General features: G+C 39.2%; 3 protein-coding genes, 1 long non-coding RNA gene, 1 other non-coding gene and 1 pseudogene across 12 annotated transcripts; 3 read left to right on the top strand and 3 right to left on the bottom strand.

The window, feature by feature from the left end:
• Positions 1-10,416: 10,416 nt before the first annotated feature.
• On the top strand, positions 10,417-14,635 carry LOC100847363 (uncharacterized). Of its 2 annotated transcripts, none has more exons than XR_811148.4 (4): positions 10,417-10,788; positions 13,856-13,963; positions 14,214-14,279; positions 14,457-14,635. It is a non-coding gene; the product is annotated as an uncharacterized lncRNA (long non-coding RNA). The 2 variants fall into 2 exon arrangements; XR_811150.4 differs by having other exon boundaries at positions 14,211-14,279.
• Positions 14,054-14,140, top strand: LOC112449624 (small nucleolar RNA SNORD87). Its single transcript, XR_003038225.1, has one exon. It is a non-coding gene; the product is annotated as a small nucleolar RNA SNORD87 (small nucleolar RNA).
• A 1,978-nt stretch (positions 14,636-16,613) lies between the features above and the next one.
• On the bottom strand, positions 16,614-64,062 carry MCMDC2 (minichromosome maintenance domain containing 2). 2 transcript variants are annotated; one of them, XM_025001829.2, is made up of 15 exons: positions 57,716-64,062; positions 55,455-55,644; positions 55,232-55,362; positions 55,094-55,153; positions 52,696-52,891; positions 51,423-51,545; positions 51,200-51,304; positions 48,755-48,880; positions 46,025-46,262; positions 37,143-37,348; positions 33,769-33,935; positions 33,087-33,266; positions 29,078-29,220; positions 22,457-22,566; positions 16,614-16,976 (listed from the first exon to the last, which is right to left on the bottom strand). In XM_025001829.2, the coding sequence occupies exons 2-15, from the start codon at positions 55,546-55,548 to the stop codon at positions 16,810-16,812; spliced, it is 2,046 nt and encodes a 681-aa protein (XP_024857597.1). In that variant the 5' UTR covers positions 55,549-55,644; positions 57,716-64,062; the 3' UTR covers positions 16,614-16,809. The 2 variants fall into 2 exon arrangements, with proteins under 2 accessions (XP_024857597.1, XP_059730406.1); XM_059874423.1 differs by lacking the exon at positions 51,423-51,545.
• LOC784087 (nuclear ubiquitous casein and cyclin-dependent kinase substrate 1-like) lies at positions 41,778-42,590 on the bottom strand. Its single transcript, XM_059874424.1, is given in 1 exon segment — positions 41,778-42,590. A coding segment is annotated over 1 exon segment (732 nt). The 5' UTR covers positions 42,545-42,590; the 3' UTR covers positions 41,778-41,812.
• An 88-nt stretch (positions 64,063-64,150) lies between the features above and the next one.
• Positions 64,151-173,791, bottom strand: SGK3 (serum/glucocorticoid regulated kinase family member 3). Of its 6 annotated transcripts, XM_015474460.3 has the most exons (18): positions 173,703-173,769; positions 171,540-171,743; positions 109,396-109,612; positions 103,695-103,778; positions 101,243-101,315; positions 95,373-95,448; positions 89,768-89,855; positions 86,405-86,454; positions 83,880-83,937; positions 78,613-78,696; positions 78,372-78,503; positions 77,259-77,371; positions 77,129-77,165; positions 76,205-76,291; positions 73,924-74,019; positions 71,717-71,872; positions 68,468-68,557; positions 64,156-66,003 (listed from the first exon to the last, which is right to left on the bottom strand). In XM_015474460.3, exons 3-18 carry the CDS (start codon positions 109,471-109,473, stop codon positions 65,833-65,835), a joined length of 1,473 nt encoding a protein of 490 aa, XP_015329946.1. In that variant the 5' UTR covers positions 109,474-109,612; positions 171,540-171,743; positions 173,703-173,769; the 3' UTR covers positions 64,156-65,832. The 6 variants fall into 6 exon arrangements, with proteins under 6 accessions (NP_001179950.1, XP_015329946.1, XP_005215512.1 ...); NM_001193021.1 differs by lacking the exons at positions 171,540-171,743; positions 173,703-173,769 and adding an exon at positions 124,800-124,880 and having other exon boundaries at positions 64,151-66,003; XM_005215455.5 differs by lacking the exon at positions 171,540-171,743 and having other exon boundaries at positions 173,703-173,791.
• Positions 156,749-157,846, top strand: LOC101906065 (RNA guanine-N7 methyltransferase-activating subunit-like protein; annotated as a pseudogene).
• Positions 173,792-218,645: the final 44,854 nt, after the last annotated feature.

The raw sequence follows: 218,645 nt of genomic DNA, 5'->3' as shown, positions 1-218,645 counted from the left end.
TGCAGCTCTCAGATTTAAAAAGACCAGCTACTCAGAAAAATGCCGCAAATGATGTGAGTACGAAGTTCATAAAAAGAAACCAAACACCCAGTATCTTTATGAAAAGACACACGAACTCACCTAAGATAAGAAATGTACATTTTAAAAAGCAATGAAATAAAATATTTCACCTATCTGAATGCTATAAACTATCCAATTATAAAATAAGTCCTGGGGATGTAATATACAGTATGGTAAATATAGTAATATCTGTGTTGTATATTTGAAAGTTGCTAAGAGAGTAGATCTTAAAAATTCTTAACACAAGAAAAAAAATTATAATTATGTGAGGTGATGTTAACTAAACTTGTGGGAATCATTTTGATATATATCATTATGTAATACCTCTTAAACTTATACAGTGTTATATGTCAATTATATCTCAATAAAACTGGGAGGGAGAATGTGTAAGTGATGTTGACTAATTTTTCTGGTATACTAGAGTTAACTTGTTTTAACCATAATGCTTGAGTATTTATGTTTTTGATGAAAATTAACCTTTGTCATTTTTATCCTCCTGCCTTTTCTCTCCCAGGTTAAATTAAATGGAGAAATGTGACCAAAAAAGAATGACATAAAGTAAAATACCCATTTTTAGTGAGGGTGGGGAAATGATGATTATAGCACTGTTGGAGTATCAGTTCAGATCAGTTCAGTTGCTCAGTCGTGTCCGACTCTGTGCGACCCCATGAATTGCAGCACACCAGGCCTCCCTGTCCATCACCAACTCCCGGAGTTCACTCAAACTCACGTCCATTAAGTCGGTGATGCCATCCAGCCATCTCATCCTCTGTCATCCCTTTCTCCTCCTGCCCTCAATCCCTCCCAGCATCAGAGTCTTTTCCAGTGAGTCAACTCTTCGCATGAGGTGGCCAAAGTACTGGAGTTTCAGCTTTAGCATCATTCCTTCCAAAGAAATACCAGGGCTGATCTTAAGAATGGACTGGTTGGATCTCCTTGCAGTCCAAGGGCCTCTCAAAAGTCTTCTCCAGCACCACAGTTCAAAAGCATCAATTCTTCAGTGCTCAGCTTTCTTCACAGTCCAACTCTCACATCCATACATGACCAGTGGAAAAATCATAGCCTTGACTAGATGGACCTTTGTTGGCAAAGTAATGTTTCTGCTTTTGAATATGCTATCTAGGTTGGTCATAACTTTTCTTCCAAGGAGTAAGTGTCTTTTAATTTCATGGCTGCAAGCTTTTTAAACACAGTTTCACCATCTCTCTCTCAATATGTTAAGTGTACATACCCTGACTTAGCAATTCTACATTAAAGAATTTGCCTAATGATACACAGTTTTAAAAATATATAACAATAATTATTGTAGGTATTCATCATCTTTTGTCTAATCATCTGTATACTTAAAAGTTTCCCCTGCCTTCTGTACTGGCTGCACTCAAGTAACCTACCAAAAATGCAAACCTGAGGATGTGATGTACGTGATCAAATCCATTCAATGGTTCCTCATTGTGTAAAAGCAAGTCTAACCCCTTAACTTGGCTTATGAAACCTCTGTCTATATCACTGCCCACAGTCCTCTACGACTGCCTATTTTACACTTTGTGTGTGTGTGTGTGCCTGTGTGCTCAGTCATGTCTGACTCTTCGTGACCCCATAGACTGTAGCCTGCCAGGCTCCCCTCTGTCCATGGGATTCTCTAGGCAAGAATATTGCAGTGAGTTGCCATTTCCTACTCCAGGTGATCTTCCCGACTTAAGGATCAATCATCATCTCTGTGTCTCCTGCATTGGCAGGCGGGTCCTTTACCACTGAGCCACCTGGGAAGCCCACCCATTTTATACTTCAGGTTATAGTACACACACACACACACACACACACACACACACAGAGCTGTTTCATGCTTCAGTGCTTTTGTTCATCAATCATCAGTTGGTCCACAAATATTTTCTTAATACTATGGCATGCATTGTTCACTGCTTGTCATATCAGTTAGGAATTGCATTCAGCTGCTAATTAGAAAGTCTGAACCATACTGGCTTCAATAAATTAGGGCTTTATTCTCTCCTGTAAAAGAAATCTACAAGTAGGAGGTCCAGGGCTGGTAAGATGACTTTGTAAATTGATAAATTTACAGGGGCCAAAGCTTCTACATATTTCTCCTTTGCCAGAAGTGAGTTACAAGGTCACCCCTAGGTGTAAGGGAGGTGTATCTATCAGTCTGGGTTTGGAATGGTATCTGCTCTTGCTCAGTTAAAAACAGTCAGACTTCTTACAAGGAATTACTGACTTTCATCACTGGGATGAAACCAACTTGAGCTGGATTTCTAGGAACAGTTTCCTAAGTCATTCCATGGAACTTGGCTGCCAAAGCAGCTGAACCTTCTGCTGCAACCTGGACTCTGCCTGCCCAGTGGAAGCTGACTGACTCCAGAAGCGCACAGCCTTTGCTGTGTAAAGGCCAGCACAATGGATGTCTCACAGCTTGCTTTTCTCCTCGTGTAGCTCAATTTAGAATCTGGGTTTTACACAAGTGTGTTTCATTGGTGGGACCTAATTCACATCCAGAATCTAAGCTGCTGAAGAGTTTTGGAATGCTATATAATACTTAGCCTTTCATCCTCTGACGTATAGAAACAGATAAAAGGAGGCTGGGGAAGCAAGCAAACAGATTGAAACAAGAGGCTTAGCCCTAGAACCAGGCATATAACACAAACAAAATCAGGGTTTCACTATCAGGGAAGAAGGCTGGGGATGGATACAGGATGGTAACAAAGAACCTGACCCAGTCTTAAGAAATCAAGGAAGCGTTCCTGAGAAGGCAAAGAGGGACAAGAAGAGCATTCTAGTTAAAGGAAAAACCAAGTGAAAAGAATGTGCTGCTTTGAAAGAAAGTGCCTGGGGAAGAAGGGTGGGTGTTTCACATATATTATCACATTTATTCCTCACAAAAATCTTAGGAATAAGTTATATTATTCCCAATTTTTAAATGAAGGAAGGCTTTGAAATGTACATTAAAGGATTTGGATTTAAGGGTAGCCATAAATCTTGCATAGAAATGCAGCGGTATTGGGTATCAAGGAGCTATTCATAAGCAGAAAGAAAAGTACAAATTTCCAAACAACATAAAACCCCATAACTACAACTAAAAAATAAAACAGAGAAAAGTTATTGGCAGTGCATGTGACTATTAACTGACAAAAGATTAGTATCCAGAATATAGAAAGAAATCCCATAAATCAAATTTTTTAAATTACAGATACTTTAGTAAAAAAAACTGGGCAAAGCTGTGAAGGCTATGATTTATAGAAAAGAAAACCCAAATGATTAAAAATGTGAAAAAAAGGGAAAAACAAAACATTTATAAAATTATCTTTTCAACCTCATAGCAAGTGCAAATTAAAATAACAGTTAACACCATTTCATATTTATCATATTGACAGAACTGTTTAAATTCTGAAAACAGCAAGTTTTGACAAGGGTATAGAGTAACTATTTGGAAAGCAATTGACTGTTAAGTATGAAGATGAATTTATCCTTGGATCCTTAAACCCGGCAGTTCAGCCTCTAGAGACAATGGTATGTCAGGAAAGCTAGTTGTTAATTATTCAAGTATTCAGATATCTTGTGAGCCAGTTGTTAGTAGCTTGAAATCACCGTGATATATTAACAGCATTGTTATTTTCGTCATTTAGTTGCTAAGTCGTGTCTGACTCCTTCATGACCCCATGGGCTGTAGCCCGCCACGCTCCTCTGTCCATGGGATTTTTCAGGCAAGAATATTGGAGTGGGTTGCCACTTCCTTCTCCAGGGGATCTTCCCCACCCAGGGATCAAACTCACATCTTCTGCGTTGCAGGCGGATTCTTTACTGCTGCGGCAGCAGGGAGGCCCAGTTAACAGCATGGATATCTGAAAATGCTACAGATAAGGGTTTTGTTTGGGGGAGTTGGGTTTTACTCTTTTGTTGTTGTTTTGAGCTCTTATTTACCAAAACACCAGCAGACATAGAGAAACTCATGCCTAAGTACAAGGAGACATCATAGGAAAAAACATTCAGAATCTCCACTGTATTTACGTTTAATGGGGTGTTAATTTCAGGACATAATTCATATTAGATCATCACAGAGGTACAATAACATCATACTTTAACCTTAGTTTGAATTTTTCAATTACTTCCACATTCTCTACTCTCTATGTAGTCATTCTCAAATAATTTTTGTTAAACAGTAAGGAAAGTATATTATTTCACATAAGAAGAAGCTGGAGAGGCTTCCTGGCTGCTTAACTTGCTGACTATTTTTAAGTTGCTTGGTTCCTTCTCTTCCCATTTTGCCATCAACGGAAGCTCCCCTCATTTAACAAGAGCTGTGGCGATGCCAGGAATTCTTTCACCAATGATCGATGGTGATCATATGTAGGGGATAAAAGCTGCTTCTTCCCACATGTTCCTTTTCATCAAAGAACAAAACTTTCCCTGAATTCCCCTAGCAGACTTCCCCTTAGGTCCCATTGGTCAGCTTGAATAATTTAAATTTTAACTCCATTACATTCAAAATTTGTCATAGGATTGAAGTAGTTGTTTGCAAGCCTTACATAAAAGTTAAATTTTTAAACAGAAAAGGAAAACCCTAGAGTCTCACACTGACAATTAAAGCCACTCATTATTTTAGATCCGGGCAAAAATCGTAAGTAATTTAGGTAATTTTCACTGAAATTATCTCAGTAAAGTTCATGTACTTCAAGTGTTTAAGAATCAACTTTCATTCAGATCAGTGTCCTATTTTCTGACAATTTAATGTATTTTTCACAGATTTAGAACTTTAACCTTGACGAGAGGTATAAATGCTATGATTATCTTAATGTCAATATTATGTTTAAAAATAATCTTGCCGGAGGTAAAAGGATCATATATATGAAAGTCATGCAGTTATGACTAGGGTCATTTACATTTCTCTTGCTTAACTCTATTTTGACATGCTTACCATTGAGCCAGGGAAAGCACAAGCATATGGTTATTATAGCCACTTCCTCCCAGTTCCAACCTCATTTTCTGCTGCAAACATCGAGGGGAACCAGGTTCTCCGAGTCATTCACTAATATGAAAAAGGACTGAAGGCCAAATGTATTAATTTACTAATGAGATTTACATGTGGAAGTGCAGACGATAGATTCTGACAGCTTCTAAGGAAATAATACCCTGTATGCCCTGAATCCACATATATGTCTACCAAATGTAAACTTTCTAAGATAATCCAAGTTATACTGTCAAAAAATAGCTATTTTTTAAAAAGTTACATTTGGATAAACCGTTATATTTAGGGCTTCCCAGGTGGCAGAGTGGTAAAGAATCCACCTGCCAATGCAGGAGACTCAAGAGATGTGGATTCAATTCCTAGATCAAGAAGACCCCTGGAGGAGGAAATGGCAACTCATTCCAATATTCTTGCCTGGAAAATTCCATGGACAGAGGAGTTTGGCGGGCTACAGTCCACGGGGTTGCAAAGATTCGGACACAACTGAACACACGTGCACACACATGTCATATAAACCATGAAACTTTCCCTTGGAAGTGGTTTTAGTTGTATTTGCAACTGGCAGCGTTAACTCACTTCAGCAACCTAGAGACTGGCAACCCCTAAGATGGTGCTCCTTGCTGGAGAATACTGAACACTTGTCATGATGTTAATAAGGGAATGATGGCTGAAGGGGGCAAATCTTCAAACAGAAAGGGGGCAGATCTTCAAATAGAAAGGAGGCAAATAGAAATGGTATATTTTTGCAGTCAGAAGAGAAAATGTACTATTTTAATAATTTTTCAACTTACTTTAATTATAAAATTGCATACACACAATAAATATCCAAACAGTAGTGAACGGCATACAAAAAAAAAATCACTTTCCCTCCAAAACCAACTAGAGACATACATTGCCAACATTCCTTCTGAACCTCTTAAAAAATCTATAGTTAAATAAATGCATGTTCTTTTTATTTAGGAAAAAATAGGATTTTACTGAACACCTTCTGCATCTAGCTTTTAAAATTTAACATATCTTGAAATAATTTCCAAATCAGCAAATACAGATCCATTTATTTATTCAATCAATAGCTAGAGCATTTAATTCAATTAAATAGCATTTAATTCAATTAAATGCTAGAGACTATATTAGGTACTAAGAATAAAATGGTCAGCAAAACAGACTAGATGTTTCCTCTCACAGAATGTATATTTCAGTGAGGGCAGCAAAAGTATAGAATTTCTTTTTTTTTTTTTTATGTAACTACAGATTATGAAGGAAACAGAAAAGGATATGTTTTACAGTGGACCCACTTTAAATAAGTGGCTCAGTCAGTAAAGAATCCACTTGCAGTGAAGGACATCTCTTGCACTGTAGAAGTGAGTGAGTGAAAGCTGCTCAGTTGCTTCTGACTCTTTTCGACCCCATGGACTATATAGCCCATGAAATTCTCCAGGCCAGAATCCTGGAGTAGATAGCCATTCCCTTCTCCAGGACAGGGGATCTTCCCAACCCGGGGACTGAACCCAGGTCTCCCGCATTGCAGGTGGATTCTTTACTAGCTGAGCCACCAGGGAAGCCCAAGAATACTGGAGTGGGTAGTCTATCCCTTCTCCAGTGCATCTTCCCAACCGAGGAATCAAAACGGGGTCTTTTGCATTGCATGTGGATTCTCTACCAGCACTGCAGGAGACCTGGGTTCAATCCCTGGGTTGGGAAGATCCCTGAAGAAGGAAATGGCAACTTACTCCAGTATTCTTGCCTGGGAAATCCCATGGACAGAGCATGGCAGGCTGCAGTCCATGGGGCTGCCAGAGTTAGACACAACTTAGTGACTAAACCACCACCACCACCACCACCACACTTTAGATAGTAAGGGCAAGTATGGCCTCACTGAAAAATTGACCTAGAAGCTAACATGAAAAAAAGCAGTTAGTCACTCAAAAAACTGGGATAAGAGAATTCCAGGCAAGAGCAAACGCCTTGAGATGTGAAAGTTGTTTGCCACGTTCTAAAAACTAAGAGTCGGGCAGGGTGATTTGTGTGCAGCAAGAGAGGGGCAACAAAAGGTGAGGTGAGTCATGTGAAGTGCAGAAATTTTTTCCTCTAAAATATTTTTTAAATTTTAGTTGTATTGTTATAAAATATACATAACATAAACTTACCATTTTAACAATTTTTAAGTGTATAGTTCAATAAGATTAAGAATATTCACAGGGCTTCCCAAGTGGCACTAAAGAACCTGCCTGCCAATGCTGGAGACTTAAGAGACACAGGTTCGATCCCTGGGTCAGGAAGATCCCCTGGAGGAGGGCATGGCAACCCACTCCAATATTCTTGCCTGGAGAATCCCATGAACAGAGGAGTCTGATGGGCTACTGTCCATAAGGTCACAAAGAGTCAGACATGACTGAAGCCACGTCACACAATCACAATTTGTTTTGCTAGGTTTAGATTCTCACACCATGCTTCTTTGAGGCAAACATATCCTGCTCTGGATTTTGTATCAATTTTTTAGGATTTGTTACCCAAGAATTCCAAGAACAGAGATCTGGCAGCAATAAAGAGGTGTTCATTTTGGGTGTGTTGGGACTGCAGCCTGGGGAGATAAGAGCTCCAAGAAGCACCTGAATTATGTTCTGCCACACTGAAACGTGGGGGAAGCTCATAAAGGCAGAAAACCACATAAATTATAAATTACATAAACCACATAGATTACATAAATTGTATGTCAATAATTAGGACTGGAGTTGGCAAGAAGTAAGGGTGCTTGCCAACATCCGATGGATCATCAAAAAAGCAAGAGAGTTCCAGAAAAACATCTATTTCTGCTTTATTGACTATGCCAAAGCCTTTGACTGTGTGGATCACAATAAACTGTGGAAAATTCTGAAAGAGATGGGAATACCAAACCACCTGACCTGCCTCTTGAGAAACCTGTATGCAGGTCAGGAAGCAACAGTTAGAACTGGACATGGAGCAACAGACTGATTCCAAATAGGAAAAGGAGTGCATCAGGGCTGTATATTGTCACCCTGCTTCTTTAACTTCTATGCAGAGTACATCATGAGAAACGCTGGGCTGGAGGAAGCACAAACTGGAATCAAGATTCCCAGGAGAAATATCAATAACCTCAGATATGCAGATGACACCACTCTTATGGCAGAAAGTGAAGAGGAACTAAAGAGCCTGTTGATGAAAGTGAAAGAGGAGAGTGAAAAAGTTGGCTTAAAGCTCAACATTCAGAAAACTAAGATCATGGCATCTGGTCCCATCGCTTCATGGGAAATAGATGGGGAAACAGTGTAAACAGTGTCAGACTTTATTTTTTTGGGCTCCAAAATCATTGCAGATGGTGACTGCAGCCATGAAATTGAAAGACGCTTACTCCTTGGAAGGAAAGTTATGACCAACCTAGTTCACTTCAGTTCAGTCACTCAGTCGTGTCCGATTCTTTGCAACCCCATGAATTGCAGCATGCCAGGCCTCCCTGTCCATCACCAACTCCCAGAGTTCACTCAAACTCACATCCATCAAGTCGGTGATGCCATCCAGCCATCTCATCCTCTGTTGTCCCCTTCTCCTCCTGCCCCCAATCCCTCCCAGCATCAGAGTCTTTTCCAATGAGTCAACTCTTCACATGAGGTGGCCAAAGTACTGGAGTTTCAGCTTTAGCATCATTCCTTCCAAAGAACACCCAGGACTGATCTCCTTTAGAATGGACTGGTTGGATCTCTTTGCAGTCCAAGGGACTCTCAAGAGTCTTCTCCAACATCACAGTTCAAAAGCATCAATTCTTCAGTGCTCAGCTTTCTTCACAGTCCAACTCTCACATCCATACATGACTACGGGAAAAACCATAGCCTTGACTAGACGGACCTTTGTTGGCAACCTAGATAGCATATTAAAAAGCAGAGACATTACTTTGCCAACAAAGGTCCATCTAGTCAAGACTATGGTATTTCCAGTGATCATGTACGGCTGTGAGAGTTGGACTGTGAAGAAAGCTGAGTGCTGAAGAATTGATGCTTTTGAACTGTGGTGTTGGAGAAGACTCTTCAGAGTCCCTTGGACTGCAAGGAGATCCAACCAGTCCATTCTAAAGATCAGTCCTGGGATTTCTTTGGAAGGAATGATGCTAAAGCTGAAACTCCAGTACTTTGGCCACCTTATGCAAAGAGTTGACTCATTGGAAAAGACCCTGATGCTGGGAGGGATTGGGGGCAGGAGGAGAATGGGACGACAGAGGATGAGATGGCTGGATGGCATCACCGACTCCATGGACGTTAGAGTGAACTCCGGGAGTTGGTGATGGACTGGGAGGCCTGGCATGCTGCAATTCATGGGGTCGCAAAGAGTCTGACACGACTGAGCGACTGAACTGAACTGAACTGAAGAGTGCTTGATAAACAAAGATTGCTTTGGGACTGAAATGATACATAGCTGAGAAAGATAGGGGGTAACCTTTGAAACTATAAAGTTGTAGCTAGCTGCTGCTAATACATTATTATTTTGAAACCGGCAGGTGGTGTCCTGAGTTTGACACAGTTCAGAAAATTCAATTTCTCCCTGATGCAGAAATATGTCTGAAACCACACCCAACTATGTCCACCTGGCTCAATTCTGAATGCCTGACACCATAGTTACTCCATCTTGATATCTTAAACGATGTAAAATATGTAATCAACTTCCAGTTTTCAAAGGAGAGATGATGTGTCTTTTACTGATTATTGTTTAATTATATGTTTTCATGTGCATTCTTTCTGACAAGATCATCAGCCTGTCTCTACCAAAGCCTAGTGCTATAAAGTCAAGATTCAAGATATAATAGACTTGAGAAAAACAAGCGTAATAAAACGCAAATCACGAAAACTAACGAATGGTAAGTTTATAAACAAGGCAAGTGTTTTATAAATGCTTTTTCTTCACCCTCTACTATTATTATCAATAAAATTAGCAACAGTAACTATTGTCATAATATAAAGGACTATACAGCTTTTTTTCTGGTAACAAGTTCTTCTGTGAGTGTTAACGGGTCGATTCTGGGTACTCTTACTCTATATCGGGGTTTCCAATACCACTTTTCTAAGTACTGAACTACCTGAGGAAGTAAAAGACCAAGCAAATGAAAACCAGGAATGGGAGGAACTTTCTTTTCTTTAGCATTTTCTGGTTGCTTGGATCCATTACAAACTGGTAGACTAATCACATTGTCTACAGACCAGCTCAGAATGAGGTCCTCAGCAGCCCTAAAGGCCAATGCGGAAATCCCAAAAGCACTACTCAGCTCTCGGTGTAAACTGCCTTACCGCAAACACGCGCCGGCTGAGGGGCGGGGCCCAGGCCCGGAAGGGGCGGGGCCAGGCCTGGAGCGTCGGAGCGCCAAGCCGGGCCGTGGCGCTTTCTTTTCCGCTTGGCCGCGGGAGAAGGAAGGGCTTTGAGGCTCCGTCTGCCTTACGGGAGTGGCGGCAACGCCCGCGGACACGTCTCCCGGCTCTTCGAGGGGGGAAGTCCCCGCGGAGTTAGATCATTTTCTATTTCTCCCGGGAACCCGACTCCGTGCCAGAGTCTATAAGTCGGCCTCGGGCCACTCCGCCTTGTGCGTTCCGCCCCGGGGCCCCCCATCCCGATGGCCTCCGTCCATTGCCCGGCACAGCCCAGCGGTCGGCGCGGCCTAGGCCTCCAAGTCATCCCAGGAGGCCACCTTCCCCTCCCCCACCCGGTTGACGCCGCCTCGAGCTCTCCTCCGTGCTTCTGCTCAATCGCATTTTGTGAGTAACCGTGACCTGTGAGTTTTAGCCGACCCTTGTTACTAAAAGCCGATTTCGACTGTTATCAGCTCATACTAACGAAGGGCCTTTTGCCATTCTCTGGGTTCCGAGGCGGGTGGCCTTGCGCCCAGCCCAGGCCTCGACCGGAGCCCTTTTGTATCCCAAGTAAACCTTTGTGTGCGGCCTTTCGGCTTCGGGGCCCCTTAAATGTGCGCTCGTTTACCCTTTCTAAGGAAACGTTTTGTAAAGGGGGAAGGGATTACCTCTTAAATCTTAAGGCAGTCTTGACTTGGCTGGACTTCTTGGTTGTTTTTAAAACTTTTTAACGCGCACGGTTAACCTGCTAACAGTGAGTTCTGGGCACTGCGCAGTGGCGCGCTGTAGGCATTTGTCCCTGGATCTTCCTTTGTAAATAGGCTCTAGAGACGTGGCACTGAAGTTGCAGAACAATCCGTAGGGGTTAGAAGACCCTTGGGCTATAAATGCCGGCTGTAGCCTTAGATGCTTGGATTTACGTAGAGATGTGTATTCTGAACTTGATACAGAAGAAACTGGTCAAGAGCTGGAAGACCTTTTGTCTGTTTAAAAGCACAGTTGTAAGTACTCGTCGATGAGACTTACTATAGTCAGGTGTTTTGTTTTTTTCTCTCCCCCCGACTTGAAATACATGTTTTTTCATCTCAAACAATTCCAACAGTTAACTTTGACCAGGGCAAATGTGATGGCTTGAAGTAACTTATATTTGGCATTTCAGCCATTCTTTTTGAGGCATGGTGACTGGAACCCTATTTTCATTGCTAAGTGTTGGAATTTTTTAAAACTTTACAAAATAACCGTTTGATTAAAATTTTGATAATTTATGTAAGTCCTTAAGAATAATTAAGGCTTCCCAGGTGGCGCAGTGGTAACGAATCCCCGGGTCGGGAATATCCCATGGAGTAAAATATGGCAACCCACTCCAGTATTCTTCTCTGGAAAATTCTATGGACAGAGGAGCCAGGCGGCTTACAGTACATGGGGTCGTAAACAGTTGAATACGACCGAGCAACTAACACACACAAGCATAAGAAACACACAAGAGTCCAGTGATCCATTTAAGAACTGGAATATTATTGATACCATAACATCCATTTGCTTCCCTTTCACATTCCTTCTCTCCTGAGGTGCCCATCATCTGGGATTTTGTGTCTAAACTTGGTTTTTTTTGAGGGGAGTAGAGTGGATAACAGTATTATACATACATATCCCTAAGTGTTGGTTGTTTCAGGCCTTAAATAGAACTTGTATGTAGTTGTCAGAAGTGTTATGAATCATATATTAAACTGAAGTTTTCCAAGTTGAAAATATTCATAACCAGTAGTTTGTGTTCCTAATATTATGTGAAATATCTCAGCATTTCAAGACTTGAAAGTGATAAATTGTTTTGCAAGGCCCAGCATTTGTTATGTCCTCATAAATCATTTCCAGTAGTTGTCTGTTCAATGATTTATCCTCTTGGGGTTCTAGGGGATATGATCTGTGGCCCTGACCGTGCCCTTTGCAGTATGTAAATATGCTTTCAGGCAACTTGGGACTTAATTCTACAGGACTGTGTCCAGTAATGATGTCAACATCATGTATCTCTGGTCTGAAATTATATTAGAGCTGCCATAATAATGTTTTTAGTTAGACGTCTGCACACGTGTTTTTCTATATCTAACCTTTAACCTGGCTCACCTCATCCATGTCAAGCTCTGAGACAGAAAAGCAGTGGTTAGGTACTCATTAGGACCATCATGTCTTAAAATCTGTGCTGCCACAGTAAAAGAACATCATAAATACATCCATCATTTTTACCTATGCTAATGAATCCATTTCCAGCTTGGAAAAATCATTTATGGAATTATTAGGGCCTAACCAATTAAAGGTATCAAGACATGCCCAAGTCATTATAGGTATTAAACTGGGAGCCTTATCAGTTTTGATTACCAAAAAAAGTATAATTAAGCAGCAAGCACATTCTTTTGTTCCTTTCAGTTCAGTCGCTCAGTCGTGTCCGACTCTTTGCGACCCCATGAATTGCAGCACGCCAGGCCTCCCTGTCCATCACCAACTCCCAGAGTTCACCCAGACCCACGTCCATCAAGTCGGTGATGCCATCCAGCCATCTCATCCTCTGTCGTCCCCTTCTCCTCCTGCCCCCAATCCCTCCCAGCATCAGAGCCTTTTCCAATGAGTCAACTCTTTGCATGAGGTGGCCAAAGTACTGGAGTTTCAGCTTTAGCATCATTGCTTCCAAAGAAATCCCAGGACTGATCTTTAGAATGGACTGGTTGGATCTCCTTGCAGTCCAAGGGACTCTCAAGAGTCTTCTCCAACACCACAGCTCAAAAGCATCAATTCTTCGGCGCTCAGCTTTCTTCACAGTCCAACTCTCACATGCATACATGACTACTGGAAAAACCATGGCCTTGACTAGACAGACTTTTGTTGACAAAGTAATGTCTCTGCTTTTCAATATGCTATCTAGGTTGGTCATAACTTTACTTCCAAGGAATAAGCATCTTTTAATTTCATGGCTGCAGTCACCATCTGCAGTGATTTTGGAGCCCCCCAAAATAAAGTCTGTCACTGTTTCCACTGTTGCCCCATCTGTTTGCCATGAAGTGATGGGACCAGATGCCATGATCTTAGTTTTCTGAATGTTGAGCTTTAAGCCAACTTTTTCACTCTCCTCTTTCACTTTCATCAAGAGGCTTTTTAGTTCTCTTCACTTTCTGCCATAAGGATGGTGTCATCTGCATATCTGAAGTTATTGATATTTCTCCTGGCAATCTTGATGTTTCTTCCAGCTTGTGCTTCTTCCAGCCCTTCAGAGATGTGTTAAACAGCAGAAAATTACTCCACTTGTTAGTGGTTTTTATTAAAAGTTGATTGGGAGTCAGAAAGATTGTAAGTTTTTCTTTTTTTTCTTAAATGGTTCTTGATGAGTATGGGGAAAAGAGCCTACTTGTCCATACTAGATATAAGATGCCAAACAGATACAAGTGCAAATGAGAATTCACGATGAAATATATTTAATTTTTAGGTGTAGCAGTGCCTATGAGTTGAAGATCATTGTGATAAATGTTTTCCAAAAACCTGTCACAGAAGATGGCTGTGAAAACACAAGGAGGACCGCTGCACATGTAACAAGGTACGAAAAGTTATAATGTTAAGTTGTGTGCTTTTTTTTTTTATGTGTTTGTGGTATTGTTCCTGAGGCACAATACCAAAATGTTTAATAACTGGCACAGTGATGACAAGTTACTTTTTGCCGTTTACCCAGCTGAGGGTATCTTTGAAGAAATAACTTTAAGACTGAGATGCCAGTAATATATATTATGTGAATTACTCAAATCTAATGCAGTTTTTTATTAAAATGGGTGAACTCTTCTTTTCAGCAGATAAGTACCTGCAAATGAATGTTCAAGTGCTTAGCAGTGGTGCTTAAAAACTCTTCATTACCTCAAGTAAGTGGTTACGATTTGTCCCGCAGCCACATGTTGACAGTTTGAAAGTATCTGATAAACTCCAGAAAGCTGAGGACATTTCCTTTCCTGTTGAAGGTGCCTTTGTGTGTCAGGTGTATGACTTTCAAGTTTTGAGTATGGAATGATTTTCACTGTTGGTTTCTGATTTTTCCCCAGAGGTGTGGCAAACGACGTTTTCGAAGGAAAAATGAAGAGTTGTTCAAGAAGACGTGCATTAAAGCAAGTGACAAAAATTAAAATTGTATTTAATGTTCATCTCACAATAAATTATGGAGAAAAGTACATCTTCCAATAATTTTAATTGCTGGGCAATAAAGTCTGTTCTCTTTAAAATATATCAGGTCTTTAAATAGCTTTATTTTCATAGTTACTGGTCAGACTTGTTTTTAAAGTACTTTAGGGATAGTATATTCTTGTCAGTAACCAGCTCCTCTGGATAGTGATTCTTTTTGAAGTGGCAGGTGGCTGGCAGCTGGGGAGACATTTTTAGTACCTCCAGTTTTCACTCACCCTTTTTGCCTTAGGGGGTTTCTGCAGAGGTTAATCACTATGTACTAGATAACTACGAGGGCCTCCCCCTTGAGAATCTCTGTGTATCTGAAAAACAAGCACAGCTGACCCTTGGAACAACAAAGGGGTTTAGGGGCGCCAACTAAACATCTCAGCATCAAACATCCAAGTATAGCCTTATAGTCCAGCCTTTGTATCCAAGCTTCCACATCCTCTGGTTCAGTAAGCTGTAGATTGTATAGCGTAGTATGTATTTATTGGAAAAAAAAAAACCCACCCTGTATGTGGTGGACTCATGTAGTTCAAACCTGTGTTCAAGGGTACACTAGTTGAAATTTTCTCAACTCCTTAAATGATACCTTACAAGTAAAGGTTTCACCTGTGACCTACAGATTTTTTTAAATTTTAATTTTATTCTTGGTTTGCTTTTACATTTATGAATTAAAAAGGGATCTGGGAGTTAATCTAAGGAAAATTGCAATTTTTCCTAATTCTAGTATACATAATAATATGCTCAATTATTAAGCAAGTAGTGACAGTCCAGTCTGTCCAGGGCATGCGAATTTGAAAACAACTGAAATCCTACCAAGATGGTTTAAATTTAGCTGAATCTTGCTTTTCCCCTGTTGTGTCCCACAGTACATAAAATCCTTGCTTTTATCAGGGTTATAATTTCAGTTTGGTAAATCAGTATAAAGTGTACAGCAATATCTTTATAATGCCTTCCCATCAGGGGTGACATTTGAAAACCATTTTCACCTGTATTTGATACTAGTCCTTTTCATAAACAGAATCTGAACACTTCACAATTAATTGTAAAGAGGATGCCATTTTATAGATCCTAGTTTTATAAAGAAATGTGTTTTGCCTTCATCTCATAGGGAACAAAAAACAAACCTAAATACATAAACCACAAAGTAAAGGCTTTAACTTGTGATAATACATTTTTTTAAAAGACGAGGCTTGCCTTCTGAAAACACTGTATAGTCTCTGGCACTAGTGGATATTCAATAAATACAGCTGAATGAATGGCTAGGAAGTAGAATAATAAATGATGAGTCTAGAGAGTCTAGAGTCTCAGAGACTACCTTCATGGTTAAACTCCATGAAGTACCCATTTCTATAGAACTGATGTGTGATAGTGTCTTGGTTGATAAGGTGGCAATTTTGTGATGACATTTTCTTTTTAGTGAGTAGTCTTTTACTAAAACTTTGGAAAATGAAAAGGTTTGGGGGATTTTATAAGTATATTTTCTCATCATGTCCCTACCTTTTCAGAGTAGATACCGTCCCTCTAAAAATGAAGACAGGGTTTGAAAATTGGTTTGTTTGCATTTTGGTATCTTGCAACTGGGTTTAAGGAGCCAATTACTGCTCTTCAATTCAGTGTAACTTTTTTTTTTCATTGAACCTGGTTTAAAAATGGAAAATTTCCAAAGCTTTTTCTTATCCTAAAATTAGGGTTTCTAAAACAATGTAATAGACATGACAATATCTAGTAAAGCATGGAAAGTTCTTAAATTGAAGGCTTTTGGTTATATAAATGCTGTTGTTTACCCATCAATTTGTCAAGTTCACAAATTTTTAAAAAATGGTTTTAACTTTGTAAATATTTAAAGTGTTACTGCCATCTTGAGACAAATAGGGGGAACTACACAAAAACACAAAACTTACCTTTTTTTTTTTCCATTTCTTAGTTTGTAACATTCTTTATATTTTAATATGTGGGTCACTGGTATACTAGGCTAACCAGAAGTTCTTTCTTTTAATAAAATTCTCCTAACATAAATTGCTGCTGCTGGCTTTGAGATTTGGATTAGTGTTTATTCCATTAGCAATTTGAAGAAATATATTTTAAGATGACATTCTAATGTGTCCTACACAATGTAGGTACATTCTAATGTATGTACACACAAGATTGCCTGAAGCATCACTTAAATCATTCACACTTTTTTCCATTGCTTAAAAAGGAATGAAGAAAAAAAAGTTTCCTCACTGCCTATTCATCACTAGCAAAAATAGCTGTCCCAGGTCCATATGTAGCAATAAACTGCTGGAGCTGTTGTTGGCACTCAGTCAGATAGACATCCCTTTGCTCTAAATAGTCTTCATTATACTGTTCAAATGGAAACACTGCATTTGGAGCAACACAAAATACAGCGGCCCCTAAGTGAAGAAGGAAAAAGTAAAAATGAGAAATACTTCAAATGCTAAATGTGAAGGCATACTTTCAACAAAAAAGTTTATGCCTGCATTAGGTTGCTAGGCAGAAAAACAATAATTGGTATTGATTTCACTTTAAATAAAGAAGCCTCAAATGGGCAGTTGCACTGCCTGAAAAACCTGTTTCTCTTCTAGCACACTTTATCTCCCCCCCTACCCCACAGTGACTATTATATTCCATTCTGTTCCCCTCAGACCGAGGCCTTTACCTTCACACATGCTCCAGATCCCATCCTCTCTCACCTTTTTAAAGACTTCACACTTCTTTCTATAGTGTCATTAGTTTACTTTCTACTGCACATCATATGAACTATTAGCTTCCATCTTATAAAAATCCCTTCCTGGACCACACAACCTTCTGTAGCTAATACTCTTTATTTCTCTCTTCATCTTCATAGTCAAACGTCTCAAAGTTTGTGTGTGCTATCTCCATAGCCTCACTTTGTACCCCACCTAAATCCCAACTCCATTGAAACAGCTCGAACCATGACCGTCCACAACCTCTAGATGCCAAATCTGATCTTCAAATTCTCAACACATGATACAGTTGACCACTCCTTTATTGAAAGACTTTTTTCTTGACTTCTCTAATACAACTGCTTCTCAGTCTCATGAGTTAGCTCCTCCCCCTCAACTCCTTTTCTAAACACTGGAATTCTTCAAAGGCAGTCCTGTGGTTCTCTGTATAGTCTCTCTCTCAGTGATTTCATCCACTCCATGGCTTTGAGTACCATCTCTGTACTGATGATACGTAAATTATATTTCTAGTTTAAAACTCTCTTCTAAACCCCAGATTATTGTATCTGTCTATTGATACCTCTCTAGGATGTCTTAAACATGTACCTATAATTTGATTCTCCACCCTTGACCCAACAAGCTGGGTTTTGAAGAGGTAGAGGAACCAGAGATCAAATTGCCAACATCTGCTGGATCATCAAAAAAGCAAGAGAGTTGCAGAAAAAACATCTATTTCTGCTTCACTGACTATGCTAAAGCCTTTGTGTGGATCACAAAAACTGAAAAATTCTTAAAAAGATGGGAATACCAGACCACTTGACCTGCCTCCTGAGAAACCTGTATGCAGGTTGAGAAGCAACAGTTAGAACTGAACATGGAACAACAGACTGGTGCAAAATTGGGAAAGGAGTATAACAAGGCTGTATATTGTCATTCTGCTTATTTAACTTCTATGCAGAGTACATTATGTGAAATGCTGGGCTGGAAGATTCACAAGCTGGAATCGAAATTTCTGGGATAAATATCAATAACCTCAGATATGCAGATGATACCATTAATGGCAGAAAGCAAAGAGGAACTAAAGAGCCTCTTGATGAGGAGAATCAAAAAGCTGGCTTGAAAGTCAACATTCAAAAAACTAAGTACATGGCGTCCAGTCCCATCACTTCCTGACAAATAGAAGGGGGAAAAGTGGAAGCAGTGACTGATTTTATTTTCTTGGGCTCCAAAATCACTGCAGATGGTAACCGTAGCCATGAAATTAAAAGACGCTTGCTTTTTGGGGAAAAAAGCTGTGACAAACCTAGACAGCATATTAAACAACAGAGACACCACTTTGCCAACAAAGGTCCATATAGTTGAAGCTATGGTTTTTCCAGTAGTCAGGTACAGATGTGAGAGCTGGATCATAAAGAAGGCTGAGTGCCAAATAATTGATGCTTTCAAATTGTGGTGTTGGAGAAGACTCTGGAGAGTCCCTTGGACTGCAAGGAAATCAAACCAGTCAGTCCTAAAGGAAATCAACCCTGAATATTTACTGGAAGGACTGTTGCTGAAGCTCTAATACTTTGGCCACCTGATGAGGAGCCAGCTCATTGGAAAAGACCCTGATGCTGGGAAAGACTAAAGACAAAAGGAGAAGGGGGTAGCAAAGGATGAGATGGTTAGATAGCATCACCAACTCAATGGACATGAATCTGAGCAAACTTCAAGAGAGAATGGAGGACAGAGGAACCTGGCATCCTACAGTCCCTGGGGTTGCAAGAGTCAGACTTGACTTAGGGATGGAACAGCAACAACAACAACTGGACCCAAGCCTTTCTTTCTAGTCTTGGTAAATGGCAACATGATCCACTCAATTGCTCAAGGCAGAAACCTGAGAGTTTTCTTTAATTCTTCCTTCTCCCCACTGCCCCAACTCCTAAATCCAGTTCACAAGCACAGGTATTGGTTTTTTCATCCAAGAAAAACATCGCTGAGTAGGGCTTATTTTCCTATCTTTAACACTTACGGACTTCTTAACATCATTTTGCTTAAGACTTAAAAAAGAATATACCTAACTGACACTCATTATGGAAACAAAAAGTAACTAGAGGAAAAACTTCACATAGCTTTATTTCCCTCAACAAAAGCTTTCTTAAATGCTTCAATAAAGTCTTGACAAATAGTTATCAAGTGAAAATAGCCATATTCAGTGACAGGAGTCCTGAACATTGTAGTACCGTATTTCCTAAATTCAAAAACATACATTTTTATCTTCTTACTGAAATCTAGTTTTGTCTTAACATTTTGATGGTGATAGTTTGTCTTAGTAAAATTGGCAGCATTTTTTCTTAATAGTACATAATGTCTTAAATTTTATCAAGTATATTTTAAAATATAGAATAAGAGTGTAAAGATAAAGCAAATTACAAATAAAAATACATATTCTTATTTATTGCTAGTTGGGAACAAATGATTTTCAGTGAGTGAATGTGTTAGTTGCTTGATCATGTCTGACTCTTTGCAACCTCATGGACCGTAGCCCGCCAGGCTCCTTTGTCCATGGGATTTCCCAGGCAAGAATACTGGAGTGGGTTGCCATTTCTTTCTCCAGGGAATCTTCCTGACCCAAGGATTGAACCCAGGTCTCCTGCATTGCTGGCAGACTATTAACTGTCTGAGCCACCAGGGAAGTTCTTAATTCAGGATGATAATTAACATTTTCTGAGGGTCATGAAACTCTAAGACATACTCCATAAAACTTAATGATTCCTCTTCCTAAGCAAGAAGGTAGAAAGCAAATACATATACAAATTCACATGTAGCTTAGGGATTCACAAGCCCCTAAGGACTCTCTCAGTATCCATGGATCCTAGGTTAAGAATTCTTGATTTAGATAAGAACAAAGTTCTAATGGATGTCTGTGAAAAATTATTATAAATTGAATCTGAAGCAAATTAAAACACTAAATATATACACACAGAAAAGTCGGTGTTAATACTTCATTGCCCAGGGCTGGAACTGAAAATAGAGTAAAAATCTCACTAAATTGGAGTCGTGAGACCAGAAGGGGGAGCTCTCATACAGGTACCTCTCAACATCAATATAGATCCCAACCGGAAGAAACAAACCTTGCATCTCCAGCAAGAAGTGACACTACTCTAGTACCACCAGCAGGAGGAAGAAGATTTGAAAGATTTTTCTCCTTGCCTGGCAACAGCTTCTGCCAAAGAGAGACTGTCACAATGTAGCTAATGAAAAGACACTAAACTTGGAACTCCCAGTTTTCTCCAATGGACTTTCTATTACAACCCTCCCAACTGTTTTTCTCCTCTATAGAAGAGTTTCTTTTTCTTTGCTTTACCAGATTTGCGATGTCCTGAATTGCAATTCTTTCCTGCTCCTGAATAAAAACCATTTTCCTGGTAAAATAACTGGCTGTTTTATTGTTATGTTAGCAGAACCAATGTTTGAAGGATGGTGTATCTCATCAAAATTAATGTCTCATAATAATTCAAATTGCCAATATCCACTGGATCATCAAAAAAGCCAGAGAGTTCCAGAGAAACATCTATTTCTGCTTTATTGACTAGGCCAAAGCTTTTGACTGTGCGGATCACAATAAACTGGAAAATTCTTCAAGAGATGGGAATACCAGACCACCTGACCTGCCTCTTGAGAAACCTGTATGCAGGTCAGGAAGCAACAGTTAGAACTGGACATGGAGCAACAGACTGGTTCCAAATAGGAAAAGGAGTGCATCAGGGCTGTATATTGTCACCCTGCTTATTTAACTTCTATGCAGAGTACATCATGAGAAATACTGGGCTGGGTGAAGCACAAGCTGGAATCAAGATTGCCAGGAGAAATATCAATAACCTCAGATATGCAGATGACACCACCCTTATGGCAGAAAGTGAAGAGGAACTAAAGAGCCTGTTGATGAAAGTGAAAGAGGAGAGTGAAAAAGTTGGCTTAAAGCTCAACATTCAGAAAACTAAGATCATGGCATCTGGTCCCATCACTTCATGGCAAATAGATGGGGAAACAGTGGAAACAGTGGCTGACTTTTTGGGGGGGGCTCCAAAATCACTGCAGGTGGTGATTGCAGCCACGAAATTAAAAGATGCTTACTCCTTGGAAGGAAAGTTATGACCAACCTAGATAGCATATTAAAAAGCAGAGACATTCGTTTGTCAACAAGTCTGTCTAGTCAAGGCTATGGTTTTTCCAGTGGTCATGTATGGATATGAGAGTTGGACTATAAAGAAAGCTGAGCGCCGAAGAATTGATGCTTTTGAGCTGTGGTGTTGGAGAAGACTCTCGAGAGTCCCTTGGACTGAAAGGAGATCCAACCAGTCCATTCTAAAGGAGATTAGTCCTGGATATTCATTGGAAGGACTGATGGTGAAGCTGAAACTCCCATACTTTGGCCACCTGATGCAAAGAGCTGACTCATTTGAAAAGACTCTGATGCTGGGAAAGATTGAAGGCAGGAAGAGAAGGGGACGACAGGATGAGATGGTTGGATGGCATCACTGACTCAATGGACATGAGTTTGGGTAAATTCCAGGAGTTGGTGATGGACAGGGAGGCCTGGAGTGCTGCCATCCATGGGGTCGCAAAGAGTCAGACACAACTGAGCGACTGAACTGAGCTGAATAATTCAAAAAGAACTTTGTAAGGATAATTCTCTTTACTCTCACCTTTAACAGCTCTTTTTATATTTTTATTAGCAAAACCATAATAAGCTTCTTTGATTTCAGATAATTAAATGCTATAGTCACAGTATTATAACTAGTAATTCAGAAAAGGTGGTGATACAAGTTGATCATATTTTTTTTGGCTTAGTGTCTAATTCCACTGTAGGGTATTTGCTTGACAATTATATGTTGCATGATAATTTAAAAGGAAGATAAATTTAAAATCATTTCATGCATCATACTAAGTACTTTTTTTTCAGAATTTTCTAAGCAATGCAAAAGTTAAAGTATAGGAATAACCATGGACAATTAGGAAATTAATATCAAATAATGATACGACCTGTAAACAATAATTAAATGTTTAAATTCAAACTGGACTTATCTTGTAGAAATTTATTGTTCTTTAAAATAATATTTAATATATATGGAACATCTTAACAGATTAAGAATATTTAAGTTTAAATATAATTTGTAGTGATCATTAATAACTTAATAGATTACCATATTTCAGTGTTAGAGATGTTTCAAATAATAAGGCTGCAATTAGTACATCTTCTTTAAGCACTTTATTCCTTAAGTTCAGTCGAGCATGGGCTTCAGATAGGGAAACTCTAAAAGAAAATTGAGGCCAATCAAAATATGCTGATATTATAAAGAATATATATTTTGGCAGGAAAAAAACAAGATATGTGTGAATATAAGCCACCCTTAAAGATCAGCATATTCTTATTTTTAAAACAGTTTTAGTTTCTTTACAAAGCATTTTTTTCCTACCAAGTTGAATAGACTGTTTCAGAATGAGGAAGTCTCCTGATTTGTTATCAGAGAATTGTCTTTTATCCTGGTTTTTCTTTATTATTCTACACATTACCCTCCCTAAGTTCTGTTCAGTTAAATACACAGCTAGAAAATTAACTAAGTATCTCTTATAGACACGTGCTTGGTCTTTTCTCCCAGTTCTTAACCCACTGGAAGTCCTCATAGAATCTTGAAATTTCAGTGTTGGAAGAGATTTTAGAGAGCAAATTACAACATCCCATCAGATAACTGAATTTTCTATACAGCATCCCAGGATACTTATTATTTGACCTCTTTTGAACTTACCCTAGGATTCACTCAGAATCGGGAAGCAATCCATTCCTTTATTATTTTTAAGCTAGCCTTAAGGCACTTGACGGAGAAGGCAATGGCACCCCACTCCAGTACTTTTGCCTGGAAAATCCCATGGACGGAGGAGCCTGGGCTCCAGTCCATGGTGTTGCTAGAGTCGGACGCAACTGAGCGACTTCACTTTCACTTTTCACTTTCATGCATTGGAGAAGGAAATGGCAACCCAGTTCAGAACACTGAACATTCTCCAGGGTTCTTGCCTGGAGAATCCCAGGGATGGGGAAGCCTGGTGGGCTGCCGTCTATGGGGTTGCACAGAGTGGGACATGACTGAAGTGATTTAGCAGCAGCAGCAGCAGCAGCAGCAGCAAGGCACTTGAATGATTGTTGGATGTAGGAATCAGAAAATCTGAACTATGTCTCTAGAAATTTACTAGCTGTGTGAGTTTGTATGAATCATTTAATTTCTGAGATTTTTTTGAAGCTCTGCTATAAAATGGGGATAATAAAAATTAATAGGGTTATTGTGATTTCAAATAACGCATTTGAAAATTTGGGGACTCACCCACAAAGCTTATATAAATGTAAACTGAAATTGGTTTCACTGCAATTTACACCCACTGGTCCCTGTTTTGTCCTCTGGGATTTCAAAACAAATCTAACACTTCTTAAATGAGACAGCTCTTCAGATATTCAAAGACAACTTTTCTAGTTGCTCCTTAGTTTATTTTTTCCAAGATAAATATTCCTAGTTCTATTTTTCTTTGGCCACATTCCACAGCATACAGGATCTTAGTTCCCTGACCAAGAAACCTGCACCCCCTGCTTTGGAAGTGTACGGTTTTAACCACTGGACCACCAGGGAAGTCCCTCTTAGTTCTTTTAATATGTCATGTGACATGATTTTCATGCCCTTTATCATCCTGGCTGTTCTTCTTGTGACCAAATTTGGTTAATATTCCATTTCAGTACAGTACTAAGGTGTGATTTGATCAGTAGAGAAGACTTGGGGCAGAATTAGCATTTTCTCACTCTTGATACTATGTTCTATTAATACAACCCCAAATCACAGTATTATTTACGGCCCTATTACATTACTTATTCATATTAGACATAAAAATATGAAATCTCAAATCTTTTTCATATTAAGGCAGATCACCCCTTTCCCATGCATTCACACATGTATCAGGGAGGTTGGGACCTAATTAAAGACCTTCAGTTCAGTTCAGTCGCTCAGTCGTGTCTGACTCTTTGCAACCCCATGAATCACAGCAAGCCAGGCCTCCCTGTCCATCACCAACTCCCAGAGTTCACTCAAACTCATGTCCATCGAGTCAGTGATGCCATCCAGCCATCTCATCCTCTGTCGTCCCCTTCTCCTCCTGCCCCCAATCCCTCCCAGCATCAGGGTCTTTTCCAATGAGTCAACTCTTCTCATGAGGTGGCCAAAGTATTGGAGTTTCAACTTCAGCATCAGTCCTTCCAATGAACACCCAGGACTGATCTCCTTTAGGATGGACTGGTTGGATCACCTTGCAGTCCAAGGGCCTCTCAAGAGTCTTCTCCAATACCACAGTTCAAAAGCATCAATTCTTTGGCGCTCAGCCTTCTTCACAGTTCAACTCTCACAGCCATACATGACCACTGGAAAAACCATAGCCTTGACTAGATGGACCTTTGTTGGCAAAGTAATGTCTCTGCTTTTCAATATGCTATCTAGGTTGGTCATAACTTTCCTTCCAAGGAGTAAGCGTCTTTTAATTTCATGGCTGCAGTCACCATCTGCAGTGATTTTGGAGCCCCAAAAAATAAAGTCTGACACCGCTTACACTGTTTCCCCATCTATCTGCCATGAAGTGATGGGACCAGATGCCATGATCTTCATTTTCTGAATGTTGAGCTTTAAGCCAACTTTTCACTCTCCTCTTTGACTTTCATCAACAGGCTTTTTGGTTCTTCTTCACTTTCTGCCATAAGGGTGGTGTCATCTGCTTATCTGAGGTTATTGATATTTCTCCCGGCAATCTTGATTCCAGCTTGTGCTTCACCCAGCCCAATATTTCTCATGATGTATTCTGCATATAAGTTAAATAAGTAGGGTGACAATATACAGCCTTGATGTACCCCTTTTCCTATTTGGAACCAGTCTGTTGTTCCATGTTCTAACTGTTGCTTCCTGACCTACATATAGGTTTCTCAAGAGGCAGGTCAAGTGGTCTGGTATTCCTATCTCTTTCAGAATTTTCCACAATTTATTGTGGTCCGCACAGTCAAAGGCTTTGGCATAGTCAATAAAGCAGAAATAGATGGGGTTTTTTTGGAACTCTCTGGCTTTTTCAATGATCCAGCGGATGTTGGCAATTTAATCTCTGGTTCCTCCGCCTTTTCTAAAACCAGCTTGAACATCTGGAAGTTCATGATTCACATATTGCTGAAGCCTGGCTTGGAGAATTTTGAGCATTACTTTACTAGCGTATGCTGCTGCTGCTGCTGCTAAGTCGCTTCAGTCGTGTCCGACTCTGTGCAACCCCATAGACAGCAGCCCACTAGGCTCCTCTGTCCCCGGGATTCTCCAGGCAAGAATACTGGAGTGGGTTGCCATTTCCTTCTCCAATACATGAAAGTGAAAATTGAAAGTGAAGTCGCTCAGTCGTGCCCGACTCTTAGAGACCCCATGGACTGGAGCCTACCAGGCTCCTCTGTCCATGGGATTTTCCAGGCAAGAGTACTGGAGTGGGGTGAGATGAGTGCGATTGTGCGATAGTTTGAGCATTCTTTGGTATTGCCTTTCTTTGGGATTGGAATGAAAACTGAACTTTTCCAGTCCTGTGGCCACTGCCGAGTTTTCCAAATCTTTCAGGATTTGAAATAGCTCAACTGGAATTCCATCACCTCCACTAGCTTTGTTTGTAGTGATGCTTTCAAAGGCCCACTTGACTTCACATTCCAAGATGTCTGGCTCTAGGTCAGTGATCACACCATCGTGATTATCTGGGTCATGAAGATCTTTTTTGTACGGTTCTTCTGTGTATTCTTGCCATCTCTTAATATCTTCTGCTTCTGTTAGGTCCATACCATTTCTGTCCTTTATCGAGCCCATCTTTGCATGAAATGTTCCCTTGGTATCTCTAATTTTCTTGAAGAGATCTCTAGTCTTTCCCATTCTGTTGTTTTCCTCTATTTCTTTGCATTGATCGCTGAGGAAGGCTTTCTATCTCTCCTTGCTATTCTTTGGAACTCTGCATTCAGATGCTTATATCTTTCCTTTTCTCCTTTGCTTTTCACTTCTCTTCTTTTCACAGCTATTTGTAAGGCCTCCTCAGACAGCCATTTTGCTTTTTTGCATTTCTTTTCCATGAGGATGGTATTGATCCCTGTCTCCTGTACAATGTCACGAACCTCTGTCCATACATTACATTTGTCCTATTAATTTTCTTGTTGCTAGACTAAAATAATAATTTGAGTCTGTGAAGATCTCTCCAGAGTTGCTTATTTACAAATTTGATTATCATGTTCCTGATGTCCTCACCCAAGCTTCTTCTAAAAATTTTGACCAGGACAGAACATATATATATATATATATAGTTTTTCAGGGAAAGCAAAGAGCACTGTTCAGCTCCACTTCTCTAGAAAAGCATGAAAGTGAAAGTCACTCAGTCATGTCCAACCCTTTGGAACCCCGTGGATTATATAGTCCATGGAATTCTCCAGGCCAGAATACTGGAAAGGGTAGCTTTTCCCTTCTCCAGGGGATCTTCTCAACCCTGGGATCAAACCCAGGTCTCCCGCATTGCAGGTGGATTTTTACTAGCTGAGCCACAAGGGAAGCCCAAGAATACTGGAGTGAGTAGACTTTCCCTTCTCCAGGGGATCTTCCCAACCCAGGGCTCAAACTGGGATCTACTGCATTGCAGGTGGATTCTTTACCAGCTGAGCCACAAGGGAAGCCCAAGAATACTGGAGTGGGTAGCCTATCCCTTCTCCAGGAGATCTCCCGATCCAGGAATCGAACTGGGGTATGCTGCATTGCAGGCAGATTAAGCATGGCTGGTGTTAATAGGCACCTGTCTATAGAAGCGGGAGAAAAAGTCAAGGTTTATGACTCTTCTGAGAAGTGCTTCATTTACTTGACAATTTCATAAGACCCATTTCCATCTCTAGTATTTATTTCTACAAGAGGAAAAGGTAGAGTTGTCATATTAAACTTAATTCTGTCTTATTCTTGGATTAGTAGAGTCAAATGTAAACTGAGGCTATGTGAGTTTAAAAATATCTTTTCAAGACAGAGGAAAAAGCAAATAAGATAATAGGGCTTTCAAACCTTTAAGCTCTGAGTATTTGAAATATTACTTCAGAAAACAGCATTATATAATTCTGTTTGCCATTTTAAAACATCACAGTTAATTTCTACCTTCCCTTTCTGTCGCAATTTTTTAGTTCTATGAAGACAGAGTTGGGGAAATTAACTAAACATATTTATCTCTTTTAGTCCTACACTTGACATTTCCTATCAGTCCTCCACTTGTCTTATTTTATACTGCAGTCATAACAAGATATTTATTTATATAATAGATTGTTTTTACCCCTGGTCCTACTTCATAATTTGGGTTGAGATTACATATTAATCTATATCAAATGAAATAATGGTCTATCAACAGAGGACTGTTTAAATTATGGAATAGCCACATCATAACACAGTAAATCTGTAAGGGAGCTATTAAAACAGAATGAGGTAATTCTTTATGTGTTGATAGTAAGATATCATGATATGTATGCATGATTCCATTTGGGCAAAAAGAGAATATCAACATGGCTACATATGTATTTATGTATTATAAAAATATTTTTTTATAATATGTTAAATAACATATTAATCTAAAATATATAACATTTAAATAAAATATGTACTTAATATACATCACATATTTAAACTATATATTTGTATATGCTAGTATCTGAATGGGTAATTTATGAAAGGACAGACAAAACCTCTTAGCAGGGATCATCTCCAGGGAGTGAGATAATCACAGGTAGGGTTAGCAAGGGACTTAACTCATTATTTTAGACTTTTCTTTCACTATGTCCATACTTTACTTTTATAATAAAAATTAGTTTTAAAAAACTTCTCAAGGAACAATAGTACTTGAGTGTACTAAAGTGTTTAAAAGTACAAAGAATAACATAATTTTTTTTTCTAAGCTCAACTATAAAATATCTAGAAAGTCAACTGACTCAATGGACATGAGTTTGAGTAAGCTCTGGGAGTTGGTGATGGGTAGGGAGGCCTGGGGTGCTGCCTCCATGGGGTCTCAAAGAGTCGGACATGACTGAGTGACAACTGAACTGAAGTGAACTGAACTGAACTGAACCACATTTACAAAAAATAATCATTTGCATTAAAAAATTCAGTCAGTGCATTTTTTTCAGATGTACCTGATACCAGGTATCCAATAAAAAGTAATTTAGTGAAAACAAATTGTTGGAGGTTCAAATGATGTAAGGCTATAACAGAAGAAATAATTAAGTTACCTTAAATTCTTTTGGAACAAAGTATATTGTAAATCAACCACCCAGCAATCAAAAAACAAGTGAGACAGTTAATTATACACATCATTTAAAAGTAAATAAAGGGGGCTTCCCTGGTGGCTCAGTGGTAAAGAATTTGGCTGCCAATGCAGAAGATACAGGTTCGATCCCTGGTCCAGGATGATCCCACATGCGGCACAGCAAGTAAGCCTCTGGATCACAACTACTGAGCCTGTGCTCTAGAGCCAGGGAGCCACAACTACTGAGCCTTCACGTCGCAGCTATTGAAGCCCATAAGCTCTTGAGTGCATGCTCCACAAGAAGAGAAGCCACTGGATTGAGAAGCTTGTGTACCTCAACTAAAGAGTAGCCCCCACTCTCTGCAACTAGAGTAAACCCCACACAAGGAGAACCCAGCACAGCCAAAAAAAAAAAGGTAAATAAAGATTTTTTAAAGTCAATAATGATTTTAAAATTGCATACTTACAAATATTTTAATGCAGATGCTGACAGTTTTGATCCACATATAGAATCTGTTCTGATTCTGCGACTTGCTAGGTAATAGCCATGAATCATTCTTTCTGCCTCCAAGCTGAATTCGACATTCAAATTTTTTGCAAAAGCAAGCAGCTAAATTGAAAGTGTGAAAATTCAAGAGATTCAAACTTTATTAAGAGAACCTATATTACAAAAATCCAAAGTATATGGTCATTTTATTTTTTAAAGTTTGCATACTTTATTTATATCAAAACTGATTTAAATATATGAGCCATCCAAAGCCACTGAGCACTTTAAATCATTTTATACTTACAAAGAATATTACAGTCTACCTAGAATAACCTCTTCTTCCCTCTTAGTACAGAAATGTTCTGTGCAATGTATTTGAATGACTATCAACTCTTTGCTTCCAGTGGAATAAAGGCTTACTCAGAGCCTTCTAGTGGGAGACAGCTCCCCTCAGAATCTCATTTCCCTTTGAATAGTCTTAATTCTCTGACAGTTTATTTCTAGAAAACTTTCTCTCATTGGCCTTCTTCCTTCCTTTTAAAAAACACATCTAAAGACCAGCGATGTGGGAAGTACTGTGTTAACTACTATGAAAACAGGCCTTGAAGACTCAGAAAGATTTTGGGTAGAAAATAAGCCTTCAACTTAATGATTATCACTGTTTTCTCTGAGTTTTGTGCTTTCTTTCTTTTTTTTTTTTTTTTAATTTTATTTTATTTTTAAACTTTACATAATTGTATTAGTTTTGCCAAATATCAAAATGAATCCACCACAGTTAATTCCCAGTTCCTCAAGTCCTTATTCTATGACACCATTTCCAGACTTTTCACCATTCACCATTTCTTTTGTTTCTGTGAGTTGTAAAACCAGAAAAACAAGAGGAGGAAACAAAAGAGAAAAACCACCCATAATAAAGTTGCTATTAACTATTATATCTGTATTTTAAATATAACTTTTTAAAAAGATCTAGATATGGCAGTTCTATTTCCAGTTTTTTAAGGAATCTCCACACTCTTCTCCATAGTGGCTGTACTAGTTTGCATTCCCACCAACAGTGTAAGAGAGTTCCCTTTTCTCCACACCCTCTCCAGCATTTATTGCTTGTAGACTTATGGATTGCAGCCATTCTGACTGGCATGAAATGGTACCTCATAGTGGTTTTGATTTGCATTTCTCTGATAATGAGTGATGTTGAGCATCTTTTCATGTGTTTGTTAGCCATCTGTATGTCTTTTTTGGAGAAATGTCTATTTAGTTCTTTGGCCCATTTTTTGATTGGGTCATTTATTTTTCTGGAGTTGAGCTGTAGGAGTTGCTTGTATATTTTTGAGATTAGTTGTTTGTCCATTGCTTCATTTGCTATTATTTTCTCCCATTCTGAAGGCTGCCTTTTCACCTTGCTAATAGTTTCCTTTGTTGTGCAGCAGCCCAGCAATCCCACTGCTGGGCATACACACTGAGGAAACCAGAAGGGAAAGAGACACGTGTACCCCAATGTTCATCGCAGCACTGTGTATAATAGCCAGGACATGGAAGCAACCTAGATGCCCATCAGCAGATGAATGGATAAGAAAGCTGTGGTACATATACACAATGGAGTATTACTCAGCCATTAAAAAGAATACATTTGAATCAGTTCTAATGAGGTGGATGAAACTGGAGCCTATTATATAGAGTGAAGTAAGCCAGAAAGAAAAACACCAATACAGTATTCTAACGCATATATATGGAATTTAGAAAGATGGTAACAATGACCCTGTGTACGAGACAGCAAAAGAGACACTGATGTATAGATCAGTCTTATGGACTCTGTGGGAGAGGGAGAGGGTGGGGAGATTTGGGAAAATAGCATTGAAACATGTATAATATCATGTATGAGACGAGTCGCCAGTCCAGGTTCGATGCACGATACTGGATGCTTGGGGCTAGTGCACTGGGACGACCCAGAGGGAGGGTATGGGGAGGGAGGAGAGAGGAGGGTTCAGGATGGGGAACACGGGTATACCTGTGGCGGATTCATTTTGATATTTGGCAAAACTAATACAATATTGTAAAGTTTAAAAATAAAATAAAATTTAAATTAAAAAAAAAAAAGATCTAGATATGTCCTGGGTTGGATATGCCCTGTCTTTATTTTTCTTACATTCCACAATTCCCTCCAGGCCTTCAGAACAGAACAATACTATCAATAACGTTGATAGCTCTCTCTAGGCTTTATGCTATGGGGTCACAGTGATAAGACAACCACATCCCCCTTCATAAAAGACCTGTTGTCTCTGCTATTGGGAATGTAGCACTGGGAGCCAGCACTGGCCTCCAGTTACCAACTTCTTCAACAGTTGCCTAATCTTGATGACTATATAATATAATTTTTGCTCCAGTTGACAGGTCTTCTCATAGTTTTCTATGTGTACTCATCTCTACTTTTATGTCTTTGCTCTTATTTTTAGCTGTTTTTTTTTTTTAATGTCCATCCTTCCTGTCATTTAAATCTTACCTTTTGTTTTCTTTTTTTCCTTTTTGTAAAATTTAGCTTTAATTGGAGGGTAATTTAAATCTTACCTTTTCTTAAGGCCCAACTAAAGTCTCACCACCTTTTGGGTTATTCCTAACTCTTGCATTCTACTTGATACCTTCCTTTCTGAAGTCATGCAATACTTATAGTCAGCACCACCTAACACAGCTTTAAATTGTCCCTTGTTTCATATATCTCAATTAAATGATAAACTAAGGAAGAAAAATGAACATTTCTAGGAGAATATAAAAGAACAGAAAGAGGCTCATCAATATTAAATACTCAGTAAATGCCTGACTAATAAATCCATAGACTTTTTTTTTGTTGTTTTTCAGGGAAAGACTGGGCAAAAATTTTTCCAGGTTATTAGCATGTCTATATCATTTAGTACCCCAGTTCCTAAAGACTAATTGCTTTTTTTTATACACACTAAAACAAATGAAAAGACCTTATTTTATAGTAAATATTGTTCTTCTTCTGTTTTAATCTATGTGAATAAACTCCACCTTTCAACCTTTTATCCATGCAATTTGGGCTACAAAAAAAAGGCAGGTATGAACAAAAAATTTACTGACCTGTGGATTCCCGCTTCCCAATGTTACAGGCCATTTAGCTATCCTACACAGACACTTTAACTCTATTGTGGACAGATTTCTCAACAGTTAATATTAAAAGGGCTTCACTTGTAAATACTTGAGTACCTTTAATAGCTATGAGAGTCATTACTAAATTTGCATCATCCAACTTTCAGGTTCTCTGAACATGCCACACATGTTTTCAGGTCAAGACATTAAAATAAATGGGTTTGTGAGTCATGATAGATACTCCCTATAGTCAGAACTATTCCCTTTGAATAGTCTGTAAAATGTAAAAAACTGTGTATCTAGAAAGCCTCTCATCATAATGTTTTATAAAAATATTCTATTTTGAATGTTTTAATGGAAAGATAAACCATGGTGATCTGATTAGTGATTCAAAGAATAAACTCAACATTTTAATATCTATGTCCTTATAGCTTTTAATTTAACTAATCTAAAATATTTTCTATACAATGTCCTTAAAATTCTTAAAAGCTGAAAGCAAACTGAAATAAAAGAAAATTCTAAATAAGGAAAACTGAATGTTCAAAGGGAGTTTTATTTAAATTGAGAAACATTAGCACAAATATTGGAGAAGGCAATGGCACCCCACTCCAGTACTTTTGCCTAGAAAATCCCATGGACGGAGGAGCCTGGTAGGCTGCAGTCCATGGGGTCGCTAGAGTCAGACATGACTGAGCGACTTCACTTTCACTTTTCACTTTCATGCATTGGAGAAGGAAATGGCAACCCACCCCAGTGTTCTTGCCTGGAGAATCCCAGGGACGGGAAGCCTGGTGGGCTGCCGTCTATGGGTCGCACAGAGTCAGACACGACTGAAGCGACTTAGCAGCAGCAGCACAAATATTCATGGCACTCATTTTTTCCACCTTTACCTTTTCAAAATCTTCAGTTGTGAACTGTTTAGAAGCTAAATAAAGCAGCCCTTCAGGATCAATGGCTTTCTTTAAAGTATGTTGCACAGTTGGAAGAAGTGGGTGGCAAGGAGATGATTCACTGCAGTTAATCAATAATGCAAATGCCTCTACAAGATTAGCTGGAATTAAACTGCAATCCTACATCAAACAAAAATGTAGAAGGTAAATATTAAACACTGGCATTTTCACAAACACTTTAAATAATAACAAAATAAAATAATTATTAATTTATTATTTCATAATTTAATGTAATTAACACTATAGTGATATAATTATATTAATAATTTAAATAATAATTATAAATAATACTTCATTTAAAGTGATTCCCAAATAGCATGGGATCTTTTCGGTAACAAATTTTTTAAAATGCTCTTTATTGAGTATTTTCTTACACATTATTCATGAAAACCTCCCCCACTACCTACTCAAATAATAATTTCTAGTGAGCTGATACCTGCTTTCTATGACTAAAAAATGAAAAATTGCAAACAACTGTGTCATTATTTAGTTCCAGGATCTGAGTAAGACAGAAAGTAAGCACAGAAATAAAACATTAAATTGTTATTAAAAAATTGAGACTAAAATCCATGACTAAATTCCTTGAACAATATTCTAACAATAAAATACACATATACTTTACCATCTGACCAATTAGCATATTGGTTTTCTGTATATTTCTCCTTGAAGGTGAATCCATATCAAGAAAAGACCAAAAACTGCACTGAACTGGAAAAGTCATTTGTTGATCCACATCATCCCCAAACTTCTTTCCCGAGATGTAGACTGTGATGCTTCTACTTTCCACAGCTAAGTCAAGAGACATTATCCATTTGTTACTTAAGTTCACTTTGGTCAATATAGCTACAAATTAATAAATATTATTATAATGAATTTTATGACTTAAATTTTGGATAGCAAAGATACAGGAAAACTTCATGGTTTTGCAGGATATGGCTAAATTAGAGGATTTGCCATAAAAAGAATAAGGCAAGAAAAATATTTGAATGTTTCTGTATCCCCTGATGATGAGAACCATTAGTCCAAAGCATGAAGCTAGAATTGTGGACTGGAATGAATAGGCAGAGGGTAAGGAGACTGGTCGTATCATGCAGGTTACAAAGGAGGCTGAAATTAAGCAATGTTCTTTTTTTTTTTAATTTTATTTTTAAACTTTACAATATTGTATTAGTTTTGCCAAATATCGAAATGAATCCGCCACAGGTATACCCGTGCTCCCCATCCTGAACCCTCCTCCCTCCTCTCTCCCCATGCCCTCTCTCTGGGTCGTCCCAGTGCACCAGCCCCAAGCATCCAGTATCGTGCATCGAACCTGGACTGGCGACTCGTTTCATACATATTCTACATGTTTCAATGCCATTCTCCCAAATCTCCCCACCCTCTCCCTCTCCCACAGAGTCCATAATACAGTATACTAACGCATATATATGGAATTTAGAAAGATGGTAACAATAACCCTCTGTACGAGACAGCAAAAGAGACACTGATGTATAGATCAGTCTTATGGACTCTGTGGGAGCAATGTTCTTTTCTGTGGGGAAAAAAAGAAAGCAGATCATCTAAGTCAAGAATGAAAGAGGATAAGATTGTGAGACAATACACACAATCTGGTATTTTGCATCTGGTTCTTTAGGGGTTTTTTTTGTGGGGTGGAGGGTGGGAGGTTCCTGGTGGCTCAGTGGGTAAAAAAATCTGCCTGCAGTGTGGAAGACTCAGGTTTGATTCCTGGGTTGTTAAGATCCCCTGGAGAAGGGAATGGCAACCCACTCCAGTATTTTTGCATGGATAATTCCATGGACAGAGGAACCTGGTGGGCTATATATAGTCCACGTGGTCACAAAGAGTTGGACATGACTGAGTGACTAACATAACACATACATTTTGTTTTTTAAATTACTGACCTGTAGGAATTGTTTCTATGTTCTAGGTATATGTCCTATGTCAAATATATGTATTGCAATTATTTTCTTTTCCTTTATTTGCCTACTCACTTTTTAAATGGCCTTTTGATGTGTATAACTTTTTAGTTTTGATGAAGTCCAATTCATCAATTATTTTCTGTTAATTGCTTTCTGGGTTTTGTCCAAAAAATCTTTGCCTACTCTGGTGGCACAAATGGTAAAGAATCTGCCTGCGGTGCAGGAGATCACGGTTCAATCCCTGGATAGGGAAGATCCTCTGGAGAAGGAAATGGCAACCCACTCCAGTGTTCTTGCCTAGAGAATCCCATGGACAGAGGAGCCTGGTGGGCTGCTGTCCGTGGGGTTGCACAGAGTCAGACACAACTGAAGCAACTTAGCATGCATGCATGCGTTGGAGAAGGAAATGGCAACCCATTCCAGTATTTTTGCCTGGAGAATCCCAGGGACAGAGGAGCCTGATGGGCTGCCATCTGTGGGGTTGCACAGAGTTGGACACAACTGAAGCGACTTAGCAGCAGCAGCAGCCAGTGTTCTTGCCTGCAAAATCCCATGGACAGAGGAGCTTGGCGAGCTACAGTCCATGGGGTCACAGAGTCAGATATGACTGAGCATGCACACAACATACTCTTAAGTCATAAAGATTTCTCATGTTTTCTTCTAGTAGCCTTATAATTTAAGTTTTTACATCTAGGTTTATGATTCATCTGTAATTATTGTGTATAGTTGTGAGGTATGAACAAATATTAATTCTTTTCCAGATGTTCCATCATCATTTGTTGAAAAAACTTTCCCCATTTTCCCCATTGTTTTGATGTTGTGATCAAAAATCAGTTGAACATATGAGTGTGAGTCTATTTTTGCAGGCAGAGGCAATATGTATGTCTCCTGTGTATTGCTGCACGTGCTTGCTGGCATGCCAGGAATTCAAGGTCCTAACTTTTCTTTGCCCAATACTTATTTTTCCATATCCTTGTTAGTTACAAATCTGGCTCAAATAGCATTATCCTAATACCAAAATCAGATAAAAGATATAACAAGAAAACTACAGACCAATAGCTCTTATGAATACACAGGCAAAAATTCTCAACAAAATATTGCAGATTAATTCAATGATGTATAAAAATAAGTATATATCACAGCCAGTAAAATTTATGTTAGGTATGTAAAGCTAGTTCAACATTTGAAAGTCAATTAATGTAATCCCTATAATATTAACAGGCTACAGAAGAAAAATCACATTATCATGTCAATAGATGCAGAAAAAGCATTTGGTAAAATTCAACACCCTTTATTTAAAAACTCCTGGTAGATTAAGAATAGAAGGGAACTCCTTCAACTTGAAAAAGAACTTCATCAAAAAACCTACAACTGACATCATACATGATGGTGAGAAACTTGAAACTTTCCTATTAAGATCAGGAACAAGACAAGATCATGATGTTCCTTTTCACCACTGTTTTTCAACATCATCTTGAATGTCCTAACTAGTGCAATAACACAAGAAGAGGAAATAAATCTGGAAGGCAAGGCAACCCACTCCAGTATTCTTGCCTGGTGAATTCCATGAACAAAGCCTGGTGGGCTACAGTCCATGGGGTCACAAAGAGTTGTATACAACTGAGCAACTAACTCTAACTAATACAAATTCATGTATTACAACTGAGAGCAAAGGCTTAAACAGTACATTTACACATTAAATTCCTGTTTTTATTTATCAAGGTAAAATGAGAAGTGTCATTTAATATAATTTCTCTATTTCTAAAACCTGTACAATATAATCTCTATTGTTAGGTAAGTCCTAGGCTTCCCTGGTGGTTCAGATAGGTAAAGAATCGCCTGCAATACAGGAAACCTGGGTTCGATCACTGGGTCGGGAAGATCCCCTGAAGGAGGGCACAGTAACCCACTCTAGTATTCTTGCCTGGAGAATCCCGTGGACAGAGAAGCCTGGAGGGCTACAGTCCATAGGGTCTCATAGAGTCAAACATGACTGAAGTGATTTAGCACACTCAACTCCATGACACTGATGGAAAAGTTAAATAGGTAAAAATTAATTTGAAGAAATATTGTTTACCTGACTGGAGCTGTTCAAGTTTATCTTTTTTGTGTGAAGCCAAGTCTCCTATAAAGCAGATACCACCTTTAGCTAGCAAAGCACTGCCAGCTTGAATGCTAACTGCTCCAGTTCCATACTTATTCCTGGATACAGTAGGGAAAATTTCAGTAGAGACTGAATGACGTATACCACGGGGCACAAGGCTTATACTAAAATTCAAAAGCCTAAGGGGAAAAATAAATCATTAATTACTACTATTTAATATTTGATTTTCAGAAGTCATAATGTATAATAGCTATACAATTAGATTTAATTTGATTTAATGTTTATTGAGCACTAGTGCTAGGGATAAAAACATATATGAGATTTGGTCCTCAACTTGGAAAGCTCACACCTTAGAGAGATGAAAACAAAAAAGTAAAATACGATATGATGAGTACTAAAATAATGCTGTGAGGACATCCATAAAAGATTTATTTCTTCCTGGAAAAAAATCAGAGAAAGCTATAGAGAGATGACATTTGAACCAAGGCTTTCTCTTTTGATGCCCTGCTTTCTTTCATTTTTCAAAACTTCTGCATTTAGGTTTTGCAAATAGTCCATCATGACTACCCCTGCTACCTATGTATCAACATAACTCTTGATACATCCTGTTGCTTTCTAATATCTTTGCCAATTGCCTCAAGCCTCTTCATTTCTCAAGTTTAAATTATAAGAAAAGAATATGATTAACTTAGCTTAGCTTTTAAATCCTTGCTGCAGAAATCATAGCTTGCTGGTGCGATCTACTATGATGACCAGACACACACATACAATGCAAAAGAGGGTGAAGCAGATCTCTTAAGAATGGACAGGTAAGACACTATAAAATGTCTAGAATATGTGTCATTCCAGGGAATTCAGATGTTAATTTGAAGATATGTAAAATGGGTAAGATGTAGAAGGAAAATTTGCAAGTCTAAATTTGCAAGGGCAGCAGTTCTCAACCCTAGTTCACTTTAAAATCACCTGGGGAGTCAACAGTCATGTGAAAAGATGGTCAACGTAAAAAATCATCAGGGGAATGCAAATCAAAAACACAATGAGATATCACAACACACCTATCAGAATGACAGTTATCAAACACACACAAACCCAAAAACCAATTGTTGGCAAGAATGTGAATAAAGGGACCCCTTATGCACTGTTGGTAGGAATATATATTGATATAGCTTTTTATGGAGAACAGTGTGGAAATTCCTCAACAGAGTTATCATATGATCCAGCAATTCCACTTCTGGGCATTAATCCAAAGAAAACAAAAACATTAATTGGAAAAGATATATGCACCTCCATGTTCATTTCAGCATTATTTACAATAGCCAAGATATAGAAACAATCTAAGTGTCCATCAATAGATGAGTGGATAGAGAGATGTGGTGTGTATATATACATATATATAATGGAATATTACTCAGCCATAAAAACAATGAAATCTTGACATTTGTGAAAACATAGATGGGCCTAAAGGTTATTATTCTAAGATACTTTAACAAAAAAATTGCTTGGTGTCTTTAAAAAATTCCAATGCTAAGCCATACTCCACACAATATAAATTATAATCTTTGGGGGTGAGCCACAGGCATAAATATTTTTAAAAATATTTTTCTAGATGATTCTAACAGGCAGGCAGGCTGAGAACCTAACCATATGGAACAATGGGACTCAAAATTGGCAAATCATCAAAATTAACTGAGGAAGTTTTTGAACTACTGATATAAGGTCACAGAGAATAAGACACAAATACAAAAATCAACGCTATCTCTAATATATTCAAAGCAAATACTTAAAAATAAAATTAACAAAGCACTACCACTTTAACAGCATCAGTAGAGTTCAGTTCAGTTCAGTTCAGTTGCTCAGTCGTGACTGACTCTCTGCAACCCCACAGACTGCACCACACCAGGCCTCCCTGTCCATCACCAATGCCTGGAGTTTACTCAAAAGCATGCCCATTGAGTTGGTGATGCCATCCAGCCATCTCAGACTCTGTCTTCCCCTTCTCGTCCTGCCTTCAATCTTCCCCAGCATCAGGGTCTTTTCCAATAAGTCAGTTCTTTGCATCAGGTGGCCAAAGTATTGGACTTTCAGCTTCAGCATCAGTCCTTCCAATGAATATTCAGGACTGATTTCCTTTAGGATGGACTGGTTGGATCTCCTTGCAGTCCAAGGGATTCTCAAGAGTCTTCTCCAACACCACAGTTCAGAAGCATCAATTCTTCAGCGCTCAGCCTTCTTCACAGTCCAACTCTCACATCCATACATGACCACTGGAAAAACCATAACCTTGACAAGATGGACCTTTGTTGGCAAAGTAATGTCTCTGCTTTTCAATATGCTATCTAGGTTGGTCATAACTTTCCTTCCAAGGAGTAAGCGTCTTTTAATTTCATGGCTGCAATCACCATCTGCAGTGATTTTGGAGCCCCAAAATAAAGTCTGACACTGTTTCCACTGTTTCTCCATCTATTTGCCATGAAGTGACGGGACCGGATGCCATGATCTTCGTTTTCTGAATGTTGAGCTTTAAGCCAACTTTTTCACTCTCCTCTTTCACTTTCATCAACAGGCTCTTTAGTTTTTCTTCACTTTCTGCCATTAAGGGTGGTGTCATCTGCATATCTGAGGTTACTGATATTTCTCCTGGCAATCTTGATTCCAGCTTGTGCTTCATCCAGCCCAGTATTTCTCATGATGTACTCTGCATATAAGTTAAAGAAGCAGGGTGACAATATACAGCCTTGATGCACTCCTTTTGCTATTTGGAAGCAGTCTGTTATTCCGTGTCCAGTTCTAACTGTTGCTTCCTGACCTGCATACAGGTTTCTCAAGAGGCAGGTCAGGTGGTCTGGTATTCCCATCTCTTTCAGAATTTTCCACAGTTTATTGTGATCCACACAGTCAAAGGCTTTGCCATAGTCAATAAAGCAGAAATAGATGTTTTTCTGGAACTCTCTTGCTTTTTCCATGATCCATTGGATGTTCTCCAAGCCAGGCTTCAGCAATACGTGAAGCGTGAACTTCCAGATGTTCAAGCTGGTTTTAGAAAAGGCAGAGGAACCAGAGATCAAATTGCCAACATCCGATGGATCATCGAAAAAGCAAGAGAGTTCCTCTGCCTTTTCTAAAACCAGCTTGAACATCTGGAAGTTCACGCTTCACGTATTGCTGAAGCCTGGCTTGGAGAATTTTGAGCATTACTTTACTAGCATGAGATGAGTGCAATTGTGCGGTAGTTTGAGCATTCTTTGGCATTGCCTTTCTTTGGGATTGGAATGAAAATTGACTTTTTCCAGTCCTGTGGCCACTGCTGAGTTCTCCAAATTTGCTGGCATATAGAGTGCAGCACTTTCACAGCATCATCTTTCAGGATTTGAAATAGCTCAACTGGAATTCCATCACCTCCACTAGCTTTGTTCATAGTGATGCTTCCTAAGGCCCATTTGACTTCACATTCCAGGATGTCTGGCTCTAGGTGAGTGTTCACACCATCGTGATTATCTGGGTCATGAAGATCTTTTATATACAATTCTTCTGTGTATTCTTGCCACCTCTTCTTAATATCTTCTGCTTCTGTTAGGTCCATACCATTTCTGTCCTTTATTGAGCCCATCTTTGCAAGAATTGTTCCCTTGGTATCTCTGATTTTCTTGAAGAGATCTCAGTCTTTCACGTTCTATTGTTTTCCTCTATTTCTTTGCAATGATCACTGAGGAAGACTTTCTTATCTCTCTTTGCTCTTCTTTGGAACTCTGCATTCAAATGGGTATATCTTTCCTTTTCTCCTTTGCTTTTTGCTTCTCTTTTCACAGCTATTTGTAAGGCCTCCTCAGAGAGCCATTTTGCTTTTTTGCATTTCTTTTTCTTGGGTTGGTCTTCCTCCCTGTCTCCTGTACAATGTCACAAACTTCCATCCATAGTTCATCAGGCACTCTATTAGATCTAGTCCCTTAAATCTATTTCTCACTTCCACTGTATAATAGTTTGGGATTTGATTTAGGTCATACCTGAATGGTCTAGTGGTTTTCCCTACTTTCATCAATTTAAGTCTGAATTTGGCAATAAGGACTCATAATCTGAGCCACAGTCAGCTCCTGGTCTTGTTTTTGCTGTCTTCTCCATCTTTGGCTGCAAAGAATATAATCAATCTAATTTCAGTGTTGACCATCAAGTGATGTCCATGTGTAGAGTCTTCTCTTGTATTGTTGGAAGAGGGTGTTTGCTATGACCAGTGAGTTCCCTTGGCAAAACTCTATTAGCCTTTGCCCTGCTTCATTCTGTACTCCAAGGCCAAATTTGCATGTTATTCCAGGTGTTTCTTTCTTTTTTTTTTTTTTTAATTTAACATGGCTTTCATTGGGAAAGGGGGAGGAGGGGGAAGAGGAGGTCTTGACGAAGAGACCAATAGACAAAAAAGGTAAATTAAACATACAATGCTTTTCTTTAAAAAAAAAAAGAAGAAGAAAAAGAAGAAGAAAAGAAGAAAATGTTGTTTTCAACAAAAGGGAAAAAAAGTATTGAAAGCCCATGAGTCAAGCCATAGCCAAAACCATATTCTATCTTAAGTAGCTTTTCTTTTTTTCCCCTCTTTTTCTTTTTTTCTCTCTCTTTTTCTTTAAATAAAATCTCTCCCCAGACCATCATCACTTTTAATCTTCCCCAGATTGGGCTTCATCTTCAGAACCTTCATCCCCAGATTTCTCAAGTGGAGGGCTTGAAGACATTTTCTTTTCCAGAGGGCTTTCTGGTTCCTTATCTTCTTCTTTGGGAGAAGGAGTCTTTTCCTTTGATGCCTTTGAAGCTGTGGGGCGACCCACTTTCCCCTTGCCTTTCACAGGACTTGGCGTCACTGTGGCCTTTAGCCTGGACTTCGGCATTTTCTTTTCTTTTCTCTCAGGCTTCGACTTCTTAACCATCTTTTTGTTTTTCTTTTTTGAACTGCCAGAGTCACTATCATCATCATCTTCTACTAGGAAATCCTCATCACTGCCGGAATCTTTCTCCTGGAATGGCGCCTCGTCCTCCTCTTCTTGCTCCTCCTCACTGCCCACATCTTCCATGAGCATCTCCCTCTGTTTAGAGGCTGCTTTAGAGGCTGCCTGCCCTTGCTGGCACACATTTTTATGATCTTCTTTTTCATCTTCACTGTCCTCTGCTGAATGAGAATCATCCTTCTTAGTCTTCACATCTTTTTCTTCCGAGTCCTCACTATCTTCCTGTGAATTCTTTCCAGATCGCCTCTTATTTTTAGCTTCTCGGGGAGATGATCGAATTTTCTTAGCTGGAGGGCCTGAATCTCTTCCATAATCTTCATCAGCATCATCGGATTCCTAAAATTGTGAATAATCAACGACCTTCCTATTTCTGACAGGCCAAGACATATTCGCTGTCGAAACAGGACCGAGTCGAGGAGCCAAAGACCAGGACCCTCCCCACCCCACACGCTTGGCGCCCCTCCCCCCAACTTTAGCCCACGAGCCCCGAGCTGCTGGCTTCTCAAACTCCGCCGCTCCCTGGTTCAGGGGCCCTTAACCAGACGAGCCCCCCACTCCCCAGTCTCTTCAAAATGTCCAGGTGTTTCTTGACTTCCTACTTTTGTATTCCAGTCCCCTATAACGAAAAGGACATCTATTTTGGGTGTTAGTTCTAAAAGGTCTTGAAAGTCTTCATAGGACCGTTCAACTTCAGCTTCTTCAGCATTACTGGTTGAGGCATAGACTTGGATTACTGTGATATTGAATGGTTTGCCTCTGAAACAAACAGAGATCATTCTGTCGTTTTTGAGATTGCATCCAAGTATGGCATTTTGGACTCTTTTGTTGACTATGATGGCTACTCCATTTCTTCTGAGGGATTCTTGCTCACAGTAGTAGATATAATGGTCATCTGAGTTAAATTCACCCATTCCAGTCCATTTTAGTTTGCCAATTCCTAAAATGTCGATGTTCACTCTTGCCATCTCCTGTTTGACCACTTCCAATTTGCCTTGACTCATGGACCTAACATTCCAGGTTCCTATGCAATATTGCTCTTTATAGCAACGGACCTTGGTTCCATTACCAGTCACATCCACAAATGGATGTTGTTTTTCCTTTCTCTGTCTCTTCATTCTTTCTGGAGTTATTTATCCACTTATCTCCAGTAGCATACTGGGCACCTACCAACCTGGGGAGTTGATGTTTCAGTGTCCTATCTTTTTGCCTTTTTGTACTATTCATGGGGTTCTCAAGGCAAGAATACTGAAGTGGCTTGCCATTCCCTTCTCCATTGGACCACATTTTGTCAGAACTCTCCACCATGACCCGTCTGTCTTGGGTGGCCCTACACGGCATGGCTTATAGTTTCATTGAGTTAGACAAGGCTGTGGTCCATGTGATTAGATTGGTTAGTTTTCTGTGATTGTGGTTTTCAGTCTGTCTGCCTCTGATAGAGAAGGAAAAGAGGCTTATGGAAGCTTCCTGATGGGATAGACTGAGGGGGAAACTGGGTCTCCAGCTTAACAGCATCAAAAATACCAAATACTTAGTAATCAACAAATTATGTACATGACCTTTGCAATTTACTGAAAGAAATTAAGATTTAAATAAAAGGAGATATATACCATATTCATGGATTGGAAGAATGAACATTGTTAAGATGTAAATTCTCCCCAAAATTGATTTATAAGTTAAAAGCAGTTCCAATCAAAATTCTTAAAGGCTTTTTTGGTGTGATGGAGGTTGGTAATAACATATGGATTCTAAACATTTTAAGAAAATGCAAAGCACCTAAAATAGTGAAAACAAATCTTAAAAATGAAGAATAAAGTTGCACTACCTGATTCAGACCTTAATATAGAGCTTCAACAATCAAGAATGTGAGGCAACATCATAGACAAACAAGTCAAAATAGCACAAAAGAAAGTTCAAATAGATGTATACCCAGTTAATCTGTGTACCTAAATTTATAACCATATAACCAGTTTAACAGATTTTCAATACTGGTACCACAGCAATTCAATGGGGAAAGGAAAGTCTTTTCAACAAATAGTATGGAAAAGTTTGATAAATGCATAGGAAAAACATTAATCTTGACTCCTACCTCGCATATATACAAGGTATATACAGAAACTGACTTGGAATAGATAACAGACCTATTGTAAAAGTCAAACCTATATGCTCCTAGAAGAAAACACAGAAGAATATCTTCATGACCTTGGTAGGCAGAGACTTATTAAACAGAAACCAGAAAACACTAAACATAAAAGAAAATAATAATCAAAACTAAAAGGTCTGCTCATCAAATATATCATTAAGAAAAAAAATACAAACTATTTTTGTACCTGGAAGAAAAATTTCGTGATACATGTGACAATCGATGTGCATTCAGAACTCCATTTAAAAGTCAGCAAACAACTTGACACTTCATAACATGAGTAGCAAATAAGTACATGAAGAAGATTTCAGATCAGTAGTCATCAGGGAAATGCAACTTAGAAATGTAATGAGATACCATTTCACACACACTAGTATGGCTAAATTGAGAAAGACTGACAATACAGGATGTTGGTGAGGAGAGAAACATCTGGAACCTTACCTCATTGGCTGGAATGTAAAATTGCACAACCACTTTGAAAAACTGTTTGGCAGTTTCTTATAAAGTTACATACACCTATCTTATGACACAGCAATTCCACTCCTAGATATTTATTCAAGATAATGAAAACACAAATCTACAAAAAGACTTGTACAAGAGATGTTTATTGCAGCTTTATTTATATAGTCAAAACATGCAAAACCCAAATGTCCATCACTAGGGAAATGGAGAAACAAATTCTGGGACATTTATATAATGGAACACGACTCATCAATAAAAACAAGTGAACTCTGACACACACACAACAGGACCAATCTCAAAAACATGCTGAGCAAAAGAGATTAGATCCTAAAGAGGATGCATTGTGTGATTCTATTTATACAAAATTCAAGAACAGGAAAATTAACTTATGGTGACAGAAATCACCTGTGGAAATAGGAATTAACTAAGAGAATAAAGGAACTTTCCAAAGTGATGGAAAATGGAAATGTTTCATGTCTTATTGAGGTGATGGCTATAGGAATGCACGTTATCTGTCAAGATTCATCAAATTGCATACTTAAGATCTTATTACTTCACTTTATGTAACTCTTACCTAAATAACAAAACACCAAATCTCTCATACAGCCCCAAATACTACAGGAAAAGGTTAATGACAAACAGAAAGAGAGACAAGGGCTTTAATTTGCAGAGGTATCACAAATCAACAAGAAATAAGCAGATTAATTTAAAAATGGACAATGGTCACAGTGTCCATAGAAAAATAATAAAAAGTGTTTAATAAATTCTAAATGATGCTAAAGCTTACTTCTAGTTAAAGAAATGAAAATTAAAATAAAATACCAGTTTCCACCCATCAGAGGGCCAAATTTAAAAGTCTAATAATACCCAGTATTGGTGAAACTGTTAAACAAATATTCTCATGCTCATTAGTGGAAGATTAAATTGGTGCAATCCGTGGCAGTTAGCACTATATTTATGTTATGATTTAATTTTAATGTTAGCAAAACATCACCTGTCCAATTAAGTTAGAGCTAATTGGACTTTTATTTTTCTAATTTAAATTTCATTCTATAAATTTGTTTTTGCCTTATAATTGCACATACTATATTAATATATGAAATTCATTCCTAGCTTTTTGAACATTTAAGTAAACTTTTTAAAAAGAGTACTTGCTAGTAGGGAACAATTTATATCAGATAAATTCTAAATATCTGTCTTATAATAATCTTTATGGAAAAGATTTATGCAAAGCTGTGATCAATTTGTAATGGCATATATTTTACCTGTCTATGAGTAGAGTATCACTTGTTACAATTAAAATATCCAAGAAATTTTCCAGTTCCTTGTTACGGTCACTTGTCTGTACTAGACTCATTAGCAAACAGAGCTTGAGCAAATTGTAAGTCCCAGGAGGAACAATCTGTGATGCAAAGATGTTGGCAAGTATGGCTGTAAACTTCCAGCATGAGCTGGAGGTCAGAGAGAGGAGACACCTGAAATTGTCACTAATTCCTGAAGGAACTGAAAGTAAATATTAATACACATATTAAAAAGGGCTTTAAAACAAGCAAATGACATACAGACTAGATGTGCCACATTAAAATTATTACAATGATAATAAATTATGATTGGAGGTCACTCTGGTCTATCATTTCTACCCAAGGAACATAATAAAAGGACGCACACCCTGTGTGCCCACATAGATTGCCTGTGGGTTGCAAGTAAATTTCTAATTTTTTCTTTTAAGACCTATGTGAGCAAAGTCAGATCATGAGGCTCCTGTATCACAGTGTTTCCTTTATATTTCTGTGTTTGAAACAGTATCACATTTAGTGAGGGCTAAAAAGCAGAACTGAATATTCTGCTTTAGCGAGGGCTAAAATCAGTCCTGAATATTCTTTGGAAGGACTGATGCTGAAGCTGAAACTCCAACACTTTGGCCACCTGATGCGAAGAACTGACTCATTTGAAAAGACCCTCATGCTAGAAAAGATTGAAGGCAGAAGGAGAAAGGGATGACACAGGATGAGATGGTTGGATGGCATCACCGACTCGATGGACATGAGTCTGAGTAAGCTCCAGGAGTTGGTGGTGGACAAGGAACCCTGGTGTACTGCAGTCCATGGGGTCGCAAAGAGCCAGACACAACTGAGTGACTGAACTGAACTGAACTGAAAAAGCAGAACGGGATATATTTGAATGCTTCTGTTAAAAGGGAAGATTTATACCCTACTACTTTAACATAGACTATAACATTCTAGATCTTCTCCACTCCCTTATTTTGTCCAACTCCTGAAAGGGATGAGCAATTTAATCCAATGGGTCAGTTTGGGAAGAGCTGTGCACATATTACTCAGTCCCTTTCTCTTTCCTCTTGGGCTGTCTTCACGGAGCAATGATTTCTTCTATTCAGCCATGTCCATGGACTAAGGGAGGCCTACCTAGGGTAGGTCTTGTCACATTTAGGTGGTTAAATCTGCCTAATTCTAGAGTTTAGCAGGAGAAAGCACACTTCACCTACATATAAGTCATGTTCTGCTACCAAATCAGTAAATTTTAAAACATTTCATAGCAGAAAATACTGAAAGGATCTTTAAAATGTCTATTGTTCATTAATGCTTTCTTTCTTCAATATTTTTATTCTTTTAATAAGTTTTTCTCTTCAAAATAAGCAGAGGTGTCTTGAATTCATTGTATTTAAATTCAACTTGAAAGAAAGTGAAAGTGCTAGTTGCTCAGTAGTGATCAACTCTTTGTGACCCCATAGACTACATAGCCCTCCAGGCTCCTCTGTCCATGGAATTCTCCAGGCAAGAATACTGGAGTGAGTAGCCATTCCTTTTTCCAGGGGATCTTCCTCACCAAGGGATCGAACCCAGGTCTCCCACATTGCAGGCAGATTCTTTACCATTTAAGCCATCAGGGAAGCCCTAAATTCAATATGGGCCTCTGTTATTCTAGATAGCTATCTCAGTTCAGTTCAGTTCAGTCACTCAGTTGTGTCCAACTCTTTGTGACCTCATGGACTGCAGCATGCCAGGCCTCTCTGTCTATCGCTAACTCCCAGAGTTTACTCAAACTCATGTCCATTGAGTCGGTGATGCCATTCAGCCATCTCATCCTGTCTTCCCCTTCTCCTCCTGCCCTCAATCCCTCCCAGCATCAGGGTCTTTTCAAATGAGTCAACTCTTCGCATCAGGTGGCCAAAGTATTGGAGTTTCAGCTTCACCATTGGTCCTTCCAATGAATATTCAGGAATGATTTCCTTTAGTATAGACTGGTTGGATCTCCTTGCAGTCCAAGGGACTCTCAAGAGTCTTCTCCAATACCACAGTTCAAAAGCTATCTAGTGATTCAAAAAAAAAAAAATCTATTATTCAAGATTTAACTAGCCTGTCTTACATTTAGATATTTGTTTGCCAAATTAAGAGTAGATCTGCTCTTCACTTTTGTTTACTTAGTGCTTAATTAAATTGGAAGAAAATTATCAGTAATAAAGCAGATATTTTGGCCCCCAGCTACCTTTGCCTCTTGTCTTATTTCTTGATTGGCTAAAAACTCAGATGAGGAAGAGGATGCTATTTCATCCAGCTCTTTTTCTCAACCACAAGTTACTTAGCATTGCCTTAGCTAGAAAACAAAGGTAAGAAAAACTTTTAGACTACTCTTTAACTCCTGGCATCTTAAAACATTCTTCTCATTGGTAATTACTTTTTAAAAAATCTAAATAGAGTTTAGCCAAAAGAAAAGAATCATTCCTAGGGGCAAGTTTCCACATTATCCTGCTTTATTTCCTTCATAGCATTTATTATCTGAAATTGTCTTATTAATTAGTTTAGATTTATTCACTATCTACCATATGATTTAAGGGTGGGAATCTTGACTGTCCTGATCACAACTCTATCCCTAGTGTTTTGAAGAGTGTCCAGCACACAGGCAGCCAATACTTGTCTCCTGAACGAATGGATTTAAACTTGCAAGTATTGTTAAAATGATATTAACATTTTCCTTACCTTTTGGAATGCAAAAAGTGATACTATTTGCTTCTACACAGACAGCAGTTTGTGATGTTTTTACACAGGTTGGAATTCCAATAACCTTATACTCATTTCCTATATTCATTTTATTCACTGATTCATCTAAAATTATTAAAGACAAAAGAAAATATGTGTTTACTGAATGAAACTTTTCCTGATGATATGGTTCAAAGATCTAAAACCAGTAACAATTTAATAGTTCAGTTAGCTGTTAAATATTTACTTTTGTTTAGTATAACATGCATACTGAGTGACATGAATAATATAAATTGAGGTACTTTTACTGCTGATAAATTTTGATACATCATTTTGAGCCAGTGATGAATTAACTTCAAGAAGTATGTAGCATAGCAGCTAAACAGTCTCCTAAACTCTGTTTAAATGAAACATGTTTCCATTAAATAACAAAAATGTTAATAAAAGACTTTATAAGTAATAATTTTATTTGGGAAGAAAATTATTTTTAAAAGTATTATGTACTGTCTATAATATAGGCAAGGTACTTTTAAACACACTATGTAATTATAAACTTTAAGACAAATATTGTTATCCCCATTTTATATAGAAAGAAACCAAGAGGTTAAGTGGCTTATACAAGGCTAAAGTAGTTAAGTGCTTAGTCATTCAGTCATGTCTGACTCTTTGTGACCCCATGGACTGTAGCCTGCCAGGCTCCTTTGTCCACGGGGATTCCAAGCAAGAATACTGGAGTGGGTTGCCATGCCCTCCTCCAGGGGATCTTCCCAACCCAGGGATTGAACCCAGGTCTCCCGCATTGCACATGGATTCTTACCGTCTGAGCTACCAGGGAAGCCCAAGTAGTTAAGTAGCCGAGTTGAAATTCCTGTCTGGGTCTGCTCCTGTCTAAAGTCTACCCACAAGACACTTTACTAGGTTCCTCTCACCTTTACGGATTGAGCAAAGCCTTTGCACAAATTCGAAATTTATTCTGAAAAACTAAAAAGTCTTGATCCTCCATTACACAGTTAGAATTTGGATGGTTGTAAAGCTGTGAAAGAAAGGCTTACAAGCAGGAGCAAGGATTAACCTCCCTCTGTGAGTAAACAGTGATCCCTGTTTCTCCCTCTCTGTTCTTTCTCTCTCTCTCTCTAGCTCCACAGAGTATATTGGTAAACCCTGGGAAGAATCAGGCCCAAGACTTCAGAAAATAAAAACCCCAAACCAAATAAACAAACCAACACTCCCTCTTCCCCTACCCCCCCAAACCCCTGAGGAAAATTAAATAAATCATTTTTCAGCTGTTCCCTGGACTCTTAGAGTTTGGTGAATGTATCCTGAGGTCAAAAAAGGATCAAGAGAAAGGCTATGAGACTGGGAAGTCTGGGTATCTCTTCTGATAATCCCCAAAGGCCTCCTTTTATTAATTTAATTTAAAAAAATTCATTTGGGTTCTATTAAAAGTTTATTTGAAGAAAGGGTTTTCTACTAAAATATATGTTGGATAGTCACTTATATTTCTATATTGTAATGTATGGTTTGTATTCAGTAGAATTAAGTAGTTAAAATAATAGACTTTGCAGCTAGAATGCCTGAGTTTGAATCATGGTTATGTCATGTGCTAGCTGTGTAACCTTGGAAAAGTTATTTAACTTCTCTGTGCATCCATTTCCACACTGTAAATGGAGACAACAATTGAAAGAGTTGAGAGTTGCTTTGATTAAATGAGTTAATATATGTAAAAGTGTCTGGCACACAATACTTGGTATTAAAAATTATAGTCATCTGGGCTTACATGCCTGCCTTGTCCTTGTCAAGCCATGGTGAAAAGAATTCTTGTTTGAGTCTCTACTTTCCAAACTCTTGAGTTCCTTACACATGTTTGCATCCAAAATCTCTCTTTAAAAACAGTTTAATTCTTCCAATTTTAGCCCAAGAAAAGTGGCTGAACCCATCCTCATTTTCACAATTCTGGCTTCTTAATGAAGACTCACTCTTCCCTGGGTGATTGATACTGATAATGATTTCCTCCTTTATTGTAGAATCTGTCTACTCACAGGTCTTAACCCATGGAGTTCATTCATTTATTGAATGAATTTACTTACTAAATTTTTACTACGTGCAGTAAAAATTCACGTCCTACCCTCATGAACATTATATTTTAAAACATTAACTCCAATACTTACATAAGACATACACACACAATAATGGGAGATTATTACTGTAAATAACTGTCACCCTGAGATTTAACATAGTGGTTCATAGCATGTGCTAATATCTTTTTAAGTGAATGTTGTGTGACTGAATAAATAATTGGTACATTAGCTGTTTATGATTCTAAAATATTTAAGAAAGAGAAGACCTATGATTATCAAGCTATACAAGTACCATGTATAAATACCATGTTTATACCATGTATAGCAAGCATAAAGTCAAGTACATTTTAGTGCAAACAGGTCTTACCTCTGAGGAAGACTGTAAGAGATTGAAACCTAAATGGCTGGTTGTTACAATATCCTTGAAAAGCATGAAGTGACTCTGCAGTAATTATTTCAACTATCTGTTTATCTGAATGCAAAAAGCAAAAAAGAATTAGTTATTAGGATATATATTCAATTTAATTTCTACATTAAAATATCAGACATTATTTTAAAAATTATAATTATAAAACAGAAATGCATTTTACCACCAAGTACTCTAAATTTTCTGTCTTCTTGAAGTGAGGATGAACATAGATTACACAAAAAGTCATTTCTTACTGTTGCAGATTCTGTAGCACCAGGTACATGCACTCTTATATACTGAAATCCTGAAAGAAAACAGTTAAGCTAAATTTGCCTTCAGATTCAGCTTTCTATTTTCAATCCTTTCGTCCAGTCGTGAAGTCGCTCAGTCGTGTCCGACTCTTTGCAACCCCATGGACTGTAGCCTACCAGGCTCCTCCCTCCATGGGATTCTCCAGGCCAGAGTACTGGAGTGGATTGCCATTTTCAATCCTTTAAAATGAATCTAATTCAACATATAATTAAATTGGGTTTGGATGTGAGTTCACAGCAGTTCAATGGCTATTTTTTGCCAGGCACTGTGCTAAGGCACTGGTTTTATGGATATTTAAATACACAATTTCAATAGGTGGTGACCAAAAACAGACAATTTCAATACAAAGTGTTCAGAGAGAAGACAGGAGGGGCAACCAACCCAATGAGAGGTGGGGATGAACGGAAAAGTTGTCCTGGAGAAAGACTGAATGGAGTTAAGTCAAAGGGTTGAGAGAAGACATTACGTGGAGAGGGAACACCATGAACAGTCATGAAATTGTGTGAGAGAACAAGTACATCAGCAACACAAGTACACCTATTAAATTATAGGGGAGAGGTGGGGAAGAAAGAATGAATTTCAAGGTTATACAAAGTAGAATTGTAAACATTGTGAAAGTCACTCAGTCAGGGTGCAACTCTTTGCAACCCCATGGACTGTGTATTCCATGGAATTCTTCAAGCCAGAATACTGGAGTGGGTAGCCTTTCCCTTCTCCAGGGGATCATCCCAACCCAGGGATCGAACTCAGGTCTCCCGCATTGCGGGCAGATTCTTTACCAGTTGAGTTATGAGGGAAGCCCTTGTAAGCATTGAAAGTGAAAGTCAAGTTGCTCAGTGGAGTCCGACTCTTTGCTACCCTATGGACTGTAGCCTGTCAAGCTCCTCCATCCATGGGATTTTCCAAGCAAGAATACTAGAGTGAGTTGCCATTTCCTTCTCCAGGGGAACTTCCCGACCCAGGGATTGAACCCTGGTCTCCCACACTGCAGACAGACTCTTTACCATCTGAGCCACCAGGGAAGCCTAGGAGACACCAAATTTTATCCCATCCTTTTTATGCTATGAATGTTTCATAATTAATTATAAACATGATTTAAGATTAAACAATAAATTATTTTGATTTTACATTTTAATATTTACCTTTTGAAAGAGGGCATGCTTCATCTGAACAAAGAAATCTTGCACCTTGTGTATACTTGGTTACAGTTGTCATTGCAATCACAATTCCTTGCATTGTATAAAATCTTTGAGATGTATAATCACGTGGAAACTCACAAAGATCAAGATAATAACTTGGCAGAGGAGGTAAATGTGTTAACTTCAGCACTATATTAATCTAATAAGAACATAAAAAATAGTATTAATAAAAAGCGCAGATCCAATTGGACTTGCATTACAATATAGTAAATATATTTGTAGAATAAGTCAAATAAATGATTTGTTAGTATTAGGAACCAATCTTTTGAGCATTAAGAGAAAAGATATTTAAATGTAAAATTAAAATGCAAAATCCTTATAATCTGATATTTTAATTAAAAGTATTATGAACTATTATCTTTCTTTAAAAACATATATTTCCATAGAAAATAACAAAATTCTGTAAAGAAATTATCTTGCAATTAAAATTTTAAAAATAAAATAAAATCAGGGAAAAGTTTAAAAATATATATATATATATACACATTTCCTCACCATTCCCTGAAAAACAATGACAACCTCATAGCAATAAATACTTCTCTTGCCCAGATATCTAAATATAATTTCTCACTGAAAGGAACCAGAGCTCTTAGGAAAAATGGCTAGTTTCAGGTCGGGGGCAGAAAAGACACTAATGAAATGTATCAAAAGGAAATAAGAACAAACTTTAAGAAGCCCCCAGTGAAAAAAAAAAAAAGAAGCCCCCAGTGACCAAAGTTAGAGAATATAAACATCAAAAAAAATGACAAAGATTCACTGAAACATATCAGATATATTTAAAAATGCATGTATTAATAGCTCCTCATAATTTAAAAATGGAAAAACAAACAAAAAATATTGTTCATCATTGGAAGCTGCTATATTTCAACTTATCACTCCAAGAATTTATAAATGGAAAGAATCAAACATTTCTTATGCTTTTCCTGTACAAATTGTATTGCAAGGTAATTAAACAGTTGATGAGAGAAAAACTTCTCTTGCAGGATAATTTTAGCTAATAAACATTGAAAGTTTTCTAAAATCTGGAAAATCACAATTTTGCAACTCCTAATGAAATAACGGAATCTAGGCAATGATTCAGGAGATCTGGGTTCGATCCCTCAGTCAGGAAGATCCCCTCGAGAAGGAAATGGCAACTGGCTCCAGTCTTCTTGCCTAGAGAATCCCATGGACAGAGGAGCCTGGCAGGCATGGGGTCACAAAGAGTCGGACACGGCTAACACACATACAGGCAATGATTATCAATGACTGCAAAAACTGAGGTGAAAGCTGATGGTAGACTGTGATTTGGAGGGGTCTGACTGACATCATCTGCACCCACCGATCAATTGTGGCATTGCTAAAAGTGGGACCACAGAGAGGGCACGTCTAATGTAAGGCAGTATGAAACATGTGACACTATAATATATTCTTGTCGAAATGAGTTGAATTTGAATCTAAGCAAGTATAATATTTAGAAGCAACTGCTATTTTTCAGAAATATGGGGTCTAGGGAATAAGGTAAATACCACATTAACATAATCAGACAAGCCCAGATTATAAGACATTTTACAGGACAACTAACTGCTGCTGCTGCTGCTAAGTCGCTTCAGTCCTGTCCGACTCTGTGCGACCCCATAGACGGCAGCCCACCAGGCTCCACCGTCCCTAGGATTCTCCAGGCAAGAACACTGGAGTGGGTTGCCATTTCTTCTTCAAAAATTCAATGGCATAAAAAGGGAAGGGAAGGAAATGCCTCTAGATCAAAAAAGACATAATGAGATATAAGCACCAGTTATAATGTGTACATCTTGTTTTGATCTTGACTTGAACAAATCAGCTGTGAGAGATTCTTGAGAATCCCAATTGGGCAAATTTAAATTTGGGCTGGACAGGATATTAGACGATACTAAGAAATTACTGTTTTTTGTAAGGGGTAATAGTGTCATTGTGGTTATAAAAGAAAAATGTTCACAATTTTTAGAGGTTGATACATACCAAAGTATGTAGGGGTGAAATATCAAATGTATTTTAAAGATTTGCCTTAAAATATTTCAGAAAAAAACTGATGATGCAGGTATGGCAAAATATTGCAAACTATTAAATCTGAGCAATAGATAATATGGAGGTTCATTGTATTATTCTCTTTATTTTAGGGTATGTTTGAAATGTTTTATTATTAAAATGTTTAATATAAGTGATGTTATAAATGAATGCAGGAAGTAAAGATGTGTATGTAGTCCACTGAACTTTGAAAAAATGTTTTAATAAAAAATATATTTTAATATAAAAATATTTATTTACAAGTTATCCTGAAAGTACTATACCTTAATTTTTTTTGTTAAATTTAACTAAAACTTACTTGAGTTTCAGTCTGCAACTGTCCAATTAGTGAGAGAGTCTTAACAGCAATATAACAGACCTGTGATTTCAAACAAGAAAACCAAAGAAGTTATGGAAGATTCCATGTGGCATAAAATTATTTCTTTCTTTAACTTACTGATTGAAAAACTTGAGCAGCTTTTAAAGGCTGGTGTAAAATGTGATTTCCAAGTTCAGCATCCAATTCAACAATATCAGAGGGATTTATTAAAACATTGAATCGATAGACAGCATAACTTTGTTTTGAATCTGTAAAAATACACAAATTTTAAAATGAAGTTAGTTATATGTAGGACTTTATTTTAAAGTTTCTAAAATAAAGTCACCTTTGCTAAACATACCATTGTAGTATTTGCAATCATCTATGAACTTCTGGAGGCCTCCACTTCTGTCAAGATAGATAAGGGCTGCCTCTTTCATTTTTAGATTTGACATTTTCTTCTAGTTAATGATTCTTCTCTTTTACTAACTGCTTAAATCACAAGTGCTAGTGAAGACTACAGAGACTGATACTCATAGAAAATATAACACCTAGAAATAAAATAAAATTTACATTTAAGGATATAAAATAAAACTGTTTACACTATTAAAGGTAAAACTGAGAGTGAAATAAAATGAGGTAAAATTTTCCACTTAAAAAAATTCCTAGGAGTTCCGTAGCAGCCTAGTGGTTCGGATTCTGAGCTTTCACTGCCTTGACGCAGGTTTAATCCCTGGTCAGGGAACTGAGATCCCACAAGCTGAGCAGTGCAGAAAAATCCTACCCAAAGGGAAACCACACTTCGGCTTCTTTTGCCAAATGATATTTTATTCAAGACTAGGTTATGAAATTCTTCACAAGATTGCAAATTTAAGAACAGGATCCTCAAATGTCTCTTTACAGAGTAAGTATACCAAAATACATTTGTTGAAAAAAATATTAGATAATGAGGTCCTAGCCTAAGGGATCTGAAAACCTGGTTCTAAATCCAGAGTTTTCTAGTTGCTGTAGGGAAATCACTTGACCTCTCTTGGCTAAGTATCTTCACCTGTAGGAAATTAAGGGGTTGTATTAGATGATAAGGCCTCTTCTGGCTTTACATTTTTTTTCAGTGACCAACATAAAACATTAAACCATAGCATTGAGAGTGGAATACATAAAATTAATTTAAAGATAGATAGCAAACAAAAATTGGAAACAATATATGCCAAATATTCGTTTAGGTGCTAGGGATAAGATGATTAAGATTGAATTCTGCCTTCAATGAGGTGCCAATTTAGAGAAGTAAAAAATAATGACTATCACATTTATTCATTATCAAATATTTATTGGGCATTTACTATTTAATGGATATCATCCTGTCCTAGCCACTGGGGATACAAAGATCAGTAAAATAAGTTCCCTATTTTTCCAAGAGTACAGTGAGGGAAAGCAGACATGTAAAAAAGTTAAAATTCTGTACAATTTATGTGCTATAAGAGAAATATTAATGTACTAGAGAGCACAGAAGGAACTGTATATGAAAGAGTTCACTAAACTTGGGGTCTTCCTCGTGTAGGGGTAATAATATTTTCTATTGTTTTAGGACATTTTGATTTAATATCGTTGAGTCATAGACATTTAAAGGTGACATTTCAGTAACTGGCGGAGAGTTAAGTGAGATTTCAGTAACTGGAGGAGAGGTGAAGAGAAGAAAAAGTTTTTCAAGGATAGAGGTAATCTCCCTTCTCCCAATTTTCACGCCTACACTATTGAATCCACACCCCTGCTACTTGTTCAGCTCATTTTCCAAAGCGAGACTGTCCTTTTGGGTAGTACATGGAGGGCGTGGGGGGGGCGCCGGCAGGGAGGCGGGGAACTTCAGAGTTTCTCAGTGCCCCTAATCTAAATAAAACGATCTCAAAGCGTGTGTTGTGTTCAGAACGTTCCATGTGTTTCATCAGACCATAATTTGGAGGCCGAATGATGGGAGACTGCTAATAATGAAATGTTTCAGTGAAGTTCAACAGGGTTGAAAAATTTGGAAGTCCATAATGATTATATAGACAAAGGGAAATCATCAAAGTTTTTAACAGGGGAGTAATATGGTCAGATTTTTATTTTGGACATCAGTGCCTGCTGCCAGAGTGGAAAGAGGGGTTGGAATAGAGGAATTCTATGATCAGTTTCTAGTCTTTGGAGATACGTAGCCCAACCTAGGGCATTAGGAATGAAAGAGAATGGAGGGGATGGATTCTAGACTTTTAAAAATTTCACGCCGGTCTACTGGTGTGGGTGGATGCTGCTGCTCTAAAAAAAATACCAAAGTCTGGGGAAGGGTAGGGAAATAACAAGGTGAAATTCATTTCAGATATGCTGACTTTGATCGGTTCTGAGGACGTCCAGAGACAGAAGAATTAAGGCGACGTAAACTAGGGCTTGGCCTTCAGTAATTTTAAAAAGACCAGAGATAACGCTCTGGGTATCACTGGTGTAAAGCGGAGGTCCTGGAGTACTGGCATTATCAAGGAAGTGGACAGTGGAGGAAAAGACAGGAACCCTTTGGGAAAGCATTAAATAAGCCAACAGGGACAAAATGTGACAGGTCTCCCCACAGCCTAAAGAACCTAAGTGCTGGTTCACCAGAAACAGGCGCAGGTCGGGTCTCCTCTCCTGACCGAGTCAGCACGAAAACACCTCACAATCAAAGTGGATGGAAGCAAGTCCGGCCTCACATCCTGAGCTCCAGGACCTCTTCCACCCACAGAGGCACTGTGGACTGTGCCTGTTGCCCCCAGCCCAGCGGGGTGTGACACCCTTCCACCCACCGAACCTCTCCTGTCACGCGCCACCTGGAGCCCAGGAGCCAGCGATGTCCTCGCGCGCATGCGCGCATCTCTGGGCCGTTGGTCGCGCAGAGCTTGCTGGGGTTGCCCCTTCCAGTCACCAGAGCACCTAGTCTGACCTGCACTCCATCTTCTTTAATATAACGGCTCTTGCTCGCTCCTTGCGAGGCAAAGAACAGAGAGAAAGATAAAAAAAAAACGTTGGTTGTGTCATGTTTGTTAAAAAGCTTACATAAAAATCTCCTGGTGGGAATGCAAAATGGTGTAACAGTTCAGAAAACATTCCCTGATAAAGGACCACAGAGTTATTATATGACCCAACAATTTCGTGCCACATATTACATATTATACATATTATGTATAGATAGTATGAGAAAGAATGCAAAACGTATGTTCACACAAGAACTTACATGTGAATGTTTGTAGTATTACAATAGCCAAAAAGTGGAAACTGATAAATGGGTAAATAAGATGTGGTATATCCATATAACATGATGTTGTCAGTTCAAAAGAATGTCTGTTCAACTGAACTGACTTTTAATACTCAAAAGAATCAGTATTAAAATGTGCCACAACATTGATAAACCTTGGAAACACTATGTAAAGCAAAAGAAGCTACATAGGAAAGGCCAAATATTATAAGATTCCATTTATGTAAAATGTTCAGAAATAACAAATCTGAGAGTGAGATAATAGATTAGTGGTTTTCCGGGGGATTTAAGGGGAAATGGAGAGTGACTGCTAATGGGTATAACTTTTTTAAACTGTGGTAATTCACATAAAACTTACCATTTTAACAGTTTTTAAGTGTACCGATCACTGGTGTTGAGTACATTCACATTGTGAAACCTCACCACCATCCACCTCCAGAACTTTTTCACCTTCCCAAATTGAAACTCTGTCCCCCTTAAACAGTAATTCCCCATTTCCCTGGCTCTCTACTTTCCTATCTGCCCCTGAGAGCAAGCTGGGTTCTGTCTCCATGAATTTGACTACTCTGGGTACCTCATGTAAGTGGAATCAGTGTTTGTCCTTTGTAACTGCCTTATTTCACTTAACAAAATGTATTCAAGGTTCATCTACATTATAGCATATCAGAACTTCCTTTTAAAGGCTGAATAATATTCTATTGTATGTATATACCACATTTTGTTTATCCACCCCTATAGGTGGAGAGGGAAAGGGGGATGATAGAGGATGAGATGGTTGGATTGTGGCATCACCAACTCGATGGACATGAGTTTGAGCAAGCTCCAGGAGTTGGCAATAGACAGGGAAGCCTGGCGTGCTGCAGTCCATGGGGTTGCAAAGAGTCAGACATGACTGAGTGAACTGAACTGACCCATATAAGGTTTCTTTTTGAGGTGATGAAAATGTTCTAAAATTGATTGTGGTGATAGTTGCACATCTCTGAATAAATTAAAAGCCAGTGAATTTTACACTTTAAATAGGTGAATTCTATGGTATGTGAATTAAATCTCAATAAAGCTGTTACCAAAAAACCAAAGCTTGTGCTGAGTCCTTCCCTGTTAGTATTAGTTTGAACAGTTATCAGTCTTGCTGTATTTCATTGGGTTGGGGGGATCCAGGAGTTGGAAGCCTGGACCACTTTCCTTGGGAAATAATAGAAGCCACTCCTTTCAATACTTAATAGGGTTGACAAAACACCACAGACTTTGTTTGTTCCTATGGGAGAATACCATCTATGTGAGCGATGAGGTAAAGAAAATGTTTTGCTGAACTAGAAATCAATCTGCAACAGCAAAGGTCTGTTAAAACCGTCTTGTACTAAAATCCTGTGGTTATGAATACTATTTTATATGAGAAGAACTAGACTATGGGCTGCTGATGGATCTTGTTTTAAGGTAGAATCAATTCTTCTGAAAGGTATTTATTAATATATATACAAAAGTTTTGGTTAATCAGTTAACTGTAATGATTCATTTCCATGCAAAGTAATAATGGAGTTTTAAATCAACCAAGTCCAACAAAATCTTCCAATAGGTTTTTATGTATTTAGTACATCCTTTAAAGTATGTTAGACATAGAAAAAAACACTTAAAATTTTAAGTATTCAGTGCATTACTGCCTGTTGCAAATTCTCTGAAAATGAAAATATCTAGTCAAAATTTCATTGCTTCTGATTGCTACATTGTTGTAAATACTTACAGCATTTTATTGTTTTAGATCACTGAACATCACAAACAAAATCTCAGTGGCAGATTAAGAATTAGAAGCCTCCCAATAGGAGGCTTGAAAATTTAAAGTAGATACCCAGTGTGTAAAACTAGTATGCTTTGCAAGAAGCAACAATTTAATTTTAGATACACATATAGGGCATCTGTTAGGAAGATTTATAAAGATAAATACATTGTAAGTGATTGGTTCATTTAAATTTTTTAACTTGAATGTGGTGGTGTGAAAGAGAACTGTTTTATGCAAATCAAAGTCCTTTCCATTCTCATCCCCTCTTCCATTTTTTCCTCTTTCAGCAACTAACTACACAGGACCTGCTGTCATGCCTTTTAAAGATTTAAAAATTTTAGAGCAGTTTTTTTTTTTCACAGCAAAATTGAGCAAAAGTTAACAAGTTTTAGGTAGAAACTTATTTTTAGATCTTTCTTCCTAATATATGCATTCAATGATATAAGTTGAATTATATCAATTCAAGCCAATTATCTCCAAGCACTGTTTTCTCTTATCTACAAATTTTGATTATTGTTTTCATTTTCATTTAGTTCAAAGTATTTTAAAATTTCTCTTGGTATTTCTTCTTTGACCTATGTGTTACTATATGTTATTTCATCTTCATGTATTTTGGGACTTTTCAGTTATATTTGTTATTGATTTCTTGCTTTGTTCTGTTATGGTTTTAGAGCAGACATGATATAATTTCTATACTTTTCAATCTGGTTAACTGTTTTTTATGGTCCATGATTTGACCTATCTTGGTGAATGTTCCATGTGAACTTGAGAAGAAAGTGTATCTGCTATTTTTGGATGAAGCAGTCTATAGATGTCAATTATATCCAGTTGATGGATGGTGTTGAGTTCAGCTAAGTCCTCACAGACTGCTGTCTGCTGGACCTGTCCATTTCTGAGAGGACTGTTGAAGTCTCTAACTATGACGGTGAATTCATTTCTCTCTCCTTAGTTTTATCAATTTTTGTCGAACGTAGTTTTATACTCCGTTAGGTGCCTACATATTAAGGATTGCTATGTCTCAAAGAATTGACTCCTTTATCATTCATTATGTAATGTCCTTTATGCCTGGTAACTTGCCTTTCTCTGAAGTCTCCTCTGTCTGAAATTAATATAGCTATGCCTCCTTTCCTCTGATTAGTATTAGGATGCTATATATTTTTTCCATCTATTTACTTTTAATCTGTATGTCTTTATATTTAAAGTGGATTTCTTACAAACAACATAGAGCTGGGTCTTGATTTTTGATCCACTCTGAAGAAAATCTTTTAATTGGTGCACTTAAGACCATTTATGTTCAAAGTGATTATTGATATAGTTGGATTAATATCACATTTGTCACTGTTTTCCATTTCCTGGCTCCTGCTTTTGTCTTCTATTCTCTTTTGCCTTTCGTGGTTTTAACTTATTCTAATTTCTTTTTAGCATATTTTTTCCTTTTTTAAACTGATTGTCCTAGAGTTTGCAATATATATCTACAATGAATCAAAGCCCACTTTCAAAGAACATTAATGGCTTCACAGGATAGTGAAGTACCTTAGTGCAAATACTTTATATGACAACAAACTAATCTTACTCTCTCCCTCTCATCCCTTGTATGATGATGTCATATTACTTATGTAAAAGTATGAGTAAGCATATTTATACATTATATACATACTCAAATAACATTATTATTTCAAACAATTATCTCTCAGATCAATCAGTAAGAAAAGTAAGTTTTTATTTTACCTTCACTTATTCCTTCTTGGATGCTCTTTCTTTACGTAGATCTGAGTTTCTGAATTATATAATTTTCCTTCTCTCTGAAAGTGAAAATGTTAGTCACTCAGTTGTGTCCAGCTCTTTGCAACCCCATGAACTGTAGTCCATCAGGCTCCTTTGACCTTGGAATTCTCCAGGCAAGAATACTGGAGTGGGTTGCCATTTCCTTCTCCAAGGGATCTTCCTGACCCAGGGATGAAACCTGGGTCTCCTGCAACTCAGGCAGATTATTTACCATCTGAGCCAGGAGGGAAGCCTTTCTTCTCTTTAAAGAACTTCTTTTAACCTTTCTTGGAAGGCAAGTCTATTGGCAACAAATTACCTCAGTTTTTGTTTGTCTTGAGAAAGTATTTCTCCTTTACCAAGCTGGTGGGCTTTTCCCTCTCTTCACTTCACTCTCTTCTTGCTATCATAATTCCTGAGGAGAAGTCACATGTAATTCATATCTTTGTTTCCCCTGGCTTCTTTCAGGAATTTTTGTCCCTAATTTATGCCTAGGTATAGTTTTGTTTTGTGGGTTTTGCATTTATTCTGGTGTTCTCTGAGCTTCCTGTATCTGAAATTAATTTGGAGAAATACTTCTATTCCTTTTTCTCTCCTTCTGGTATTCTCATTACACGTTAGTCACATCTTGCGTAGCTGTCCAACAGACTGAGTATGTTTCTGTTTCCTCTCCTCCCACCTCCACCCCTTCGGTGGGACAGAATTGCTAGAATGGACTGGACTTGGGTACTTCCCTTCCCTTCCGTCAGTTAGGCTCTGATAAAACTGCTGTGAGTCAGGTTCAGATTAACTAGTTTCTTCTGGGAGCAAGCCTTGTTAAGAACACAGTGCTCTGGCATATTTGAAAATGGTTCATTTTCCCTCCTCATACTGGAAGTACAAGGAAATGTTTTTCTTAGTATTTGTGAGAAGTTGGTTCAGCCCTGTGACCAGGTTCCCCTGGACTTCTGAACTCTCAAAAAGCTGTGCACATGATCTCTAGCATTTGTTATATAGGTTTTGCCACCGCTGCAGTGCCTCCTGCAGGGGTTGTCTGCTCCAGTAAACCACAGCTCTTTACACTTGGCCATCTGTCTCTCCAGTCTTAGGGGCAGCAGTTTGCCCTGTGTCCTCCACTGTCATGTGTATCCGACAAAAACTGTTGATGTTTCAGTCTGCTCAGCTTTTTATTAGGCAATTTCTAAGCTCCATACACGTGGAACTGGGAAAACGGAAGTCACCACAGCACATTCCTGTGCACTTGCATTGCTTAGGTGATGCTGTTTCTATCTCTTTTCCACTTTCCCTTTGGTCCAAATTCCTGATTCACTTATCATTAATGTGGTACAATGGCTGAAATACTAAAGATGGTAGAATAATGACTTAACTTTTATTTCCATAAATAAAAACTGCTATTACAGGTAAGTGGCAGAAAACCCCAATTTCAAAAACAGCTAACTTCCAAACTACATACATGAGAAAATAAGTTATTAATTTTAACACACTTCATTAAAAATCATTCTGGCACTACCAAAAATGTTCCTATATACCTACTCCCACTTTTCATACAGCATGTGATATACAAAAGAATGAGTCATAAAATATCTGTGTAAAGGTCTGTATGTCTATGGATAAATCACCTCAAAAGTTACAGGTATGCTAAGAGATTGGTAATGGTAAATTTTTATAGTGATAAAATTTTATAGTAATAAATATTACAAATATTTAAATCACTTTTCAAATGTTTATCATTACTGAAATTATATCGCAACAGTGTTTGCTGGCTCCTAAGTTCAAAAATTATTTTGGCATAGAAAACTTTTGAGCAGACTACTTGTTGCCAGTATCTATGTCAGTTAACACCTCCCTGTGGGTGTGCCAAATTCTGTAATTTTCAGCCTGTGCTGTAACATGACAAAGGTTCAGAGGCTCTACACTCTACCATATGCAATAAAATAAGAGATATGTATAACATGAAGAATGTTGGGGCTTCTTCATTTCAACCTTGAGTTTATTTTGGCAATAACCATGAAATAGTTCAACTATTCAAATGGCATACATTTTCTAAAAGACAGCATGCTCTGAGAAAAAAGATAATCTTGAAACTTGGAAGAGATTTTGCTCACTGAATATTAAACATGTCAGCCTATGATAATCTAGTAATTTCTGTGTAGGCCCAAATATTTAAAATGTTATACTTCTCTCCCTTACATATATGAATAATTACTGTCTGCAATGACTATTGTAACCATCACCAATTTTAAAATAATGGCAGGCATTAGATGATCATTAATCTTTTTGCTAGTTTTTATTATACTTACAAGATCTGTATTTCTTATGACCCGAGAAACATCAATATTCTATTTAAAATCTGTTGTTAAAAACATACAATATTGCACTTTAATTTTTGGCAGTTTAAGGAACGGCTGAGTAAAAAAATCATACAAGAAACTACAGTTTTTATTTTGCTTTACAATAAGCAAAGAGCTCTGTATAAAAGCAGAACTTACAGTAGTGCCAAATAAACCAAATATTTACAGTGTTGCTGTTAAAGTCTTACCTCTAAAGGAAGATTCAGTGTATTGGATGCAAATATTACTAATCTAACAAAAGTACACTCTCCCGTCCCCGCTTCTGCTGAATAACTGTAAACTAAAGGGAATTCTATAATTTCTTTCTCAAGAGAAAATTACATGAAAGAACGCTTGTTCTTGAGGCATCAAAACTGTGTCACTGAACTCTTTCACAGTTTCCTACAAGACTTGAAAAATCTCTAAACTAAGAATCAGAACCCCAAGGTAAGCATAATTTTTAGTTTTCTGAAGATACTCCTTTTTAACAAGTACACAAGTTGGTTTTTAGTATGATTTTAAAGATCAATTTCCTGTACTTTTTCTAAGATAAATACGATACTATGTATCTGCCTAAATTATTTTTAACTTTTGTTACACTGTAGTAAAACTGTATAGATTTATACTGACCCATAATTTGCTATTCTTTTAATTCCCAATTAGGTAAACAGACAGTGCAATAGTCTTGTTACTTATCAACCAATTAGGAAGATAGTTTCGAACAGCTATTTGCAAAAGCAAATACCAAGACTAAGACCTACTTAACAATACATTAAATATTCAAAAGACCAAAAAGAACATAAATAGAATGTATTGGTAATATAAATACATGAAACAGAGACATTCATTTTTGGCACCACCTAAAAAAAAAATCCAGCAGTTACTTTATTTCCCTTCAGATCTTTGGGAATATTTAAATTTTCTAACTATTGAACTTTCACTTTTCCTCCAGAGGAAAAATAATTCACAAATTTGAACTGGTATTTCAGAAACACAGAATTTCCTCTTGTTACTTCTTATTTGGATCTGTAGAATGAACAGTTATCCAAAGCATCAGCTAGCAGCCAGTGAATTAACTATGCTTTTATATTTTAATCCTACCAAGGAATGATTATGTCAAACAGTGATTCATTATGGAAAGATGGTTTTTTTTTTAAACAACCATGTACCAATTGCATAGTTGTGATCAGAGAACAAAGGTCAAAGTAGAGAGCTACAAAGGCATTAATATACATTAACTGAACTGCAATAGACTGCTGAAAAACAGCTGATCTTGGGTAGATGTTAGTGTAAACCTAGAGGGGAAAAAAACAGTCATTAGCAAAAAGGTTTTTTTTTCCCCCCCAAAAAACAGGTTAGTGCTAAGAACAACAGCTTTCAAAATTTGTTTAAAAATAAGCTTAATAAACAAGAATACAAATTTTAATCCAAAACTTAGCTCTTTGAAATGCCCTATTTTCTTGCATACAGCAGAAAATACATTTTTCATAGTTTTAAACATTACATGTAAAAATGAGGCACTAGTTAAACATATTTGAATATATTCACACAAACAGAAGTTTCCGTCTCATCTGTAGGCTTATATTTGCTTAACGGTTTCTGGAGGGCAGACTGTTCACAAAAATAAGTCTTCTGAAGGAGGCGCGTAAGAGAAACCAACAAAGGCATCATCTGCCTCGAGTACGCTGGCGTTCACTATGGAATAGTCAGAAGACACACAGACAGAATACGGAACTGTTTCTTCTGTAAACACTGCATCAAAGTTCCTGATATCATCCGGTCCCACCTAAAACATCGAAAAGCATACCATTATTCACCATATCTTTTTTTTCCCATTGATGCAGTCACCCATTAAAGCCCTCTTTGGAATCTGTCCATTTATTCCTGGCAAGTTTAGATGTCTTCCTACTCCATCATGTCTCTGACACATTTCCTGCTTTTTCCTTTTTGACTTTCATTATTCATGCCCTTCTCACAGTTAAGGTTCTCGTTGTTGGGTAGAGGGAGGAGAGAGAAGGGTGAGGAAGGCCAGTATGACAGAGTCCTTGCCTCTGTTAACGTGACTCTCAGGTCCTGTAACTGATCTGCTTACTCTCTACCCACCCATCATCACCTCTAAGTTTAGAAAAGGAGCTCAGGGACGTTTTCAAGACAGCATTTTGCATCTGCTCTTCCATAAAATGCCTGCCCATCCAGCTTCTCAATTCTGGGGAGGCCTTTTGATAAAGAAATGAATATTAAGTAAAATTGTGAAAGGTGATTCTACAGAGGTCATTCATTCAATATCTGGCTGTGACACCCTTAGCTTTGGCGACCTAAGGGGACTGGAACCTGAGAAGTGAAGTATCGTGGCTACTTAGGCTCAAAGGCAGTGGTTAACCTTCCTTCAGGAAGCTGATACAAGCTAATGGACTCTTTCCTTCCAATGTATTTACAGATCAAAACTGGGATACAAACTCAGGTGGTTCACTCTTCAAGCCCATCCCTGAAACTCTGGATATTTTCCACTCAGGGGAAGGGAATCCTTAAAATGTCAAAGTCACCAACTCTAACCAAGTTAGAGTTAAAATGGATTCACAGAAGATATGGAAGTCAAGGACAGAGTTAGCCCAGCAGGTCTACAAACAAGCAGAGCAGAGACCAGGGAAATCCAGGATGCTAGATCCTTCCACATGAGATTCTCCAACAGAAGAGAAAGAATGCTAAAAATTATATTCATGTATGTATATAAAAGTCATCAAATTCTCATTTATAACCCTAGAAGCATGGACTCTGGAACAAGACTAAGGTTTGAATACTGGCTATGAAGGCTGCTAGCTATAATTCCTTATATAAACTAACCTATCTCTGTGAGTTTGTTTCTTCTCTGTAAAATAAAAATACTACCATAAACCTGTTAAGGTTATTGTGAGGACTAGATGCGTTGATACATAAAATTTCCCAAATCTGACACATAGAAGGTGCTCAATAAATGATGACAAATGTTTCTTCATTTGACTTTATAAATATTTTATGAGTACCCTGATGGTTCATGGCTCGTATTGTGAGGGATAATACTGCATGACTCATGTTAAGAGTAAGAAAGGACTCTTTTCAAAGCACCCAAGCTCAAGTTCTACTTCTACAATTTTAATTTTAAACTTTCGCAAGTGATTTAACCTTTTTGAGCCTAAGTTAATTCATCTGTATTATGTGGAAAACACCAGTACTATTCCATAGGATTGTTGTCTGGCTTCAGTAAAAGACACTAGTATTGAGGACAGTATAGGAGCTAATTTTTTAATCTTTGCTTATCTGTTAGGTGAAAAACAGCAACATGTTAGGGTTTTATTTTGCTTTCCTTAAATGTCAGTGAGGTTGAACATCTCATACATTTGAAAACCATCTGTATTTAGTTTTCTGTAATTGCTTATTTTGTGTCTTTTGTCCATGTACGAAAGCATAGAAGGAATAATGACCTTGAATCAGGCACAGCTTTGAATTGCAGCTCTACTACTTTTAACCAGCTACATGACATCTCTGAGTTTCCATTTCTTCATTTATCAAACATGTATAGTAAGAACAGTAATAGCAGTAACTTGGCAGCTTATTTGACACATAAATTACATGCTGTAATGCATGAGAAGTATAATATGCCTACATATAGGAAGCTATCATTAGTAACATCACTATTAGCCTTCTCATGATTTATTAATAATCTCCCTATCATTATATATTTATTTCCAAACATTTCAACACTGTTAATCCTTTAAGTAAAATGTTTCCATCAGCAGATTTAACAAGTCAAGCTAACATAAGCATTTTTATAATACTGTCTTACTGTTTTCCAAATAGGATGTAACAATTTACATTATCATTAATAATGTTTGACTGTAGCTGGTTTTACATCAATCTAGGAAAAAGTGCATTAGTGTTACTTATAAGGTTTTTTTTTTAACAGATATGAATTTGATACCTCATGGTCACTTTAATTTGCATTTTTTTAACCTATTGTGCTTATTCCTTTTTCATACATGCTCTAAAGAAAACACTTTACAGATACTGGGCTGGAAGATATCTGTATCAATCTAAAGTAACTAAAATCTTAGGAATCATCCCGAAGTTACCAGTTGTGCCTGACCTGTTTCATAAATATTTCAGCACTGATTCAGTTTTATTCAGGTTAGATTTTGAGATCTAGTCCTAAAATTACGAGGAGCTATAGTCCCACACTTTACTATTTAGAAAGAAAGACTTGGATGTAACCTTACCACGTTAGGATTAAATGGTGGTGGAATCTTCTTCTGCACAAGATCAGTCCAGCTAAGTGACTCAAAAAAGGGATGATTCTGAATCTCAAGCTAGAATGGTAAAGAAACAGATTTATTATTTACTAATTGCCAACATCTGCTGGATCATGGAAAAAGCAAAAGAGTTCCAGAAAAACATCTATTTCTGCTTTAATGACTATGGCAAAGCCTTTGACTGTGTGGATCACAATAAACTGTGGAAAATTCTGAAAGAGATGGGAATACCAGACCACCTGACCTGCCTCTTGAGAAACCTCTATGCAGGTCAGGAAGCAACAGTTAGAACTGGACAGGGAACAACAGACTGGTTCCAAATAGGAAAAGGAGTATGTCAAGGCTGTATACTGTCACCCTGCTTATTTAACTTATATGCAGAGTACATCAGGAGAAACGCTGGGCTGGAAGAAGCACAAGCTGGAATCAAGATTGCCTGGAGAAATATCAGTAACCTCCGATATGCAGATGACACCACCCTTATGGTAGGAAGTGAAGAGGAACTCAAAAGCCCCTTGATGAAAGTGAAAGAGGAGAGTGAAAAAGTTGGCTTAAAGCTCAACATTCAGAAAACTAAGATCATGGCATCTGGTCCCATCACTTCATGGCAGATAGATGGGGAAACAGTGGAAACAGTGTCAGACTTTATTTTTGGGGGCTCCAAAATCACTGCAGATGGTGACTGCAGCCATGAAATTAAAAGACGCTTACTCCTTGGAAGGAAAGTTATGACCAACCTAGATAGCATATTCAAAAGCAGAGACATTACTTTGCCAACAAAGGTCCGTTTAGTCAAGGCTATGGTTTTTCCAGTGGCCATGTATGGATGTGAGAGTTGGACTGTGAAGAAGGCTGAGCACTGAAGAATTGATGCTTCTGAACTGTGGTGTTGGAGAAGACTCTTGAGAGTCCCTTGGACTGCAAGGAGATCCAACCAGTCCATCCTAAAGGAGATCAGTCCTGGGTGTTCATTGGAAGGACTGATGCTAAAGCTGAAACTCCAATACTTTGGCCACCTCATGCGAAAAGTTGCCTCATTGGAAAAGACTTTGATGCTGGGAGGGGTTGGGGGCAGGAGGAGAAGGGGACGACAGAGGATGAGATGGCTGGATGGCATCACCGACTCGATGGACATGAGTCTGAGTGAACTCCGGGAGTTGGTGATGGACAGGGAGGCCTGGCATGCTGCGATTCATGGGGTCGCAGAGTTGGACACGACTGAGTGACTGAACTGAACTGAATGCTAAAAAATATACTGAGTACTCACTGAAGAATTTTAGGAAGCCAAACCATTCCCACTTGGTCCCGCACCTTCCAAAGTTCTTTCTAGGCATATGTTCGTGTCATTCAATGTGGCACAACAGTGTAGTGGACAGACTACACTGTCTGTCCACTACAGATGCCCAGAGGAGGCGTGGGAGAGTTAACTCAGAATGACCAACTTATGTCCTCTTCAAGTCATTGTTTCCTCACAGGTAAAGTGAGGTTAACATTTCTGCCCTTTATATTTCATAGGTTGTTGTAAGAATCACTGGCAAATATGGAAATAAAAGTGGTTTGAAAGGAATAAAGTACTACCTAGATACAAAGAATTATTATTACTGCTGAATGTGGAGATAAAGATGTCGAACGAGACTTTTACATGGTGAGGCTGAGGTAAAACTCAGGTGACAAGCTCTACTATCAAAAACAATTCCATTCTGGGTTACTACAGTTGAAAGCTGGCAAAGTACTCATACCCATTCCATTTTTTCTCCTACAAGGAGCCACAAAGTGTATAAAAAGTAGGATCCCTATCCTGCTTCTCAGGGGAAGTGATATCTGACCAGAGTTCTGGAAGATCAGTAAGAAGGAGCCAGACAAAAAAGAATGAGGGGAGACTATTCTAGGTGGCATACAAAGGGCCTGAGATGGCAGATAGCTTAGTTTGGTCAAGAAAACAAGAGCCCAGTATGGCTGCAGTATAGGAAAAGATGGGGACTGTCACACACAGAGGAGCCCAAGAGGTAAATGGGCTGTACAACACTGGGTCTACGTGAGGAGTCGTCTCTGCTGATTCTATTTTCGTTATAAAACAGAAGGCAACAGCATCTGCTAAAAGTGAAGAAGGAAAGGAACGTAAAAACTTGGCAAGAATGCTGGAGTGGGTAGCCATTCCCTTCTCCAGGGGATCTTCCTGACTCAAGGGATCGAACCTGGGTCTCCTGCATTGCAAGCAAATTCTTTACCATCTAAGCCACCGGCGAAGCCCAGAAATTTGGAGAGAAGGTCTGAAATAGTCACTACAGAGAGCAGGAGCATTAGGTGGAGAAGCATCCAAGAGACTAATGACTAGACTTCACAGTTCTTCTAATAGTCTCAGTTGTGTAACTTCCATCAGCACCGTCCACCAACCAAGGGATGGCAGATGGATTGATCGATCCAGGGTTCCAATTTCTGCCAGTGAATTCAACAAAAGGACTGAGGTACAAGGAGGGAGGGAGCATTAGCAAGGCTCCCTAAAACAGTGGACTCTGGAGCCCAAGTCCTGTACTCCACCAGGGAGTTCACTATTCACAGCTCAAGTTCAAGACTGACAAACAGCCCTCAAGAATTTCTGAGAACTTTTAATGAATTTAAAATTCATGTTCCTCAGTAATTCATGAATTCACTAATGTAACACCAGTAATTTTGTTAGCAATTAAATTATTCTGATTTGAAGTGAAAAACAAAAAAGAAAAAACCCCTGCAGATCCCATAATTTTTTCAAGGAGGTGTCATATTTACATTCTCAGGGAAAAAAAGTCCCTGAACAATAGTTCAAGCAAAAGTTACTACCTCATGCAGTCAGGAGGCACTTAAATTCTTCCTAAACAAAATGAGCTAAAAGTTTAGGCAATCAAAAAATGCAAGCCACACATTATTTTTTTAGGAAGAAGGGGGGAGCAAAAATGCTAATAAATGAAATCAAATAAATAATAGGATATGAAAGCTGGATATGGAGGATGAAAAAGGATCAAATTATTCTGAAGGTCAAATGAAAAAATGCATGTGCAGAAGTTTTATACACTGTACAGTTTTATATAAACCCTGGTGAAAATTTTTGGGACAAGCATGCTTCCTTTTCATGGTACTATTCTTTAGGAGCTGTATTCATCCCATTAAATACTACATAAAATAAGGATTTTTCTTCAAATGATAAATAAATAAAGAAGCTACTGAGAAAGATGTACATACAAAGTCTTCTTTGGCACCGAGTCGATTTTGCCTGTCTTTTTCTAGGAGTTCTTCCAGAATGGACCAGGCAGTGAGGCTCACTCCTGGCCTCAAATTTAGAGGCTTGTGAAGAATATTGTCGTACATTTCAGCCACGTCTCGGCAATAAAAAGGAGGCTTAAAAAAAAGAAAACACAACATAGAGAAAGAAAGTTAGTATTAATTGAACTATGCACAAATGGGGTTTAAAATTGTTAGATTTGGCCCTGACCTAAAGAGAGCAGTCTGTGTCCAGCAGCTGCAGAAAAGCACTGGCATCTCTGGGCCTGTGTACCCCTGCAGTAAGGCGTCCCATGGGAAGAGATTTTAGAAGTCAGCAAACTGTAGAGCTTAATACATGGTCACCGAATGAATAGGGGCCGGTTTATTCAATAACACTGGGCAGACAGGTGTGAATTGCATAAAAGTTGTAATAATAACTGTTTTTAAAAAAACAACCTCCAACTTCACCATAAGACATAATGATAGAATTACTGGAAACAGAGATTTGACACAGGGCGAACATTAAATGATTTCTTGAGACACAGTAATATACTAATTAAAACGGATTTCTAGAAAGTGTTCTTCCTAAGAACTTGTGGCCATGGCAGTGTCCTGCTGCTGTAACTGCTTAAAGACCTGAGGTACAGCTTCAACGTGAGGATTGGCCAGTTCATTACTGAGTTAAAAGTTTTAAAGGAAAAATTATTTTTAAAGTTAAAGAAGTTACAGGCTTGTCATTTTTTTCCCCTTTTGTACAGGAAAGAAAAACCTCATTTTTCAGTTTTTATAATGTAACTTTATTTCTAAATCATTAATACAAGCCCGATTAATGAAGTATGTGATTCAAATATTCCCTATTGAGTCAGCTGCATTTTACATGCAAGATATTTTATACTCTCAAAGACTTCTAAAGAAGTTAAAAGGATATGAAAATATCAGGATGAGAAATACTCAACACTTAAAGAATGTAAGACATAATATGGTTAGCAGGTCTTCTAAGTTACCAGCATAACCAGAAAACTAGGTCTTTTTTTTTTTTCCAATTGCAGTATAATTGCTTTATAATGTTGTATTAGTAACAATGTGAATGAGCTGTAAGTATACATATATCCCCTCCCTCTTGAGCATTCCCCCTTCCCACCCCTCTAGGCTGTCACAGAGCTCCAAGGTGAGCTCCCTGTGTTAACACAGCAAAACTGGGTCTTTTTAACAAGTGGATTGTGGTCAAGGGCAGAGAAGAGAGTGTTGGCTGTCATAGGCATCTGTCATTCAGAGTTAACAACATGAGACAAATTCTCTAAAACATACCTCAGCGGTTAAATTTCATCACCCCTGTTTTCAGGGGACACACACACACACACACACACACACACACACACACAGAGCAAACAGAAAAGCCACGCCCACCTCAGGTCTCAGTGACGGTGGGCGTGGCCTCGTGAGGGCCGCATGGAGTGCATGGCTCCCAGCATGAGGCTGCTGACCACTCACAGGACCACCAAGGGAACCTAAAAATGTTTGTTCTGGCTGAAATGATATTAACTCAATGTAGTAAAACAACTTGACTTGTTAATCAGAAACTTTGGCTGATAATGTCTTTAATTAATAAAAACTGGGGAAACTGATTACATAGTAAACATCACTTTTTTTCCAATGAAATCTTCAAGACATGGTGTTTATGGTAAAGGGAATAAAGGACTCCCGGTGATTAAAAAAAAAGAAAAAAAGCAGAGCACCAGTATCCTAATTAAATCCTATGAAAACAAAATACAAGGCAAAAACCTAAAGGTATTATTATCTTTTGGTAAATAAAATCTTTTTCTTTCCATCTTTTTGAAATTAAGAAAATTAGAAATTAGGCAGAATGGCCAGAGTAAACTGCATGAAAGTGGGTAATTTTAATGTTATAACTAGGTATCTATTTCTAAAAAATGCTAGTGGGGTGAGAATATTTGAAGTAGTGATTAGTGTGGCAGAGAAATAATTCTAAAAAATCAGTAACCAAATGACAGGGTTTCTTTTTGTGCATACCCCTAATGTGGTTCTGGATTCATTTAACCATGTTACTACTGTTCTGTTAGTGTTATCTAGTTAACAAGGGTCCACAAGATTACTGAAAGGCAAAAGAGAAAACTCAAATCAATTACAATGTACTGGAATCATAACAATAGAGTAGAAACACATACCAATCCATAGAGCATCTCATACAGAACAGCACCAAGGCACCACCAATCCACAGTGTTGTCATAGGGCTGTTTTCTGATTACTTCAGGTGCTAGATACTACAGAAAAGATTAACTATTAGAACAACTCAGAAACAAATCAAGACAAAACCTAGGAATAATTGAGAAATTTAATAAATCTTAGGTGTTATATCACACTAAATGAAACATGTTATCTAGATTTTCAGTTGGTTCGGTATTCTCACTGTATATCAGTGGTTCTTGGTCAGTGGTACTTGAGAATCCACTGGGATAATTTTCAAAAACCACATATTCAAGTATTTTCCCCAGAAATGATGATGCAGTTAAGACAGAAAAGGATGACAAGTATAGAAACCATAATAAAGTAGGTATTTTGCAGGGGGTTGTCTTTCACAAAATTAATTTTAGATTAATTAATTAAATCTTATTTCTCTTTATTCTTGCTTTTCTTGAAGAAACAAGTCGTGATTGAAGATTTCTTAATATGACAATTATAATTCATTTTTTTTCTCTTCAGTGAAAGAAAAAATAATAAACTGCATTCTTATTTAAGAATTATGACAGCAATTCTTTAATGTATTATTTTTAAAAGTTGTATAAGTTATTAGATGGCTATTTACACTTCAACTTGTAAAACATTTAAGCATCATGATTTCACACATATATAACAGTGAATTTGAATTTTAGATTCCAAAATATATATTTCCTCTTCCCACATGAAATATATACAAGGAAATACATTTTCAGCTTTTTTATGTGATACAAAGAAATGGGAAAATAAATAAAAAGGGTTTAATAGTTTGCGATCACATTAAAATTTAGACGACAGAAAAAAGCTACCTGGCACTTAAGATCGCAATAAATAGGATATTTTAAATGTGTGTATGTGTGAAATTCGAATAACAAGGCTTTAACATAAATCTTAAGGATTATTATTACTGTCTCAAATGGAAAGATAGATTTTCTGCTAGTTAACATGATTAGAGAATAGGTGTTCTGGTTAATAAATTCTGATTTGTAATTCCCAACCCCCATATACATTGCTTTATTTTTTATTTTATTTTTAAACTTTACAATATTGTATTAGTTTTGCCAAATATCGAAATGAATCTGCCACTGGTAAACCTGTGTTCCCCATCCTGAACCCTCCTCCCTCCTCCCTCCCCATACCCTCCCTCTGGGTCGTCCCAGTGCACCAGATTTTCTTGCATTAAATAGCTTCATTATGAAATATTTTAACCATATAAAAACTATAAATATGTAATAAAAACCAACAGAGCTGCCATCCAGACATAAGCAATGCTAACATTTTGCCATATTTGCTTTAGTTTATTTCCTTTAAAAAAAAGCAGCTTTATTAAGATATTCAAATACCAAGCAATTCACCCATTTAAAGTGTACAATTCAATGGCTGCTAATATATTTACAGAGTTGTTCCAACATTATCACAATTAATTTTTGAACATTTTCATCACTGATTAATGATTTTTTTCTTAAGGATTAGAAATGTAATCAAATGCTTGAAGAAATCGAAGATAAACTTTTAACATTAAAAACGAATAAGCACAAAAAAGTGTAATTTATCTTTGTTGGTTACTGGTGATATCACAAAATCAGAGTTAAAAAAAAACTATCAATAAAGTTTTAAACGTTTATTTATTATTTAAATGTTTGTTTATTAAAAGAAGAGATGATTATCAGATATTCCCAGCTGGTTGGAAGCTGAAAACATTTTATTCTACTTTTCTTTCCTTTTTTTTTTTTGTGGCAGTGCCATGAGGCATGTCGGAGAAGGCAATGGCAACCCACTCCAGTACTCTTGCCTGGAAGATCCCATGGATGGAGGAGCCTGGTAGGCTGCAGGGCATGGGGTTGCTAAGAGTCAGATATGACTGAGCGACTTCACTTTCAATTTTCACTTTCATGCATTGGAGAAGAAAATGGCAACCCACTTCAGTGTTTTTGCCTGGAGAATCCCAGGGACGGGGGAGCCTGACGGGCTGCCGTCTATGGGGTCGCACAGAGTTGGACACGACTGAAGCGACTTAGCAGCAGCAGCAGCAGCATGAGGCATGCAGGATCTTAGCTCCCCAAGCAGGGATTGAACCCATGATGCCTGCAGTGGAAGCATAGAGTCCTAACCACTGGACCACCAGAGAAGTCTCTTTACTTTTTTGATTTCAAATTTTATATACACAATATGTGATTCAGTTTTGCATTTCAGGTGTAATTCCATGAATGACAAATGAGATAAATTTCTTACCTCTGGTGTCCCACAAAATGTTGTTGTGGTGTCAGAAATAGCAATTCCTTCTTTACAAAGCCCAAAATCTGTTAAGACGACATGTCCCTGACAAATACAGGGGCAGTAAAATAAAACAATGCATGGATATAAATTGACACTTTTAAAGAACATTTGATTTTGAAATAATCATAGACCAAAAGGAAACCGCAAAAAAGAGTACACAAAGCTCCATGTCCCCTTCCCCCAGCTTCTCCCTCCTCCCACCCACCCCGTGCTGACAGCCTATATAATGTAGGACAGTGTCAGAATCAGGAAACTGATACTGGTACAATTCCGTTAGCTAGACTGCCACCCTTATTCAGTTTTCACTCTTTTTTTGCATGTATGCATGTGTTGTTTTAGCTGCTGAGTCGTGTCCGACTCTTTCATGACCCCATGGAAAATAGCCTGCCAGGCTCCTCTGTCCGTGGGATCTCCCAGGCAAGAATACTAGAGTGGGCTGCCGTTTCCTTCTCCAGGGGATCTTCCTGACCCAATAGTTGAACTCACATCTCTTGCATTGCAGGTGGATTCTTTACCACTGAGCCACCAGGGAAGCCCTGTGTGTAGCTCTAGGCAATAGATATATAGATTTGTGTAACGACCTCTACAATCAGAAAACTTTCATCAACCCAAAGGAACAAAAGAACTCTCTTATGTTACCGCTTTATTTGTTAACTCTCCTATCCCTTAGTCCCTGGTCCCCTTACAACTACTAATCTGTTCTCCATCTCTCTGGTTTGGACTTTTCGAGAATATTATATAAAACACTGATGTATGAATGGAACATGTGTTCCATTATATGGAATCACACAGTGGGAACCTCTGAGGCTGACTCTTTTTCACTAAGCATAACATCAACAAGAATCGTGAACCAGCAGATTTTTAAAAGCCAATACTTACTATTGAATCCAAGAGAATATTTTCTGGTTTCAAGTCTCTATCAAATTAAAAGGAAAGAAAAGCAAAACTCAATTTGAACTGAAACAAAATAATAAAAAGACATTTCAGAAGTGCAATTTAAAAAGTTTACCTGTACACTATTTTGATGGAGTGCAAGTAACCCAATGCACTGGCAATCTCAGCAGCATAAAACCGAGCTCTGTGTTCAGGAAAGGACCGCTCTCTTTGTAAGTGAAAAAACAGCTATAAAATTGAAGTAAAAAATGAATACTAAGATAATTCACACATAAAGTGAGACAAATATACTCTGTAAATATAAAAACAGGATTTATTTTCGTTACTTTGAACATGAGATAAAAAAGCACCAAAGTACAGAATTCTGACACTCCCTCGCCTTTGTCCCCCATCCGCCCAGCAATCATTCTCTCTTCAACCGTAACTCTTTCCCTGCTCTTGCTAACTTACTCATCTATTTACCACTCAATTCTCAAGTGTGGCAGTATCCCCACCACACCAGGCAACCCCTCTAGAAAAGATTATTAATGAAGACCAATGATCTTGATTTTTCCATGTTAATTATCTTAACTTGATCTTTTTGGACTATTATTTGAATTAAACCAAATACTATTCAGAAATTGGGAACTAGTGGCTGGCAGACCAAACGGAACCCACAGATATAATTTGTTTGAACCAAATACTATTTTCAGAAAAATCTAAAATAACTGGTAACATTTAAAAACTGGGAACATTTTTTTGGGTAAAAATTCATAGTTTTACTTCGGGCAGGGGGCGAAAGGAAATGGGGGGTGCGGGTCTCTGAACCATTAAGCCTAAATTCAGCGTGGTAGCAACTGGCTGAAGCTCAGTGGCAGAGGGATTCTCCAGTTGTCTTTTTTCACTTTTTGGCTGTGCTGGGTCTTCACTGTGGTACACACAGGCTTCTCTTGTTGTGGCACATGGGCTTAGCTGCCCCACAGCATGTGGGATCTTAGTTCCCTGACAAGGGATTGAATCTGTGTCCCCCATTAGAAGGCAGACTCTTAACCACTGGATCACCAGGGATGTCCCTTCAGTTCATTTCTTACAACCTACCCTCTAGTCATCAGGTTACCTGCCTAAGCTAAATTTGCCCTAGGTTCTTACTCTAAATCTTTAGGTTCTAAAACAATGATCTCTCTCATTGGGCTTTCTTCTACCTTCTTTTTCCCTAAACATCATCAATACTGAAACACTAATTACTCACCTCTCCTCCATTAACAAAATCCAGAACAAAATAAAGCTTTTCAGTTGTTTGGAAAGAATAATGTAATCCAACCAAAAACGGATGTTTCACATTTTTCAAGAGCACATTTCGTTCAGCCATAATGTGTTTTTGCTGTTTAAAAAAAAAAAAGGTAAAAAAAATCAACTTGCATTATACACCAGAAAACAATTCTGTTAACTGAGAAGATGGATATAGGAAAAACAAAGCTATTTTATTTTACCTCTTTTCTATTGAGAACTATCTTTTTCTGTAACACTTTGACAGCATAAAATTTTCCATCCAGTTTCCGTTTTGCAAGAAGAACCTGTTATATTTAAAGATTGTGCTGTTAGAAATATCAATGTTTTGACAGAGACAATTCACTTATCACTAAGTCAATATTTTATAAAAATAAAGTCCACAACAGACCTAGATAATGTAATGTTTTTATTTTGAAAGCTGAAAATCCCTAATTTGTTTCTACAACTCCACTTTTCCTTAGATATTTTACTAAAACCAAAGAAATGTAGATGATTTAAAGAGCCAGGCATCGTTTGTCACTTAACATGCTAATGGTTAAGGTTTTTACTAAGTTTAAGTATCAAAATCTATACTGCTTGAGAAATGTGTGTGTTTGTGTGTGTGTGTATGCTAGCCCTGAGTCCCAAGGTGTCTTTGGAAAACACTGAGGCTATAAATTTCATGGCTACATTAAAAAAAAAGAGAGAGAAGAAAATGGTTTCTCAGTGATCAAAATGCATTTTCATTTTAACATTTGGATTTCTCTTATAGGTTTCAAATTTAGAAGCACTCAGAGAAACAAACACCGTATGTAGCTGAGATTCTATAATGGGCTGCAGTGCACACAGACATCATGGATGTGAAGAAACTTAGAAGATCTTGCCCCAGAAAAAAGGCAGACATACTCCAAAGTTTTAGAAATAAATTTTAAGGGATTCAAGACACCCTACAAGTTGGGTAACTATCAGCTGATCCATTTCAAAACGTCTTGAGATGATCTGCCACTGGTGACAATGCTGGGCCTTACTTTTCAGTATATCTGTGGTCTTCCTCGCTTATATCTGTAATCAGTCTGGTCTTGAGAAAAACACCAAACTCCAACAACAGACAGATGTCTTACAATACACTTAACCGGTGCTTCTCAAAACCATCAAGGCCCTCAAACACAAGAAAAGTCCTAAGGAGACATGATAACTTAATGTCCTGGATGGGACAAAAAAACAGGACACTGGGTAAAAACTAAGGAAATCTGAATAAATGATGGGCTTGAGTCCATAATTATGGATCAATATTGGTCCACTGCTTGGAACAAATGTACCATACTGATGTAAAATGTTACTAAATAGAGCAAACTGGTGGTTTGGAAATTCTCTGAACTTTCTTTTTTAAAAAATTTAAAAAATATTTATTTTATTTGACTGTGCTGGGTCTTTCTCATGGCATGTAGGATTTTTAGTTCCAGCATATGGGATCTAGTTTCCTGATCAAGGATCAAAACCAGGCCCCATGCATTAGGAGCTTGGAGTCTTAGGTACTCAACCATCAGAGAAGTCCCCCTGAATTTTCTCTCTACTCAGTTTTTTTTTTTTTGGTAAATCTAAAATGGTTCTGAAAAATAAAGTCTATTGATTAAGATGCTTCTTACTCATAAAAACAAAGTCAAGAATACCTTCAGGGTATACATTTCCTCAGTTCAACTGCTGGCATCTCTCTCATTTCTCAGGCTTTTGCTCCCTACAATACTTGACTCCATTGAATGTTCCTTCTTTCTTACATTGTTTTTTCTTTTCTTGACAGCTCCCACTCACCTGACCTTCCCTTCTCTACTCTGATTGGTTCATCTTCAAGTTTGTTCTGAGAAAGTAATTCAAAGAATGTGGCAACTAAGGAAGTACCTTGATGGCAGGCATTTTTTTCAGCACATTAGTAGATGTGGAGAATAGACAGTTAAGAAACAGATGGGCAAATGAAAAGTGGAACCAAGACCACCATTTGCAGAAAAGCTTAGAATATGAGATTCCCATTATTTATTTTAGTTTGTCATACATATTTTTCTATTTTTCACCTTCATTGTGAATCTACATTTCTGCTTGCTTTTTTTTCTTTTGTGTACTCTGCTTTTGTTTTATTGTACTTTGCTGGTGTCTAAGCATTTTGCTAGATTTAAAGCTTTTATTAAACATAATATGCATGTAGAAAAACTCACAAACATTACAGCTCAATAAATTATTACAAAACGGACACACTGTGTAATCACTTTCAGGTCAAAAAACCCAAACACTGTGAGCAGCCTGAGGCCTCCCATTTGCCCTATTCCAGAAATGATTCATCCTTTCTTCCTCAAAGATGACTACTATTTTCATTTGCAGTAAAACAGGTGAGTTTTGTCTATGAATTTTATATATTGGAATCACATAGATAATGTTATGCCTGCCTGACTTCTTTCACTCTATATAACATGTTCACATTGTGATATGTATTGGATTGGCCAAGAAGTGCATTCGGGTTTTTCCACACAATATTACAGGAAACCCAAATGAACTTTTTGGCCAAACCAATAGCACTGCTTTCATATTTCATTACTGTGCAGAGTACCGCATTCCAAAGACATACCACAATTTATCCACTCTTTCAGTGACATTTAGATGATGAACAATGAAGCTTATGAATATTCTGGGACACGCCTTTCCTAGTGAGTATGTGCAACATTACTGGTGGCTACACAGCTTAGAGGAGAACCAGTGTGTCACAGGTAATGCGTATATTCAGCTTCCAGGTTTAACACCAGTTCTCACCGCATAAAAAATGAAACACAAAGGAATACACTCAATTAAAGACACATAAAAATCAAATACATAATGCCACAAAACACTACCAACAAAAGCTTAAGATGAATTAAATTAACAAAGGGATATGCCATGATCATGGACTGGAAGACTCAATACTGGTAAGACGACAATTCTTTCCAAATTGATCTACAGATTCAAAGCAATTGATCAAAATCCAAAAGAATCTTGGGGAACTTAACATGCTAATTCTAAAACCTAAGACTGGTATACAAAGGGCTAAGAAGAGTCTCTTGAAGAGGAGCAAGGCGAGATGTTCTGTTGAATATCAACCTTCATTTTTAAGACAATGTGGTACTGGTCCAAGGATAGACAAATCAGTTAATGAAACAAAATATAAAATCTAGAAACAAGTATAAAACAAAATCTAGAAACAGATCCAACACATATATGGACACTGGATACATGATGGAGGTTACCCTGCAGAGTGAGAGGGAAAGAAAAATCTTTTCAATGAACTGTGTAGGACCAGCTGACATTCATGAGGAAAAAAGTGAAGTGTGACCCTATGCCTCACATTATATACACTAGATAGATCTATTTGACTCTAGGTCCAAACGTGAGCTTTCTGAAAGATAATGCTCTCTGTCTTTAACAGTAGACTATCTCTAACGTTCCAACAGACTGTGAGCATTTTGACAGCAAGATGCACTTCTACTTTTCTATAGCTTATTTTAGCACAATGCCCAGCGTGTAGCAGGTGGCAAACATATATTTGCTGAATTAATGAACACACACGGGTTTAATTTTATGGTCACAGTTTCTGGTCTCTAGGGAACTCAGAAAACAAACCAGATCTAGATACTGGAAGCTATGAATATAGTACACTATAATTAAACACATACATATTTATTTTTACTACAGATTGAAGTATAATGCAAAAAAGGAACTTAAATACATTTGATGATTCTGACAACTTCCATCTATGATGCTTCTGGCTTTAGGGATTCTTCTTGCTGTGGCACACTGTCAACTTTCGTGATTCACTCAATATTCACTGCACGAAGAGGGACAGGGGTCTCAAACTTCCCTTTCCTTCTCCAACTGCTGTTAACACAGCTGCTCACTGATGTCTTTATGGCCTCAACTTAAATAATACCTCTTCAAAGAAGTCATCCTTAGGGACTTCCCTGGTGGCCCAATGGTTAAGAATCCACCTTCCAATGCAGAGGATGCGGGTTCAATCCCCAGTTTGGGGAACTAAGATCCCACGTGCCGTGGAGCAACTAAGCCCATGCCTGCAACTAAAGAAGCCCCCATGTGTCAGTGTAGCCAAAATATGTATGTGTGTGTATATATATGCATAAAGCTATCCTTGACTAACTCACCTAAGTAGGGGCTTCCCCCCGACTGCCTACTCTCCTGTCTCTTCACTCTAATCTTCATCCCCTGCACAGCTCCATTACTACATGTAATTATTTACTTGACCGCATATTTTTAATTGACTATTTCCCTCAATAGGATGTAGGCATCACAAAGGTACAAAGTATGTCATTTTTGTTCAACACTATCTAACACGGAGCAGAACAGTGCTTAGCACCGAGGTGCTCAACAAAATACTCATCGAACAAATAAATTTTAGGTTAGAATCTGAGTAGATGCCTTGTATCTTGAATTATTCTGTCAGTTCTTTGAAGGTAGAGAAAGCATCTTAATTCTATATCCTGCATACCAAAAAGCGCCATGGTATCCCATATATAAATCATGCATTCCCCTATAAACTGGTACAGCCACTATGGAGATCAGTATGGAAACTGCTTAAAAACTAAAAATAGAGCTACCATATAACCCAGAAATCCCATTCCTGAGCATATATCCCAAAGAAAACTAGAATTCAAGAGAATGCATGCACCTAATGTTCATTACAACCCTATCTGCAATAGCCAGGACACAGGAGCAAATTAAATGTCCATCCCATTGATGGAGGAATGAATAAAGAAGATGTGGTACAAATACACAATGAAATAATACTTAGCCATAAAAAAGAATGGAATAATCCCATTTGCAGCAACATGGAGAGACCTAGAGATTGTTATACTGAGTGAAGTAAGTCAAAGAGAGAAAAACAAATATTGTATGGTATCACTTTTATGTGGAATCTAAAAAACTGGTACAAATGAACTTATCTACAAAAGAGAAACAGTCACAGATACAGAAAACAAATTTATGGTTATCAGTGTGGAAAGGGCGGGAGAAGATAAATTGGGAGATTGTGATTGACATAAATACACTACTGTATAAAAAATAGATAGTAAGAACCTACTGTATAGCACAGGGAACTCTATTCAGTATTCTGTAATGACCTATATGGAAACAGAATCTCCATCTATCTAGATTCACTTTGCTGTACAGCAGAAACTAATACAACATTGTAAATCACTGTGTGTGTGTGTGCTTAGTCACATCTGACTCTGTGTGGTCCCATGGACGACAGCCCAGCAGGCTACTCTGTCCATGGAATTTTCCAGGCAAGGGTACTGGAGTGGGTTGTGGGTTGTCATTTCCTACTCCAGAGGATCTTCCTGACCCATAGATTGAACCTGTGTCTTCTGCATTGGCAGGGGGACTCTACAATTAATTTTTAAAAAGCATGCATTTTTAAAGTATTAATTTACTGAAGAAAAAATAAAAAGACTCTTACCTTGCCAAAGCTGCCTTTTCCAATAACTTTTAAGAAATCAAAGTCTGTTGGTTTAGCACTGAAATAAATGAAAAATGACAAGAATTAGTCTCCAAGAAAACTGATAGGATGTTAACTTTTCAATAGTTTTTAATACTTCACTCCTTAATAAGTAAATCTGGGTACACTTCAGCATGAGAACTCCAGCCTTTACACTGGTAGGATCTCATTTTTACTATAAAAAAGGTAATGAGTGAATGAGTGATAGTCACTCAGGCATGTCCGTCTCTTTGTGACCCCATGGAGTGTAGCCTTCCAGGCTCCTCTGTCCATGGAACTTTCCAGGCAAGAATACTGGAGTGGGTAATAATGAATAGTAATAATACCTACTTTCTGGTTAGATAAGAGATTTTGTCATTTTCTTTAAGCTTTGTTAAGTTTGGCTTAAGAAGAGCTTCAGTAATAGACTTTTTGGGAGAAAAAGGTCTGTCTATACAAGATCTGTCATTTTGAACTCAATGTAGCAAATCACTTTTATTAACCATAAACCTCACAATATTGTTAATAAGGAAACTGAATGACTAGATAAATCAGTGATATATTTCAAGGACTAAGTAGTCTGGAAATTATTATGAAAACAAAGTTACTAGTAGGAATACCTGGTGAAGTCCCTAAGAAAATTTTCTGATGGAGGAAAACTCACCAGTGTTCTGCATACACACTACCTGCATGTTAAAAATAAAAGGACGCTCTACTTATTCTAATAGATGGTAATGCAGAAAAGCCAGGAATCGAGAAGGCAGGAAGAATACTATGACAGCCTTTTGATTTTTATCTTAACCTCAGGTTAAAAGCAGCATTGGCTGTATGTAGGCAAAAACAGATGGCTGCACAAAGTTGAACTTAAGTAGCCAGAAGAGCTGTTTTCTTTAACGGAGGATGAATTCCTAAATTGGACTAGGGAGAGTGAAATGACTCCATTCACATTTTAAATGTCCTTCAATTAATTACCAAAACAAAGTCAATACAAACATGACAGTAATACCAGGTCTGGGTTAAATAATAACCAGTCAGGATTATGGAGATAAATACTTAACTAAGCTTAGGTGTTTTTCTTCTTCTAGAACTTGCTCTTTGAACTATTTTGTTCTCTAATGATATGCTGAAATACTGAAATAATTTTTTGAACAAATGTAATAGTGAAAAAACATGCAAATCCTTCAAACACAGTAAACACACCGAGGCCACAGCCAAAGTCCTATTGTTAATTGTTGGTGACAAACCCTAACTGGAAGCATATTTCCATTTTGTGCTGCCTGACAAACTCTCTTGTATCCACCATACGACTGAAACTGCTCATAGAAGTCACCCGTGACATTAAATTCAACGATCCATTCTCAATCGTCATCTAACCCACCCTATCAGCAACGTCAACAGTTATTTATTCCCTGTCTTCATCTGCTTTTATAATACCACATTGCTGGTTTCCTACCTTACTAATTATTCTTTCTTTAGTCTCCTTTATCATTTCTTCTGTCTATACTCACTGGGCTTCCGTGGTGGCTCAGCTGGTAAAGAATCCACCTGCATGCAGAAGACCTGGGTTCAATCCCTGGGTTGGAAAGATGCCCTGGAGGAGGGAACGGCTACTCCAGTATCCTGGCCTGAAGAATTCCATGGACTGTACAGTCTGTGGGGTCACAGAGTCGGATACGACTGAGCGACTTTCACTTCACTTCATACTCATTCTCTAAGTGAACCAAAAGGGTGAGAGAAGCAGCACAGTATGCTGGGCTAAGACAGTATTCTTTAGAATTAATCTGGTAAGCCTGGAAGGATAATTATGAGGAGACCCACACTACACTCTTCTTGTAACCCACAGCAGTCATCACTCATCTGTCAGGGCCCTCCTCCTCAGAGCCAGAAGTGGCCTTGGACTCCTCCATATCCCAATGAACTGTTGGAGTGGAACCTTAAAGTGAAGCCTACATTTGCCACTCCTGGTGTTCTCCAAAATGTTTCCCCTGGGTTCAAATAAATATGGGACTATGGGAGAAACTGGAAAAAAAAAAAAAGTTTAATAGCTTTTCATATGCTGATTTCCATCAAGTCTCCTCTGGACCAAGCTGGCTAACAACCAGGGCTGTACTGATGACATTGGGTAGCAGGAGAATATCAATTAGGCCTGCACAGATGTTTTTGCCAGAGTACTTCCCAAGTGCCTCCCAGGACTTCTGTTCCTCGGGGAAATATGGTCTACTCATCTTACACACACACATACACACCCACACACCAGGAAAGTGACGATGGCAAAACAGCAGAACCCAATCAACAATCTGTGGATTAAAAACTCCTCAGAGCTCTACTATAACAAAGAGAAGCTAGAGCAGTGAATCAGAAAAGTGTATGACAGTACAACAGTCACTGTAACCACAGTTCTGTTTCACAGGCTTCCAGTTAAACTGGTATAATTATGTACATCTGCACATTTACAAAAAAGGATCTTCCTCAAATCCATTTAGACTGTTGAAACAAATTAAACCTACTGAGGATTTCCAGATGGTCCCAGGTTGATGTTCTGTGAGGTAGAGAGTAGCTGTTGGGACGGAAAAAAAAAAAAAAAAGAAGAATTTAACATTCTTACTGAATTTTCAAAGGTTATCAGTCAATGGATATTTCTGAAGTAAAATACACATAACTATATCACAGATATTTGCCATGTTAAACCTAAAGCTTTAATTCTCCATAAATGCATACAGTCTTGGAAAGATACACAATCAACATAAACAATCATTTTAATGATAAATTTCAAGAGAAGTTGTAAGGGAAAAGGTAAGGCAGAAATCAAGCTCAAAGATGGCAAATGAATGAAGTAAACTGCAGAAAGCTCCTTAGAAGAGGCGGGCACTGAAATAACAATTTAAGAGGTATCTTTTTTTTACATTAAAAGACTGGTTAAAATAGCTTTTGTTTTTAAATTTTCATATATTTTAATAAGCTATTATTAAAGATAAGAAATGATAATGTGATGATTATAACTGCAAATGCTGGATTAAAGTTTTAATTTGGGAGGAGGTAAATTTACTTCTAAAGCAAGCACATAAAACCAAGAATGCTTTTCTCCCTAATTCCAGTATTATGATAGTACCTAATTTTTAGATAGGCTTCTCTTATTATAACAGTAGCAAAGTACATTTAATCTCTCCTATTAACTTAGAAGCAAATCTTTACTCACCTATTAATATAGCATACCATAAAGCAATTTAACTAATAAAATTCTAGCTCACTAATAATTAGCTAGAAATTTAACTCAAAATCCCAAAAGATTAAACTAGTGATCCTTTTACAGTGAGCACTTTTCACAAAAGCCAAATGGAAGTGAATTCTGCTTCAAAAAACTATGAAATTCTTAATATATTCAAAGAATTAAATCAGAGATGTCTCAAATATGCACATTTACCAGAGCCTTGTACAATTATACATCATATAAGATTATATAAAATAAGTTTTTAAAAACATTCTCTTTAATCAGAATCAACAATTTTAAGCAAATTTCTTATTAGAGACATATGTCATATATATTCCCACTTAAATTCATTTGCAACTTACAATTTCTAGAAAACAAGTTATTTTTTTAAATTAAGGGCAAAGGGTCTAAAGTATATGCTTCTTATAAAGTAACAATGCTGGCACCAAACTGATACATTTCCTACGAATTTTAATTAAAAAATAAAAAATAAATATTTACAAGTAGAAGATGAAGCAAGGATTTTTTTTTTTTTTTGGAGAGGTTCTTTCTATTGGTATTTTAAAACAGCAAAAGATCCTAGTCCAAGTTCCAGATTTTATGGATGAAACAAGAAACAAAATCTGGATCTAAAGTCAACAGAGCCAGAACAGGAGCCAGAACCCAGCAATTTCTCTTAGTCTGGTTCCTTCTTCAAAAAGCATTTTCCTACAGCAGTGCAAGATATTCTTCACATGACCTACACCTACACACGCTCAACATGATTAACAAAAAAAATCATGGTTACATAAATTTCACTCCTTAAAATATTTTTTGAATAGTAGTAAACTATTAAAAATCTTTAAAAATCCATACTAACAAGTAATTTGATTACAAATACTTCTAGCACCTCCATATAGCTTTTGCATTAACTTCTAAAAACTGACCGTGCTCACACTGTGTAAATTTGCATGAAAAGTTTTATACCTGATTTCATTTAATGGTATGTCAAAATAATACCATCCTTAGAAATATTTTTTAAATGTACAATATATAGGGACAATCACTATTTGATGAATGTTCAAACTGATTCTAACTTTTCATTATAAATCATACTAAAGTGAACATCTTTGCTTTTTTCTGTGAGAAGGGTTGTTTCATTTACATCAACTCCTAAGTGACATGAATTATTTTCATGTTTGATACACTTTGCCAAATTGCTTTCCAAGAGCTGCATAAAATGATAACGCCAGTAAGGCCCAAGGATGCCCATCTTACCTTACCCTTATTAGTCCTGGTGCATTTCAGTTTCTTGACATTTTTGTTAATTTGGTAGAGGAAAAAAACCTGTCATTTAAAACTTTTATTTGCTACTGGCATCAAGGTTGAACATTTTCCCATATATTTGTTTACCAAGAGTTATTTCTTCATGGTCCTGTTCCTTTAATCTACTACAGTCTTAAATATCATTCTTTTCGAAAATTCATTTGTATGAGCTTTTTTTTAACACAGATATTTTTCCTTCTTATGTTTATTTACTATGTTTTCCCAGCTGGTTATTTCTCTTTTGACCAACTGCGCATATATGAAATTAAAATATCCTTTTACATTGTCCTAGGAGCAACCCTGTCACAAATGGAAAGAGTTAAACCTTTTCTCTTAACTGAGGGCCCTCTTAGAGAATCAGAACTACTTTCTAGTAGTCATGTCTATTTTTCAAATGAAGATTTTATCTGTGGGTAATGACATTACCTTTTAAATTAGAAAAACAGCACCATGACAAAATTAAAATATTATAAAGACAAAACTGTACATCTCTCATTTTCATGTATGTATTTACCAATAGCATGAATCAATTATAAAGGTATTATCATATTTATAAACACTTGCAATTATACTTTTTTAATAATGTACTTTTAACTGCTACATAATAATCCTGAGTTAAATTATGGTAATTTACCTTTCTAATATAACCTTTTAAAGTATATGTTAAAAATGTCTTCCTAAGAAAGCACAAACTTACTATATCACAATTCATTAAAAAAAATATCTATTCTTTATTCAGAATACATATTAATTATGTGCATATACCTACAGCAATAAAACTTAGTCAATGCCAACCAGCACATGTATAATTGACTGCTCTACGTATCAAAACCTGACAAAGCAGAGAAAGAGGTATGTAGTGTTCTGGTTGAAAAGCCCTCTTCTGCTGGTCAAAATTCACCATTTCAAGTTACAATGATCTTGATGAAGATACATGATGATCAAAAAGTATGATGTAAAGTTAACAGAGCAGAACACAAAACTGTATATGTTGTACAATTAAAATCAGGTAATTAAAAAATTCATATATTAAGAAATCTTTCATATATTAGAAAGAAAATCACTGAAATAATAAAAATAGGTTGGGTTGTTGATAATAGGGATATTTCTAACTTACTATTTTCAAATCTTTAATTTACATTACTTTTTGTTATAAAAAGTACTCATTTTATCAATTTTACAAGAAATAGTGATCAGTTAGAAGTATACACATTTGTTTTTATGTTTTCTACACAGCAAAAAATCTACAATGGAGGAAATTATTTTAAGTAAATGTGGCTCCTAAGGTTGCCAATAATTTCATCTTTGGGTAATGGTATTTTTTTTTTCTGTTAAAAAATACAATTCCTCTTACTACCTTCTGAGTACTTCTTTCATCCTCATCCTCAGATGGATCTGACTGATGTTTTGGACTGTCCATTTGAAGGAATGCTCTGACATCTGGACTAAAAACAAAAATTAACTTTATTATGACTGCATTTCTACACCTTTTCTCTCTTTTAACATGAAAACAAAAGTCAGCATTGTAGCATTTATAGTAAGAAAGGCAAACAAAATCCAATAATAATCATTACTGTATTATAATAAGCAAATTAATTATTTTATTTTATTTTTTGAATTTTGAATTTTATTTTTAAACTTTACATAATTGTATCGGTTTTGCCAAATATCAAAATGAATCCACCACAGGTATACCCGTGTTCCCCATCCTGAACCCTCCTCCCTCCTCCCTCCCCATACCATTCCTCTGGGTCGTCCCAGTGCACTAGCCCCAAGCATCCAGTATCGTGCATCGAACCTGGACTGGCATCTCGTTTCATATATGATATTTTACATGTTTCAATGCCATTCTCCCAAATCTTCCCACCCTCTCCCTCTCCCACAGAGTCCATAAGACTGTTCTATACATCAGTGTCTCTTTTGCTGTCTCGTACACAGGATTATTGTTAGCATCTTTCTAAATTCCATATATATGCGTTAGTATACTGTATTGGTGTTTTTCCTTCTGGCTTACTTCACTCTGTATAATAGGCTCCAGTTTCATCCACCTCATTAGGACTGATTCAAATGTATTCTTTTTAATGGCTGAGTAATACTCCATTGTGTATATGTACCATAGCTTTCTTATCCATTCATCTGCTGATGGACATCTAGGTTGCTACCATGTCCTGGCTATTATAAACAGTGCTGCGATGAACATTGGGGTACACGTGTCTCTTTCCCTTCTGGTTTCCTCAGTCAAAACCACTATGAGGTACCATTTCACACCAGTCAGAATGGCTGCGATCCAAAAGTCTACAAGTAATAAATGCTGGAGAGGGTGTAGAGAAAAGGGAACCCTCTTACACTGTTGGTGGGAATGCAAACTAGTACAGCCACTATGGAGAACAGTGTGGAGATTCCTTAAAAAACTGGAAATAGAACTGCCTTATGATCCAGAAAATTAATTTTAAAAAACAGGGAGTCCAATAAACAAATGGGCAAAGGTTCACACAAGAGAAAAATCCAAATGGTAATGAAATTTAGGAAGATGGCCAACTTCACTAATTATCAGGAAAAAACAAAACAACAGTGAGAAGTCATTTTATGTCCACTAACCAGAAAAATCTAGAAAGATACATAAAACCCCAAGTTGGCAGGGATGAAGGGAAAGGAACACTCTCACGTACTGCTCACAAGAATGTAAAATGAGGCAACTTTTCTGAAAAGCACTTTGGCAATATTTGGTTAAACTGAGTATACATTTTCCCTGGGGCCAGAAATTTCAGTTTTAAGGATAAACTACAGAAAAAAATTATGTACAAGTTCAGTGAAAGACATGTAACTAGGAGACTCATTGTTATACTCTCTATAGCTGTGAATCAGAAGCAGAACAGCCATCCACCACTAGGGAAATGAGTAAGCAGGCTACAGTAACTGAATGCAAAGAAGACTGACCAGCCAGCAGTCAGAAACAAGGAACCACAGCAAAGCACCATTACGTGTACACATTAAACACTCAGACACAAAGCAACAGTCAATCAACATATACCCAAAGACTTATAACAAACCTGCTGAAGTGGGCATCAACAGTGGGTATGAACAAATGGATAGAAAGAGGAAAGAAAGTGAAAGTCACTCAGTTGTGTCCGACTCTTTGCAACCCCGTGGACTATCAGTCCATGGAATTCTCCAGGCCAGAATACTGGAGTGGGTAGCCTTTTCCGTCTCCAGGGGATCTTCCCAACCCAGGGATGGAACCCAGGTCTCCCACACTGCAGGTGGATTCTTTACCAGCTGAGCCACCAGGGAAATCCAGAAATACTGGAGTGGGTAGCCTATCCCTTTTCCAGCGGATTTCCCTGACCCAGGAATAGAACTGGGGTCTCCTGCACTGTAGGCAGATTCTTTTCCAACTGAGCTACCAGGGAAGCCCATAAAGAGGAAATAAGACTGCACAGATTAATGACGATCCTGCTGCTGCTGCTAAGTCGCTTCAGTCATGTCTGACTCTGTGCGACCCCAGAGACAGCAGCCCACGAGGCTTCCCCGTCCCTGGGATTCTCCAGGCAAGAATACTGGAGTGGGTTGCCATTTCCTTCTCCAATGCAGGAAAGTGAAAAGTGAAAGTGAAGTCGCTCAGTCGTGTCCGACTCCTAGCGACCCCATGGACTGCAGCCCACCAGGCTCCTCCATCCATGGGATTTTCCAGGCAAGAGTACTGGAGTGGGGTGCCACTGCCTTCTCCGATGACGATCCTGAGGAACGGTTAAATCTCTACATCTGGGTACCTCCTCTTAAATTGTTCTTTTTTTTTTCTTTTAAAAAGTTGAGATATATTAATCCCCAAATGCTAATTTATCTTCCCCCTGCTCCCCACCCTGTTGCTATCCTCTCTGGTAACCATCAGTTTGTTTTCTTTGTCTATTTCTATTTTGCCATCATTTCATTTGTATCATTATTTCAGATTTCACATATAAATTCTATCATACTGTATTTGTCTTTCTTTGTCCGACTTATTTCACTTAATATGATAATCTTTAGGTCCATGTAGCGTTATTTCGCTTTTTATGGATGAGTAATATTCTATTATATATATACATACACACACACATATATATCACATCTTCTTTATCCATTTGGCTGTTCACGGACATTCAGGCTGCTTCCATGTCTTGGCTACCGTATATAGTACTGCTGTGAACACTAGGGTGCATATATCTTTTTGAATTAGAGTAGTCTCCAGATATATGCCCAGGAGTGGGACTTCAGATCATGAAGTAACTCCTTTTAGTTTGTAAAGGAAACCTCCATACTGTTTAGGATTAATATACACACACTACTGCTGCTGCTAAGTCGCTTTACTCGTGTCTGACTCTGTGCGACCCCATAGACGGCAGCCCACCAGGCTCCCCCGTCCCTGGGATTCTCCAGGCAAAAACACTGGAGTGGGTTGCCATTTCTTTCTCCAATATACACACTGCTATATATAAAAAAGATAAAAAACAAGAACCTATTGCATAGTACAAGGAACCATATTCAATACTGGGGTGCTAATAATGTTCTATTCCTTGGCCTGGAGGGGGTGATACTCAGATATATTCACTTTCTCATAATTCATTAAGCTGTACAGTCACAATTTGTGCTCTTTTCTATTTGTGTTATACTGCAATAAAGCTAACATATTTTGTTCATTTGCATTTTTTAAATAGATAAGGAAATATTCCGTTTCTCTAGTAATTAATCAGCCATTTGCATCTGTTAATGTGCTCTATTTGGGGGGTGGTTCTTAAGTGTGTATTATCTGCATGAGCTCTTTTAGTAAGTATATTTATCTAATGTCCTTTATTCACAGGAAACTTTTTATATTTTTGGTTTTAAATTTCACTTGTAATTTTTGGAGGTCAAAAGGTTTTAGTAATCAAATTTATCAATGTTTTCCTTTGTAACATATCACTCACTCCCAATATGCTCAGAAAACCCTTTCCTATCCACACGTCAGAGAAATAATAATATTTTATTTGAGTTTTAAAATTCCATTTTAATAGGCGTTATCTTAAAAATAACCTTTTCTCTACTAACGGAAAGCTACTTTTGAAGTGCTTTTTCCACACATAATAAGAATAGGCATGTAGTAGGTGTTCAAGATACATTCGCTGATTGGCTTCTCTTTCTGTTTTCTTAAACCTATTTTTATAAACAGTTTGATGTTCAAATGGAGAGTGTGGAAACTAACAAAGTTCCATTAACAGAGGAGATCCAGAAAACGTGAAATGTCACATTGGATTAAAAAGAAAACATCCGTTAAACCTTAAATTGAAAATTAAAAGAAAATCTCTTGGCTATTTAATCTGGGGGTGCTGGAAAAGTCCTCTACTTTAAATGGAAGAGGTGTATATATATGAAAAAGTCTATTGGGCTGTATAATTAAGAATTGCGTATTTTACAGTATAATGCTAAACTGAAATAACCAAGTTGGTTTCAGTTAAATTTCAATACCAAATGTAACATCTTTATGATACCATAGTTCAAGATCCAAAATGAATACTTCAAATTTAATATACACTGTCAGAAGTTCTGAGTAACAGCATTCAAAATACCAGCAGAAATAATGAACATCACCACCATCTATTCTATACTGACTCCATGTGAAGTTCTGTCAAAGGAGACAAATTTAAGCTCTTAGCATATGAATTTCAAACAAGTCAGAAATATGTCAATTTGAAGTAATCTCAAGTGTATATAATAATAATTAAACATTAGAAAGGTAGGGCTTCCCAGGTGGTTCAGTGGGGAAGAATCTGCCTGCCAATGTAGGAGACATGGGTTCGATCCCTGATTGAGGAACATCCCACAACAACACGGAGCAACTAAGCCCACTCACCACACTACTGAGCCTGTGCTCTTAGACCTGGGAGCCTAGCTACCAAAGTCTGTGTGCCCCAGTGCCCGTGATCCGCAACAAGAAAAGCCACTGCCACGAGAAGCCCGCACACCACAACTAGAGCCCTCACTTTCCACAACTAGAGAAAAGCCCCTGCAGCAATGAAGACCCAGTAGAGCCATAAATAAATAAATACAAGTTAAAAAATAAAAACTAACTTTTATTTTGTTTTTATTTAGAAGGGTAGATGATCTAAGCTGACGATAACACAGAATTTGTCTGAGGGAAAAGGCATAATGTTCAAAAAATAATTATACAAAGAGCCAAGTGATAAAAGGTTCTTTGCTGAGGAACACACAAGACACATAAGAACCCTGAATTTAAGGATCCTACCGAGTTTTGTGCCCCTCCGCCACCTGCTCCTCCCTGCAGAGGCCAATCTCAGAGCTACAGCAGGGGCTGACCTTCCCCGGACCCTCATCTTATCTGTGAGCATCAGGGGAAAGGAAACCCAGAGCACTGGGCTGAAGACCTTGGTGAGAGGAGGTCCAGCTCAAGTATTTTACTAATTTAGTAAATTAGGTTAAAAAGGAGGTCAGAGCATCTGCTCAGAAGATAGAAATCCTCTATAAACTGTAAAGAACTATAAAATAGTAATCACTGTTACAAGGGGAACAATGAAAAAATACAGTCCTCGCGTGTTGTGACTCTGAAAAGTCTGTTAAAAGCATGGGAGCCAATGCCTCTGGAAGGTAAGGGTAACACTCATTTCTCCTTTTATTCCCACACAGAGGTACATGAGGAAATGCTTTCTCAGTGCACGAATAAATATAGCATCAAATAATCAGCAAAATGTTTTAACTGTGCAAAGTCTTTTCAAGTTAAATCTATAAAACAAGTACAAGTACAGTAGGAAGAAAGAAAGAAACTAGGACCTTGAGTTGATGGAGGAAAAAGGTGGAAAATTCTTAGAGGATTAAAAACACCAGGGGAAAAATGCTTGAGGAAGATTCCACAAAAATATACAGCACAAAGTAACATTCCACAGATCTGAGGCTGGGTTTCAGTGTATCCTCAGAACACAATGACAATTACTTACTGGTTGTAAAGCTCTGGATGCCTAACTAAGTTCTGAATGAATTCATTCAGTCCTGCTCTTCTCTGTTTAATAAAATCTGTTAAGAGAGATAATACTATTAGGATTATTTACATCAGACTGTAATTATCATCAATACAGTTATACAAGAATAGACCAACACAAGAGAATGAATTTTGATTTAGAAGTTATTTCTTAATTCATACTTCTTGATATAAAATAAGGAATATTTAACAAATATATTTTAATCTATAAATATGATTATAACATTAAAATAAAGCAGGTAACATATTTTGCTGAAGAAAATTCTCCCCCACAAAAATGCCTATTTTAGGTTCTAAACAGACTCACTACAAAACCTGGAGTCACCAGTTTGCTTTGTCCAGCTCCTTGTGTACTTTCAGGTAATGGATAAGAATTAACACTATGACACTGATGGCTGAAAAGTCATACTAACTGAAATACACACAAACAAAAAGCAAAAACAAGCGTAATCAGTTAATACTGAAATCCTTGCAAGTGGGAATGATGATTAACTGGTTAATTATTATGAAAACTCTGCTGCTAAAAATAGGTTTTTATCTTGTATAAACCTATTTCTCTTCAGAGGTTAAAACTGAGAAATAAAAAGTGTTTTCTATGTAAGTCACTGAAGACAAGGGTCATGCCTTTAAATGTACTTTTAACATTAGCCCTTAACACAGTGTCTTGGAACATACTTAACTGATGTTTGCAAATGAATAAATAAAATACCAAACAAATGATTACACATTTTAGCATTTGTCACCTCTAAATTTCATATGCCAATCCTTATCTAACTTACATTGTTTTTGTTCTTTTGTAATTTTATTTTTCAGTGGTAAAGATATCCTTCTTTTTATAAAAGTACCCCAAAAGTAATTTATATATTGACTCCAAGATCCAATCAGCAAAAAGGTTTGATATTAAACTATTCAGAATATAAAAAAGTATATCTAACTCTGTGTGTACTCTACAGAAAGATCCTTCAAAGTGAAATTTTAACTTTGAAAAGTATAGGCAAAAAAAAAAAAGAAAAGTATAGGCAGTTCAGTTCACTCAGTCCTGTCCAACTCTTTGCGACCCCGTAGACTGCAGCATGCCAGGCTTCCCTGTCCATCACCAACTCCTGGAGCTTGCTCAAACTCATGTCCATCGAGTCAGTGATGCCATCCAACCATCTCATCCTCTGTTGTCCCCTTCTCCTCCTGCCTTATCTTTCCCAGCATCAGGGTCTTTTCAAATGAGTCAGTTCTTCTCATCAGGTGGCCAAAGTATTGGAGTTTCAGTTTCAGCATGAGTCCTTCCAATGAATATTCAGGACTTATTTCCTTTAGGACGGACTGGCTGGATCTCCTTGCAGTCCAAGAGATTCTCAAGAGTCTTCTCCAACACAACAGTTCAAAAACATCAATTCTTCAGTGCTCAGTTTTCTTTATAGGCCAACTTTCACATCCACATATAACTACTGGAAAAATCATAGCTTTCACTATGTTGGCAAAGTAATGTCTCTGCTTTTTAATATGCTGTCTAGGTTGGTTATAGCCTTTCTTCCAAGGAGCAAGCATGTTTTAATTTCATGGCTGCAGTCACCATCTGCAGTGATTTTGGAGCCCCCCAAATTAAAGTCTCTCACTGTTTCTATTGTTTCCCCATCTATTTGCCATGAAGTATTGGCAGAATAATTCTAAATTCTGCCTCAAGTATGTAAAACTTATCTTACAGAGATTGGTAACCACCAAAATAAAGTGAAAAGAAAAAGGAAATGACACATATGGACTTAAAAGTTGCAGCATAAGAACTCAGAAAGATACGTGGGAAAATTCTACATGGTAGCTGCCAAACACGAGGTTAAAAGAGCAACTTCTTTTTTCATGGTCTTATTGTCCCATCTTTGGCTGGTAAGGGCTTCCCTGGTGGCTCAGAGGTTAAAGCATCTGCCTGCAATGCGGGAAACCCAGGTTCAATCCCTACCTAGGTCAGGAAGATCCCCTGGAGAAGGAAATGGCAACCCACTCTAGTATTCTTGCCTGGAGAATCCCACGGAGGGAGGAACCTGGTAGGCTACAGTCCACGAGGTCGCAGAGTCAGACATGACTGAGCTACTTCACTTCCTTGGCTGGTAAAAGCCCCCATCAATTGTGCTCCTGTGTCCTTTTGATAAAACTTCAGTCAGTATTCTTATACAGCTTCTTTGCTTTCAGGCAAGCTGTCCTAGGATATCTTGCACACTTCCTGCCCAGCACCTGGAAATGGCACTTTTCTATGGAACTCTGGTTCCTTTAAAGGGGAAATGGTATTTAGATGGATGCTAAGGGTGTTTGCTGCTCCTTATTTGTTACTGTTTTTAGGCATTTCCAGGGGAGAGAGCTAGGAAATGTGTACTGTTTTAGAAAGGGAAAAATAAATTGTGACTTCATACTATATTCCCAAATCAAGTTTAAAAATCACAGGACTTTTTTAACTTAAAATCTCCAGTTTTATATTTGTATCTCTTTCATCTTCTGCTTAAAATTTTGGTTCTCATAACACTAACACAATCACAAAAGAACTCTATAAAATTAACAATAAGATCACTGAATGCAGAGTAACATTGCTTTGTGTGCTTTTTTTGCCCTTAGCATACGTCCCATGAGGAATATACAGGTTAATGTCCATGTTTTAAAGTCATTTAAAATAATTATTCTCCATGCGTTTCACCACCAATTAGGTTATAAATTTTTTCCTTGCTTATTTTCAATTGTTAGAGACCTCCATATTATGCATATTATGCAATATTATTGCATTTATTTTTGTTTTTAAATTGCTTAAAATATGCAAAGCTATGAACAAGATTCATCCAGAGGTGTCTTCAGTTGACCTCTCCTTGAAGTCATCAGTTTTCAGTTTTTGATTTATTCTTCCATTATTTCCTTTCGAATATTCACATCCTTTCCTACACAAAAAACATACAATGTCCAGATCTGCACCTTGTTTTTTCCACTTAACCAGGTATTCTGGAGATCACTTCACAGTAATGTACAAAGAGTTTTTTTGTTCCTTTTCCCAGATGCATCATATTCCAAAAATGGAAGGCTATTTCAGTTGTTTCCAGTTTTTACTATTAAAAACAGTGCCACAATCCACAGTCTTATACATACATCATTTCCTATGCAGTTTAGAACAGATCCCTAGAAATGTGATTTCTTGGTCAAAGTGAAACGCATGATAGTTTTGCTAAATATTACCAAATTTCATATGGTTTGTACCACTTTGTATTCCCACCAGCAAAACATGAGAATGTCTGTTTCCCTAAAGCCTAATTAAATGAGCATTCTATCAATCTTTGATTTGTTGAGTGTAACTTGGGTTTTCCAAAAATCTATGGCGTGTAGTCTATTTAACTGTTGCCAAGTCATATAAAATATGCTCATGACTAATTTCCAAATGTTCAATAAAAATCAATTTTTAGTGTCAAATAATTAATCCACAAAAACATCAATACCACAAGAACTTGTCTGGTATTTTGCCTTTCACAATGGAATAGCAATGTTGCAAGTCTTTATCCCTTTGCCTTCTTCCCTGGATAAAATGATTCTGACTTCAGGGTTTAATTGAGGGCTCCACAAAACTCTAAACGTACTTCCAGTCTCATATTAATTACTAATATGTGGTTTGAGTCACCGTAAGTGTCTTTCCGCCACTTCAAATTAATTAATTCTCTCATTCCCCCAGGTCGGACACATCAGTTGTCTCTGATTCTACTCTATGTCTCCTTTACCCAAGCAACCACCAAGATTTTTTATAGGTTTTTCATTAAAAGAATTCTTACATCTGACTCAATTTTTATTTTTATTTATTTTTTATTATTTAACTTTACAATATTGTATTGGTTTTGCCATATATCAACATGAATCCGCCACAGGCATACACATGTTCCTCATCCTGAACCCTCCTCCCTCCTCCCTCCCCGTACCATCCCTCTGGGTCGTCCCAGTGCACCAGCCCCAAGCATCCAGTATCGTGCATCGAACCTGGACTGGCGACTCGTTTCATATATGATATTATACATGTTTCAATGCCATTCTCCCAAATCATCCCACCCTCTCCCTCTCCCACAGAGTACATTTGAATCAGTTCTAATGAGGTGGATGAAACTGGAGCCTATTATACAGAGTGAAGTAAGCCAGAAAGAAAAACTGACTCAATTTTTAGCCCCATTTCCACCCTACTTGCAGCTCTCATTCTCTAACTGGAGGACTCCTGGAATATTCCCTTCACCAGCCTCCCAGTCTCTATCTTGTCTTCCCTCTGCTGTGCATACTTACATATACACGGTGGGTTTCACATTATATTGCCATTTTGCTCAAGTAACTCTAAAGCCCCCAGGCTGCCCTCCACAATGTTTTTCAACCCATGCTCTACAGACATACTTCACTGCTGCACCAACAAAGCAGTTCCATTTTTATTTGTTCTACACATGACATTTTCTGCATAAGATTTCACTATTCTGCAGCTAAAGAGAATACAAGAGAATAAGAGCTCAAAAGTCACTGGTCTACAGAGTCAACCCACGGAATGTGTAATCTGACAGTGTTGTGCCAACTCAATCTTCTATTAATGAATTCATGTAATATTTATTGAGAACCAAATATTTACTAGGCATCATAAATAAAAAAGATAAAGTATCCACCTTCGTAAAATCTACACCCAGATAAAACAGACTGGTAGGACAATAAAGTGTGCTAAGTTCTCCCAAGAGGAAAACAATCTACGTAAAATAGGAGAAGTGAAAAAAAACTGGGGAAATGAGAATCCTTTCCAATCCAAAGGTTCAGAAAGTATAGGAGAATAAAGCGTCTTCAGTTGAGAGGATTACAGGGGATTCCAGCAGCCTGCGGCTGTGGGGGTGGGGGGGAGTCAGTTTTAATTAAAGCAAGAATGTGAAAGAAATATGAAAAAGATGGAGGGTAAAGGAGTTTGTTCATCGTGGACAGAACTGCACTGGGTATGGTGAAAAGGTCTGGGAGACAAAGGAACAGTGTAGGGTCAGGCTGTAGAGAGGAAGCAGGATAAGTGGTTTGAGAGCTCATATCCTGAGTAACCACCAAGAAAGCAGACACTCAGGAATCAGAGGTCTGATGGTTACAAGCAAGTTAGCTGAGGAGGCAAGATGGTGGGGAGAGAGGAAACTCAATAGCTTGTCAGGATCCACCTGTGGCATAGACAGATGACTTTACGTATGGAATTTCTAGTGGATAGAGATTTCTGTCTAATAAGTAGATATTTGTGTACTAGGTTGATTTCTTAAAGTCTAGTAAAAAAATTTTTTTTGCAGTTGAGGCTTCAGACATACATACAGCCTCCAGATTTCTGAGATCCTATGTGACATTAGGCTTCCCAAAGGTGAACAATAGGATACTTGTATCCCATTCAAAGGCCTGAAAGGTGCCATGTACAGACCACACATTTAGTAAATGTTTCTGGATATAACAAGGAATGCCTCTCATGGTTAGGAAAGTAATCCACATTATCCTTAGTGATCAACAGATTTATCTGAAGCCAGACCACTTGAATTTAACTTTCAGATCTGCTATTTATTAGCTGTATGTGAGCCTGGGCAAATTATCTAACATGTGCCTCAGCTTCCTCATCTATAAAATAGTGATGATAGTAAAACCAGCCTCCAAAAGCTGCTGTGAGGAGTGAATGAATTAAAACATATAAAGTATTTAAAACAATGCCTGGTAATCAGGCATACAGCCTGAGAACCATCAGCTTTGCAGATTTACACTACTATCCAGGGCAATGAATATGTTAACTGCTTCTTCAAAATTTAACATTACTCATGGCTGGTCTAAGAATTTACTGCCTACCTGGATCAAAATTATCACCAAATATTCTCTTGGCAGGAATCTTCAGGGCCATAGCAGGAAATTGTTTCCTTAACTAGAATTGAAAAAAATAATATTACATAAACTTACTATATAGGTCTTCTAGTTATACACATGCCAAAATAAAATACAGTCTAATTTTCAAAAAAAATTCCATCATAAAAACCCATCATACTTTTAAGTATATCATGATTAAGTGTACAATATTAAATTATGCCAGTAAAATACCATTAATCTGGCTAATTCTCTTTTGTCCCAATAAAACAATTAATATCTTTGTGACCTTGGATAAGCTACTTAACATCTCTGTGCTTCAGTTTTCTTGTGGAAAATGGGGATAATCTGAGCACTTATAGATTTGCTGTGAGGCTTAAAATTGTTTAAGTTAAGTACTTGGACAAGAACCTGGGGTATAGGTTTTGAATACCTGTTACTTACTCCCTGTTTATGATGTCAGGAAATGTAACTTCTATGTTCTGACAGACTGGCAATTGTTTTCTGAGAAAGCTGATGAATTTTCAATTTCCTCTGCTCAATCCTTCCTCCTGTTAATATTCTAACACATTTGTCTCTTAGATTTGCCTATCCCCAGAGAAAAACAACTTGGTCCTGAAGAAATTCAATTTAGGGCAGTAAAGCCATAAAAATGGGTAAATGCTTATTTTTACTATAAGCCTGACATCACTTGACATCAAAGAACCACGCATATACTGTCTTTACACAGCCTTACCAATCCTTGCATTTCTCTAGTAACTTTAAATGTTTTAGAAACAAACAAAAAAACCCAAACATATACTACATACACACACACACATACGCATACACACACATACAGTGTGCGTTTGTGTGAGAGAATACAGATATATCTCCAATGACAGGAAATACAAAGAATAGGAGAGTGAATTAATCAGTCTAAACTATGGGCAAGCTGTCAGCAAAATTCAGATAAAAAAATCTGTAGAGAAACGACCCTGTTTTTTCCAACAAAAAAATTGTACACAAAAGAGAGGTGGAGGGGGAAACTTAGTGATTAAAAGACAACTCATAAAATCAACTATATTTCAATAAAAATTTTTGAAAAAGTTAAAACAAAAAAATAAAATTTATAACGGTTTGAAAAAAAAAGACAATTAACAGGATTTTCAACCAGTCATATGAACACTGAGTATTTGATATTAAAGCATTTTCATTAATTATTGTGATAATGACATTGTATATTTTTAAAGAATCTATCTTTTAGAGATATACACAGAAATATTTACAAACAGAAAGATACGATGTTTGAGATCTGCTTCATAATTATAGTGGGCTGGCTAGGGATACAGATGGAACAAGAATGACCATGTACAATAATTCTTGAAGATGGATGGTACATTATCTGATGTTCTCTATTTATACTAGTCTAGTTCCATACATGTTCAACAAGTTCTATAATAAAAAGCTTCCAAATGCAAACTACAGTCATAAAAAACACATGTTTACAGATTGAAAATGTTATTTTTTTCTCTTCCCTTTTATTCTAAATGGGCTTCCCAGGTGAATCAGACAATAATCTGCCTGAAACGGAGGACACATGGGTTCAATCCCTGGGCTGGGAAGATGCCTTGGAGTAGGGACTGGCTCCCCACTCCAGTACTTTTGCCTGGAGAATTAAATAAACAGAGGAGACTGGTGGGCTACAGTCCATGGGGTTGCAAGGAGTTGGACACGACTGATGTGACTCAGCATGCACACACATGATGTTTCTAAAACTGGCTTACCTGAACGTGTAATAAATGCTGAAGACACTGCAGCAAAAATGGCCAGACCCATATCGCGATCTCTCTGCTCTAACACTTAAAGCTAACAGTTGGGCAATTTAACTAGAAATAAATAGCATGATGATTTGAAGAAGGCAATGGCACCCCACTCCAGTACTTTTGCCTGGAAAATCCCATGGACAAAGGAGACTGGTGGGCTGCAGTCCATGGGGTCGCAAAGAGTCGGATACGACTGAGCGACTTCCCTTTCACTCTTCACTTTCATGCACTGGAGAAGGAAATGGCAACCCACTCCAGTGTTCTTGCCTGGAGAATCCCAGGGACGGGGGAGCCCAGTGGGCTGCTGTCTCTGGGGTCGCAGAGTCAGACACGACTGAAGTGACTCAGCAGCAGCATGATGATTTACAATTATTAGAAAAACAGATAGAAAGGATTTATTTCTAATATTCTATGACACTGAAATGTATTTTAGACTACACATCTATATCTTCAGTAGTTTATCTGAAGTCCTCTCTCACCCTTTTTAGTAAGCATTCCAAAATTAGGATGATTTTAAAGAATCTCTTTTCTGCTTGTCTGATATATACATAAGTATTGTTTAATCATCAAATAATTCCTTCAGCTTCCAGTTTTCTCAGATGTTTTAAGTAAAAATCTTGTAGACTGTTACTTACAGTATTGTAAAGTTTATCAAACTCTGCATATCTCCTGAAGACAAACCACTCACTCCTGCCCACTGAGACCAGAACTTTATAAACCTGTAGAAATTAAAAATAATAAAATAAAATTTGAGGGAAACTCCCCACTAGCTATTTACATATGCAAATAAAATGTTTTCATACCTATGAAATAGATAATTAAACATTAATATTTATATACAATCCTCCAAGATACACAAGTATACCAACTCAAACATTTCTTTTATCTTGTTGAAAGGTGTTTTATTTTTTAAATGGTAGGAAAAATTTTCTGTAGTTTTCAGAGTAACATAATGAACACCCGTGTACTCATTATTTACATCTTCTGAATTCTGGCATTTTTCAATTCTTGTTTCAGATTTCCTGGAGAAGGCAATGGCACCCCACTCCAGTACTCTTGCCTGGAAAATACCATGGACGGAGGAGCCTGGTAGGCTGCAGTCCATGGGGTCGCTAAGAGTCGGACACGACTGAGCAACTTCACTTTCACTTTTCACTTTCCTGCATTGGAGAAGGAAATGGCAACCCACTCCAGTGTTCTTGCCTGGAGAATTCCAGGGATGGGGGAGCCTGGTGGCTGCCGTCTATGGGGTCACACAGAGTCGGACACGACTGAAGTGACTTAGCAGCAGCAGCAGCCCCAAGAATAAAACACAGTTTCAACAGATGACATTGCTCTCTTCTTTCCCAAAGGTAACCACTACTCTGAAATGATAAAGTATTTTCAAAAGTGATGCCTGGTACATAGTAAATACTCAGTTATTAGTTCTCCTCCTTTCAGGGCATCTTTTACACAATATTTTTCAAACCAAGACTTTATTCTCATATTTCCTATGACTTTCTTGCCTGTGTTTTAACATTTTCAGGCACACATAATTTCATATAACCAGAGTCAACAACCCTATGAAGTAAACAGAAAAAATATTACAACCCCTATTGCAGATAGGAGGAAATGATGGCCCCATGAAGTTAAATAACTTGCCCAAGTTCACAGACTTGTGAGACTAAAATCTAAATATTCTAACCTCCTATGCACTAGAACAAGAGTCAAATCAACAGTTATAATACAGAATTATCTTTCATAGTCCATCCCACAGAGAGGCTCAGAATATAATTCAACATAACACAGAGAAAACAATTTGGACCCCAAAGATCTTTTTATCATTTCTAAAAACAGCAAGTATCTAGGTGTATGAAGAAAAACTCACTGATGTATGTCTTGGGTTATCAACCTCACTATTTTACAGTGAAGATTAGGGGGAAGAGATGTTTATAATACAATTGTCCACAGTCTGTAGATAACACAGTACATTTACTTCAGAAGATGGCCAGAAAATTTACTTCAGAAGATGGCCAGACAAGCATTTACACAAACTCTCCTTTCCCATGAGAGACTGGAAAGCTCCACTCACCACTTCATAGTTAGATAATACTGTGAGCAAAGATCTCTCTGACACTGTGTATGTTTATGAAGTATGAACTCTGAAGTACTGTTAAAGATAAGGTCACATTAACAGACCCACAGTAAGAAGGGCCCCACAACGTAAAGCCATACCCTCCCATGAGAAAGGGGACAAAGTCTCACCTGGAAGGTGAAGCCAACCCACTGCATTAGTCACCTGGATAAGTGAGGCAGAGAGAACAAGACCATCCAGGCACCTTTACATGAGCTGCAAGGGTAAGAGAGCTTTTTGGTGTTACCTCTGGTGTTAACCCAGAGGACATTCAGTTGTCTTACAGGAAGCTGTTGGGTAAGATGTCAGAATTGTTTATAAGATGACATGGCTCCCTTTGGAGAGAGTGCAGAAGTAGAGGAAGAAGAACCTAATCAGAGTGCCGGCAAAACAGAGCCACGTTTCTAAAAGCAGACTACAGATTTTATCTCCCATGGTAGTCAGCATCAGATGGGCCTGGAAGCAGGACTCCTTCCAAAGGATCAGAGACTTAGCTTTATATGATTATGAGCATCTTGAACAAACAACATTGTCTGTGCTGACTTCCTGACAGGATAAGGTGGCTTCCCATGGATACTCGAGTACAGCCAAGACTGGAACCAAACCTAGGTTCCAGGCTGAGGCAGCTCTGCTCTCTATTTATAGGAGCTGAGATAAAGCCCTGTGAGGTTACTCATTAGCAGGATGATTTATGAACAAGAGCTTACTAAGTAAGTTCTAATAAAATACAAGTGAATAAAAAAACCTTTCAAATTTGAAAAGACACTCTCATTTGCAAAAATACACAGAATTTAACAAAACCAAGTACAATAAATCTTATGAAGTTTTTTTTAAAAAAGATTTCCTTGTTGCTTGTCTTGCACCAGAATTTAAGTTCCTTGAGAGCAAGGACTGCCATCATGCTTGCTACCCACTTATCTCCAATGCCTAGAACAGCAGCTGGCATAAGAAAAAAGCTCAAGGACAGTTCTCTGAGTGGATAAATCAAAGTATAATTTAGACTTGGTTTAAGTCAAGACTTTCTAGAATGCAGTGCATTTTTCTGAGAGAAGCTGAACTGAATAAAGTCATTTAAAAGGCACATGAGAACTATTCATAAAAATATTACTGAAGAGTTAACACAGTGTCTATTTTTGTTCCCAAGTATTACACAGACATGCTGAAGCTGGACAGAGTCTGTGCTGGGTTGGGTGGGGTCTATCTGCACTGACTAGAACCAAGCTTGTCGAGGACCGAGGACTGTACTACAGTGGTCAGCAACAAACACAAGAACTTAACCCTCCTTTCTCATTCAACTTCAATGCCACAAACACTTACTAAATGTCCATGTCTGATCTAGATATGGTGATATGTGATAGTGAGGGAAGTGATAGTGAGGGAAGTTGTTGCTTCAAAGAACAAGTTCAGGAGAAGTGCACATAAATAAACCTAAAGGTATGTCAGGTGGTGATAATTGCTATTAAAAAGCTAAACAGGGTAAGTGGGACAGAGTGTGAAAGAGGCAGGGTGACGTGTGAAGGGGCAGGGTGACGTGTGAAGGTGCTATTGTATAGCAGGTGGTCAGTAAAGTCCCTCTTTGACAAGGTACCATCTGAGCATCCGATAGGAGGAGGTGAACAAGGTGATCTAGAGGGAGCCTCAGAGAACTCCAGGGACAGCTCTGGGAATAGCTGGTAAGAGTGACGCTAGAGGCCTCCCTCACCCTTTCACAGAAGACAAGGAAATACTCCTACCGTGAAAAACAGGACCCTTGAGATAACCCACTGCATGTATCTGCTATGGATGAGCTTCCAACAAACTCGGCAGGAGGTTCTGTCCTTGAAGGAGAGAACTTACCAAAGTAAAAATAAGGAGATGGAAGGAATGAAAACTGCACATTCTACTCTGCTACCTAAAGTATACTGATCTCTGGTTTAACATCAATATGATGGTTTTTTCCTCTAACATTTATTTACTTTTGGCTGTGCTGGGTCTCCATTGCTGTGCGCGGGCTCTCTCTAGTTACGGCGAGCGGGGGCTCCTCTCTAGTTGTGGTGCGTGGGGTTCTCACTGCGGTGGCTACTCTTGTTGCAGAGCAGAGGCTCTAGTGCACATGGGCTTCAGTAGTTGTGGCATGTGGGCTCCAGAGAGAGGGCTGAGTTGTTGAGGCATGTGAGATCTTCCCAGACCACACATCAAAATCTTGTCCCCTGCATTAGCAAGCGGATTCTTAACCACTGGACCGCCAGAGAAATCCAACATGATGTCTCTAAAACTGGCTTATATGAATGTGGAATAAACGCTGAAGATAATGCTACAATGTCTGAGGAGAGTCAAATGGCCAGACCCATGCTGCAATCTCTCTGCTCTGGGCTTGCATGCAGGCTGTGGAAGCATGTTCATTAAGGAAGGGAGAACAGAAAATGGAAGGGCTGTTCCTAGCTCTCTGTCTGAGGCTCTGGGAGAAAACCACCATTAGGGGGCCCCTACCTCGTTAAGAAGGCAGACTGGAGTGGTCAGAGGGTTTAGTTTAACTCCTCAACCCCTCCTGTGATGTGGACTCTGGCAGGGGCCAGGTTGCCCAGTGGTCAGAGCCCAGGACAGACCACTTGAGTGAGGAGCAGTGGAGGGCACACAGAGCCTCAGTGGGCTCCACAGCCACCACAGGGCCAAGGGGAAGCTAAGTCAGCAGTCAGTCACCCCCACTCACCAAGCCAACAAAGAACAGATTACAGATCAGTCCGTCAACGGCGGATGCCAGTGGTGGATGCAGGCATGAGGCCCAGGGTTGGATCAGGTCAACCACAGCCAGAGATTCACTAGACCCGTCACTCTACACCTGGAATGGCAAAGATCTAGAGGATGACAAGAAAGCCGGCATTTGCCAGGCTACCATGAGGTCAGTCATCCACTGAACAAACACTGTGAAAGGGGACACCTCTCTGGCCACAAACCACGATGCCAAGCTGGAGAAGGAGCATGTGTTCACATAAGAGAAAGAGACCACAATGAAAAAGACAGCCTAGGCGTTTTTACTTAAAAGAACTGCTTACATTTTCAGTCAAACTGTTAAACAGGATGGGGTTAAATGAGTTTCTTCACAGTGCTCAGTGGGTGGGGCCTTACAAGGAAGAACAGATCTGTTACAGACAAGATAAATGACAGTTTTTGAGGAAAAGGAAGACAGCAGATCTCTATATACTAACAAGACTGCCAGACTAAATACTAATAGTGTGGCATTACACTAAATAAAAAAGTGAGTGTTTCCCAACAGCAGTCACTGATATACTGACTCAGCCAAATACCCATTGCTTGCTCTTTATAAAGTCCTATAGTAGCTGATGAGGAGAAGGTGATACATTGAGCAGTCGTTTCTGACTCTTTGTGACCCCCTGGACTGTAGCCCGCCAGGCTCCTCTGTCCATGGGATTCTCCAGGCAAGAATACTGGAGTGGGTTGCCACTTCCTCCTCCAGGGGATCTTTCCCATCCAGGGATTGAACCCACATCTCCTGTGTCTCCTACATTAGCAGGCGTATTCTTTACCACTGAGTTACCACCATGATAATAAAAGGTAAAATTAGAAATGGACTTTGCCTCTCTGGTGAAAAAAGAGATTAAATATTTTTTCAATGAGGTAGAAAATGACAAATGTCAGGGCCTCCCTGGCAGTCCAGTGATTAGGACTGCACCTTCCAATGCAGGAAATCTGGGTTTGATTCCTAGCCAGGGAGCTAAGATCTGACATGCCTTGGGGCCAAAAAATAAAATAAAATAAAACAGAAACAAAATTGTAACAAATTCAATAAATATTTTTAAAATGATCCACATTAAAAAAAAATCTTACAATGACAAATGTCTTAAGAAAGATATGTGGAAATTAAGACAGTGGTTCTTCACATGGAATCAATGACTTTCAGAGTCCACAGATCCTGAGAAGTGTATGTGCCACAGAACCACTCGTATGCACATTTTCGATTGAGAGGGTCTATCGGACAGTTCACAAGCATCTCTGAAGGGATAGTTCACAAGCATCTCTGAAGAGATAGGGAAACAGGCAAAAATCTACACTGAAAAGGAAACTGTATTCCATCACAGTACACAGAGAAGACTGTGGAGGACACATCATTTGAAAGATAAACTGCCAAGTCTAGGGGAAGCCATTCTAGGTTCAGGAAGAAAAGCAGAAATGGAAATATTCTCTACATTCAATTTTGTCCCATGAACTTCACATTACATACTTACAGTAAACCTCTTCTTTTTCTCTCTGTGTTCATCAGAGCTGGGGATGCTTACACTTGGACAGCTCTCCTTGTAGTCCATGGTATAATCCCTTTGAGTTTATTGCCTCAGAAGGACACGAAGAAGCGAGTCCAAAGAAACAGTCAGCAGAGGACAAACACAATTAGCTAATCCAAAACATAAAACCTCTTGAGGTAATGTTCAAACTCCATCATGCAACCTTAACCAACAGAAAAAAAAAAAAAGAACTGATTAGCAAAATGATTTTAAAATACCTTGATCTGTCATTCCTGGCTCACAGAACCCATTTTATCCCTCTTCTTGCAGGAATTTAACTTTTGATCTTAAGTCTCAGCCCAGGTTAGAGACATAGTTTCTGTTATGTCCCTTTCAATAGCTAAATCGTCCACTTTCTTCTCTACTAAGAATTTCCGGGAGCATTTACAACCACGTTTCCTATGGACCAAGGGTTAACTCTCACCTGAAAGGACTCTATTGTGATGGACTGAGAGTAGGGTTTTCAAAGGGTGGTTTTTAAGTTCCTAGCATCAAGAGGAACTGGTGAAGTCTGCTTCCAATTGGGAACCTGTCTAGTAACCAATTATTTACTCCCATTTTACAAATGAGGCAACTGAGACACAGAGAGGTTAAGTGACTTAAAACAAGGCCTGTCTGGCTCCCACCAGGTGACCTCTCTCAAGCTACAGCTGAAAGCCTGGGAGCAGTAACGGCTTCCAAACACTGAGAAGGGTGCTTCCCCATGTCCTGTTGCTTCTCTCACCTCTGCCCCCATCAGCTTAGTCAACAGTCCCTTTGTTCGAGTCCCTTCTACTCCAGTAAATGCACCAAGAATGACCCCAGAAAACTGACCCTCAAAAATGAAATGCATGTTTGATCAATATCCTGATAACATTACTATGGAGGGAGGGGAGGGGAAACTGACAATCTGGCACATAGTGATACCAAGACCATTCAAACTTCCTGTCCCACGATGAAGTACAAGTGGTGAGCAAGGTGCCATAAGGTCAAGTATATGATGAAAATGTTGATTTCAAAAATAGTGACCTGGACTGTAGCTGCTTCTGACTGTCCCTGAGAATATACACAAAACAAATGACCAACTGAAAGCTGTGAATTCCCAAATAGATGAGCGGAAAATCTATGGCTGTTCTAAATGAGCCCTTTTCCCCTAACAGCTGCTAATCTGATACAAGTAAAAATCAAGGCATGGTTTGATGACAAGGGTTGCAGAACCAATTAAATATGCAACGCTGTAAAATCTCTTATGCTAACATGAGGGCAAGAGCTGGAAAAGTGAATGACCCTAAATCACAGATGCAGGCACTTGGGCAGATAAAGATGAGGCTTGCTCCTTGGAAGAAAAGCAATGACAAACCTAGACAGCATATTAAAAAGCACAGACATTACTTTGCCAAAAAAGGTCCATATAATCAAAGCTATGGTTTTTCCAGTAGTCATGTATGGATGTGAGAGTTGGACCATAAAGAAAGCTGAGCACCGAAGAATTAATGCTTTTGAACTGTGGTGTTGGAGAAGACTGTTGAGAGTCCCTTGGACAGTAAGAAGATCAAACAAGCCAATCCTAAAGGAAATAAACCCTGAATATTCATTGGAAGGACTGATGCTGAAGCTCCAATACTTTGGCCACCTGATGCGAAGAGCTGATTCATTGGAAAAGACCCTAATGCTGGGAATGACTAAAGGCAGGAGGTGAAGGGACAACAAAGGATGAGATGGTTGATGGCATCACCAACTCAACGGACATGAGCTTGAGCAAGCTCCGGGAGACGGTAAAGGACAGGGAAGTCTGGCATGCTGCAGTCCATGGGGTCGCAAAGAGTCGGACACGACCAAGCAACTGAACAACAAGGGTGTTTAACTCCACATTTGGCCAAACATCTCAGCTGAAAGTAGCGACCTGCCCTCTGAGGAGACACGGCCTCCTAAGTCCCCTCCCATAAGCCCTTTCAAATTGTTTCACGATTTCTCTTTGCCCCACCATCCCTCACTGCCTCCTAACGGGAATTACATGCCAAAAGAGCCCAGAAAGAAGTTCAAAGCCCACTCTGAGAGGAGATCAACTTTACACCAAAAAATGTGAAGAATCTCAACAATTTTACCAGGAGTCTGAGGTACACATAAGGGAGTACATTCACGGTAATCTAAACATAAGATTACTGTGGCCCTAGACATACCCACACGTGCACCCCATCACGCTTTCTCCAGACCTTACTTAAGAAGTACCTGCAGCCATTCACAAGGGTGACTGGCCACTGGGAAAGAGAAGAGCGAGGATTTTCCAAAGGTTACCAGACACTAGCTCTGAAGTGACTCTAGTCCCAGGAAACCTAAAACATAGCCCTCCAGTCAGAGCACCCATCTCACTCCAGAGAGCAGGTGAGAGATCAAGTCAACCCTGGTATCTATCGCATGGTGGGTCCAATGGGAGCACTGGCCTGTCCTGTGGTTATTTTCCTAGTCCTAGAATTTTAGTGGAAAGAGATACACTTAGTCACTGGCCAGATCCCTAAATTGGCTCCCTGTTCTGTGTCATAAAATCCATTGTGGAAAAAAGGTGAAGGAATCCTTGAACCTCTCCCCCGTCTCCCCACTAAGAAAGCAAATCGAAAACTTCATCACATCCCTGGAGAAGCTCAGAAACCAGTGCCACTGTCAAAAACCTGAAGGATACAGGGGTGTTGACTCCTACTACACTCACATTTACGGGTCTGTTTACCTGGCTCAAAGATCTTAGGGCACGACTACGGATGATTCTAAATTTAATCAGATGGTGATGCCAATGGGATGTTTTTGCTGGAGAAAACTAGCACAACCCTTGACATCCGGTAAACAATGACTGACCAGGCAGAGGGTAAGGGGAACAGAAAGTAAGTATTAGAAGAAAAAAAGGAATGATGAGCCATTTGAGCCAGAGGACTAGCTACAGATGCTGAGACTGCATCTGTAGACTGCAGACAGCGGCTGCATTTTATTTTCGTTTTTTTCTATCACCTTACGTGAAGAACACTAGCAGTGACTCCACGTGGGAGCATGAATGAACTGGCTGAAGTGACTACAGGACCTTGAGTTTCCTGAGTCAAGAACAGAAGCTTTATGCACCAAGTGTGAGCGAATGCTAAGGGACAGAAAGAGGAAGACTGCACTGACGTTCTCTGTTTTCCTTTTCAGACTCCACCCTGTTCCACCCCACACTCCATAACCTAGGACAGTGACCACCAGAGCCCGCACCACACAGGTTCCCTGGCCCTCTGGCTGCCGGCTGATTTAATCCAGAGAGGCACTGGCAGGACATGGGGTGGAAAGAAGGGCATCAGGACATGCGTCTCCTCGCCCTGCTCCCTCCTGGGCAGGCTGTGGCATGGCCGCTGCTATGTTCCTCTCTCTCTTAAGGCCGAAGCTCCTGTTGGGAGACCCTTTCTTCTATGACCACAGCTCTTATGGGGATGAAATACACAATTTTCTACCTTGAGTCCTTACATAAGTTTAAATGATAGGAGTTCCAATTTTTCTAATCTAGCAGATGAAGCTAGCAATGCCTACTTCACAAGGTTGTTTTAAGGATTTGCAATGATGAAACCTAGCACTGTTCAGTCAGTCAGTCAGTAAACTGGATCAAATACATTACAATTTGCTTCAAATGAATTTATATTTCCTCATTCAACAAATACTTATTAAGCTTTCATTGCGCACTAAGCAACACAAAGACAAAGAGAAAACTCTATCTGCAAGGAACTTGACTAATGGGGTAGAATGATAAGCAATACAGAACTTATGATAGTTGGTTATACAGAATTTATGATAGTTGGTTAAGTATGATTTTAGATGTATGCATGGTACACTCTGAGAACACACAAAAGGGACATGCACGCAGATCGTCATGGATCCTCAGGCTTGTTAAAGATAAAGCCAGGCAGGGATTTCCCTGGTGGTCCAGTGGCTAAGACTCTGAGCTCCCAATAGAGGGGCCCAGGTTTGATTCCTGGTAAGGGAACCAGGTCCCATGTGTCACAACTAAGAGTTCCCATGCTGCAACTAAAGACTGCAAATTTATTTTGCAAATTATAAAGCCAGGCAGGTATGGGAACAGATGTTTGAAAGATATCACACTTGCCTGCCTCAATTTTCTCTGAAAAAGGGAGTTAGAATAATGAAATTATTGCTGTGAAGAAATCGTACAAAGATCAAATCATTTGTCCACACTAGTATCCAGCAAACCGGTGATTCCAACTCAAATCTGTGACTCCCCAAATCTATATGTATTCATTTGCTATACCACACTGGCTCTCCTTAAGCTGAGTCGAACCTGCAACCTAACAATATTTAATATTTAGTGTCTAAGCAAGATGATAACCCAGACTGTGCTTTACATGTGTTAACCTGATTGCTCCTCACAACAGCTCCACTGAGAGGAAACCAAGGAGAAACCGAAGCATAAAAAGATGAAGTAACCTCCTGAGGCGGTGGAGTCAGGATTAGAGCCAGTAGTGGTCTGACTTTAGGACCATTATCCTTTAGATCACTCTACCTCAACAACACATGTATGCTCTAAAGAGCCCTCTGGGAAGCAATGAAGAAGGTTCATGGACGCGTTTTTAAATGGTCAGAAGCAAAATTTTGAAAAAGCAATTTTGCTATGACTGTATACTTAAGGTGTATTTATTCTGTAAAACTGAAGCAATTAAAATTCTGAAGCAATTAAAAATCTAATGGCCAGGCAGCTCAATAAAATGGAGTGAGAAGAGGACTGATATAAGAATCTCACTCTAGGCACGTCCCTGGCAGTCCAGGGGTTAAAACTCTGTGCTTCCACTGCCAGAGGCGTGGGTTCCATCCCTGATCTGGGAGCTAAGATCCTCTGCATGGTGCTGCCAGATAATAATAACATTAATAGGGAAAAATGGATGTTGGGTACATGGGTACTTCTGTACTACTATCTTTGTTACAATTTTGTAAGTTAAAAAAAAAACTATTCTACTATTAAAAGTTTAATTAAAAAAAGGAATCCCACACTAAGAAAGAAAAGAACAAAGAGCCATGTGTTCACATGAGAATCAAAGTTGGAACTCTGGGGCAGGTTCAGAGGTATGGAGGGCCTCTCAAAGAGGAACAGAAAAACAGTCTGCCTTCGTTCTGCTGGAGAGTCACAAGATCATCCTGCAGACTGGTTCCCAGGGGCAGCTGGCTTGCCTAAGGGAGGTCACATGGTTCTAAGGAGACTGAGTTCAGATGTGTGTGTGAAGTCGCTCAGTCAATTTCCACTCTGGGATCCTATGGACTGCAGTCTGCCAGGCTCCTCTGTCCATGGGATTTTCCAGGCAAGAATACTGGAGTGGGTAGCCATTCCCTTCTCCAGGGGAACTTCCCAACCGAGATCAAACCCACATCTCCTATGTGTCCTGCATTGGCAGGCGGATTCTTGTACCACGGAGCCACCTGGGAAGCCCTGACACCATGAATGAACTCAGACATGTTCAACATAACAAAACAAAGTGGGTCAGATAAGAAAAGAACTTTCAGAGGACCTTAGGGGTGAGAATGCTTTGCCAAGACACTGTCACAGCTAGTAAATGTTGTATGTATGGTTGTTCTCAGCAGGGGATATCTGTCAACGAATGGAGACATGTTTGGTTGTCATAGTTTGGGGGGCTGCTAGTGGCTACAGGTCAAGGATGATGCCATGCATCCTGCATTGCTCCTACAACAGAAAGTTACCTGGTACCCCTCCCCAACAAAATTAACAAATAAGTAACAATAATAAATAAAAGGGACGTCCCTGGCAATCCAGTGGTTAAGACTCTGCACTTCCAAAGCAGGGGATGCAGGTTCAATCCCTAGTCAGGGAACTAAGATCTCACATGCTGGGCAGCATGGCCAGGAAAAAAAAAAATTACCTGGTCCATAATGTCAATACTGTTAAGGTTGAGAAAGTAACATTTATTGAGTGCTAACACCAGGCACTGTTTCAAGTGTTCACATCCAACACATAGCTTACTTCTCACAGCAACCCAAGAAGTCAAGGGTCATTATTCCTATTTTACAGATGAAGAAACTGAGGCTACCAGGTCCACATCCTCACAGACCTCTGGGTGGCAGCACTGGGATGTGAACACGGCTCTCACCAAGAGCCCAGTGTGCACACGCCGCCTCTCAATTTCCTACACTTCTGCTGCACACATCCCTTCTAAATCACCTTTGGAGGCAAAGCAATGGAGCACCAAGTGCCCATTAACCATGGAGTTACAGAAAGAGAGCCGCACACAGGAAAAGCAGCTTTCAACTCTGCCACCAGGAGGCGACAGGGAGTGCTGCTGAGACCATCACCCTCAACATCTAATCAAAAGCCTGGAACAGAGCCGGCTGTGAGTGGTGGTGGTCCCATCACTAGGACAATCAAGAGCTAAATTATGAAATAAAGAAAATACCAAAATAGATCTTATCATAGGATTTTTTTTGAGCATTAATAAATTCAATTTTTTAAAATATTGGGCCTGTGAGACTTAGAAAATGAACTTACGGTTGCAGGGGGAAGGGATAGTTAGGGAGTTTGGGATGGTCATATACACACTGCTACAGTTAAAATGCACAACCAACAAAGATCTACTGTATAGCACATGGAACTCTGCTCAATGTTATGTGCCAGCCTGGATGGGAGGGGAATTTGGGGGAGAATGGATACCTGTATATGTATGGCTTAGTCCCTTCCCTGTCCACCTGAAACTATCACAACATCGTTAATCGGCTATACTCCCAATACCAAATGTTTTTGGTGTTAAAAAAATAAATAAAAACTTTAAAAAAATGTGGGCCTACGAAAAGCAGAAATATGAAAAAAGATGAAATTTCATGATAGAAATCTCCAAATTCAAGTTATATTAAAAATGTTGGATAAATATTGATTAAAATAGACAGATACTAATTAAGACTTATTCTCCCCCTTCATCACCATGTTCACCTTTTTGTCCACTGTATGCAATTATTGGCCTGGATTGTGTCCATCTTTGTTTCAGACAGCAGAAAAAAAAAAACACAGTTCATAAGAAAGTCAGAAGATTCTTCTGCTTTTCCCTCTACAATAAAAGCAGAGCCCTTCTTAACTCATTTCTTCCACAATCACAGAGACTGTTCAGTATTGACTAATGGGGCCTACCCAAAATTACAAGGTAGGTGCATTCGTAACTATCAGCATCCACTCAACTCAACACGACAGAGAGGGGTCAGTGATTCATACCAAAGCACAACGGGAATTTAATAATGATCCTGTTCCGAGCAGAAGGAGCAGGCCTGGAGGACCTACAGGTTTTCTTCATCAGCAGGAACACGAGTGGACACTGTGTGTTTGGAAACAAGGATCCAAAGGAGGGAACTGACAGAGACGGTGAAGGAAGAGAAAAGAGAAAATTCATGCAGACCCTGGGCATGGCTTGGGGACTGGTATGAGAATTGCTCTGGGGAAGGGAGATTTACCTAGAGAATTCAAGAAAAATAATTGGGGGATGAGGGCAGGAATTACTCCTGAGAAGGCTATAAGTCAAGTGGGTAGGTCTGCTTTTAAACTATATTAAAAGCAGCTTCCTAGGACATTCTTACCCCAAGCCAACTGGTTACTTCATTGAAAGTTTACATAAGAGTATATAATCTAAATCTGTTTACTTCCCCCTCACAGACTACCAGCTCCAAATATATTGGAAATGTTTCAACAGAAACAAAGCACCTCTTTGTCACATCTATAAACTAAGTTCATTGCAGAAGAACTGAAAAATCTAACAGGATCTGCCAATGAAAGATACATAGTAACCTCCCCAGCCTAACACATGATGAATCAGTTACAACTTTTCCTGTTTTCCTACTTTATTCTAATTCTCACCCCACCCTCCTCTTTGATTTCGCTCTCATTCTGTAATCACAAAACAGTCCTAGTTTTCCTTACTGCAACTCTTATTTGAGACACCTTTTATCCTGATTTCTGGATAAAGAACAGTGATACAAGAATCAGAAATAAAGTGTGCACAATATCCAATGTGGGGACACAATATAGAATAGTCTGCACCCAGCAATTTGATAGGAGTGTTCCAGAATCTGGACAAAAGTTACATGAATTTGTTGGTTTTCTGAAAACTGGTTGCATTTTATTAGATACTTAAGGAAGGGACTGAGTGAGGAGGCAGAAGTGACTGCTGACAATCCTTTGTTCTCCACTACTAAAATCAAAACTGCTAGGAGAAAGAGGAAGGCCTTAACCTCATGCCAACTAACATGTCCCTTCACTGGTTCCAGAACTGACAGGGCAAGGATGTGAACTGCAGCAGCAATGCTCTGCTCTACCCTCATCAGCCTCCCAAAGCCACTATCTTGGGGTCCCGATCACCAGAACACCTGCCCTATTCTCAGCTTCCCACGCTTTTGCACTGTTGAGGGGAGCACATTCCCACCCAGAACACTTCCAGAGATGATTCTCTGGGGGAGTATGATCATTGGCAGGGAAATAGGTAGATGGGTGTGTATATGAGGCAAGAGAAAAGTGCAGGGGCAAGTGGCACGGAACCAGCAGTGGTAATAAAACACCGCAGGCCCTAGGAAGGCTAGGATAAAGCTGCTTCTGACTGCGGAGGTTGGCAGAATTCAGATTAAGGAAGCATCAAAACTCCAAAAAAAAAAAAAAAAAACCACACAGAAAAACAAAAACCAACCAAAAAAACCCCCACAAAGACAACGATAACCATCACATCGCAGAGTGTCCTGGGAGCACCTTCAGCTTTGTATCTCTTCTAATCTCATTTCAATCCATTCTTCCCACAGTAGCCAGAGCAATTTTTTAAAGTCACTGTAAATCTGATAATTTCACTCCTTTCCTTAAACTCTTTCTATTGCTTCCCCCTGCCCTTAGAATAAAATCCAAACTCTGAATTACTGTCAACAGCCTACAAGCACCCATGTGACCTAACCACTTCCTACCTCTCCAGCTGCCTTGCACCAGGGCTCTTAACCCTGCAATCACTAGACTCCAATCAGAACAGCCTCTCTCCAAGGCTCACACTCACTGAGCATGTTCCCAACTCCGGTCTCTGGTCCCTGGCTGGGTCCCGTCTGCCTAGATGGAAGGCTTTCTCTTCAGCCCTTCACATTGAGGCCTTTGTTCAATGGTCACTTTCTCCTACAAGCCTTCACGATCACCCTAACTAAAGTGCTCCTTCCCCAAATGAATCTTCTGTCATCATCCTGGGCTTTCCATTTTAGCATTTACATCTAAGATAGCATGTGACTTGTTTATTGAGACCCAACTATAGTGCAAATTTTGTGACTTCTTTACCACCATGCACTCAGTAAACCCCAATATACATTAGCTTGTTTATTCTTTCAACAAATGGGTGGAAAGAAACACTTGGGAATTCTAATTTGCTAAAGAAGGTAAGTAAGATCTTCAAAGCAGCCACTGCCTCATTATTCCTTCATCAGTCTCCAGAATCACCCATTTCTCCCCTTTCATTAGATCAATTCTATTACCATACATACTAATATACTACAGTATCTTAATAAAATTTTCCTTAAAACATATAGACTTACTTAATTTAACAGATACTTACACAGTGCTTACCAAGTGCCACAGATATATAATTAGTCTATGCTACAACTTTCAAATATTTGCATGAATGATTCTATCTGATAATACCTTTAACTAAGGCGTTTTATAAACAAAGAAGACTCAGTGTAAACACAGATGATTATACGGTGTGATAAAGGATACTTTACTCCAAAGCAAATATTTGCTTTCAAGGTTCTTTTCTGACAGTAAAATTTCACTGGTTAGCACATTAGAAGAAATTTCCCAAAGACAAAATTTACAGTCAATTACAAATTTAAATTATAGTACACTTTAAATTTAAATTGTAGTATGTTTGCTTTAAATCCTGACCTCACATTAGCTGTTGTTAGTAAAGATGCAGATTTTTACCTTAAAGTTTTAACATTTCAAAAATTAGGTCTTAACCTAATCAAAAAAATGGGCAGCAGATCTAAACAGACATCTCTCCAAAGAAGACACACAGATGACTAATAAACACATGAAAAGATCCTCAATATCAATAATTATTAGAGAAATGCAAATCAAAGCTACAGTGAGGTATCACCTCACACTCGTCAGAATGGCCATCATCAAAAAATCGACAAAAAATAAACGCTGGAGAAGGTGTGAAGAAAAGGGAACCCTTCTACATTGTTAGTGGGAATGTAAATTGGTACATTATGGAGAACAGTATGGACGTTTCTTAAAAAACTAAATATAGGACTATATGATCCAGCAATCCCACTCCTGGGCATATATCCGGAGAAAACCATAATTCAAAAAGATAAATGCACTCCAATGTTCACTGCAACATTATTTACAATAGCTAAGACATGAAAGCAACCTAAATTCCAAGAGAGGAGTGAATAAAGATGTGGTACAAATACACAATGGAGTATTACTCAGCCATAAGGAAGACTGAAGTAATGCCATTTGCAGCAATATGGATAGACCTAGAGACTGCCATACTGAGTGCAGTGAGACACAGAAAGACAAATATCATATGATATCACCTGTATGTAAATCTCTAAGAATGGTAGAAATGAATTTCTTTACAAAACAGAAAGAGTCACAGATGTAGAAATCAAACCTATAGAAGGGAAGGGGGATAAACTGGGAGATTGGGAATGACATATACACACTACTATATATAAAATAGATAACTAATAAGGACCTACTGTACAGCATAGGAACTCTACTCATTATTCTGTAAGGACCAATACGAGAAAAGAATCTAAAAAAGAGTAGATATACGTATATGTGAAACTGACTCACTTTGCTGTACACCTGAAACTAACAAAACACTGTAAATCAACTATAGTCCAAAAATAATTATTTTAAAAATCCACAAAAATTAGGACTTAACGTATGTGTATTTTTTTCCCCTACCAACTCTTTCCTGTCAATAGAAACTACAGATTCATCCCAGCAATGGTAAAATAAATTTAGAAGATATTTGTAAGAAAATAAATTAGGCTCATGAGTGCCCTAGAATGGAAAAACTCCAGTTGAGGTTTGGGAGGCAAAAGAGAAGGAAAGAAAATTAAACTGCAGAAATGTCTACACAACTTCTGTAAATAAGATTTAATCTATTAGGAAATAAAAAAATCACAAGTAAAATAAAAGCAATCACTCAGCTAGAATATGTGCAAGGGCATGTTTATAATGAAATGAAGCAAAATATATGAAACCAAATGCTGACAGAAGACTTAATAAAACCAGAAGCTTCAACAATAGACAAATTCAAGAATCTTGTATCTATCACCTTTCTCTGAAGAATTTAAAAGCTTCTGGCATTTATCCTCTGTATATATCCAGAAAATAAACAACAAAAGAAGCACAAACATTTTATGAAACAATGAAGGAAAAGAAGGTAAACTGCTCTCTGCAGGTCAGAAAGAATGTTCAGTCTTCCAGCTCAGAAAACAAAGGGAGACAGTATTATTCATGTCAAGAGATGCAAATACAAAATACAGCTTAGGAATAACTCTTCACAAGAAAATCCAAAGCTGCAGATGGCTCCATGACTCTATCTTGTTCTAATGGTTTTCTGAGTGAGTCTGTGTATTTGTTTTTAAACTTGGGCCTGGCAGCCTACATGGGTGTTGGGTCTATTGCTCTCCCTTCCAAAAATCCAGACCTCAGTAACTTGCATTAAAAATTTTTCTAGAACTGAGCTTCCTTTGCCTTCTTCCTGGAGTGTCCACCTTGTAGAAATGATCGCTGAGGCTCAATATTTCATGATTTAAAGACCTATTAAGGTGAACTTTATTTTATTTTAAAAAGAGCTAAGTGGGTACATAGCTTGCTTTCCTCAAAAAAGTAACTAGAATTTGTGTGTATATGCCTCCCGTCCTCCAGGACCTTGTATGTACCAAAAAAGAAAAGACAAATGCCCAGAGAACTACAATCAGAGTGTGGCAAGTCCTTTAAAAGTCATAAAAGTCTCTAGACTTCAGAGACAGGAAACACATTTTCCAACTAAACCTATATAGGTATCTGCAGTAGCAGTAACATGTGAGAGGTTTTTAAGGCTGGGCACTTAGAAACAGCAGCAAAAGTCCTCGGGACAAACAGGTAACAGTCATATAGTCCTATTTGTCAGAATTCCTGCCCACCCGGAGGAAAAGACCTACTTATTAATAAAAAAAGAAAGAGAAACTGTTGTGAGGCAACCCTGGAATTTTATAGGGAATCACCATCAAAGCCTTATTTTACTTTCACATTTACAAGTATAGGCTGGAAATCACTTTTCTTCTATGTGGGAGACACAGGCTTGAAAAGTGGATTTGAGATCTCATTACAGAGAACTCAGCGCCAGCCTTCTCACTCTGGATTTTATCCTGCAAGTGAGGATGTGAAGGCAAACGAGAAGGGAGCTAGTAGAGCTGAGTGTAGAGGGCAAAATGGAATCCAGGAGGACATGAAGACATGGGAACATGGCAGCAATAGGAATGGCAGGACTGCGAAAAACTGACAAGAGAACTCAGTCAGTAGCTATTATCTGCACATGGAGTGCCAGGGAGAAGGAGGAATCAACACTGCCTCCAGGTTTCGCTTCCCTGGTGGCTCAGGCGGTAAAGAATCTGCCTGCAATGTGGAGACCCAGGTTTGACCCCTGGGTCAGGAAGATCCCCTGAAGAAGGAAATGGCAACCCACTCCAGTATTCTTGCCTGGAGAATTCCATGGACAGAGGAGCCTGGTGGACTACAGTCCAAGAGGTCACAAAGAGCTGGACACGACTGAGCGGCTAACACAACAGGACAAATAACTAGAAATGGGGGAGGGTGGATCATGGCAAAATGAATGGTGAACTGGCTTAAGTAATTACTAGTCCTAGCTGGAAATGCCGGCATGTGACCCTCCCTGGTGCCAGGCACTTCGGGAATAGCAGTGGACACAACTGGCAAGCACCCCTGTCCTCATGGAACTTACCGTCTCGTGGCAGACAACAGATAACAGACAAGTAGACAGGCAAATACATAGTACAGGAAGAGTAGGGCTGAATGGGATTTTAAACAGGAGGGTCTGACTGATACAGCAACATCTGAACAAATACCTACAGGTGAGGGAGTGGACTCGACAAGGAGCCAGGGGACAGTCAGCAAGCAACAGACCAGTATCTCCAAATAATTTCACTTCAGGACGCTTTCGAAGTTAGTAGCAATTGCAACGTATCTCTTTCATGACTGGTACTCAAGTCTGATTTCCTTGCGCTAGCATTTGGTAACTATCTTACCCAACCAAGGAAACTTCACCAGTAACACAATGATAATAAACTGCCTAGAAGGTCAATGTGTTTACACTAGCTGTTTACATTCCTTACATGAGAGAAAAGGGCTGTATAAAATAACAAAACTAAAGCGCTGTTAGAACATGTTTGTACAAAGCTGAAGACAATCATCTTGTTCTCAAAGCAATCATTGATGTGGCAACTCTGAGACTTGTGATTTAAATCAAAGGTGCTAAAGAATGATTATGAATCATGCAATTAAGCTATGAAGCAGGATGATGCTGAGAAAAATCATTCACAGCACCATAAAACTGTCAAAAATAAAAATAGTACTATCATCAACACCAGAAGTAATATCATCCTTTGATTTTATAATCTGCTTCTCAGCAGAGCTGAATTCTAGTCTAAGCCCTGTCACTTGCTGGTTTTGGATCCTTGGGTATGATTCTCATCTATGATGGGCAGCCCATCTGATTTTTCAGATTCCTTTCAATACTGAGTTTCAACCTGGCAAGTTAGGATTCTTATGATGATGGTTAGTTTATGTACTCTGGTTTACTTCATTTTGCAATTATATTATAAATAAGTACCCACCCAAAGGAGTAGGACTTATAAGTTCTGTATAAAGTGAGATGAACTTCTTTTTGAGCACCAGAGTTTAGTGCTTAAAATGAGGCTAAGCTAAGTTGCTGCTAAGTCGCTTCAGTTGTGTCCGACTCTGTGTGACCCCATAGATGGCAGCCCACCAGGCTCCCCCGTCCCTGGGATTCTCCAGGCAAGAACACTGGAGTGGGTTGCCATTTCCTTCTCCAAGGCATGAAAGTGAAAAGTGAAAGTGAAGTCGCTCAGTTGTGTCCGACTGTTAGCGACCCCATGGACTGCAGCCTACCAGGCTCCTCCATCCACGGGATTTTCCAGGCAAGAGTACTGGAGTGGGGTGCCATTGCCTTCTCCTTAAAATAAGGCTACACTCACTGAAAAAGTGCTGCCTTTCTTCATGCCTCTTTGAGAACAACCCTCAAGATGCTGAGGTTTTGGTATCATTTGAAAGTGGTTTTGATTTGGAAGAAGGGAGAGGATCACATCTCTAGCACGACAGAATAGTAATGAGAACTTTTCCAGTGGGATTCAGTCTTTGAAAACTGTTCCAAAGCAACCTCCAAGCAATGGTTCTGCAGGAAGGTTTTTCTTTGAAGATGAATGCCCATCTGATTGCATAATAAAACGGCTCAAGTTACTGTGGACTATGCCTGCAATGCAGGAGACCCACGTTCAATCCCTAGGTAGGGAAGATACCCTGGAGAAGAGAATGGCAACCTATTCCAGAATTCTTGCCTGGAGAATTCCATGGACAGACCATGGGGCCTCAAAAGAGTCAGACACGACTGAGCGACTAACATGAGCCAGACACTACTAAGTAGTAACTCACTTAATCCTCAGAAAAAAATCCTATAATGCTGGATCTATTATTATTCTCACTATACGCATGCAAAAACAAAGTCATAGACAAGTTAAGCAAACTGCCGGGGTTTTCATAATTAATAAGTAGATTCAAACCCCAACATTCCAGCTTCAAAAGCCTGCCCGCTTAATCTCCACAATCCACTGCCTGTGCAAGCCTCCGTGTCCTTGCTGAAATAACAGTCCCATTACCAGCCGCACTCTTCCTGCAAACTTTGTAACACGAAGTCAAAATAAAGGCTCCCGGTAAGCTCACTGCCGAGTTTCTCCTACAGTTTCTGAACCACGAGCTAGACATGTACATTACAAAGTATAAAGTCTCTGCAGTACCTGAGGTCTCTCGAGATTTGTGTGGTGGGTGGAGGGAAGAGTTTCGTGGCTCGGAGCTAGTGCGGTTAACCCGCGCTCCGAAGCTAGAACCCGACCCTGTCTCCCTCCCTTCCTCCCTTCCGGGGCTCACGCCACCCGGCCGCCCGCCCGCGCCCTGCACTCCTGCTCCGCGCGGAAGTGGTACCGGGACCCGTCCGGCCAAACCACACCTGCCTCTGGCGCGCCCGCCAAGGATGCCTCCACAGGGTCGGCGCGGCGCCGGGCCACCTGCCCACGCTTACCTTCGGAGACAGACGCCCAGCGCGTGGCGAGCGGGAAGCGCGGCCACAGCTGCGCCACACTCCACAGGCTTCCACACCGCGCCTCCCGCCCCCACCGGCTCCCTCCGCGTTCCCCGCCCCACCGTGGCAAGCCACGCCCCCACCTATCAACGGCGCCGTCTCGGTCGCCAGCCCCGCCCAACCCGCAGCGGGGCCGGGCTTTTGCTCACTCAGCTCCACCCTCTCAGCCTCCTGGGGCGGAGCTTCCGAGAGGAGCTGTTAGGCGGGTAGCAGCCCCGGAGGGCCTGGGGTTGTCCGACCCCGAGGAAGGAAGGGCGGGACGCTAGCAGGGGGAAAGGGTGAAAGGAGAGAGACAGCCTTGAGGGGTAGGATGAGGAAAGAGGCTTGGGAAAGGGAAGAGAGGGCACTCTGCCCAGGTTCCAGCTAAGGTGTTGGACTGGGTGAGACAACGTAACGTAACAAGAGTTCACTTATTCAGGGCATTGGCTAATCTCATTCTCTTCGGACAGTCACACGAATTCTGGGTTCCAAGCGTGAAAAGTCATAGGGAACGGTTTCGAGGGGCAAAGAAAGGAAGCAATTCCTTTACCTATCTTCATCACACAGCCTCCTTGTTTTAAAAATTGTGGAAAAGACTCCCAGAAAGTATCCTCACTCCAGATTTGTTGCTGAGTCACTCGTCTCCAACTCTTTGCGACCAATGGACTGCAGCACGCCAGGCTTCCCTGTCCTTCATCATCTCCCTGAGTTTGCTCAAACTCACGTCCATTGAGTCGGTGATGCCATCCAACCATCATTCCAGATTTAAATTAATGTTAATCATTCCCTTTCCCTTCAAACAGCTCCCCTCAAACAACCTTTAAACAGAGCAGACCCGAGTTTGGCATTAATGCCCATTGTGTACTACTTCGAAGTTTGCCGTGGTGTGTATGGATAAAGAGAAAAAAAAAAAAATCAGATCTCTGGAAAGGAATTATTTTAATTATTAATTGATTTAGGAAGGTGAAAAAACGATTTAGGGAATCAAGTCAATAACTAATTGAATTATGGTGGGGAAACACACAACTCACTTTGTCACAAACAGGAATGATATACACAAACCTTTGCTAGAAGATTTTCTGAAAATGGTGCCAAGAGGCCAGCCTAGCTGTGTGGCCTCAAGGGAAGTCACAATATCTGAAGTCCTCAATTTCCTTATCTGTAAAGTGAAGTGATTAGGCCTGGAAACCTCATGATCTCTTAAATACGCTTCCTCACTCCACTTTATCCTGCCAGGTTCAATGATAAGGGAGAAGGGCCATGGGAAAGGTGCTGTCCAGTTAGGAGACACACAGAGAAATTGGGAATTTTTAGGAAAAGCCTCAGAGATCTCTGGCATCATTTCACTGAAGCGCTCCTCTCTGACTTTTCTATTTGTTATAATAGTAACACTCTGGTCCTAGCTCAAAAGTTTAGACGCTTCTTCCTTCTCAATCCGCACAACTAGTCACTAGGTCCTTGATTTTCTCCATTTCAAGGTCTCTTCAATGACCCCTCTCATTTTCAATGTCATCTCTGTACAGAGTACAAATGCAAAGAACTCAGAATCTTGTATCTGACCCTCACTTACTTTTTCCACCTACAATCTCCAACTGCTCTCTGTGTATCTACACATTTGTCTGATAGACTGTCTTCTCACTGTATGGTACCCACAATGAACAGCCAACACTTCTGCCATGGCACACTTATAGCCACTATTCCCTGCTTAGAATACCTCTCCTCAGTCCTAGTTACCTGTCAGGACTACAATAGCTCAGCTCAGGAACCTCTCTATGTAATAAAATGGCTGCAATGCTTAGAATCTGTACTGCTCCACTTGGCACTCAGCAACAACTACTTGTTTTGTTTTCTCTGTTATTTATCATATTTATCTTCAAAACTAAACCATAAGCTATTTACTGAATATCCCCAAGCTCCAGCCAATCCAGAAAGAAAAAGCTATTTTCAATATCTCAAAAAGCCTAAAAGAAACTATATATTCATCTACAATTAGGCTATTCAGGTTACCTATCACAGAAAGATTCTCTGTATTTGTCTGAAATTATACAATGCTGAAGTTACACAATTACGTCAAGTTAAACCATGGACAGAGGAGCCTAGTGGTCTACAGTCCACAGTCTAAGAATTGAACACAACTTAGCAACTAAACAACAACAACCAAAGCTTTGATGGGCAGTTATATGTGACTGATCAAAGACACAGGAAAATAAATTATCATTAAATAAGATTTGTTTGTTTTGAAGACCAAATCTTTGAGATTCATGGAGCTACATAAAAATAAAAAGTAGCCTACCCATTCTTTGTCACCCCATGGCCAAACAAGTGATGTACCTATGTGTGTGTGCTAAGTTGCTTCAGTTGTGTCCAACTCTTTGTGACCCCCATGGACTGTAGCCCACCAGGCTCCTCTGTCCATGGGATTCTCCAGGCAAGAATCCTGGAGTGGGTTGCCATGCCCACCACAGGGGATCTTCCTAACCCAGGGATCAAACCCATGCCTTTTAGGTTTCATGCACTGGCAGGCGGATTCTTTACCACTAGTGCCACCTGGAAAGACCAATGTATCTATAGTGAGTGAAGTCGCTCAGCCGTGTCCGACTCTTTGTGACCCCATGGACTGTAGCCTACCAGGCTCCTCAGTCCATGGGATTTTCCAGGCAAGAATACTGGAGTGGGTTGCCGTTTCCTTCTCCAGGGGATCTTCCCAACCCAGGGATAGAACCCAGCTCTCCTGCATTGTAGGCAGACGCTTTACAGTCTGAGCTACCAGGGAAGCCCCTATAGTGAGTCCTTAAAAATATATTCATCAGATTATGATTATTTTCAGTTTTTTGTAAGTTCTCTCTCTCCCTTGCTATAATTAAAATACTGGCCTTTTCTTTTTCATGCAAATAAAGCTGTAGGAGTTTCCCTTTCTAATTTCAAATAAACTTTCAAGAATAAGATAAACAAGAATCACACAGCACCTCTTGGTGTTGGACTAGAAAAGGTTTTAGTATTCCAGAAATAAACCCTCGATTCACAGTAAACTGCCTGTGTTAGGGGGCCCTAGGTACTATTAAGATCTTTAGAAAGTAAAATTTCCTTCACTGCAACCTTACCCAAACGAAACAAGTAGAAGCAGAACCAAGTTTGCAGAACCATACCAAGTAAAAGAGTGAAAACTGATTTGCAATCTATCAATGGCTCCTTGTGTTTTGAAAATGTCACTGGCGTGTTTAAGGGAGGCCGCAGAGCTCTGAAGTCTGGCCTAAACAATCTATAAATCACCAGTTACAGCAAACCTTTCTAATATTCTAGAGATTTAAGAAGTATTAAACAGGCAGACTAAACAACAGTCACACTTCATTTTACAGAGTGGTTGTACCAGAGGCTATTTATTATAGACTCTTGGAACTTTTCCTCTCCTCAGAGTGTGACTGTTAAGAGCAGAGCCTTGGGACTTACCTCGTGATCCCGCCTGCCAAGGCAGGGCACACGGTTCGATCCCTGATCCAGGAAGATCCCACATGCTGCCGAGAGGCAAAGTCCATGTGCCACAACTATTGAGCCCGTGCTCTGGAGCTCAGGGAACTGCAACTACTGAGCCCGCACATCTAGAGCCTGTGCTCCACAACAAGAGAAGCCACAGCAATGAGGAGCCAGCACAGCACAACAGTGTAGCCCCCCGTTAACCGCAACTAGAGAAAACCGTGCAAAGCAACAAAGACCCAAGTGCAGCCAAAAAAAAAAAAAAAAGCAGAGCCTTGGGGAAACCATTGAATCCAGAGAATAAGATGGAGTAACAAGGGCCATATTTGCCCTCCCATGTAAACCAACAACAAGGAAACAGACAACATATATAAAATAGCAGTTCTTAAGATATTGCATGTTAGGCAGTGAAGGAGAGTGATCCCTCAGGGATGGGAAGTGAACAGAGTTTACCTCAGTTTATAACCTTCAGAGAAATTACAGGTGATGGAAAGGAAAGGGGAATCACAGGTGAGTCCAGCAGATTCCCTGAGCTGAGGAGATGGAGCTGTGAGTTCAGGGAGAACAAGATGGCTGGAATTCACAGGACAAAGTCGGGAGATTGACAAACAACAGAGAATCCCAGAGGTCTGCAAAGGGTCCTCCTTGAGAATTCAGCAGAGCTGGTCAGTGCATGCATGGAAGGAAACTTACTCAGGGTTGAGGAAAGAACAAGCCACTGAGGCATCAGAAGGAACAATACTGAGCACTCACAGAGGGCCAGGAATAGTGGCTGTTCACATCAGGCCAACTAGAAAACCTCCCAATTCAATTCAATCAGGAGAGTATTCAGAAAGGTCTTGTTTTGGTACTGGAGAGTAACTCTGTGTGTGTGTGTGTGTGTGCGTGTGTGCGCACGCACACACACCCACTCAGTCATGTCCAACTCTTTGAGACCCATGGATTGTAGCCTGCCTGGCTCCTCTGTCCATGGAATCCTCCAGGCAAGAACAGTGGTACCGGTTGCCATTTCCTCCTCTTGGGGATCTTCCCAATCCAGGGATTGAACCCCCATCTCTTGCACTGGCAGGTAGGTTCTTTACCACTGTGCCACCTGGGAAGCCTATCTGAATCATTACCTCTTTCTCAACTGCAGTTCCAAATTTCTAACTACCTGCTAAATATCTCCCCTCATAAATGAATCAATTAATGGTTTTCCCTTCAATCATTTTTTATTCATAGTACCTCCTCATACCCAGTCACACTAATTCAAAACCTTGGATTCTTCTTGGACTTCTCCCTAAATCTTCCCTCCCTTTCCCATTTAAGTTCTCAGAGTCTTTGATAATTTTGTTGTTTTGCAAAAATGAAAAAACTGATCCTCAAATTCACGTAGAATTGCAGAGGGGCCATATAGCCAAAGCAATACTGAACAAGGTCTCACACTTACTGGTTTCAAATTTTGTCACAAAGCTATAATGATCAAAACAGCATGATCTCAGCATAAAGACAGCGCTACAGACCACTGGAATAGAATGGAGTTAATAAATAAACCTGTACATCCATGGCCCACTAATTTTCATCAAGAGTGCCAAGATGATTCAATGGGAAAAGGATAGTCTCTTCATATGATGCTTGGCCAACTGGCTATTCACATGTAAAAGAATCAAACTGGACTCCTCCCTCACATGACATGCAAAAATTAACTGAAGATGGATCAGTGACTTAAAAGACTAAAAACTATTAAAACTCTTAGATGGAAACACAGGGGTGAATTTTCACAACACTGGATTTGACAATGGATTTGACAATGGATTCTTAGATATGACACCATAAACATGACCAATAAAAGAAAAAATAGGTAAATTAGACTTCAATTCTTAGATATGATGCCAAAAAGAGTTAAAACTTTTTGTGAATCAAAGGTCATTATCAGGAAATTAAAATGACAATCTATAGAGTGAGAAAATACAACTGCAAATCATATATCTGATAAGAGTCTAGTATCCAGGATAAATAAGTTGTACAGCTCAACAAAAAGATAAATAACACAATTAAAAAGTCAGCAAACAGCCTGAATAGACATTTCTCCTAAGAAGATATATAAATGGCCAAAAAGGACATAAAAAGATATTCAACATCACAGTTCAGTTCAGTTGCTCAGTCGTGTCCGACTCTTTGCGACTCCATGAATCGTAGCACACTAGGCCTCCCTGTCCATCACCATCTCCCAGAGTTTACCCAAACTCATGTCCATCGAGTCGGTGATGCCATCCAGCCATCTCATCCTCTGTCATCCCCTTCTCCTCCGGCCCCCAATCCCTCCCTGCACCAGGGTCTTTTCCAATGAGTCAACTCTTCGCATGAGGTGGCCAAAGCATTGGAGTTTCAGCTTCAACATCAGTCCTTCCAATCAACACCCAGGACTGATCTCCTTTAGGATGGACTGGTTGGATCTCATTGCAGTCCAAGGGACTCTCACGAGTCTTCTCCAACACCACAGTTCAAAAGCATCAATTCTTAGGCGCTCAGCCTTCTTCACAGTCCAACTCTCACATCCATACATGACCACAGGAAAAACCATAGTCTTGACGAGACGGACCTTTGTTGGCAAAGTAATGTCTCTGCTTTTGAATATGCTATCTAGGTTGGTCATAACTTTCCTTCCAAGGAGTAAGTATCTTTTAATTTCATGGCTGCAATCACCATCTGCAGTGATTTTGGAGCCCAATCACTATTCATTAGAAAAATTCAAATCAGAACTACAAAGAGATACTACTTCACGTGCATTAGGGTAAAAATAAAAAACAATAACCAATAATCAACTTAGTAGAAACTGTTAGTGAGGATGTGGATAAACTGGAGCCCTCATACATTGTTGGTAGGAAAGTAAAATGGTACAGCTGCTGGGGAAAACAATTTGGCAGTTCTTAAGAAAGTTAAATATAGAATTACCATGTGACCCAGCAGTTTCACACCTAGATATATATCCCAAAGAACTGAAAACAGTTACCCAAATATTTATACATGTATGTTAATAGCATTATTCACAACAACCAAAAGATGGAAACAACCAAATGTCCATCCACATAGACAAACTGTGGTACATATACTCAATGGAATACTGCTGCTGCCGCTGCTAAGTCGCTTCAGTCGTGTCCGACTCTGTGCGACCCCATGGACTGCAGCCTACCAGGCTTCTCCGTCCATGGGATTCTCCAGGCAAGAACACTGGAGTACTAGTCAGTCATAAAAAGGAATGAAGCACCAATGCATGCTATAAGGTGGGTGAATGCAAAAACATCATGCTAAGGGAAAGAAGTTAGACACAAGAACTTACAGCCTGAATGAATCCACTTATATACAATATTCAGAATAGACAGGTCCAAAGGAAAAGAGAGCAGGCTGGTAATTGCTAGGGGCTGAGGGACTGGTCAATAACTCATTAATGCATATGGGATTTAATTCCAGGGTGGTGATAATGTTTGCAACTAGACAGAAGTAGTGGTTGCAAAACATTGTAAATAAAGTATCTCTGAATTGTACACTTTAGAATGGTTACCTTTATGTTATATGGATTTCACTTTAATTTAAAAAAAAACCTTAATGATGACTGAATGAGATCTTATCAGTTTAGCCTCCTAGATCCTCTATATTTTGACTATCATATGACCTTTACTTCCCCTTCATGCACTCCGTGCTCTAAGCAAAACAAGCCTTTTCCTTTATATGCAACACAGACTTCATTTCTCTCTATATGTAAGTCCAACTGATTTTTCAAGGCATTATTCAAATACAAGCTCCTTCAAGATTTTTTTTTAATATTTTAGTGGGAATGCTCTCTTTTCTGTAAGCTCCTATGAGCATTTTATCTGCACCTCTTGTTTTCTACCTCAGAGTATGTCTTTGTATCTATATATCCTCTATTATCCAGGAGTTCTCAACAAGATCCATAAGTGATTCACCCTGTTATTCCCAGGATCCTTAGGACACTCTTACACAGAAAAGACACCTCAAGGTTATAAAAGGAAAAAGATGAATAGAAAATGAATTTCTGCATATGAATCCTCTCAGCTTTCATTACAAGACTAGAGATGTGTTTTCCTGGGAATATATTTGGCTCCAGAATGTCTAAAACACTTTGAAAATTACACGGGGTAATATTACAATTTCCTGATGAAATGGTTATAAAAGTATTTCTGAACACTAATATAAAATAACTAGAATTATTTGTATCCTTAATAATTTCTAATGCTAACAGTACAAGTCATAATAATAATTTCCATTAATACCAGTTCTATAGCACATATGTGCTGCACTCTCTAAGCACTTTATATATACTGAGCAGCTGTATAAAATTATCACCCCATTTTACAGGTGAAAAAAACACAAAGTCAAGCAACATGGCCAAATGTCACTTACCCAGTAACTAGTATGCTTGGGATTAGAACCCAGGTACTTTGTTTTTTAAAAATGTTTATTTATTTGGCTGTACTGGATCTTAGTTGTGGTATGCAGGATCTTTTTTTCTTTTTTTACTTGCAGCACATGAGATCTTTAGTTGCAGCATATGAACTCTTAAATGTGGCATGTGGGATCTAGTTCCCTGACCAGGGATCGAACCCACACCCACTGCATTGGGAGTGCACCAGGGAAGTCCCAGAGCCCAGGTACTTTGGTTCCAGAGTCCATGCTTTTATTTACTTATTTATTGGGTCACACCACACTGCATGTGGGATCTTAGTTCCCTAACAGATCCAACCCGTGTCCCTTGTATTGGGAGCATGGAGTCTTAACCACTGGACTCCCCCAGAGTCCATACACTTAACTACTATGCCCTGTCACCTCTCTACAATAGGAGTTTTACTGTGCATAATAAAATGGCTTGGAAAGGTCAATGAGTGTCCAGTAAAGCATTTCCTAATATTTCAGAGCAGGTTAATATGAAACTTTCACTTTTTTTCACACTTTGTATTTAAAATTTTGAGATGGTTGATAACTTATAGAACTACACTTGATTTCACTCTACTGAAAGTCTCTTGAAAGTGAAAGTGTTAGCTGCTCATTTGTGTCCAACTCTTTGTGACTCCACGGACTGTAGCCTGCCAGGCTCCTCTATCCATTGAATCCTCCAGGCAAGAGTACTAGAGTGGAGCAGGTAGCCATACTGTTCTCCAGGGGATCTTCCCAACCCAGGGATCGAACCTGGGTCTCCTGCATTGCAGGTGGATTCTTTACCATCTGAGCAATCAGGAAAGACTGAAAGCATTTTGACTGAGAAACAAACATGAGGTAAGAACACAATGTAACACACGATTAAAAATGTAACTGGATGAACTGTATATAATAAAGGAACACAATAAAAGTATAAGTACACAATGGGACTGTAGACACTGAAATATAAAGGAGCCTGATAATTTGATAAAGACTTCTGACAATATAATTTTAAAGTGTGATTTTCTGTATCTCAAATTCCAATAAAATTCTTGTGTAAAACAGTGCTTATGTATCTTTTTGCTTAAATGCATGTTGGTTTACATAAACATTAATGTTATAGTGAAGGAATCTAACTCTATAAAAGAGATTTAGTAATCTATGATGTAATTACATTCATCTCATATAGCAGTGGACCAAAATAACAATTAGAAGTTGTTCATCTTAGGAAATAAAATCTTTGAATTCGACATCCAATTAAATCATTTTCTCAACTCTCAAAAGTCTTTTCTATTAATCTTGCATGCAGAAAGTCATCTTATTAATAATGTACTCTATAATTTTATTTGACACTGGAATTTGGAGTAGGCCTTTGGGTTTAAATTTGTCTGAAATGATTTATATGATATGGTCAGTAAGTTTTAATCCATGATTAATTACCCATGTTTCCTTTAAAATGCTGCCTAATTCAAATTCCATTAATGGACACAGAGATCACAAGGTCATTTTTATGCATTCTTTTGTATGCTAAGGGGGGGGAAATCATTTTCTACCTTATTTTCATGATTCAATAGATTATGTTATAAAAAAGGAAAAGTTTTTTGTTTTTTTCCAGTTTGGGTCCCAGAGTTCAGCATTAACAACTTCATTCATATGAATTTACTTTCTAAGATTTTATTGTAGATTAACCTTTTACCTAATTAAAACACTTTCAAGTTCTCTTCCTTTGTAATTTTTCTCTATTCATACCAAATTTGCATCACAATAACGTATATTTTAAAAACAGAATAACCCAAATATTAAAAAAGTGATGCTACATCCAAGTCATTTACAGAGAATGAGGGAAAAGGAAAGGAGACAAAGATGACTATTCCTGATTCTAATACGTTAATCTGACATCATGAGTTATAAAACTAATTTAGCTAATATCTGCATTAATTGAAAACTAACATTTTATTTGGCAAAGAGTATAATAAATACTCAATTTAGTAAGTATTGATTACCTAATATGCACATTGTTCTCCACTGGGTCCTATGTATAGTACATTAAGTGTATAAAATTTCAAAACCTTTCAATCCCACCACCTATTGTTGATAGAAGAAGAAACAAATGTTTTTAAATATAAAAGTTATAGAGTGATAAATGGAGTATTTTAAAATGGTGACCTTACTACAGTGAGGGGAGGAGTTCAAGTTTTATTTATTATATGTAACTGTATGTACAAAGTTGACAAAAATCAAGAAAGATATACATTCATTATATAGAGATATTCAGGGAAATAAAACAGCAACTAAAAGCAGAGAAGATAAAATATGGTTCCTTCTCAAGATGAGAACTTCTCAAGAGACCTAGCTAAGCTGATGAGAGGAATTATTTCAAGTGACTTCAAAACAAAGTATATTTCTAGGAGGGTAAACCCTAAGGACAAAAGGAACTGAAAAAAAAAAAAAAACCTTAAAATCTTAAATTCGAGCAATCATATTGTTGGTGGGGTAAATAAAATAAGTAACTACCTTTGTGTCTTTAAGAATTAAGAATTCTGATGTGGGAGAAAAGAGGTCTAGGTGATTTAAAATAAAAAACAAATCTAAAGTACTGAATTTCAGTTGGAAGTAACATTCTGTTTTGTATTTTATCTGTAAAATACACATATATATGCATTACTCAACTCTGGCAGAAAAGGTCTAAAATCAATGACCATTTCAGTGAAATGAGCACCACCTGCATCTGGATAGTGGTCTCTAAATATTTACCATTACAATGAGTTAGGGCTTCCCTGGTGGTTCAGATGGTAAAGAATCTACCTGCAATTCAGGAGACCTGGGTTCAACCCCTGGGTAGGGAAGATCCCCTGGAGAAGGGAATGGCTACCCACTCCAGAATACTTGCCTGGAGAATTCTACATTCTATGGGATCACAAGGAGTCAGACACGACTGAGCGACTAACACACACACACATAAAATGAGTTAAGGCTCCTTGCAGAACTGGCTGACCAGGAAGTGTACAGATGAGAATTCCAAGGACAGAGGAGCCTGGCGGGCTACAGTTTATGTACAGACAGCCTGGTCTTCCTTATTACCTGGTATGATGTCAGTGATTACTAGAGTTACATCAAAGCCCCAAGAGGTCACTGAAAGAGTTCACCAAAGATGGAAAATAGAGCCTAAGCAATAATAACGACCATGATGAACTGAAACACACTGAATGTTAAGTCTGGAAGTTTACAAAGATACTAAAAAATACAAAATAAACCTTAAGGATTACTTTTGAATGATGTTAAGGAACTAAATCATTTTTTTAACTGGTAAATAAAGAATAAAAATCAAGCCTTTGTTATGCCTTTCCAATACAAACTATACCCTAAGTTAACCAAAGAGCTGATGAGGGGATGATTCTATTTATAGAATTTCAGCTAATGAAGAACAGAATTAAAATACCATTTTGCAACCCCTAATGAGTTACCGTGGGACTTCCCAGGTGGCTCAGTGATAAAGATCCACCTGCCAATGCAGAAAAAAGATGCGGGTTTGATTCATGGGTGGGGAGGATCCCCTGGAGAAGGAAATGGAACCCACTCCACATTCTTGCCTGGAAAATCCCATGGACAGAGGAACCTGGCAGGCTATAGTCCATCGGGTCTCAAAAGAGGCAGACACGACTTGGAGGCTACAACCACAGCAACGAGTTAATGCATCAAGGCAATGGGCGTTGACAGCTACTCACCTCATAAAAGAAAAACCAGCCAGACCTTTCAAGCTTTCTGATGGAAAAACAGACCAGCACTTATGAAGTGTTCTTGCCAAAAAACCTGAACCCAAATCTCACAAATTATTAGCTCTAACTTCCAATTTATAGGCAACAAAGGATCAGATGTGAATGATATTTCAGGAATGCAATTAATAAAATTTAGCGGGAAATTCTACAGGACAAAGGATCTTCTTTCTTCATTATACAACTTGTGAAAGAAAAAAGAAAGGCAAAAAACAAAGATAAAAGACAAAAAGGTGCATCAACTACCAATTCTAATGAATGCATATTATTCTAACATATGCTTGTCTGGATTGGACTAAACAAACTGAAAAAATTATGAGGCAACTGGGGAAATTCAAATATCTGATTAAGAATTCACTGTACTTTTCCCTTTTAGGTATGATGATGTAACTGTGTTACGTTTTTTAAAAGAGTATATATTTTAGAGATAACACTGAAATATTTATGGTGAAATGACCTGATATCTCAGATTTGCTTCAAAATTACATATACGGGGGGAATGGGATAGTGATTAGCCGAAATAAGATTTAGTCATAAGTAGGAGAAGGCAATGGCACCCCACTCCAGTACTCTTGCCTGGAGAATCCCATGGATGGAGGAGCCTGGTAGGCTGCAATCCATGGGGTCGCTAAGAGTCAGATACGACTGAGCGACTTCACTTTCACTTTTCACTTTCATGCATTGGAGAAGGAAATGGCAACCCACTCCAGTGTTCTTGCCTGGAGAATCCCAGGGACGGGGGAGCCTGGTGGGCTGGCGTCTCTGGGGTCGCACAGAGTTGGCCACGACTGAAGCGACTTAGCAGCAGCAGCAGCAGACAATGGTTGTAACTGGGCAACATGTTTATGGGAGCTAACTATACAACTCAGACTAGTTTTGTATATGTTTGAAATTTTCTATAATAAAAAGGTTTTCCCTAAAACAGTATTTGCTTCAGAGGAATGCTGAGGTGAGAGACTTTTTCATTATAAGCTTCTTTTACAATTTTTTTTTTTAGGTACATGCATATATTTCATTTCTAAGGAACCAGTTCTATTAATAACATAAGAAATACCCATACATTAAAATTTTAGCCAGTCCATGATGATTTAGTTGTAACTGAATGGTATACACCAGTTTTCCAAGTATAGTCTGTGGACCCGTGGAAGGTACTAAGACTTTTTCAGGGGGTCTGTGAGCTCAAACTATTTTCATACTAACACTAAGGTGTTAGTATGTGCCTTTTTCACTGTGCTGCCATTTGCACGGATGGTGTAAAAGTAATATAACGGCGAGAATGGTTGGTGCCCTGGCCTGAGTTAAGGCAGTCACACTGCTGTACTAGTATGCATTGCATTCTCTACTGTCACTCACTCGCAGTTTAAAAACAGAAAAAAAGCCAAGTTCATTTAAGGATGTCCCTGACCGAGCAGTAAAAATTATTAATTTTATTGAATCTCAACTTTTGAGTACCTTTCTCTGTGACAAAAATAGGAAGTATGCATAAGGCAATCTGCTGTTCAATAAAGATGGTGTGGAGGGAAAGCCGATCCAAGTGGTTGTTGGAGTTCAAAAAGCTGAACTAGCTGCTTTTACATAAAACACCATATTTACTCATAAGGACAACTGACAAATGACAATATTTGCCAAACTTGGGTACTTGGCAGATATTTTCTTGGAAATGAACAAAGTAAGCCTGTCACATCAAGGAAAACAACTCAATGTATTTGTTGGCAATGATAAAGTTCAAGCCCTCAAGTGAAACTTAGAGTTTTGGAAAATTTGTTTCTGCTACCATGAGCCTGACTGCTTTTCTCCTCTGAAAGAGTTTTCTGATTCATTTGGTTGGTGATATTAACAAACATGATTTTTTTAACATGTTGTTAAAACAAAATGTTGACTCATTGGAAAAGACTCTGATGCTGGGAGGGATTGGGGTCAGGAGGAGAAGGGGACGACAGAGGATGAGATGGCTGGATGGCATCACTGACTCATGGACGTGAGTTTGAGTGAACTCTGGGAGATGGTGATGGACAGGGAGGCCTGGTGTGCTGCAATTCATGAAGTTGCAAAGAGTCGGACACGACTGAGCGACTGAACTGAACTGAAAACAAAATGTGTCAACATTTGGAAGATCCACATAGATCAATGAGCCAGTATTTTTCCAAATGACTAATGCATGAAGTTACAAAACCAGGCAAGCATCAAGGATCTATTCAAAATGAAAGAGGACTGCCATGGGTGGAATGGTGGCCCCCAAAAGGATCATGAGATAGATCATCTGGACCATCCACGTGGACCCTGAATCCAAGGACCTGTGTCCTTAAAAGAGATGGAAGAGACAACACTGAGACATATGGGGGAGAAGGCCCCGTGAAGACAGAGGTAGACAGCCACTGGATGTAAGGAACCACTCAAGCCTTTGCAGGGAGTGTAGCCCTGCTCATACCTTGATTTCAGACTTCTAGCCTGAAAACTGTAAGAGAGTAAATTTCTGTTGTTTTAAGACACCTAGTTCGTATTAATTTGTTATAGCAGCCATAGAAAAATAATACAATGACCACTGGACTTTTTAAAGGTGGTTTTAGTATTTTAAAGTTTTTGTTGAATTTGTTACAATATTGCTTCTGGTCTTACGTTTTGGGTTTTTGGCCCTGAGGCATGTGGGATCTTAGCTCCCACATGGGAGCTTAGATCCCACAGGGATCAAACCGGCACCCTCTGCATTAGAAGATGAAGTCTTAACCACTGGACCGCCAGGGAACGTGCCAACCCCCCTTTTTTTTTGACCATTGGACCTTACTGTAACTGAGTACAAAAGTTTATTGATATGGATTCAGTACGCACACTATATCTAATCTTTAAGAAACTACCACTTGCCAAGTCTTGGTATGGCATCAAAGAAGAATCTCCGTATTTTTCAGATAAGGCTGCTAAAATATCCCTGCTTTTTCTCACTACACAGCTTTATGAGGCCTGATTTTTACATACACTTCAATCAAAACAATATACTGTAATGGTTTGAACGAGGAAGCAGGTGTAAGTATCCAGCTGTCTCCTATCAAGTCAGACACTAAAAAGATCTGAAATATGTAAAATTATGCTAATCTAATTTTTTAGGTGGGGGGGATTTATTTTTCATTAAAAACGTTTTATTTAATATGTAACGGGAGTATATTTTTAAAGTATTTTTAATTTCTCAGTTTTAACTTATATAGTAGATATACCTAATAGATATATAATATATAATACATAAATACTAACATAATATATATATGTTATATATGTATATAACATAGTAACATAATACATAAATACTCCTTGGGATCCTCAATAATTTTTAAGAGTGTAAGTGGTTCTGAGACTTTCCTGTGAAAAACCATTGGTTTACATCATCAGGAAAAGAGGACAAACTAGGGGCCTGAATAGTCAGAGGTATCATGTATGTAAGATTTTGGCTATTTTGAACTATATATTGGATTCTCAGGGGCAGGAAAAGGCTGAGAAAGATGCTTTTGGCAAAAGGACCCTGTGAGCATGTAACATACCAAGAAGCAGGTCTACACACGGTAAGGTCAGGGGAGAGGGGGACATCAATAAACATGGAATTTTACATATCAAAATTAGTATTATCTTTTTTTTTAAACCGGAGGATAATTGCTTTACAATGTTGTATTGGTTTCTGCTGTACAACAACATGAATAAGCTGAAGTATACATATATCCCCTCCCTCTGGGACTTCCCTCCCCTCCACCCCTGTAGGTCATCAGCACAGAGCACCAAGCTGAGCTCCCTGTGCTATACAGCAGCTTCCTACTAGCTATCTATTTCACAAATGGTCGTGTGTATATGTCAATGCTACTCTCTCAGTTTGTCCCATAGTATTATCTTTTTAAAAACTCGATTTCAGAACTCTTCATTTATCTTTGTGTAACTTGAAAAGCTGTTTGGTTTTGTGAATGTGGGTGACATGCTATTCTTCTCCTGTTTCTTGGGCTCCAAACAGATGGAGTAACCATGCATGACGATGTGAAGTCGCTCAGTCATGTCTGACTCTTTGAGATCCCATGGACTGTAACCTACCAGGCTCCTCTGTCCGTGGGATTTTCCAGGCAAGAGTACTGGAGTGGGTTGCCATTTCCTTCTCCAGGGGATCTTCCTGATCCAGGGATTGAACCAGGTCTCCCGCATTGCAGGCAGACGCTTTACTATCTGAGCCATCAGGGAAGTAGATGGAGTGAGTCCTGTTAAATACTGAAATGACCAACCGCAGTTCTCCCCAGGTCGCCCTATATTCACTCCACCTGAAGCCTCGCAAACCTGCTTTTTGCCTATTAGTCAACTAGGGCCGCAATAACAAAGCGCCACAGATGGGGTGGCTTAAACAACAGGAATTTATTTTCTCACAATTCTGGAGGCTTGACGTGCAAGATCAAGGTGTCTGCAGGGTTAGTGGCTTCCAAGGCCACTCTCCTTGGCTTGTAGACAGATGTCTTCTCCCTGTGTCTCCACGTGGTCCTCCTCCTGGGTGTCTGTGTCCTAATTTCTTCTTTTAGAGACACCAGCCATAGTGGCTTAAGGCCCACCCTAATGGTCTCATGTAGCCTTAATTACATCTTTAAATAGCCTCTCTTCAAATAAAGTTACATCATGAGGTACTGGGAGTTAGGTCTTCAGCATACGAATTGCAAAGAGGAGGGCACAATTCAGTGCACAAAACTTGGCTAACTCCTCCCACTAACCCTTTGGGAATCTGAATCAGACTTCCTTAGAGAAGCTGCCCTTGAACCTGGACTTAGGTTAGGACTTACGGCCCTACCTAAGTGGATGCTGTTACATTCAACCAGCATCCACTACCTATCAGACCAGTCAATCCTAGAGGAAATCAACCCTGAATATTCACTGGAAGGACTGATGCTGAAGCCGAAGCTCCACTACTACGGCCGCCTGACGCAAACAGCTTACTCTTTGGAAAAGACTCTGATGCTGTGAAAGATTGAAGGCAGGAGGAGAAGTGGGAGACAGAGGATGAGATGGTTGGATGGCACTGCCCCCAGTCTTACCTAAAACAGAGTGGCCACCAGACTTTATCTTCCTCAGCATCCCCGTGGGAGCACCAGGGCTTTCTTCCCCCAGCCCTCCAGCAACATCCTCCTCTCTTTCTGGAAAAAGCTAGTTGTGTTTCTCTATAGACTGCATGCTGCACACTTTCTCTGCCTGAATTGTTCTGCCCTCTCCTCCCCAAGCACAGCCCGTTTTTGTGTTAAGTGTTTGAGTACAACATGGATTCAGGAAACCATCCTATGTGTTTTTCACATAGTTCCACATGGCATGTAATACTTATGATTTCATAAAAATAATCATACCCACAAAAAATGATCAATGACCACTAAATGTCTTCTAAATAAGAAGTTTCCAGAAGTCATGACTCATGGAATTAAAAAAAAAAAAATTATTGAAGAAAAGCAGTTCTCCTTTTTAATGCAATCCAAACAAGAATACAGGATGGTATTTTAGGAAATATATAATGATTTTTCTTTTTCTTTCAGGCTCTGAAAATATAGGTATAAAAATGACCTAAAAAAAAGAGTAAGTAAACAAGTAAATTTATTGAATATTTATTTTTAATTAAAGAACAAGTTTTTAAAAATATCTTAATAGTGGAGGCTTTTCCTCATCCTTTCTTAAGACTAAATATGAACCAACTCTTATTAAAAAAAAAAAAAAAGATGTCTGTGAACTACCTGCTATTCTTCTCTTCCAATGAGCTCTACCTACTTCTGTGCGGGCAGGATTGGATCTTGCTCCTTCCTGCATCTCTGCTACTTACACAAACAGGTGGCTGGCCCAGGCAAGGGCAAACACAACGTCTTAAGTAAGGAGGCGGGGAGGAAGGAAAGAAATCTAGAAAGAAAGTGAATTTTACACTGTTGTAAAACAAGGACTTTTCAGAAGAGAGGGCATTATATCAGAAAAGCATAAAATTTCACTTGTAAAACATTCTCAAATATATACAGAGGAAAGCACTGGCGATAAACACTAATGGTGAAGTTGACAATTATGATAGCTATTATTGACTCATCTTTTCCTGAATTTGTATCATTTTCAGCATCACAGTGAAAAATTAATTCAGCCTCTTATATAGCCCATCTTACTTCCAGACAGTAGAAGATGCACTGGGAATCAAAACAGGCTGAATAAACAGAAAATTCCTCTTTTATCCCCAAATCAAGAAGTCTGAAGGCAATTTTTTCACTTTCCATATTCAGACATTTACGCACACACACACAAAAAACTACTTCCAGGCAGTGGCAGATATTCAGTTATTCATGTGGCACACACCAGGACAGTCATTCTGTTTTGTATATATTCAAGTTAGTCATTATTATTATTATATTCTGATTTCTGAAATTGATCTATCTTATTTTATTTATATATCTATATCTTTACAACTATGTATGTGCTAAGTCACTTCAGGCTCCCCTGTCCATAGAATTCTCCAGGCCAGAACACTGGAATAGGTTGCCATACCCTCCTTCAAGGGGATTCTCCCGACTCAGGGATTGAACCCATGTCTCTTACATCTCCTGCATTGGCAGGCAGTTCCTTACCACTAGCACCATGTTGGACGGAAGTCCTTACATCTATAATATAAACATATCTAAATAATCAAGAATTTCTCACTGCCTGACCTTTTTGAATAAATCAATTATCTCTAATTTCAAAAGGAAACAATTTTCCTAGAAAAACTGCTAAAATTGATATAAAATTATCAATTTGTATAATTTTGAAATAAATTATACAAATTTATTTGATTTGAAATAAATGATCTCAATCTCAAATTCTCAAGTTCAAAGAAAAGCAAATGCATTTTTCATGAAATTCAAAGATTAAGCAATTTGCCTAGCAATTCAGCTTTGGCTCATGGGACACGTCTAAGAAGTCAATGTTTAGGACTTCCCTGGTGGTCCAGTGGTTAAGACTTTGCCTTCCAATGCAGGGAGGGCAGATTTGATCCCTGCTTGGGAAGCGAAGATCCCACAGCCAAAAAAATAAATAAAACCAAAACATCAACCAGAAGCAATATTGTAACAAATTCAATCAAGTCATTTAAAAAAAAAAATCCATATCAAACAAATTCTTTAAAAAGTTAATGTTTGTACTAGCCAAAATCTAGCCATGACTCAAAAGTCCATCAAGGGAAGACCAGGTAACTGAATTGTGGAATATTATACAGAATTGAAAATTAATGAATATCCGTATACATCAACATGGGTGAATGTCACCAGTGTTACTTTGATTATATTAAAATTAAGTATCAGGAGAAATTATTCCATTTGTTAAAGTTTCAAAAATGAAAAAGTTCAACAATTTATTGTTTAGGGATAAACAAGAATTAGTTTTACAAAAAGTCAAGGGACAATACAAATACAAAGTTTTGTCATGGTTATTCGAGGGACAGAGGGAGGTAAACTGAATTGGGGAAGGGCAATGGGGAAACTGCTACTGCTACTGCTAAGTCACTTCAGTCGTGTCCGACTCTGTGCGACCCCATAGACGGCAGCCCACCAGGCTCCTCCGTCCCTGGGATTCTCCAGGCAAGAACACTGGAGTGGGTTGCCATTTCCTTCTCCAATGCATGAAAGTGAAAAGTGAAAGTGAAGTCGCTCAGTCGTGTCTGACCCTCAGCGACCCCATGGACTGCAGCCTTTCAGGCTCCTCCATCCATGGCATTTTCCAGGCAGGAGTGCTGAAGTGGGGTGCCATTGCCTTCTCCAATGGGGAAACTAATGGATGGCTAATATTCTGTTTCTTGAACTGGGTGATAGATACATGAATATTTGTTTTGTTGTTATTCTCTATACTATGTATACATGCTACAGATTTCTTCTTAATATGTTTAAAAGTATGTTAAAGGAATGAACAGTTTACAAAAATATTTTAAATAATTCAAATCTAAGTCCACTATATCCCTGGAACATTAAATCTTTTATTTTTTAAATAAAAAAGCATACAAGGAGATTGATAGTATAAGAAGAAATTGTCTATAAAGTTGTGTATTATCTGCCTTCAAAATTTAGAATAAGTCTTCCAAATAAAAGAAACAACCGAAATAGTAACTCTTCTATCATGAAACAAATAAAAGTTTGCCCATTCAGTTATATGGTGACCAAAGGTAACTAATTTCATAAAGTGTATTATTCAGAATAACTTTCTGAACAATACAAAACAGATCCCTTACTTCATATTTTCTTCACCATTCTCTCATATAAGCATTCATACAATAGGGATATCTACTGAGAGTTTCACTGGAAATAATTAATAACAAAGTCAGAAATCCCTAATGGCCAACTCTGACATGACAGGTTTCAAATTGATGAGTCTATCATCTCTGTAAAAGTAACCCAGACAAATTAATGACCATAGTATGTAGGCAGTTTTCACAATTAAAATTGATGAGTGTGCTCCTTTTACTTGTCAGAGTAGAGAGTTTATTGATCTTAAAATCAGTGGTGTTACAGGAAAATGCAAGTCAGGGCAGGGCTGGACTGGTCCTATGGGTCGCAAGCCTGAGTAGGCATTACGTCAGGCCCAGAGGGATAGCGATGCTGGCGATTCCAACAACAGTCTGAACAAAGCATGCCCCACAGGCAGGATGAGCCCAGCATACTTACAGTACATTAACAGAAAAAGGAAGAATCTATCGAGGCTTGACATATTGATAAATTCTCCTTGGTAATCCCCCAAATCCTGAGTAACCTCGGAAATAAATTATTCCAAAAATTTGGAGTTCCTCCAGCAACTCACTATTGTTTTTATAGGTTGCTAATTCAGCACAGACAGGATTGACTCTTTAGAAAGCTCTGGGCATAAACATTACTTTAGTGGCAGTGTTTTTTTTAATTTACCAAAACTATCTCCAAATTAAATCTTCTATGAATTAGTAGAAGAAAGGATCTATATTATATAACTTCCTAGTGGTAGTTTTGAATCTGCAGAACATCCTGAGTAAGTAGGAGGACAGTAGGAGGAAAGGGTGCTTGCCAGATTCTTCACATACCTCAACAGAACCAGCTACCATTGTACTAAGGACTTCACATGCATTCTCTCATGGAATCCCTATGAGGAAACCTTATGAACTCCATTTTACAGATCCAGGAAATGAAATACTGACTTGTTCAGATTCACGTAGCAATTGGCAGTGCTGGGGCTCAAGTTCAACACTTATGCTTGTGTTCTATCTACCATTTTTTGTTGTTGTTTGGTTGCTAAAGTCATGTCTGACTGTTTTGCAGCCCCATGGACTGTAGCCCGCCTGGCTCCTCTGTCTATATTATGCTGTAAAACACACCGCATTGCAGCATAATATAGACAGAGGAGCCAGGCGGGCTACAGCAAAACACACCGCATAAACTGTGGAAAATTCTGAAAGAGATGGGAATACCAGACCTCCTGACCTGCCTCTTGAGAAACCTATATGCAGGTCAGGAAGCAACAGTTAGAACTGGACATGAAACAACAGACAAGTTCCAAATAGGAAAAGGAGTACGTCAAGGCTGTATGTTGTCACCCTGCTTATTTAACTTATATGCAGAGTACATCAGGAGAAACGCTGGGCTGGAAGAAGCACAAGCTGGAATCAAGATTGCCTGGAGAAATATCAGTAACCTCAGATATGCAGATGACACCACCCTTATGGCAGAAAGTGAAGAGAAACTAAAGAGCCTCTTGATGAAAGTGAAAGAGGAGAGTGAAAAAGTTGGCTTAAAGCTCAACATTCAGAAAATGAAGATCATGGGATCTGGTCCCATCACTTCATGGCAAATAGATGGGGAAACAGTGGAAACAGTGTCAGACTTTATTTTTCTGGGATCCAAAATCACTGCAGATGGTGATTGCAGCCATGAAATTAAAAGACGCTTACTCCTTGGAAGGAAAGTTATGACCAACCTAGATAGCATATTGAAAAGTAGAGACATTACTTTGCCAACAAAGGTCCATCTAGTCAAGGCTATGGTTTTTCCAGTGGTCATGTATGGATATGAGAGTTGGACTGTGAAGAAGGCTGAGCACTGAAGAATTGATGCTTTTGAACTGTGGTGTTGGAGAAGACTCTTGAGAGTCCCTTGGACTGCAAGGGGATCCAACCAGTCCATCCTAAAGGAGATCAGTCCTGGGTGTTGATTGGAAGGACTGATGCTGAAGCTGAAACTCCAGTACTTTGGCCACCTCATGCAAAGAGTTGACTCACTGGAAAAGACTCTGATGCTGGGAAGGATTGGGAGCAGGAGGAGAAGGGGATGACAGAGGATGAGATGGCTGGATGGCATCACCGACTCAATGGACATGTGTTTGAGTGAACTCTGGGAGCTGGTGATGGACAGGGAGGCCTGGCGTGCTGCGATTCATGGGGTCACAAAGAGTTGGACATGACTGAGCGACTGAACTGAACTGAAAACACACCGCATTAATTTTTGATAACAGCTTTTTAAAAAACTGAACTGCTAAGTAGCTAAAAGTTTGAAAGACAAGAGGCTTTTTAGCTTTATCCTAAAAGAGCACACATGTCAAAGAACTTAAGACCATTATTCCATAGCATGGCACCATACTGGATCTGAGTCTCCCACCCCCCACCCCCATTCTCTTACTAGTCAAGACCTGGACTTTCAAAAACAGGCATTCTGTGCCCTTTAATTAAAAAACTGTATGGCTGCTTAAATTACTTAAAAACAGTCTTTTATTTGTAAGCATTACTCTGTAAGAAATCTTACTGAACTTACTGAGAGGAAAAACCATGGTCATATGCTCAAAAAGAATAAAAACATTAAAATGAGGTTAGGGAATAAAAGTCTATTTTAAAAGTAAACTTCACACTTTAAAATCATGAGAACTAACAACTTTCACAAAGGTTCAGCATGCTTCGTATTACGAATCATCTCCTGATGTCATACACTGGATATCTGAATTGACCATGAGAGACCAACAAAGACTGGCCTACCAAAATTTAAATTTTCTTATTTTTTTTTGAAATAGTAAACCACATAAGGTAATCCAAAAATATATATAGCATTCCTTCTATGCTCTCTGGAAACAGCATGCTAGTTAATACTTTTGAGAAGATTTCATCTTCATAAAAGCACTAACGTTGATTAGGTCTCAAAATCCCCATGTGGGAGAAACAACAGCATATTCCCTCCATTTTCTAAATGATGTATATGGAGAGACTTGTGAATTAAGAAGTTCAAGTAGGAATTTCTGGTTTTAAAATGTTGGTGTAAAGATGTTTCACCTCGTCTTCTCAGAAATCACCTCAAAATAGGAAGACACAAAACATCCTACTTGAAGACAGAAAACCTATGGAGGAGTAGGAAGGAGGTAAGAGTGGCAGAAGGGGAAACCTGAGAGGGCCTGAGAGGGGTGCCAGGCAGGAGCCCACTGACATAGCCCGCAGAACCTGAGAAGAGGCTCAGGCTTTAGGGCAACAACAGGAAGGAGATGAGAGGCTTCTTACCTGGGAAAACTGTATGGTCCTGAGAAAAGAGAGGCTGCTGATGAAATCTGTGATGGTCTCCATCTTTAACAAGTTCCATCCAGATCACAGAACTTTTATTCCATTTTTAATACATTCTATTAGTGTCTTGAAAGTGTTAGTTGCTCAGTAGTATCTGACTCTTTGTGACCCCGTGAACTGTAGCCTGCCAGGCTCCTCCATCCATGGGATTCTCCAGGCAAGTATACTGGAGTGAGTTGGTATTTCCTTCTCCAGGATGTATTCCTGACCCAGGGATCAAACCCAGGTCTCCTGAATTGACAGGCAGATTCTTTACTGTCTGAGCCACCATAGAAGCCCCTATTTTAGTGTCTTCAATTCAGTTTAGTTCAGTCCAGTCTCTCAGTCGTGTCCAACTCTTTGCGACCCCATGAACCGCAGCACACCAGGCCTCCCTGTCCATCACCAACTCCCAGAGTCTACCCAAACCCATGTCCATTGAGTCAGTGATGCCATCCAACCATCTCATCCTCTGTCGTCCCCTTCTCCTCCTGCCCTCAATCTTTCCCAGCATCAGGGTCTTTTCAAATGAATCAGCTCTTCGCATCAGGTGGCCAAAGTATTGGAGTTTCAGCTTCAACATCAGTCCTTCCAATGAACACCCAGGACTGATCTCCTTTAGGATGGACTGGTTGGATCTCCTTGCAGTCCAAGGGACTCTTGAGAGTCTTCTCTAATACAACAGTTCAAAAGCATCAATTCTTCAGTGCTCAGCTTTCTTTATAGTCCAACTCTCACATCCATACATGACTACTGGAAAAACCACAGCCTTGACTAGATGGACCTTTGTTGAAAAAGTAATGTCTTACTCTTAAATAATTATCAAGCACTTAAAGGAAATCTCTAACACAAAGGACCAAAATTTAAAAAAAAAAAAACTAGAATACATTAAAAATAGGAAATAGAATACTAGGAATAGACAAAGGTTTTTATTTACAAAAAAAAAAAAAAACAACTTCACAGAGACAGAAAATATTATATGCATGAAAGAAAAATAAAATTCTTTTTTTTTTTTTTTTTTTTAAGGAAATAATGAGGGACCTTCCCTGGTAGTCCAGTGGTTGAGGCTCCAAGCTGCCACTATAAAGGGCAAAGGCTTGATCCCTAGTCAGGGAACTAAGATCCAGCATAAATTGATGCTTTTGAATTGTGGTGTTGGAGAATACTCTTGAGAGTCCCTTGGACAGCAAGGAGATCCAACCAGTCCATCCTAAAGGAAATCAGTCCTGAATATTCAATGGAAGGACTGATGCTGAAGCTGAAGCTCCAATACTTTGGCCACCCAATTCGAAAAACAGACTCATTAGAAAAGACCCTAATTCTGGGAAAGAGTTAAGGCAGGAGGAGAAGGGGACAACAGAGGATGAGATGGTTGGATGGCATCACCGACTCAATGGACATGAGCTTGAGCAAACTCCAGGAGTTGGTGATGGACAGGGAAGTCTGGGGTGCTGCAGTCCATGAGGTAGCAAACAGTCCAGAGTGATGAACTGAACCACCTTGTTGGGGCTTCTCCTTTGCCCTCGGACGTGAGGTATCTTTTTTGGTGGGATCAAACAGTCTCCAGTCGATGGTTGTTCAGCAGCTAGTTGTGATTTTGGAGTTCTTGCAAGAGAAGATGAGCACATGTCCTTCCACTCTGCCATCTTGAGGGTATAGAGTGGTATCATCTGCCTATCTAAGGTCACTGATATTTCTTCCTGCAATCTTGATTTCACCTTGGGACTCATCCAGCCCAGCATTTCACATGATGTACTTGCATATAAGTTAAATAAGCAAGGCGACAATATACAGCCTTGACATACTCCTTTTCCAATTTTGATCCAGTCCATTGTTCCATGTCTGGTTCTAACTGTTGCTTCTTGACCTGCACACAGGTTTCACAGGAGGCAGGTAAGGTGGTCTGGTAGTCCCATGTCTTTAAGAATTTTCCACAGTTTGTTGTGATCCACACAAAGGCTTTAGCATAGTCAACGAAACAGAAGTAGATATTTCTCTGTAATTCCTTTGCTTTTTCTATGATCCAGCGGATGTCTGCAATTTGATCTCTGGTTCCTCTGCCTTTTCTAAATCCATTTTGTACATCTAGAAGTTCTTGGTTCACTACTGTTGAAGCCTAGCTTGAAGGATTTTGAGCATTACCTTACCAGCATGTGAAATGAGTACAACTGTATGATAGTTTGAACATTCTTTGGCATTGCATTTCTTTGTGATTGGAATGAAAACTGATCTTTTCCAGTCCTGTGTCCATTTCTAAGTTTTCCAAATTAGCTGGCATATTGAGTGCAGCACTTTAATAGCATCATCTTTTTGGATTTGAAATAGCTCAGCTGGAATTCCATCACCTCTACTAGCTTTGTTTGTAGTAATGCTTCTTAAGGCCCACTTGACTTCACAGACCAGGATTCAATAAATATTTAGTGAATACAAAGATTCTGTTTAGTTTACCAACACACACCTTTAAACTCTATACACTGATTCTAAAGCCTAGATTTGAAAAGTCAAAATCTGCTCCAAAGGAGAACAACTAATCCAGATTTCCTGCCTCCTCTGCCCATGAAGTAAACTGATCTAACTGCACAGACTCATTCTGTAGAAGTGCTGCCCAAAATCAGTCTAGGTAGGCAGGACAGGGTGAGGAGTTTGGACTTGAACTCATAAAGAGCTATTGTAGGTTAGGAAATGTACGCATGCAATTTTTAAAAAGAGCTTTGAGAAGATTAGCCTTTCCTGGTATGCAGGATAGAATGAGGGCAAATTTTTTCCTCCATTTTTTAGCCTGTTTTTAAAGATATGAGGTGACCAGTCAACTACAAAGGCTCAGTCAGTTTCTACACTAAGTGACCGATGAACCACTATCTGAACTATGGTCTGGAGACCCCCATTCTTAGCCACTATTAGCATAATCTGTCACAGAAGTTGAAAACAGATGAGTCACCAGAGGCAACCTGCTACTTCTGTACACAACAATGCCTGTCAATGACACTCGTTCCATTTTATAACATACCCATTTTAAATAAACATTCTATTTTTACATATAATTACACTAAAGTTTAAAGATTCAATTAAAGGTTCTATTAAATACCACAGTCCAAAGACTCATTCTGCTTTAATTATACGAGAAACATAAAAATTGAAACCTGAGTGGTAAACTTTAATGACAGACAATAAAATAAAATTGCTTTCTAAGTTGAAAATGTTAAGTCTGTACCTAACTACCTCAGAGGAAATGAGAAAGTGCTCCTTGCTTATTATTCCTGCATCTTTTTTTTAACCAAGAAAAATGAGTCTGAAAGTCAATCCTACCCACATAGACAGGGCTAGATCAGGTGGGTCCCAGAAAGGTTTAAGGACAAATGGTGACCAGGGTAGAGCAGAGTAGAATTACCCTACAAATACCTAGTTTTCAACACAACCACTTACCCAAAACCTTTTCCAAGTGACCCAGGCTTTGTTTTAATGATTAGAAAGTGCATGAGAAGTGACTTCCATGGAACATGTACACTGTCCTTTTCATTAAGGATTTGGGGAATCTGTTATTTCAGGAGAGCTGTATGCCTGATAGGGGCTTCCCAGATGGAGTTACTGGTAAAGAACCTGCCTGCCAATGCAGGAGACTAAAGAGACATGGGTTCGATCCCTGCATCAGGAAGATCCCCTGGAAAAGGGCATGGCAACCCATTCCAGTGTTCTTGCCTGGAAAATTCCATGACAGAGAAGCCTGGCAAGCTATAGTCCATAGGATCACAAAGATCCTGGACACAACTGAAGCGACTTAGCATGCATGGTGCATGCCTGATAGAGCCTCTCATTTCTGTACATACTTACACAACAAACCCTAATGACTCATTACCAACATCCATTACCTAAGTTACTGTTTCGCAACTTGTTTGCCACTTTTCCCTCCTTTTAAAACTGAACTTAAGTTTAAACATAATTCTGTGTACATAGAATTATGGTAAATGAACTTTAATAGCAAGAATTTAAAATTAAAAAAAAAGAAAAACCCACAGTTACACTTGGATGATTGCCTCCCAGTTTTCCCATGAAAGCTCAAATGGATATTTAAAGTGTATTTTTTTTTAATATAGGTAGAAAAAAAACTGTTTTAGTTCTCATAACTTTAATAATTTTTAAGCAAGGCACAGTACTATGAGATTGTGATTTCTATTAAGATATATAAATATACATTTACATATTTATAAGATATACAAATAAATATAAATATAAAAATTGATATATTTAAATGGGCTTCACATAAGCCCATAAATAAGGGCTTATTTAATAAGCCACATAAATAAGGGCTTCAGCTCTTATTTAATTACGCTGCGGGATAAACAGGGCTTCCCTGGTGGCTCAGATGGTAAAGAATCTGCCTGTAATGCGGGAGACCCACATTAAATCCTGGGTCGGGAAGATCCCCTGGGGAAGGAAATGGCAACCCACTCCAGTATTCTTGCCTGGAAAATTCCATGGACAGAGGAGCCTGTCAGGCTACAGTCCATGGGGTCACAAAGAGTTGGACACGACTGAGTGATGAACACATCACTTCAATTTCAAATGTAGTGATTAACTTTCACTTTCATGTATACACACACACACACACACACACACACACACTCTCTGTCTGTTTCTGGTACAGAGCTCCTAAAACCCTTGGAATTTCCTAAGTGATAGAGAGATAAAGGTGAAATAGGTATCTTTTGTTATTCATATAATAAGTCTCTTTCAGTCACATCTGACTTTATATTAATGCAATGACTCTTAGAAAGCCCCTAGGTAATTTAAGGCTGGGAAGTGGTTGCAAAGACAATCAATCTGATAAATTAGAAACATGGGAGATTTTAGTTCCCCTTACCTCCTGGGAGGGGAAAGGGGCTGGTGGTTGAGTTGATCACCAATGGTCAATGATTTAATCAACTACGCCTACTCAATGAAGCCTCCAAAAAAATCCCAGGAGAGGTTGGGAGAGCTTCCAAGTTGGTGCACCTGGAGGTAATCTAGTAAGTAAGCTGTTTTCCTGTGTACTGAGAGCCACTTAGCAAATTAATTGAACCCAAAGGAGTGGTGGAGAAATGATTTATAGCCTCTGGTCAGAAGCCCAGGTAACAACCTGGATTTGCAACTAGCAGTTGAAGGGTGGGAGTGCAGGTATACAGAACTAAACCCTTAACCCGTGGAAGCTCCAAGAAGACAGTGTCAGCACTGAGTTAAACTGTAGGACATCCAGCTCGTGTCTCAGGCTTGGCTGGTGTGGGAAAAACTAGCACCCATGTGGGAACCAGAATACACAAGTGTCAGTATCACATGCAGTGAGTGTAAAGGACAACAAGGGAGTTTTGATTTGATTTTGATTCTGCACAGCATTTAAAACTCAGGCATTGGCTTCCTTTAAAAGCTAAGGTAACCAATCAGTCTCATTCTCTGTCACACCATATATCAACATTTCAAAATGCTAAGAATGCTTCTAAAATCTACATGACTATGAATTTTTTTTATTAAAAAAATCACACAGATTCAGAAAACAAATACAACAAAAGGCAACAACAGTTTCTCCAACAGCCTCTTACGATCTCGGCCAAGCTTCCAATCTGCTTTTTACTATGATTCGTGCAGAGAATTCCACCAATACATTTATAACTTTTGCAAATTAAGTTAGAAGTACTTGTTCACCTCCATTCGTCTCTGTGAATGACGGTGGAACTCTAAATTTAAATACAACTGCATTACTGTTCTCTGATTAGCGTAGAATAATTCTTGGATTCATGGCAACGCCAGGCTAAATGACACTGCAAAGAAACCCTTTGTTTTCAAACAAATCAGTGGTTGGCTTTAGATAATGCTATAAAGAGTCTTATTCACGCAATGTACCCTAGTCAAAATTGTAAAAGTTGAGAACAAAAATAACAACTTCTACCTCTATTAAAAGAAGAATCTATAGTTAAAGCTTTTTTTCTACATGAATAGAACTGTAAAATTTTAGAGGTAGATAGAACTTTGAGTAATTTAAAGTCAAGGAAAATAAAGTCATTCGCTAAGGATCATTTTAAATTACTGGCAGATCAAACACTATAACCTAGGCACTGCAAATTCCCTAGTGTAGGCTATTAAATACTATAGAATGTTATGGACAAGTTAATATCAGCCAACATTTATCAAGTGCCTACTTTATGCCCTTAACTATGGCAAGCATTTTCATATCTATTATCTATTCTCTAAGTCAGCTAAAAAGATTTTAATAAAAGAATCACATCTACTTGTTTGGACATTCAGTGTTGCCAAAACAGAGCGTGCTACAGGAACTAAGTGGAAAGAGGTAATTCAATTACTGCAATAACTACACTTCAGAAGAGGCTGTGTTCCAACAATACACTTAACTCTCAGGAATTTCCATCCCAGAGGCATATATAGATTTAGAAAGCCTAGGAGTGCATTTCTGGGAGTGCATTTCTGGGTACTGGCCTCTCTGCCAAGGACCGATAAAGACTTCAGTACTACTTCCTCCTCTTCCTTCTTCTACTCCTATACATTTCCCACTGTCACATTCTTGTTTGATTCTTCTGTAGTTGTTGTCTGCTCTTTGATCTATGCTTTCTCCTGAACTGCTGTTCCCCACCACCCCAGAAGGAAGAAAGTAATAATGACTAGAGCAGAAATCAATGAAAAACAACAGAGAAAATCAATGGAATGAAAAGTTAGTTCTTCAAAATAATTTTAACAAAATTGGAAAAACTTTACCTAGACTGATCAAGAATAAAAGAAAGAAGACTACTCCAATACTTTGGCCACCTGATGTGAAGAATTAACTCATTTGAAAAGATCCTGATGCTGGGAAAGATTGAAGGCAGGAGGAGAAGAGGATGACAGGACGAGATGGCTGGATGGCATCACTGACTCAATGGACATGAGTTTGAGTAAAGTCCAGGAGTTGGCGATGGACAGGGAGGCCTGGCGTGCTACAGTTCATTCGGTCACAAAGAATCAGACACTGCTGAGCATCTGAACTGAACTGAAATAAGGAATGAAATATGGAACATTACTTCCAACTTCACAGAAATAAGAATTTTAAAAGAATATTATTAACAGTTGTATACAACAAATTATCTGGTAGATAACCAGATGAACATATTCATTGGAAGAAAAAAGCTATGAAGCTAAGTCAAGAAGAAATAGTACTTATCTGAATATATACATAACAAGTAAGGAAACTGAACTAGTAATTTAAAATAAAAAGTGCCACAAAGAAAAGCCCAAGTCCAGATGGCTTCACTGGTGACTTCTACCAAATATTTGAAGAAGAATTAATACCAATCCTTCACAAAATCTCCCACCACCCATAGAAAAGAAAAGAAAGGAACTCATCAACGAGGCCAGTATTATCTTGATACCAAACCCAAATGAAGATACCACAAAAAAAAGAAAAAGTTATAGATCAATTTAAGAGCAAAAATCCTCAACAAAATGCCAGCAAACCAAATCCAGGAACATATGAAAAGGATTATATAGCATGACAAAATATGATTTATTCCAGGAATTCAAAGTTGGTTTATCATCTGAAAACCAATCAATGTAATATACTGTATTAACAGACTAAAGGACAAAAACCACACAATCATCTCAATGGATGCAGAAAAGTCATTTGACAAAATTTAACACTCTTTAATTATAAAAACATAATAAACTTCGAATAGAATAGAATTTCCTCAAGCTAATAAGAGGTGTCTACAAATAAACCACAGCTAACATTACATGTAATGGTGAAAGACTGAATGCTCTTCCCCTGAGACTAGGAATGAGACAAGGCTTCTCTTTAACACTGAAGGTTCTAGCCAGAGCAACCAAGCAAGAAAAAAAATTATAAAAAGAAAAAAATTATAAATTTTTGATTAAAAGATTGACAAGGAAGAAGCAAAACTATCTCTATGAGCAGAGATAAGATCTTATATACAGTTGTCTCTTAGTACCCATAGGGGATTGGTTCCAGGAGGCCCTGCAGATACCCAATTGGACCCAGAAGCCCTTATATAAAACAGTACGTGAATACAGTCCACCGTCTGTATCTGGGGATGCAAGACTCCCAGATATTGAGGACTGACTGTATAAAAAATCCTAATCAATTCTCCAAAAAAACTATTCAAACTAATAAATAAGTTCAGCAAGTGTGAATACTAGTATGTGTAAAATAGATAGCTAGTGGGAAGCTTCGCTCAGTGTTCTGTGATGACCTAGAGAGGTGGGATGGAAGAGTGAGAGGGAGGCTCAAGATGGAGGGGAGCCATATATGTATATATATGGCTGATCCACATTGTTTAACAGCCAAAATTAACACAATAGTGTAAAGCAATTATCCTCCAATTAAGAGTTTTTAAAGATAAAAATTTTTTTAAAGAATTTAGAATACAAGTTCAATATTCAAAAATCATTGTATTAATATATTGTTATATAAATTATACTCAAAAAATCAAGTACAGTAGCATGAGTAAACATTAAATGAATTAAAAAAATAATTCCATTAACAACAGCATCAAAAATAATAAAATACTTAGGAATAAATTTTAATGAAGTGCAAGATTTGTACACTGAAAACTATAGAAAATTGTTAAAAGAAATTATAGGACTTCCCTGGTGAATAAGAGTCCAACTGCCAATGCAGGGGACACAGGTTCGATCACTGGTCCAGGAAGATTTCACAAGCCATGGAGCAACGAAGTTAATGTGCCACAACTACTGAGCCTGTGCCCTAGAGCCCACGAGCCACACCCACTGAGCCTGCGAGTTGCAGTTACTAAAGCCCGTGCCCCCAAGAGCCTGTGCTCCCCAACAGGAGAAGCCACCACGATGAGAAGCCCACACACTGCAATGAGTAGCTCCCATTCACCACCTAGAGAAAGCCCAAACGGAGCAAAGAAGACCCAGCGCAGCCAAAAATAAAAATAAAATTTAAAAAAATTACAGAAGACTTTAAGATACGGAAAAACAATCCAGGTTCATGGATCCGAAGACTAAATACTGTTAAGATGGCAATACTCTCCAAATTGATCTACAGAGTGAATCCAATCCCTGTCAAAATTCCTTGCCATTTTTTTCATAAACTGACAAGCTGATCCTAAAATTCATACGGAAATGCAACTGACCCAAAATAAGACAGTGATCTTGAAAAGGAAGAACAAAGTTGGAGGACTCATACTTCCTGTTTGTAAAACTTACTACAAAGCCACACTAAGCTAGTTAACACAGTGTGGCACTGGCATTAAGACAGAAAGAGCTTTCCACGTATATGTGGCAGCTAAAAAGTAAAACTAACTGCTACCTGGGAGAGCTGAAGGACTGTACACAGAGGTCCTGTGCCAGCACCCTGGACCAGAGATCCACACAATCTAAACATTAAACACAACAGCCGCCTCAAATCCCTGGGAATTTCAGAATGACTGACACTTCTGAAGCTGTTCCAAATTTTGAAGAGATGTTTGCCAACAGATTCACAGAAGATGACAAAGAATACCAAGAATACCGGAAACACCCTCCTGAGTCTCCTCTGATTGTTGAGGAATGAAATAGCAGAGCTGGTGGCAACCTGAGAAATAGAGGCAATCGGTTGTAAGATAATAGACAGTTTAGAGGTAGGGACAGCAGACAGGGATGGCCAAGTGACAATCGATCCAACCAACGGCATGGACGATCTTGGGATATCAATAACAATTGCCCACAGCACAGACAAGAACCTTACTACCCCTGTCAATACGGTTACAACCAAAGGCCTCCCTATGGCTACTACTGATAGAAGTGTCAGCAACTTTTAGTAAAATTATTTACTCTGCTAACATGACAAAAGTTTATGTTGTATTTTCTGTTGGTCATAGCTGTACATCTGATTGTAGAAACTGTTTTTTTTGGAACTTGGGACTTTTAAAAAAATTTTTGGAACTTGGAACTTTTTAAAAATTAGATCTTACTGGAGAGACATGATGGTTGCTGGGAATAAATACTCCCCTAAAAAGGTTGTGGGTTATATCGCTTGACTTCTACCTCAGATTCATCTTTGTTTCATGACTTAATAGTGCTTTGAATGTTGTATCTTTTTTTCCTTGTTAGACCTTCAGGAGTTGTCTTTATTTCACACAGAAATAAAAATTTTATGTAGAAAATGCTTGCTTTTAATTTGTAAGATAAGGAAGTATCCCTACACTCAGATGTGCTCATTCCTAAAATTTTACACAGGGAGTACAATCAGCTCCTAAATGCACCACTCTGCCTACTTATGACATACTGTACACAGTAGTAATTGAAAGGTAAAACAATCATAGTATATCTCGTTTGGTTTTTGTTGTTATGTGAATGTGGTGCTTGGTAATTACTCTATAGGTATGAGTCATCTTCACAATCATAGTGGTGTCTTTTTAAAGTGATATCAAAAATAAAGCTGTAAAATCAGGAAGGAATCGGTCTCAGTTTTAGTGTCTTAATCTAGTGGTGGGTGAGATTAAGGCACACAGTCATTTTCCACAAACTCAAAGGCTTTGCTAACATAAACATTACACGTTATGCAAAAGTTTAACTCCGTAATGTTCCCTTCCTTCTCAGTCACATGTAAATAAAGGTGTGTTTTGACTCTATTTACTTTTATGGTATTTAATATGGGTTGAGTTTACAATGTTATTTCACCTACAGATGTACACCTTTGCTGCCTCCTCTTCTGTAAATACAGTGATGCTGTAACTTCCTTTCATAATGAGCACCATAGTTCCCATCATTTTAATGGCCATTATAATGGTTTTATTCAAATAAAATACTTGTAAGCATTCTCTCTCAAAAAAAATAAAATAAGAAGTAAAACTAATGGGTACAATTAAAAAAGAAACAGTCTCATAGACGCAGAGAACAAACTACCAGTTACCAGTGAGAGAACAGTGGAAGAAGAGGAAAGATAGGATTAAGGAATTAAGAGGTACAAACTACTAGGCATAAAACAAATAAGATATAGGATGTAACGTACAGCCCAGGTAATATAGCTAATATTTTATAATAACTTTAAATGGAGTATAGTCTAGAAAAGTATTGAATTGTACACCTGAAACTAATATAACATTGTAAATCAACTATACCTCAAAAAATAAGTTTTAAAAAGATGGGTAGAATAAAATTGAAAGTACAGAAATAAATCTTTATGGTCATTTGATTTTCGAATGAATGCCAACATAGGACAACTGAATATCCACATACAAATGAATAAAGTTGAACTCCCTGCCTCACATCATAACCAAAAGGTAACTTGAAACAGATCAAAAACCTAAAAGTAAGAACTGAAACAGTTCTTAGAAGAAAACACAGTAGTAAATCTCCGTGACTTTGGGCTAGGCAATAATTTCTTAGATGAATAACCTGGCATCAAAGCACAAGTGACAGAAGAGAAAATTAACTGAACTTCATCAAAATTAAAAACTTTAGTGCTTCAAGGGAAAACCATTAGGAAAGTAAAAGAAAATCCACAAAAATAGGAGAAATATTTGTAAATCATATAATCTTTGCATCCAAAATATATAGAGAACTCTTACAATTCAGCAAAAAAGACAAATAACCCTATTAAAAAATGGACAAAGGAACTGAACAGACATTTCTCCCAAGGTTACAAATGGTCAACAAGCACATAAATGATGCTCAATATCATTAGCCATTAAGAAAATGAAAACCAAAACCTCAGTGACATACCACTTCAAACCTACTAAAATGACCAAAGTCCAAAAAGGACAGATAATTAATGTTGGTGAGGATGTGGAGAAATTTGAACCCTCAAACCTTGCTGGTGGGACTGGGAAACAGTGCAGACACTGGAAAACAGTTTGGCAATTCCTCAAAAAGTTAAACTGAGTTATACATGACCCAGCAATTCTGCTGCAAGGTATACACCCAAAAATGAAAATACATATTCATACAAAAGCCTGCACATGAATATGCACAGCAGCCTTATTAATAATCATCAAAAAGTGGAAACAATCCAACTATCCACTAATATATAAATGAATAAGCAAAATATGATAAACTGAAAAACTGGAACATTTTTCAGCACTAAAAATAAATGAAGTATTATATGCTACAATGTGGATGGACCTCAAAAACATTATGCTAAGTAAAACAAACCAGTCACAAAAGACCACATATTCTAAGATTCCACTTTTTTTCTGGCCGGTCCAAGCAACTTTCCAAGCACTCCCTAGTTCCCTAAACCAGGGACTGAACCCAAGCCATGTAAGTGAAAGCACCAAGTCTTAAAAATTCCTGTAAGATTTCACTTTTTACAAAATATCCAGAATAGGCAAACACACCTACCAAAAGGGCTTCTCTGGTGGCTCAGATGGCAAAGAATCCGCCTGCAGTGAGGGAGACCGGAGTTCGATCCCTGGGTCGAGAAGTTCCCCTGGAGGAAGGCAAGGCAACCCACTCCAGTATTCTTGCCTGGAGAATCCCCAGGGACAGAGGAGCCTGGAGGGCCACCGTCCATGGGGTCGCAAAGAGTCGGATACGACTTAGCCACTAAGCACATACCTACCAAAAGTAAACTGATCATTGTCAGAGGCGGAGCACGGAGGGCACGGCGGCAGCGGCGGGGAGAGGGGGGAGTTTGGCAGGGAATGAGGATGAGAGACTGCTAATGAGTCCAGGGTCTTGGCGGGGATAATGAAAACGTTCCGGAATTAGATAGAGATGATGCCTGCACAGTTCTGTGACTAAAGCACCGAATTGTACACTTTAAAGTGATTAATTCGATGGCATATCAATTAAGTCTCAATAAAGCTGCTTTTCTCTTTAAAAAAATATTAAATGCAAGAGAATATGCTATGGGTTTATTCTGTCTTCTCCATTCACCTCTGTGACATTTTAAACTTTTCTAGTCGTGTGAATTTCCTCAGTGTCTTTCTCACCATTTGTTCAAAACATAAGTATATTTTATTAGATAATAGAATCATAAAATGTTCTTTCATTCCTACTTGTTTAACAGGAGCTCATCCTTTAAAGACGGAGAAGGCAATGGCACCCCACTCCAGTACTCTTGCCTGGAAAATCCCATGGACGGAGGAGCCTGGTGGGCTGCAGTCCATGGGGTCGCTAAGAGTCAGACACGACTGAGCAACTTCACTTTCACTTTTCACTTTCATGCATTGGAGAAGGAAATGGCAACCCACTCCAGTATTCTTGCCTGGAGAATCCCAGGGACGGGGGAGCCTGGTGGGCTGCCGTCTATGGGGTCGCATAGAGTCAGACACGACTGAAAGCAGCAACAGCAGCATCCTTTAAAGAATATTTTCTGGCAAGACACAATATTTTTGCATTAGCTAATACCCAACAAGAATCAGCAAAATGGTAGATGGTATCTGCGGATGGCTCTCTTTCTAAGGATTAATATAAATGTGGCTGGCTATCGCCAATATGGGATTTTAGAATATGGCAACAGGATTTGTTAGAGTTGGTAAAGTTCATTGGATATTGGCTGCTAACAGTAGGAACTTGACAGCTCTACAGATAACAAATAAGACATTCAAATTCTGTAGGTTCAGAATTTAACATATTCAGGAATTAAATTTAGGATTTTAGCTCCTTTCTATTAGGGAAGTAATATATTTAAAACATTTTCAGTCAGCTTCTTTCCTGAGGTCTGGCAGCAGTTTCTAAATGAAAAATGAATACCATCTCAGAACCCTACAGTAAAAATGAAAGGCCAGTTTTCAAAACTCATTTAACCACAGCCTCATCAGTAGATGGTAATCAGAGTGACCTATAAATCAATTCTGCCCGTTCTCTCTGACGAGGGTCTTTGAAAGGAATTAGCCTTTACCCCCTTCTCAAAGGCAAAGGGGACCCCCTGGTAAAGTTAAGTAGACCAGACCAGCTTCAGATCAGCGCTGCCCCGTGATGGCCACACAAGGCCACCTTCGAGGCCTCACTAAACCCTAATTTGCTGTTGTTTAGTTGCTAAGTTGTAGTCATGTCTGACTCTTTGTGATCCCATGGACTGTAGCCCACTAGGCTCATCTGTCCATGGGATTTCCCAGGCAAGAATACTGGAGTGGGTTGCCACTGCCTTCTCCAGTGGATCATCCTGACCCAGGAATCGAACCCAGGTCTCCTGCATTGGGAGGCGAATTCTTTACTGCTGAGGCACCAGGGAAGCCCAGATCCTAATTTGCTCATCTGTAAAATGAAACCTCCACCTACCCTACAGAGTTATTTTGAGTATTTAATGCAATACTATCTCTAAAGCACCCAGCACATGGTAGGTACAAAATAAATACTAGTCTCTCTTTGTTCTCCAAAGGATAAAATACATATGACAAATGACAAAAACTACAAAAATCATGATGAACGAAACTCTTGGGTTTAGCATACACTGAAAAGAGCAGAATTATCTGAATACTAAAAATAAATCTTTATTTTCTAAAAGACCAAATTCATATAATTTTAAGTAGGGGAAATATAACCATGATGATCAGATACAAGATATCAAAACAGGGGCGGTCTGGAATCAACTAACTGTGCACTAATTATATTGGCATTATATAACAGTTTTATTAGGAAAAACTGAATATCCAGTTTGTAGGATGCTGCAGACAATTTCAGTTAAATGGTTCTTCGAAGAAGCCAACAGTAACTCAAGATTTGGCCATATTTGCAGTATTAGAATTTCCTACAGGAAGGCTTCATAATGAATTTAGTCACAGGACTTGAGAGTGCTCCTGAAAGGGAACAAAGACAGGACCAGATGTCTGCAAAATACTACTAATCCTTTGAGACTCATCTATACAAGCATTCTTAAAAAATTTTTACTAAAGACGTATGGAAAAGGGACAACAGAAATATACATATATATATTTGAAGTCAGGGAACTCACAGACATAATTTTTTAAATTATTTTTTAAAGTGGGTTATATATTCACCTGGTTAAAACACCTCAAGAAAATATAAAAGAGACTCAGTGAAAGTTTGCTTCCCACCCCTCCCCTTTCCCTACCCACCTAGTTCTCATCACCCAATCTCCAAAATAGATAAACACTTAATTTCTTATGTATCCTTCTTTACACTTAGATGAAGCAAAAATACATTATTTTTCTACACAGAAAGACAAAGCAATTTATATACATATCATTCTGCATCTCAAAGGCAAATTTTTAAATCCTAAAATGTTCCAATGAAAGTGTGAAAATGAAAAACGGAAACCTCATTTAAAATGGTCAGAAGCAAAAGTAAACATCAAACTAAAGAGTTTTTGCACAAGGCAGGAAATTATCAACAAAATGAAAAGCCTGCCTCCTGAATAGGAGGGAATATTTATAAATGATATATCTGATAAGGGGTTAATATCCAAAATATACAAAGAACTCACACAACTCGATATCAGAAAAAAGCAAAACAAAACATATAACCCAATTTTAAAATAGGCAGAGGACCTAAACAGACACTTTCTCTAAAGACAACATAGAGATGGCCAATAGACACATGAAAGATATTCAACTTCACTAATCATCAGGGAAACACAAATCAAAATGGCAATGACATATCACTCATGCCTATTAGAATGGCTGTCATCAAAAAAAACAACAAATAACAAACGTTGGTTAAGAATGTAAAGAAAAAGGAACCTCATGCACTGTTGATAGGAATATAAATTGGTACAGCCACCATGGAGAACAGTAGGGAGGTTCCTCAAAAATTTACACTAACAGAGCTAGCATATAATCCAACGATTCTACTCCTGTGTATTTTCCCAAAGAAAACAGAAACAGCCCCATGTTCATCACAGCATTATTGGCAATAGCCAAGATATGAAAGCAATCTAAGGCTCCATTGATAAATAAATGGATAAAGAAGATGTGGCAATACATAATGGAATATTCAGTTCAGTTCAGTCACTCAGTCGTGTCCGACTCTTTGTGACCCCATGAATTGCAGCACGCCAGGCCTCCCTGTCCATCACCAACTCCCCGAGTTCACTCAGACTCACGTCCATCGAGTCAGTGATGCCATCCAGCCATCTCATCCTCTGTCGTCCCCTTCTCCTCCTGCCCCCAATCCCTCCCAGCATCAGAGTCTTTTCCAATGAGTCAACTCTTCGCATGAGGTGGCCAAAGTACTGGAGTTTCAGCTTTAGCATCATTCCTTTCAAAGAAATCCCAGGGTTGATCTCCTTTAGAATGGACTGGTTGGATCTCCTTGCAGTCCAAGGGACTCTCAAGAGTCTTCTCCAACACCACAGTTCAAAAGCATCAATTCTTCGGCGCTCAGCCTTCTTCACAGTCCAACTCTCACATCCATACATGACCACTGGAAAAACCATAGCCTTGACTAGACAAACCTTTGTTGGCAAAATAATGTCTCTGCTTTTGAATATGGAATCTAGGTTGGTCATAACTTTTCTTCCAAGGAGTAAGCGTCTTTTAATTTCATGGCTGCAGTCACCATCTGCAGTGATTTTGGAGCCCAAAAAAATAAAATCTGACACTGTTTCCCCTGTTTCCCCATCTATTTCCCATGAATATTACTCAGTCACAAAAAATGAAACACTGCCATTTGCAACAACATGGATGGCCACAGAGGGTATTAGGCTTAAGTGAAAGAAGTCAGACAGGAAGATAATACCATATGATTTCACTTTTATAAGTAGAATCTAAAAAAACAAAACAAATGAACAAACATAACAAAACAAAAACAGACAGAGACAAACTGGTGGTTGCCAAAGGGGAGGAGGGTGAGGGGATGAGTGACATAGGTGAGGAACAGTTAAAGGGACAGACTTCCAGCTATAAAATAAGTCACAATAATGTAACATACAGAATAGGGGATACAGCCAATAATACTATAATGACTTTGTATGGTGACAGATGGTAACTAGACTTACCATGGTGACCATTTTATATAGTATAAAAATACAGAATCATTAGGTTATATACCTGAATCTAATATAAAATTTTAAGTCTAGTATATTTCAATTTAAAAATTTTAATAGGGAAAAAATTATTTTAAAAAAATAATAAAATTTAAAAATAAGATAAACTACAGTCAGGAAGCCCTGAAGCAGGGGCTTTCACACATTACCCTGCTTGGTGGTGGCTGCTTGCAGACCTCAACAGGGTGCTTACTTCATATACCCCTGCAGGAGGAAGGAAGTTTTCTCCTTGCTCAGCACCAGCCCAGCCAATGAGAAGTCAACAACTAAACCAATAAGGGGCTTCCATAACCCTGATTTCTCTCTCTTTCAAAGGACTTCTATTCAAAAACAGTCCCTCCCAACTCCTCTTCCTTTTCTGTAGAAAAGACCTCTCCTTTCCTTTGTTCTTTGGACTCACCTACAGTTCACTATAGTTTGCTCGTCCTGAACTATAAAGTGTGTCAGTAGCTCAGTCGGGTCTGACTCTTTGCAACCCCGTGGACTATAGCCGGCCAGGCTCCTCTGTCCATGGGATTTCCCAGGTAAGAATACTGGAGTAGGTAGACATTCTCTTTTCCAGGGGATCTTCCCAACCCAGGGATCAAACCCAGGTCTCCTGAACTATAATTCCTCTGCTATGCCTGAGTGAATTTTATTTTGCTGGCTAAGTCACCTACCTCTTTGTTTTAAAGACTGATTAAAGCAACAAATACATTCAATGGGACAGGGGCTTCTGGTCACACTTGAGTGGATTTTTAAAAGGAGGAACAGAAATAAATGTTAATGTTAGTAGGAATTAGAAATAAAGGAAATCTATGTCAGACATGGGGGTTCCCTTGTGGCTCAGAAGGTAAAGAATCTGCCTGCAATGTAGGAGACCTGGGTTCGATCTTTGGGTTGGGAAGATCCCCTGGAGGAGGGCATGACAACACATTCTACTGGATACTACTGGATACTGAATACTTCTTTTCTTGGAGAATTCCCATGGATGGAGGAGCCTGGCGGGCTACAGTCCATGGGGTTGCAAAGAGTCGGACACAACTGAGTGACTAAGCACAGCACAGCACAGCACATGGCAGACACAAAAATCAAGGAAGGGGACATAGTTTCATAAATCTCTGAAAAATCCTTCACAGCCAAACACTGGAGCATCTTATCTTTCATGAATTAAAAAGATCATTTCCCAACAAACAAGAAGTAAATTAAACCAAAAATTCATGAGAAGAGAGAGTAGGGGGTAAAAGCAGATGAATTAGAAAGAAAACTAAAAGTACTGATGTTGAAATGGACTAAAATGTAAACTATGAATAAATATGTTTTTCATATTTTTTTTAATTTACAGTAAAGTCTTAACTTCTGACTGTTTATTAACAGTAGTCCAGGTTCAAATAAGCAAATAAAACAGTACTTTCATGTTTAAGCCATCATCAATTTTACCACCAGGCTGTCTGGAAGCTGGATAAAAATATCTTTTTAAAACCTTTTTCATTCCTGCTTATGAAAAAATAGGCCTTAATTCTCAGTGCAGCCTAAATAGCTATTGCCTTGGTCCTGAGCTCCTTATAATATTTGGCTCAGGTCCCATTATAGGTGAGCTGAAGTTGCTATGAAGTCAGCTGCTGCTGCTGCTAAATCACTTCAGTCGTGTTCGACTCTGTGCGACCTCATAGACGGCAGCCCACCAGGCTCCCCCGTCCCTGGGATTCTCCAGGCAAGAACACTAGAGTGGGTTGCCATTTCCTTCTCCAATGCATGAAAGTGAAAAGTGAAAGTGAAGTCGCTCAGTCATGTCCGACCCTCAATGACCCCATGGACGGCAGCCTTGGAAGTCAGCTACCTGGGCTAAATCACCTACATGCATCTTTTGAGAGAGCTTCCAGGGATATTCCTGCATCCAGCACCACTTCTCTAACTCCCAAGAATGGAAGGCTGATCTACATGTGCTTCTCACCAATGCATTTCTCTGCTGATGAAAGGCTGCAAGAAAAGGGTTTGGAATCCTGACACAGCACATCTCAAAGACTGCTAACCTTCGGTCTAAGAGTTGGTGATGGACAGAGAAGCCTGGCATGCTGCAGTCCATGGGGTCGCAAAGAGTTGGACATGACTGAACTGAACTGAACTGAACCTTCTTCATCTTCTGCTTAAAGACAAAGAGGTTGCTTTTAAACCAGAATTGGACACGACTGAACTGAAGTGAACCTTCTTCATCTTCTACTTAAAGACAAAGAAGTTACTTTTAAACCAGATGTCGAAACTTAACCCGAATGAACTTTTTGGCCAATCCAATATTTTCTAAAAGGAACAGTGCTCTTATCCAGAAGTGAGCTTTTAAGACCAAAACACTCTCTACTCAATCTATAACATGGTTAACATCTTCAATGAGAAAAAAAAAAAAAAATAGCACAAAATAATGCTACTGCTATGACATGAATCAAAAAAAATTATAAATAGTTTTAAATTTTATCATACATGCCAATGCTTAAGGAAAAAACAGCTTATTTAGAGATGAAGAGGTGGGTGGAGACTTCTGTGGAAATTTTGGAAGGAATTACCGGGTATTCTCAAACACTAGTTCTTTATAATATCTACCTTTCCTCCCAAACTAAAAGCTTTCCTTTTCCTTATTAAAGGCTTGCTCTTAACAGTATTGCCATGATTAGTATCTTTTTTGCTCAAGACCAAAATAAAGAGGGAGGAATGGAGAAAGGACAGAGAGAAATATCCTTAAAGCAAAAGCAGGAAGAAGAGAATTAAGAGAACAAGGTTAAAAGAGGGACTGAACTCTCAGAAAGTGGGGGGAGCCACAGAAGGATGCAGGAGGAAAGTATGGGTCACAGCTTGTGTAGGAGAAAAAGAGGGTGGAGAGATTAGCCCAGACAGACAGTGTCTGGAAAAGCTGGTGGAGTTAGTAACTAGACAGTTGTATGCATGAAATTATTCTAAATCAACTGTTACTAACTCTGAGACAGCCTATAAGATGAAGATCACAAGAAACTTCAAGGTCACCTATTCCTACTATAGGAGGGAGCTCTGTTAAGCCAATTACTCCATACACTGTACTTATCATTAGGAAACTATTTCAAAACATCTGAAGTTCAACTGTTCTAATCTTCAACTGAATTCAACACTTTTCCCTTGGTTTAGGTCCATTATTTCTGCTTTTCCTTTTATGATCGTAATTGATGATATATGAATATCCTATCATTTCTCTTCTTAAATATCTTGTATTTTAGACCTGCACAGAACACAAATGTTGACTCACCTCCATCAACAGGATACATGCTTTATGCTGATTTGGATGGGTATTTCGGTCCATCCGACACCCTCACCTCATCCCCTTTATGAGCACTAGTATAAATTTCCAGTAGTGTTATTCAGGTTTGGGGAATGGCAGGTGGCCAGGAAATACAGTAAAATAACTGGCTCCAAAGTGCCTGGAATCTCTGATGTTGGCTGACTAAACAAACACGATTCTCTAAGCGACAAAACAACCCTGTGTAAGGGAAATTTTTAATGGCATTGGAAATATGGATATGCACATACATATGAAAGTTTACAAAATATACTCTAAAATGCTAACAGTGATTGAGTGGTAGGTTTACTGATGATTCTTATTTTCTCTTTTTCTTCTTTTAATTTTTATTAAAAATGTATTACTTTGGTGATTTAATATTTTTTAAAAGATACAAAAGAGTGCACATATAGAAAAGAGAAATAGAAAATGGATAAATTAATTACAAAGTGGAATATTATGCAGCTGTCAAAACCAATGATGCAGACCTACAGATGTCCATGATAAGGTGTTAAATAAGAGATAAAAGGACAAACTGTATGGAGTGAGTCCCATTTAAAAAAAAACTCTCTATATATTTACAGATATACATACTTATATAAGCATGGGGTCAAGGCTAGAAGAAAATAAAAACCCAGCAGTGGTTACCTTTGTCGTTAAGATTAGAGTGAAGAGGACTTATTTTTTTACTTCACACACTTCTCAACTGTTTAAATTTAAGGGCATACTTTTTAATTAAAAAGAATATTTAGAAAATATGAGACAAACTAAAATAAAAATGAGAAAAAAGACGACAGTGTTTTCTTGGGAAACTAAGAAATTAAGAAGATGATTTCTTTTTAGCTGACCATACACAACTGAGCGACTCACACACACACGTGTAATATATACGTGTATTAGATTATATAGTCTATATACTGGTCCCTATGCACATTTATCTGCATTTGTGGATGCTGAGTTGGAAATCAGATTATTTTAACTTCGACCTATTTTTATTCTAAAAAAACAAGGAGGTAAATAACTAGAATAATAAAGTTCCTTCTCATTTTTCAATTCAAGGAAGCAGTCAGCCAAGTCCTTAGTGAAGCCCCACTGGACTGAGGACTTTTCATCCAGCAGCCAGTAGATTGGCTAGTCCACCAGTGAGTTCGATTTTGCATCTGAATATATTAGATGTGTTAGTCGCTCTGTTGTGTCAACCCCATGGACTGTAGCCTACCAGGCTCCTCTGTCCATGGGATTTCTCAGGCAAGAATACTGGAGTGGGTTGTCATTTCCTCCAGAGGATCTTCCTGACCCAGGGATGGAACCCAGGTCTCCCAAATTGCAGGCAGATTCTTTACCATCTGAGCCACCAGGGAAGCCCACTTTCCATCTTACATATTATTCCTCTCTTTTTTTCTTCTTAAAGTCACTCAGTCTTGTCTGACTCTTTGCAACCCCATGGACTATACAGTCCATGGAATTCTCTAGGCCAGAATACTGGAGTGGGTAGCCTTTCCCTTCTCCAGGGGATCTTACCAACCCAGGGATTGAACCCAGGTCTCCCCCCATTGCAGGTGGATTCTTTACCAGCTAAGCCACAAGGGAAGCCCAACAATACTGGAGTGGGTAGCCTATCCCCTCACCAACAGATCCTCGGACCCAGGAATCCAACCGGGGTCTCCTGCGTGGCAGGTGGATCTTTACCAACTGAGCTATCAGGGAAGCCTACATAATTTGCCTTACATAATCACCCTTCTTTCACTCACCCTCATTGCCCATCCAAGGAAAACAGATTTCAGTGTTGAACAATAGAAGAAACTGTGGTTACAAGGAGGTGAACTAAAGCAGGTTTTCGGGACCTGTCAGACACAGGAAAGGCCCTGAGAAATTGGTCAAGAGCAAGAAGATTTTACCCTGCCTAGTTCTCTTTGAAAACTCTCTGGCTCAACTTTAGACAGGCAATAACATTTTACTTCTTGAGGCTCTGAAACAGCCTCCAACATTGGATTTCCATGTTGTCTTCTTCAGCAATGATAACTCAGAGTTAGTATAGAGTTAAAATTTCTTTGACATGAACTACCAGATGTGGAATCAGTACTATCTTTCTCCATTAAATTTTTTCAAAAGTGAAATGAGAACAAAGACTCCACCATAAAGAATGCAATAGGTAAAGGAAAACAGAGACACTGAGTCCTTTAACATAATGCGGGGGCTGTTTCTGTCAGGAATAACATGTTACATAATTTGAGTTTCATGAATCAGCAGTTTTAGCCTGTAATTACAGGAATTTTTCAAAAAGGGAAGGAAAAAAAAAATCCCTGAGGATTGGAAAAGGTAAAGTAGTTTTTGAAACGAGGCAGGTTTCAAAAGTATTTTATTCCACCCCCATACAAAAGAACGTTGACAGGCAGATGACTCAGTCTGGCTTCATTAAGGGTTTCTTAACACCTAAAATTCCTCATGGGAAAGCCCACCTCATCTCTCATTTTCCTCCATAGCCCTTCCCAGTTCCTCCCACCAGGTAATTGCCATATTTTCCTCTCTCATTGAAGGTTATCCATGTAGAAGAAACATACTTTAGGATACACAGAGTTACACTTGAAGGAGAAAAGTTGAGGATTTTTGTTTGTTTTTTGAAATACTACAGTAATTGTAACACTTCAAAAAACACAGCAGTGATGTCAAACACTTCAAAATAATTATAATACCTATGATCTCTGTGTTTGAACTTGCTCATAAACCCAGGTGGCTTAATTGAGTTCACTTAGAATGAAAACCTACAGTGATTGGCAGTCCTTAAAAATGATCTCGAATGATCAGGAAGAGACAAGAAAAGTCAACACAACCATGAGAGCCATGTGTTCAATGGCAACTATAAATCAGAGAGGGGAAAAGTAGGATGCTTGGAAAAGGGGAATAACCAGCTTATTTGCTTTTTCAAACACCAGAGATGATCAGTTCCAAGAAGTTCAAAGGACTTTCCAGCTCATCCCTTTTGTAGAAATTACGTGGTAGCAGATACTGTTTGAAAAAGAGAGGTGTTAGATTAGGCCTGGCAATCCCTTAGTCACAACTCAACTATGGTGTGACAACTCAACATATAATGTTTTGAAATACAGCAAGAAGTCTGAAGTCATTGGGAGTCATTCATTCCACAAATGTTTATTACGGGCTGGCACGTGCCAGGCACTGTCTATACACCTGCTCTCTATTCAAGCTCTGCCTCTTACCAGCTGTGCTATCCAGGCTAAAGCACTTTCACATTTCTATGCCTCAGTTTCCTCATGTGTAAAAGTTGGAATGAAAACTGGCTACCCACCTCATGAGGTCTCTCTGAAGAGCAAATAAGTATACACGGAAGCACTCTGTAACCCATGGAAGTGCTGGTTGCCATTTGGCTGAACTGAAGTCATGAATGTCTATGTGCCATAAAATTATATCAGAAGAAAGTGAGACTTCTTGCTTCCAGGAGACACTTCATAATCTTATTAAATAAGGCTCAGAGTGTCATTTCATCATCTCCCTGGAAATTTAAATATATGAAACAGAGAAAGCTAGTATGATGTGCGGATTTTGACATTAGATTCATAATCACCGTAATGACAAGAACCATACTTATTTTAGTCATCATCCTGTGTTTCCATCTGGCCATCAGGCTAAGGCACCCATTTGAAGAGGGTGCTTAACTCTGGAAAATATTCTCTCAATATATCTGCAAATCACAAAATGGTTACCTAGAAGGTTGACCCATCAACTCAGCGTTACCTGAGTTTTACAGTTTACAGCAAATGGTAGTAAAATTACAAAGTATTGTTTGTTATGTGGATGTGTTCAAACAAAAATGTTCTATTTTATAGTATATTTCAAGTTCAGTCTGACCCTCAAATCTAAGCTACAGTCACGTCTGTGTGTATATGTTAGTCGTTCAATTGTGCCTGATTCTTTGCCACCCCATGGACTATAGCCTGCCAGGCTCCTCTGTCCATGGAATCCTCCAGACAATAATACTGGAGTGGGTTTTCATTCCCTTCTCCAGGGGATCCTCCTGACCCAGGAAGCAAACCTGGGTCTCCTTCATTGCAGGCGGGTTCTTTGCCATGTGAGCCACCAGGGAAACCCAAGCTACAGTCATACCAATTGTCAAATATATTAGGAAGGAAATAAAATTAAGCTCAGTGCAGTGGCAGCTGAAGAAAGGGGAAGTTCTGGTCTCCTCAGAGTTAGTTAAGGATGGGCACTCTGTCCACTGAGAAGGACCATGATATTGAAGATGCTAGCGATCTGGCCAGAAATCTGTAAGAAGAGTTCTCACTCCCTTCACTACAGACTCCCTTCCCCCAGGGGAGTAGATGGGTGATGGCTTGATTTACTGGACTGGAAGCCAAGCGGGCTAGAAGGCACACCCAGTCCTAAAATATGCCTGAAACTTCCTCTGTTTCTAAAAGCTCTTGCAATGACATTCAGGGAACTGAAGTATGCACAGCCTGGACACTGCTAGACCTGCTATAATTTAACATTTTGAGTTAATAATTTGAGTTAATATTTATAAAACACTTAGAACGAGCCTAACACATGTCAGAGCTACCTAAGTGTTTGATAAATAAAAAAGCACTTCCCAGATTGGCTGGGTGAATGATCAACCTACTGACAAAGTAGAGAATCAAAATACACAACGGTCTACTTTTTTATTTTTGACCCTGATAAAGACTTAGAAACTGTCGTGTTCTGCATCTCAAGTGTACCCTGTACAGCCTTGTGCAGAACTGAAACTCTAGTCGTGGTTCAGAAGTCACTACTAAATTAAATAACCTAAGAGTTTAAGTTTCAACAGATGAATTCTTTCTCTTTTCTGTCTTTCCCAGTAACCACCACTAAAAATGACAAAATCTAAAAATCCCAAAGCATTTCTAGATGGCACATACCAATGCTCAACTGGGAATCAACAAAGCCAAATGAACGCTAAAAGGGACAGAAAAGGTTTCAAATCACAGAGAGCTTAAAGGACAGCCACGCATTAAGGTTTCAGACGGCAGGTTCGCTGACAACAGGTTAAGGATTTCGGTGCCCTCGCAGGTAACCTGCACCCACTTTCGACCTCAGGTAGGGGGTCTCCCACCCTCCTGGTTCCCGGCTCCGAAGCTGCACTCAGATTAACAACATCTGTCCCCGGGGACACCCCTCGGGCGTTTAGAAATCGCAAAGCAGAAACCGAATTCACCTCGAGGAAACAAAGACCACAAACTCTCAGAGTCCAGGGCTGGGCGAGGGAACGGCTTTTCCCACCCGACCAACGCGGAGGTTTCCGGGCTGAAGGACGGGGGCGCCGCCACGGGACCCGGGAAAGTCACGTTTGCTCCAGAAAGAGGCAGCCGAGGAGGCCCGGGTACCCTCGCCCCGCCCGGTCCCACCCGCCCGAGGGCCCGACTGCGGCCCGGCCGCTCGCCCGCCCCGCGGCCCAAGGTCCCCGCCGCCCCGCACCTACCCGGCTCCGCGGTGCTGCCTCCCCGCGTGGCGGTCGCGGAGCCGAGCGCTCTCGTGCTTCCTCCTTCCCGGGGAGGCCACCGGGCGCTGGCGTTTCCTCCCAGACGCGTCACGGCGGCCGGCTCCTCCCGCAGGGCGAAGCCGGGCGACCGGCAGCGCGCGGGGAAGGCCCCCGCTCCGGGCTGAGGGGCGACCCGCCCCGGGCCGGAGGCGCGGGCTGGGCGATACCCCCAGCCGCGGAGACCCGCGCTCCGCCCGCTTCCCCGAGGACCCTCGCGAGAGCCCCCCGCCTCGCCCGGGGCGCCAAGTTCGGGGGACCCCGCGGTAACCGCCTAGACTCCCCAGGATTTTCCGCTGCTCCGCTTGTAGTGACCGCTGCCCTGGGGCCCAGGAGCGGTGTGGGCCATCGTGCCCGGCCCGGCCGGGGATTCTAACCCTGGTGCGCGGAGGAGGCAGGACAGCCCGACCCCCGGAGGCTCCCCCAGAGCCACCCGGGAATGGTCTGGTGGGCATGTGTAGTGGTGTAATGTAGAAGAATCCAGATAATTTTAGGGGAACAGCTGTGCTTCATTTAACATTATTTGCACAATTTTCTACTTTTTCATCAGCAGAATTTTGGCCTTTGTAAGATGGGAGAGCGCTTTCACAAAGTGGCAGGTCCTGTGTACAGAGAAATTTCCTTTCCACAGCTATTTTTGGATCTCTCTCTCTCTATATATATGTATATATTGGGAAAATGGGCATAAAGTACAGTAGATATTAAAATCCAATACATACAAATCAACATATCGCCAGTGGTCCTTTGTATATTTTCTGTGGTCCACACAAAACAATCCATACAATAAAGCACAGAGAAGCTAAAGAAGTTCCTCTAGTAACAAAATCAACAAGTGATCAGTGTGATCTCTTAATGAAAGCTATATTCACTGGACTGAAAAATTTCTCAGACAAAAGGAAGTTTTGTGACAATGAACTCCAAGTGAGATGATAGACAAATACCTGGCTATTACTATTTTTCAACTTTTTTTTCTTTTGTTTGAAAAACAAACATCTGGGAACCATTACCTTTTCAAGAGAAATTTGCCCTCCTACTGTGAAGAACATAGCACACACACACACACACATGCCCATCTTGCACAAACATTTCAAGACAGGAAGGTTGGTGGTCAATGTTCAGCTGATAAGCTAGGAAGACTTCAGATATTTTGCATTTACAATCTGAGAGCTGCAATTTAATACCTTGATTTCTCAGAACACTAGAGGTCATAAATATATTCAAGAACTATTAAAGGACTTTTTCACTTAATTAAAAGCACACACTTTAAGGCTGATCACTTTGGTTAATCATATTCACCTACAGATATAGATCATATCTCCATTTTCCTTTACATTTCCAATTTCCAAGTTAACACTGTAAAAGCTATTGAATTTTCAGCAATATCTAGCTGATGTTTATGCCTTTATAAAAGGTTTCGTGTACATTTCACGTAAGGACTTTTTTTAAAATAGAGTTTTTTTGTTAGACTCTGGGTTCTAATATTTTGTTTGCAAATATGATTCATTTCATGAGATAGGGCAAATATTTTGTTCATTTGTTATATTTATAATGTAGAAATTATGAGCCCAAGCTTTGGAATCAGACTCAGATTTAAGCTGTGGCTCTGCTACTCTCTACTTCAAATTCACCTCTCTGAACAATGATTTCATCTAAAACTCAAGGATGATAATAGTATTTTTTTCTCCTTAGTAAAACACATAGTGTGTGTGTGTATGCTTAATTGTGTCCAACTCTGCAACTCCATGGACTGTAGCCCTCCAGGCTCCTCAGTCCATGGGATTCTCCAGGCAAGAATACTGGAGTGGATTGCCATTTCCTTCTCCAGGGGATCCTCCCAACCCAGGGATGGAACTTCGACTCCTGCGTTGGTGGGCAGATTCTTTATCACTAAGTCACCTGGGAAACCCAAAACACATAGTAATAGTGCTTATCTCATGAAATTGCTATCAGGATCAAATGAACCTAGTAGAATGGCTGGAGCATATTATCAACTGACTGATGATTGTCTTCACATTATTATAGCTTTAACACAGATATAAAAATGCCAATTTTCGTGTTTCATTTGCACTACTATAAAGAATGATGCTTCCCATGTAGCTCAGTTGGTAAAGAATCTGCCTGCAATGCAGGAGACCTGGGTTCGATTTCTGGGTCAGGAAGATCACCTGGAGAAAGAAATGGCAACCACTCCAGTATTTTTGTCTGGAGAATCCCATGGATAGAGGAGCCTGGCAGGCTACAGTCCATGGGGTTTCAAGAGTCGGACATGTCTTAATGACTAAACCACCACCACTATAAAGAATGGTTAATTTTTAGAGCTTTGAGATTTTTGTAGAAGTCCAAAAAGTAACAGGAAAAAAAAATCACAAGAGGAAGGGGATATATGTATGCATATAGCTAATTCACTTCCTTGTACAGCAGAAACTAACAACATTGTAAAGCAATTATACTCCAATAAATAAATAAAAATAAATTAAGGGTCTCACATTAAAGAAAAAGAGAAATATTGAGACATAGTTACGTTCAGAATTTTAGAAAATTGGACTGGCAATACTGTAAACTACTGACCCAAACATTAAAAGAAAACCTACCTAACCAGGGAATAGGAAGGAAGGCTTTGTCACTCAGTTGTGTCTGACTCTTTTTGACTTTTCCAGGCCAGAATACTGGAGTGGGTAGCCTTTCCCTTCCTCAGGGGATCTTTCCAACCCAGGGATCGAACCCAGGTCTCCCACATTGCAAGAGGATTCTTTATGAACTGAGCTATCAGGGAAGCCCAACCAGGGAATACAGTATTTCTTTTTAAATAATATATTCTGATAAGATGAGTGCCTGGTTTTCATCCTTTTTTCAAAATGGAAAGCCTTTTCTCTAATATGGTGTCTGATATGGAACTATCATGACTTTTTATATCATAATAAAGTCCTGTGTTATTTATAATTCTTTTATTGTAACCATGGAAAAGTTGAGGAGCATAACAATATAAGATTATCACTTCCCTTCAGTTCAGTCAGTTCAGTTCAGTCACTCAGTCGTGTCCGACTCTTTGTGACTCCATGAATCGCAGCATGCCAGGCCTCCCTGTCCCTATCACTTCCCTTAGGGAAAAAAAATTTGATAAAATAGGCAGTCACAGGACCTGAATGACTCTATTCATAAGTCAGCTGGAAATGGAAGTGAGGGCCAGTATTCATTAGAATATTTGTTTTATAGCAGGAAACTCGCCAAGACTAGAGATGTAAAAATACTACTACCAACTACATGATTAGAAAAGGAAAGATGTTCTAGATGCATGTTATTTGTATAGTTTTTATATAAATTTTTTATACTTTTTTTCCTTCCTTCTACTACATACTCATCTACTTAAGTGGGTCAGACATTGTGAGTTGTTGCTATAGTTTCCAGCTATGTTTATCCGTTGATATACCAACCATCTCTGTGCTTGGCGTTCTAAGTCCCTTCCATCGTGTTTGACCCTGTGTGACCCCATGGACCGTAGCTTGCTCACTACTCTGTCCATAGGATTCTCCAGGCAAGAATACTGGAGTGGGTTGCCATGCCCTCCTCCAGGGGATCTTCCTGACTCAGGGATCAAACCCACGTTTCTTTTGTCTTCTATATTGGCAGGCAGGTTCTTTGCCACTAAAGCCACCTGGGAAGCCCCAAGCCAATCACAGTCTCCCACAACTTAAGTAAAGAGAAAAACCATTTTTTTTTTGAGAAAGTAATTTAAGGCATAGTCCTAGCCATGAATTGGTTCAGAAAATAACTAACAAGAAAAACCTGCTGTAAAAATAGGTAAGGACATGAGAATTAAAGTGACCAACTTACTGAATTTTCTGAGTAAAGTAATTTAATAAAACACAAAGCAATGCAAGTATGGAGAAGGCAATGGCAACCCACTCCGGTATTCTTGCCTAGAGAATCCCTTGGACAGAGGAGCCTGGTGGGCTGCTGTCCATGGGGTCGCACAGAGTCGGACACAACTGAAGCGACTCAGCATGCCTGAATGCATTGGAGAAGGAAATGGCAACCCACTCCGGTATTCTTGCCTAGAGAATCCCAGGGACAGAGGAGTCTGGTGGGCTGCCATCTATGGGGTCGCACAGAGTCAGACACAACTGAAGCGACTTAGCAGCAGCAATGCAAGTATATTTAGAAAAACTCCAATACTCACTGGAACTGAAACAGATTGGTTTACCCTGCCTTAGCACAAAGCGGAATTACCCTGTTTCCTTGAGCCCTTGTGGCTCAGCTGGTAAAGAATCCACCCACAATGTGGGAGACCTGGGTTTGATCCCTGGGTTGGGAAGATCCCCTGAAGAAGGGAAAGGTTATCCACTCCAGTATTCTGGTCTGGAGAATTCAGTCCATGGGGTGGCAAAGAGTCAGACAATTTTGATCTGGAAAATGGTTCAGAGCATGCTCATTTTGTATGTTGCAGGTGGGAGTGGCTCAAAGCTCAAAGTCTTTCTTGGGCCAGATTAGCCATGTTCAAACTCAAAACTGAAATACCAGATGTTCAGGCATGTTTTGTATTGGTAATAAAAAGAAAACTCTATTTTAAAACTATATGAGGGATAAATATAAAGCTTCCAGATCACAGAACTTTCGTACTTTCTATATTAGACTCAAGAGAAAAACTAAGGGGAAGTGTCAGATCAAACTCCCTAAACTGCTAGCATCAGCTTTTTGATTAAAAAGTTGCTAGAAATTGCTTTAAATCCTGCTAAGACCATTCATTATCTGAAGTAAGACTATTATCTTCCCCTATTAAGGAAATGTCATTGCCTTCCCATCTAGTTGTGAGTATCAAGAACAAAATGTAAATTGCTTGCTTTTTCTTTCTTGTTTTTTATCTTGGTTTTTTTATGTCTCTGGTTTGGATAGTCTGTTATGTACAGTAAACCGTGTCTGTTAATAGTTGACCATAACTTATTTATGTTAAGTCAGTCAGCAGTTCCTATGTTCCTCAGAGAATCGTATTAGGCCTTTGAGCTCCAACCTACTAGGTGTACTTTGAAGATAATAATTATTTTAGTTACTTATCAGTATGGAATAATGGCTTTTCTTAAACACCATTCATTTGGTGACTCAGTTACTTACTGTCAATTATGTATGATTAATGATTGAACCCATTTCAGATGGCAAAGGCTTAATAGCCTTTGGCTGGAGAAGGAAATGGCAACCCACTCCAGTATTCTTGCCTGGAAAATCCGATTGATGGTGGAACCTGGTGGGCTACAGTCCATGGGGTCTCAAAGAGTCAGACACGACAGAGCAACTTCACTTAAGGAGGAGCATTGCTGTCATTTCCTCACCTAGTTCCCCAAGGAATCTGTGTCAAAGGCTTAATAAAGCTTAAGGGACTATAACTCTTCAGATACCAAAAGACCCTTGAATTCCCTAGGTTTTGTAGAATAAACAGCATTTTAACTTTTTGTACTCTTTCTGATGTTTTACAACTCTCATACAACTTCTTTCCAAATTCTCCACATTCTATTTTAGATGAGATGCCATTATGAGTCATGGAATCTTCTTGGAAATGATTGGGCAAGCCTGTAATATATAAGAGCTTTCTCTCAGCTTTGCAATTCACACTCTTATAATGCAATTTGGAATTATTCTTATATTTAAAATTGAAGTAAAGTGTTAGTCACTTAGTCATGTCCAACTCTGTGTGACCCTATGGACTGTGGCTGCCAGGCTTCTCTGTCCATGGGATTCTCCAGGCAAGAATACTGGAGTGGGTTGCTATTCCCTTCTCCAGGGAACCTTCCCGACCCAGGGATTGAACCCTGGCCTCCCTGCATTGTGGGCAGATTCTTTCTCATCTGAGCCACCACATTTAGTATTATGTAGACTAAAATCAGAACTCTAAATGTTTGTTTAGCCTACTTATACTTCTCAAACTATATTTAAGGGGTTATTTTGATTATCCTATTGCACTCCTCTGCACCTGTTTTACCAGACCTCTATTTTTCCTGGATTATTTAAAAATATTTATTTATTTATTTATTTGGCTTCTCTGGGTCTTAGCTGTGGCATGTGGGATCTAGTTCCCTGGTCAGGGATCTAACTGAGGCCCCCTACACTGGGGAAGTACATGCAGAGTTTTAACCACTAGACCACAAGGGAAGTCATCGGCTCGATGTTTTGTTTTTTTTTTAATTTTATCAAATTCTTTAAGACCAAAAACATCCAAAGCAGAGGGTATACATCCTAGGAGTATTCAAGACAATCTACCACAGTTGAGAAAGAAAATATCCCAGTGTCTAACAGATCTTCCTCAGCTTATGATGGGATTACGTCCCCAGTAAACCTCTGGTAAGTTGAAAACATATAGTACACCCTACCTATTAGACATCATAGCCAAGCCTAACTTAAACCTGCTCAGAATATTCACATTAGGTTACAGTTGGGTAAAATTCTCCAACACAAAGCCTCATGGATATCTCATAATTCATTGAACACTGTACTGAAAGTGAAAAGCAAATACTTATCTGGGTCCAGATTGGCATGGACTATTCACCCTTCTGACTGCATGACTGTTCAGAAGCTGTCACTGGCTACTGCTGTACACCATCACCAAGAGGATCATACAGCATATCCCTAAACTAGGAAAAGATGAAAATTCACAAGTCAGAGTTTGGTTTCTACTGAGTTTGCTTTCACTCCATCTCGAAGTTGAAAAATCTTAAGATGAACCATTGTGAGTCAGGGACTATCTGTATTTGTTTTACCTAAACGGAAGAAATTAAGCTTTATTATTTAACATATCAGCTTCCCCAGTGGCTCAGATGGTAAAGAATCTGCCTACAATGCAGGAAACCTGGTTTCCATCCTTGGGCCAGGGAAGATCCCCTGGAGGTAGGAACGTCAACCCACTTCAGTATTCTTGCCTGAAGAGTTTCATGGAGAGAGGAGCCTACCTGGATACAGTCCACCGGGTGGCAAAGAGTTGGACACAGCAGAGCGATTAACACTTATACACTTAAGCTTATTTAACATACACACTACCACTAGCATGCTCATACAGTCCTTTGTCAGTCATTTGTCTGTTCTGCAGGGTATCCTGAGAAGGGTGGGCTTCCACTTGAATGGAAACTCTCAATCATCCACCATCAGTGTGTTGCAGTTTTGTGCACTATCGGAAGTCACTGATATGATTAATTTTGTAAAAACAGATCCTCTCAATAGACAGTATATAGTACTTTGCACTGAGATGGGGAGTAATCATGGAAAACTCTTTATCTTCCATCAACGTTTTCAGGATGCTTAGAATTAAAAGTACAGCTCCAAAATAAATAAATAAATAAAAGTACAGCTCCTGGATCCACACAGTCTAGTTCTGACCATAGTTCTGCCATCACCAGCCACGTAGCTCTGAGTAAGTTATTTCATATCTCTGGATTCAGTTTCTTTATCTGTAAAATGGAGATCATCATAATATCTACTGCACTGGGTTGGTTGTAATGAGGGTGGAATAAGTTTACATATGTGAAAAACCTGTATGCAAGTCAAGAAGAAACAGTTTGAACCCGATGGAGTTCAACAGAGCAACAGACTGGTTCAAAATTGGGAAAGGAGTACGTCAAGGCTGTACACTGTCAGCCTGTTTGTTTAACTTATACGCAGAGTACATCATGAGAAACACTGGGCTGGATGAAGCACAAGCTGGAATCAAGATTGCCAGAAGAAATATCAATAACCTCCGACATGCAGATGACACCACCCTTATGGCAGAAAGTGAAGAGGAATTAAAGAGACTCTTGATGAAGGTGAAAGAGGAGAGTGAAAAAACTGGCTTAAAACTCAACATCCAAAAAACTAAGATCCTGGGATCCGGTCCCATCACTTTATGGCAAATAGATGGGGAAACAATGTAAACAGTGACAGACTTTATTTTCTTGGACTCCAATTCACTGTGGATGGTGACTGCAGCCATGAAATTAAGACACTTTCTCCTTGGAAGAAAAGCAATGACAAACCTAGACAGCATATTAAAAAGCAAAGACATCACTTTGCCAACAAAGGTCCACAGAATCAAAGCTATGGTTTTTCCTGTAGTCATGTACAGATGTGAGAGCTGGACAATAAAAAAAGGCTGAACACCGAAGAACTGATGCTTTCGAACTGTGGTGCTGGAGAAGACTCTTGAGAGTCCCTTGGGCTGCAAGGAGAATCAAACCAGTCAATCCTAAAGGAAATCAACCCTGAATATTTATTGGAAGGACTGATGCTGAAGCTGAAGCTCCAATACTTTGGCCACCTGATGTGAAGAGCCAACTCATTGGTAAAGACCCTGATGCTGGTAAAGATTGAAGGCAGGAGGAGAAGGAGATGACAGACAACGAGATGGTTGGATGGCATCACCGACTCAATGGACATGAGTTTGAGCAAACTGTGGGAGATGGTGAAGGACAGGGATACCTGACATGCTGCAGTCCATGGGGTCACAAAGAGTCGGACATGACTGAGTGACTGAACAGAACAGAGAATATATAAATCTACCACCAAAATAAGCTTTACATAAGCTCTCGTTGTGATTACTTCCTGTGCTATGCTTAGTCGCTCAGTCGTGTCCAATTCTTTGTGACCCCATAGACTGTAGCCTTTGGGGCTCCTCTGTCCATGGGGATTCTCTAGGCAAGAATACTGGAGTAGGTTGCCATGTTCTCCCTCCTCCAGGGGATCGTCCCAACCTAGGGACAGAAGCCACGTCTCCTGCATTGCAGGCAGATTCTTTACCGTCTGAGCCACCATGGAGTGGTGGCACATCCATCTTAAATATCAAGATGAATGATGCATTTTCCTCTGATGAAAATACAAGGAATCCAAATTTCCCTGTCTTTTCTGGGATTAGTACTTTCCTTTCAAGGTAAAGTTGAAGCAGTGAGTGAGAAAGTAACTTTATCCACCCTCCTTTTTAAGAATATGTGTTTTGAAAGAAATACTTCAGAGAGAAGGTTTTGAAAATGATGTTTGGAAACAGGTAATTCTATTTCAAAAAAAACTCATTGAGAACAAACAAACATATGGATACCAAGAGGGGAAGAGGTGGGTGGGATAAACTGAGAGATTGGGATTGACGTGCATGTGTGCCTGCATGCTAAGTTGCTTCAATCATGTCCAACTCTTTGTGATCCTATGGACTGTAGCCCGCCAGGCTCCTCTGTCCGTGGGATTTTCCAGGCAAGAATACTGGAGTGGGTTGCCATGCCCTCCTCCAGGGAATCTTCCTGACCCAGGGATTGAACCTGCATCTCTTAAGTCTCTTGCATTGGCAGGTAGGTTCTTTACCACTTGTGCCACATGGGAAGCCCTGGGATTGACACATATACACTATTATGTATAAAATAAATAACTAATGAGAACCTGCTGTATAGCATGGGAGGTGAGAAAAAGAAGGTACAATCTGTTTGTTGCGTATATATTAAGTTAACCTTTAAAATGCATTCCAGTATACATTGTTGCTGTTGTTATTTAGTCACTAAGTCATGTCCAACTCTTTTGTGCCCCCATGGACTGCAGCCCACCAGGCTCCTCTGTCCGTGAAATTTCCCAGGCAAGATTACTGGAGTGAGTTGCCCTTCCTTCTCTACCAATAGATATTCAGTTCAGTTCAGTCACTCAGTCGTGTCCGACTCTTTTCGACCCCATGAATCTCAGCACGCCAGGCCTCCCTGTCCATCACCAAGTCCCGGAGTTCACTGAGACTCACGTCCATCGAGTCAGTGATGCCATCCAGCCATCTCATCCTCTGTTGTCCCTTTCTCCTCCTGCCCCCAATCCCTCCCAGCATCAGTCTTTTCCAATGAGTCAACTCTTCACATGAGGTGGCCAAAGTACTGGAGTTTCAGCTTTAGCATCATTCCTTCCAAAGAACACCCAGGGCTGATCTCCTTTAGAATGGACTGGTTGGATCTCCTTGCAATCTAAAGGACTCTCAAGAGTTTTCTCCAACACCACAGTTCAAAAGCATCAATTCTTCGGCACTCAGCTTTCTTCACAGTCCAACTCTCACATCCATACATGACCACTGGAAAAACCATAGCCTTGACTAGACGGACCTTTGTTGGCAAAGTAATGTCTCTGCTTTTCAATATGCTATCTAGGTTGGTCATAACTTTCCTTCCAAGGAGTAAGCGTATTTTAATTTCATGGCTGCAGTCACCATCTACAGTGATTTTGGAGCCCCAAAAAATAAAGTCCGACACTGTTTCCACTGTTTCCCCATCTATTTGCCATTAGGTGCAGACAAATACTATTTGGTTCCACTTATACGAGATATCCAGAATACTTGAATTCATAGGATCAGAAAGCACACTGGTAGATGCCAGAGGCCAGAGGATGGGTGGGGGAGGTTTGGAGGAGGACTGGAGATTTTGAGTTTAATGTAGACAGAGTTTCAGTTTAGGAAGGTAATACATTTGGGAGATGGGTGATGGTGAGAGTTGCACAACAAGGTGAATGTACTTAAAGACACCGAAATGTACTGTTAAATACAGCTAAAATAGTATGTTTTGTATTATGTGACTTTTACCACAATAAAAAATACCTGTGTGTGTGTTATATTAAAAGTCTAATACATGTACACTTAAAATTTTTGGAAACAATTTGTAATGTGTAAAGTATTTTCCAAATAATGGATTTCACTGAGTCTTAAACTCATCTCTTGAAAATATTAAATGCAATGCTTTTAAACTGCAGGCAGACCTCAGGGATACTGCAGGTTCAGTTCCAGACCACTGCAATAAAATGAGTATCTCAGCAGAGTCACAAAACTTTTGGTTTCCCAGTGCATATATCAGTTATATTTACACTCTACTGTCATTATATTAAGTGTGTAATAGCATTATAGCTTTAAAAAGTATACATGTGCTGTGTCTACTCACACAGTCATGCCTGACTCTTTGCAACCCCATGGACTGTAGCCCACCAGGTTCCTCTGTCCATGGGGATTCTCCAGGCAAGAATACTGGAGTGGGTTGCCATTTACTTCTCCAGGGGATCTACCCCACCCAGGGATTGAACCTAGGATTCCCGCATTGCAGGCGGATTCCTTTTACCATCTGAGCCACGAGGGAAACCCAAGACTACTGCAGTGGGTAGCCTATCCCTTCTCCAGGGGATCATGCCCCCAGGAATCAAACCGGGGTCTCCTGCATTGCAGGTGGATTCTTTACCAGCTTAGTTAACAGGGAAGCCCAAAATGTACCTACGTTAACTTAAAAATACTTTATTGCTAAAAAAATGGTAATCATCATCTGCACTTTCAACAATTTTTTTGCAACAGGAACATCAACGATCACTGATCACAAATCACCATAACAAGAAAAAGTTTGGAACATCTCAAGAATTGCCAAGATGTGAAGTGACCAAATGCTGTTGGAAAAATGGTGGCCAGAGACTTGCCTGATACAGGGTTGCCAGAAATCTTCAAGTTGTAAAAACTGCAGTAACTACAAAGCATAAGAATATAAAGCATAATAAAATGAGGTATGCCTGCAGTTTGCCAGAATTGCTAATTGATAGCAGGGAAGATGGAAATTTCCTTGTCAAGCTTCAGCATAAAACTTTGCAGAACTGGTTGATGAGATTGAAAAAGAAAATGAGTATTTTAATAGAAAGAGGCAACAATAAAACATTTCTTCTATTTAAATCCAAATACTCTCTTGAAATATCTTTTCCAGCTGGGAAAGCTATTCAAATGTAGTATTAGAATAATCTAACCTTAACACCACATGTGCAAATCACTATATCATAAAATATTAAGCCAAGATTTTAAAAGAGTAATAATGTACCAATAACAAAGCATCAAGTGAAAGCAAAAGGCTCTTATACTAGAAATAACATACCATGAAATTATTTTAGATATACTGATAATTTTATTTTTTTAATTTTGGGTTTGTATTGTGTATAATCTGTTACCATGGGTCACAAGTACATAATTCATGTGTGTGCAGAAACATTCTTAAGGATGGGTGCACAATTCAAAAAGCAAGATATTAGTTACCTTTCACCATCCCTGTTCCTTGGTTTGGTGTCATCTAAGAATTTAATGACTTTTGTTCTCTTCTTTCTTCACTCAATAACTATTTGTTGGGACTTCCCTGGTGGTCTAGTGGCTAAGATTCCACACTCCTAATGTAAGGGGCCCAGGTTTGATTCCTGGTCAGGGAACTAGATCCCACAACCAAGAGTTTGCATGCCACAACTAAAGATTCAGAAGACTGAGGATCCCTCGTGCTGCAACTATAACCCTGGGGTAGCCAAGGAAATAAATATTTAAAAAAAAACAACAAAACTATTTGTTGAGTGCCTAGTGTGCATCAGGTATTGTGCTAGATACAGAGAGGTAGAAATTAAAAATGTAATCCTCACCCACATCAGTAGTTTAAATCCTTTATGAGATATATAAAAATATAAAAGGACTGTTCCTATGACTAAACTCCAAACTATCACCTGCTTCTCGATTTCTCCCCTGACCTCCAAATCAGACCTTTTACCTAGGGAATGATTCCCCATGGGTTGAGATTTAAATTTGAAACTGGCCATTTGAACACCTACTTAGTTTTTATGTGTTTAAATAAACCACTTATGACTCATTTTCTCTTCTAAATATCTGCAAGGTGCTTTTAATGCAATCTTATGTAAACATAAACATTACTAATTCAACAAACACTTCCTCTGCAAAGCACTGTGCTAAGACAGGGGGAAGTTTCCAGGTACAAAGACAAAGATATACTGTACTTGCAGGGAGGATTTTATATCCTTGATAAAACAAAAGAAAAAATGAGAAAAACACCTTAATTTTTTTGTATGCAGTGTAGCTTGCCTTCACTATTGAACATATTCCTCAGTATACTGCATTTTAAATTATTTTACCACTTTGGCCTTGTGTTGTTTCTTCAAGCCTAGTACCATGTGTTTGGAAGTTTTACAGGCATATTGTTTGACTTCAACCCCGTCTTTCAAATTTCATCTCGTTACTTGTAATTTTAACCCATGATTGGGGTAAATTATTTTTAATTGCTACTTATGTTCATAGGAGGACAATCATGAAAAACAAGTAGAGGAAAATACTTCTGGAAACTAAGATCATAGAATGATCCTATCTACTTAAAATGGTATCCTGTACCATTTCCCTACATAGCAAGAAAATGTGGTGATTGGAGGGATTCAGGGCAAGAAACTGGATCATGTGATTTCCTGAGATCTTGTTTACTTTTAAACTCTGCAAATAAGCAAAATCCTAAAGCTCACAACCTTTGGAGGAATTTATACCCATTTGTCTTTTTAAAAAGGAAGCCCTATTAACAATTCAGAAACTTTGGGCATGGTATGCTACTGCTACTGCTAAGTCACTTCAGTCGTGTCCGACTCCCTGCAACCCGATAGACGTCAGTCCACCAGGCTCCCCCGCCCCTGGGATTCTCCAGGCAAGAACACTGGAGTGGGTTGCCATTTCCTTCTCCAATGCATGAAAGTGAAAAGTGAAAGTGAAGTCGCTCAGTCGTGTCCGACTCTTATCGACCCCATGGATGGCAGCCTACCAGACTCCTCCATCCATGGGATTTTCCAGGCAAGATTACTGGAGTGGGGTGCCATTGCCTTCTCCGAGGCATGGTATGAATAGCCAAATTTCTTACAAAAGTCTGTGATAATATAAAACTACATTTAGAAACCTGTTAGCAGCACATAGGGGCTTCCCAGGTGACACAATGCTAAAGAATCCACCTGCCAATGCAGGAGATGCAGGTTTGATCCCTAGGTCAGGAAGATTCACTGGAGGAGGAAATGGCAACCCACTCCAGTATTCTTGCCTGGGAAATCCCATGGACAGAGGAGCCTGGCAGGCTGCAGTTCAGGGGATCACAGAGTCAGACAGAACTGAGCATGTATGCACATATATGTATGAATAATTGACCCTTGAAAAACGTAGGGATTAGGGGTGCTGATCCCTGTCTCAACCCCAGCTGAAAATCTGTGACTAACTGTTTGGCATCTCTTCATATCCACAGTTCCACATCCATGGATTCAACCAATCGCAGATCGTGTGTTACTGTAGTATGTGTTTGTTGAGAAAAATCTGCATATGAGTGGATACACACAGTTTAAACCTGTGTTGTTTAAGGGTAAACTGTTAATATACATAAATTACATATATATTACATATATAAAATACCCGTTTAGATAGGCAGGATGGTGGTTCCCCTAAAGATGTCCATGTCCTAGTACCCAGAATCTGTGAATATGCTACATTACCTGGCAAAGAATTAAGGTTGCAGGTGGAATTAACATTACTAATCTTAAGACTCTTGAGCGTCCCTTGGACAGCAAGGAGATCAAACGAGTCAATCCTAAAGGAAATAAGTCCTGAATATTCATTGGAAGGACTGAAACTGAAGCTGAAGCTCCACTACTGGGCCAACTCATTGGTAAAGACCCTGATGCTGAGAAAGATTGAGCGTAGAAGAAGGGGATGACAAAGGATGAGATGGTTGGATGGCATCACTGACTCAATGGATATGAATTTGAGCAAACTCTGGGAGATGGTGAAGGACAGAGAAGCCTGGTGTGCTGCAGTCCATGGGGTCGCAGAGTCGGACCCAACCTAGAAACTGAACAACAACAAAAATGTTCAGATAGGAAGAACGTTCTGGATTTTCTGGGTAGGTCCAATGGAATCAAGGGGTCTTTAGAAGTGGAATAGGGAAGCAACAGAAAGGAGTCAGAGAAAGAGATGTGACTCTGGGAGAATGTTCAGAGACCTGCAACACTGCTCACTTTAAAGGTGGAGAAAGGAAGGGGACTTCCCCAGTGGTCTAGTGGCTGAGACTGTGCTCCCAAAGCAGGGGGCCTGGGTTCCATTTCTGGTTAGGGAACTAGATCTTGCATGCCACGGCTAAGACCTGGCTCAGTCAAATGAATATATATATATATATATATATTTTTTTTTTTTAAGGTGGAGAAACGAGCCAAGAGTCAGAGAATGTGGGTGGCCTCTAAAAGAAGCTGGAAAAGCAAAGGAAATGGATTCACTCCTAGAGCCTCCAAAAAAGAATGCAGCCCGCTGACACATTGATTTATCCCAGTAACACCAATGTCAGATCTCTAACCTGTGGAACTGTAAGATAATGCATTTCTATTGTTTTAAGTTTCTAAGTTTGTGGTAATTTGTTACAGCAGCAGAAGGAAAACAAATTGGAATGTTAGATTTATAAGCAGCTCTGCAGAGATGCAGCTAAGCTTGGGATAAGAAGAATTATCTTCGTTTTCCCCAGTTTGGGGAACCATGCTAATTCAAAAACATTTTCATTTTTGTTTTCTTTATAGAACTAATTGCACGAGTCTGATTTAACATACTGTAAGATTATCTGGCGAGTAATGGAAGTGCTGTTGGCTAACTGCTTATCTCCTTATGACATGTGCTTAGTTGTATGTTACTCTTTGTGACCCCATGGACTATAGACCACCAGGCTCCTCTGTCCGTGGGATTTTCCAGGCAAGGATGTTGGAGTGGGTTGCCATTTCCTCCTCCAGGGATCTTCCCAACCCAGGAATCGAACCCATGTCTCCTTCACTGGCAGGTGGATTCTTTACCACTGTGCTGCTACCTGAGAAGCCCTTCTTGATGATAGCAGCTAGAAACTAGGGAGTGCTTAGTTAAAATTTATTTCCTATAATTGTCCTTGATGATGACAGCTGACAATTACAGGAAATAAATTTTACTTAAGAACGCACTCATTTCTTGTGATTTTCTCACTTGTGTCTACACACCTAGAGTATTGTACAAATCAGTTACAAGTTGATGACCACAGGAGTGGCCTTGTCATCTTCCAGAGAGGTGAGGACAAAGGTTGTCAATGGAGGCAGGCCACACTCACTGCCTGCTTCCTGCTTCTTCTATCAGAAGCACATTATCCACATATTGCCATTAATTCTCATAACCATGCCAATCACACTGTTTGACAGATAAAGAAATGGAAGTTCTCAGAGGTCACCCAGTAGGAAAGTGGCAGAGCTAAGTCCATTTGATTCCAAGCCCATGATCTTTGTAGAGCATCACAGAGCCTCCAGTGACAACAAGTAGTGCTGGGTGAAAGGCCACAAAGACCAGGTGTAGGAGAGTTTACAAACACCTGAAGCACCAGGTGGCACCGCCGGTACTGAGCGCTGGAGCTGGTGAAAGTGACGCGAATGGCAACTACAGTCTTGGTGAGTGGCAGGTGGGGGTGTCCTCTCTCCAGGGAGCAGCTGACAGCTGCTGTATGTAAGAGCACAGGCCCAGTGTTGCCAGGTCAGTTCATTTTTCAATAAAAACTAGCAATACACATTTTCATGTGAAGTGGCATGACTTCAACATGCTAGGAAAAGGAAATTGCCTTGGTGGGCCAGCTGTTAAGGCTCCATGCCTCTATCGCAGGGGGCCGGGGTTCCATTCCTCATCAGGGAACTGCAAGCTGGGCATCATGGCCAGTAATAATAATAATAAGTAGAACGAATTCAGGTTTTCTTAAAACACTGTGCAAGCCAATAAGCCATATCTATCTAGCAAATCTGCCTCAGTTCAGTTCAGTTCAGTTCAGTCGCTCAGTTGTGTCCAACTCTTTGCGATCCCATAAACTGCAGCACGCCAGGCCTCCCTGTCCATCACCAACTCCCGGAGTTCACTCAAACTCACGTCCATCGAGTCAGTGATGCCATCCAGCCATCTCTGTTGTCCCCTTCTCCTCCTGCCCTCAATCCCTCCCAGCGTCAGAGGCTTTTCCAATGAGTCAACTCTTCTCATGAGGTGGCCAAAGTACTGGAGTTTCAGCTTTAGCATCATTCCTTCCAAAGCTGCCTCAGGGACTGTCAATTTGAGACCACTGCCTAGACCCTGGGAGTCAGTACTCCCCCAAGAGTGGTCCATGGTCAAGTTACAAGAGATATGTGGAAAGGACTGGACCAGATTTTGACTGAGTAACTTGAGAAAGGAAGGTGCCCTAATCTAAGAACAAGGGAGGCGTATTCTAGGGCATTGAGGTACATTGGATAAGGGAGTACGACTCAACTTCTCCACAGAACCTTCTTAGAGAGACCTAACCACGAATTAAAGCAACTCTAAACATTAACCTACCTGTTATTTTCCCCTCTCCTCTTTGCTAATGTAGAAGCACTTTTGGGTGAGTCTTCATCGATAGATATGTTTATCTGCCATATTACTGCGTGTGATAATTAGTAGCCAGATTCGATCAATTATTTTAATAGAAAATGGATCAATTAATGAGGTGAACTAATTTTATGCATATGCAAAAAGTTGACATGTATCTATAACACAGGAATAAATGGCATAAGGCTTTGAAAATATTTAATCAAAATAAAACAATATCAAAAAAAGAAAACTACAGTTAAAACTTATTGATACGCATTTTGAACTAGAAAGCTCTGATTTGAGAAACACAGTTGCAGAAAACACTGAGGGATAAGCTGATTAGAGGGATAAGACTGCAAGTTGCACTGCAGACAGCATGTTGACTATTATGATTTTGGGGTACTTCCTTGGTGATCCAGTAATTAAAACTCTGAACTTCCAATGCAGGGGGTGTGGGTTCAATCCTTGCTGGGGGAGCTAAGATCCCACATGCCATGCAGTGTGGAAAAAAAAATCAAACAAAAAGAAAACACTGTTGTGATTTTTCTTCAGCAGAGCTGTACAGTTCCAATGTAGACACCTGGATTGAACCTGGGTTGGAAAGGTTCAAAAGAGAGTCAACAGGGCAGAGGAAGAGAGCCCATATGGGGAGTCGGGCCTTTTACACTTGTTAAGGAAAGGAGGAAGTTGCAAGCAGAAAGATGCAGCCAAGGATGTGTGGAACTTGAATGGGTACAGAGTAAGGTTAAAAAAAAATTACTATACACACTGACACTATTAACAATATTTTCCATTTTAAAACACACTGTAATTTTCAAAGCATTTTAAAAGATAAACTGTATTGTTCAGAACAGTTTTAGGTTCCCAACAAACCTTAGCAGGACCTGATGGCCCACGTATGCACAGCCTTTCCCACTATTGACATCTCCCACCAGAGCAGTACATTCATTAAAATCAATGAACTTACACTGATGCATTGTTACTAAACAAAGTCTATAGTTTACATTAAGGTTCATTCTTGGTGGTGTACATTCTGTGGGTTTGGACAAATGTATAATGACGTGTGTGTGTGTGTGTTAATCCCTCAGTCATGTCCAACTCTTTGTGATCCCATGGACGGTAGCCCGCCTAGCTTCTCCATCCATGGAATTCTCCAAGCAAAAGTACTGGAGGCAGTTGCCATTCCCTTCTGAAGGGAATCTTCCCGACCCAGGGATAAAACCCAGGTCTCCTGCACTGCAGCTGGATTCTTTACTGTCTGAGCCATCAGGGGAGCCCATAATGATGTGTGTTCAACATTATAGTATCAAAGAGAATAGATTCACTGCCCTGAAAACCCTCTGTGCTCTGCCTGTTCATCTCTTCCTTCCTCCCACCCCCACCACTCATCTTTTCACTCTCTCCATAATTTTGCCTTTTCCAGATTGTCAGGAGGAATCATATGGTATATAACCCTTCTAGATTGGCTTCTGTTACTTAGTAATATGCATTTAACACCCCACCCATCATCTTTCCCTGGCTTAATAAGTCATTTCTTTTCAGCAATGAATAATCTCCTCTTGCCTGGATATACAAGTTTATCCATTCAGTTACTGAAGGATATCTTGGCTACTTCCAAGTTTTGGTGACTGTGAATAAAGCTGTTAAAAACTTCATGTGCAGATTTTTGTGTGGACAATGCATTTTTACATTCATAGCCTGAGTCTGAATATAGAGCACATTTTCTAAATCAAATTCTAATGAGCCAAATGCAGCACGTCAAATCACATCATTGACCAATATGACTGGTAGGGATTACCCTTCAAGTACACAAGGAAGTCACAGAAACTGTAACATTTACATTAGGAATGAAGAACTCTGTACCAATGGTGTCAATAAATGTTTTGAAGAAGTCCTTAATTTTATCATTTCCCTCATCTCTCTGCTCTGTACCTCCCTAACACTAAGCACAGGCAGCATGATACAGCAGATCAGTGGATGCCGTAGCCACGTTGTTTTTGTATCCATTTGTATAATGGGGCTCTGACACTTACGGGCCACAGGAATTGAAGCAAGTTCCTTAAGATCTTTGTGCCTCTTCTTCCTCACCTGTCAAGCAGGGATTTTTAACAGTGGCTACCTCGTGGCTGAAATGAGTCTGTGTTCATACACTCTTAGAATGATGCCTACCTGGTACATAAGTACTTGTCAATTAAAACGAAGGGTATGTACGTGGATCTCTTCTGTGAATGCCAGTCTCACAAGCCTGTACACAATTCTGATGAGGTTGTCCTGTTCAGTCAGACTGTCAGGTCCGTGATTTGATTTTATCCTACTTACAAGGCAACAAGGTAGCTAATTGGTGTCTCACAGATGCTGGAAGAAGACACAAGACCCCTGAGTGACAGAAAAAGAACTATAGCAAAAAAAGTATGAGCATCAGAATGTCTGTATCAATTCCTCTTGTCTCCAAGTTATACACAGGTGACATGGTGGGCGGGGGGCGGGGGGTGTGTGGCCCAGAGAGATGTCATACATGCAGTAGGTTGGTGTTGCAGCTGGGAAACAGTAAGCCTGGGAATCCACTGCTTTTCCAGCAAGCACTAAGCTAAGCCTGCTCTTTGTCCCAGAGGGAGATAATTACTTCATCTCTCAAGACTGCCCACTGCAAACTCAATCATGGGAAATGATGTGGGTAGAGTGCCTCCCTTGTTGTTTGCTGCTGTTTAGTTGTTAAGTCCTGTCTGACTCTTTTGCGCCTGCTAGGCTCCTTGTCTGTGGGATTTTGCAGGCAAGAATACTGAAGTGGGTTGCCATTTCCTCCTCCATGGGATCCTCGAGACCCAGGTATTGAACCTGCGCCTCCTGGCATTGGCAGGTGGATTCTTTACCACTGAGCCTCCAGGAAACCCCAGAGCACCTCCCAGACAGCCCATAGTGGTTCTTGCCTCCCCAGTATCTGCTTTTTTGTATGACCCCCTACAGTTGACTATAGACTGGACTTACTGACTTACTTCTAACTAACTGAATATAGCAGAAGTGTCAGGATGTTGCCTTTGAGAGGAGGTTTTAAAAGGACTGTGGCTTTAGTCTTGGGCACCATCTTTTGTTTTCTTACTTACTCACTCTAAGAAAGACTGCTGTCATGTTGTGGGCTGCCTTATAGAGAGACCTGGATGGTCAGGAAAGGATGCCTTCAGCCAACAGCCAGGCGAATGAGCATGGAAGCAGAATTTCCCCCATTCAAGTGAGGACATGACTGCAGCCTTGGCCAGCACCCTGACTGTAGCCTTGTCAGAGACCCTGCCCCAGGGACACTCACCCAAGCTGTTCCCAGATTCCAAATCTACAGATATTATCAGAAAGTAAGTGATTGTGGTTTTAAGCCTCTGTGATTTAGAGTAATCTCTTATGTAGTAATAGATAAGTAATACAGTTAGGGTCTTGCATTCTGGGCATACTGAGCAAGACATGCAGGGTCATGAGGGACTCACAGATAACCATCTCCCAGCAACAGGGTAAATAGACAACTCAGGGGTCAGCAATGCCATCTTCCCAGAAGAAGCCTTGCAGGACTTCTCTGGTGGTCCAGTGGCAGGGACTCTGTGCTCCCAATGCAAACGGCCCAGGTTCTATCCCTGGTTAGGGGGACAGATCCCACATTCCAAAACTGAAGATCCTGCATGCCACAACTAAGACCTGGTGCAGCCAAATAATAATAATGATAACAAGGCTGGCAAGCTTAGTGTCCAGCATGTAGGAAAGAAGCAGATACTGAAACTGGAAACTAGAGTTTGGAAGAAAGCCCAGAGCTGAAACTCATCTTACCAATCTTTAGAGCTGTTTTTGAAAATTTTTACTTGCTGGAGGACATAATTTGTTGTTGTTGCTTAGTTGGTAAGTCGTGTCTGACTCTGCCACTCCATGGACTGTAGCGCATCAGACTCTTCTGTCTGTGGGATTTTTTCAAGCAAGAAAGAATACTGGAATGAGTTGCCATTTCCTTCTCCAGGGGATCTTCCTGACCCAGGGATCAAACCCAACTCTTCTGCATTGGCAGGTGAATTCTTTACCACTGAGCCACCTGGGAAGCCCTTGAGGACATAACACAGGGTACAAAAAAGTGGCTTCTGGTTTGTGCAGGTAGTGGGAAGCAAGGTAGGGAGGAATCCTTTTATGGTGTCTAATGCAGAAATGCCTGCACTTCATTCAGTGAATTAATTATCTAGTTGTGTATTATTACTCCCTGTACTCGTTTGTCTTTTTTTCTTCCAGAGCCCTTTGTAAACTTCTGTTAAATATTTCTCCTGGTCTTATCTGTATGGCAGGGAACTCCTGAGTGTCAATGCTTGAGCCACAATATTAAAGGGGAAATGGCTCCCCCTGGAGGCCAGACTGGCAATGCTCAGAGACGCCAACAAGGAGAAACTAGGCCAGGCAAGGGAGATGGCAAGGTTCTCAAGAAGTGCTAGGAAAATATGTGATACAATTTAAAATCCCTCTGATTTAAAAGCCTTTAGGAAATTGACATGAGAGTTTTGTAATTATGTGTGGTGATGGATGTTAACCAGACACTGTAGTGATCGTTTTATAATGTATATGAATATAGAATTATTTTATATATCTGAAAATAATGTTGTATGTCAATTAAATCTCAATTAAAAATTCATTCTAAATAACTAAAAGAACTTTTTTTTTTTTTTAAAAAGAAAGAGGTTGGTATGTTTATCTTTAATACCATAAAGAGCTTTTTGGTTTCCTTTTTTTTTTTTTCTTTCCGAAAAGAGACATAACTTTATATGTAATGAAGGGCCAGATAGTAGTTATTAAAAACATGGTTTTTGAAATATGACAAGGCTTCCTTTTGTTAACTTTGGCAAGTTAACAAATCTGAGCCTATTTCTTCATCTGTAAAACACGGATAATATCTTACTGGATTATAGTGAGGATTAAATGAGATTATATATATAACGTCCTTAGCACTTAGTACACCCCACTCCAGTACTCTTGCCTGGAAAATCCCATGGACGGAGGAGCCTGGTAGGCTGCAGTCCATGAGGTCGATAAGAGTCGGACACGACTGAGCAACTTCACTTTCACTTTTCACTTTCATGCATTGGAGAAGGAAATGGCAACCCACTCCAGTGTTCTTGCCGGAGAATCCCAGGGACGGGGGAGCCTGGTGGGCTGCCGTCTATGGGGTCGCACAGAGTCGGACACGACTGAAGCGACTTAGCAGCAGCACTTAGTAAACACTCAGTATTTAAAAGCTGCTATTATTATCCACTACGGAGAAGGCAATGGCACCCCACTCCAGTACTCTTGCCTGGAAAATCCCTGCAGTCCATGGGGTTGCTAAGTACAGTATTCCAGTCGCTAAGACTGAGCGACTTCACAATCACTTTTCACTTTCATGCATTGGAGAAGGAAATGGCAACCCACTCCAGTGTTTTTGCCTGGAGAATCCCAGGGACGGGGGAGCCTGGTGGGCTGCCGTCTATGGGGTCGCACAGAGTCGGACACAACTGAAGCGACTTAGCAGCAGCAGCAGCAGTACTGCTACTAGTGGTCCTAGCACTACTATTACTGCATTGATGAGATGATGTGTTCTATGTAACCACAACTTAATATAGTATTCTACATGCTGGTAATAGAATTTTCAGATAAGAAGAATTTAAAGACATATCTGGATAAGAAACCTCAATATTTGCTTTTTAAAAGCCCATTCTTCCCATGCTGATCTGTAAATTAAATGCAATTTTTATCAAATTCCCAATGGAATTTTTAAATTTAAAAGTTGATTCTCTAGCTTCTCTAAAAGAGTAAATGTTTGAAACTAGCCAAGAAAGTTTGGAAAAACAACAACTGTAGCAAAATAGGACTTGGCTCACGAGACACTGAAAAGAACTATAAAACATGGTAAATAGGATAGTGTGGTACTGATCAAGAAAACATAAGTATATCATTGAAGTGGAACCGAGTCCAGAAAATAATGAGGGTTTTTATGTAGAGGGTTTCATATATGCTCAAGGCTATATTTCAAGTCAATGAGGGAAAACTGGATTATTCAATACAAACAGCACAGGGATAACTGGCTACCCATAATTTACCAGAGATTTAAAGATCTAAATGGAAAAAATGAAACAATAAAACTGTTAAAAAAAAAAAAAAAAACTAGGGACTTGCCTGGTGGCTAAGACTCTGTACTTCCAGTGCAGGGGGAGTCTGACTCTTTGTGACCCCATGGACTGCAGCATGCCAGGCTTCCCTGTCCTTCATCTCCTGGAGCTTGCTCAGACTCATGTCCATTGAGTCAGTGATGCCATCCAACCATCTCATCCTCTGTCATCCCGTTCTCCTGCCTTCAATCTTTCCCAGCGTCAGGGTCTTTTCTAATGAGTTGGCTCTTCTCATCTTATGCTCCAGCAATTCTAAAATATGTCACTTGTAAACGTCCTTTTCCTGTTTGAGGCTCCAATTTCAGATACCACATCGCATTGAGTTGCCATGTTTCCTTAGCATCTTCTAATATATGGCAAGAATCTCCGTCTCGCCTTGTTTCTCAGAACATTGATACTTTTGAAGAGTACTGATCAGGTATTAATATTTTGTGAAATGTTCTTCCATTTGGGTTTGCCTGATGTGTTCTCATGATTAGACTATAAGATTGTCCCCTTCTGTCACCTGCTACATTAAGCTTGAGGATGCTGGAGATGGTGGTTGGACTCTGTCGTGTCCAACTGTTTTTGACCCCATGGCCTGTAGCCCACCAGGCTCATCTGTCCATGGGATTTCCCAGGCAAGAAATACTGGCATGGGTTGCCATTTCCTTCTCCAGAGGATCTTCCCAACCCAGGGATCAAACCCATGTCTCCTGCATTGCAGGCATACTCTTTACCACTGAGCCACTGGGGAAGAACCCTTGAGGATGCTATGCTAATTAAAACAGGCCGGTCACAAGGGGACAGTCACACTGTATGATTCCACTTATGTGAGGTTCCTAGAGAAGTCGCTTTCACAGAGGCAGGAAGTAGAACACTGGTTGGCAAGGGCTGGGGTGGAAAAGGAGAATGGGAATTTGCTGTTTAATGGGTACAGAATTTTGGTTTTGCAAGATTAAAAGAACTCTGGAGATGGATGGTGGTAATGGTTGCACAGCAATGTGAACACGCTTAACACTAACCAACTGGATGCTTTAAAAAGGTTAACATGATAAATTCTGTTATGTGGATTATTTCACAATTTTAAAAAAAGAACAAGGATGGCAATGGATTAAAACACTTCAGATAAATCTCACTTTGGATAAAATGTTAGAGATGCCTAATTAGAGTTGTATATTGCATTTGATCATGGCAATAAAGACAAGTACCAGCATGGGATGCAGTGATTTGGGAACCTGCATACATGGACAGGTCAACTCATGTTATTCTGGAGTGAGTGGAGGCTCTGGCTTGTTAGGGTAGAGAAATCTGACTCTCTTCATTGGAAAGATTTTTAAACTTTTTATACTTAGAAGTCACTGTGATTCTTACTGTCTGTCAGGCTGGTTTTCTCATATGTGCTGGCAAGCCTCACTGGTGATTCAGTATTCAGTAGTGATTAATAAAGGCAAGAGTTAAATTCTAAATCTACATTCTAGCTATTATGACTTTAGGCAAATTGCATAATCTCTTCAAGTTTGTTTCCTCATCTGTAAAGTGGACTGTTGTGAAGATTCAATTATCTACAGTAAGAAAAACAATTAGTATAGCTCCTGGCGTATAGCCGCTATTCAATAAATTACTGTAATTATATATAGCACTGTAAACTACTTCCCTTTAGGACTCTTGTGACTTATAACTCCTATTGCTCTTTTATGATTATAAAAAATCATTCCCAGACACTTGATGTATACATCAAGGTCTCAATAAACATTTGCTAAATAAATGGATGATGTTGAACAAACATCATGTTGAACCAACAATTGGTTCAACAATTGGTCCATTATAACTCCCAGAATATTATCTGTCAATGTTAATCTCATTGTTAGTATAGTTGGGTTTGGTTTAAGTTGCTTTTGCTACTTTACAACTAGTTGAATGGCAGGATGAGGAAGTATCAACATTTTCTACCATTAGAAGGCCAATTTAATTAAATAAACATTTACTGAGGTCTTACTAGAAGGACAGCTACGATCCCTGCTCTTAAGATATTTCAGTGGAGGGTATATATTTGTACATGGTAAGTATAGTACAAGGTAGGATATGATCCATCCAAAGAGCTATAGGAGCACAAAGAAGAGGGACTAATGATCAGCGGACTGTGGGAAAGACCATCCACTGCCCACCCAATTCATCCCAGACAGTATGTCAAGGCTCCAGCCTGGTTCTCCACACACATATCTCGTATATGGATCAAGAGAGGGCAGCAGAGGCCACAGTAGCTGTGTGGTTGAGGCTTCAAGGATCCTGATTTCCCAACTCTCTTTCATGTTAAAATAAGTAATCTAGGGACTTTCTTGGTGGTCCAGGAGTTAAAACTCCATACTTCCACCACAGGGGGTTGTAGGTTCAACCCCTGGTTTGGGAACTAGGATCCTCATGCTGCATGGTACAGGCAAAAAATGTGCCTCCCCCCAAAAAAACTAATATATACCCCTGTCAAATGGCTCCTAATTTAAGGCCTAATCTTTTAAGATCTAAAAGACACACCCAGAATTACCCAAGTTACACTTTAAACCCTGTTTCACTTATTATCCCTAAGTCCCTATAAATTAAGTAGGGTATGTCCGTTTTACACGAGAAAACTATTTTACAAGTTTTCTCTAGCATGTACTGTGGTAGGGCCAGGATCAGAATGTGTGAGACACGTTCAATGAAGAGATTACCTTTGTTTTACAGAAGTGAAATTATACCAAATAGTTTTCTAAAATACAAGATTTATGCTCAGTTTGGAATTGTAGCTTTTCTTTGAATATTCAAACTACTAAATGATTCAAAATGATTAGTATAAGATGGATATATTTTTAAAAATCCTTTAAAATTTACAATAACATTCATGTACCTGTTGAAACAACAAAGCCAAAAGAACCAGTGATCTAATTCTAGTTATTGCAGGTAAGTTCTTGGCATCATTGACAACAGAAGCTAATTATAGTAAAGAAATCAAAAGTGAAGCTGACACTGAGGTGAAGAAAACATGCATTGTTTCGGCGCTGCTTTTTCTGTGCATCCTTAAATTGGAACCAAATGTGGTTTTCAGTGAGGCTACCTCCCCCGCAGGTGGCGCTAGTGGTAAAGAACTCACCTGCCGTTGCTGGAGACATAAGAGAGGCGGGTTCAATACCCGGGTTGGGAAAATCCCCTGGAGGAGGGCACGGCATCCCACTCCAGTGTTCTTGCCTGAAGAATCCATGGACAGAGGTGCCTGGTGGGCTACGGTCCATGGGGTCACAAAGAATCGGACACGGCTGAAACGACTTAGCATGCTGGCAGGATGCTACCTTCAGTTCAACTATTTTTAATTTTCTAACGTCTGAAGTAGAGAAGACTGAAGTTAGCAAACAGGCATTATCTTAATTGTTTTTAAGTGCTTCAAAAACGGTGCTATGTTTCAGATGCTGTTAATTTAGTAACAGTAGACAAATCACAGTGAGGAAACAGGTCAAGAACCTGAGAAGGCTGAATGATAAAATTAAAACATTCAGCACAAGCTCTCTTGTTTAACAGCCTGTGTATGCCTGCCAAGCGTGGTGAGTGTTTATGGTTCACTGGACTGGACTGTATGCCAAACACTTCAAAGAACGTTCCAGAGAGATGGGCTAACTTATTGGAAGTTGAAAGGCTCAAATTCCACAGTTTGTTCTTATTTTTACTTTTAACTTAAAGTTTTTATTATGAAATATTTAGACATTTTATAGGATAACTAATCCAGTTTCCACAAGTCAATGACATAAATTTTTAAAAAGGAGAAAAGAAAAAAGGAGGGAGGAAAAAAGCAATGCCCTGGATTAAAAGAGACTTAAAAGATCTGAGATCGAAATACATGGTGTGGACCAACTATGAAAAGATATTTTTGAGACATCAGAGAAATTTGGTTATATTAATAGAATTGATACTAGATGTTAGCAGTAAATTTTCATGTTTATATTTTATGCTTTGTGGTATGTAGGAAATGTTTATATTTTAGAGCTAGAGAAGATATGTGAAAGGATAAAATTACGTATTTGGGATTTGCTTTTAATTACTTTTAAGGGAGAAGGAAATGGCAACCCACTCCAGTACTCTTGCCTGGAAAATTCCATGGACTGAGGAGCCTGGCGGGCTACAGTCCATGGGGTCACAAAGAGTCAGACACGACTGAGCGACTTCACTTCACTCACTTTAATTACTTCAACAAAGGATGAAAAAAGTGATAGATTAAGTAAATGTCAGCAAACTTAATATTCATTGAGTATTCCCAAGGTAATGGGAATTTATTATACTCTTCCTTTTCATGAAGTTTAAATCTTTCAAAATAAAATGTTTTTTTAAAAAAACCCTCTAAACTTTAAAGTGGGAAAGGGAGTTTTGGTTATCAATCTCGACCTTCCAGACTTATGAAGAGGCTATGATAGTTATTTGCAAACTGCATAAACAGTTCTTTATAGATGAAGTTACTGTAAGTCTGTTTTATTTGCCATTGTGGTTTTTAAACTCTCTGACAAGAGGGAAAAATAATCTGAGGTCACAAAAACTTTCTTTGTCAAAGATGCCCTGAATGATACCCCTGTACCATGTCTGACTTTCTCTACTCACTCTCCACCTACCAGCTGGAGTTATATTTAAAACTGTAAATACAGGCATCTCAGTCTCTGCTGAAACCCTTCAGTGGATTCCAGTTCCTGGAGTGAAATCAAATGCTCATGGCTCACTAGGCCCATGGGAGCTAGTCCCCGTGTGTCTCTCCTGCCTCCTCTGGGCCACTCACCTGCACTCACTGTACTCCTGCCCCGTTGGCTTCCGTCAGCCCTCCCAATGGCCGAGGTCTGTCCCAGCCCATGACCTTCCCTGAGCTTGTCGTTCCTCTTGGAACATCCTCCCCAACCCATTGTTATCTCCCTAATGGAAACAGTTCTTTCCTCTTTTATCAATTTTCACAATTGTTTAGGGTTTATAGTTTTGTCTCTTTACCCTACTCTTCTCCATGTGTATTCTGTTTACCACTGTATAGCCAATGACATTCCATTTTTGCTGAATTAGCTAAGAATCATCTTTACTAAGCTTCTAGTCCTGTAACTACCATACGAATCTTGAAATTTAGAGTTGGAATTTTGGAAAAAGGGAGTATGGTGACTATCATCTGAAAAGTTAACTGAAGCTTTGGAGGAATTAGGGTTGAGGGAGCAGGGGGAATTTGAGAGGAAAAATATCAGAGCAGAGCAAGTGATGAGTAGGTTGCAGAGTGAACCTTGCGCGGGGAAGATGATGCCACTGTGGTTCCTGGTGTGTTTGAATTCATGAACTCACATTTCCCTGTGAGATTTCTGCTGTTCAGCCAGTGTCCTAACTTCCATCTTAGGTCTCTGCTGTGCACTGAAGCACAGCCCTCACTAATGGGAGGGATCAGGGGCTGGGATTCGGGCAATGCCTAGAATCTCTCACTTCTGTGCCAAGGAGGAAGAGTTGGAAGAATACAGGCCAAGATACACAGCTCTAAAATCACAGGGAGATTTCAACCCACTTCTCTAAAAATTGACAGCTTTTGTACACATACAATTTGAACAAGACAGTTAAAAAATATGAGCCAGAGGGGCAAGATAGGGGTAGGGGATTAAGAGGTACAAACTATTAAGTATAAAATACATCAGGTCCAAGGAAATAGTGTACACCACAGGGAATATAGCCAATGTTTTATAATAAATGTAAGTGGAGTATAATCCATACAAATATTGAATCACTGTTATACGCCTGAAACTAATATAATTTTATAAATCAATTATACTTCAATAATAAAAATATGAGCTAGTGGGCTTTATTTATAACTGTACAACCAAATGGCTATTTATTAAAATTTTAACACTTTATGGTGCTTATGCTGTGCTAGCCACTGTTTGTAAGTGGTTTCCAGCTATTGGATCATTTGAAGAATTAGAGGGTACACATTCTTTCCCGGGTTATATAGAACATTCATAAAAGTGATCAAGTTCTGGATTACAAAACAAGTCTCAAAATAACAAAAATTCATCTCTAGGTCTAATCATATATAGTAAAATGTTCCCTGACAAAGGTGAGGGAAGGCAAGGAGAGAGGAAAGGAGATGGGTGAGGAATAGGGAGCTCAGCTCTACCTAAATGTTTTATTTGAGAGAAAGCAAGCAAGGAAGGAGAGCTTCCCTGGTGGCTCGGATGGTAAAGAATCTGCTTGCAATGCAGGAGACTTGAGTTCAATCCTTGAATTGGGAAGATCCCCTGGAGAAGAAAATGGCAACCCACTTCAGTATTCTTGCTTGGAGAATTCCACAGACAGAGGAACTTGGAGGGCCCCAGTTCATGGGGTTGCCAAGAGTTGGACATGACTGAGTGACTAACACACACACAAGGAAGGAAAAAGAGGGAGGGAGGGAAATTTATCTTAAATGACTCAGGAAAAAAAAAAAAAACCAACTGCCAATCTAACATAGAAAGACAAGGATAAGCAAATGTGGTAGATATTAACACTTGGGAAACTGTGAAGGGTGCATGGGAATTCTTTGTAATATTCTTCTGGCTTTTCTAAAAGTCTGAAATTAAGTTAAAAATTTTTTAAAAAGTTATAGCAAGTATGGCTATGTCAGTTTATGGGTAAAGGAGTTTCACATGATATCTTTCTTACATGAATTTATAATTAAAAGATAAAAAGAAAACATTTAAACTGGGCATAGCGAATTATTTATAAGAGGAACCCCTCATGTCAGAAGAGACACTGATAGGCCAGGGCAGGCTGTCATCTACCCATAGAAGGCTGCCTTCGAGCCAATGAAACATGGTGCTCTTTGGGGCTCTGTGAGTCCAGAGCCCAGAGCTTGGTTCCCATTCTCCTTTGGAGTTGGTGGCTCAATGCAGGAAACCATCGAGCTGATGCTTAGGCCCTGACTCCACATCCCATTTATCTACAGTTGGCAGATTTTCTCTATGGTAGGATAAACTTATTAAATATTTAAACATACCTAGCAACAGCAGCAGCAGGTGAGTCCTCTGGTGGTCCAACGGTTAAGAAAGTGAAAGTTTCAGTCACTCAGTTGTGTCTGACTCTTTGCCACCCATGGACTGTAAAAGCCATGGCATACCAGACTCCTCTGTCCATGGAATTCTCCAGGCAAGAATACTGGAGTGGGCTGCCATTCTCTTCTCCAGGGGATCTTCCTGACCCAGGGACTGGACCCAGGTCTCCCACATTGCAGGCAGATTCTTTACCATCCGAGCCACCAGAGAAGCCCCAATGCAGGGGATGAGGGTTAGATCCCTGGAGAAGTAAGATCCTACATGCTGCAGGGCCACTAACCCCATGGGGCCACCACTAAGATCCTGCATGCCCCAACTAAGTTCCCATGCAGCCAAATAAATATTAATAAATAAGTATTTTAAAAAAAACCCACACCTAAAATCTACCTACCCATGATTCAGTTTCTGCTCATGTATGCCAACACTGTTCAGCTGGTATCTATAGGACGCTGCTGTAAACAAAGCACTGTACTTTATATAGTAGAAAAGTGTAAAAATAAACACAAGACTTGGCAGATGCTTGCCCCCCAAACCACAATCTGAGAGCAGAAGGAAATGTCCAAGTGTCTATGTGTGCCGGGGCTGTAGGGTCCACTTTCATTTTTGCTGGCTCATTGCATGTTCATACCCAATTCTGTGAAGCAGACTTCATTATTCCTGTTTTACAGATGAGGTTGCCCAGAGAAGTTATTAACTAGCCCCAAGTTGCACAACTACTAAGTGTCAAAGCCAGGAGTTTACCTCAGGTCTGTCTGACTCCAAAGTCCATGCATGTGCTTTCCACACTGCCATGTTTATAAAAGTCACAAAAACATAAATACTGTAAAATTTCATTTACTCCACACTCTTGGGCATGAGTCATGCTGGACAGATGAGTAGGTGAAAATTCATCCTCTAGGAAAAAGGGCATTGCTCCAGACCTTCCTGGTTAGAGCAGAGAATGCTCCAGGAGTCTCTGGGGAAGAGGCTTTTTCTCCCTGTCCTCTTTGTCCTCTTGGGCCTCAGTGGGCATTTGAAGCCCAGCACATGGTGTGTGCACGCATGTTAAGTCATTTCAGTTGTGTCCGACTCTTTGTGACCCCATGGACTGTAGCCCACCAGGCTCCTCTCTCCATGGGATTCTCTAGGCAAGAATACTGGAGTGGGTTGCCATTCCCGTTTCCAGGGGATCTTCCTGACCCAGGGATGGAACATGAGTCTCTACATCTCCTGCATTGGCAGTTCTTTACCACTACTGCCACCTGGGAAGCCCCTTAACACATGGTAGCTTAGTGGTAAAGAGTCTGCCTGCAATGCAGGAGAAGCAGGAGGCTGGGGTTAAATCCCCGAGTCAGGAAGATACCCCTGGAGGAGGAAATGGCCATTCACTCCAGTATTCTTGCCTGGAGAATCCCATGGACAGAGGAACCTGGTGGGCTACAGTCCACAGGGTCACAAAGAGTTGGAGATGACTGAAGCGACTTAGCATACATCCACAAAGGTAGATTCACTGGGGGAAGGAGAATTTTGTTTGTTTGCTGTTTAAGGTCAGTTATACTGCATTGAAACAGTAACTTATAAGTAAAAAGTGAGTATTTTCCCCCATCATTAGGATACTGATTAAGAATGAGAGTTAGCAGACAGACATTGAATTCCAGCAACACTACTTTACTAGCTGTTCGAACTTCTGTGTTTTCTCATCTGTAAATGGGAATGACAATACCTATCATCTAGGGGTATTGTTAGGCTTAGGTGAGACAGTATGATTAAGGTGCTTGGTACAGCGCCATATGTATCACCAGGAAGCAATAAAATACTTTTATTTTTACAACATCACTGTAATGGCTGAAGAGTATCCTGTCTCATGGCTGTGCCAGGATTCATTCAACCAGTCCCACATTGTTAAACATTTGGACCATTTTCAATATTATCCATAATATAAACAACAGCAAAAATTTCCTATACATTATGGTAATTTCTTTAGGATTAAATTCTGTAAGTGATGTGGTAAAGCAAAGAATGTCAACCCTGTAAACTTGTGACACACATTATCACATTATCGATCAATATATAGTTTTACCAAGTTAGTCTTTTCTATGTTGAAAGTATCTAGTCAGCTCTTACCAATAGTAAATATCGTCTTAAAAAGAAATATGCTGATGTTGTAGCCCCCCAAATCATACTGTTATTTTACTCATTAGATGTTTCAATCTCTTCCTTTGTTATATTATAAAGCTCTTGGGTTCTAAATTAATTAAAGTATGAAATTGGCAGTAAAATAGAAAAAAAAATGAAATGGGTAGAAATTTTAATGTAGCATATTACAGACATGGTGTTTTAAAGTCATTTATGAGGGGATGAATTACTCCAATGATGTTCAAAATACTCCCTGGAGCCTCCCAGATAGGGAGGGTGGGAACAGGTATAGGGAGTGTTGACGGTTGGAATAACTCTCATCCTTCCTCATTTCATCCACATTTAACTATTTTACATATTGAACTTATTGGTAAGTTGATCTGAAGGATTCTGGACCTGAAAACAAAACCAAAAACACACTTAATGCAAGGTTTGGGGACAACTGATATTCTGTAATATAAAATAAAGAGATAAATAAAATAAGGTGAATCTTTTGCCCACATCTTATACAAAACCACATTTTTTTTTTTTTAGGAAAGGAAGAAGTAAAACTTTATTTGCAGATGACATAGGTATACAAAAAATCCTAAGAAAACCACTTAAAAACTTAAAACTAATAAATAAGTTCAGTGAGGTTACATGATACAAGATTAATATATAAAAATCGTATTGAATAATACAAACAATTAAATTAAGAAAACAATTCTATATACAAGAACATCAAAAAGAACAAAATACTTAGGAATGATTAACAAAGAAGTGCAAGACTTGGACATTGAAACTAGAAAACATTACTGAAAGGAATTAAATGCAAAGGCATCTGTCTTTCTGTGTTAGAATATTTAACATTGTTAAGATGGCTCCTGCTGCTAAGTCACTTCGGTCGTGTCCGACTCTGTGTGACCCCATGGACTGCAGCCTACCAGACTCCTCCATCCATGGGATTCTCCAGGCAAGAGTACTGGAGTGGGGTGCCATTGCCTTCTCCGGTTAAGATGGCAGTACTCCCCAAATTGACCTACAGACTCAACATAAACTTTATCAGAATCTTAGCAGCTTTTTTTTTCCCAGCAGAAATTGACCAGCTGATATGAAAATTCAAGGTACACAGAATAACCAGAATAATTTTGAAAAAGAAGAAATAGAATTGAAAATATATAAATAAACTCTTACATTTATGTTCAGTTGGTTTTCAACAAGAACACCAAAGCAATTCAATAATGCAAGAAAAATGTTTTTAGCAAGTTATGCTAGGGCAACTGGATATCCACATATGAAAGAATGAAGTTGGACCCTTACCTTTTGTGAGATACAAATGAACTCAAGACGCTTCATAGACCTACATGTAAATGTGGCAACTACAAAACCTTTAGGACTTCCCTGTAGCTCAAGTGGTAAAGAATCTGCCTATGATGCAGGAGACCAGGGTTCAATCCCTGGGTCAGGAAGATCCTCTGGAGAAGGGCTTGGCTTGGCAATCCACTCCAGTATTCTTGCCTGGAGAATTCCATGGACAGAGAAGCCTGGTGGGCTATATATAGTCCGTGGGATCGCAAAGAGTCAGACTTGACCGAGTGGCTAACACACACACACACACAAAAGCTTTAGAAGAAAACATAGCAGTTAATCTTTACAACCCTGCATTAGACAAAGGTTTTTATATATGACAACAAAAGCATAAACACCAAAAGAAAATACAGATGAATTAAATTTTATCGAAATCTAAAAACTTCTGTGCTGCAAATAGTACCATCCAGAAAATGAAAAGACAATTCACAGACTGGGAGGAAATATTTGCAAGTCATATGTTTAATAAGGGTTCAGTATTTGCATATATAAAGAACACTTACAACTCAACAACAAAAAGATAAACAACTCAATTAAAAATAGGCAAAGGGTTTGAATAGCTGTTTCTCTAAAGAAGATAAACAAATGGCCAACAAGCACTGGAAGATGCTCGATGTCACCAGTCATTAGAGAAACACAAATTAAAATCCAGATGAGAGACTACTTCATACCCACTAAGATGGCTATAATAAAAAAAGGAAAATAATAACCTTGGTGAGGACGTGGAGAAATAGAAACCTTTATACACTGCTGGTGGAAATGTAAAATGGTGCTGTCATTGGAAAACAGTTTGGTGGTTTCTCACAAAGTTAAACATAGGCTTACCAATTTCATACCTTAGTATACACACAAAATGACTAAAACTAAACTCAAAGAAACGCTTGTACCAGGATTTTCATAGCAGCAGTCTTTGTGGCAATCAAAAGATCAATCAACTGATGAATTAATAAATAAAATGTTGTACAAGCATCATTTTATCACCCCAAAAGAAACCACATGTACATCAGCTGTCACTCCCCATTCCATTTCCCTAACCCCCACCTTGGCCTCTGGCAACCACTAATCTACTTTCTGTCTCTACAAATTTGCCTATTCTGGGCATTTCATATAAATGAAATCATACAACATGTGACTGGCTTCTTTCACTTAGCATAATGTTTTTCAAGGTTCACCCACATTACGGTATGAATTAATTTCTTTAATTGCAAAACCACATATTAACTAGAGTATAACGTTAAATGGAAAAAGCCTCCATATCCTAGCAGAAAATATGGGCAAGCAGTTGACTCTTTTTCAAGCACCCAGATAAAGGTAGACCATAATGAGAGGCGAACTTTGTGTTGGTTTTTCCTAAAGAGTGTGCCTCTGACACAGATTCAAACTGGTTTTGCAGCCAAAGAAGTGTAGAGATACTCCATGTCAATAATAGGGTCTGGGTGGCTTAGGCCATTACTTCTTTCACCATCCCCAAAACACCCTTGAAATATACACTCTAAAGAAAACAAACCAAAAAAAGTAAATAAATAAAACTGCAAAGAAAGTAAGTGTAACTTAGGATCTTGGGCTGCCAGCAGACTCTGGTCACTAAGCCCTTCTCTCCCTAGGCATTCGGAGCTGTCAGCACTGCTCTCTGAAAAGAGTAACGTTGTCATCAGCTTAGAAAGGCTCTGAGAAGTTCTTCAGCAGAAAAAAGACAGTTTACTCAACCTTTCCTCAACGTATCTGACCGTAGAACCCTTCCCTGGACAATACCTACTAATAGCCATAGAATTTGGGGAGCACACCTTAGCAAATGCCAGACTATTTGAAAATAAATGTTCAAATGGGAAAATGCTGGCTGAGGTGTCCTGTCAGGGATATGCTATCTACTTAATCACTGTCTCCACGTTGAGATTTGCTGACATCTAGTGACGATGCTTTAATTTAGGACATGCACGTAATTTCTTCAATATACTGCTGCTCACTGACATAAAAGCCCCCTCCTGCAGACTGCCTTGGATTTAACTTCTTGCCCATCACCATTATGATGCATTTATATCTTGGAATATTATGAATTTACATACATGATTCACTGGGCTAAGAATGTGTATTGGCTTATACTTTGGCTCTTCCCTTGCCTTTTAAAATATGTCTTATGAACTATACATACAAAAACTGTGTCAAGTACTTCTTGCTCTAACTTTTTGTTCATGAACGGCACGACTGTGTTTAGGGCATAGAGCTAGAAGGTTCGGAGAGAGGTCTGACGATTCTAGAAAAACTCAAAATTATTCCCGGAATGAAGATACAAGTTTTTATTTTAGTAAATTCTTGAACTTTCTTTTACCTTTCAGGTTCTAAATTGAGGGAAAAGAAAAAGAAAGAAGAGGAAACCATAATATAACCACAGTGATGAGCATTCTCCTGCCCCAGGACAATGGTTACTCGGTCCATCCATTTAAAATTAATGTCAATGAAAATTGTAAAATGTTAGGTTTGTGAGTATAAGACTCAACTTATGATCCACATTATATGTGTCTCTGTATGTTTAATAATGGCAGTGCAAATGATACCTGTTTACACAAAATATTAATAACTTCCAAGATTTTTGCTGTTAGTTCAAGATAATCAGATTTCATATTTTCATAAGAATTCTGGTACAAAATCCTGGAATGTCAATTTCAATTGAGTATCACTTAATAACTCTGTAAAGCAGTCTTATTCACTATAGATAGGGTTAGTATTTTTGAGTGTTTGTAATCTGGATTATGGAGAAGGCAATGGCACTCCACTCCAGTACTCTTGCCTGGAAAATCAGACACGACTGAGCGACTTCACTTTCACTTTTCACTTTCATGCATTGGAGAAGGAAATGGCAACCCACCCCAGTGTTCTTGCCTAGAGAATCCCAGGGACAGGGGAGCCTGGTGGGCTGCCGTCTATGGGGTCGCACAGAGTCGGACACAACTGAAGTGACTTAGCAGCAGTAGCAGCAATCTGGATTAAATAATATTTAATCTAATTTTGAGGTTTCCCAGTTGGCTCAGTGGTAAAGAATCTGTCTGTCAATGTAGGACCACAAGGGTTAGATCCCTGGGTCGGAAAGAGCCCCTGGAGAAGGAAATGGCAACCCACTCCAGTATTCTTGCCTGGGAAATCCCATGGACAGAGCAGCCTGGAGAGCTACAGTAAATGGGATCACACAGAATTGGGCACAATTTAGAGACTACCCAACACAATTTAATTATTGCTGGGAACCAAAGAGCAATTTCTGTGTGTTTAACTGGTTCACTCACAGCTAAAGTTTTTGTGAATATAAGCACGTTTGTGTGTTTTGTGCAATTTCTGCTTCTAACTGGACTATGGCATTGACAGTTAACATGCTGGTTCTTTTGTTGAGGTTTCTCTGTGACGTATGATGACTCAACTCTCAAAATTACATGAAATCTGTATTCACACACTTTGTCAGGATGTCCTTTGGTGTTCATCGGATCCAAACAAAACCCTAACTCAGTGTGAACTCAGCACTTGAAATTTCATGTTTTAAAGTGCTCATCCAGAAAAATCATAATATTACTTAGTATTGAAATGATAACACAAATTTTTTTAAATTTTGTAGAGAATTTGTGGGTTTTCTATGAACACATACTTGGATCTCAGGCTGAGAAAGTGCCATGGATGATAACCATTCATTCATTCAACAGTATTTATTGAGGCTATTGTGTGCCTGGTACTGGGAATCCAACAATCAACAAACTGCCGGCCCTTATGAACAGGCTTACAGTCTGATGGGGAAAGAGGACAATAGACAAGTAATTATATAATTTCAGATAGTGATTCGTGCTGTAAAGAAAGTGCAAGGGATAATGGAATGGACAGTGACAAGGACAGAAGTGCTGTTGAAGAGAGGTGGCACGAATGGCATCTTTTTGGAGCTGACATTTGAGCAGATACCTAAATGAATATTGTCTGGGAAGGTTTAGAAGAAGAGCAAATGTAAAAGCCTTGAGATAGGAATGCACTTGGAGTGTTTGTTGAGGATCAATAAGATGGCCGGTTGGGCTTCCCAGGTGGCTCAGTGATAAAGAATCTGCCTGGGACACGACTGAGCAACTTCACTTTCACTTTTCACCTTCATGCATTGGAGAAGGAAATGGCAACCCACTCCAGTGTTCTTGCCTGGAGAATCCCAGGGATGGGGGAGCCTGGTGGGCTGCTGTCTATGGGGTCGCACAGAGTCGGACACGACTGAAGCGACTTAGCAGCAGCAGCAGCAGCCAACACAGGAGACACAGGTTCGATCCCTGGGTTGGGAAGATCCCCTGGAGAAGGAAATGGCAACCCGCTCTAGTATTTTTGCCTGGGAAATCCCATGGATAGAGGAGCCTGGCCGGTTACAGTCCATGGGGTCACAAATGAGTCAGACACTACTTAGTGACTAAACAACAACAAAAATGGCCAGTGTGGCTGAATCACAAGCCAGGGAAATAACGTCAGAGAAGTAGCCAGGGGTCAGATCACACAAGGTCTTATTATGTCACAGTAATGACTTTGGGGGCTGCTGGGGAAAGAACTGGGATTGCAGAAGGCATGCTTGAGATAGACAAGAGGTAGAACTCCTGTCTCAGAAAATCTTTTGTTTTCCCCCTTCTAAAAATCAACTTTATTGATTTACATACAACAAAATGTCCCCATGTTAAGGGCACAATCAGATGAGTTTTGGCAAATGTATGTATCCATGCCACCATTACCATAATCAAGATGAAGACTATTTACAGTATCCCCCAAAGTTCCCTTGTTCTCTTTTGCAGTCAGGGCTCATCCCCTGACCCCCACCAGAGCCAGGAACTCACTGGCCTTGGGGGACTCATTATTTTTAGTGTGGGCTTTAAGGACCTAGATCTGGGCTGCCCAATATGGTAGCCACTAGCCGAATGTGCAGATGGTGACTGCAGCCATGAAATTAAGATGCTTGCTCCTTAGAAGAAAAGTTATGACCAACCTAGATAGCATATTCAAAAGCAGAGACATTACTTTGCCAACAAAGGTCCGTCTAGTCAAGGCTATGGTTTTTCCTGTGGTCATGTATGGATGTGAGAGTTGGACTGTGAAGAAGGCTGAGCGCCGAAGAATTGATGCTTTTGAACTGTGGTGTTGGAGAAGACTCTTGAGAGTCCCTTGGACTGCAAGGAGATCCAACCAGTCCATTCTAAAGGAGATCAGCCCTGGGATTTCTTTGGAAGGAATGATGCTAAAGCTGAAACTCCAGTACTTTAGCCACCTCATGTAAAGAGTTGACTCATTGGAAAAGACTCTGATGCTGGGAGGGATTGGGGGCAGGAGGAGAAGGGGATGACAGAGGACGAGATGGCTGGATGGCATCACTGACTCAATGGACCTGAGTCTGAGTGAACTCCGGGAGTTGGTGATGGACAGGGAGGCCTGGCGTGCTGTGATTCATGGGGTTGCAAAGAGTCAGACACAACTGAGCGACTGAACTGAACTGAGCCAAATGTGGTGACTTTAATGTAAATCGAATTAAATGAACAATTCAGCACCTCAGTTGCACTAGCCTTGTTTCAAGTACCTAATAGCCACATGTGGCTAGTGGCTGCCATATTGGACAGGACAGGTAGGGACTTTTCCATTACTGCAGACAGTTCTATTGGGCAATACTGAGATGAAACCCTGGTGGAATGTGACCTTCACCACACAGAGATAGGCCAAGCAGCCTGTAAGCTGAATAAGCTGTACATTTTGCATCACCCAGCTGTATGTTACTGTGTTTATTACCTTTTTTATAAGTAGTCAATAAAGCCATGCTTGGGCTAGGGTGTTTAAGGGGAATGGTATGGTTGTGCTATGATAATGGTAACAGTAACAATGGAGTTGCTCACTACACAGAAATTCTTCCTGCATTACTAAGTTTAAGGGATGTCCTATTTTTATTAAGTGGAATGATTTCCCTTATGACTTCTAAGGCACAATCTTAAGTAAAATCAAACCTAAAAATCATAGTCTTACTAAGTCTATGTGTGTATGTGTGTGTGTGTGTGTGTGTTGGAAGGGAGTATTCAGATGCAAATATTCTGCAATAGAAACATTTGTTAAACCTAGTAGTGGTTTTTATATTATTTTTCTGTACATCCTTGAAAGCTTGAAATATTTTTTTAAAAGGAGGTGTTCATTTTAAATGTTGGACAAGAATAGTTAATGTTATCAAGATTGTTCATGACGTGAATGAATACAGGTTAAGAACTGTGTGCGTGGTAGTATATATAGCACAATGGTCAGAACAACCTAAGGGTCAGTATAGCACAACAGTTGAGTGTACTCTGGAGCTAGACTACTTGGGTGTTAATTATGCTACTTATTGGGCTTCCCTGGTGGCTCAGACAGTAAAGAATCCACCTGCCAATGCGGGAGACCTGGGTTCGATCCCTAGTTTGGGAAGATCTCCTGAAGAAGGGAATGGCTATCCACTCCAGTATTCTTGCCCGAAGAATCCCATAGACAGAGGAGCCTGGTGGGCTAATCTGTGGGGTAACAAACAGTCGGACATGACTGAGCGACTAACACTTTCACTTTCATGGCACTTATTAGCAGTGAGACATTGAGCAAGTTACTGAACTTCTCTGTGCCTCAGTTTCTTCATCTGTAATATAAAAAAGATAACAGTAGTACCTGGCTCATAAGGATGCTGTAAGGATTAACTAAATAAATGTGGATAGCCTGGCACACAGTAAACGCTCAGTGTTAATAGCTATTACGATAAGGCTGAGAACGATACAATTTTGGCTTCTTAAAAAAGGATATCCTCCCTCCATCTTTTATTTTTTTTAAGAAATAAAGGACTTGAACAGTCCATCAAAAATGTTAACAACTGAGAAATCTAATTGATAACAGACTTAATTTTCTTCCTTTAAACATTAATTTTTATTGGAGTAGAATTGCTTTACAATGTTGTGTTAGTTTCTACTGTCAAAATGAATCAGATATACATATTCATCCTCTCCCTTTTGGACTTCCTTCCCATTCAGGTCCCCCACAGGGCATTACATAGAGTTCCCTGTAATTTTCTTCTTTTTTACTTATTTTCTAGACATTCTATGTCAAGTGATTCTTTTTGGACTTAAAACAATAGAAATCAAGACACAAAATCTTGGCTTTGAAACCTTCCCTCAAAGCGCCCTGCAGTCAGGTAACCAGTGATTTTCCAAGTGTGATCTTTGGACAAGTAGCATCAGCAGTACCACAGAACTTGCTAGAAATGTAAATTCTCAAGCTCCAGCCCAGATGTATTCATTCTGGAGTAGAGCCCAGCAATTCATATGTTAGCTTTATATTCAATTCTGAAGCTTGCTAAAAGTTTGAGAATGACTGTGCTAAGGCAAAACATGTGGCTCTATACTTGACCTCTCTCATGTTCATAGTGGTAAGTACTGCCAATCACTCTTCCTCAAATACTCTGCAGCTCTTGTGTACAATGTCTACCCTTGGACATACTTTCTTTGTGAGCCTCTCGAGAACTACTGCTTCTCCGGATCCTCAGTGACTGCCCAGTGATAGAAAATGCAAATGCTTCCTGGAGCCAGGCAGGTAATTTGTCTCAAGAGGGCCTGGTGCATGACCTTAAAGAGTGAAATGCTGGCCACTGTCCAAACACGTCTACATTTTTTGCAAAGTTAAACTGCCTCTGGCCGAACAAAAACACATCTAAGCCAAGGTTGGCTCCTGGCCACCATTTGCACTCTCATGTCTTGGCGAATTCTCTCTCAAATCACTAAGCGGCTATGATGCAGTGGAAAGACTGAGTGTGGAACAAGGAAGAAAACCTTGATTTGAAGCCCAGCTCTGCTAATTGCTAGCTGGGTGGTAATAACGAAAATAATGTTAACTTCTCAGCTTTAAATCTTCTCATCTGTATAATAAAGACAACCCTACTTACCTCATAGGACTGTTTTAAAAATTAAGATAATATACTTAAAACACCTGCCCTATAATAAGTCCTCAGTAAATTTTTCATAGCACTTGCAGTTTTATTTTTGAAATATAATTGATTTGCAATATTGTGCCAATTTGCTGTACAGCAAAGTAAATCAGTTATCCTATTTTGATTATATTCTTTATTCTGCTTGTATTTATGAACAATTTAGTTTAGCCTGCTTATTCTCAATGGACGAGTTTGAGCAAACTCTGGGAGATGGTGAAGGGCAGGGAAGCCTGGTGTACTGCAGTTCATGGGGTTACAAAGAATCGGACATGATTTAGCAGCTGAACAACAATTCATTCTATTGGGGAAGCCCATGGCTCAGCAGTAAAGAATTCACCTGCCAGCGCAGGAGATACGGTTTGATCCTGGGGCCTGGAAGATCCTCTGGAGAAGCAAATAGCAACCCACTCCAGTATTCTTGCTTGGGAAGTCCCATGGACAGAGGAGCCTGGTGGGCTATAGTCCATGGGGTAACAAAGAGTTAGACACGACTTAGCAATTAAACAATAACATTCATTCTATTAGACTTTGAGTTCCTTTGGGATGTTTCTTTGGGACAGGGATTAACTTCTGCAATCTTCTCCTTTTAAGTTCCTATAATACCTACTTCAGTAATTAAGTCCCTCTCACATCCACCCCAAACTTCAACAAAAGCTTGTCAATGTCCAGGGTAGGTATCTGAAGTGACATATTCAATTCTCAGTAGAGATGTACCTTTCATAGACGAAAACATGAGGCCCACTTCTAATAAGCCCCAAAGTTATGCTTCCCTTCTTTTTTCCACATAAAAAAGAACAAACAATGATGATTGTTCCATTGTCAAGTGGAGGCCTCTTGCTCCTTACATTGACCAGGTTTGTTAAAAGCAATACAGGAAGTTTAGAAGTGCCATACTAGAAATTATGAAAAGAAAAAAAAAGAGGGTTTCAAAAAAAAAGAGGTTGACAATTCAGATATAAGTGATGCTGGTAGAAGAGGTGGGTATTAGAACAGCTAACATTAGATCCCAGCTCATTTTTCCCATCTGGAATACTGAGACAAGAATAAGAACTATTATGCATCCTATAATGCAGGTTATTATGCAATTAAGATCATGGCATTAGGGGAAGTGGAAGGACACACGTGTATTGCCTGCACATAAGCAGGTTAGGGGCTTTCTGCACTCCTATGATTTTATGTTTTGTCCTAACAATCTTCTTCTTACTTTATAGGTATCCATGCCTAAGTGCCTGTAAAGAATTCACATATTGGATTTGGCCTGGTTAATATAATTTAATACACAACATATAATAATTTTAATATATTATTTATGTTAGCTTTCTTTGCATAAATGATGAACTTTGTGTCTATGCTGCTGCTGCTGCTAAGTCACTTCAGTCGTGGCCAACTCTGTGCGACCCCATAGACGGCAGCCCACCAGGCTCCTCCGTCCCTGGGATTCTCCAGGTAAGAACACTGAACTGGGTTGCCATTTCCTTCTCCAATGCATGAAAGTGAAAAGTGAAAGTGAAGTCGCTCAGTCGTGTCCGACTCTTAGCAATCCCATGGACTGCAGCCCACCAGGCTCCTCCATCCATGGGATTTTCCAGGCAAGAGTACTGGAGTGGGGTGCCATTGCCTTCTCCATTGCATCTATAGACTCATTAAATAAATGACTTTCAGGTTAAATGATCTCATTTTAGAATTGCTTGAAAATTTACCTCCTCTCCCTCCCATTAACTATGCTTTAATCCAGGGTATTTCTATTCTTTTCTTTCAAAATTATAACCCTTAAACACAGGACAACTATGATAATAAATGGGTTTAGATATCAAATTTAGTTTTGGAAGTTTGTTTCTAACTAATCTAGGTTCCATATGGATAAAGAAACACTGGACCAGTCCAATGGATTATGATTGATAAGCCAGTTTTCAGTAGGGAAGAAGTAGTTATTTTGTGAAGGCACAATTTAGAATGAAATATTCAGATGCAATTTTTAAAAATTTCGTTTCACATCAACAAGGAAAATGTGACTTGGTGATGCTGACATGAAAGTACAGGACAATGTTAGAACTGCACACTGGCATTATCTTTCTTGTTCACCTAGGCTTTCATCATGTTGTTGCTGTTTAGTTGCTAAGTCATGTCCGACTCCTTGTGACCCCATGAACTGCAGCAGGCCAGGCTTCCCTGGCCTCCACTATCTCCTGAAGTTTGCTCAAACTCACGTCCATTGAGTCAGTGATGATATCCAACCATCTCATCCTCTGTTGTCCCCTTTTCCTCTTGGCCTCAATCTTTCCTGGCATCAGGGTCTTTTCTAATGAGCTGGCTCTTTGCATCAGGTGGCCAAAGTATTGGAGCTTCAGCATTGGTCATAAGAAAAATATAATTTCACCACAGGTGTAACTTCTCTGTCACAGGAGAAAATAATTTCCATTTAAAAGGCATATCTAATTTCTCACCTTAGAACTAAAAATCAGTTCCAAGAACTTTTGTGTAGTGTACCACCAAACTACTGTTAAAATAGAAATAAACAGTTTCCTGCATGAATCAATTCTTTAAGAAAAACTTTATTGAAGATTATTCCCTTTAAGTTAAGTAACATTATCTCTCTTATACAGAGATACCATTATTTTTGCACAGGCCAGGTAGAATTGAGCAAGAAAATAATTAACATTTAAAGGATTTCTAAAATGCATTTCTTTAGAAGAAAATTGTGGATAATAATTAGTGAAAGTCAGTACTAATACCTTTTAGGAATGTCTAGTTTATAGACAATTCATTTCAAAGCATCAAATTTTATTTATTCAGAAAAACCTAATGTGGTAAATATAGCCTTGGCAGCTACAGAAAACTCGAATGGGGTCATGGACTGTACTGATCTATCTGTTTTGTGCCAAATGTTTCAGAAGTTTTGAGGTGGTGCACTTATCTAAGGTTTCAGAAAGCAAGAGTTTCCAGAATGATAAGGGAAAGGGGCTGACTGTACAATATTCAAAAAAATACTAGCTTTCAATTAATATATGGATGTGTTTTCCATGAGGAGACAGTTTCCTAGCACATAGTAAACATCCTTACAGCCCCTTGAGTCACTAAGAGGAGATCCTGAGGCCTAACAAAAGGTCTGGG

Source organism: Bos taurus, chromosome 14, assembly GCF_002263795.3.
Source record: "Bos taurus isolate L1 Dominette 01449 registration number 42190680 breed Hereford chromosome 14, ARS-UCD2.0, whole genome shotgun sequence".
In the NCBI taxonomy this organism is placed as follows: Eukaryota; Metazoa; Chordata; class Mammalia; order Artiodactyla; family Bovidae; genus Bos; species Bos taurus.
This window is presented reverse-complemented; position numbering and strand designations above follow the sequence as displayed.

What these genes read in the sequence shown, in the direction of transcription:
- SGK3 (XM_005215455.5), bottom strand. Translation starts at nt 109,473, where the DNA reads ATGGACTACAAGGAGAGCTGTCCAAGTGTAAGCATCCCCAGCTCTGAT. An exon ending in ATGAAAGAAGTACTCAGAAG is followed by an intron (nt 86,455 to 89,767) that starts GTAGTAAGAGGA and finishes CCGTCCCAACAG; the next exon opens with CTACTCTCTACCTCACAGAA. An exon ending in ATTTTGTTAATGGAGGAGAG is followed by an intron (nt 77,372 to 78,371) that starts GTGAGTAATTAG and finishes TCAATTTTATAG; the next exon opens with CTGTTTTTTCACTTACAAAG.
- MCMDC2 (XM_025001829.2), bottom strand. Translation starts at nt 55,548, where the DNA reads ATGTCAAATCTAAAAATGAAAGAGGCAGCCCTTATCTATCTTGACAGA. An exon ending in CTGCTCAAGTTTTTCAATCA is followed by an intron (nt 55,154 to 55,231) that starts GTAAGTTAAAGA and finishes TTGAAATCACAG; the next exon opens with GTCTGTTATATTGCTGTTAA. An exon ending in ACTTGAACAGCTCCAGTCAG is followed by an intron (nt 33,936 to 37,142) that starts GTAAACAATATT and finishes CTCTTGACTTAG; the next exon opens with CTGTGGAAAGTAGAAGCATC.